The sequence below is a fragment of the Rhyacophila brunnea genome, unplaced genomic scaffold (genome assembly GCF_057557595.1).
Source record: "Rhyacophila brunnea isolate RB1 unplaced genomic scaffold, BYU_Rbru_1.0 scaffold_2, whole genome shotgun sequence".
Lineage (NCBI taxonomy): Eukaryota > Metazoa > Arthropoda > Insecta > Trichoptera > Rhyacophilidae > Rhyacophila > Rhyacophila brunnea.
The window spans coordinates 32,188,153-32,476,510 of NW_028232859.1; the positions used below are offsets into that span (position 1 = coordinate 32,188,153).

Here is a 288,358-nt window from a genome sequence, read left to right on the forward strand (position 1 = left end):
TAACATTATTATGTCTAACTGTCATCTTCAATAATAATTAATTTTGATTAAGGCATGTGATTTCTGGGAGGACTTTGTGAGATTTTGTGGGAGGACTCAAAATCAGTCAGTGCATCGGGCTTCCACGACCCTAAACACGTCACTTGATTGATAGAATTGCCAAGATAATAGTAGCGAATGCTTATTCAATTAATAATGATAATAGTAAACAAAACAAACGTAGACTGTGATTAAATTAAAAACATAAATATTGTGTAGATATGTATTGATAATATTATCAAATTGATATAATTGTTATCCGTAACATTATGCGTAAATCAAGATTATTTATAAAAATACACATATTAAATAGTTCAAAAACCAAATCTTTATAAGATTATCTAATTAATTAAATAATCGTAGGTAATATATTTTTGAAATTAAAATCATTATACCTATATAAAAGCCATACGTTTTTCAAAAAAAAAAAAAAAGTTGTCGGTAAAAGTGCCAATTCAACTATTGTTCCAAAAAAAGGTGATATATTTTATTTTATATCTATTCATTGTTGTGGTAGAATTCTTATACTAGCCTGTTAATATGTCGAATGTTGATACCAGAGCATTCTAATTCTTATTGAAATCACAATAATGGTTACACTTAGGTAAATTGCACGCATTGAATTTCACCGTATCATAGTTCACCGTGAGCTGTCGTGCTGCAAAGAGAAAGCCACATAGCATCAAGATAAAAAAATTACACGTTGTTCGTGGAGCATTGTAGACAGCAATACTTCAATATTATTAGATTGAATAAGAACATAAATTTGATATTAATTGATATCAAATAAGTATCTGTTAATAACGCTATAATTTTTATCCGATATTTAATAAGTACCTACCTACAACATAATACTTACGAGTACCTACTTTCTAACATACTTTGGAATCATTCAGAATTTTATATAATTATATAAGTTATAATTGTATTTCTAATTTGCTTACTTACATATTTTCTAATGTTTTTCCTTGTTTTTCAGTGGTATTTATTACATATATTTATTTATATGATTTACTTGGAAATGAATTTGATCCCAGAACTCTGCGGCCTATACTCATACGGTTATCTATTTCCGCTATAACAGCTCTCGGTGAAATATGATACGGCAAACTTTATACGTACAAATTTCCGGACACGCACAATAATAGCATGGTTTGTGTAGGATTTTACTACGTTTACTTGATATAAGTAGGTATATATTTAAAAAAATCATTTGTAAAAAAATCTTAACACTTAAGTTATTTCAATTATTAATAATTTATAAGCATCGTAGGTATCATAAAAAAAACTCCAAGATGGCATCATTTGAAGATTGACGCCTGCATGCAAGATGAAATACCTCCCCCATAAACTCGTATAGTAAATTTGGTTATATTTGTGTGCTTGGGATAGTTTTTTGTGTGAGATTTTTTTTTTACTTTCGTTTTCGTTTGAATTGCCTCCGGCTGTGTTGCTTTTATTGGTGTCTTTTGGAATTTCGGAGATTTACTTCGCTCGACAATCTACAATCAACATTCTACGTAGGCACCTATAATACCTACCATAAAATAGTTTATTGGTCGATATTGATATTAAGATTAGGGAGATTTTGTTCCTTATAGGTACCTCCCTTTTACATAGATAGATTGTAATATTATGTAAAAAGTAAAGTTTATAATATATCACTTCGAATTGTAAATAGGTACCTACCTTCTTATTAAATAGGTACTTGATGGAAAGACATTGTAAAATATAAGAACCACTTATTATGTTAAAAAGAGCTAATGAAGAAATTATTGCTAATTAATAGTTTGCTTATACATTAATGCATACATACAATTAGGTAAATGACCACCACAAGAGGGAGGGGAGAGCTGACATGGCTCTAGTCTGTGGGCCCGGGCTATTTTAAAAATGTATTTGCCGCTGTATTCGGGATAAGTGATAAGATAACCGACTAGTACCGAATCTGTCTTTCTTCTACACTCTACCTATAGTCTACTACTGTAGTAGGTAGGTGGGTGTAGGGTGTAGGTACTCGTAATTATTCAATGCATTATAATTTTATTATCCAGATGGCGGCTAAATATATTACCTACATACCTATATGATAGTGGCGAATGGTGAAGGTAGGCTCTTAACCATGGCCCCCACATCCTGAAGCGGGCCCCCAGGCTAGGATGTTTGGCGGGCCCCCCTACCTACCCTAAGGGTAAAGCCAGTGTGACGCGCTGCAGTAGCGTTATCCAAATGGTGTATTTTTAGCGATTGTTTATATTTTTAATATGTACGAGTACATCCATTTGAATGATTGAGAAATTGCATCGTACAACCAAATAGTTTTAATTATTAATATGCAGGCGACTTTTTTCACTATTAGAGCAAATTTGTGATCTGTGTTTATCTCACTTATCTGGTCGGCTCGCCACGCCGGGCCCTTCCTGAGCCCGGGCCCCCAGGCTAGAGCCATATCAGCCCCCCCTTGTGGAGGCCATGCTGTTAACATCCGACATAAATAGTGCATTATAAACTTTGTCAGTCACGCGTATTTGTTTTCATTAAAGCAAGACTACAATGTGTACATAGTGTTTCTTTGTTTTTCAAATTCAATCAAACCCTACTAATTCAAGCCATAGTATATAATAGTAAAAAAATATTCGTTGATCTATAAAATATGCCATTAAACCATTGACATGACCCGGCTCACGGCTAGCTCAATAATGCTACCGGGCCGTCACTGAGGAGACTAGTGATGAACTAGGAGAGGTGGATCTCCTTTGTAGTATCACAACTTTTGAATTCCCGAATAAAACTCTCAGCTGGTGTGGTGCCGAATTTATTCAGGTACTAGAGTTCACGGTCACACAATAAAGTTAACTGTCATTGTTCCCGTAATTAAATCTCATTAAAGTATCAGTAAACTATTTATTTGTTCACTATAGGATCTCTGTGAAATCTTTCACAAATTCCCAAAAAGTCACACCTAATTCAGAGAATGTATACGCAGATATTCTTTGGATATTTTTAATTCATGAAATATTTTCCCATAAGAAAGAAAATATAAATTATTCTTTGGTCACACAGTATTAGGTTTATAAAAGAATAGAATTATTTTATTGTTATTTATAAAGTTTATTTATGTTCACAGTGTATTTACAAATATTTATTTGTGTTTACAGACTTGTTTACAAAAGGTTTGCTTAATGTTTACAAATTTATTTACTAAAATTTGTTTTTATGTTTATGAATTTGTTTACTAAAATTTATTTTATGATTATGTTTACTTAATAAAGTTTCAAAAATTTATTTTATAATCCCGAAAAGATTTGTAAAATTTATTATTACAGACTGAGTTTATTAATTTGTTTTTATAAAACAAATCCGATCGCGTAATTTATCTCGATTACGTCACCTCGTATGATGAGTAATGAAAAATAAAATTAATCCGCGAGCGCGTCACTATCGACAGATACGTAGTATTCGTGCTACGTTTTAGCGGCCGACGTCACTACCGACAGATACGTGTTATTCGCGCTAAGGGGTCGCCCGTCGAAGGGGACTAACTGGTACGTAGGAATCGCGAATGTACTGAGAACCGTGTCTCACAACTTGGCAGTGAGGACTGCTGCTTGTTGAAGATCGCCGGTGAGAAGTGTAGAAACTAATAATCTTACGGGAAAAGTGGTCGTCTTTTATACCCTTCGGATAGAGGTTTAACAGGAAACAGTCCGTAAGGGATAGCAGATGTATATCTTTCTCTCACGGGATAAATTTACGTATATCTCCCGTTCCTGGCAACTTTCTAATAGAGATATCTTCTAATTAAATCGGGTTAAAATTACTCTACCTTATTTTCACAAAATAAAGTTTCAATAGGGGTGTTTCAAGTACCCTCTAGAACAAGTCCCTTAAATACGCCGTTGCGATGACGTAAGCAAAATAGTTGATTTTATATGATTTTTCGTGTTCAAACGAAGGGGAAAGTTTCTAGCTTTCCATCGAGGTATCGGAATAAGTATTCGGGTACTAAATAAGGGAATGGCAGTCTTTAAATTTAAAATGTCAAAATGAAAGGTTGACACCCACGTACTAGTCCTTTCCACCACTCTTGGCCTTTTTAGGCCAATAGAATTTTACTAAGTTTTAATAAAACTATTTGGAGCCGCAGAAAACGTTTCATTCGATATTTACCTTTCGGACGAACATTATTACGTGAAAATACTATAATATTATACTTAACATTTCAACTTAAATATATAAATGCTTAATCCTAACAAGATATTATTTACAAGCGACTACAAATTTATTTAGTCTTTAATAGTGGCCTTTCCATAGTAATCTAAATGTAACCTTGAATCTATTTTTATCTGCCAACTCAACACAGCCGGGCCGTAAATTCTAGTCGAACAGAATTCAGTTAAGGTTCAAGGTCACGCGTCAATTTGTATTTTTAGTTGCAGTATTTAATTCTTTCATTTACCCAAGATGCGATTAAGATTTATTATTATTTATGGGTAGAAACCCATCTATACCAGAATTTTAAGTTTTTCCAATTGTTACTTTTACAATATTCATTATAGTTAGCGAGTTATAGCATTAACAAAATCTATAATTATAATTACGCGTCTATAGATATAGATACGCGTTTACAATATTTTTATAACGGTAGTTAGCTTTTATCTTGTATTGATAAAATTAGTATTAAAATTCTTTATTTACAATTATACAGTATATAAATTTATAAATATTCAATTTTCTTTTCCAATTTTCATACACTTCCATTATTGCTATAAAAGTTATTGAAGCATGTACTTGCTAAATTTTACGTAAAAAATCTCTCCCATAACTTATTTTCTAAGTTTAATGGAGATTTCCCGGAAATTATTTCCGAAATAGATCGCGCCCAAATCTACGCGACGTGTCATCTCGAGGCCTGTGGTCACAGCGTTCCAATTACACTGGAGCACTCTTGATTTTCGGAGGCGAAAATTTTTTACGTAAAATTTTATTACATTTACAAAGAAAAGGTTAACAACATACATTTTACTTCCTAATACTAAACGATTACGCTACTGGTTACCTGTTCATGGTCTTTTTCGACCATTTCTTACCTGCTTCTTCCATAGTTTAGGACCATGGGACTTATATATTCTGTTTGTACCTTGTCGTGAGGTTGTCGCACGGCTATTGAGAAGTAGAATTGACTACAAGGCTAGATTTGTATAGTTATGTCGTTAAACCATACTCTGTCATAAACACTAACTGAAGGTCGGCGTTTTTGTTCGTGTCACCATACATAGATAATTTTAGATAATTTATAGATAGAAGAATATTTTTTATCGATTATGATGTTTTTAGTCTTACATCAATTAATATGATAATTCAAAAATATTGTTTCTACTGACACGAACAAAAACGCCGACCTTCAGTTAGTGTTTATGGCAGTGTATGGTTTAACGACATAACTATACAAATCTAGCCTTGTAGTCAATTCTACTTCTCAATAGCCGTGCGACAACCTCACGACAAGGTACAAACAGAATATATAAGTCCCATGGTCCTAAACTATGGAAGAAGCAGGGAAGAAATGGTCGAAAAAGACCATGAACAGGTAACCAGTAGCGTAATCGTTTAGTATTAGGAAGTAAAATGTATGTTGTTAACCTTTTCTTTGTAAATGTAATAAAATTTTACGTAAAAAATTTCGCCTCCAAGAATCGAGACTGCTCAAGTGTAATTGGAACGCTGTGACCACAGACCTCGAGATGACACGTCGCGTAGATTTGGGCGCGATCTAATTTGGAAATAATTTCCGGGAAATCTCCATTAAACTTAGAAAATAAGTTATGGGAGAGATTGTTTACGTAAAATTTAGCAAGTACATGCTTCAATAACTTTTATAGCAATAATGAAAGTGTATGAAAATTGAAAAAGAAAATTGAATATTTATAAATTTATATACTGTATAATTGTAAATAAAGAATTTTAATACTAATTTTATCAATACAAGATAGAAGTTAACTACCGTTATAAAAATATTGTAAACGCGTATCTATATCTATAGACGCGTAATTATAATTATAGATTTTGTTAATGCTATAACTCGCTAACTATAATGAATATTGTAAAAGTAACAATTGGAAAAACTTAAGATTCTGGTATAGATGGGTTTCTACCCATAAACAATAATAAATCTTAATCGCGTCTTGGATAAATAAAAGAATCAAATACTGCGACTAAAAATACAAATTGACGCGTAACCTTGAACCTAAACTGAATTCTGTCCAACTAGAATTTACGGCCCAGCTGTTCTGGCTCGCGAGGTAAAAATAGATTCAAGGTTACGTTTAGATTACTATGGAAAAGCCACTATTAAAGACTAAATAAATTTGTAGTCGCTTGTAAATAACATCTTGTTAGGATTAAGCATTTATATATTTAAGTTGAAATGTTAAGTATAATATTATAGTATTTTCACGTAATAATGTTCGTCCGAAAGGTAAATATCGAATGAAACGTTTTCTGCGGCTCCAAATAGTTTTATTAAAACTTAGTAAAATTCTATTGGCCTAAAAAGGCCAAGAGTGGTGGAAAAGACTAGTACGTGGGTGTCAACCTTTCGTTTTGACATTTTAAATTTAAAGACTGCCATTCCCTTATTTAGTACCCGAATACTTATTCCGATACCTCGATGGAAAGCTAGAAACTTTCCCCTTCGTTTGAACACGAAAAATCATATAAAATCAACTACTTTGCTTACGTCATCGCCACCGCGTATTTAAGGGACTTGTTCTAGAGGGTGCTTGAAACACCCCTATTGAAACTTTATTTTGTGAAAATAAGGTAGAGTAATTTTAACCCGATTTAATTAGAAGATATCTCTATTAGAAAGTTGCCAGGAACGGGAGATATATGTAAATTTATCCCGTGAGAGAAAGATATACATCTGCTATCCCTTACGGACTGTTTCCTGTTAAACCTCTATCCGAAGGGTATAAAAGGCGACCACTTTTCCCGTAAAATCATTAGTTTCTACACTTCTCACCAGCGATCTCCTACTAAGCAGCAGTCCTTCCGCGGATACGAGATACGGTTCTCAGTAACATTCGTGAAATTTACCTACAATAAGTCCCCATCGACGGGCAAAAAGTAACGCGAATATCTCGTATCTGCCGGTCGTGACGTGTGCCGCAAAACGTAGCGCGAATAACACGTATCTGTCGGTAGTGACGTCGGCCGCTAAAACGTAGCTCGAATACCACGTATCTGTCGATAGTAACGCGCTCGCGGAGTAATTTCATTTTTCATTACTCATCATACGAGGTGACGTAATCGGGATAAATTACGTGATCGGATTTGTTTTATAAAAACAAATTAATAAACTCAGTTTGTAATAATAAATTTTACAAATCTTTTTTCGGAATTATAAAATAAATTTTTGAAACTTTATTAAGTAAACATAATCATAAAATAAATTTTAGTAAACAAATTCATAAACATAAAAACAAATTTTAGTAAATAAATTTGTAAACATTAAGCAAACCTTTTGTAAACAAGTCTGTAAACACAAATAAATATTTGTAAATGTACTGTGAACATAAATAAACTTTATAAACAACAATAAAATAATTTCTATTCTTTTTTATAAACCTAATACTGTGTGACCAAAGAATAATTTATATTTTCTTTCTTATGGGAAAATATTTCTCGAATTAAAAATATCCAAAGAATATCGGCGTATACATTCTCTGAATTAGGTGTGACTTTTTGGGAACTCGTGAAAGATTTCACAGAGATCCTATAGTGAACAAATAAATAGTTTGCTGATACTTTAATGAGATTTAATTACGGGAACAATGACAGTTAACCTTATTGTGTGACCGTGAACTCTAGTACCTGAATAAATTCGGCACCACACCAGCTGAGAGTTTTATTCGGGAATTCAAAAGTTGTGATACTACAAAGGAGATCCACCTCTCCTAATTCATCACTAGTCTCCTCAGTGACGGCCCGGTAGCATTATTGAGCTAGCCGTGAGCCGGGTCATGTCACTACCTTAATCTAAATAGGTAGGTTCTTTTAAATAAGCATCTTCAATCATCAATTACTATGTAAAAATACAGTAGGTATTTAGGTTTCTACTTTATATACATTAATATAAGTAGTACATTATATAAAAAAAAATACATTGGCATTTGCCTACATAATTATTATATTATTGGCCGATATTAGCATGTCGAGAAAATAATTAAGCATATTATTTAATTTTCGGCGTAAATTAATAATATTAAATATCTAATTGATACGATGATTTATATTGATATTCATCCATCATCAACAAAGATACAGTAAGTATACATTATACATTTATTATTACGCCATACGGTATGGTCGGTATGGTATAGGTTTTTCTATAATCTAAGGGTATAGGTAACGATAATGTTTGTTAACTACATATTATTTATAGGGAGATATCAAGATATGAAAAAATAATTTGAATATCATAGGTGCATGGGTATAACTGGCTGTGTAAAATGTAAATCAACAAGACGATGGTTTTTAATCTATGGTTTTCACATTTAATACCTATCAATCAAAATACAATAATTTTGTGTCCTATGTATTCTGAAAAATTGTATTTTAGAAAATTATACTTACATCAATTAATTTATTGTTTACACTATGTACTTTGTACTCATTTATATATATTAATTTAGTAGCTATGCAAATTTATTTCAACTTCTTGCAAAAATCATCTTAAAATTTTCTCGTTTTCAAAATCTATCGACCATAGATTAATAAAGAATAACTACCGACAAAGGCTATTTATTATAGAGGCCTTAATATTATGTAGATATATTAATTGATCAAACTGTTTGTTGTGAGCGTGGCCAAGAAATTATAAACCAATAAGGAATTTCTTTCACTATCTATGTATGAACCTACTTACCTGTCCATTTCTTTTGGTTGTTATGTCATAAACTCATAATACATTAAGGCTACATTCGATAATAAAATTGGACATACACGAACTTATTAAGATATTTCTTACCGAATTCCTCCTGAACATTATATTATATATTATTATTATTATTATTAGTTCACCACGAATCGATATTTTATTTTTATACCAGCAATATCTTTATTGAGCTAAGGCTTCAATAGGAACCATGTAGTTAAAATGATAACAGCACAAATACCCCCTGGAAAATAACCCCCAAACAATAGTCACCTGTTTAAAAACTATCCGCGTAACCCCCCTCCCGGACATTAACCCCTTATATAAAAATAAAAACTCTTTGAATATTTTTTTTACTTGATACAACTCACAATGCTTACAAAAATGTTTTGACAAAATAAATTTGAAAAATTAACTCTTAATAGACAATATTTTAAATCATTTTTTTACTAGGTTTATCCTTTAATCATCTTTAATGTGTAAGAGTGTAAGTATATAATATTATTAGGGATTAGTATAATTTTAAATAAGAAGATTAATGCACATTTTATGTTTGCAGTATCAATCTCTCAATTAGATGTTTTTAAAATTTGTGTTCATTGATTGTCGTGTCGTGTCAAGGAAATTTTATTTAAAAAAAAAAAAAAAAATATATTGTGGATTAATGTCTGTGGGCTTTTTACACGGGGGTTATTTTACGAGGAATTATTGATGGCGAGTTACTGTCTAATGGGGGGAGGTGTTATAACCACTGTAGAGTGATGACGGAATTACCACGTGTGAAACGTTTCGCGTAGAACGTCTGTTATTTTTAAATAGTAATTAAATGTAACGCAGTGAAAAGAATATGACTTAGATCTACACCATTCGAAGACCCGTATCTCCTGTATTCTGTAGAAATTATGTTTTATCCTGCATGTGAGGAATATAATAAATAAATAAATAAATTGTTTTCACAATTCATCGCATCGTTATGATTGAGCTACGCCCACTTCATTCAATTAAATTTGAAACGTCCAAATTAAAACTATAAATGAACACATTTAAAAAAAGTTGTTTTTGGTTTTTTAGAGAATACATAATATTATGAGTACAATAATTCACGTATCATACATAATGCTTTATCGAGACTCCCCAGCGGACATACAATATTCCCAACAAAATTCACCAATCAGTTATTATTCGTTTGTTTCTAAGTAGGTAGTCGTATAACTACATTATTATGGAGGTATTTAAAATGATTCCGTTTTTGTTACGTATCCAGTCTTTCAAAAGATTCGCAAATGTATGTAAGTAATTGGTACATTTCTTTTTGCAATATTTCGTAATAACCAGCGTCAAATAAACGGTGTTTATCATTTTCGGTGTAATAGCATCGAAGCTGTCGCGCGAGAACTATTATCACACTACTCTGTTGTGTAGCAGGACTAGCAGGTAAAATAATTGATATAAACTTGACTCGTGTACAATATATTACATTTATTTATTAGTAAAAGCAGTAGGTATATTATGAAAAATAAAAAAGACACTAAAAACTACACTAATCATAGACATATTGTGTACAGTTTAGTTTTTCACAAACATATGAATACAATATAAAATGAACTCTATCTGCATTGCATGAAGGTTGCATATCAGTAATGTGCGGCAACTTTTGAGGTTTAAAAATAAGTAGATTAGAATATGTACATATTACTTAAAATTATTATCTATCTACCTACCTACGTGTGAGAGATTTCTGGGGAAATAAGACATTAAAAAATAATACTTATTCATTTAATAGAAAATATGTTTTTCTTTAATATTATGTTTTAATAATGTTAGTTTATTTCAATTGACTTAATAAAATTATTATATTTATTTTATTTCTTATATAATTTGTAAAATATTTTGAATAATTTAGAGATGCGTTACATTTACAGCAACTATGGACCGCACGCCACTGTTGAATATGTATTTAAAAAAATCACGTTTACGTTATTCGTGTCGTATTCTACTAACATGTCCTCACGTTCCGGTACCTACCTGCAATATTTTACATTGTATTTTGTTGAAAAATGAGCTCTACCTAGTAGGTACCAACAATGCAGTAAGGGTGCACATTGAAAAATAGTTTAATGTCTTTGATCTATTTTCTAATACAATGAGTTATATTTAATATTAATATGTATATAAGTATAAAGTCTGAGTATAAATTTAATCATTTTGTATTATGTATCTACATTTTGTCATTTGACATATTATCTAACATTAGCAATGTTTTAACTTTCAAGATTAACTTTGTTGTAACTTTTTGTATTTTTATATAAGGACAACCATTTTTATGTAATAACCAGCATTTAAATTTTAAAAAATAGCTAAAAGGTTGTACTTACCTACATAATTTTACACACTGCGAGAATGATTTTTTCAATGAAAACTATTTTGTACTTATTATAATTTATCACCTTATTTCGTGCTAATTAGAGACTTATATATTTACATAAATAATATACTTAGTTAGAAATCGTCTAAATATTATGTCACTGTCTTGGTTTGATAGTTATTTTCTCGGAGGAATTGGCAATTGCATGTCTGAACATCGATAGTGATTCAAATTCGATTGATGTGATCATATAGCGCTATGAGACTCCCAGAGTAAAAGTGTTTTGAGAGACAGAGAAAGGAAGAGAAATGAACTTTCGCCGGAGCAGTGGTTACGATTTATGAATGTTACGATAATCGTAACGAAGCGAGCGCCGGAGGCGTTTCTCATTCATTATATAATAATGGTATTATTACTTGCCATTTTGGAATGTTTTATTTATCACAATGGTCAATTATGCAGTCACTAAATTAATATGGACAATTGATTCTGCTCTCAATTTATTAGCAGATATCCAAGGCTAATTACTACCAAGAGCACTTCATTTTAGTATCTGTAATTTAGAAGTCGAAATCACTAATGAAATAAAATTTGTTTTAACCATTAGGTTGATTCAGAAATGGCAGAAAAGCATTCAAGCCGAATGGAATTATCATTGATCAGCTTTGATTAAAAACAGTATTTTTTAGGACAAAAAAACCCCAGTATTTATGAAAAGCAGACGTACTCGGCAAATTCCAAATAAATTATTTTTGAAAATCACACAATAATTCGACATAATATATATTTGATTATATTTACTACTTTACGACCTTTTAGTGATTCAGAATCATTGATGTTTCAGAATGAATAAAAATTGTTTGATTTGTCATGAAAGAAAACATATTAAAATAAAATATTATGTAAGTATGTAGGTACTGGGAGACACCACAATTATTATTAAATATTTATTTTGAAATAATATTCAATTCTTTAATTTAATATTGAACATTATTTTTCTTCAAATAATACGTTATTTTTACAAAAATGCTTCATATTTTTTTTTAGCGATGCTTTATCAACTACCCAACCTTGGGCATAGTAATGAATTTTCTACTATTAAGTATATTTTTTAAATATTTTCCTATTCACATTAGAAAAAAGTTTGTTTGACAAATTATTAATAGCGATTCAAGAAAAGTAGCAAAATAAACATGTTGTAGAACAATAGAATAAACGCTGCGTCACTTTATTTAATACATACCTATATTCCGGCAGATGAAATATTGAGATGAAACAAACTCAGAGGTAAATGACCAAACAACACAAATTTAAATTGACAGTTTTTTTTAATGTAAAAGTAGTAACTAGTCTTCTTCTTTTTCATTTTTTCCCTTCTTCCCTTGTTTCACTTTATCGCCTCCATTCCTGGTTTTATCAACTGTTAATAATAATTGATTGTTGTGTACATTCGTTTGACCTTTTCAACTAATTTTGAAGTGTCTTTGGTATAACTCATTAATAATTATTGCTGTTTGGACACTTAATATGTAAAATGTATCACTATTACACTATATGGTGGCAGATTTGAAAAAATATGCTACTCTGATTCATGTCTCCTAGTTAAATTAAATGCAAAAAATCCAACGTTTGATACTACATTATATTATTATAAAATGACTTTAAATTACATTCATTACGTTATATTAATGTGTGCAACAATGCATAATTTACAATATTTTATACGCCAAAATTAGGTAGGTAGCCTACATATATTTTTTGTAGCCTGCATGGTGATAAAATGTACTGACATAACATTACCACAGATTGTGATTTGTAAAATTTGGTATGTAAAAGAATACAAAGACAAAAAAATGTAAGGCTATACCTCAGTTGAGGCATAGTCTAAAAAGATCGTGGCTAGGCGATGCGCGGATTGTGCAAATGACGCGTGCCGAACGAAATTTAATTTTTCATGTAAATCCAACATGCGTCCATTTAATTTTCTGTTTATTGTTCTATTAGTAACAATAGTAATATATTCATTGACATGTTTTCATTTTCAAGTAAATGGGTAACGTTTTTCTGTAATCTTTACACGATTTAAGAATAATTAATACCCCCGTCGCCATCACGAAACAAATTGACGTGTTCACAGCTCGACGTTCGCTCTCCGATTGCTATAGTTGAAAATATTTTGCCGTTTCACTGAAGTACCGTTTTAACACAACATATTATTCGAAATAACATTAAATCTAAAATCAGCAATCATTAATATACTTATATAAAAAAAAAAAAAAATCACAGGCAAATTATTATTGGACTATATTTTTTATTACTTACTGAAAATCTAGGGAGGTATTCAGTACGTACTAATCAGTGGGTACTGACTACTAATGCTAATTCGCAATTTCAGCAGAGATTCTATGCACATAATATTATTATATCCAACCCTCATAGCATAGCCGTGGCCAACCTTTCTTCATCCTGCAGTGGTGCTCCAAAAGTGGTACGCGCTACAGCTATGACCTCGCTAGAGCCGCGGGAGAAATACAATGAACCGAGGGTATTTGCGCGACGAAGTAAGTATTTTTACATTTAAAATATATTTCACTCTATTGAACTGAGTTAGGTAGGTTATATTATATCATTATTAAATTAAATTCAACTTAACGATAGCCACAAAATATATTTTTGGCGCGGATCCGGGGATTATTAATTTAATTGAGATTTTCTAAATTATTACAAATATGCACCTATCATTGTAGGTGTTCATTGCTACTTATAAAATAATATAATATGTAAGTGTATATTGTATTATACCTAGATATTTCTATTGGATACCTATGTAACTACTTTCTCTGTCAGAGTAATGTCAAAAATCACAAATAATTCTTCACAAAATCATTGATTGAAATCAATAGGAAGTGAATTCTCAACAATAATTGCGTGGAGGTAATAAAAAATATTTTTTTCTGTTATTTTAATCAATAGAGTAACTCTCTTTTCAAAGAGATTCTATTTGAGAACAATAAAAATACGCAATGCCAATGGTTACATAATTTCAATAATAAATATATAAGTATCTAAAAAATTCTAAATGATCGTTGATTTTGTTTTTCACAGTTTTGAAATTATTTACAAAATAATTTTTCATGATTTTTATTGATTTGTACTTACAAATCAGGAAGAAATTTTTACTGTTTTAATTTACTAATTAGTATGGTATTATCATCACCATATTCATTAGCCTGGATCGAGCGACTGCTGGATGATGGGCTGTCAGAGCTGATTATTCGTTCTTCTCTGTTCTCCACATTTTTTAAATTGCGTTACCCTGTTACCCACACACTTTTGCTCAAACTTTCAGTTCTTTTATATCGCTTAGGTTCTTGCATATCACTGTCTTCTTCTTCTTCTTCTTCAACCATGTCCGATCCTAATATGATCATATGGGTCTTCACAGAGTGGAGGTTTGTATTAACATATTTTGTTTTTACGAGAAATGGATGTCAGCCACTTGCTTAATTGCAAATTGAAAAAAACAATATGTGTAATTGTCAGACCCAGGATTTGAACCTGGGGCCCACGACGCTAGAGGCCGACGCTTAAGCCGCGGGGCCAACATGGGTGTAATCCACAGAACAGATAATAAATAGAATACCGATAGGCAATATTCAATACGCCGCATGGTGAAGCAGGCTTTTGAATGTGTGAGTGTCCTATGAAAGTGAAGCACGCATTATGCACGTGCAATAGTGTGTAATACACCAACATTAAATGAGCGTAAATGCATAAACCGAGAGCAGTTTTTAGTATTCGACGTAAAACGTATTCTTAACACGTGTGTAAGTTTAACCCGGATTCTTCCTTACTCGAGTCGGTAACCTGCTATCGCCTTACCCGTTGTGTATTTCAGTTCCCATTATTTTTGAGTTCCCTGGTGTAATCACTGTATAAATAATTTGATTTCAATTTATTTTTTAGCGAACTTTTTTGTAGACGTTTCATAAATGCACTTTTTTTGCTCTTTTTTACTACACTGATACGCCTCATTGCCTGATTACCTCGCATAAAATTAGATAAAACGATATTCACTTGTATCAATATATTATGTAGGTAGTTATAAATAAACAAATAAATAAATAGATGATGTATGTAAAAAAAATATTTTTAGAATATATTACTTCATGTCGGAGTGTAAAGTTATGAAAAGTATACTCTACTCATTAGCTATTGTATCTTCTTCAGGCTATGTGGCCTGCCCACTTCTATTACATTATATACGCCATACGGCATACGCGTCGTACACTTGTCCAATTGGTCAATTATTTTATTTTTCGACACTTTATGTATTGAACTAACAAATTGATACTAGACTAAAACCATAAAAAATGTGAAAATGATGAGGAGTGATGAGGGCCATGCTCCCGAAAATAGATTCCGGGGAGAGACTATGCTTTAAATTATATGAGAAGTGGAAAAACCTAAGGAGAAGATGGTCTAACGATATTAACATTTTTTTTAAATGGAGGAAATTGCTCACACAGTTCTTCACAACTAATATGTGATCGTATTATTACTAATAATTTAAAACAAAATTACGAAAAATTTAATATAAATTTTAGCAGGTATAATAACGATAACAATTTAATATAATTATATAATATAAAAAGTCCTCATCTAACTACCTACTCAAACATTGTTTCATGTGAAGTACCTATGGTAATTTATATTAAATGAATTTATCTTGCTCCCACCTTTGTCTCTAAATGTCATGAAAAACAAATAATTAGAAATGTAAATAGTTAAATGGATACATCATGTGTGATTAATTACATCCACGGAGATGTATGAAACGTGCATCAAGATTTGCAGACACTATCATTGTAAAATGTCCCCAACAGATCCGAACCAAGAGAAACATGATGACTACCCAAAAGTAATTTAACTCTAAAATATTGACAGAGATATCTTTTACTGTGTTAACTATCAATTCGTGGTGGAAATTCATTGTATTATTTAAATATAATAAAACGCTGACAATGTCCCTCTGAGGAGGACGAAACCGGTACGGATATTAAATAAAAGTGGAATAAATAGGATAAAAAATTGCGTTTCATTAAATTAAAAAAAAAAACTGACAGATATTGAAAATCAGGTTAGTGTATGTTTTTCACCAACATAATTAATACTTTTTTTATCAGTTAAATTAGTACTTGTGCCCCATAAAACTCATACATAAAATCACCTTTTTTTTTATATATCAATAAGTATTTTTTGTATTGATTATCTTTTACGAAAATATTAAAGCTATAATATGTGTATGTTGATTTTAGGTACATAATTTTTTTTTTTGTATTAACTTAAATTACCCACCAAACTATTAAGATACGATTTGTTTCTATAAATAGATACCTAAGTAAATAATTTTGTAAGGTGGTTGAAATTATACATTTTGGCGAAAATCGCGCCTATTTAAAATAATGTTGGATTGTTTAGATTTTTAGAATGTCCCTCAGCGTTTTAGCGAAACGATGTTAAAACTATTTTTGGCAGGTTGGTAAAAATATATGACGACACCAACAATACTTATTGTTTTTTCAAATTTCTTTCGAGTTTAGAAGGAAATGGAAAATTAACAAATACGTTATTTTGACCGAGAAAGATAGATAGATAGGCAATACACTATTATGGAGATTCTTAAAACAACATGTGTTTTTTTTTAAATATCGTCTGCATAATATTATTATATAGACTTGTCGTTAACTTGGCAAATTGGCGTTAAAAATAGTATTTTTTGTTATTCCTACAGCACTGGAGTTCAGATCCCATGTCGGTAAGTAGACGCTATCTTGATTGTTAATTTTTTGCCGCAATCTATCATCGAAAGAAAGTGTTGTCGTAAGATTGAAACTTTGCGGAACATGATAATATATTTCGAAAATAAATACCGGCAGACAGGCAATTAATTAGTCAAAGTTGAAAGGTTCAAGAATTTTATTATTACTCGCCTCACTGTCTAGTAACATTATTTTATTATTGGTAAGAGCGGTAAGTAGATTTATACGAGATGCGCGTATATATTATATATATATACCATAATTATTATGGTTATGTTTATCTGATTTACGTAGGTATGCTGAGCAACTGAGGTACTTACTTATTTTTAAAGGCCAGCTTTTAATAATTTTAATAATCATTTCCTCATTCAATTTTATTTGCACTATCACTATAATATTATTATTATGATGCAAAAATACATAAGAATAGATAATGATTCATATTACTTTCTAAAAAAATACACACTTGTTTTAAAATCAGGCATGTAAGAAGATTGATACAATTTTAATCAATAAGCATAGATAAAATAACTAAAGTTGTCGATATAGAACTCTTTTGAACATTGTTAACAACATTTTAAAAATATTTATAGAAAACTAAAACAAGTCATGTAATTTATTAGCGGGACCAATCTTTGTGGCCTCACGGAAACGCTAGCCTTAGATTGGACACTTATTTTGTCTATTTTTTACAACTTTACATGTAAAATATAATTTTCCTCGTAATTATTAGCAGTTTTATAAATTTAATAACACATGTGATTTTATATTTAAGCATTGTTATAGTAAAAAAAACACTGAACCTGAACATGCGACGAGGTCCAACTATTTCAGTTTCGGCCAACATGTGAAGGACAAGCAAACGAATGGACAGAGATTATTATTTTTCTTTGTTCTCGACTTTTTCTCACAGAAGCGACAGGTAATATCAATTCAAGGTGAAGAGAATCACAACTTCAAATAGTTATACAGTCAAAAAACCAAAATTTTCTCAAGTCATTAATTTACTCTCAACGCTTGAAGTACCTACCACTAAATAATTTTCAATATAAACTATAATAACACTCGTTTCATGTTTACATAGTTAAAAGTCGAGCACAATTTTATTTATATTAAATGGCTTTGTTAAAAAAGATCATTTAACTATCTTAATATTATTTAGCAGCATATTACAAATAATTTGCAAATTTAGCTTGCTGAATGTAATAATATTATTTTGTTTTCAAAAAGAAAAAACCTTTTTCAATAAATTGATCCATTCCAGTTAAATCTTGAAAAAATAAGGACAACACTGTCAACAGTCCCAAAATATTTAAGTATACACGTTTAAATATTATTATGTCTTAGGAAATTTTAGGTCCTACACAAGTTAGTACATATATGAATCTTCTTCTTCCACGGCGCTACATCCCGGGGTGGGATTTGGCCTCCTCCACAACCGCTCTCCACTCACTCCGGTCTCTCGTCACACTTCTCCAGTTACCGGGTCTTCCTATATGAAGCCAGTCCACTTCTACGGCGTCAGCTCATTTCCTTCTTGGACGGCCTCTGGGTCTCTTCCGTTAGGGTAGCCACTTCGTCATGATCCTTGGCGCTCTAACTTCAGGCATTCTCTCCACATGCCCCGCCCATCGTAGTCTCTCTATGAATAACTAACAAAAATTTACCACGGTAGGTAAGCAGATATTATATTAGTACTACAATAATATATTATATCCTTAAGTTTTTTCCAGTGGTTTAAAGTGTATTTAAGTACATATTAAGTATATTTATATCAGTTGTAATGTGTTCCAAATGACAAATCCTGGGTCCAAAAACGATTTAAATATTAAAGAACAAAATGAAATCAATTAAGTGGGTAAGTACCTATATATTATTTTAAAATACGTTACAGTTTCTGAGATTACAGTCATAATATACATTATATTAGAGTTCGATATACCTTATCTATACGCAACTGAGTCGAAAGGGTAAGCTGATTTAAAAAAAATATATGTTCGTAAGTATATAATTCGATACTATATTTAAAAAAAATGTAACTACTTACATAATAATACTTGCATGTTGACAGTACAGCGACGTGTATGAAAACACATCAAAAACCAATTAACAACCAGTTTTTTTCATGCTTTGTAAGGATTTAATAAGTATAAGTATTGTCATTTATCAGTGGTCAGTGTCTCAAAATGCTTGTAATTTTATTTTTCTTAATGACATGTTTTCCTAACACGGACAAGCAGACACACTGTCGACAATGAGAAATTGAAAACTTCCTGAATGTTTTGAAATAAATTATTTGACTTTATTTTGAGGAAAGGGGAGATTTTCATCTACAATAAAAAATACTCTTAATTCATCAAACATTTTTTTAAATTCAATACTAGACGTTTATAAATTGAGCATTCGCTGTTCATCGGTAGGGTTCAATACTATTTTTCCTTTCTTTCCTTGATTCCTTGATTTAAGAACACAAAAGGTAATCGCCAATAATAACGTAATTTGAAGTAAAACCTCGGACATATTGTATCGATAATAATTAATTTTTAGTAATGTTCGGCGTGATTCATATTGTTAAGATTGCTTAATTTGTAAAGTCGGTGTATGGAGGTTCGAATCCCAGCTAAATATATTTTTTTTAAATATGTATAATGTTGATGGAGATATTCCCAACTGTTAATTGATTTTATTCTATATGTATATTCTTAGGGATTATATTATTTTGTTTTGTCTTGATTCAAAAACACATTCTGTCGAACTTCGCTAAAAATTTTAACAGATGTAGGTATTTATTGATTAAATTAGTCTAATAGTCGGGGTCGAAAGTGTTGCTAAGTGCATCCATTTGGAAAAGTATACCTGGCGTTTGAGTGGATGCACATTATTCTCTACAGAGGGCACCTCTACGAGTTTTCCCGTAGTTATTTAAATTTCAAGGTTTGTTTCAGTGGCGCTGATGTGGGAGGGTCAGTAGAAAATAAAATGTTTAACATAAGCTTTGAATTATAGAAATCACGGAAAATTTACCACCTCAGACAGTTGTGTGCAGACGATAAATTACTACAGGCATTAAATACTTTTTAATTCCAGGATTTTAACAATTTTATGATATCTGCATTTTTAGAGAATATAATATACACAAATATCTCTAAAAAATGTCTCTGCATAATATCTATAATTAATTGGCTGTAAAATTGAATAATTATTATACCTATATTAGAATAAAAAAAACGCACTACAATCTGTATCGTTATAATCGTTATTTGTGGTGAAACAACGTGATCAATTGAAAATTATTGTTTAGTAAAATATCATGGTGAGTATCAATTTGCATAGTGATGATCAGGTGCAGACTTTTAATAAGGTTGTCAATTTGTCATCTTAAACTATTACCTGGATTAATCGAGAGCACCAATTTTTCACTATTTACAAGAGGTGACCGTAATTAGAAAAATACCACTTCTTATCGTTACAATTATATTGATATAATAGATTTCAAGCTTTATCTATTTATATAGGTACTCTCGGGATTATTAAATTCAAATAAAAAAATCATTTTACGAGATGTATAATAGAATTTAGAGTTAATCGAAATGTATGTAGTTAAAATGACATGCATAGACTAAAATTGAATGACTGCTACACAACTCTTTAATTCGCGACATCAAATTACGTTCCACCACTATTGTTGCGATTCTTTTAATTTCAACTACCCGATAATTATTAAAATATTTTTTTAATTGAAATACTATGGTAAAATTTTAAAACTGCATAATATAAATAAAGAGTGTGTAAATTTTAAATAATTTAATCTACGCTTTGCGGATAAAATATTATAGGTAAAACTAGATATTTGATAGTCATTTTGCTGACATGTCGTCAACGTTCTTGGTAATGACGCAATTATACGTATTTAATCTGCTTGTCATTTGAATTTAATCAATACTTCAAATATTTTGATTCACTCAAAAGCTTGCAAAGAATGAATAGTTGCGTGATTAGGTGAATACTGAATGCCACTGGTCACGTTAGTCTACGTCTACGGCCTACGCGCATGATCTTAACGTATCCAATATTTTGTCACTGATAAACAGCAAAATAGTGAATCCTGACATTCCATGCATCACGACCTAAGTTAAGCTAGTGAATATAGGTAGCACTTGGTTAAACATGTGTGAAAATTTGCATGTATAATAAAAACCATAATGTGGAAGACGTTTTTATAGTGAAATATTCTGTATTATTTAATTCTTTTGAGTGTCAAAATTAAAAGTTGCCATTATAAATAGTGGTGCGCCACATTATTTCAGCTATTACTCTCACAACCGGAACTATCGTGATTGCGCTAATAATCAGCTCACTAATGATTCCATTTCGCGTTCAACAAAAGATATTTGTGTGTGTTGGTAGATCGAAGTCGAATAATTATTTTTATTACAATGGATTTTTTTCGGCACGATGGAAGTACGCCCGGTAGGCGATTTGTACTGGATAAGTATATACCTACCTACCTCGTTATAAACCAGATGGATTGACTAGGTACAAAACTTATTTGCGCGTTAAATCGTTAAAATATATAGATTAACATAAAATAACTAACATAAAACATTGTAGGTAGTTAGTTATATTGTATAACTCTTAAATAAAAATATTAATTTTAATAATACTTTGTAGGTCCTATGATAGGCGGGCTAGTATACAAACAATTTGACAACATTTAATCAGGAAAAAAACTGTTATTAGCGAGAGCTCGTGTAAAAAAAATATACTTATGGTAAAATACATTATGATAGTAGGTAATGTAGGTATGTCAATATTCTGTGTGTAAGTATGTGACTTTACATTTCTCTAAATGTAAAATAAAATAAAACTTTTCCATTTGTGTGTTCCAAGCAGTGTTGCCAACCGTACTATAATTATAGTCGGCAAAAAAGGTAAAATACTATAATTTTACACCAAATATGCCAAAATACTATACTTTTAAGGGATTGAAGACGAAAAATGTTCCTGTACTATATTTTTTTCAGAAAGACTATAATTTTTACGCCTTTGTACTATAATCAGCACAGAAAAAGATGGCAACACTGGTTCCAAGTGTGAAATAAATTGGATTATTATTATCATCGATTAAGTAGGGTGTTAATAAGTCATTATTATTACTTATTATTATTTTTTTTCGACCATGTCCGATCCTAATAGGATCATATGGGCATCCACAGAGTAGAGGTTTGTATTAACAGATTTTGTTTTTTACGAGAAATGGATGTCAGCCACTTGCTCAACCTATTAGGTCCATACCCGGACTCACACACAAATTGTAATACAGTATGTGTACTTGCCAGACCCAGGATTCGAACCTGGGACCCACGGCGTGATAGTTCAACGCTTAAGCCGCGCGGCCACCGTGTGCGTAAGATTAAAGATATCTCATTATTAATTAAAATTAACAAATAACAATAAATAAATAAACAGAAGATGGTGTGTTTACATCGTTCCTAACCAAACCTATTTCAACTCTATCAAGACATACAATTTCAATTCAACAACACTAAAATGGAATCACCATCAAGTGTTTGACGTAATAGATACAAAAAGTTTATATAAATGCCATGGTCCAAAATATTTATTTCAAACCCAAGTTAAATATAACACGTTTAGGTTTAAACTTACTTAGGTAACATAAAAGAATATCAGAGACAAGAGCTAAAACTAAAACAGAATGTACATTAAAAGAACAGGGTTCGAATAACAAAAGGCAAAACATAATATTTTCAATCGTACCTAAGTATCATAAAAAAATCTAAATGCCAAAGAAGATATGAGGCGTCTAATTACAAAAAGCGACAAGTCCGCAATTCAATATTTTCGGGAAACAACGTTTTTATGTTTCAAGCTTCAATTATTTGTTTTAACGTGAGATTATTTTTTCCGTTGTATTCTATGTCGAAATTAGAACCAAATGGCAATTTATTTCAGCCGATAAACTCTTAAATGTAATAAATATAGGCAAAATAAAATTGGACATAGCGCTATTTGTACGTCACTTTTTAATTTACTCCGCATAAGGCACATATTTACGTGGCACTGTCATGAGTTTACCAGATGCTACAGTATGGGAGACGCTCTTTTCAATATTGAACGTTCCCTTATTGGCTGACTTAAACACGCGCGAAATCAACCAAGCTTAATATGAAACACGGACTTGGCGCTTTTTGTAATAAATCGAGACTTCAAATATTTTTTTTCGTAGGGTTATGTCGCGTTTTGGAATTTATAGATCAATACATATTGTGTAAAATTATACAAAGAATACGTGAGTATTTTTTTCTCGATTTTGACCAAATGTGGACTTATCGCGTTTTGGAATTAGACGCTTCATATAAATTATTATGTTAATAATTGGCAATGTGTGCTTCATGATAGTCAAATATGTTTATAACTCTACCAAAGATCAAAGTATTTTTGTGTATCAAAATATTTCTGAGAAAATGTAACCTGCAAGTATAAATTATTATAATACCACATGGATGAAAATAAATTATTATAATGTTATGTATCCTACCCATTATGAATAATATGTTTTTTTTATAATCATTCATGTTATATAATTAATGTAATAACAATGTATACATATATCGCACCCCCAGTAAAATACTGTAGTAATCCAGAAAATGGCATTTTGCAGGAGAGCCATTTGAAGTTTCAAATATTCTTTGTAAATACAGGAAAAGTCTGAATGTAAAAATTATTCCTCATTTTTATGGAAAAACATGATCTATTTTCAACTGTATTCATCATTTTTCTCTAAAACATATACAAATAAAGATATTTGAATATTTCTGAGTTACGACAGTATTTTATTAGGATATTTGAAAATTTCATGGTAAAATTTGAATCAACTCAATATTTTCTATGTAAATTTCCCTACCATCACTCTAATAATTTCAACTAATTTGTTGGGCACTGTAAAGGAAGGTTTTCAAAATATTAAGTTATGGTACAATCTTTAAAGATTTATTGAAAAAAAACAAGAAAAATACAATTATTAGTTCAAAACAACAAAAAAATAATTAATTATTTTATTTAATGGGCAAATAAAATTTCTAGATACGATTTTTAATTTTTAAACATCACTTGGAAGAGAAGCAACAAAATCATGATAAAATTCACGATGTTTAGCATTTCAGAGAGAAAACAAATCCTTCTTTTTAATTGTCGTTATTTTTGGCCGCTCTTGATATGCTTTGGATGAATCGAGAGCATCCATCGGTAACGGTTTACCTATTTTCCATTGACGAACATTCAATTTACTACATTCTTCATGATAACTTGTTTTAAAAAAATAATGTATGGATAGTCTCTGTCTACTTTTATAACTTTAATCTTCTGCCACAAAATTTTTTCTCCATTTTCATCCGTGTTGTAATTTTTACCGATTTCATCTGCTCGTTTTTTCTTGTTGTGAAAATTATTTTATGGGTTTAACAATGTATGGTTGTCCTGTTTTATAACTTGTTTGTACAATGGTAATCATTTGGCCGGGCACAAATATTGGTCCACTTTTTAGAGCCCTAGTCTTCTGCTGCTCAATTGTAGAATGGACAATATCGCCTTCATTTTGGGTATGCTCGATGACCAAAAACTTATGAGAGATCGTTTTATTTTTTTGTGAATTCCTGATGGCATATAAATACATTGCAGCAATGTATTTATTTTTATTCTACCCGGCACAATTGTCTCTGTAAAAAATAAAATGCTCAATGTGATGATATTTTTCACATGCAATGTAATCGAGTACACAGCTACCAATTTCATTGGATCTTCATGCAGCTTGACTCTCATCCCACATGTATCAGTTTGCAATATTTTCAGTGATATTATAGACTGTAAGATTGTACATTGCCGACTTTCGTTTATAATAGAAAGTTGACACATTTCCGCAAGGAAGCGGTAAAACAGCCTGCAAATCATATTAATGACGCTGTTTTGGCCATTAGTTCGGGACTCTGCTACGTCTTTGGTCTTTTCATCCCTTGCCTCTTTTTTTCCAGGTTGATGTGTCTCATACTTTTCTTGAAGTTGTTCTTTTTCTTCTGGTGAACAATTATTGTATGGGTCGCATTCAACCCACAAATCTTTTTTAGGCTTAAAGAAGCCAATATTAAATTCGTCATTAAATATGGATGTGTATAATAGTGTTCTTTTCCAAATGGCATATTGCTGTCAGCTTGTTGTTTTTTGTATAACCGATACATTTCAGCAATTGTTAATTTACCATCTAAATACAATCTAGATGTCTGTGCACGCAAATAATGTTACTCGATCACTGGAAAGACTTAATGTGAGTTCTTATATCATTTTTTAAATCATCTTCAATTTTTTTGTGATTTCCATGATGACCTCTTTGTTCTGGAATTGGCGTTCCGAAAAGAAGATCCCTTGTTTTCCACACAGTGGAGCAGTACCTTTCACTCACCCCGAATGTGTTGATAAAGTATTTTTTGCATACTTCTTGTATTTTACTTCCATTTAATTGTAGTTGATAACAAACATTGTTGCCTCTGCTGCTTCCAGTTTTTTTGTTTGAATACTTTGGAACAATAATATCCATGCAACTAGTGAGAAAATTACGATGTATCTCAAGATCTTACTGTAGTAACAGAGTTACAACAGTATTTTTTTGAAAAATATTGTTTTAGTTTTTTAGAAAGCTTCTTGTAAAATACTGTCGTAACTTAGTTACAACACTATTTTATTATCGATTTAACAGTTTTCGGAAAGTAATGTACTGTATTAAATGCTTTCTCTCTGACAATATTTGAGTTTGAGATATGACAATATTTTATTAAAATAGCAAAAAAAAATACGAATCCAACCACATCCATAACTCGAAAACGCCGATTTCAGACTTACGACAGTATCTTACTGGGGGTGCGATATAGCTAAATAAGCCTCTCTTGAGACTTCGTAGCTTAAGATATCCCTGTCATAAACGATTCATAAAATTAAAAGACAACAATTAATTATTACCGACGTATGAAAATAATTTACGTTTTGTAACTATTAATCCTTGTATGTAGCCGAATTATTAAAATTAGAATATTGCTACCTTCGCATTTATTAAACTTGTTGTGTTTCATTTGTTTTATCTTAATGGAAAGCCAAAAGCAATATAAAGTTTTTCCTTCAAACGGAAAAGCCAAGCTAATCGCTAATTATTTTTTCTTTCGTCAGCGTTTTTCGAAATATTCTCTATACTTATTTGCGAATTAGTTCTCTTTGTTCGTGTCACGCGCCAAGGACTTACTACAAAAGATTTTCTTAATGATTTATTAACAAACCAGGCCTCGCTCATTTTCTTCGTTTTGTTCGAGAAATCATTTTTCCATTTACGCCTGTTGTGCATGCCGTTTTAAATAATAATATGCATATTCATTTTATCTAAAAGAGTAAAAGTGAACCTAACATTAAACGCATTGTATATATAATATAATGCAGACTACAATTTAATAATGCACACCAAAGTAAAATTATTCTTTTGATAGGTAGGTACTACTGTGGAAAATAAACATAATAAGCTTAAAATATTAGAAGATTTTACCTGATCTGATTGAGCAAAAGGCGAAAAGTAAGTTAAAAGATAAATGTTCCGAAGACAAAAGTTAAGATAAATTGCTTTCCTGAACCAAAAACGATCCTCATCAATGGCACTCAAATCGAGCGGGTCAACAACTACGCCTATTTCGGACAACGAATAAATGTCAATTGACGGGTAGTATGTATGACGAGATTGCTCGCAGAAGCAAACTGGCATAGAGCATCTGTATGTATCTCAAAACAGTATTTTTAAAAGTGACTTCACACTGTTTCTTAAACGTAAAGATTTCAGTCAATATTTGCTATCAGTAGTCACGAATACGTGTGAAACATAGACCCTTAATGTAAGATCAATCCAAAAATTACGAGTAACGAAACGTGACGTGGGAAAGTCAGAAGGGCATAATGTGAAATGAACAAAAAGAAAACCAATAGACAAGGAAACAAAGAAAAGTACATGATGTTTATGATTGATGGATCGGTAGATGTAGGTGACAGCAAAAAACTAGGGACCGAGAAGAATGTAATGAGCTAGGGGTGGCTTTCATCCATCAGTGAATCGACCCCAACTGGTCATAACGATAACCAGATTTTAAGAAGTATATAATATATAATGTCAAATATTAGTTTTGATCTGAAAAATTTAAATGAAACTGAAATCCTTACAAATAAACATGAACGTGAATATATTGAAACGAATTCTATATTCACGTTGAACAAGTGACCATATTACAACTATTGCAGCATAATAAATAGCCATGGATTAGTCTCGTTGTGTATTTTTTTATATTAGATAATATGTTTTATTCAATGCTGCTGAATGAATATTATGTGCCACGCTATGTCTCAATTATTTATATACTTATATATATAATATGTAAAAATGGTATGGTATAGTGAAGTAACGAGGATAAGCTAGAATCGGAAAATGCCAATTCATAACACGTTTGCTTTGAATGTTATTGTATTCATAAAAAATATGAGTAAGTATAGTAAAGATAATGTATAAAAAAATCATCCTTCAAGTAGTAAAATTAATAATCAACTTTAATCGTTTGGTAGCTATTGACATTTTTCGGTCATTTGTAAAAACGTAGGTAGGTATGAATAGGCATCTGTATTTAATTGAAATAATTATTTAAAAACGGTGTATACTGTATAGGTATTAGGTACCTACACTTAATCATTTTTGAGAACTTAATGATCGTAATACTTAAAAAAAAAAGTAATGCTTATGTACTCATTAATTCGATGTCACTGCACATTTATTATGCTCTGTTGTATTGGGCCGTGGTCGTTTCTTATTTTATTTTTTTAATTGAATTCATTCTGCATAAATACTAAATTATTAGTTATTGCCGTAAAAAAGAGGCTATAACCGAGTGTTTTCAAACTTTTTCATTTCACAGCATCCGAATAAAATGTGTTCTGAATAATGAATTGATTTTTTTTTCATTCGGAATCACATTAGGGAGCTTTGATTTGTTTTTAGCTTTTCCGAACTGCCAATCGAAAGTACATAATAGTAGCAAAATCAGTTTTTTAGACATATTGTTTCTTCGTGACAATATATTCATAGTTAGTATTTTTTGGTATTTCAATTTAACTGGCATTTAGGTGGTTAAATTTCATTATAATGGTTTTGAAACAAAGTTATTTTTTATTACCAGGTTTTTATTAGCTCGTATTCTTGTTTGTCCGGTACAGATTTTTTCTTGTGTGTTCAGTACAAATTTTTTCTTGTTTGTCCAAGATTTTTAACTAACTTCCCGACTAGCTAGACGTTTGAAACTTTTAGAATATATCAGAACACGATGACAATGCATTCTTTTAATACTTTTGGCCATCTTTAAGCAGAATTGAATTCATTTTCAGTTAATTCTTTTTTGTATGTTTCGGAAAAAAATCGTTAAAAGTAATAATTACTACTCACTATTATTGGTTGCTAAGCGGGTCCTAGCAACTAAATTATTAATAATATATACGTGCGTTACTATGGAAATCAATATGAAATGTCAAAATGACATTTCAGTATTCTATAATATTTATTCAGTATTTCTATCAAGTACAAAAAAAAGTATTTATTTATACCTAGAATTGTCAAGTTTATATGTTTCAACAGAAAATTTAAAAACGTGGTATATAAAAAGTTCTTTTTATCTTGTGATTTTTATGTTAATTATACTTTTGGCTATACTTCGGAACGGTCGATAATATCATTATTTGATGGGTCTATAGCCCGAAACAGCGTTCAACGTAAATGATTCAATTAACTTTGTTTCAAAACCATTAGTATTTTTTGGGCTTACTCATTGCCCACTGAAGAAGGACGCCGATACATTACACGACTGGTCCTAATTTTCGCCCCTCTCGTTGTCTATGAATGACATGTCATTGTCTATAGAGTGCTCATACTGACGCGTCTGTCGTGTTCACTTGTCGGAGTAGTAGTCTTAGTTTCAGATTTCTTTCAGATTATTTTAACGTATCTTGGAGACCTTGGAGTTCATCTGATTTAGTGGTTATGTGTTATTAATAATTGGAAGTGACTATCTAAGTAAGTAAACTTATTCTATGTATTATAATATCATAATACACTAGGACGTTTGTCAATGTGACAGTCGATTCTAAACGACAATAACTAATAACTTATTTATACTCTTCAGTCATTATAGAATACTAAACTTTGCTTGCAAGTACGTTATCAATAAATAGTATGGCAGTGGACCACTCGTTGCTTACGCAAAAAGTTATGCTCAGACTTTATTAATCTAAAGATGGCGGTGGCTTACTTTAAAATTTCAAGTGAAATAAAAAAACGCATTTCCAAAGGACAATTAGTGCGGAGTTCTGGGAGAAAAATAAACCTCAACGAAAATGAGCTAAAATAAAAGACGAATGGTAACCGTAGCGACAAGGAAAGACCGGTAAAATACTTTGTTACCACGTCATGAAGAAAACAACCACCGAAGCAGACGAATTTACAATTGTAATTATTGACCTCACCGCATTGAATTAAGAATGACTGTACCTATCTACTTAATTATTATTTTCTTCGAACAGCATGCAGCTTACTGGGGCGCCGCGGTGCACATTTTGAATATCACTGTTATGGAATTAAAAAATCGTACAAAACGATTAAGTTAACGTATTGGTGAATAGGTACATAGAACAAAAAAAAAACAATATCTGTACTTGCTACATGCGATCGGTGAAAATTGAAAATCCCTGTGCAATAGAATGATATCGTATTCAAAGCACAGTGATGTCGATTGCATATTATAATGTGGAACATACTGACAATATCAATGTGTATGTAATCAGATTTTATTTGTGTTAGTATTTGACCTTGAAAGTAACTGACATTCCTCGTCCTTTCTTCCACCTTGCGCTGACTGCGCAGTAGAAATGTTCTAAGTGTTTATTTTGTCCATTGGCATATTTCATTACGTAGGTACCTACCTGCTAATAATTTTTAATATTTGCTTTATTTTTCAAAGCATTGGGATAATATGATATGGAAAAATTAGCCACCTACCCAACAAAATTGTTGCGTCTATTTATTAAAAAAAAACGCTTTGACAATAATTATATTATGACATAAAAAATATAAGTGGAAAACATAGATTGAAATATATTAAATATAATATAATATTTTGTTGCAAAGCAAAATTCATTATTTTATTTACATACCTACCTATCTAGATTAATTATGAGACTAATTATTTATTCGTTTATAAAAAATACCGATGGAAGTGGTCATCTGTGAATTTTTTTTCCAGAAACAACACACTCTCACTATTGAGTTTATTTATTAAGTATTTACTGTTGACTAATAGTTAGTGTATTTTCAAAGTGGTTTTCATGATTAATAAAATTTCATGTTTCTACCAGTTTTTGGACACCGCAAAGAGCTTTAAATTTATGACTAGAAAATTACACATTTTTTTTTGAAAATCAACACGTTAGCTTTTGGTACTTCATAATATCTTACCAATACATTAAATTTAACAAACGATATTAAGTGATGACCAAGTGTCATACCTAGCCGATTATTTTTGTTACTGTGACTTAATGGCCCACATGCGCTACGTAGGTCAACATGGAGTTTTATGGTATTTTCAAAGCATAAGCCTGTACATTCCTTAAACGTTGTAGATAATCTATTTATATATATTCTTAAACATTAGATCGAGAGGTTTAAAAGAATACTATTTTATGTAATAAAAATACTTTATGCAGTCATCAAATGTTTAAAATAAATATAAAGGATAATAAGGCTCCAAAAGTATATAAAAATATTATCTACAACGTTTAAGGAATGTACAGGCTTATGCTCTGAGAATTCCATAAAATCTGCATTTTGACCCACGTTGTGCATATGGGCCCTTAATGCGAAACAATTAATTCTCCTTTAACAAGTTAATTTGTTCTCGCAAAACAATGTTCAAAATAATGATTTATTGTTTTGAAGAAGTGTTAGTTTCCTTACACTTTTCGAAATTTTAGAAAATTCAACACTTTTTTCTGCTATCTAGCATACTTTTTGTGAATGAGAAAACCAAGCTCTTGGTGCCGTAGCAAAACTTAAAATTTTCCCCACTCAAAAAATATCAGGGCATCCTTACTCTCTTCTAAGTATTACAAAGAAATCCCAGTAGTGTCAGTGTTGTAAAAATTATTTGGTATTTATATGTAGGTATGTATACAGGTATTTCAATCAGTTGAATCATAAGATCAACTGATATAAATTTTGAATTAGCACTTTTTTATCTTCAGGCAACAGAAATTTTCTTTGACGCAAATGACGCAATCAATTCTTTAGGAAAAAAAATAAAGAGGGCCTCTAAACAGTTTAAACGGATCATAAAATTATTAAAATATAAAGAAATATAAATAAAATAAAAATAAGTAATCATTCGCGAATGCATGTATTTATTTGGAAAATAAAAATTAGATATTTAGTTATTTTTTTATCGTAGGGGGCCTCAAAATTACCCAGTGCGTCGGGCATCTACATTACTAAGTGCGCCACTGTTTTCAGGTAAACGATTATAACTACGACATGTAGGTACCTACTTCAATTAAATTAATTACGATTGTCGAATAACACAATAATGACAATAGGTACGTCATCAGAAAACTATTATTGACCATACTGCTGACTCTTTAGTGAATTTTAGTGGAAATTTGGATACTTTTTTCGTTGAATAGTAATTTACGGCGCTCGGAATGGAGCAGAACGGCCTGGAGCGCCGTTCTGGTTCGTGAATTCCTCGAGAATACCGTTCCATCTCGTGGAATCCTTGAATATACCGTTCCTTCTCGTAGAATCCTAGAAGATAGCAAGATGTCTCGTAAAAATTTCGAGGCTCATCAGAATATTTCATATGGCGTTCCGGTTCAAAATATTTTGAAAACATAATAAAATAATTATCTTTCTATTAAACAATGATTTTACTGGTTGACCGGATTATTGTCCATATATAATGTGTCAATACAAATGGGTGCCACAATTAGCCAAGTTAAAATTTTGTTCTTAGAAATGCATCGAGCTAGGTATTTTTTTTCTCACACATGTCTAATAATAAAAAATAAAAGATTTTATTGAAGAAAGCACTTTTAGGTTTATTGCTCTCTTCCGTTTTCTTAATAAGACAATGTGAGATATTATTATAACAATGTTTTTTTGCGTGCAGACAAATCACAAAATACATCATATATTTAGGGTACCTGGTATTATGGGTATAGATTATAGAAGGACGTAAGGTAGATGGTTTGTGAATCATGATGCAATCAATCCACTTTTCGAATATTCACGTCATTCTTATAATAATAATATATACAATGAAAAATGTATTAGGCACTCATAAAACAATTGCAGGTAGGTGTATATTGGTATATTATATTACAACCAATTAATGAAAATAGTTTTTTAAATTATCATGGTAGTGGCAATGCCTTCTAAAATTTTCACGTTTTTAATACTAAGCTTAAAATAATATCGATATTGCTTATTTAAAAAAAATGTATTAGGCTCTCATAGACCCCTGTGGGTAGATTGTTTATGAAAAAATGGCAATGCCTTCGACAATTTTCACCTATTTATTACTAAGCTTAAAAAAATATTGATTTGCATATTTAAAAAAAATGTATTAGGCTCTCATAGACCCCTACAGGTAGATTGTTTGCGAAAATTTATTACTACTCTTAAAATAATATTGATATTCTATCTTTAAAAATTGTATTAGGCTCTCATAATATAGAAGTCGTAGATAAAGTAGATTGTTTGTGAAAAAATATAAAATTATCATAATATAATTCTACTTTTCAAATATTCACTACATTCTTATCGATGCACTGGAAAATGTATTATTCACTCATAAACTTATGTAGGTACCTATATTGCTTTACGATCAATTAAAGAAAATTGTTTTTGATTATTTCGGGCTAGTTGAATAGGCCATTATCAAGAGATATCATAATCAAACATAATAATTATATTATAACATGTCGAGGAAAGAAGAGCGAAGTACACGTGGTAAAAACCCAAAAATCAATTACGACAAGTGAAGATCTACACTTAGTTATACATTTATTATTTATTCAAACTACTGACGAAACCAATGGGGAATTGTATTGGTTTGTCCATTATTTCATGTATTTTTATGTTTCCTACTCAAATTAGATTCATATATATTTATATATTTATATTTGTATATTAATGTTATGATTTTGTAAACGATTTCGTAAACTTATATTATTATATATTTGGATGTCACAAACAACTGATTCGGGCGAATGTGGTGATGAAAATGTTTTATAAAGTACATTTGTAAAACTGAGATATTTTTTGTATTACAGTTATTATATCGAATATTCCACATATTTTTTGAAAAAATATTGAGCGTTCCGGTTCGTAAAAATTATCCCTTTTAAGAATTATTGAGCGTTATTTGGACGCGAGGGATTATGTTGTAGGTACCTATGTAGGGAACACAGAGAAAAATTAGAATAAGACTTACTTTAACTACTAACTTACGTGTTTATTTTAAGATATTATACTATATAGTTCTCATGAATACTACGAGGTCTTGTACAATGTAGTTTCGCCACTGCTTGGAGACTGTTCCTGGGATACTTGCCGTAAGTACCTATTACCCTATAGGTCGCATAACTTTAGTTACGCCACGGTTTACACTCGCATAATGGGTGGTGGAGAGATAAAGCAGTTAAAACATATAAATAATTATCAATTTTCTTTTGTATCATTAAATTGTAAAAAGTACAAACTTTAATGTAAAATATACATTAATTTACTTTTAACTCCACAACCAGTGGGCAACGTAGAATTTTCCACTGTAAAGTAAAATTACTTGGTGCTTATTTCAGTTCCGTCTACATATTGATTTTAAACAGATAACCTTACGAATAATAATGATTAGTTAGGTACCTAGTTAAATGTTAATAGGACAATAGGTTACACATAATACTGTACGGGTAAGTACCAACATTATATAATTTGTAGATGGTTTATTTGGTAAATTCCGTGTAAATGTTAAATAATGATTGATAGACATAAGAGTTATTGGTTATAAATGGTTTCTGAGTGATTAAAAACATTTCAGGAGTTTTTTTAACTGATATTTTTTCGCTGACACGCTATTAGTGAAATATTCGAACTTTTTAGCGGCTAGCGGGCATTTGAAAGAAAAAAAAATGATAGCTCTTAAATGGCGGAAACGCGATATGGATGACTCGAAATGTCCTTGTGGCCCATGAAGCGAGACGATGGAAAAAACTGCAACACATGCTGTTGGAAAAAACACGATAGCCACATCATAGTAAAGTTGTTATTAATTCATTTCGTGAGTCACATTTCATCTTTCGGCAGATTTAATAAGCGCATTTGAAGGGCAAAAGCTGTAACACTCCAACAACGCTTTGTCTATTACATCAGATTTTAATTTGTTTTGTAAATAAACGTAAAAAAATAACGTACAATTGCTAAAAGCATTCTTTTGTACGGCAAACTATTTGAGAGGCCACCATTTTTCTGATGGAAAATTATTTAGGATACCTACCTACATAGATTCTTACGTAGGTAGGTACCTCTACGTGATTTTTTTTTATCTTATTCATTCTAACTTTGAAATCTGGTGGTCAGGCCTAAGAGTGGCAGGCAACCGATCTCGAGTAAGGAAGAACCGGGATAAACTTAAACACGTGTTATGAATACGTCATATGTCGAATACTGACAACTTCTATCGTTTTATACATTGACGCTCTTTGAATATTGATGTATTACACACACTATTAATTGCAAGTGCATAATGCGTGGTTCATTTTCGTTGGACACTCACACATTCCAAACCCTGCATAAAAATTTAGTGTATTGAATATAGCCTATAGGAATTCTATTTATTAATCTGTTCTGTGCTGCTGGTCCATTTACTGCTGGATGAAGACTTTTCTGTACCTCGCTCTTTCAACTTGTGTTGGTATAATCTTAGATCATCACTGCCACGTATAATGTCCACTTGCTTTTCCTTTTACCACCCGCCGAGTTTTCCCATCAGTTATTCAGACCTTCTCGCTCGACGTAAAATGCCGTAAACTTTTTGAAAGCTGAGAAATCTTCCATCGTTGATCCCAAGCCGCAATGGCCGACCGGTCCAACTGAGAGTCGGACCGACATGGAAAGCTCTTCCCTTTCAATCGACATATGGAGACACTCCCAGATAATATGATCGTCATCCTACGATTGGCCGCATAAGCAAGACGGAGATTCTATTAGGCCAAACTGACAGAGCTTGAGGCAAAACCTCCGTGTCCAATGTATTTTCGCCACACTTGATGAGATCGTCTATCCAGCAGTTTTTAGAGAGGCATTGGGGTCGTTTAGTGCCCTTTGGCTACCATGGTATGAATGCATTTGTCCACTAGTTGTCCACTCGCCGAGCAACATTCCGGCCCATTACCATTTCAACAGCTTGGTGACCTCTGCTCGCAAACTTATGTCTACCTAATAATGGAATCTGTCTATTGTATTTTAAACATATTTTCAAAATATATTTTTTGACAAATAATCTACTATAATAATATATGAAACATAAAATATTTACTATTTAAATACCCAAAAATGTTCACAAGATTTTGTGAGCATTAAATAATTGGAGACACTAAATTTTATTGCAAGGAAATTTTTCTAAGAATATTTAAATATGCATGCGATGGTTGCATTATGTTTATTAGGTCATAAAAATATCTATTCTTTTCTCAACCCGATCGTGCAATAGCTAGGTCGAATATTTTTTGTTTGTATACCTACACTTTTTTTCATGAATGGTTTATTTAAACTATTTTAAACAAAACATATTGAAACAACGTAACCAAAAATCATCACAATAATTTATTATTACACTTTACTTTTTATATTGAATATTTTTGTGTGCAAATAACAATAATTATAATATGTTATAACGGAAAATTGTGAATATTTTTATAGGTAGATAAGTACTTAAAAATCTGGAAGTAATTGATAACACATTAATGTTGGAGATTTTTATCGACTAAATTTCCTGATAAAACAGGTATAGGCCCTATCTTAAAAATCGTCACTTTCAGGTGTCATATTTTTTTAATTCATATTTATTTTTGTAGGACACCAATCATCAGCAAGGTACATATTTAATTTCTAACATGAACCAATATTGCCACATCCTTCTTCCAGTCACTACGTGGAATGTCACGCAAAGAGTATTGCGCAAGAAAAACACATGCGAATATAGATCTACCTAAAAAGGGTGAGTACCTACGCAACAACTTTTTCTCTTTATGTATTTAATTATTAAATTATTATAATTTGTATGAACAAATTAAAAAAAAAAAAAACGGCTATTTGTTTTCTGTAAATATTGGTTAAATTATTTTGTTGTCCATTGGTCGAATTGGGTAATTACTAAATAAATGTCTAAACCAATCCATTTTATTTTAAATAAACCAATCATTCATTCATAATCATTTTTGGGATTTATTATAGTGGTTATTTTTATATGTAAGTATTTGTAAAATTAAAATCCTATGGCCTATACCAGTGATGGCGAACCTATGGTGTAACAATTAAAAAAAATATTTTTTTACGACAAAGTTTTACAAATAGATATAGTATATTATACCTATAATTAATTCGTGAAACTACGAAATTCATGCATAAATGATAGATCGCATTGTATAAAAAATGGCAGGTAGATATACTACTCTTCAAGAATAAGCATTGTGATTAATTTAAATTGCATTTGTCGGTCCTTACGTTAAATGCGTCACGCATAATATTATAGGCGCGGAGGGAGCCACGCCGCGAACTTCTGATTTTGATCGATTTACAATCGTTTTACAATGCTTTAGACATTGTTGCCAACCGTACTATATTTATAGTATTTGTACTATAATTTTGGTCCGCGTACTATGTACAATATAAAACAGGTACCTATAGTACGCCCAAAATACTATAATTTTGAATATCGGAAAAAATATGTAAAAAGTACTAATATTTCGATAATTCCATTAGATAAATTGGTGCAAAGTACTATAATTTTGCAATATAAGTAGATTTGGAGAAAAACGTAAAAAAATCCCTTGACTTTGGTAAAAAATGAAATTTCTTCAATTCCTCGGATAATCTTAATGAATATCCTATGAATTATTATTATTCGCTAAAAAAAGGTTATATTATAATGTGTGTAACGTATTATTGTATTTCCGTGAGATTTGGATATATTCTTTATAATTTATAGTTTATAATATTATGAAATTCATGATCGCTATCGCTCATCTTGAATGGATTGTTATATAAAAATTGTCGGCGTTTTTCTTTTCACGGTTTTTGAAAATTCTCCATGGATTGTACCACTTCTATAGACGTCTGGACGTTGGCACTGCTGAAACCAGTAGAAAAAGTTAACCCTATCGTAAAATAATGTCATAAAAATTTACATACGGCATGTGATAGAAGGATTTTATTAGTGCAAAAACTGCGTTTAAGATGAATTCGGGATAATGGAAAGTAAAAATTAGTTACATAACTTACTGAACAATTCGTCGTAAGAAAAATGAATTAACGAATCAATTTTTATATAAAAATGTGACTTATTTGTTTATTCTGGTATTCTTGACGATCGCAAACTAAATGCTTTAGCCGTAGACTAACCACATTTGAAATGTGGTGCTGAAGCCGGATGCTAAGAGTCTGATGGAACGCAAAACAAACTCTCCTCAGTTTTCCTGCAACGGGCTGTCCTATCATATCACTCGTAGGAAGAATGACAATCTATAAGATGAGGAAGACCTCCCTCTAAATGTAGATGATCATGGATGGCATGGGACACTGACCGCTGAATGCCGAGAAGTGACACGAACCTCAGTCACTAGGCTCGACACAGAAGAAGGAGCCTTATAAAATTCGATGTGGGTATTAAATAATAATGCCATGGTCCGTCGACACACGGCCCCGATTGGCCACGCCGACTTTATATCAACCAAGGCCAACTTTGAGGCATTTGAAAAATTTGCTGCCTCATATGGAGGACGGAATAATTCTGATCCTTCCTTAGATTCATCACTTTCAACTCCTGACTCCTCTGTTTCAGCAGAGTTTTAGTACACGGGTACAGAGGACATTAAAGTAAAGGAAGTCTTCATGTCATTAAAGATAAATGACGGCTGAGCAAGTCAAGATTAGATTTATTTTCTAAAACTCTTTCTTTAAGCACTAAGGTGCATGGTTACTACATCAGTCCCGTGCAGCATCGCTTCGGGACAAGGAAGTGCGGCACTAAAATCTTTTAATTCTGACACGTTTATAGCGTCATGGAAGGCGGCCGTGCACAAACCGGGGCTGCATATACATGGATGGGAACTGAAATCATTGGTCACCTCTGAAAAAGGTTTCTTTAACAGAAGAAATTGGTGTTATTCATTCGCTCAACCAATTGAGTTCATGTTATGGACTTAAAATCTAAATACACAATGGAAAAACCATATGTGAATTTTCCGGCAGCCAGGCGTGAAATTCGAACCAATATTGTTTCAGAAGCAAATACTTTTTTTGCATTTCGTACATGACAAGCAGGTGTTCAACGGTCTAATATTTAAAATTAGTATTAATTTTATTAGGTACAAGTAGGTGCCCACATACAATTATTATCCATTATAAGTATTATCGAAATTAAATTAATGTATGATTATTTCTTTGAACCGAGTAGAATATTAATTCCTGACCCAATCTTAAAATATTTCTTAAATATGAGGGAGAGTTGGCGGTGTTTCGTGTAATCACAGAACATTATAATGTGTTCCCTGGGTACAATCGAGACTAAAATAAAAGGCGGCTCAGTGTTTATTGGAGGACCAAATGTAGACAATGGGAAGAATTCTCTGTGCTTTACTTTACATTATAAATAGATTTATCTGAATGTCGGAGATGGGTCAAATAAAATTCATGAATATCTTTATAGCAATCAGGTTTTAGTACGGTCAATTTTTGCTCTTCTTTTATTTTTGAAAGGATTCTGCTCTTATTTTTTCCCTTTACAAAATAGAATGGGTTTTATGGTCACGGCTTCTGGGAAATTGTAAATGCCAAAATAGTCGTCAAACAACCTAAAAGTTTATCTATTTATATTCTATATAAACACAACAAAATATGACGCAAAGTCCTTTTGAATTTGAATATTATTATAATATTATGAACATGTTATATTACTTGTTCTGGTAGATTAGGTATCTACTTTAGCAAATAAATAATAATAATAATAAATTACATATGAATATTTAAAGTACGTACCTATTTATAATAAATTTAAGTAATGTAATGATAGTGATAAATTAGACATACACTTACAGAAGGTATATACTGTTATAGTGGTAATTTATGTTGGTAGGTAGGTATGTACATATTATTACCCATTTTTTTTAATACCAACCTGCAATAATTAAGCGAGTACTTTTTCATAAAAAATCTTATTTTTTTATTTAGGTGTAGGTACTTATATATGATAACGAATGAAGATTAAATTTGATATATTATGTAGGTAATATGTATTTGTTTTTTGAGAAGTAGGAAATAGAGGTGTGAAGATGAATGGTTGAATTGTTTTAGAAAACCAATAACCATTTAAATAACCCACCGAGATACATATAATGTATTGATAGAGTTACTTTGTTAATGATACATTGGTACATACTTTCATTAATTTTATAATAAGTACAATTTTTTAGTCAGTCAGGTTTTTGAAGTACTTATATGATTGTTTGAATTTCGAATTAGTGCCAAAATTTTGCAGCTTGCCTACTGAAAATATGAAACGTAGATTGTATGTAGGTATCTAATAGCTACTAGGTACGAATGTATTGTTTATAAAATATTGTTACTTTTACTTTAATAACGAAACGTTCTCACATATTATATAGGTACTTATGGAGAACTATGTCACTTAATGATAATTTTTAACGTTTTGTAAAGATTTTTTTTGGTTTAAAATCTCATACATAGATGCTATTATATACTTACTTAAATATTCCATGGAACATAAATTTGTAAGCCCCTACGTTCAAATGTTTCATTAGTAGGTATGCCGGCACGGTAAATGTGGTGGCCTTAATTGAAACGTATTTTTATTTTACGACTTGCGAGATTCAATGTTTTGAAAGAGCCTCATTGCACAAGCGCATTCGACGAATACACCTGACTGAACACATTTCGACGAGATTATTCAATAATTTATCCACGTGTATTTTCTGAAACCTTCGTTATGTATCTTGAATACTTACGGGCAAAGAGCAATTAAATTATTTGACAAAAATAATTGAAATCACGGTTTAAAATTAGAATCATAGCTAATAAATTATTTATAGCCAAGGTTTTTATCAACGTTAACTAGGTAATTATCTAAAGCAAAAGGCAGTTTATATCGCTAAAAACATTTCTTCTTCTAGAATTTAGCTAAATTATGTACGGTACCATGTACCATGCGGCTTAAGCGTGAGCCTATTTCAATTCAAATTCAAATTTATTTATTTTACATAAGTATAATGAACATAACAAATTATAAATTTAAAGCGTTCACGACATGACATAAAATAAGTGTTAACAATTTTTCAAATAAAAATATAGAGGAATGTGCACATTATGTGAGTTAATAATACAATAAGTAGATAATAAAATAAAAAAAAAATAACAAAAATAAAAGTAGATGGAAGAACACAGAGTGAATTTTTGATAGACCCTATATTAAAAATTTATAAAACAACGTCCTCCTAAATCCCCTCTCACGTAAGTGGAATATGTACATAAATCAATATCCGAAGCGATTTCATTAAACATGGTTATTGCCCTCCCAATTGGAATTACTAATGGCAGGTTAGTTCTGCACCTTGGGAGAACAAACAACGGATGCCCTCGATTCCTGAGATAATTATCAGAGACACACAAGCCAACATCACCAAGATAGGGTCCGTCGTGGTTCCCAGGTTCGAATCCTGGTTCTGGCAAGTACCTACACATTTTCAATTTATGTATGAGTCAGAGTATATACCTAATAGGATGAGTAAGTGGCTGACATCCATTTCTCGTAAAAAAAAATAAGTATGTTAATACAAACCTACACTCTATGGAGGCCCATATTATGATCTTATTAGTATCGAAGATGGTCGAATATTGTATTTTTCTTTATGTGATCAGATATAATAACTAACAAGGTAACTCAGGTATCAAATTTTATAATAGTATGAATTATTTAATATAAGTGAAAAATTATTTACTTTTACGCATAATTTAATATATTTCAGGTCGGCTTTCTTCCACTTCAATTGTTTCAGAATGAACGAAACTGATCCTGATATTCATTAAATTATTTGGATACCTAACGTATTTAAAATTCCCTGCTATCCGTTTCGAATCCAATTGGTTGGGCAAGTATTTGACCACAGAACAGATTAATAAATGTAATTCCGACAGGCTATATTCAATACACTACATTTTGACGAAGGGATTTGAATGTGTGAGTGTCCTACGAAAATAAAACTCGCATTATGCACGTGCAATAGCAAATTTAATTAAAACAAGTATGCATGCTAAAAAAAATATGCAAAGAAGAAGGATTCTAATGAAGTAACAATATTATTATGTTTCTGTATAGCTTTATAATCTTTGTAATATATAAACATAATAATTTAAAACATGTTTGACTATATACTTCACAATTAAGTAGGTATATAGATAAATAGCATTCATAAATAAAGTTGTTCAACATAAAATAAACAAGTAGGTACCTATAGATGTTTTTTTATTGTTTCACATTGTATAGTGAATAGTCAAATAAAATTCGAAGTGTCAACTATTTTGTTACATTTTTTTAATGAAAACAAAATAGCATGACAATAATTATTATGACCACCTATTGCTACCGATTGATTAGACAGATTGGTTTATAGTAGTCACCTATTCTGTTATCTAATTTAAATGTTCTCAAATGTCTGTCAGAAAAATTAATGAATTTGACGGCTTAAAAAACTTCCATAGGTACGTAAAGATAAATCATTCTACAGTGGCACCATAGGCGATTCGCACGTGTATTGAATTGCTTGCGACAATGCCTGTTTCAATGCTAGCAAACAATACCACTACAACTGCAAGCGGCATTTGCCGTACCCATGGTGCCACTGTAAAACGATTTACCTATACCTACCTACATATTATGTAGTATCGTAAGTGTAAAAGTACGTACATAATTATAACTTTATGGTAGGGAAACATTAATATTATTTTCGAGTCATAACAACAGAACATTGTGGTTCAATAAAATCAAATTATCAATTTGAATTTATTGTTTTTATGAGTAAAAATTCAATATATCCATGACCTTGAAAATCGACCAACAAATAAAAATAGAGAACCACGCCCCTTTTATGTTAAATTATGTGCAACACTATAGAATTCTCAAACTATTAATATGGTCGAAGATGAATAATTAATATAATCTATGTAGGTATGATGTTGTACCAATGGCGAAGAGTAACTCTTGAGTCTCGGAAATAAGTAGGCTATGGTTTGCTATAATAGTAAATAATTGTGTAAGTAAGTAGGTAGGTACTTGTCAGTGATACATACTGGACTTAAGAAGATAATAATAATAATACTATTATATTACTGATGAATAGACACACACTAATGTGAACGTAGAATAAAATCATAGAATAGATGGTGTTTTAAATTTTTAAAAACATTTAAAATTAAATATGGTTTAACGTCGCAGAAAAAAAAATATGAAACGATCTAAGCCTTCAATTTTAGTGCAATTTGCCGATTTGTTACGATAATTAAATTTATAGAGCTGGTTGACATCAAGATATTCGATATATGAAATGTATCATACTTATTACATACGGATTATTACAGTTTTTGAACGCACGCGTACTGGTGGTAAAATATACAACGTAGTGCATCTTTAGGCATATGATAATAATATATTGTGACAACTTTTTCATTAGGTATGTTTTATATAGATGCCTCTGTTAGTCTGTCACTGATATAATGTAATTTTAAATTTATTGTGGTCTACAAATTTAATAATCGTCTAATAAAGAGTCTTCCCCACTAACTAGTACATACATATTTTCTTTTGACCGTGTCCGATCTTAATATGATCATAATGGGCCTCCACACTCCACAGAATGGAGGTTTTGTGTCAACAGATTTTTTACGAGAAATATATGTTAACCACTTGTTCAACATTCATTAGGTCTATACTCTGACACAAATTGAAAAACAATATGTGTATTTGCCAGAGCCATGATTCGAACCTGGGATCCACGAAATTATAATCCGACGCGGTTACCGTGGGCGCCACCATCATATATATATACATTTATGTAATATTTTAAAACTGAATTACCTATTTCATAATAATTCTATTATTACCTACTTCTCAAAATTAATTCGAAAAATGTAAAATATACACAATAAAAACAAACAATAGCTGATGTTTATAAAGTTCCATTGTATTTGCTGTATTTTCATGGAAATTGGAAACACACCTACATATTATTATCTATCAGTAGGTAACGATATCTCTTTCTTCTTGGCAAATGAAGTGTATGTATGGTTTGTGTATGTATTATAATCTCCATACTGTAGACGCAGGAAGAGATTTTTCAAGACTACCTGGTAACTAGTCGCTAAACGCGTATTAGGGTATTGTTTAGCTTTAGCATTTAGAATATTTAGATGGTGGTCAAAATGAAGAGTACCTATTGGAAAAAACCACGAAACTATTGATTGACAAACACTACGAACTATTAAACTTTGTTGATTGTCGACCAAATATTTTGGCAAATTTAATGGGGGAATCTTTTGAGACGATTGATTCGTCCCTTAAACCCCACTTATATGACAGTGTTGTCAACATCAATACATATAATATTGTAGAATTAAGAAATACTGCAAAACGAACCCTTCTACACCAACGGTGGTCAATTATAACCGTCAACAGTATTAGTAAGATTTTATGTGCACAACGTTTGAAGAAACAGCGGACAAGATGGCGAGTAAAATGGTAGTCACGCATTATTACGAAATTTAAAATAGTGTTGGTTGTAATTGGCGGGGAACGCGGCCGAGTATGTGGCATAACCTTTTTCATTTTATGGGAGTTGTATATCACATCACATACAACACACACGATACTCGCAATTTATAAGAGGTGAGCATTATTTTTAGCTGTATGTTAACTACATAATATAACCAAAGTTAACTATTTGATAATCTCTAATCTACATTGATCTCAACTAATATATTATAACAGTATGTATATGTTTTCTCATTTCGTATCCTCCTTTTGGTGAGAAAGGTAATTTCTGAGGGCGTTGAAAGGATGAGTTCGCGAGGGCGTGCGCCTTCCAGATGAAGCGACATTATCAAGAAACGGACTGAATTAACAGTAACAGAAGTAACAAGATCAGCGCTGGATCACTCCAGATTAAAGAAAATTGTTTGCAATGATTATAAATATATAAAACATCCTCGGTAATGAAGCAAAGGATATAAAGAGATTTTTCTTTCGTTTTCTGAATATGGATCGATTTAAGTAATATCAATGAATTATGTATACCTATATAAAAAACAAATGATTTTTACCATATTCAAATTTATTTATATTTAATCGTTTTTCTAACCATATATTTATTGATTATGCTAATTCTTTTTTCAACGTGTGTTTGACCAAACTGACAAAAAGCCATGGGCAAATGATTAACAGCTACATAATATTATAAGTACTAATTATCGTAAAAATGGTAGTTTAACTTTTTTATCACAACACTATGCAATGTAAGTTGCAACATCAATGAGGGTGTTTAAGTCATTTTAGACATTGGAGGTTGCAATCATCCGAAGCCAGGAACGATGATAAGTCAATTAATAATTTGTGTTCCCAGACTGTGCCCAGGTGTGCATAGTGCAAACGACAATGTTGAAATAACAAATTAAAGTCGCCTTCAATTTATATGCACTTCTACGTTGGTTTGAAATGCTTTGCCTGCCATTGAAAACTTGTTACGATTTTTTTTAATTTTGATTAATCTTCACCATTACTATTATAATTATTTACTATATCTATGCGTGGTTTATAAAATGGCTGCTTTATGAAAAATTTTCTATGTTCTTTAACATGAATTACTCCTGCTATGTTATGAATATTATTGGTGTTATAAATAGTGTTGTTAACTGATTGTCCATTGACATGAACTTAGTTTTAACTTTTTATTAGTCTATGCTCTATTCTCGTAATTTGCCAAATAGCCTCGGAACGTTCGAATTGATTCCTAAATAGACTGCAGAGTAAACACATTGTCATGTTATTTTATAACATAACACACTAAGCTAAGGAAGTTTTTACGAGGGCAACACTACGCAAAAGTACGACCGGATCGCGCCTGCGCACGGGATAGTTTGTACGGAGTTCGTGACACTATTTCCGGCGCTATAGGAGATAGCGGGCTTTTTACACGAAGGCGAAGCGGGAGTCGATCTCTCAGTCCTGATCGTTCGAAGGAAGCAGACGTCTTGGCCAGTTCCGCGCCTCGGACCCTGGGCACAGGGCTTTCGATTTCCTGACGTTTTGGAGACGTGGACGATGGCCATCTGAAGGACGTCCCCCCCACGCCAGGAGATCGGAGGAACTCCACGTTCCCCACACGTTTGAAGACGCACTCCTCGATTCCGTCCTGGAAGGAATCGAGGGCAGCGAAAAGGCTGGAGAGCCTTTTGTGTAATCGGTATTTATTGTCATTTTATGTTACGGTCCACCGACCGAATTAGCTTTTGGGTTTTTGTTCTAATTTATCTAAATATTGTATCGCTTTAGGTGCTCGTGATTCACTTAAGTAATTATACATTTTTATACACTGTAGCCCGCAAGTTATCTTATTTATTAATATACAATTGTTGCAATTTCTCTACTTGCTTTTCATTTAATTATCCTTCACTATTGTCTCTATGCATCATCATAGAGTGGCGCTCAAATCCGAGATATTTATATTTATTCCATATTCATTATGCCTTTTATTAATCTAGGAACCTACACGAATGAGTGTAGTAACCGGACAGGTAACTGAGGTCTTAGAGGTAATAAGTCAAACCACCCACGACCCTGCATCCCATTTCCCCGAGTCTCATGCTTATTCCTATATCCCCAAACCTATCCCTATCCTATATCCCGTTCCTGATCCCATCCTTCCTTAACCCCCATTAAATCCTTTTCCATGACATTGGCGCCCAACGTGGGGCGCCAATGTCATGGAAAAGGATTTAATGGGGGTTAAGGAAGGATGGGATCAGGAACGGGATATAGGATAGGGATAGGTTTGGGGATATAGGAATAAGCATGAGACTCGGGGAAATGGGATGCAGGGTCGTGGGTGGTTTGACTTATTACCTCTAAGACCTCAGTTACCTGTCCGGTTACTACACTCATTCGTGTAGGTTCCTAGATTAATAAAAGGCATAATGAATATGGAATAAATATAAATATCTCGGATTTGAGCGCCACTCTATGATGATGCATAGAGACAATAGTGAAGGATAATTAAATGAAAAGCAAGTAGAGAAATTGCAACAATTGTATATTAATAAATAAGATAACTTGCGGGCTACAGTGTATAAAAATGTATAATTACTTAAGTGAATCACGAGCACCTAAAGCGATACAATATTTAAATAAATAAGAACAAAGACCCAAAAGCTAATTCGAAACAAAGACTAGTTCGGTCGGTGGACCGTAACATAAAATAACAATAAATACCGATTACACAAAAGGCTCTCCAGCCTATTCGCTGCCCTCGATTCCTTCCAAGACGGAATCGAGGAGTGCGTCTTCAACGTGTGGAGACCGTGGAGTACCTCCGATCTCCTGGCGTGGGGGGGGACGTCCTTCAGATGGCCATCGTCCTCGTCTCCAAAACGTCAGGAAATCGAAAGCCCTGTGCCCAGGGTCCGAGGCTCGGAACTGGCCAAGACGTCTGCTTCCTTCGAACGATCAAGACTGAGAGATCGACTCCCGCTTCGCCTTCGTGTAAAAAGCCCGCTATCTCCTATAGCGCCGGAAATAGTGTCACGAACTCCGTACAAACTATCCCGTGCGCAGGCGCGATCCGGTCGTACTTTTGCGTAGTGTTGCCCTCGTAAAAACTTCCTTAGCTTAGTGTGTTATGTTATAAAATAACATGACAACATGTGAAAGGATGCAACTTATATGGCAAGAACATTTTTATACTTATTTCCGAATCGTCGAGAAGTTGATAAAAAGACAAGGTGCCAAAATAGAAATAATATATGTGTCATTCAATGAAGTGTAATAATTACTAGGTATAATCTTGTTAACCGACAATATTTTTTGTTGAAAAAACATTTAAAAAACATGTTCTATCAGGACTTGTTTTATACGTGTAAAATAAAGTAATAAACGTTATATAATTATAATATATAAAAGTTCCCACAAAAAATGCGGTATTATGCAGTAGGTTCTGGTCGAACACTTTCCACTAATATATTAAATTATTTGGATTACATACCTACCTACATACAATAAATTTCGTAGAAGTTTATTTTATATAATTAAGCTATAATAAAAAAATTTGTTTAAATTTTTTTAAAGTACACTTTCAAATTGTTATCTATAACTGATTTATTTCCCTCGTCAAAAAGAAGTAGGCAATTACATACCTACATTAACAAAATATAATTTTGTAAATAAAAAAACTGAATGACCTTTCTGAAATAAATACAACTAGATTGTCGTGATGTTAAAAATTCATTTAATATTATATAATTGAATTTTATTGACTTTAAAAGCTATAAAATAAAGCAACCATTTAATATTAATGATCATTATTATAGTTATATGAATAATATTAACAATAACTTGATATGAATGTATTAAACTAAAATATTTATTTACAAGATAATAAATTTAATATTAGGAATTAAACACTTACTCAAAAAAATATTAACATAAACTGTGGAAGTTGTTTTTTCATTAGATATATCAGCTTATTGGACGGAATAGGTATCGAAGGATTTTGAAAAATATGTTAAAATCAATTTTCTTCGAAACACCTGTTGATTAATAAACACTAGAAACCATTTATCTTTAAGTTTATATTTGATATTATGATCTGTCAAATTACAATCCCCCGCCTAAGTGTGTGCATATTAACGTTGCTTAGGTATAAGGCAAAGAAATATATAGTTATGGTGACAGTATCATTTTCTTGTGAGGAATTAGGAACACATTAGGTTTTTTGTACATTTTTCGCAAGTTTTCCTTAAGTTGACACCCATTTTCCTTCTCCCCCTTTTCCCCAAACATGCCAATAAAGTACTACGATTTTTTTTAAAGGACAGGTATTTCAGAATAAAATAAATCCAAAAGTCACCATGCTAAAATAAAGGACTGTCTTATTATCTAAAGAACAGATTGTCACCGTATCATACATACGATAATGTTATTACCAAAATAATTTTATCTGAACTTCCATTAAAAGCCAGTGGTGCGTTTAGTGACGTAAAGGTTCGACGCACTGACTGATAAACCCACATACGATAAATAAAAATAACAATTTCACTTCCACAAAATATACTATCAAAGTTGTGTGTATATAATATTCACAATTTCTGAATTATTTAGCTGTCTCTTAGCAACGCATGATCTGCCTACTCTCACATGACGTCACTGAGTTTAACATTATCACACATCTAAATCAATGTCTTATGAGAACTACGCATCTTTTAGATTTTGGTATAATTTAACAAATTAATAGCTGTTTAGAGGCCCTAATTTAAATTTTCCGACGAATCGGTTGCGTCATTTGCGTCAAAGAAAATCGCCGCTGCTTAAATTAAAAGTAAAAAATTAAAAAATAAATAGTGTATTTACGTAGGCACTAATTAATATTGGTTATTTATTATATTGTTTTCTGAAATAAATTTATATAGTGAAGACTGCATACTCTTATTTTTGTGTTAAACAAGTTATCCCACGGACATTAAATAAGTAGATATGTACATATAATTTATGCAGAGATAAATAGCTAATACATTCATTGGAGTGTTGAAATAAATGTGGTAGACCGCCGCATTCGCATATTAAACTTGTCTCCCTTTCGTTTGGTGGAACCGGAACAAGGCACTATGTTGCTGGGCCAGATTGCGTTATATATTTGCAGGCTACATTCGCGCGATCGACGCCTCGGGTGCCACCGACACCAATATTATTATTGATGGCGTCGCGACGGTCACATATCACGATTATAACAAGGTATTTATCATATAATGTTTTTTTTCATTTTCCGTAGGTATCTAATTTGACACATGAAAACTATCGTGATATATTTATAAATATGTATTGCCCTTGAGAGACGAAGTGAAAGGTTGTGTGAAAATTTTACAATCGATTTGTAATTATTTTGAGGCATGTAACTATAATACTATGGATAGATTAATGTACATTCTCACAAAAAATGGTTCCAAATTTACATTATATTATATAATAAATACCTATGCTATTAGAATATGTTTATTTAGAAAATAAACATGAAATTGATTATTAAAAAAGTTATAATCATATCCAGTATATTAATCAAATAAAAATATTTATTTTATGCACAATATATCTCACCATTGGCGTGCGGTAACTTTTGCCTGTATGGATACTATTCGAAAAATACATATTATATTATTATCTACTTAAGATTTTGTAACTAATTGGACAATTGCAACCATTATTAGTTTAGTGTGGTTTATCACGGAATACTTCTGCAGTATTCTAAACATTGTTTTATAACATTCATATAATAAAGATTGTCAATAATACCTATCATACATCCAAGAAAGCTGAAAATCACATACAAAGTTTAAATTATAAAACCATTCGAAACAGTATGTAGGTATAGTTTAGTAAAATTTACCATAAAATTGCGCAATGGACGTAAGTATAATAAAATCGATGGAAATTTGTCGATAATTCATAGATATTTCTGGGGATGCTTTGCAACTACAGCACCTATAAACCACATGCCATCGCCGTTGATAGTACTTATATATACATATTAAGTGTCAGAGTTTTTTTTTTTGGAAATTAGCATAATTGGAATATTAATTTTACTAATGAATAAAATTTTATCAAATATTAAACAGTGAAATGAAAGAAAGAAATCTTATAATGAAAAATTTCATTAGAGATTCTGCATTTCATATATTTTTTAAATCAAGTTTACTTTAATATTGTGACATTTTTACATGTAAGTACTTACTCGTATCTATTGGATAACAAATGATTTAAAAATATTCTGAATAACCTTTTATATTATATTCTAATTATAATTTAGATTTTAAATACATATTGTGCTATCATCATCATTTATATGAATTTTCATAAAAAAAACTGTACTACTTTTCCCACATTCACTTCAAAACAGATCAAAAGGGGTTAATTCAGTGGCCTAGCTCACATTTTCCAATTTTGTCATTTTTGAGTTAGATATACCAAGTGATTCCAAAGGAATTAATCTAGGTACTTATATAAAGAAAAATAGTTGGCTATCAAAAGTCACTTTAAACCATGTGAAAATTATTGTTGACAAAGTTGACTGTTGGTGTCATATAACTCATATTTTTCAATGAATAATGTGAGTTCTATCATTGAGGCCTTTCTAACCAATCAGGGAGCTCTTTTTCTCATAATTATTAGTAATAATAACTTAGGAGTATTATATAATATATATATATATATATATATAGGTATATATATATTTAAAATAATGTAAATCGACTCACTCACTCATTAATATTCAAAGGAGTTCAATAATTTTCTTCTAATTACAAAAAACAGTGCTCGGGTGGTTTTTTGCGATAATCTCAAAATTCGATTTTTGGAATATAGGTATCTATGAGTTATGACTCTAGGCGACTCAATTATGTCCTACTAAGACGTATTGCTATAATTTTCCACCAAGTTTTTACAATGAATACAATTAAATTGATTATCAAAATTAACATTAGTACAGACCAACAAACTTATCTGCAGAATGGGATGGGGGAACCACTGTCGAAAACTACCCAATCAAGACTCGTAACTGGACAGAATCTGACATTCTAATGACATTTTCAAAATGGCGTCCTATAGTAGTTCGTAGTTCCATTTTTGGCCATTCTACAGATAAGTTTGTAGGTCTGTATCCGGGTGTTTGTCTCCTGGAATATGTATTCCATAATATTATGATATAAGTAGGTAGGTAGTGTAAAGGCGCTTACCGATTGGAATCTGTCTATTTCTATTAATACGCAAGATAAAAATAATAAATTATTATTTATGAATTCGTAAAACCACACGCAGAGAGAGAGAGACCAACCACAATTTTGTGTGAAGGTAATATACACGTAACACTTCAATAAGTATGCGTTTTCTACGCAAAACTACGTTCTAAGTTCCAGATCATTTTAAAATTGTGAAATGTTATTTTTATTGACGCTATTAAAAATCGAGCCAAGGTTTATTCGATCGTCTTATTTATAAATATTCAATGAATTGAACACATACCTTCGCTTAATTGGAGTAAATATCAATAATTAAAACTAAAAAATACACTCACATATTAATTATTATTTTTATAATAATGTAACCACCTACTAATGATACTGATAACGCTTTTGTAAAATTTTGTAAAATTTAATTTAATTATATTATATTATATTACGCCTAGTACGTACACAATCCACATAACTATACTTCATTAAATTGTCATATAGATACCTATGTACTTATTATGTTTTTATTTAAATATATAGTATGTTTTCCTACTAAGAATATAAATGTGAGCTCATATTTCCCATATTTTAAAGGTCTCTATAGGAAATTATTTATATTATAAAATAAAATCAGTACCTAGCTATTATAAATTAGTATTAAATTACACTAATGTTGATAATGCAACCATTTAGCTGGGTCGCACATCTAAACTTGTTTTGACTGTAACACGTCGAATATGTCGATGTGATTTTGTTGTTATTCACAAAACACGTGTGATTTAATCTCCGCATGCGTAAAAAAACATTTGGTATCGCAAGAAACAAATTTCACACGACATGGGCGCAGTATTATAACACCAAAATATCGCACCGAAACATATTATGCAGTAGCTGCTTTTTTATTCATTTCGGCTAGCCGCATAACGGTACTGTCCCGGCATGGTCTTGCCTATGCGCACGGAAGAAAATTGCAACATTGCGACAAGTTATAATTTATGACTATATTAGTTAGACTTATTATAATTGTGTCTATATCCCAATCGAGACAGTTCTCAGTGTGCGTTTGGGCTTAATGCATACTAAATTATTATCAGGACACAAAAAAAATCGAAAAAAATCTCAAATTTAATACTGAAAGTTTTTTCCCTAACAGTAAACGAATACCCCTTTAAAATGACTGTATTATGAATTAATTTAATCAAAATAATATATGTTTGATAACACTATACGTAACCACCATATAAACAAACTATAAATTTTCAACGATTTAAAAATCTAAATGATGGATCACAAAAATTGTGAGTGCAAAATTATGACAGATTACTTTCCTCCATGCCTGAATATCTTAATTCCTCAAACTTTTTGTACCACGTTTTTATTAGCTCATATTCTTGTTTGTCCAGTACTAATTTTTTCTTGTCTGTCCGGTACATTTTTTTTTCTTGTTTGTCCAAGATTTGTATTGGACGATTGAAGACTTTTAACTAACTTCCCGTCTAGCTGGACATTTGAAACTTTTAGAATAAGTATATCAGAACACGACGGCAATGCATTTTTTTTTTAATTGAATTCATTTTCAGTTAATTCTGTTTTGTATGGAAAGTTATTATTGTTGGTTTCTAAGGGGGTCCAAGCAACTAAATTATTAATATATACGTGCGTTACTATGGAAATCAATATATGAAATGTCAAAATGACATCATCAATCAGTATTCTATATTTATTCAGTATTTCTATCAAGTACAATAAAAAGTTTTTATTAATACATAGAATTGTCAAGTTTATATGATTCAACAGAAAATTTAAAAACGTGGTAAGTATATAAAAAGTTCTTTTTATCTTGTAATTATTTATATTTAATTTAAAATTCACAGGATTCAAGATATCTGAGAGTGTGATCATTTTGAGTTTTGACTTTCAAATTATATAATATTAAGCTTTTTAGGTAAGTGCCTACTTTCTTTTACTTTATAGAGCTGTTAATGTTTTGCTATATCGACACTCATAGATTTCCATAGTAGTTAAGCCATTATTACAATGTAATAGTTTTGGCCTAACTTGAAATTGACAGTCGATTTTGCTATTTTCTGAGTTGAATAAAGATTTATTCAATGACATAGAAACAGAATTATTTAGCATAATAAAACAGGGATCGCGGGCCTGTAGATCAAAATCTCGTGTATCTTATTCCGATGCCTTACGAATAAGATCTGTCTTTCCAAGGCCGATATAGGAATATTGCCTCACAAATGCCCCTCTATCTGTTTTCAACATTACTTTAGTACATTTAACGTCGAATGAGTGCTGAAGTATGATTTATTACTTAATCATAAAATTAAACCATGGAATATTTCATTTGATAAGGAAAATAGACGAATTGATAGGTATAGCGGATCCGACATTAGAGATAACCCTACCCCACCCCACCTCCACGATAATTTCCAAAAAACACTTTATATTAGTTATAGATGAGCGTTTACACCGATATTAAATTTGTTATAGTAGGTATAATTAATATGTACCTATGTATTATTTAAATTTTATATTCGTGCACTTCTATATACATATTAAGTCATTATCGGGTATAGCTTTTCGTTTTTTTCAAGCTTCATGAATGCAAGCTTAAGGCCGACTATATTCAGGTCGTAATACAAACCTGTGAACTTATATGGTAGTGCTGGGTTTAGCTCATACTTAGAATGCAATAAAGTAAACTATTTGTAGAAAATGATGCTTATTGCGTATTATTGAAATAAATGGTAATAATTTTAACGAAATAATAATATGCTTTCGAAAATCCTTATTTATTTCGAATAGGTTACCGCATTGCATTCAAAGATAATCAGTAGGTAACTAGCACTACCACCGTGGCCATGGCCTGAGTATAGTTGGCAAGTCTTATAATGAAACATCCAGTGGTAGTTTTATAAAGGCATAGTAAGTAACTATTGCTGTATTTTGAACACTCATTGGTGACTTAGAGCAGGGATTGACAAACTTTTTTTATACATGGTCAAATAATAGTTAATGTTTTAAGCTCTGCGAGCCAAAAAGCAAACTCAGTAATATTTATGTTGTAAGGTATGTAAGCCTACTTAATTAAAAAAATCAAGTTTTCACCAATTTCCCGAACAATGTGCAATTTAATAATAATAATGTATAGGCAGACTACACTTGATTGAAATACAGATCTACTAATGATAAGAATAGAATTGTTTTATTTGAGATAAGATTTCACCAAATTGGGGTTCAAATTTTCTAGGTACCTACTTCTCATTATCAAAATTGGTTGTAAATGCTGACCTGTGTTGAAATTTCATGTATTTAATATTATTTGAAAATGTAATTTTACGCAGGTAGGTTCTGCCAAATGCATAATATACAATGATATAATCATTGATAATATATAAATAAATCGGAGCGTATGATCTTAACTCATCGCTTGGAAGATATTTATCTTCAAAATTTATCAATTTAATAAATTTAATTGATTAATCACTTCCAATTTAAGGTTAGGTGAAAGCTCCTGACCTAAACTGTCCAATCAAATAGGTTTTTAAATACAGGAAGAATTCTTGTGTAAATATAGATTTAATTTCTTATTTAAATTCTTGACAGTATGTGGAATGCACAAAACAGCTTAACCATATTTGGCCGAACCCTGGAATAGACAAAAGCCAGTTGGGGGTCTTTGGGGATATAATATGTTATCAAAATTTGATAACAATTAAGTTTTGATAAGTTATTCCTCTGACTGGAATGACCTGCATGACGTCATCATTATTTATAATAAGCATGCGTGAATCGAATTATTTGAACACGTGCTAATATTTTTAGAGTAGGTAGGTACTCTCCCATCAAAAATTGTCATTTATTATAAGCAGTACCTACTTACTTGCAATGTGAGCGTAGAGACTTCTTTCTCTTGTAATGGAAATAATATGCTCAGGCTAACGAATATTTCACAATGTTTTGAGACAATGTTTAATTTTTCTTTTTATTCTTATCTCCCATAGGCAGTTGAAGAAATCAACGTTTACTCTAAAAGAAATAGAATGCTTAAAACATTATATCAGTAAAATGTATTTCGACATTGCAATTTACCTACCTATTTAACTTTTCATACATTGTGTAAGAGAAGTACAATAACAAAACAAGAAAAAAACGTTTTTTACTAATCATAAATTAAGTTCACTTAAAGTCTTGAATGTAGTTATATACCTGCATTATCTATCTACATATTATATAAATATATTATGATATCTTGAATCTAATGGATCTACTTTTCATATACCCAGAAATATGAAACTCTGTAAACAGATGCTAATACAACATCCATACATTGTGTACAATTTGGTAGTTGCCATATGTTTCAAACTCGGAGTCGTTATATTACGTTATTCTTACAAAAGTTTGCTGTTATTTGATGACCATTTTTGATAATATGAATAGACACATATTATATTGTCAAATAATGTCAAATCGATACTCACGCAATGTGCAAAGAAACGTACTCAACTATGAAGATGACGTATTTAGATTCAGCTCATTATTGGTGTATACTTAATTGTAAGTAATGACGTATTCAGATTATTCTGCATTCATAGTCCTACATCATAATTCATTCGATGTGCAATGGTTATCCTTCGTTCAACATCTTTCAATCGTCCTAACGTTTTAGGAAGGTTATTGTATTTGAAACATGTTTATATTTGATGTAATTTTCCAGATTCTTTTATGTAAGGATACATAGTATTTTTTATTATTATTATTATTTACATCCTTGGTTTGACACAAAGCCAACTTTCTTCGTTGGCACGTGTTTCGGCAAGGAGGTTTTATTATAAACAAAAAATATTTGATGTATTTAATTATGTCATTGTGTCCCAGAGGAATGTCAATTTGAATAAGACACTCCTTGGCTGTTACGAGCGGAAATTATTTTGTTACATCACTTGTCAGTTGCATATACACAGAAGATTCTTGTAATTGGTAGCCGGTCCACCGGAAATGCGATCCTATGCGCACGAGTAAATATAATATTAAATCGATATTATTAATTATTAAGTTGTCTGTCAAAAATAAATTGAAAATCAGATAAAGGATTTGAGATTAATAATTAGTGTATTCAAATATCACGCTTGATAAAATATACATTAAACCACAAGGAATATGAATGCGTACAATCCATTGGAATTAATTGTTTATTAAATTAATTCTCTCATATAACAAAAGTAACTACCAATATATTCGGTATTTCTCACTATTGACGGTCGTACCCTCCACTTTCTGTAAGAGCTCCATTACCGTAGACTCGTAGAGGGTGGAGTAGTTATTGTCTAAACATGTCCGACTCGGGCTGTGTTCTACTGTTCAGTATCAAAACTGGCAGTGATCTATCAGACTCTCGCATTGTCATTCTTCACATTAAATAAACGCATTTTCTTTGGCCGATAACAATTTAGGACTGTCTTCTTTTGAGCAGTCATTGCACTAATTCTCATTATATGCAAAGAGATGAAAACAATATGTAAATTTTCCAGACCAGGAATTCGGACCAGGGACAGACGAGCCGTTAGCGCTCGGCCATCTTATCAAACTTACTAATAGTAATACTAATAATATTATAAAATAGACTATTAATTTAGGATGGATGGGAATACTGTTAGGATTCTTAGGTACTTAACGAGGATGTTTAAGAAACTCTTCCTGCATATAGTTGAAGCCTAAACGTGTGATGGTGATGGCAAAAAAAAAAATAATATGACCATTACTTTTTTGTACAAACCCTTAAATTTTAATATGACGTGTGCGTTTGAATAATTTTGTACTTATACAAAAGTGACATTTACTTCAAACTGAAATTGACTACAGTAATTTTTAGAAATTACAGAATGTTCCACCTGGAAGAAGATTTAATATTTTTGGTATGTAGTACCTATCTATTTGTTAGTTAGGTAAGTACCTATATCAAAATATGACATTGACAGGTTTCTTGAAGGTTTAAATGTTTTAATGTGTATTATTAATAAATTAAAAGTTCATTACAAATATCGTAAATGTGTGTGATATCGTATTCGGATACCCCACATAGTAAATGGCAGTTTTTTCATAGCTACTCGTACATATCAAGAGGAAATGTTAGTTGCTGTGTTTCAAGGTCGAAACGAACAAAGGATGCTTTTTCTATCAAAAAGTATAGTTTTTTCACAAGAGAATTATGCAATAGTCTTTGGTTAGCGTGCTTGGGTGTACGAAAAATATGAAAATGCAATCAAGACGTCAATCATGACAATAATGAAGATTACCAGTTACCACCTGCGCGTTCAGCATTTTTGACAGAAGCATTTGAAGGCCATTCCAAAGCAATCATTTCATTTTCTTACCAAGCGTGGTAAAAAAAATATTAAAATAATTTTATCAATTATCTTATACTGTCAGTGGCGTGTCAATAAGTTAGTTATGTGTCTAATTTACTACATAGCATAAAATTCAATTAACCCTTGTTTATATTGCTAGTTAGTTGGTGAGCGTTATTTTTTAACATTCAAAATTTTTCATAGTTTGTCATCAGATATTTGTTTTCGACGATGACTTAACTATATTAAGAGAAGATGTAAACATAATAATATTACCACTTACTTCATCGATACTAAAATCAATTCATTACATAATATTATATAAATTTTAATTGGAAAAAGTTTTTTTTCTTTTATGTCCAAAAAAGTGTAAACTCGTAAATAAATATGCAGAGAAAATGTTGACAGCATAATAAAACATTTATCACCTACAATAATTATTATCATAATTTATTTTACCATATCTTATGTTAATGGGCTGGTTGCGTTAACAACAGTTTCGATTTGATCATTTTTGAACTCTTTTTATAGGCGAGCCTAGCCTTCCGTTTTTCCAAAGCTGTCAATTTCTAGAGATTATTCATCAAATTAATTCAACAGTCAACAAAAACTTAAATTTAAAAAAATCAAATGGGGTAGGTAGGTAATTTTTTTTGTTATCAAAAACAATAACTTAATGACTATTAATAAAAAAAAACCTGCTCATCAGTCATATATCACAGAACGTCACTGTAAATAAATTATAGTCTTTCACATATAATTGACATGAAATATAAATGCAAAGGTTACAATGAAATATAATAATTATATTAAAGCTCACATATTTCATTGACAGAGTTGACAGCAAGATAGCTATCAACTATTGCACAAATTTATTAAAGGTTTTGTAACACACAAATATGTAATATGCAATCCAGCTTTTTATATGAATAGTCACATAGCCACATACCTACCTATTCCATTGTCCAGTGGCAAAGAGCGGTTTTTGGAAGTAGGTAGGCAATAGGGGTCAGAGTGCATAGGTAGATTGTCATCAAACTTACGGGACTTAGGAACATAATAATAAGATATTACTAGTGATGAATAAGTACCTAGATATACAGTAATGTCAACGTAGAATACTATCTTGTCACTAAGAAAATAGACGGTGTTAGGTAGTTTTTAATATTTAAGTAGATCCTGAAAAAATAAAATCATAATTAATGATAAAAATTTCATATGATTTAACGGCGTGGAAAAAATCTATTTTGACATATAATTTTTATTTTCTTGAAGGCTAATTATGAAAAGCTTTCAACTTTAGGCAATTTGCCGATCTGTAACGATAATATGTCGGCAGATGTCACGATATTCTATACAAAACATAATAAATTTACTTATCTGGACCGGTTTCATCCGCTTAGACGCTTAGAGGGATATTTTCAACTGAATAATATTTATAAAACAGATATTTACCAAAACAAATTCAAAAGGCGATACAAATAATTTACCAATACATTGCATTATCCGCCCAATAATAATTTGTCAATAACAATTAGGCAAATTAAAATGAATGAAATTATTTCATACTAAATCATTAAGGATATAATAATACAATGCAGTTCTACCATGAATTGACAGTTAACACAATAAAATAAAATATTACAGCCTTTGAAAACGCGAGTGTTCTTGATATACGCCGCAGCGCATTAGTAGTTTGATATTACATTGTGACAATTATTAAATTATGTATAGTATTACGTATCAATTCCTATGTTAGTCTGCTACTGATAGGTATAGTATTAGAATATAAAATTTATTTTTATTAAGTGATACTTTAAAGTTTAAATAATTATTGTAATGTGAAATTAGTTATATTGATAGGTAGACATTATACCTACATATATATTCTATATATTATTAATTATATTTTTAGTACCTATATAAACGTGTTGTCAATATTGTCAAGGCCCACATAAATGCATCGATTTAGTGTGACTAAATAGTTAAGTAGGTACATGACGCGGAAAATATTTTTTTATAAAAATATAACTCAAAGTGAGACATACCTAGTAATTTACTAGTAAGTATTGTCAGATTACAAGTTAATCTTGGAAAATTTCATCATCGGAAAGAACCTTCGTTGTTGAAGTTGAAATTATAATTGCTTCATTGTTTTCCTATCCGAATAATCACAGCTGGATATTTACTCTAGTAATAAGATGATAGGCGGTTGTATGTATAGGTATATAAGAATAAAATGTATTTCTGATATTATTATAATGATGACTCACAAAACGTGAGTGAAAACAAGTATTTTTTTATAATTATGTTTATTATTTTAAATAACGTTACCATTAATCGGAGCATATGGGCCTCTACCGGGTGGAAGATAATATATCAACAGCTTTTTTTGTTAGTAATTCATCCAACCCAATGGATTCTTGCACTGTATCAAATACACGTTGAAAAAAACAACATGTACCTATTTTTATTTGTGTTTATAAATATATACCACACCTTCATTTACGACCGCTATACTATAGTGTGGGTGATAAAAACATAAAATTTGGAGATTCTAAAAATTATATGATGTTATTTTACAGGTACACAGCCTGTTGAAGGATAAAGGAGGATACCGGGGAAAGTGGCTCGGTAAAAATAGAAATGGGCAGGATAAGTACGTATTTTTACGCTTACGTTTACACAACGGCGTATATCGTGGCATAAAGAATGATAAGCGCTCTTGATGTTCCGTGACTAAGTTTTTAATATTCTGGTTGTGAATGATCAGTATCGACTACTCCTTTTGATACTTCTAAAGATATTCTATCTCTCCGTATGGTTCAAAAAATGTAATCAACCCCAGATAATTTCCCTAGCGGAGATCGGTTCGCAATAGTCGATGGGCCAAATCGAGATCGAACAGGAATGGAAATCGCACATTGCGAGAATACCAGTTCACCGATAGAACAAAATGAGCATTGGAGTGGAAACCACGCATAAGTCAAAAGTATCGAGAAGAATATTTAGTGCCTATACATATTGAACACAAACTTCTGGACTAATCAAATAATTCGGCGATGTAGCCATCATCATGGATGCCGAAAACATATCATGATAGGGAGAATTATAGGAGATAGGGGAATGTCTATAATTATGATTTCAACAGCTAAAAATCCTTTCTTTGAGCAAAGCGAAATATTTTAAATGTTGACCTACAAGTGGATATTCTTAGTTTAATAATTTATGGTGGATTCTAGTGGGATTTTTTGAATTTATATTATGCATTCTTAATATTATCATACAGATTTTCCTGCGGTTTTCCCAGTAGAACCGCCAAATTGTTTGTACTTGGTTTATCTCTCATGAACCACCTTTGAGCCGACTTTACAATGGTGATGTGAGAAAATGATAGTTGGTAGCAAGCATTGTTATTCAACATTAATATTTCATTCAAATAAATAAAAAAATCTTACAACAATTACTCACCAAACCTTCCATTGAGAAAGCTAAAACTAAAATTATCATGAACGCCTACGTATTCAGCAGAATATTGATTGAGATATTGAATTAAATGGGAATATCATTTTCATAAAAATAATATGTTAACTTTATATTACTTAACAATCTTACCTGGATTTTTGATTTATATTATTATCTCGGATATACGTAGATACTTCGATATTACTTATTATATCGTATAGGTGTACATATATACATACAAAGTGCATAATTGTATAAAAATAAAAGTTTTGTAAATAAAGAAGTTCCCAGTGGCTTTAGAATCATATTTTATAGTAATTTTTTAAATAAAAACCATTCATATTACAAAGTAATTAGACCGGTCACAATGTAGAGATATCCAATTACATATTTGTGATGTTATTGTTGAAAAAATTAATATAGGTACATGTTATCAACTGGTTTGATTGCTCGGAGCAATTAATTAATGCCTCAATAAAATTTAACTACAAAATGACGGAAATTTTAAACAATGTAAATGAATGATGTCTGTAGTATTAAAAAAAAACTGGTTTTTCTATAACCATTTTCCTATTCGGTAAAAGCTTTTATTCTTTCTACGCAATTATGGCACTTAGCTCATTTTAATATAAATCTTTCAATCAAAGCGGAAGTGGGTTGTAAATGACTTGGTATTGTGAAATATCCCACACGATTCTTAAGTTTATTGTTGATAAATGCAAATGATTTGCTAATCGCAAGGACACTCTTCGTATGTTCTCTACGCGTGAAACAAAAACCTGGTTATACTGGATGTACTATAAATTATAGTCTTTGCGTAATAAAGACAATAATCAGCCAGGTTAAATATGTGTTTATAATCCAAGTGTCAAATGCAATAATATTATGTTAGTGCATCTGAAAGCATTTCTTCATGATAAAATGTTTTGTTTATACTAATTCTTTCAACTCGGAAGCATTCATTTGTCTTGCATTGTTACTATGGTGTCGAGGACACGTGAAAGTAAGTTATCTTAATATTTAATGTGAAGGAATAGGTAGATGAGACAAAATCTGTAGTATTTTTCAGTTTTCTTTATATACCTGAAGAAAAACGATAAATACATTACACACGTGTAAATTTCATAGGTTTCATTTCGTGCATCAAAATCTCTTGTTTTTTAGTTGTATAACATGTAACATGTAATCAGCTGATGTTATAATATGTATATAGGTACCTACTTATATAAATGTTTATATTCAACAACAGAGTATTAAGAGTTTGCCCTATAAAAAAAAATGAGAATCTAAAACAATTTTTGACTGACATTGGTCCGAAATCAGTACCTAACTAACCATTCAGCACAAGTAAACCTATTATTATTGTGATACCTATTTATTTGTAGCCTAAAAATTATACATTTCACCATGGAGAGTATAATACCACGTATATGACTTCAGTGCATCTATTCTATACACAAGACTGCTTTCAGCCGCTACGGCAGCTATCTAGGGTAGGTTTGTATCAAAGTATTAACACTGATTGTAACAATTACAATAAGATTGTTTTAAGTGATATGTTTTAACAGCATCTCATCTGGCTGTGAGAAATTTTAGAGCAAGATAGACAGTTTTGACTATTTAGACGGCTAACTTATTGTACCTAATTGTTACAATAAGTGTTAATACTTTGATACATACCTACCCTAGATAGTTGCCGTAGCAGCCGAAATAAGTCTTGTGTATAAATAATAGATGCGCAGGATTTTGTGCTAAGGTTAAAGAAACAACCAGGACTATATTATTAAAAATAAATTTTGTAAAAAATAAATTAATTTACTATCCCATTATTATATTAAAATACATGACATAAATACTCATCTATCACTCTGTAATTATTACAAATCCCCTATCACATATTATGGACTATTTTCTGTGCATGTGGTTTTTTTTTATGAAGACATGGCTTTAGGAAGGAATTAATAATAGGTACATGTTACGAATTGCTCTTAGATACTTCTATCACTTCACATCCTATAGCACAGATACATTCATTACAATGGTATATTAACTGAACATATCTGAATGGATATAATTTCCATAATCGTGGCTTTGCACACCTCATAAAGCCAGTACAATAGCGACACAGCGACAATGTTTACTTACCTATCTGATGATTCTTATAATCTCTGTGAGAGCGTCGTATAAAATGCGCCGATGAGATCACATTTCAGGGCCACGAGACCTGGCGTCCAATCTCATTTCCGTTTGCAATCACAGCGATGTGCCAGCGGAAAAGCTCTGACGTCATTTTCGATTCAAATGTATGCCTTCCGGTTGACGGAAAGCGTAGCTATTCGCCAATGTATTGAAATTTAGTAAAATATTTCATCAGGTCGTTTTCAATCACTTACAGTGAATTTACCTATTTAAAAATCTATCTAAAAATATACTACCTCTTAAAGTAGGGGTTTCGGAGATAATTTTAAATTGTACACATTTAATTCATAACTGATCTGAGAAGAATCTTCATTGATTTATAAATAATGAATATCTTTAAATCATTGGTAGGCAGGTATAATACATAACTTAGAAAAGCCTCAAAAACATACATAGGTATTAGAAAAATTCTAGTATAAATGTTTGAATGAGTGGTTGGGAACACATAATTATGCACATACACAACGCTATACGGCCATTTGTTTCCGCTACAACAGCTCACGGTGAACTGAGATACGGACAACTGCATATTATGTACAATTTTCCGAACACGGGATAAACGAGGCGAAATGATGGAATACAATATGCAATCATGTAAAAATTAAAATATATTTAATAAATTAAAATTTTTATTGAGATAAAAATATAATAATTACCTACGTAAGACAGCAAAATTTGAATAATACCGACAATAATATTGAAAAATGTAATAAAAAAGATAGATTACTTCATAAATACATTGCCATCTAGTTATATAATTATTTTTAATGAGTGAATTTACGTTAAGAGTTATGCTTTATTTATTGGTCAGACATTTCCTTTGTAAAATTCTAATTAAATTTAATGAATAAAAAGCTGTCTTATAAGAACTTCCTGTAACCTTCGTTTATTTTATACTATTTTTTAGTAGGACTTTCACATTTCAAGGTTATCCATTGGAAGACGTTTAACAAGTCATTAAGAATGTTCATATATAATAATTCTCATTTTATCTGACAGGCCAGGCAATTGTTATGTGTTATGTTACGTTGTATCATTCACGGAATATTTGAGGCCATGAAATTGAAGATAGAATCTAAAGAAATAGCTTCCTGATATTCTATTTTACAATTCAAACGATTTGTTAGACCGCGCTCAGTCAATTAAAACAGTTTTTTTTTCAAAATAATAACAATTACAGCAGATTATCAGTTTTAAATAATTTGTACTGTAGCTTAAGTAAAAAAAAACATCATTATTCGAGTACCTTGGTATCAAAGTGGGACAAACGCCACCTCCCATTAAATTCATGTTTTAATTGATTGTGGTAGTGCAAGTGATGCTCTTTTCAAAAAATCCAGCTAAAGTATCAAAAACGGTAGTTTTTACAGAGATTTTTGAGTTTAAAGTTGGTATGTTATATGAAAAACGGACACTTTTCACGTCATATTTGTGAGTCTCCTGTAAAATTTTGTAAATGGCTTATGTCCCACTTTGATACTAAGCTACTCAATTTCGTAGATACACTCAGATAGTAACTAAATGTACATGCATAATACCTGATATAAGAAAACAATTATACCTATTTCAGTAACATAATCAATCGGGATTGATACATAGCTAGACGAAGGTCTCCCCTAGGTCCTTCCAGGCTTTTCGCTCCTCTTCTCAGGCACATGCATCGTCTACCTAGATGAGTTCATCGATTCAGAATGTTTTGATGCCTCTTGGGTACTAGACAGTGATGCCAACCGTACCATAATTATGGTACAATACTATAATTTTGATTTCGCGAAAAATGTAAAATACTATAATTTTACACCAAATATACAAAAATACTATAATTTTAAAGGATTCAAGACGAAAAATGTTCCTGTAGATACTATATATTTTTCAGAAATACTATAATTTTTACGCCTTTGTACTATAATCAGCATTGAAAAATATGGCAACACTGGTACTAGACTGCATTTGTCCTAAACTGTCCGCTTGTCGAACGACATGCTGGCTCACTTCCATTACACCAGCTCGGTGACCGCTATCGCGCGTATCGCATTTTTGCATGAAAATGTGCATAACACTGAAGGCTCATATAAGAATTAATGGATATAGGTATAAATAATTAATGCATTTTATTGAAAAAAATGTTAATTTATTAGAATAAATAATTAGAAACAACAAACAAAAAATGACTGGCATTGTACCTAAGTATATTTTCCAAAATTATTGAAATTTAAAATTGACTGGATGTCGCTCGGTGCGTGAATAATCTAATACAGGGTTTCCCAAACTATGTAACACCAGTGTTCCGTGACCATTTGGAAAGGTTTTATACACTACAAAACATTTAAAGATCTTCTACTAAGTAGAAGTAAAATAAGTAAAGAATCAACTTCATATTGAAAGGCAAGTGATGATCAATATCCACTGATGTTTATGACGTCAAGTATCTAGATAGGTCATGGCTCCCACAAGGGGGGGGGGGGGGGCTGACAGGCCTCTAGCCTGGGGGCCTGGGCTTACGGGCCCGGCGTGAGAAATCAACCAGCCAAGTGAGATAAACACACATCACAAACATGTACTAGTAGTAAAAAAAAATCGCTGTTTCACTTCAAGTATACTAACATTTAAGAATATGTGGTTTTGCCATACTTACAATTTTTGATTATTGTCGATATTTGACATGTCCATAATTGTGCATATTAACACCATACGCATTAAAAAAGATGGGGTATATTGTTTTTAACTGACCGACAAGTCTTGACAGTTTAACGACAGTTGCCAAAATTGGCAGAACGGTTAGCGGCGCTAATAAATAACATTTATAATAAACAAAGTATTCCGTTGAAATTTCCGGGTTTGCAAAGTGTTCCATTGCAGAAAAAGTTTGGGAAACCTTGATCTAATACATAGTTGAAAAGATACTAACGTTCGTACAATATGTGTATTTATAAATACTGTTAAAGAACTGTTGAGAATGAACCAGGCTGCTATAAATAGTTCAAATTAACAAAATACTTTATTGGATTAATTTATTAGACAATAAATTGTAAGATGAGGGATTTACCATACATAACTTATCCGTATGGCTTCTGAAAGAGCAGTCCCGCTATATTGGCTACATGCGCGATATATCGGTTGGATACTGAATAGAGATTTATTGTACTTGCGATCTTCACACAGGCAAGGGTTGAGGGGAGAATATGTAGGTCCCCTAAACAACAGATGTTCCAGTAAAACCACAGTCTGAGTTCCCTGAGTAAAACATTATAAACTATCGATTTAATGATGTGAACACCCTCTAAAAAAATGTGGAAATACCTATAGCTAATTCTTAAAATTAATTACATAATAAATCTAGTCTATAATCAGTACTTACCTAATCTAAAACGTATCTCTTATATACCATTTATTATCAAAACATCTCTACCTATAATATTGTACAATATAACATAATACTGTGGAAATTCGGTCAGTCACAAATTTACTTATTGATTCATGTTTTATATTTTTTAATATTTAATAACAATACCTATAATAAAATTGGTGAAGTAATTTGCAGAAAAAATATGAAGATCAGAGAGGAGTACACAAAACAAAATGACGGCATGCTTCAGTCATGGCCCCCACACCATGAAGCGGGGCCCCAGGCTAGGATTTTTGGCGGCCCCACCTGCCTATCACTAAGGTTAAAGGCAGTGTGACACTCTACAGTAGCGATTTCCACATGGTGTACACACTGCACACGGTAAAATTAATGTGTAAGTATAATTAGTGTTTTATAGTATATTTTAATACATCCATTTTAATTATGGGGATGTCGTGTCTCGATACACAGTTAAAAATTGTGTCGTACAACCACATAATTTTAAATAATAATATTATAGAACAGGGGCGGGCAAACTTTTTGGATGGAGGGCCAAATTCAAGAATTCAAAATGAGTGGCGGGCCGCAATAAAATATCATTTTTTGATATAAGTACACTATTTATTATCACGAAAAATAAACATTACAAAAAAATTAATGAGAAGAATGAAACTGTTACATTTTTTTAAATTCAGGTGTTAATTTTGTAGTTGATATTCTCGAAACCGCTTGTAAATGGGCATCAGAGATATTTGATAGTAAAGAATTTTTATTGAGGTTCATGATCGAAAATTTTTGTTCACATATATAGATAGGTTGATCCAAAAATAATGAACATTTTACTTGCATAATCTTTAAGTTGGTCGAATTTGTCTGAATTAAGGGCATTGTAAAATTGGAGATTTCTTCACGACGATGCAATTCTCTTAAATCAGTGTCACACTGCAGATCAATAATCTCAAGTTGTAGCTCTGTCGGTAGGTACACTATCAATATCTATTAAAAATGGATCGCATACTATTGCTAAAAAAATTTTAATCTATTGTCAATATTTTTTAAAAATATATACTTAAAAAAGTTATTCGTAATCAAAAGTACAATTAATGATGGCGGGCCGTGCCGGGTTTGCCCCCCTCTGTTATAGAAGGAAAATAGCGCCGAATGCAACTTTTATTTTACTATTTGAGCAAATTTGTGATGTGTGTTTAGGCCCCTCCTGAGTCCCGGGACCCCAGGCTAGAGCCCTGTCAGCCCCTCCCTTGTGGGGGCCATGGCTTCAGTATAAAAATACCGAGTGGATCGACACTGGTTTACTGGATAATAATGATAAAATGGATGGAAAATATATATAGCCTAAATCCGCATTAATTTACTAATGATCATAATATTGTCTACAATAAGAATTATTTAAGGCCATGCATTAGTTGAGGCACGGTCTAAAAAGATCGTTGCTAGGCGATGCGCGGACTGCGGGTCGCGGGTGCAAATGACACCTGTCAAACGAAATATTATTTCTCATATAAATCCAACATACGTTCATTTTATGTTCTGTTTATTGTTCTATTAGTAACAATAATAATATATTCATTGACATGTTTTCTTTTTAAAGTAAATGGGTAACGTTTTTAGTCATCTTTACACGATTTTAGAATTAATTGACCCGTCGCCATCACGCAGCAAAGTGACGTGCTTCTGGCTCGAGATTCTCTCAGTGAGTGGCAGCGAGTCCAAAATTTCGTCGCGCCTACAGTTGGAAATTATTTGGCGTTTCACTGATGCGTCACCTTAAGCCAAAAATTCAGAATAAATTATATTTAATAGTAATTCCTTTTAATAATACTGTGCAGCGTGCACTAGTTATTAATGATTATACATAGGTACAAAAAACTGATTGAATAATACATCGTAGGTAATAGAATTAATATGATCTTCATTTAATTATTAGTAACCTAAATTAAAATTTCAGTATGTGACACAAAATTATAAAAGTAATAACAATAAAAATAATTACAAGAGGACACATTTCACAATAAATAGATGACCCAATTTTTTATTTGTTTTTTTACTTATCGGGCGTAAAAGTATGTAATAGGTACGTATTTCTTGTGCAACGTGTGAATGTACTTTAAAACTAAAAAAATCGCATCGATCAAAACCAAAGGCCATAAGTCTAATGAAACTTTGATAAAGAATTGTGTACATAGGTAGGTAAGTATTTGTTTTTAGAAAAAAAACTAAATAAATCTATAATTGCAACTAATAAAAGATACTAACTAACATATAGAATAAAATAAATCTATTCTGAAATACAAAAAGATACGCTAAAAACTGCAACGTTTTTTTCTCTTAGGTTATTCGGTTATTGTGTAGGTCAGAAATCAGGATTTTGTGTCGATGTTTTTTTTAATCCTACTTGTTTAATTTTCTCATACTTTCCATATTATATGACGTGAAATTCGGTATACAGATACTAATGCAGTGAAAAAACATTCTATTATGGTTATAATTCTGGGGACTACACATGCATAAGTGATGGCAATTTGAAATAGTCATTTTCCTCTTACAAGATAAAAAAAGAGTGACTTTATAGTGAATTTATTTTTCTTTCAAAACATCATACTTATAGACATACAAAATATGAATTAATCATACTGTTAAAATGTTGAATATTAAATATTGGGTCTTACTAGCAGCCAGCCTAAAAGGATTCCTCCTTACTAGTCCTTACTAATAATACTTTAAATGTTTATCTATCAATAGTTGTTCAATTTAAAAAAAACACTTTCAAGATTTTTATGCAATATACAATAAACTTTTTAAATCATTAATTGTACAATAAGGTGTACAAAAATAGATATTTGTTTAGAATCCCTATAAATAATCATTATTGATGTACATATTATATCTATTTTTATTTTCTGTAAAATATGTCTGACATAGTCTCGAAATATTAATTGCATCATAACATAAAATGTGTTAAGCACGTACGATCTGTTATCGTACGTAGACTGTGCATGTGAATGTAATGTGTATTTATCAATGATGTAATTAACAAGGCCCTTAATAATATCTTCCTTTCGTCGATATGTAGGGCAGTGATATGATAGCACTAGCCTGATATAATAGAAGTAGACGAAACGCTTCTGATAGTAATATTCAACAAATTAATATATTTTCGTTGATTGTGTCAGCAGTATTTGTTTGGCGTGTAATAAAAAAAAGTATTTGAACGTCTAAAAAGCCCTTTTCGCGCATTGCCGCTAGATAGTTTATCTTTAAATATTAAGCGTTGCCGGCAAATTCGTTTTATGGCACATTTTTATTAAAAAAATATCAATATCTAATATCTATATACAATGTCGTATTATTTGTGAAGGTTTGTATTTACTTAATTTGTTTGAAAACATTGCAAATAGTAATACTACCAGTAAACATAATACTTACTAAATTAAAATATCCATGGTGGTGGGAGGGACTTCCACATTTACTCCGCCTACTACTTATAACTTCTTGACGCTCCAATCGCGGAACCCCCTCCACACTTTATAGGTACATTCCCCATAGCCAGATACCCCGTACTTTGATTATAGCTATAAATACCTGGCCTCTAGGTATAACTAAGATTGCTCATCTACGAGTTATTACGAGCTGTCGCTGGTTATCAAATGCACGTGGTCTAACAGTGATTGTCAGAGTCCGTTTGTGGCGTCGGCGCTATTTTATCTTTTGGACGAGCCATCAGAATATTAAAACAAACATCTGATGCCTCAGATGGTACAATTTCATAATTGCCACGGGTCTTCCAGTGGCCACAGGCCTTACGTGTCGTAAAATTTCGGCAGAAGTGGGGCCAACCCATCGAGGAGGCTGCCCGACACCCAAATTATCCGAATCAAGATCCTCAGTCATGTGGTCCTGAAGAAGAGGAAGAAGAAGTAACATTCCATTCAAAACCTGTATAAACTGTTTTTGGGTCGGGTCGAAGTTCGGAGGGGACAAGGAATAGTTCCCTCAAGATGGACAGACCAGATCATGAGTGTGCCACAGGTTTTACGTTGAGCCTGCAAGCCGCTGAATTCTGAATGGGATGGAACAAAACCGCAGCTGTCAGATGGCCAAATCATCTGATCAGTGATCACTATCCTCCATCATGAGAAGAAGGACTGAGAAAGTAGTACATAAGTAGGTACATAGCTTAATAACTCTTTACTAAAATATTAGTTATAATATTATATTAGCGAAATACTATGCATTGATAGATTAAACATAATATTATAAAATGTTGTAGATGCCCAGTTCATGAATAAATTTAATTTGAGTTTTAAATAAAAGATAATCGTTTATAAAACTGGATAAAAGTAATATATTCGGAGAGTTGACATGAATTTCAAATAGGTAAGTATGCAATGTTTAGAAAAAATCTTTATAAATATTTAGATCAGGATAGGCGACAGAGGAGCTTATTTACGACATTCTTATTGACTATTGAGGTCAAGAGGAATCGATAAATAATTTTATTCAATGAAAGTGATATGAAATATTTTTTTAATCTTCTATTTAAGTTTTATGTGTTTTTGATATTTATTATTGATTAATTATTAATGCCAATTGGGAGGGCAATAACTATGTTTAATCAAATTGTTTCGGATATTGATATAATATTCCACTTACGTCCGGTGAATTTAGGTGGACATTGTTTTATATGTTTTTCAGATAGGGTCTATCGACCTAGTTCACTTTATGTGCTTCCGTGTACTTTTATTTTTCTTATTTTATTTTTGTATTATTTACTCACATTACCCTGTATTTTTATTTGAAAATTGTTAACACTTACTTAATGTCACGTCGTGAACGCTTTGAATTTATAATTTGTCATGTTCATTACATGTAAAATAAATAAATTTGAATTATTAAATTATTAATATATGATCTATATCTAAATAAACAAGACAATATTTTATTTACTTACCTATCTTCGAAAAAAAATATGAAATATAATTCTGCAGTAAGTATGAATAATTAAAGAATATAGTAGATTACAATTTTATACGTTTACACATTATAATATTTAGATGTATGTAATAATTAGTAATAAGTAGTTCATAATAAATATTATATTTATCGAATATGAGAATCACAAAATATATACATGGATTTTTTTATGGTACAAGGGAGGTTCAGAATTTGAAGTTCCACCACTGTATGCAAGCAAGGACAGATTTACACATTTGTGTTACATACTCGACTCGATTCCATTATATTTTAGATTTCATACAATTTTATTGTTATCTTTTAACGATTTTTATCGGATTTATCGACGCTGGCGCCATCGTATTTTCGCTGACAATAGATTGGTACACGAGTAAAAAGTTGATATGTATACTTACTTACCTACATACTAATAGTCGAGTGAACGGCATGCTTTGGGAAAAGTGCTATTTCTCAATTTTACAACCGCGATAAGATAACATTCTACGAGTATGTCTAAGTTGACATACATCGACAACTATACTTATTATAGTTTGTTAGGTACTCAAACAAGCGATAGAAATATTTATTTAATAAAATAAATTGACATAGTTTCAATTTTTCAAATAGGTTCCGACCTACCTGAGTACAATAAAGAATATACATAAAGGGTAGTTATTTAAGGAGATAGCTATAATATGGATCAGTGATTATGAACCTTTTTTGGTTGTCAAAACCTTAGAAGGGTTTTTTACAATCTCGGAGAGCCCCCACTTCAATGATACGAAATAATATATGAAATCCAGATGGATAAATTACAAAAAAAAAACTATAAAAAAGAAGACAGTGAAATACAAAGTGCCGCCCCTTACTGTTTTTAGCTACTAAATACCTGTACTTATATTTTAAACGGATATGCGCCATGCGTTTTTTGCATGCTGGCGGTATTGTTCCAGAAACGGCTGCAGTGATGTGTACGTCTCTATATAGTAGTTGAAGTCTAGTAGGGCTACTAAATGAATAAAAGTTAATAATTAAGTAATCTCTTTGATACATAAATGCTATGATCTCTATCATAATTAAAAATTCAAAATGTACTATTAAGTATTGATGGGTTAGGTATGTTAATCTTTTGTTAATGTACCTATCAGTAAATAGGTTTCATGTTGTAGGTACAATGTACACACTAATTAATAATTATATTAATTCCTCCGGCGGGGCAATGCTTGACACGGCTCCCAGAACTACGGTTACGAATCACTAATATAGATAATAAACGTTATATTCATTTGATAGGTAAAGAAAATATGGACCTAGGTAATAGGAATGGAAAGCACACAATTTCTACAAAAATCCAGTTTGCTATTATACCTACCATAAAAATGGTAAGTATTTTATTCTTATTCTTATCAGAGTTTCGATTTCAAAATAAAAGATAAATTCTTACTATTGAATATTTCTGTGGAACATGGATACAATACCTATAGGTATAGGTATTTAATACTGCTCTGCTAAGTAAAAGACAATATAGTAAGAGAAAAGGCTATTTAAATATGTATCACTAAAACAAAAAACTGTATTTTTACTTAGCAGCGCAGAATATGTATCCTTCATTATTGTCATTTACAGTAGAAAGGTAGGTACCTATAATATTTTTAAAACAATCGGCGGATCTCTTCTAGATGAGAAAAGGCGATATGACAGCGAATCGCAGTCAAAGCCTCGGTTAAATCATAAAAAAGCGTGGAAAGAATTTACTTAGACATTAATAAATATTAATTATTTGTATCAATTTGATTCCAAAGTAATAGTTTGCAGACCATTTTTTGTTTTGTATCCCTGCAGCAAAGTCCTAGTATTCTAAATAGCGTAGACATGAAATTCTGATAACGCTGTTTGTAGGAAAAACTTATTGCATAATTTATTTATTGTCAACAAAACCTATTATTATTATTTACATTCATTGACCACTATTCCCTTAAATATTTTACAAAAAATATCTTTTTGCTAAAATGAGAATCATCATTAAAATAATTAAATTTGACTAAAGTAAGATCACTGATATTTATTAAAATTGCGATTCTATGAAGTCTGAAAAATTATGTAGGTATTAGGTACCAACATATGCAAGATAATATCTCATATAATATTGTCGAAGCTTCTGTTGGATAATGGAATAACTACGATGCAATCAAGATTTCAGAATGATTGAGTTAAGTAAAGTATAATGGGAAAAATGGTATGTTTTTTATATCATTTCATTGAATTCATCTATAGCTAAAATTTTTGTACTTATCCACCGATTTATTTTTAAATGATCGAATGCTTGATCGCATAAAACATTAATCCAAATCATATATAATGATTGTGATTGTTCAAATTTGGTAGATAGGTACCTAATGTTAATTTCATGGTATCGAAAATGCAGTAGGTGACTAGTTAGATTAGAAGATGCAGCTACGTCACAGTGAGACAAATTCGCCGTCGCGCCTCGTCATCGTCATCGCCATCAAAGTACAGAGTGTCTGTGACGAAAGAGCGGGAGCGATCTCGCTTGCGTAACTTGCCACACGATTTATGCGTGACCCGGTTCGTTCGCAGGGACTGTCGCAACATCCACGATAGCGCTGCGGCTGCTCGCTGGACAAAGCGAACCCTGCTGCACGCAATCGAGACAGATTTTATAATACACGCAAGAAAGAAAAAAATGAAACGAGAGATGCGCGCGGCGGGGAGAGAGAAAAAACGAGCGGGCCGGTGCGCCGAAAGCGAAAGGCGGGCTACGCAACTCGACCTTGAAATCGGGGAGAAGAAAAAGAAGTGAGAAAAAGGTAGTGCGGTGCAACGGGGGGCGCGAAAGTGGGAGAAATGCCACTGCTGAGTTGCAGAGTCTCGGCAGCTGCAGGGTGCGGGGAAGCGAGAGCGGGGCCACTTTTACTTTCGAGTGTGGCGCAAGAGCCGAGAGCCGGGTCGCAGTCCGCGGGCGGCGGGCCGCAGTCCCCAGTTCGCGCGCGCCCGAGCCCCGAGCCGCGCGCTTCGAGCCGACGAGCCCCGACATGGGCCGCCCCCGCCGCTCGAACCGTCCCCGTTCCCTTCCAACCGTGTCACGACCCCCTCCCGCGTCTTTTCGGATTACGGTGAACACAGTGTGACCCGCGCGCGCGCGCGCAAATGCACGACCAGTGCAGACGTATTTACGAGTACGTCTACGGCATCCCTTCTCGATGTGTTATTGTTTTTTATCCGGTAAGAAATGGAGAAGGATTAATTGCCTCACCACCTGGATAATATTTTTTTAGAATGTGATAATGATAATGCCTGTTGTGTCCACATGTGAAAATTTTATGAGATGTCATGAAACAATATCTGGATGGTAACAATTGCCGAGTGGGAAACTCCTGCCATTATCAAGAATTTCATCAATTTATAACCACCTACATATTTTATAAATTCATAATATATATAACATGACTTTTAAGCATTAATTAATAATCATGCTAGTGTAGGTTAACTCACAGAACGTTTAACGCCGGCAACAACTTTTTAAACCTCCATTGAAAGTAAAAGTTCGTGCATTGTTGGAACGAAACGTAGAAACGCCGTTTCATATTTCGTAAACTTATTTTATGCATTTGAGTGTTTTCAATTAAAAATTAAGTATTATTATGTACTAACGAATGCGTTAACAATTGCATTATTATCAATAAATCGGTCAAATTTGTTATCAGTTCAGTATTTACTGACAACCTGTTGCTTTAGTATTTTTTACTCATTCGTCAAAAAGGGAAACGTATCTATCTACCCAATTACCACGTACCTATTTATGTCACGTTTGTATACTTACTTATTTCTAAAAATAGAATCCCTTATGTTGGTTTTTGTAGTATATTTATATTTTGATTTAGTAAATAACGTATGTACTTACCTGTTCTTTAAGTACATACCTACGTATCGTCTGTAAGCAATGTATTCATTTACGCTATTTACAGTGTCATAAAAGTGAAGTCAAGATTTTTCTCATTCATAGCGATTGTCATTATTTTGTTTAGTTACTTCTGTTGCTAGTTAAGTTATTTATTCAAATATGGTTCATCACAAGTTAAAATTAAGACACCTTTTAGAAACAGCTGTTGCGAATTTGTGTCGGAAGGGTGACCAGTCGCGCAGAAATAAATCGTCGGATAGTTTTCTAATCGGCGTTCAGAGGAAACGTTTTCTAAAATTGTAATAATGCAAGCAAAGGCAACAGACTGCGAGCTCTTTGTGTAAGGCGCCTTCGAAACAATAATTGTGCAAAATTGTGGAATCGCTTGGTACAGAAAAAGTTATAAATGTTACAACCTGAGGCCGACCTCAATAAACTATTGCCGTGTGTATTGAATTCACTTTCAATTCAGAATTGCCAGCGATTTGTGGTAGGGGTATCCGATATCTCACAACAAGTTACCAACGTTTGGTTTTGACGGTAAACTTTTGAGAAATCGTTATAAATTTTAACATTTTTTTTATTTCAGATTATCATGGAAAAATATGTTTATACTAGGCACATCAGTTACCGCGTTTTACTTAAATATTTTACATAGGTACCTGTTCATAATCATAGTTTTTAAAATCGAGTCAATTGTATCATAGTTACATATTGTACGTATTTGTATGTACCTATACATGAAAACTACCCAACGTGATCATCTAGCAGCTAGCTAGATTCTAAATCGTCAATCATCATCACATATCAATTACTCAATGAAAGTTTCCCAAAAAAATTAGAGGCAAAGGGAGAGGTGATACTTTCATTGATACAACAGGTTATAAAAATTTTGCGTCCAGCGTGAAGAAAAGGGTAGAGTGCTCGCCCTTTGATACGACTAGATAATATAATTCACATGTTGTTTTTTCACTCACTGCGTTTGTTTGGACTCGGCGCATTAGCTCAATGAGCTGAGTGGATGGCGAATAACCAATCCTATATAATATACAGTGGCGAAGGGTGGAGGTAGGCTGTTAAGATTCGCTATAAATAGTGCACACTAAACTTTTTTAGTCATATGTATTTGTTTTTATTGAACTAAGACTACAATTTACAGATGGTGTTAGTTAGTTTTTAAAAATCAATTAAACCATGCATAAACGAAACCATAATAGTTTTGGTCTAATTTGGGCAATACGACAAAATTGAGTATACTTTTTCATTCATAGTTATTTGTTTTCGTTGGATTAAAAATACATATTACACATATTGCTGGTTAATTTTTTAAATTCATTGAGCCCTGACTAAACCAAACTATAATAAATAAAAAATATTATTCTATTTATAAAATATTCAAAGTTATGTATGATTTAATTGCATAATTTTAGATATTTTATAGATAGACATGTATTTTTTGACTATTATCTATTATGGCTTGGTTTCTCAGGGCTTAATTGAATTTTAAAAACTAACCAACACTATCTGTAAATTGTAGTATTATTTTAATAAAAACAAATATGTATGTCTGAAAAAGTTAATTGTGCACTGTTTATGGCGGATCTTAACAGCCTACCTCCACCCTTCGCCACTGTATAATAATATGGGTACAAGTCGGTTATGGGGAAGCCTTATTGAAAAGTTATATGAAATCATCATATAGGTATTATATTTTAAAGGTAAAATCTATAAATTATTGTAATGACAGGAAAATTCGGAGTATATAAAATCATTTTATAGGTATGTACCGAATTTATTAACAGTTCGATAAATAAATTATAAAGTACCACCTGTATATATTATAATATTAACATTTATGGATTTATGTCAATATTATTATATATTTTAAAATTAAATATGTAGTTCGTTTGGTACCTGGTAAATAGGTACCACCTAACCAATAAGATATGATCGATCTTGTTCGATTTTTTTTCACCAGGTAGTATTATTATAAGTATACCTGTATATGGTGGTAATGTTAAATATGTATAGAGTCTAGAGAAATTCTACATTATATTAAATTTTCCTATGTAGTTATATTATACACTATACCTAATAATATAATTTATTTAGCTATGTAGTTTAATGTATATTTACTTACATTATTGTTAATAGAATATCTATGTGTATGTTACTAGTTTATGGGTAGGTTACACATAGGAACAAAATATAATATAGGCACATAATTATTTCGAGCAAATGATAGGAAACCAGTTCATTTACTCGTTTGTTGTTTTGCAAGCAAGCAAACAGTATCGAAACATATAAATCTGGTTTTATTACTAACTCGAAGCTCCACATTCCGGTTTAAGTATTAGAATATCAATTCTCGTATGTTAATTGTCCACTAATACTTTATTTAATATATTATTATGGGATCCACAATAATTTAATTATGCAGGTATAATAGGTACCTAATCATTTCATTAATTAGGAAAAATTAGGAATGCGAATTTTAAGATAAATATTACATAGTATATCAAATTAATAAGCTACAACAAATCAAATTTTAAATAGGTACATAGATGTATAAAAACGGTAACATAGCCATTTCCGCGAATAGGCGTGGCATACTATGGAATTTCACAGAATGCAGATATTTATAACAAAGTTATTTTAAATGTGTATATTCAGAATCATATGGATGTAGTGCAGTTAAAAAATAGATAGTCCTTTTGCTGTCAGTTAGCAAAGTAGACTCGATATACCTAGTATGTACAGGGAAATATTATTTTTAGTCTCTGACATAAATTTTATTAGCGCCGCAGTCTGAAAATTTGTCGACTCAACGTAACATACTATCAAAAGTTTCATATTTCCAATTTCTTTTTTAATTTACTGCCTCCAAGCAAACTATGACCTCCTAGCCACTTATTTCTCTTAGATCTTGAATCCATGTGATGTTATTGAAAGAATTTTTGATAGCGATTGCTAAGGTTACCTAAGTGATATTCACAACAATTATTGTACCTATGTCGTAAAAAGAGGCATTAGAGATCATAAACTAGTGTAATAATGGGATCTGTCATTCTAATCGTGCATCAGCGTATTATATTAAGATTTCCTGGAACGGTAAGGATCTGCATTAGGTATTTTCTGGGTGTGGTAGTAAGAAGGTATTCCGGAGGCTTTGTATTTCTTGCATTTTATGGTCAAAGTCTTGGTCTATGGCGACTTATTAATCTGTTGTATAGTCTTGAATTATTTTTGTCCACTGGCTTGCGGCGCCACGGCGCACAGTTTGAATACGCCTGCTGTATAGGTTGAAAAGATTTTTCTTCCTGTGGAAAAATAAAATCTCACAATAGAAGCATGATGTCATGTTCTCTCAACCGTGCTAAATTTTCGACGCACTCAATTTATTCTACACTCCTTTTTTAAACCATAATAATTTGCTTTAACGACTCACAGACTTCTGCAAACTTCCAAATAAAAGATGTACTTACTTACCTTTGCAATCAGATTAAAAAATACTTTTTTAGTAAAACACGAAAACGTATTATTGCTCCATAGTTCCAAGTTTGAAATAATTTGAATGCATATTAATTGCATTAGACATAACATAAAATGAGAAACACACTGGTGTTACTATAACACGCTGCTCTAAAATCATTTTCAACATAATTTTACTCTTTACCAAAAATTTTGAAAATTGAAGCTACTAATATAATGGGTCGTAATTATAATATTGCAATCATGGTAACACATCAATATTCCTCAGATAGAAAAATTCCAAATCTAAATCAAACTTAAGTATGAATTATTAACTAGTACTTACATATTAAAAGTAAGTACCTATTTTCCCAAAATGGTGGTTTAAAAAAATGTTTACTCATTTGAACAATTCTAAATAGTTAACACGTTTCTGTTATTTGTATTCAATTGTATTGCTCTAAAATAACACGGATATTACTCGGAGCAATTCCATAAACAAGGCAGCTTAGAGCGCGATGCAGAACCATACTTAGGTACGCGCCTAACTTTAAGAGGCCGATTTCGATGACCTTAGTTCATTCAGTGAGAAATCATAATACCTATATTATTCTTATTATAATGCCTAAATGTAAGCGAGAAAGAACACGCGACGTGTTTTTCTTGTCAGAATAGCTGCTTAACGTCGACAACTCAGCATTACGCTCGCAGACTATATTATAATATACATACTCAAGGCAGTTATCTATAATATTAGTTGTTAATATTAGTTAACACGTCTTACTTGATTCCAAATGCACCCCATTTGAATCTCCAATTAGATAAAAAAGTCCAATTGGAATTCTAATGGGATGGTTTTGATATCAATGAAGGCGTGTTAACTGTGTTACTCAACGGCATTCGACAGCTCGCAGTTAACGCAGTCATGGGCGGCCGTGTTAAAAATATCACGACTGACAGTTAACTTCCCGGGATATTTAACTTTCTGAATACGACATATCATATCTATCACCTTTTTATTGAGTTTGGAGTAATAATATGTTAGAATAGCCTTACAGAAGATTTTCGTCTGCGCCAGTATAGTAAACGTTAAAAGATTAAAGTAGGTAAGTAACAAATCTGGGCCGTCTTCAAAATGTTGTAAAATGTACAAAAAAAAGTAGTAGATAGAACTTGTGTAGATTTTTTTAAACATTTTTCAAAAACTTAGTAGATAGATTGACAAAAATTAAAAAAAATAATGAAACTTAAATAAGCAGGATTTAATACCTGAGTACTTATATATATTGTTATAATTTCATAAGTAAGTAGGTATCTTTTAAAAATCCCATGGAAAAGGTGACAAAATATGAAATTCGTTTGGAACTTCGGATATTTTCGATATATTATTATAAGAGCTCGCGGAACCCTGGTTAGGCATCACTGCGGTAGTGGCAGAGTAGATTATTATTTTGTAAAGCGTGATCTATATGTCGCGCGACGACCAAGTAGTTGCCAAGCCTCTCGAATTCAGTTGTACCAAATTTGTCATGACAATGGACTGCATGCGATTCAAAATTAATTCGGTCGACTGCTTTTATGTTCATCTACTTCTATATTCGTACATATTATATCATTATCTAATCGCATTTCTATTTGATAGTCAATTACTTATAGTGGATACATGTTAAGTAGTTATTCTCTTTTGATCAATCACAATTAAATAAGTACATACGTACTTTGTTTTGTTACGATTACATAGGTCCTATATTATCATGGTTACTAATATAATATATTCTTTATTATTAAATGATGACAACTGTTTTTGGATATGGCCGAAAAGTCTCCTTTGCCAAAATCTTTTACAACATAATATAATGAAAAACCCTGTGCATTTTAAAATTTTATAATTCTATGCCAATTGAAGTTTTGCATTAATTAAATTGTAGGTAGGTACATGTGACATAATAAAAATACATTTTACCATTTTTTGCGTAGATACTACCTTTCTTCAAGTTAACAAAGAAACGAGCGATCGTCTAAGTAAATACGCCCAATATTAATTAAGTAGGTACTTACTTCATATTTTTCATAATAATAATTAACCGGTTATCATTACATTTAGAATGATCATTATGGATCGATATTTTCATTCTGTATTTAATTAATCATGGAAACGTTTTATATCAAGCAAAAACTATAAGAAAACTCTATTTCCCTTTCCTTACGAATTTCTTGATTGATATTTTCAGCTTGACAAAGCATATTTACCAAAGCATGAAATGAAAATGATTTTCACTAAATTGGATATTGTTTATGAATTCTTTTCACTATGCATGGCCGGCTATATCCTTCAGGATTGCTGTAATGTACATAATATTTTCAGGGTCGAATTACCTAAATTAATAATACCTACTTATTATTTTGCACTATTAAAATAATATATACTTAAGGCCGGAGTGCTGTGTGAAGGTCGAAAATGAAGAATTTTGGGTATCTTTGCAAGCTTTGCCTAGATACTCTGTTGATTTCGTACTAGGAACATCGCATATTTGTACCTAATTATGATACCGTGTAAGAATGTGATAGAATTGACCTTTAGATAATAATAAATACAATTGTCATAAAATATAGGTACTTAATATAATATATCAAGGGATAAAATACGGAACGTAAAATGTTGTAATTTCTCCAAAATTTCGAATCAATACAAACTCCATTTAATAGTTAACCGAATATATTTTACTTATGATCTTTTAAATTTGAAGATATAATGCGTGTGTTGACAAAATAATTATTTGAAAACCACGGCATCTGATATAGAAAGTATGGCTTTATTCTCAATTTTAACACAACGACATTAACAATATACTTTTTTATGGTAGTAATGTATTTTATGTGGTCATTCTATGTTAATTTATAAGATGAGAAAAGACAAGGTATCATAATAACATATACGTTTTCCTACAAAGTCTACCTACTAAATACATGTATATATAATTCTATTTTAGGTACTTGTTCAATGTGTTCATTTTATGAATTTGCTATATTAATAAAGATGTAAGATATAAATCAACGTAGTTGATGGCGAAATATAGTGTTAAGTTATTTGTTTACTTCTTCATTATTAATGAATTGTATTTATGATATTTTGAAATAATATTCAGTTATCTAATTAGTAAGGGCGCTAGTTTAACAGCCGTGTTAAATCATTCATTCGGCGTATGTCCTTGGGTCCGTATCTGGATTTGCTTCTGACACATTTACCAGTCTGTCATTAATATGCCGCGCTACATGCATCGCTGAATTTCTCCCGTATGACTAACTGAAGCATTCATTACAATATATCATATGCAATAGCTATCGGATGACATAATTCTACAATACCATTGCATTTTTATTTCACCGTTCACATCACAATGTTGATACAAAACACACTAAGCACGTATCATTTATTAGCAGCCAGCAATTGACTAAGATATTTAAATTAAATTAGATCACCTAAGTACACTCACTTCTTCATCGCCAGTACCTCATGATTGAAGATCGTGACCCAGATAATCAGGCCGTTTGATAGCATTCTCTACGGCTCTGCTCTACGTCGGGGATTAGGTTGGGGATACCTTATTCTACGTCAATATCATAATCAGTAAAAAATATACTTAGTCAAATTAATATTTTCGTTTTGGGCTCCAAAACAATATGGTTATCTTGTAACTTTTTAGTGAATTTTTATAAACCATTATATAAATATATTTTAATAATGTGGTGTGGTGCTGTGGTGTCAGGCGTTAACGCTACGTGCGAGGTGTCATTTATTGTCGTAGAGGTATCCAAGATAAACATAATATTATATTTCTTGTGGATGAAAAATATATGTATTTTTAAAAATCCAAGTAAGTACCTACCTAAGTAAATGATCTGATTTATAAACGTAGTTATCATAAATTATATTATGATTAATTGAAAGTATGTAAATAAATAGTGATTAAAATAGTAAAGAAAGAGAAAATAGTATTAAAAAAAGAAAAACAGAGGAATTTACTGCGAAAAATCCATATTACTATATCCAAGTAAGTACTTACTATTAAATTTTAGTTAGAATGTATGATTTCTAATAATATCACGCATGTCAAATATTATGTAGGTACGTCATATCGAAAGAAAAACTATCGATACCCGGTATCGGTAAAAAATTATCGATATTTCAAAGTATCAATACTTTTTTGACGGCCCTGCAAATAGTTAGATAGGTACATATAAATATTTTAGGTTTTTATATGATAAGTAAGTACTTATGTAGTATATTTTGTTGCTTATTACCAACTTTACTTGTCGCTGTATTATCTATATCTAACTAGTACCTAGATCCAATATCGTGAAATAGCTTTGAAAACATTATGAAATGTCTTTAGAAATAATTTTTCTTTTTGTATTTTTCGTTTTTGATAATAGGGACAAGGTTGCGCATAAATAACGACTGAAAAGAGTTTTCTCATTTTCACTTTTATGCAACGATGACCCAAAAATAAAACCAATGAGAATTTATTGTTATTTATGTTTTTTGATCGATACAGAATCAGATAATGTGTAAGTAGGTAGTTACACTTTCATTTTGTATTTTTAAAAACTCAGACAAAATACAATACATACTTATAAAAGATTATGTAGCTACCTTTTTGAATAAAAATATCAATGTTAATTCGGTACAAGTCTGTTTACTGGAAGCCAGGCGGGAACAGCGGTATTTGTCATTGCCAATTTCAGCAAAATTCATGAATTCAAGAACGATAACCTAACTTAACCTAAACTAACCTAACCAAACAAATAATCGAGTATTTTTTTAAAAATTGTTTGCCGCTGGCTTCTACTAAATAGACAAGAACCGTTAATAATTCGAACACATATAGAACGACAAAAAATAAGTATATACATCATCGTTTTACCACATAGCCTCATAATTTCTTATCATTCTACTTTTATATACTTACCACAAAAGAGAAAAATATGAAATCTGTTTTTTATTAAAAACATTGCTATATATGCATAACATTTCACTCATTGATTTTTTCTCATATTCAAAATGTAAAGCACTTTATATTATGTCCTAAAATTAAATAGTCTGCAATTTTCATATATTTTATTAACAGATGTTTGTTTTATAGGAAAACGCATTTCGTTGACCTATATTTTATAATATGCGAGGAAATGCGCCCAGATAAATGTGTAACCCAGATACACGTGTGTAGTCTTCCAAGTATTGTGAATCACAAACGTAACTGAACGAAATGTACTGTCCAATAGTAAAATATGTAATATAATTTTCCCAGGCCTCTGGGTTCAGCTTCAGTTTATTGTTCAGTCGATGGCTTGACTTCAGTGGTGTCGTAAGTCCACTCCAAGAAGAGGCGATTGCTGTTGGCTGAGCTGCGTGCAACGCGGTTTTAATTTTTACGCCAGCCAAACTTAACTCAAACGTGGCGGTCTGTTGAAATATTTACTTTCGTGCGATGTGTTGAGAAATCGAGCAGCGGGTGAACTGAAAATTGCGGCCGCTGATTATCTGCCATGATAACAATAATATAATTTTCACTGAAAGCATGACACACCGCTGTGTTTGATTCATACCCAACAACGTCAAACTTCTCGCGATAATAATGTAATATAATTGTATTTGTCTGTAGTTACACGTCAACACGTGTTTGTGATAAGAAATTATTTTCGCCAGAAATTTGAATGAAGTGTTTCGGTTACAATGTACGCTTACCTCATATTAACGTTTCATACGGTTATATTTTTTGCATCATGGTGTTGTACTGTAAATATATTCTAATTATCCACAAAACTACATACGATATTGCTTTTAATATCTACAATAATAAAACTGTTTTTAAGTTTCTAAAAATAACATGCACAATAAAAACAAATGATTCGGAAAATATTTTTTACCTATACCATTTTATCAAGTTATCAAATAATATTTTATTATTTCTAAATACTAATATTATTTTGTTTGTTTTCAGATCGTTAACTGAGTTCAAACAAGTTAAAAAAAAATAAAGAGTGCTTGTGTAATATGAACTCTAATAGTTAATAGTGAAACAAAAATGAAAACTTCCAAAAAGTGTCTCGGAATGCAGATGAAAGTAATATAAGTTGAATACATTTGTTGCATAAGTGAATACGAAAAAAAATATTCAGTGCTCATTTTCAGTGAAAGATAATAATTGTTATTTTTATTCCCAGACCCGATTACCCATTAAGATATTTGATAGCGTCTTGGATTTCTTACACGTAACTTATGTTAATGTGGAAGCCATCTCTGAGGAGAGTGTGTGGGAAAATAATTATTTACAGTGAAAGAGCGTGAAAACAGTGTAATGCCGGTGAAATAATAGTGCGAATTGAACGGCAAATGTGATAACCGAAATAGTGAATGGCTTATACACCTACCGCTGCCTCGTCTTCTTGACGAAAAAAGGATATTACTCTGCTGCTACAAAAACCGTAAGTATACAAAACACAGCAGTACAATACTATTTTATTTCGAAATACTGTATTCAAAAAAACAATAAACTATCGGTTTTCCTTGTTGATAATGGCCAGATTATGTTTTCCTGTGCACTTTCCTTAGCTAGATACTTAGATAGCTCAAACTCACACACCTACTGAAGAAAGAATTTTTTGGACGGAATACTAATAATAAATTACTTAATGTATTTTTAGCTTAATAGAATCCGTAGGAAAAGAGGATATTAATTTGTTTTATTTTTTATTATTACCTTATAATCATATTATTTATCCTATAGTATAGACTTTATAGTTTACACTTTATAGTATTATAACATTATTTTTAAACGGGTACATTCCTGCGATGCATACATCAAGATTATAAATACATAACTTTTATTTATATTGGTTTATAATTTATATCCACATGTATGGTAATAGTAAGATAATAGTATTCGCCGTTATGCTTACTTAATAATACGCATGTAGGGAATAAACAAGAAACATAATTATAATGTATGAAAATAACCTACCATAAAAAAAACTATTGTTTCTAATAGAATCATATTTGAAATATATTGATGACAACGATTGAAAAATAATAGGATCGTACCAATTATACAAGGAAATTACCTATGCATGTATTATGTTGTAACTTTATTAACATTAGCGAAAAGTGCTCGAATAATAAAGATACCTCATTTTATTATACATAAATAATATTCAATTTATGAATTATTTACTCACTTTGTCAATATCTATGTACGAGTATTGTACTTACTTTTATATTAATATAATTTTGTCGAAATATGGATATGAGTATGTAAGTATGCGTAAGTAAGAATTGGTGAATGGAATCTGGTTTTCCACAATATTGGTGAAAAAATAGTTATCAAGTTTACTGATAAAAATATTACTCTAGGTTTATCAATGTTATTTACAGTGGTGTACACTGTGCAGTACACAATAGTAACTAGTTTTTACAAACACATATATGGAAAGGCATAGATATTAAATGATAATACATAATCACCTTTGATCGTGATTCAATAAAAAAGTAAAACGTTGCAATAGTGATTCATATAAAATCAGTACATGTTAGAATACTGAATATAATAATATCATTTTGTTAAAAAATCAGATGAAACAAAAAGTTCAAAAGGACTGAAAACACATAGGTATATAATAATAACATTTCTTGATATCTCACTAGCGATCAGAATTTTATTTTCCCTATACTTAGCTGGAGCCAAACTCCTTATAATTAGTTTAAAAACAGAAATCGGAACCCTTCGTTCCGGATATGTACCTGATGGCCATTCGATATAATTAGCATGTTATTTAAATGTGTTAATTAATTAGTAGATATTTAACAGGTCCGCATTGAATGAGTTTTAAGCTTAAAGGAAATTTAAGTCAAATTGACAAAATTTTAGTACCTATAGGCAATTACTCAATAAAAGTTAAAAAAGAAAATATCTATTTCCCTTAACTTTCTAGTAGGTATATATAGTATATACACCTCAATATTATTATATTGCAGATAGCTATAATAATATTACGTTTACGTTTGGGTACGTACCAGCGTTGCCAACTTCGCCCTTTTCTTGCAAAATACACATCTGACGTATGGCAGCTTTAAAATTCTTATAAAAATTGCAGGAATATTAAGTACACCATATTTGCTTTAAAATCAACATGCTGACCTAACTTAGCAAATAAAATAAAAGAAATGTAACATACGATATTAAATTTAAGTGTTATCCAAATTTTGTACCTGCATTAACTTTTAGTTGTATGAATTATTTGTTATCTGCGAAACAATAAGTTCTTCAATGACAACTATGACAACAATGTCCATAATTATTACCTACTTACTTTATGAAATGCTAGTTTGTTTTAAATTTTGTGAAAATCTAGTATTTTATTCTGCCAACTAGCTTAATATATTCTCTTACTCTATCTGGCATATTTTTATGAATGACAGTTGGCAACAAGCTCTGTTGTCTGTATGCTCCATCTGAAAGGTATATGATTAAAATATTTTTATGACCTATAAATTTATTAATATTTTTTACGAGGTTGGAATCAAAATAACGTACCTAGATATCTAATAACTACCTACATTGTTTTTTTGAAAAACTTATTACAATCTTTATTTTGACGAAACCGGACCTTGAGCGCATTTCCCATTTTCCCATAAATGTGAAGATTCTGAAATCTCCGATTTTCTCTCGCCTTGAAATGGTTGTTTCAATATGGTATCATTGGATTGTAAGTATTTTCAATTTGGGCGCCATAACTGGTTTTGAAATATGTATATTTTTTAAATTACATATACAATAATGATATTGTTATTACTTAATATCACATAATAATAAAAATATAGTGGGTAGGCTACTATTTTGTTTTTTTTGAATTCATATAAATTAATTTCTGCTAATCTAAAATGTGAGAGTGCACCTTAGGGCCAAGCCACACGGTACATTGCGACAACGCAGTTTGTGTCAATTTGCAGTGCCGTATGGCTTGATCTTTAGCCGTACCTCCCTAATATGTGACTGGTAGCGAATGGACGAAGTAAATTGCATTTTTATCCGTAGTTGAATTTTGTTTTAAGTAAAAATGTCCTTTTATTTACTTCTTCTTTGGTCGTCAAATTTGGCATATGAGATAGGTACCTATGACAAAATTATAGTAATTAGGTATAACATTGTAAATATTGACTGTGTTAAGTACTACCTTTTCATGAGTTTGATATACTTAAATATAAGTAGATAGTAACACTTAACACTATACATTTAAAAGATTTATTTATAGATTTAAATATAATATTAATTGGATAATTATAATAACGCCACTGCGATTGCTATCTGCCTATCACCTATCCTAGTAATAGACGCCATTATTCAAGGGTACCAGCGTTACAAAATAGTATATTATTGGATGAGTATTGCGTTGTATAAATATGTTGTAACGTCCCTTATCTATTTTCTACGAGTGCCAAATAATATTGAAATCGACTTATTGTGTGTGATACCTAGTCACTACTCCATACTTATTTTTGATAACGATTTTTATTTTTGGACTCTTGGCTCACCTAACTTCATTTTGCTAACAAAAAGATAAGTAGACACCTACCTACTTACTTAATTTAAAATTTTTACATATCCACAATGTATTGTTTATAAATATATATTCATTGAATTGAATGTATATAATTATTTAATGTCAATTAAATCGTCAAATTATTATCGACTCTAAAATAAAATTATTATATTTACTGAGGTTTGTACTTAATAATATTTATATAATATAAAATTCCGAAAGTACGTAAGTAATTACCTAACCCAATATTTAAAATTTAGCGTTTTCCATATTAGGTATTTATTTCTACAAAAATAATAAAATTACTACCCATGTAGGTACTAAAACCATTATTTACCAATAAATATTTTTCTTGACTTCACGAATATGTACGACAATCTGATTTTTTCTAGACAGTAAAATTTATATCTCCCTATAAATTAAAGCTACTTATACTTTTTTCGTATTTGTGCAATACTTCATTTAGCCGATTAAGCGGTACCTATACAAAGTATAAAAAAATGTAAAATTTACATTATATTAAATCGTACAATATAAATGTGAGTAAGATATTTTTTTTCCAAATTACCTCCACTCGTTAAAAAATGTAGGGATTAATCTAATAGGAATTGTAATTGGTGCATTCCAATCATTCAATAATAATAATATGTTGAACACAGATTAGTCGATGTTTATTTGCAGTTTGGAGTCTCAAAATAAAATAATTGTATCTAATATTATTTTGATATCCTTCGCTATTTAGAGTTAGGTTACATAATATATTATATACCTTCATAGTATTTACTTATTACACCAACAGCAAAGCGGATAAGCAATATTTTGGTAGAAAAGAACAACCGTATTGATGATTTTTTTCACATTTTAACACATTCATGGAAGATTTTCGTAGACTATAAAACTCTTTACAAGGAAAAAGTTATCGTATTTTCAAAATCACGCAGATATTCTATAAAGATTGATACTTTTCAATGATTTAAAATAATAATTAATTCTGATCAAAAATGGATGGTGTGTAGAGTAAAGTTAATAACACTGCATTTCGATACTTAATAATTGAAGATATTTTTTATATTATCAAACATTTTTTGCTGACAGTTTGTTAGACTATGCGTATTTCAAAATGATCATAACTATCACAGAAATACGATTTGATCTAAAGTGACCCATATTGTGATAGTAGCATAATATAATACATATGTCAACAGTGTATTATTTGTTATATATTCGAAGTTAAATTGCATTGAAGTGATGATAATATAATATAGGTTGGAAATTGAAATATTAAAATATAATCAATGAAACAGAATAATGTTACAATTTTTTTTCTAGCGAAATACCTAGGTATCTAGTAACAAGACGCTATCAAGTAGGCATAATGTGCTCTTGGTGGTTTTGAATATTTCTACCGAAGATATAAAAAATATTATTATGTATGAAAAAGTCGTAATCGTCTTCAATATGATTTTTTGGCAGACTGGCAGTGTATTGGAAAAGTATTGAGTTGCGTTACGTAGATAAGCTGATTTTTAAAGCGCGATCTTTAATTGTGCTTGTTTCTTTCAAAATGTGTGAAATCATTCTCCTAGTAACTCGTAGTAAATGTGAATAAATCGAAAGAGACTGAACACAATAAAATTAAGAGACGTGGTTTTTACGCGTGAAATGCGTAATATTATGATGTTCAAAATTACCTACTTATCTTATATGTAATTATTATGTTAATACTTATGTAGATATATAACTCTCATAATTTATTTCATTAATAAGTTGAATACGTCGCCTGCCAGAGGCATTAGCGGGAAAATACGAAGTATGCAATTTGAAACATTTTTTTTTTATTTTTTTTTTTAAATAATTTACGTTTTGAAGTTATCTATTCAATGAATAGTAACATATCTACGAGTAAATATATTGTTTTTTTTTTTAATATTTAAACTTTAAAAGTAACAAAAAAAAGTTAAAAATTGAATTCGAGGATCCCATCTTATTACTTATCACATATTATTGTATGGTCATGCTTATTATTAAAATTTAGATTTGTCTTTTGTATTGTAAATAATTTTGACTAATTCACAGTTTTTTATGTTTTTTTTATTCTTTTTTATATCTATCAATCGAGCTTCAATATTGTGATCATACCAAAATTAATAGTGAAAGAGATCCAAAATGTCATTAAATGATTATTTTCCGACGTAGATAACTGATATATGTATAATATATATTGGATATAAACGGGAGTATTTTCGAAATGGAAATGTGATCATTCCAATTAGAAAATTGATGAATTATCTACTTTATATTAATTATTATCTACTTACTTATTTCGTAACGGTTTGTCAAGGTAGATATAGTTTTAAATTAGTATATTCAATCGATGAAGATAGTTGAGTTGAAATACATTACCTACCTAAGTAGGTACCTATACTTGCGAAGTGGTCTATATGTTTTTATATTATTGCTATTTTAGCTAATTTTCTTATGCTTAAAATGTACAATTAAACGTAATATAGATTAAATGTAATATATAAATAAAAATATTCACAACTTACGTTTTATATACTTACGTACTTTAGTACTTCATTCTAAATAATAGATCAAGAACCTATTTAATTTTGCTTCTCATTGTTTGACGGTGAAAAAATCATTTTGAACTTACTAATAGCTTACTGGTAAGTACCTACGTAAATGACTAAAAGTCACTTGAAAGGTTTTCGGTGTCAATTCCAAAAGTCGTTAATTAAATGTAAGTAAAATGACATCCAATGTGATAAAAACCATTTAAAATGAGTTTACTTTGCAATCTTACCCATAATTTTTCACTTGGATATTATTTACATTTACTGTACCTTGTCATAAATGTAGGTTTAATATTATGCTTGCTTGCTACTTTTGATGCGGAATGGAATACTTACTTAGGTATAATTATTTTCCCAAAATTGAATTATTAAAACTTTGTCACAAGTGTGCATTTATATATTATATAGCCTAGTGCATTTATTTCCTTCAAAATGTATTATGTATATTATTCAATGTATTAAGTACATATTATTTTATAGATGTAATATTTGTAATTACGCGTAAATTTGGATATACAGAAAAATGTTTAAAAAATTAAGTAGGTAGGTACACCTCGCTTATATTGTTATAATATATTGACAAACTCCGACCTAGCAACACGGCGTTGCAATTTGCAGCAAATTGTGGTGGATATTGTCTGATTTTAACTGATTCCAATATTCAAGTCAGCCAGAATGTACAAGTTTGCATTAATTTGCTGAAAATTGCGGCACCTTGTGGCTTGGCCCTTAGGACTAGAAATACGTTAAAGCTATCCATATTTATCGTTAACGTAATACCGATTTTATATATAAAATAATCGTATTACTTAATAAATAAATAGATATTGCAAAAAAAACTATACTATTGTATCTATAGTCTAAGTATACTATCTAAGATGACAAAAAAATCACCTACATATTTTTGACGTTGGTTTTGGACCTAATACAATTTTTTGGCAAGATGACCTAAAAGAACGGAAACGTTGTCGGCAGTGAGATAAAATATTTTTAACGAATACCTACTTACCGCTATTCTATGTGAAATACCGAAATACCGGTATATAATAATATATTGTTTTCATTCGGTATTGCAATTCGTACTTTGGAGAATATTGGCCACTTTCGTAATCGGCCAGACTTTGATTATTACGAATAAAAAAACTAATGATAAATACTCGGGTTATTGTTTAATTTAAATTTTTGTATTAATAAGTTGAATTCTCGTGTATGTCAATGTAGCATAAAAACGTATAAATACATACCGAACAGCGTTCGAAAATACTATGTTTGTATATTTATAATAATTCGAACCAACTCGTTTTTTCCTCATAGCAAATAATTAGAAAAAGGGTGACAATATTGAAAAAAATATCTTTATTCATCCTAATCTTTAAACTTTTATTATTGTGATACCAATAATAAAAGTATTATTTATATAATATATTTATGATTTGAAACAGCATACTCATACTCATAGGCGCGTACTGACTGAGCGAGCAGCCTCGCGAACCGGCTCACAACAAAATTAACGCCACGCGAGGCAGCCGCGCACAGCGCCTTTGAGCATCAATCAGCCGACAACGATTGGATCGGGTCGCGACTACGCGAGGCTGCTCGCTCAGCAGTACGCGCCTATGGCTAATAATAATATGATTTTACAAAAACCTATTTTTTTCTAATTTCCCTGAGATTAATTTATTTCACTTTAAAATTATGTTTTTTTTGAAATCGTTGACTGTGGTATATTGAGTATTCAAGAACCAAATTGGACAATTGAGGCATCTAATTACAAAAAGCGACAAATCCACAATTCAATATTTTCGGGAAACAACGTTTTTATGTTTCTAGCTTCAATTATTTGTTTTAACGTGAGATTTTTTTCCCGTTGTATTCCGTGTCGAAATTAGAACCAAATGGCAATTTGTTTCAGCCGATAAACTCTTAAATGTAATAAATATAGGCAAAATAAAATTGGACTTAGCGCTACTTGTACTTCACTTTTTAATTTATCCCGCATAAGGCACATATTTCCGTGGCACTGTCATAAGTTTACCAGATGCTACAGCATGGGAGACGTCCTTTTCAATATTGAACGTTCCCCTATTGGTTGACTTAAACACGCGCGAAATCAACCAAGCTTTAAATAATATGAAAAACGGACTTGGCGCTTTTTGTAATAAATCAAGACTTAAAATGTTTTTTTTCGTAGGGTTATGTCGCGTTTTGGAACTTATAGATCAATACATATTGTGTAAAATTATACAAAGAATACGTGTGTATTTTTTTCTCGATTTTGACCAAATGTGGACTTATCGCTTTTTGGAATTAGACGCCTCAATTATTAGGTACTTACTACTAGTAACATTATAATTTAGTCTAATCGAAACGGGCAAAACTGAGTGTTTACTTTGGAGAGCTTTGCCAGATAGGTATGGTCGATTAGGACCAAAAATAATTTCACTTTATTGTACTATGTATATTATTTGAATCCATGCCTTATTTTATATTCTCTTTTCTCGTATTGTATAGCTATAGACGGCGACTTATCTTATAGCTCACAACATAATATTAAGTTCATATTTTGAAGTCTATGTGGTTTGTCGGGAGTAGTTATGTATTATTGGTTAATTTAATAAAACGCATTTTTTTAGTAAGTACCTACTTATTCCACTGTTATTATTTAATAAATTTGGACCGGTTTTGTCCGCCTCAAAGAAACATTTTCAATGTATTGAATATGTTGAAAATATTCCTTTGAGTGTATCTCAATGTATTCAATATGTTAAAATGTCCCTTTGAGGCGGACGAAATCGGTCCAAATTTATTAAATAATAATAGTGGAACAAGTACGTACTTACTAAAAAAAATGCGTTTTATTAAATTAATCAATAATACAATGCAGTTCCACCATGTATTGACAGTTAACACAATAAAAGAAATTAAGGGAGTGGTTATGGTTTGAATTATAAATAAAATAGTAATCGATCAGTTGTGGTAAATTGACGCATGGTAAGCGTTTTCTTGTTGCAACGTTCGGCGCATGGCATTCTAAACCAAGGTCTTTTCCTAGTGGAAGAGAGCGGCTTCCTGCGGCTCGCGGTTTCTTGATCATTGCTCAACACCTTCGCTGTTTCTAACGCCACACGAGCCGTACAGTAGTGGGAAACATTCAAAGAAAATAATTTTAATTAATCACCTATTAATTTTGTAGACATTACGTTGATGAATTTTGTACATAAAATAAAAGATTGTGATGTCTATTTTTAATGATGATAATTTATTTTGTTGAAAATATGACATGTAAAATATTTTTGTTTTATATGTAGGTATTAAAAAAATATTTGCCATAGTGCTTATTGTTCTAAAATACCTTGTAATATGGGATACTAAATAAATCGTAGGTAGGTATATACTTCATAATTACGGATTGCAATATTTCAAAACCGGTATCCTAGTATTTTTCGATATCGAAATACCAGTTGTAAAAATCAGACAATATAGAAATTAATATTCGGTATTGAAAGTGGAAACAAAATGTATTAATTAACATAAAAAAATAACATGACTGTAATTTTTTTGTCGGGTTACGCGATATCTAGTTTACTTCCGTTGCAGATTTCTGAAATACATTTGCATTAAAGGTAGGTAAATAAATACATAATTCCGTAAATTTTAATTTATCCAAATAGTTTCGCCAGTCGCTCGCGGGTTTTAAAATTTGTCAGGTGTATTTTTAAGTAGATAATATATCTGATATCTTTGTTAAATACTGTTTGTTTGTATAATCATGAAGAAATGGCCAATAGTTCAACTACTAGGTATTTATAAACACCAGCATCTCTACGATATCTTACCTTTATCTATTTTTAAAAGTTTATATATAAAATAATATGTGGGTACCTTCCTAGTTAGATAATTTTGCTTTAAAATAATAATATTTTAAAGAGATTTTTATATCTATGTTAATTATTGGCAGATACATTGTTTTTTCTATATATTTTCCATATGTTTCACGAATACCGGTATTAATTCTACCGGTATTCATTAGGAAATTCCGCAATACAGGTATTGGTATTTTCATTTGGTATTGCAATCTTTACTCTCCCATCCTCACTCCATCCATCCCATACTCAACCATCCCATATTTTTAAATGATTGATTATCGATGTTTTTATTATTTTAAAAATCATTAAGAATTTCGTATCGAATGTAGATTTTTAAAAGGCAATTTTATATAAAAAAAATTAATATTGCATTAAAAATATTGACTAGGTACATAATATTTTGTCTTCTCTGACCAAACACATAATAAGACTATTTTTGTGTTATACTATCCATTCGTACCTATACAACATGTTCTTCAGTTGTTTAGTTCAGGTGTATTTTATTCGGCCCTTAAGTATTTGTAATTCTATTTTATATGTAGGTAAGTATATGAATCAATCATAGCCCCCACATACTGAAACGGTCCCCTAGGCCAGGATTGTTGACAGATCCCCATACCTATCGCTAATTTTAAGGACACTGTTATGCTCTACCGCAGCGTTTCCCAAATGATATTCCGCCGAGCACTTGGGTTCCGCAGGGTAAACTTAAGGGTAGGTAGTTGTTTCGTGTTTTTTTTATCGATTTTTTATGTTTAAATAAATCCACTTACATCATTGAGGTTTGACACTGAGCATCATGAAGTACTGATTGGGTCCCCCTTTGTGGTAGCCAAGTAACATACGACCCCTGTCATATTGGATAAATAGCTGTTTTTAGGAAACATTAAAAATAATTATAAAATAAAATATTACGCGTGAATTGTCATTTAATTATATCAAATTGTATCGCACAACCGTATATTTTATAATGTTTGTTACTCTTCAGAGAAAGCAATAATTGTATTATGTATTTATATCAATTAGATGCTTGACCCACCACGCCGGCCCTCCATAAGTCGGGTCCCTGGGATAGAGACCTGTCAACCCCACCCCTTTGTGGGGGCCAAGGAATCAATTATGTCTTTCCGATTTTATACAGTTTCTGCGGTTTGACACAGTCAGATTACTGTACGCAAAACTGGACAACCTTTTTAAGCCCAAACGAAGGGCTCGAAAATATTCTTTGAAAGTATCTGTTTAGGACTTAGGTAATATAAACTAGCTATGGTATAGATGCTCGACTTTAGAGCGAAAATGGATATTTATGTTGTTTACATTAATTACAATAATTTTATTATTCATAGATTTTCTTTTAAATAACCATGCCCTTTTTTGTACAATTTTTTATTATTATTCGGATCGTGGATGGATGGAGGAAGTCATAAATAGATCAATGAATAAATATGATCGGCAATTATCATATGTAAATTAATAGATATTAATCTTTATTGTAATTACTGTATACTATTGAATACTATTGTAAGCAGCGTCGCACATTAAGTGTATTTTTACGAAAGTGTCATAACGTCCAACTAAGCCGACCTATAATTTCTTATTACTTATTACGATTTGGAATTGTGCCAAAAAAGAAATGAAAACTTCTCGTATGCCAATAGCATTCTAAACGCACAAAAATAAACAAACTGCACTCGGTCGACTGTTTTACCAAGATTTTGGCATCATTGACGTTATTTCATCGACCTAGGCGTCCTACAAATAGTACCCACTTTACATACCTATATACTAATTATTATGTTACTATATTGTGGGATAAAGTTAAATAATTACAACATAAAAAGAACTTTTTATATACTTACCACGTTTTTAAATTTTCTGTTGAATCATATAAACTTGACAATTCTATGTATTAATAAATACTTTTTTTTGTACTTGATAGAAATACTAAATAAATATAGAATACTGAAATGTCATTTTGACATTTCATATTGATTTCCATAGTAACGCACGTATATATTAATAATTTAGTTGCTAGGACCCCCTTAGCAATCAATAATAGTGTTTACTTTTAACGAATTTTTTCCGAAACATACAAAACAGAATTAACTGAGAATGAATTCAATTCTGCTTAAAGATGACCAAAAGTATTAAAAAAATGCATTGTCGTCGTGTTATGATATATTCTAAAAGTTTCAAATATCTAGCTAGTCGGGAAGTTAGTTAAAAATCTTCAATCGTCCAATACAAATCTTGGACAAACAAGAAAAAAATTGTACTCGACACACAAGAAAAAATCTGTACCTACCGGATAAACAAGAATACGAGCTAATAAAAACATGGTAAAATACGACTACCTACTAAATTGTGGTTTATTTTAAGGGAAACTTACAAAAACTACCTATATATACTACCTATTTATTTATCGAGACGTTAATTATTAATAAATCACCTTTTACCTGTATGTATTAAAGAAGCAATGCCAATATTTCTTGATATTCATTTAATACGCGTTTAAACCTTCAGTAAATGCCTCCTTGTATTAATAGGATACACATTACATGCTCCATTTTACTATTTAATATTTCGTACTGATGTACAATTGAATTTTGAGAAACTTGTATTAGAAATGAAGTATTTAGCATTATAAGTAAGTAGGTACATATAGTAGTTAAATGTATATATTATGAACTTTAGAAAGATATATTTTGTTGTGAATAATAAAATGTATAATAGTATAAAACACATTTTTTTGGAAATATAGTGACATGGTTGATAAATTATTAATAATTCGTATTTATGTACAGGTAAAATGTAGGTATTTTAGAAATGTATGTTTAGGTAGGTGAGTACCGTACCTAAGTTTTATTAATGAAATAATTGTATAAAAATCTAAAGAATGAATAAATTGTAATAAAATAGTAACAGTGGAAAAATATGTGTAGTTAATACTATTGACTCAATAGTATTGTTTTAATAAAAGTTTGATTTGTAAGCAAATAACTATATTATTATAACAATATCAACTTCCACAAATTTGGCTGTTTTAACTCAAAGCTATTTCAATTGTGACACGATTATCAAATAATATTATTATAAAGACATCATATAATAATATTCTATCTTCTTTGAATGTGCAATAATAATACAATACACTGAAATATTAAATGAAACTGCTGTAACCTTCGGAATGTGTTGGTAAGATACAGACAAGTGGGTAGTAGGTATCACTACATACCGTAGTATGTACATACTATTAAAAATTATAATTGCCAGCCGTACTTAATTCAGGTATTCGATCGTACGTGAGATGTAATGGAAATGATTAGATTGGAAATGACATAATGTTTCTATCGCCGTACAGCAAAAGCACAATAATTTTCCGTGGTGGTATAAAACGACGGTACTCAATAATTAGTATTAATATAATATACTCGTAGGCTATTGATTATTATATACTTAGTACCGAAGGATCGGTTTTCCACGTCCCACATTTATTGCACATAATATCCAACTCTAATGTAATAATTGAGTTGGCATTTACTTGTTAGAATGAAATTGTTATTGGAATAAAATAATATGCTGTGCCTGCCTGTATGTGATAATTTAATTGTATGTATGTATTAATTATGTGGATATGTACATATTATAATCGACGTTAAAAAGGAAAAATAACGTAACCCTCACTTTTTTCAAAATAGGTTTTATTGGATAATAAGATTATACACCACTAAATTACACGTTGTGTCCAAAGCTGCAAATGCCGATTTATTATCTAAATTAGCTGGCATTTTTAAGAAAAAGTAGGAAGTGAAGTGGGAGAAACGACTTAACAATCAATTTGTTGGTTTATATTTAATTAACTCAATAACATATATACAAAAACCAAATTATTAATTATCGTGCACTTCACGGTTATGTTTATTTTGACCGAAAATCATAAAAAAATGATTTTGTGCCTCCTGTTAAATTTGATTTGTCTGGATTACTTACGTCGTTTTTGCTTTCTACAGTCGATACTCGATACTCTGTATTATATTATATCAATTAGAATGAAGTGATTTTATTATATCTATTAACTTCATTATTGACGTTGAGTAAAATGTTTATTCCAATAATTAACTTAGTTAAAAACAAAATATGTAATTTGTATTTTCCGAGTGATTTATAATATTGATTGGTTTTTTAGTCAATAAATTTGGAAATTTTATTTTCTATCCACCTTATAGTCCAGGCCCGAACTGCGGATTAAAATAAAGCAATATGAGATTCAATAAAATTATGCACACTTACCATATATAATTCTCTACTAATAATAAAATTTAAGTGTGTGATTTCAAAATATTTGCATTTTAATCAGCGTTTTGCTGTTTCCATGATCTAAGCACTAAATACAGTTTTTAATGTTGGTTTCTCTGTTTATTTCATTATAACTCTATAACTACCAAACCAATATTGATGAATCTTGTATGTTATACCTATATGTACCTACTACATTCTTGATACAACTGTCAATATCTCAGAAGGTTTCGAAGTCACAAGATCAAATATATTTCAACACGAGTGGTCCGATAGCAGTGGCGGAGTAGTGAGGTGAGGTGTGGGAGGATTTTGCGTGACTACATCCAACCATTATCGATCGTGTGTGGTCATTAGAACTTACAGTTGAGCTCACAGTCGATTGTTGAAAACTAACGTGTTATTCATAGAAGTGGAACGGCTGCATAGAAGGGACGTGTGCTAAGATCCAACTATTGTCTATCGGTTTCCCAAACTTTTCCTGCGAAGGAACACATCGCAAATTTTGAAATTGTAATGGAACGCCTTTTTTATTTTATAGGGTTGATAAATGCATAATCAATATTTTTTTTTAAATAAGAAAAAATAATAAATTTATTACTTAAGTATTTTTAAAACGTAACATCTAAAATATAAGTAAGTGAAGATCTTAATTACTTCGATGATTTTGGGTCCTTGAATTGCAAATCTTCTTGATACTTATCAGGCACAATATTAGAAAGTTGAATTCTTACATATAAATGTGTAGTAAACGGAAATAAAACAATAACAGCTTGTTTTGATACACTGGGATACTCGTAATAAAATAAATTCGCGGAACACCTATTCACACTAGTGTTCCGCTGAACATAGTTAGGGAAACCCTGGTCTATCCCATTGATTGGCTTTGGGTCATCGTTAGTCTATATATAAACCAAAATATTGATTAAAATAAAACACAATATGTATGTACCACAAGATGTTTATTAAACTATATGGAATAAGTAGGTATCTACTAAACAGTCTGTTTTATTTTAATTAAAACAATGTCTTTTCTACAAGAATTGATAGTTGACATCACTAAAGAAAATAATCCCAATGGGTACTATTTAAATTCATTATTTAATATTTTAATTTTGTTTTCAAAGTTATTCCTCAATCAGAATAAAATCTTAAATAATATTGGACACGGCATTATGTAGATATTCCATATTCCAATATTTTACCAACATATTAATGCCCTTTTTCATATCTCTAGTCTAATTCTAACAGAGCTATTTATTATAAAACCGTGACAAATCTTTATTTTTGCAATACTTTTCTCAAGAAAAAGGAAAAAACATTGGAACGCTTATCTTATTTATCATAATAACAATGTAAATTAAAAGTTGTAAAGACCAGCTAATTTTTATTTTTCTTTCAACACATGGTTTCTCAACGTTTATATTGTGGGCATTGCGTATAATAGAGTTGCTAAGTACAGTCTGCTTGCGAGGTTATATTTTTATTGCCTAACGAAGTTGTGTGCTTTGTAGCGTCTTTCGAAATTAAATGTTGAATATCGCAGAACTGCACTGGCCTAATACATTACCTGTATAATGAATTATTGAAATTTTACCTCACAGTGTCATCCAAGTGAATTTATGAAATATATTTATTTAACTCAAGTTAGGCATTAATTTTTATATTTAATAGTAAGTAGGTATATTGATAGTATTTCTATTCAACAATGATGATTAGTAAAATATTAAAAAATAAAAATAGTTTTTAACTTAATTATACAAATAATATGATTTTAATATCCGTAAAAAACCTAAAATTTCCCTTCAAATCGTAGACGATAGTAGAAAATAATATGTACCTATACTTAAGTACCTATATTTATTTTATGTAGTAACTTTATAATACAATAAAATGTGATGAAATGTATATATATAGATATATATGTATTAGATAACAACATACGTATATTATTTTATTTTTAACATTACAACAGGTCACGTGGCACAATGATAGTAGTGTAGTGAAACAGTAGTAGAAATATCAGGGTTTGAGAAAACTACATAGGTACACATAATGTGACCTCATCGGGACTCTAACCAGAAGTTCTCGGGTAAGAGGCCAATGGCTAACGCACAGCACCACGATATTCACATACTTATGTACTTACATGTTTATTTTAAAGATGAAAACATCCTAATTTTTATTATTTTTCTTCCTTAGTATCTATATATTTTTATTTGTTTTCATATTCCTCACTGTTGAGGATCGTGCATGCTTTTAAGTCTACATGTTGTATATTCCCAGCGCTTGTCTGCATACACAACGGGTTTTACGAGTCGAATTACTCGGAGTATCGCTCGCGTAGGCAACTTCCTTTCTAATTACCGTGTTGATTGATGTTTCGATGATGTGCCTTTCTCAATGACAATAATTCTCCCTTTTATATGAAACAAAAGAACTGTGAAACTCTCTGAAGACATATTTTGGAGAGCAAGTCCTTTACTTTTATTACTTACAGAATGGAAATATTGCCATATCATCCTTCAAACACCACATCTTAAGATCTTAAATGAATCAATCTTATGTCTTTCTTTTTGATCATGGTATAAGTCTCAACACCATGAAAAAGTTAAAGAGACCAGAGGCCAGACGAATTGCTTTTCCATAATATTTCATTGCGAATAATAATTTCAGATTCTCCGGTTTTTGGGGTACAAGTGAGGCAAGATAAACAGAATCGATTATTATCTCCAGTCTTTGAACAGTACCTATTAACAAGTTAAGGCTCCACTAATATTATGAATTAAACTAAAAAAATAATTATTGCCTTGTGAGTATGAATGTCCATTTATAATATTATTGTTTTCCATAATAATTATAGTTGAATTACTTTTGGACATATAGTGAGAATAATGTTTTCGTCATTGCTTGTATAGATTGAATCAAATTATTTGCGTTACACAATTTATTTAATTTAAAAAAAATGCGTTTATGTATGCTCCATGAGGTTTATTTTTTTTCCTCTGCGCTCAAATCAATGGTAAAGTATGATCTATTTTTTGTTTTGAATTAGAACCATTTATATTTTATTGTTATTTATTATTTAGTTACTGTTTATGACATCGTTTTTTTATGTAGTTGAAAATAATAGTAGACGTAATTAATAATATATTTAATAAACTTCTTTAGTAAAGAAAAGGATCCTAGCACAGTGGTTTGTTAAACTATTCATATTGTTAAATACATTTTTACAATGAAAATAAAATTGAAATAATTTCAAATTAATTATTAATTTGAATTTTGATAAAGTATTCAAATTAGTTATTACTTATATCGTGATCCTTTTCATCGTGGTATCAATTATTAGGATGTACCCATGTACAAAAGTTATGTATTATATATTTATTTATCAATCGATCGACGATTGCATCGGCAAAAAAAATAGTATTAATCTCACAAAAAGTTCGATTAAAATAACTATTCATATTTATTTGTCATTATTTTTAATTAGAATAAGCCTCTTAAATATTCCCTATTTCGTTTCTTCATCCACAATCAACTGAAACTTTCTGAATTATTTTTAGCCAGCGTATTAGTACTATTAATTAATAAATATAAATTGTAAGAGAATTTATTAATACATATATTATTTTACCCATCTAACAAGTGGTTTCACGCTAATTTCATTTTAATAATCAAGCAAGACGTAGAGCAGTGTTTCTTGAACCTTTTTTGGCTGTGGGCCCCCGTTAAGTTTTACTATTGTAAAATTTATAATATAGGGAAGTATTACCATTATGAAATAATGTTTATGTAATAATTTACTTATTAATTTTTAATCGTTTTTATTAATTTTCATTAGATTTCATTACTTTCGTTGTTCTAGCTTGATATTTTTCAGTTTTATTTTTAGTAATTAATGACTCCTAGAAAAGAGTGTAGGACGATTCGGCGCTGGGACAACGCAATCGAATGAAATTCGAATATAAATAGATGTTCGAGAATTAATTATATGTATCTACATTTGAAATATATATTATTAATACTTACTTATATATTATTATATAATTTAATATTTTGCGAGAATTTAAATATGCACACGTAAATAATGATTTAATTGTGCACAATATGTTCAAGTTCCAACGAGAAGAGAGTAATTGTTCTTTTATTTTTATATGAAGCGTCAGGCATAATAATTCTCAATCCGAAATAAAAAACATTATGTTAAAACTTAGCAGATAGAAACTTATTAGACTTCGTCGTGTACTTTCTGTATCAAATCGTACAAACGTCTATTTATTACATTAATGAACGTTATTTCATTCGACAGTGTGGCGCGCACTTGTCCTGGCGTCCTGTTGTCCCAGTGCTCTTAGAAAATACCTTGAAATTCAGTCAAGAACCCGTGGGTTAAAATGTAACTTTCAGTTTACTACATAACTGAGAGTAAGTTAATCTGTGACAAAGTTAAAACATTTTAAAAATATAGGATACCTACTTTCATTCTGTTTCCCTGAAAATTGCTCCTTAAGTTTTTTTGGCTTATCATTATAACATGTTATGTTTCTCTCTGGTTTAAAAATAAATACATCGTATCATTCGTATACAATAGCTGTGTTTTTATAGTCATTTAGTACTTCCTAAAAAAGTGATATAAGCAATTATTTAATAAGTAGCTGTCGTGTGAACTGTGAATGTTGTTGTGGATGAGACTGACTAGAGCCACTAGGTGTTAAGTATTAAATAAAATAAATGATAGTAAATTATAACAAATATAATTTAATAAAAAATCATTGTCAGCTTCATTCATTAGGCTCATGAAGCCGATGCTTCATTCATTAACATTTTCAACTGATCAAGTAGTGAGAAGTTGAAAATGTCCATTTGAGTGGCAGTAAAAACACTAATTGAATTGACAGTATTGTTGGGGATTTTCTTTATGTTTTGATATATTTTTTCAGTAGGCGTGGTTTTTCAAAGAGTCCCTGAAAACAACCCCATGTTCCCGGTTACTATCCACAATCAGTGGCAACCCTGTGAATTGTTTTGCGAATGTATTGGCGGGAATGTGTCGTAGGTCAGTTCCGCGAGCTTCGGAGTATTTTGGTAGATAAGCCGGCAAATTGCGCGGGTCAGTTTTGGCAGGCGCAACATAATGTTCGCACATTATTTATTCGCACTGATAAGACGACGACGACCTTCGCTAATCGGCCGATCCGATGCGACGCGATCCCTCGCCCGCCACTTTTGACACACATCGCCGGGTGCACTGTGCCACGAGATAAACGCGGCTATTACATAGTGCACATTATTATATTTAGCGCGTCATATCAGCGTATTATTATTATTATAGAGAAATTTGCGAATCTCTTATCTCCAAGTATACAACGAACTAAGTTACATAATAATAATAGATGCATTTTATTTTCAACGAGAAGCGGATGCATACATTATAATATGCGATTTAAATTGCAAATAAAAACATGATATTTTTTATTTACACACATAATACATTGTTATTGTAGTTGATAATCTCCTGCTATGTTATTTGATTTCCCGATTCTTTCAATATATACCTATGGGTATGTATATATATTTATTCATATCTAATTGTAATAACATACGCTGTATTTACGATATTTCACTGCACTTGTTGAACGATTACAGATTTCAATAATAATGAAAGGTAATTTATGTGTTTGATAAAAATATAACAGTAATAGTGGAAAAGGATCACATAATATTTCTCAGTAGGTCTACACTAAGTACAGTATTTTATTTAAATGGCCAATAAGAGTACCCGCCAGTTTAATCATTTTGTTGTGAATGTTGTATTTTGAATAATAATTGTAAATACGAAAATTGAGATAAAGTTTTCCACTCATTTTCATCACATTTTATGACGTTCATGAATCGAAATTCAAAAATGTGATGTCATCACTCATCACCGTGACCATCAGCCGGGTCGATTCACGAAGGTTGGATAAAGGTCTATGCTAAATGGAATTTAATTAAAAACCGTTAAGGGCCCACATGCGTCACGTAGGTTAAAATTGAGTTTTTATGGTATTTTCATAGCATAAGCCTGGACATTCCTTAAACGTTGTAGATAATCTATTTATATAATTTTGAAGCCTTATTATCCTTTATATTTATTTTAAACATTTGATGACTGCATAAAGTATTTTTATTACATAAAATAGTATTCTTTTAAACCTCTCGATCTAATGTTTTAGAATATAGTCATATTTCAGTACATCCATGTGCAGCGGTGTTAAGATTTTTTAGTTTTATTAATTTTAAACGCATTTATAAAACCATTAGCAAAGTTATTGTTAACATTATATAGTGAAATATTTACGATAAAAAAATATATTTATAATCTCTGTGATCCCAAATTTGACAAGAATTGTGCGTTTTATTATTAAAAAATGGGCACGATTAACACATTTGAAGATAATTCAAAAGATACTGATTATAAGCTATGTCTTTGACCATTCAAATGTGATAAAACATCCTACGAATAATGATTGTTTTATAATAATAATTATTGACCTAAGAATAAGGAAGTATTTCTTTGAAATACGCCATTTCTTTTGCTGGAATGAAATGCTAATAGAAATGGTGTATTTCAAAAAAAAAATACTACCTTGTTCTTAGATGAAAAGGTTATCTTAAAAAATGTGAATTTCTAGGTTTAAAATGGCCGGTAAAGGTAAAAAAACTGTAGATTTTAAAAGCTAAATCTTGTAAATTCCTAGGTAAAAAAGGTGTCAAATCTGATGCCACGAAAGACTTTTTATACACCAGGGGCGCCACGTAGTGAGCAAGTTTGAATACCACTGTGATATGCGTAAATAAAGGATTCCCTTCTCATCTATAAAATATAAAAGTGTTCCATAAATATTTTTATTCTGGAAACGCTGATACTTATGGCTATTTAAAAAAAGAAGCTTTGGTAAAAATGTTTGGTGTAGGTGTATGAATCGTTATATTGTGTAATTTCAATAGTCCAAGAAAATGTACATAATATGTAATTTTATTTTATTTTATTTAGGTACCTACCTATCTACCTACATTTTCCATACAATTTAGAATGTACCTATGCAATTCGTTGTTTATTTAATAAATGAAGCGAGTTTTTCCAACCCAATTTTACCAATATAATTTTGAACGGCCAGGTGTATGTGTACAATTGAAATTTAGAAAACAAATGCAGCCAATTTTAATATATAAAATAATGTAGTATATAACGAGTAACGACCAACGACCAACGACCAATAGAGCCTTCCTTAATAATGGCAAGATGGGATGATTAAACTGTTTAGTATTGAGAATTTATTTATTTACTAAGTAGGTATGAGATAATTTTTATCAACATATTAGTTAGTTCGTTTAATGTCAATTTAAAAAATACTAAAGAAATGTCACATTAAAATTTTATAATAGGTAATGCTATTATTAGCAGCTTGACAATTACAAAGAAAACTATTTGTGTGACGCAATATTCAAATGAGCTCACTAAGTGGCTGATAATTACCCATGCATAATGTTGAAAATTGCATCTTATTATTACCGGTTGCGCTAATAAGTGCAAGTGGGATAACTATAGTGAAACAGGTGGCACGATTAGTATGTGTTTGATGTTGGACCGAAACAGTGGAGTGGGTATAGAAAATGACCGAGATAAATACTATAAACAGCAGTGTTGCCAACCGTACTGGTACGTTTACATTTGACACTAATATCGTCATATTTATGTATGACACCATATTCACTTAAGTGTAAACAGTAAGTATATTTGTATCTGCCACTTATTTTGCGTGTGTCGACTCTCACCTACCACTTATTCAATCTACTTATATACGCAAATGTAAACACCGCGTTTTCGACAAGTTCGAACTTGGAGCGATATATCACCGAAGTTGGACCACCGTCTACTTTTATGTCAAGTACCTGACACAATATTCGTAGTTTGACAGGTACCTAGTGAATTGCATATGTATATTTCTAAAACAACGGACAATCAATAATCATAGGTACACCATGAATGTATGCCCAACGTTTACGTTAATAAATGTACTGTAGCGATCTGTCAAAAATCATAGACAATGAGAAATAAATCGGATGTGCCGTGTTCTATGGATTTTGTTCGAAAATAAAATATCGCTTGTTCTCGGCACATACGATTAATTCTGATGCACTCTGTGAAGAAAAAATGCGCTTCAAATGGTATTACCTAATTCATTTTGGCCCACACCTCTACTCGTATTAGGTACGATAATATTATATTGAATATGCAATGACGATCAAGTGCTAGATATCGCAATGTTACTGTTAATCGTTCTTCTACGCATTTCTGAATTGTGTGTCTTGTTTTTTGGCAAAAGGTCCAATCTTGCAAACTAAAGTTCACAAATTGAGTTGGATCTTCGATTTTAAACTCTGACATTAAACGGAAGGCACCTAGTTCTTTTCGTCGCTGAATCCATTCCCGCACCCATCTAGACCATTTTTTCCTCCTTTTTGTTGCCAAAAGACTTAAAATAATAACACTCGCTGCTTTCTTTTTTAACATTCCCATATTGACAACTGACATAACGTTTTTGAGAAGTATACAAAATAAGTGTCCGAATAAATTACAATATCATATGTAAACACCGCATATATTTATTCCAATGTTGCCATTGAATAAAGTGTCGAGACTTTATTTCAACGAGAAGTATACCAGAATTTTATGTCAGATCCATGCAGGTGTAAACAGTAAATGAAATTTTATGTCCGACACATAAAATAAGTATACGGGTATAAGTGTCAGATGTAAACGTACCATACTATAACATAATCATAATATTGGTCTCGTTTCAATTTGTGTTATAGTTATAGACATAGTTTTTGTACCTACTATAGGTTAAAAAGAGATGGCAACACTGACGGCAATGTTCATTTTTGCTGTAGCAGTATTAAAATTCTCGCTTCAACAATTTTCTCACAAAATGCACGAAATTTTCTATGATACTGTTATTATTCTTACCTACCTTTAGTAGTTATGGCAACGATATCCAGTGGTGTGCCTTGATACCGAACAATTATTTTTTGTGCCTCGACACGTTATCAAAATCTCTTCAACATGAAAAAACCTAAGATGCGAAAATATTTGGAAAACTTTAACACAATATAAAAAAGTACTTACGTATATGAAAAAAATAACATTACCTACGTAAGTTTTTTTAGGTTTTTTTAAAACCCTGTTTGTATAAATATATCCGTTGAAAATATCTTAATAACCATAAAAAACTGGTCATGATAATTCTAGTGTTACCTATATGAATTAAGTATCTATATATTGTGCACATAATGTGGTGGTTTATTGCAAACGACAAATAATTTTATTTCAGTTTTTATTAATGTTTTAAGCATTTTATGTCTACAACTCCTACAACCTATTGATTAGTAAGATAATAATAATATGTTGTATTTATTTGCATATGATGAATTGACTTTAAGTAATTAGCGATACTTTAGAAAGATTGCAATACAATTTGCAATAAAGAAATTAAGTTAATTAATGTATTTATTTTTTATTACGGTTTATTGATGCATTTGCGTTTTGATGATATTCGGGATGATACATAATATCTGATGTTAGTATAATTCATTGGATGCTTGAACTTATGAAAGGTGGTATTATAAATTATTTATTACCATTAAATGTACACCTTGTAAATAAATACTTCAATTTTAAATTTTAAATAAAGAATCGTTGTTGAAAAATTAAGTGATTATTTAAATACATAACTAAATTATCATAATATAAGTATCGTCCATATATTTTGTATATTAGTAAACCCAGAAAAACTTTTTTTTATTACACATAAAACATAACAACCAATAAACACAAAAAAAATAATTAAAAAATTAAGAAAAAACAACGACGATTAATTAATTATGGTAGGTACGAGGTTTTTGTGGATTGATGTTGAAATGATTGGATGTTTATTTGATATACATACCTACATACAGATCATATGATTTTTATATTTTTTTCATTGGGTCTACAGCAGGGGATATCAAGTGAAATTTAACTATGGCCGCACAATTGACATTGACAGTTCTATGGAAACGTCTGGTGGCCGCACCAAATTGCACTTTTGTTGTGAATGAAAAAATTAAAGCTAAATTTTATTTACTAAGACAAATGGATCAATTTGTTTATAAAAAAGTCCATTTAATAAAATACATTTGAACATTATAGTACATAACTATTTATTTAAAAATAATGCAAATGGAAATTCCTTAACGTGATACATCAGTGAAACGGCAAATAATTTTCAACTATAGGCGCGACGAAATTTTGGACTCGCTCGCATTCTGAGAGAGAACGTCGAGCTGGAAACACGTCACTTTGTTTCGTGGTGGCGACGGGCGTGTTAATTCTTAAATCGTGTAAAGATGACTAAAAACGTTACCCATTTACTTTAAAAAGAAAACATGTCAATGAATATATTATTATTGTTAGATACTAATAGAACATACGTTAAAGTGCCCACCACCACCCGTCATATATGCACAACCGTGGATATGCACGGCCGCTTTCTATGACGCTTTAAACGTGTCTGAAAGAAGTGATTATAAGTGCTCATTCCGTCCCGAGACGGAGCCGCACGGGACTGATGCTGCAACCATGCACCGTAGTGCTTAAAGAAGAAAGTTAAGAGAGAAAATGTTTATACTAATAGAACAATAAACAGAACATAAAATGGACGTATGTTGGATTTATATGACAAATTATATTTCGTTTGGCATGCGTCATTTGCACCCGCGACCCGCAATCCGCGCATCGCCTAGCCACGATCTTTTTAGACCGTGCCTCAACTTTACTGAGGTACAACCTTAATACTGTTGTTTTCCAATTCGAGTCACAATATGTCTGCTTCTAAGTTTACATCTGTCAACTGGCTTGGATATTTGTTTTTTATGAAGTGCATTACACTAAATGATCTTTCGCAGTATACAGTGGTAGGAAAAATCGACAATATTAATGCAATTGTTGCCAATTCTTTGAATTAACTTTATTCCCAGAAACGGACTATTTCACACATGATCTCATCACAAAAACACATTATGGATCATTTGAGCGTGGAAAGAAATTTTAGACAAGTCTTATTCAACCAATTTCATAATTTTATATATAAATTTTTGAAATATTATTCTGTAAAGCGCTGGTGGCCGCAGCAAAATCCTCTGGTGGCTGCATGCGGCACATGAGAACCACTGCTGTACACTAGGATATATTGGTAATATTTTTGCTTGCTACGAAGAAATTCTGCGTGAAAAAAGAAGGCTGACGACACAATGTTAGACGAATTTGTTAGATTTTATGAATCGAATGATGAATGGCATCGACTGTTTGCGTAACTATTTCACGGAACTCATTTTTTTTTAATATTATGTACATATTCAAATTTACAAAGAACTGCATTTTTATTAAATATTTTTCTTATAAACTAGTATTTTTGCTAGTACTTGATCCCAGTTAAACACAAAATAAAATTATTTATATGCAAAGTTGTACCCCGACTTACGCGAATTCGACTTAAGCGATTTTCTTCAGACCCATCTCTCGCGTAACTTCGGGGTATCACTGTATAAACGATATTTTCCCACCTACTCAGTAGGTACCTAATATAATATATAACCATTAATTAACTTAAGCGAGATTATACCCAAGACATTGTACTTACTTAAATACTAATTAAGTACTTATATAATTTTTAAATTATTTTTGTAGATTTTAGTCATTGTAAAATACCTATATGCATAATAATATGGTGAATATTTTTTCAAGATTATCGAAACTCATAAGTAATGAATCACAAATCAGGTTGTATCTTCCCATATATTCAATAGGCCGTAGAAGCATTATTTATGACCAATCCAGTTTTCCGTAGATTTAATATCAGTTATTAAGTGAATAATATTTTCCAGTAAAGAATGATTAACAATTTTCCGACCACGCTGTGTCGCGATAGATTAGAATGTGTTTGTGTTCGTGTTTTATTATAGCCACGGTGACTAGAGTTAACTTTCTAAAAACTGCTCGGTCGACCTTGAAATAATGCGCTATTACAAAACCGCGGCGGTTACGTTACACCACTACAATCAAACGGCTATCCCCCCCTCCCACACCAATCAACACTGAGCACCGCTGACGTCACTTTTACGCGTAGCAATCAAGCCGTGGACCGCAGTCTTATTAATATGATGTATTAATTTTCACGCTTTGTAACTCAGATATATTTTGTACTAAAATAGGTTTTATCAGATATGATATTTTAGGTACACAATCTGTAGGTAATTTAAATGTTACGGTTAAAGAAATAAACAAAATAATTAGGCTTAAAAAATCTTGTTGGTTTTATTGTCTCTCACTGTTGGGGATCGTGACCGGTTTAAAATCTCATATTTAAAGCAACATTCAAATGTCCTATTATCCTAGCATTTTTAAGCTTCCAATATTAACAGCAATAATACATTAATTAACAATGTTTTTAATCGTGATCGATTTATATAATAGTTTATAATTTATTATATGAATTTATAAGTATACTTTTCATATTAAAACGTTTTGAGTAGACTTACTATGCGAGCGAAATATTATGTACTTTAAATATAGTACAAAATTATAATTAAAAATTGTATAATATTTATAAATACTAATATCCATGTTTCAATGTATTTGAAAATACACAATTGCATGGCACCACGAGGGGGGGGGAGACTGACAGGGCTCTAGCCTGGGGACCCGGGCTTAAGGGGGGCCCGGCGTGGCAGACCGACCACCCATGTGAGATAAACCACACATCACAAAATTGCACTACTAGTAAAAAAATGGCGCTCTTTCACTTCAAGCATACTAGCATTTAATAAAATGTGGTTTTGCGATGCAATTTTTGTGCATAACAACATAAAAGTGGGTATATTAAAGATACAATAATCGTTAAAAAAAACACCCTTAATTTTACCTCAAACACCATTTGCAATATGGAACTGAAGATCGTCACATAGCCTTTAACCATAGCGAAAGGTAGGGGTCCCGACAAAGATCCTAGCCTGGGGGCCCGGTATGTGAGGGCCATGCACAATTGTATCGATTGCATTCATATTTAAGAAATAATTTCAAGCTAATTAATTATCTTATTTTCGTAATGTGCTCGATCTCCAAATGCATAATGCGGTCCAATTATAACTATTATGTTTCAAGTATTTTATAAAAATAATCTCCTAAGACCAAAACTAGGAGATAATTACTAAGACGTATTGCAGAAAATTAAATTGAAAAATTTGTACAAGAAAATAAGGATACGGCTGGTGAACTCTCGCTCGACCAACGCTGTCATATTATTATATGAAGCTAAGGGCTAAGACATGGACGCTGTACTCTACCAATTATTGTTAGAAACTGTGGTGTTTTAACGCACAGTATTCAGAGAGCTTTTTGGGCCAATCTGCGAAAATGTAGTATAGCGGCGCTCGTTTCATCACTAACTGCAGTCTAAATTGAGTTGGATATCGAATATTTGTAAAGAACAGTTAGGTTAACCTAACAAATAATCCAGTATATCGGGTATTTTCAAAATGTGTTTGCCGCTGTATTTCACATAACCGACTTGTACCGAACAAAGTATTCCGCTGGATGGGACACGTGGAAAGAATGAACAACACATCAGATTTTCAGCTGTCCAACTGGCGTTCCAAACCAAGAGAGAAGCGATGGTGGAGATTGATGTCAGAAGTGGGGTCATATTGTATACTTTAGTTTGCAACTTTTTACAGGACGTCTTTCATATTAATATGTTACATAATATATTTTATTATTATCGCGTTGACAATAATTTTATTAAATGCATATTATATATTTTATTGAATATACCTGCATCCATGCAAGCGAATACAAACACAATCTCGATGCATAGTGTGAGGGGAATAGAGATACAAGCATTGAAAGGAATTAGGTCCGCGTTTAAAATAAGTAATATCACCAACACACGTGCGTTGAATGAAGGCATGAATTTGAATGATAAAATATTTGAATACCTATTACATTACAAAAGTTTATAAATAATATATTTTTGTAATATTGTATTCATTACACGAGGAAAGCTAGGCGTCTAGCTATGCCTGAAAGATTGCAACAAAGGATTGAAGAGATATTTTTAGAGAAGAGAGAGAGAGATGACGTTTCTGTCATCATTATTATTATGCCAGCAATCAGAAGAATTTTCAAAAATTATTTTCATTGATATAGGGTAGGTACAGACCACAGACGATTCCATTATAATATCTGAAGACAAACGTGGATGATTTTTACAGAATATGTTATCAACATCTGACTAAAATCTATAAAAGTCGCAGAAACAAAGTTCAGTTTTAAGTTAACAACATACCTACCTACATCTGGAATTAGGCAACATACGCTTTGGGTAGAAAATAGGAATAATGACGTAGGTACCTAGGTATACAAATTTACGCAGTTTAAAAATTGACTCTTATTAAAATGTAGGTAGAGTTAATGTTTCAATCTGTCCCACCTATTAATTTTTATTACGAAAGAATAAAGTTTTTGAGAGTGGATTCTGGCCGACAAAATGTATGCAACTTGGTGTCATTTTTCATATAGGTACTTTACAATACATTACATTTAAAATACGCCAATGGTTGTTTCTAACCTATAAAACTAATCTTCTCATCAGCAGACAATTTTACATTTCTATTTAATTTGTGAACGCTTTGTTGTTTATAAAGATTTATGACAAACGTATGCAAATAAATTCTTACATTCCTATGCTATTTTTGTAAAATATTATAGTAGTCTATTACCTACACTCATTGTAATCTTTTGACATCGTTTCTCATTCAAATATTAGACTATTTTTTCAGTCTCACCTTATATAAAAAGAGTTGTCTATTTTTTACAGTTTTTTTTAAATAATTTATTATATATAAAAAAATGTAGACCTATCGCTTTTATGTTCATTTTTGAGAGACGCTTGTTGACCTTCGCCAATGTCAAATAAGTCAAGACTAGATCTTACTGGGAAAATAAAATAAGAAATGATATATGAGACCTGACTGCAGCCTTATTTTATTTTCTTTTTTTTATCTATACATTTTATTTAAATGAAGGTGAGCATAGTAATAAAATATGGCAATAGTATATTTAATTTACTTGCAGACGGAAAATCTCAGCAATTATTAGCTATATAGCGATAGTTCTCCGGCGTTTTATCGCAAGAATTTGCCAAGTGTATTGCAAACCCAATCAAATTATTATCGTTAAATTGTACATCATATATTTATTTATAAAAAAGGAAGGGAGGACTTATGTGAGGATTATTATTCGCGATAGGATTTTTTTTATAGCCAATGAAGTCGTGTATAATTATTGTGTTGGTTTTAATTACTTTGACTATGATAAATATATTAGAAATCTAAAAATATTTTATACGTACCTAAATAATTATACTATAATGACTCTTAAATAAAATTTTTGACACCTGCAATAGCGTCGCAAAAAATATTGTCATGTGTAGGGAATAAATACTTAATTAAACTCTAGTAAATTACGTCTATATAATATACGCTAATATTATTTTGTAAATAGTTTTATTTATTTTGTGACCACGCTGCGATGTAGACTGGTATTATCACTTCATTTCGAGATTTAGTTAAGACGTCGTGTCCATGAGCTTATTGTGAAAATACTTTGCGATGTCACGCTAGCGATTTTGTTGGGACGAATCGGTCACTTTCAAATTAATACAAGATAGGTACTTCGTGAAACCTTCATGAATGGTTAGAAAGGACTAGCTTGAACGATTTTATTTAAATGAACGCTAAAGATGCATAAATTAATGTTCTCATGCCTGGCTGTTATTGCGTTATTTTTTCAATAACTTACACGTATCATGAGTAATTAGTAGAATATTGACTCGTGGTATGGATTATCTTTATAATTTTGTCCACTTTTTCTTATTAACATCTATCTGAAATCACTGTAGGAACTGGCTGTTAACTATTTATCGTAAATCAACAATTTTAACAACACCATATTTATAAAAGGCTAGAGTCTATTTTATATTGTTTTTCATTGTTCATATTTAAAAAAAAATGTAATATAACGATGGTAGTTTTTGTTTTACATTCAATATTTATGAAGAACCACGCGCGTGTACCAAAGAACCCTGCCGAGACCTGCGTCTGATCTTCACAGAAGTTACAATAAGGCTGTGTATTCAGAAATAGTTGGGTAATGGCTATCTAAATGTAATCGATGTGATTTAATTGTAATTATAATATTGTACTGCCTTATCGACTGTAGCGTTGCGTTATATTTAGCGTTTTTCAATATCGAAACTAGCTTCAAAGTTTCCATACAAACGGTAAACGTTCGTAATGTTAATAAGTAACGTTCCAGATGTGGATCCTGATAATAATTGTTGAAGTAGGTATGTACTCCTATATAAACATAATAGTGTATATTTTTTCAGAAAGAAATTTAAATATAAAAAATAAGGGTTGAAAATTTTATATATCTCGCGCAGACCTAAAAATGTGCCATCTTTATTCGTCAGAGATATTTTTCGTGAACGATAAATTGGCACCAATTTCTGGCATTTTTTCTTTGTGACGACGAAAGTTGGCAATTCTGATCAACTGTCATTATTTTGCATATATGTTATATTATTTCCACCCATGGTACAAGGATTTTTATTTATGTATATAAGTACTATATACTTATATAAAAATACATGGATAGATTTATTCAAGTAATTGCACAACAACCAGGAGCAATTTCGTTTACTAAGCACACTGACAATTATTAGTGATTACTATTATAACGTCTCTGATTGATTATTGCAAAAAATTGCTATATACCTACATGTGTAGTTGGTTTTATAATATTTTATATAATGTAAGCTTATTTTCACCATCACATTTATTTAGTTGTATTTGTATCAATTAATTTTATATTATAATTAATGTAAAAATATATGTGCATCCATTGATAGGAAAAATACGGAAGATTTCGTCAACTTTATTTCACTTCGCCTTGGACCAATTGAAACCATGCTACTCTGAAATAACCCTGAGTAAAAATATAATACATATTGGAGTAATGATACCTAGTACCTACTACCTATGTACATATTATATCGTAGGTACTAATAGAAATTTGTGTCATCGTCAAACTTAGTATCGAATATCGAAATTACATTGTATTATTTACAATGGACAATAATTGAATGGTCGGCGTTGCGAAAACTGCTATTGAAATGATCGTGGATGAGAGATATGTACCTACCTACTAGATAAAATCGTGAACAGAGTGAATTAAAAGTTGATACTGATATTTTTTGTCCCACAATCTGATTCTTCATTGAACACCAATATGTTGCGACATGAAAGTAAATTATTTTTAGAATGTTTCCACCCTATAATGGCATGACGTTTTGAAGGGATGTTGTGGGAAAATCCTACTTATACCTATTATTTGTATATGTATATATCATAGCGAACAGCCGACGAATTATTATAAAAGTGTGGTATTGCGGAGAGATACGCGGACCTCTCGACTTGCAGTAGATAGGTAGCAATGACAATAATATGGACAAAGCATCTGAAAAAAAATGACACTCACTTTTTTGTCGGGTCTGCCGAATGGCATAATTTGATCTAACGCCATTACAATAAAGGTGATATTGCTATAAATTCCCGATGCTTTTTGTCGGCTGCCGAATGGTTTGGTTCGAACGGGTTCGCTCAAATGAACATTGTTACTAGATACACTGTTCTAACGCCATTACAATAAGGGTGATATTGCTATAAATTCCCGATGCGTGATATCGCCTAATGGAAATTGCGTGACGTCTACCTATACATGTGCGAATGTCGCTATGCGCTAATTTATTTGCTAGCTACTGTATTGAGTGCGTTGTCCATTAATAATGTCATTGGTAGGTAGAGAACATGAATAATAACAATGGACCACGAAAGTCTCAAGTACTAAATAACGTATACGTACCAGTGGCGCGTTTAGGGTAATGGAGGCCCGACGCACTGACTGATTTTAAGGCCCCCACGATAAAAAATAAAAATAAAACCATAAATTTCAAATTTATTTGTATACAATGTCTTTTTGAATTGCTTTTTCGTAAATAGACTATTTTTTTATAACTTAAAAATAATAAAATACCAACACGAACATTGCCAAACTACATAAGTGCCTAAATACATAGGTACCAACCTATTTTTTATAAAAAATATTCTCTTCCTTCCTTCAGATTTGTATGCGCAGAATAATTAAATAAATAGATTTTCACTGTTTACGTAGGTATTCAATGTCTAATAATTGTTAAACAAAATCTACTACCTATCTAGGTAATATATTTTTATTTGACTAAATAAGGTAGATACGGATTTCTTTTATTGTGGGAACTGTCAATTCATGTTGGAAATGCATTGTATTATTAAGTTAATTTAATAAAACGCAAAAAATTTATAGTACTTATTCCACTTTTAATAAAAATTATTGCTTTAATAAATTTCATTAAAAGTGGAAAGAGTACTATATTTTTTTGCGTTTTATTAAATTAATAAGGTTGATACGTTTAAGGTGTTGGTATACATTAATAATTTATGATCCTCTTTTTAAACCTTATGACGAATTATTGCATTATTTGTATCATATAAAACCCGCCACTGCATAGAACCTTTAGAAAAGGCATTGTTAAGTAAAATTTACAATACGTTTAGGAAATTAATATATACTTACTATAAAGTATTCAGTACCTATATAATAATTTACGAATGTTTATATGATGCTCCGCATCTAACAAAAATAAAACATTGAATTATTATATTATTTAATAATTCACTTTAATGTATGGGTATTTTTATTTTAACCCATAGTTAAAGTAATTTTAAAATTCGTTTTGGTATTTTTAAATGAAAAATGTTTCCAAGAGGACATATTATTATATTTTGAAAATTAATGATTATGAATATTACTATCATCTTCAATGATAATTATAATCTTTGAGACTTTCATGGTTGTTTGATATCGTAATCGCTTACTAGAATAGGTGATAACTATTTTGTAATAATTCATATAAAAACATCGATAATTTGTCTACGTATATAGGTAGGTGTACTTATCAATTGGACCTAGGTTTGGTTACAATGATTTTTTTTTTTGTTAAATTTACGGTATGGTAAAGTTATGAAAATATGTATGATATTATTAATAAGAAATGTAGGTAGGTACCTACCTAGTGCTGAGATTTTCCTAGAATAGTGTTACGAGCTGACCATACATTTCCTTTGATAGTATTTTTTGCCTCCTTTGATCAGTGCAAATTCTCACTCTGAATGACAAATAAATGATGTCACTTGCCTTTGAGAAGTGCGACGTGGCCTTGACAATTTGAATGTCATATGCATTTCTAAGAAGAAAGGTATTTCAATTCCCCGAATTAAAAATTTCGTCTAGACTTTTAATAGCGTTTAATGATTTAATGAATCATGAATCAAATTAAGTTGCTGCGCTGCAATATAAAATATGACATATGGCCAGTAGAAGTTACGATCTAAAATTATGACCCGGTCGAAAAATATGCAATTTGGTTACAGCCATCAATCATTAAATATGATATTAATTTGTTACGATCACAACTGCAATCAACATGCGCCAACTGCGATAACATAGTTTGCATTGTAATTAATTATTTATCTGCCGTAAAGCAGCGATTAGGACATTGCATTTGCGATACGGGGGTAAGCATTGTATTCTACGGGTGGATGCAAAATGTATTTGAAATTAATGTGGGAAGGTACAGTATAAAGTGTTTTGTAATATATTTCTTTTTTACCCACACCCGTCTCTTTCTATTTCTATTGTGTGTTTCGTATTTTGATTCAACTATGTTGAAGAGTCCGGAAAGATACGTCTCACATTTTAGATGACTACCTACACGATTTGATTAGATTACTAATTCCGTTTTACCTGTGATCTTGAAGCTTACGAATGTTTAAGAAAACATGTTTAACTAATAGCAATCGCTATAAAGACCTACTTAAAAATATAAACTTAGTAAGTAAAAAGTAAATCCATAAATTAAAAAATACACCCCAATTATCTTCTTCTATTCGTATGCTTTCCTATACCATTCATCCGAATGCAATGGTAAGTTATTGTGCTCACGTCCGCGAAGGTTTCTGAATTAGTACAACCATCTTCTTCTTCTTCTATTATATCTACTTCTATTCGTATCCATTCCTATACCATTCATCCGATTGCAATGTAACTTTGGTGAGTTGTTGCGTTGAGTGCGCACGCCCGCAAAGGTATAAATATTTAAAAAACATAGATTTTTATAAAAATATAAATGTGTATAACTTGAAATCATTTTTATTTATATTTTTAATGGTGTTTTTTAAAAAAAATATATATATATAAATATTAAGACTATGAATTAGTCAAAAATCTTTTATTTTATTATTATTGAAGAATATATTTGGATATTTGTATGTACCGTCCTGGCGTTGGTTTTTCTTTATACAAATCCACACGCGCAGTCGGATTTCGACAAAATTTAGAGGGTAGACGGAGGCCAACGAGCCGGAGTGCGTGCTCGAATCGGATCTCGAATTTCAGATTTAACTCGTTGCACCCCGAGGGCAGTTTTATGGGTTTTGCGGAAAAAGACTAACGCGTACAGGTCCTTGAAACGCGGAAGTTAATGCTGCAACCCCCATTTTTTATTGAAAATGTCGCTAGAATGTGTACATTTAAAAAATATTGGTGTTTATTTCAGCTCGATCGGAGGTCAAATGGCAAAGTTAAATGCAAATAATTGTGTTATTAGAATCGCTAATCGGTAGGGAGCCAACCGAGCTGGCGCGGCGCGGGCGACGCAATGCTGCCAAATTTTCTAATGAATTCAATTCAAAAGAGCTCAGCGAGACTCACCCTATGTGCAATTTTCAGCTCTGACAGATTGCATATAATATATAATCTGATGATTTGGCGTAAACATTTCCATCGCGTTTCCATGTGTTTTTTAATTCAATCTTTTGCACTCTACGAATTAAATTTAGAGTTTTTAATTTTCAAATATTAAACCATTCCATTCCCAGGCAGCGCCGAGTGATACTTCTAGTTCCTTATATTATAACCCACGTATAGTTATTGTGTGCGAGTAGGTACCTAGTATGCTACACCACTTAACTTCGCGTTTAAATTAAAAGTAATTTACTTAAGAGCGTACTTCAGTAAAACGGCAAATAATGTCAGCAGTAGGTGCGACGAAATTTCACACTCGTTGCTTGGACTCGCCAATCGGAGACCGACAACGAGGTGTGCGCACGTCGATTTGTTTGTCATGGCGTCGGATGAATATATTCTTAAATCGTATAAAGATTATTATTAGTAATATAACAATAAATATAACATTAAATGGACGCATGTTGCATTTTTATGACAAATTATATTTCATTCGGCACGCGTCATTTGCACAATCCGCGCGTCGCCTAGCCACGATCTTTTTAGACCATGCCTCAACTGAAATATAGCCTTAAGCTGGCGCTCTAGACCATTCAGGTTCATCCTGAGCTCTCCCTATCTAGCCTCTCACACTCAGCCTCTCCGCGTCACCCCTGACGTTATCCGCCCACCTCTTTCGGCAGCGGCCCAGAGATCGAGTACCTATAGGAGTTCATTCATAAGCTTTATGGAAAGCTCTACATCAGGTGGGGGCAAACTGCGGCCTGCCGGGTATTTTTTTGCGGCCCGCCATCATTAATTGTACTTCTGATTACGAATAACTTTTTTATAATTTTTTAAAAAAATATTGACAATAGATTAAAATGTGAAGAATTTGTTGTTACGTAAATGTATTATCTCAGTACGTCTTCCTTGCGTCTCGTCTCATACTATGTAACCACTATTTTCTACGTTGACCATCGATTTCAATAGATATTGATAGTGTGCCGAGAGAGCTACAACTTGAGATTATTGATCTGCAGTGTGACACTGATTTAAGATAATTTCACTGTCGTGAAGAAATCTCCAAATTTTACAATGCCCTTAATTCATACAAATTCGACCAAATTAAAGATTACGCAAGAAAAATGTTCGTTATTTTTGGATCAACCTATATATTACGTGAACAAACATTTTTGATCATGAACCTCAATAAAAATTCTTTACGATCAAATATCTCCGATGCCCATTTACAAGCAGTTTTGAGAATATCAACTACAAAATTAACACCTGAATTTAAAAAAATGTACAACGTTTCATTCTTCTCATTATTTTTTTTTGTAATGTTTATTTTTCGTGATAATAAATAGTTAATATCTAAAAATGGTATTTTACTTGCGGCCCGCCGCTCGTTTTAAATTCTTGAATTTGGCCCTCCATCCAAAAAGTTTGCCCCCCCCCCCTGCTCTAGATCCATCGTACCTAACAACGTTATCGGCCTGAGTTTTCGCGCCCTTAAGACATTGACTATATTGAGCTGAAATCGGGCTTCAATATAGTATAGCTCTTTCGGTTAATTATATCGTCATTAAGTACAACGATCTTTGTTGAATTAAAATAACTACGTTACCTATAAGTTACGCATTAAACAGAGTTTATTTACCTTTAACATTAAATAATTGTATAGAAAAATGATTAGATCTTAATTTATATTGTGCAAGATTAATACCCACTATTTCGAGTACATATACATATTATTTTGATTTAATAACTGTTAATAATGTCAATATAGTATTTCGATAAGGAAATCATTTTATTAGTAATGTAGATATTGTTGGAAACTTCGAAAATAAATTGTTCAATTTAGCTGACCTTGACCCACTTCATGGAGATAGATTATTTTTTAAGTTTATTATGAATACCCAACCATGTGCCCATACTATGTTGAAGACATTTTATCTTCAATAGTAATATTTCAAGAATATTGCATACATACAATACACCTTTCTTTTAGATATCCTATAGTTTCAGACCTAACCGTTGACAGGGTAGGATACCTATAGTGGTATTTTCTACCCTTTTAATAATATTTATCGTGGTTTATTATGTTATAATTTACTACACGATGGGTTGGTACTAACATATTTTTTGAAATTTCGATTAGTCAGTATTATAAAATAAAATTGAGGTGAAAATAGTTTCCAAGTGAATTGTGTGTTACCAGGATGTAGTACTTACCAGTGATTGCAGGCTGTTCTTAAAATGTGATTAGTGGATACAATAATTACATTTGTATTTAAATTTATACCTAACAAAAATACTAATATACCTATTTTTTTTTATTCTTGAAAAAACCTCAGAAACTAGGAAATTATTCAATCAACATCTTCGGCTTCCATGTCAAGTTCTCTCACCATGAAGATTGTAGATAATTCCTAATCACTAGGATGTTTTTAAAATCACATAAGTACCTACATCAATACTTGGATATCATCTTTATATTATTGAATCAGGGGAATACCTATTGTAAAATCTGATTTATTGAGGGCGTCTGGAGTTACCTGCAAATACATTTTTTTTTGTCTGAGGCGAATAAGAAGAGTATCTTTTTCATTCATGATTGAATGAATATACGCATTTTTAAGAATGCATTGAATTTTCATTAAAATACGTTACTTTTTGTAAAATTAACTAGCGGCTTGTTGGAAGTGTTGAGAAAATAGCCGCAATCTAGGGGTACTATCATACTCGTACTATCTTGGCTTTGATCGCACGCTTAGCTTTAAGATTTTTGTAAAACAATATATTTTTGCATTCATCTTAGGATCCAGGTATTTCATGCAAGCCAACAAACACCGTAATGGGATCAGTAGTTTTTATATATAGTATTATAATTTAATCATCCATACTAAATGGATACATACTATATAAGTGATGTTGTTTGTATGTAGGTGTGCCATTTTTTTTAAATTTGCTAAACAGTTTTCATCAAAATACAATTAATTTGGTTGCATTTTCAGATACATAATTGTGTAATATTTTATCTTGCTATTTTCTTGCCAATATGTAATTAAGCGGTGTTAAAATTGTTCGTTTGATTCCTTTAATAGACACCACTTATACTCTATCTTTCACAATAATTTGAACGGTTGCTCTATTAAGACTCAAAATAATGATACGTATTGGTATATAAATAATTGGCATTTGCATGTTGTCAGTTAAATAGTAATAACTCGAATAACGTAATAATTAATCTATATTATTGCGTTTTATGAATATTAGCGTCTAAATCATCGCATGCAATATTTCTAGAACGGAAGCTTAAATGTACCGTGAAGCTTTTGTGTTTCTTGTGTCAGTAAGTTCTTTCCGATTTCTTTTCTAGACCAACGGATACACGCGTACACGGATTAGAATATTTTAATTGTGATCGATCGTGTCTTTATGATGGTATCATATCTAATAATTAACAAGCCGTATATTATTGTGTGTATTTACGTGTATGTTAATGTCGGAGAAATCTCCGTCTATTTATGTTTCAATTAGTTCTAAAAGATTTAAAAAAAAAACTGAAATTCTGCACACAGATTAATGTTAACAGAGAAACATAATATAGAAAATATTATGCTGCTAAGTTGGTTGTGTTTTATCAATTCCCGTGTCCAGAAATTCATAACTATAATTATATTGTATTATAGTATGCCGTATAGTATCGACAATAAAAACCATCGGAATATAAGGGAAAGTCAAAAGAAAATAGATAGGTAAATACAATAGAAATACAATCCAGTAGGTGCTCTTAAGTATCAAGTCTTACCTATCAAATAATGACAACGTTATTACCAGATAGTTGATATCAATTAATATAAAACCAATGTTCTTATTAAATGTAATACGATTGGATCATTACTGTATGCTGTAATGCTCCACGAACAATGCGTTATTTTTCTCTTTCCGGTAAGACAGCTTACGACGGTTAAACTGTGCCACGGCAAAACATACTTGCAATTTGCATGAAAACTAGTCATTAAATGCAAAAACATATATAGGTACAAGCTGAAAACTTAAATTAAAAACATGGAAAATATAAACGAGCCATTGATACCAAGCTTTGTTATCACATCATGACTTTTCATATAATGATATATATTGCTATAGTAAAATACATAGGTATACTTAATATAGCATTGAATTGCATACATGCACTAAATTTATTTAAGGAAACTTTGCCAATATCCTGTACTTCTGTAATCACCCACTTCTATTAGTATAGTCAGTACCTACCTACCAAACTGGAGTTGCCAGTTTTTATTAATTATTATTTGTATTTTTTTAATTTAATTATTCTCTTATTTACTTAAGTGATCTATCACCATCGACAATATATTTATAAATAATTCTCTGATCATATGCTCTGATTATATATTTATAATATGATGACTTAGCTTAGATTAAAGTACCTTTGGTGTATTTGAAATTATATTTAATTTGGCATGCCCTCTTGGATGGATGGATGTATTATAAATCGGCGTAGAGCCTCTACGATATTTCGTAGATTTGTATACGCTGAAAACTAAGTACCATGTATCTACTTTAATATCGATAAATCTATTCTCTATTAAATCATACAAAATTTGTCTTTTGTATACTTATGGATTACGTATTACGAAAAGGAAAAACTTAAAACGATTTTACCTACGAGTACACTTAAAATACCATATTCTATACGAGCATTATGTATAATATTTTAAAATTATGTACCTACTGTTATCATATTATTATACATTATATACACTATTAATTATTTAATTAAACTATCTATATGAATATATAAAATTATCAAATGATACAATAATAGATAGGTACTTATAATTCATATTGTAATAATACTACATAAGAGGGACATATACATATTCCTATTGGTTTTTAATACCTTACAGATGGACGTTCAATGGGTAACTTACAACACAATTTGACTTTAGATAATTCTTGTTGATAGAGTTTAATACTGTAGTTAATTTATAGCGTATTTCCTCTTTATCAGTTAAACATGTTTTAAATTATCATTAAAATGACTGCATTAATATTATATGTTTTTTAGACATTAATGCAGTGTATTAGAAGGGACAACTTGACACCGCGAATATGAACTAGTTAGTCTTACAAAAATTATGGGTGGTATAAAGTTTAACGTACATCTATATGCGCTTCTATGCATTAAAAAGAATGACAGCTTTTGAGAAATCAACTTCAATGTAAAAAACAATATTAAAATCACGTATCAGGACATAGTTATGATATTATAATTATTTCGAGTAATTGTGTTGAGCTGTAGCTGTAGACTGTAGAGCATAAAAATTCTTTTCATATATACGCTTTATTTAAATTAAATAGAAGTTACTGATTATCATTGAAATAAGCCTTTCATTAAAAAAAAAATATATAGTCTGTGAAATTGTGTCCTTGCTGGTAAATGTATACTCACGATTTGATATCAAAGTGCATTTATTCTACCACAAGTTATATCGCCAATTACATCGACTGTCGTAGGTTATAATATTTGTTAATAAAAATAGCATTTGTAGGTTTGTATATTATATTACAATACCTACTCATTTATATATTTTTCGAAAAAAAAAAAACTTCCAAAAGCTAGCAGTGTGAATGTATTTAAGTCGTGCGGTTTTGTTGTCGAGAAGTTGTCTCGACATTCTGTTTCCTATGTTTGAATTTCACGCCGGCCTTACATTGTTGGTAACTTACCTTCTTTGACTTTCAAATACTTTTTACACAAGTGAAAGGTATCCTTGAAAAATCCACTTTAATTTGGAATGGGAAATCGTTGAATTAATTTGAATTTCAACATGAGCGCAGGCCGATATTTGCCTTTTAGAGATATACTTACTTACTGATTATTTCACAATATCACGATTTTAATTGAAAAATAAATACATGCTTTTAGCCATTAAATAATATTACTTATGTTTATTTTTATCTATACAAATATTTCCACAATAAAATATTGCAGGTACTAAAAAGTCAAATAAGTGTCTTACTGCATAATATGGGTAACATTAAAACCTCTGTAGTTAATTACCAGTTAGTATCTACTTACTTTAATTTAAAATGTAAAGCTAAGTTTCTTCAATTGTGATACAAAATAATTTTTAGATAATAATGTATGGAAATGGACCACAAAATCAGTATGCTATGTTATAGACATAATGCAATTTATATTACTATCATTCCATATTGTCCTCCGGTATTAGGTCTAATAATACACAATGCTAAAATATTCTTATAAAATAAATGCACCAATCATAATATGGTATATAAAGTGCAGTACTTTGGGCAGGAAATAAGGAAGATCAGGAGAAGCCCCGACCGAGATGAAGCAATACAACCGGCGCGATGTCAGTAGTGTCGGTAATAGCAACTATAGACAATACATTCATTAACCCAGTTTACTTAAGGTGTACCAGAGTTGGGCATTTCCAGAGAAAATCTCAATCTCGAGATTCGGGATTTCCCGAAATGATGAAATCTTGAATTCTCGAGAATTCTCAAGATATCGGGAAATTTCAAAAAAAAACAGTAAAAAAATCCTATTATTTATGTAAGAGACAAACAAAAATAGAAGTAGGAAAACAAAAATAATTCAAAAGATTACTTATTAAAATAGAGTTTCAAAAAACACAGACTGTCAATCGCTGCGTCAATTGTGTATGCTTTTGAGACACAAAATTCCCTGATGTAGAAAAATTGCGCTCATTTTGTGTCGAAGTTGGCTTAATTGTGTTTAATGCCCCCCATCAGTCTTTGAACGTTTTATGTTTTCTGTCTACCTTTTTCATATAGAAAAATCGTTTTTCAATTAATATTTGACACTAAAGAAATCCCGAATCCCGAGAAAAGATTCTCGATATCCGGGATTTCCCAAAATGTTAAAAATTTCAATTCTCGAGATTCGGGATTGAAAATCTCGAAAATTTCTCGAGAATTCCCGAAACCCAACTCTATGTGTACCTACCTTCTTTAGTCCACGGCATCCGATAGGAAGCAATATCCTGAGAGGTATCAATTAATGCATCTTACAATTCAAGAGAATATATCCGGTAAGCAAAGCCCTGACGAAATACAAGCAATGTCCTGGCTCAAGAATACCTGGTTTGAACTCAGCTCTACATTTGTAATCAGAGCAACAGACAGGGAAAATGTGGCCAAAATCGTTGCAGACATATTTTAACGGATTCGGCACACAGCGAAGAAGAAGAATATTATCAACCAAATATTATTGGAACCAAGTAAATAGGCTTTATAATTATTGTCCGTACCTGAAATACCAACATTATGTTTTATTCGTTAATCTTTAGTTGCCGGCTGCTTTTGGCTACCACTTAATAGTTACTATTAGGTATACCAATTTACGAACATGCAGATCGTAGGCACAGAACAAATAATATTCCGATAAGCTATATACCAATACCTACAGTAAAATTTGATGCAGGGTTTTAAAATGTGTGAGTGTCCTACGGAAATGAGCCACGCATTATGGACGTGCAATAAATAGTGTATGTAATATAGAATTTAAATGATCGTCAATGCATAAACCGAGAGCAGTTGTCAGTATTCGACGTATGACGTATTCTTGACGCGTGTTTAAATTTATTCCGTATTCTTCCTTACTCGAGATCGGTGCCTTGCTTCTCCTTACCAGTTAGGTATTTCAGAGGTCCCTGGCCGTAGGACAATATACAGCGACTATGCAGTTATATACACAATATGGTACTTATTATATTATTACTTGTGTGTACATATTGCTTAAAAACCTAGTAGGCTATTTCAGGAGATACCTATCTCTATACATGCAAATTGCAAGTGATATAAATCATTAAATCAATGATATTTGTTTAATTGCCAGATTAAAATGTGTAGGTCAGTAAGATCAATATCATTGTAAGACCAATAAAATAAAACATGTAATCTTAAAAAGCGTGACAGAATGTTTTTGTTGATAAAAATTGGTTGCAGAGTATAATGAACTGCGGTGATTATTTATTATACCTGACAATCAAGGTATTTCAAGGATATTGTGGTAGGCGGTGAAAACAATTTGAGTTATAAATCTATTGGTTTTTTTAGTTAGAAGTCTATTGTTTCAAAACTAGAAGGTGTTAGTTATAAAAAAAAGTTCAAGGTGTTATAGGAAGTTGTTCCTAAAGTAAATTAAAAATGCCTTCAAAATTATGACAAATTGTTGGGCATTCTTTCAACATGAACATCTTTTTAATTTTGAATGCCCATATAAGACTCACGAGAATATGATGTGGGTAGGTAGGATAGGTAAGAACATTTCACCATTACTTGTGTTAGTATTCATCAATATTTCCTGGAAGAATATTTATTATTGAATCATCTTCCTTTGATACTATGACTATTTATAATCGTCACTAAGTAGGTACCTACTTGAAAAAAAAATGAATTTATCATTGATTTTCATATATTTTTTTTTATTAAATTTTGTTTTTTATTGTTGGTAAGTAATTTGTTAAATATACATTTCGACTGCTTAATCTGCAAATCGGCTAACTCCATTTAGGCAAATTGTTCAGGAAAGAGAAAAAACTTGATTTTATAATTTAACTATCAAGCGAAATCAATTTCAAAAATACACTAGGCTTTTTTTTGCAAATCAACTACACTATGAACTAATATACTATTGTAACTTCCATTTTGTATAATATATAAAGAAAATTCATATAAAGAGCGGAGTTGTTCAATGTATGATATTGGAAATTTGGCACCTGCAGTAGGCTGTTTTGTGTGAAGAACGATATCGCATTTATTTATTGGTTGGGGAATTTGAAATTTATCTGAAAGAAAACATGCTTTATAACAAAATGCCATCATAATCTCATTTTTGGTCAAAATTGCAGTTCGCTGGTTTGCAGGTTAAGTAGTCGATTTATCGATTTTGAATACAAAATGTCTAATGAACGATGTAAAGTAGGTAACACTATATTTTTTATTTACACAACTAGTTGTATTATCGTTAATTAATCTAAATCCATTCTCTTTTAATTTTAAGGTTTTCTTCTGTATTTAAAAAAATAAAATAATTGCTTTGCATTCGCCCTGTAAAAACGGATTTTTCTCACGAAAGGCGAATGTTTTTACTCATTGGTTTATCACACTTCAACATCAATATTACCTTTACTCAGTAATGTTGCTATTAATGCTATTATCATGAGATTTGACGCCATTTGTATGAGTGTCAGTTGGAAGTCTCACGATTATAAAGTCGTGATTGCATGGTCTATTGCCAGACATGTATCATGGATTTATAATATAAATGATTCTCAAACAGTTAATTCAATAGAAAAAAATCCATTGACCAATTTTAATACTTAGTGGGTAGGTAATTTATTATTACTAAGTATTTTTATAAATCTCTAGATCAATCGTAACCTGCCTACCGTGTGTTGGGAAGATTATTTCAGGCGAGTCATTAAAAATGCACGCCTCATTTGTAAATGTGAAGTAGAAAAATTCCATGAATCAGTGATCTGCTTGGAATATTATCGTCTAGTTTATTTTAGAAGGTATGTATATAATATATACTTCAAAATTTTAATGAATAATTCAACTGCACGATTTCGCAACATTATTAGTAAACTGTTGTATCGCGAATGCACTATGCATAATAATTATAATTATCATTAGCAACACCAAGTACCCACCTGCTTACCTACATAGCAGAATGCACGATTGTAAAATAATTATTAATAATGATCGGATGTCATCATGCATTTGAGGATCAAGTTATGTTATAGCGAAACTAAGAAAATACATTTAAACTTTGTGTTATCTCTAAAATTTAAAATTTTCATACAATCTGTACGAAAGAGTTTAATAAATTTTGGTGTCGCAAATTTATTTAATTTGTGTGTAAAGTATTTTTAAATTATAATGTAATGTTGGCATGCATAACCTATTGATGATAGATATGTCGTTTGATCCCTAGAAGAGTATAGTATGGGTAATAAATTGATTTAATTAATACACCTTAACATGTAATTTGACAATAAATTTATTTTTAACGCATAGGTACGTAGGCATAGTAAATAAATAATTACAAGATAAAAGAACTTTTTATATACAACGTTTTTAAATTTTCTGTTGAATTATTATGCTCAATATGCTCAAACTTGTACTTGATATGAAGTAAATAAAATACAAACAAACAAATATAGATTACTGAAATGTCATTTTGAAATTTCATTTTGAATTCCATAGTAACGTACGTATATATTAATAATTTAGTTGCTAGGACCACCTCCTTAGCAACCAATAATAGTCTTTTACTTTTTACGGATTTTTCTGAAATAACTTTCCATACAAAACAGAATTAACTGAAAATGAAATCAATTCTGCTTAAAGATGGCTAAAAGTCTAGTCAAATGTATAGCTAGTCGGGAAGTTAGTTAAAGATCGATTGCAAGATTTGTACTGGACAAACAAGAATACGAGCTAATAAAAACGTTGTAACAAAACATATTAGGTATACATATGTAATTAATAATTAAAGCAACAACATTAATATTATTTGTTTTTTTTATATTTAAATATACTATTTTAGAAATCGGAATTAGTTTCGTCATTTTAACATTTTGTTTTTAACGCATATTTACGTAGGTGTACCTACTATATAATGTGTATTCTTTCTTCTTTTGGTGCAGTCTCCTATCGAAGGTTGACGACCATATTGCAGTACACCTCTCTATCCTGGGCCGGTAGTATTAGATCCCCAACGCCTTGGACATTAAGCCACTTACGGAGGTGGCGTAGCCAAGTGAATTTCCCTATTCATACGTTCCTACTTCCTACTGTCCTTTACCTTCCCCTGCATTCAATCATACTTTTCGTTGCGGAACATATGGCCGATATTCACTTGATGGTGATATAAGTTCTCTTTTCTTACCGGCTCATCTTAAAACCTCTTCATTGATAATGAGACCAACACAGGATATCATTACGGTACGCCGATATAGCCCCATCTAAATACGGGTAGGTATGGTAAAAGTAACTGACATAATTTAGTCTGTTTTTGTGTCAACAGTGTCAATACAATGACTACACCAACAAGTAAAATAAACATATTAATAATTACTGTTAGTATTCATACTGACCCACCCTTATATTTTTAATAGTTAAATACTAATATACCTTTAGTAAGTTGATGATAAAAGTATTATTTGGAAGCTCTGTCAAGTACCTATAAGTATAGTTTACTAAGTGAGCGTAACCACGTTTTTGTTAAATATTTTTGAATGACAAATAATTATGTGATATATTATCATGATTTGTCAAGAAAGTGTTATTTTTTTTTGATAAAAAAAATGCTTACTTAGTCCAAATCACGACATATCTGTGTGTGAGCAATTTAAAATTATATAAACACCGTTCTAAACTTCTTATAAAATTAATTGTTTTCGAACATTTAAAATGTTATGATATATAATTATAATGTCAATTTTTATATTTCACCGCGAATAGAAAATACTGTTCGCGTGCGTTTTGGTCTGGAATAGGCATAATACCTATATATGTACACATGTACAATTGCATTATACCTACAATTAACTAGTACTCACCTTTCATAATCTGTCGAATTCATTGCTATATATATAATAATATGTAACATACATTTTTGTTAATGCAAAATAACAATAACATTTTTGATACACATGGCTATTGAACCCATGACCTCGAAATAGTTGCACAAGCAACTTTTGAGCATTTTAAAAAATTGATTACGTCTCTGGCCTCTCGAGAATTACTATCGACAGCCTACAACAATTTTATGCAGGATTTCCTAGACACACTGTTCCGTCAATGTGTAATCCGCGATGCGGGAAAGTAGACTGCTGAAAAAGATTTAACTGAATTAACTCGATTTTTTCGATCTCTTTCATTTCATGGCCATTAAATTAGATTTTTTATATCCTATACAGGCAATACTTTATAATCATTTAATTTGAAAAATCATTGCCGATATTATTAAAAAACAAAAGAGATAAGTATTTATCATTAATTAAACCATAAGCGTTCAAATTGTGTTGTACAAGGCACTAAAATATCATGGATTAATAATTGGAAATTGAAATAATTTTAATTTAAAAAACCAGCGAAGAAATATGGAAATGTTAACTTTGACTTAAAATTATTAAAGATCTTATTAAAGATTTATTAATGAACAAAATATACATTGAATATTAAAAGCTGTTTTTATTCACGGGTGTTACTGAATTATCTAATATTTTTTTCGAAATTATATTTTCTTGGTTGTTTTGGTAAATTTATACATATATATATATTTATCTTATATTGATATTTTTTCATTACCTCAGTATAAGAGTTGGAAATTTATTTATCCCCTTGTAAACTGAAAAAAGAAACTGAAATTTATTGTGAATTGTATAAAACCTAACCATCAAATATTATTATTCTTTCAATATTTTCGATTGGATACAATATGAAAGAGCTTACACATATTAGTAAAACTATTTCTCTTTCTCTACGTTGCCAATTTTGTTAGGGTCGTAGATTTATTTTTGATCACAGATATTTTGATGTGGTATAAATAATATCATTTATTATAAATTTAATATATTTTTAAATAAAATTCTCTCTGTTAATGCTATCTTATAATCTTTAGCGTTTTTCGTTATGTCATTGCAATTCATTCGTAAGTTCCTGCTCTCCTCTTACAAAACTTATGTGAATGTGTTCTCTCAAGGTCGGTAATTTTTTTCGCTCTAGCTCTGAATGCTAAGTGTCCTCACATTTGAAAGAGGATGTTGCCCACACAATTTTAGGCATGCTCACTCAATTTGGAGGCGGTTCAATTGCCATTTCTGTACGTGAGGCGGCTTTTGTAATGAGAAAAGGAGGAAAAGAAAGAAACGTTAAATTGCTTAATGCTTGCTAAGTGACGTTGCGAGTTTATCATAATTATTATTCAATGCCAAATTTTGTTTTAAATTTTCATGTCATGCATGTTATTCACTTTTATGAAATAATGATAAAAATAGCTTTTTCCATATTGAAAAACAACTAAAAATATTAGTGACAAATATTTTTTTTATGTAAGTACCTACTGTGAATATCAAAATTTTCCAATTTTCCATTTCATGATTATTACGCAGTTTTTATTGTTACAATATAGTCCTATCAAAACATAATAATTATTTAGTATAGGTATTCAAGGGCATTCATAGTGCTTAAAATGCAGTTTAATAATCTTTACACATTTTTTTAAGAGAATTGCATGTCAGCCATTAACTCAATCTCTCGGTCCCATAGTATCGATTCAAATGCACATATTATTGATGGTTCAAATATTATTATATATTTTAATTTCAAAAACATAAATACAAAAATTCATTAATTTTTTTAAGTTGCATTTATTATGAATAATCTATTTATTATTGCTTAGTTATTGAATATTTAGTAGAAATTATTGTATATTTAGTGAGTGCAAAAATGCTATATATAAATCTATATTATGATGGCGAACCTATGGCACGCGTTTGAAGAGAAAAAAAATACATATACTAATAATAAATGACATATCGCATTGTGTAAATAAATAGCAGACAAATACTCTTCAAGAAGAAGCATTGCGATTTATCTAAATAAATAATTGCATATGTCGGTCCTTAGACTTTATGCGTCACATATAATATTATCGCACTAACCTCATCAGGCGGCTAGGAATGCCGCGCCGCGAACCTTTATTTTGATCGATTTACAATGATTGAGACCACTGTAGCGAGAGAACGCCTCATCTGATCGGAGTAATTCTGGTGTAAATTTGTGCATAAATAACCAAATTAATTAATTAATTAACAAACAATTTCATTTCTACCCACAAAAAAATGATTGCACCAAATAAAAAACAAAACTTGGTGAAGCTAGGTAGTAGTAATTCTGGCAGATATTTTCAAAATTGGTGGACCGAAATGTATGGCATAATTGAAAAAAAAGTGATAAAGCTATATGTGTACTATGTTTTGTCAGTGGTATCTAGAACATCGTTATTTTTTTCCCCATAATTGCTTGGCATGTCAAACAGTTGAAAATAATATTTGGGAAATTTTGGCACGCGTACGTAAAAAGGTTCGACAACCCTGGTCTATATCATCGTGGGTCTCAGGTTTGAATCTTGGGTCTGGCAATTACCTACATATATTGTTTTTCAATTTGTGTATGAGTCAGAGTATGGACCGAATAGGTTTAGCAAGTGTCTGACACATATTTCTCGTAAAAACAAAAAATCTGTTAATACAAAATTCCACTCTGTGGATGCCCTTATATTATGATCTTATTAGGATCGGAAATGGTCAAAAAAATCAATGGTTCTTCTAGTCATTAATAATTACATACGGTGTGGAAAGCCTTACGTTAATTTTACATTTACTAAGTATGCCATATAATATGTCATTGAAAGTTGGTGAATGAAAGAAATACACAATATTTAGATATTATACATGTGCTTGATATATCATAGCACATATAAAAATACCATATGATCGAGTAGCTCTATTTCAAATCAGGAAATGTCAGAATTAATTTGTCAATTATTATTTCTAACAATGAGTGTATAAAAAATACGGAGAATGTGATTTATTTATTTTCATGTAAATGAGGTATAATAACAAATGAGTGTATAGGTATATAAAATAATAACTATCAATTATCACAATTTATTGTAGTGTGTGTAAGATATGTTTGTAAAAACGAATACACTTATTTAATGAATTTATTATTACAAAAAAAAACAGGAATACGTAGGTAGTTAGACATGAAAAGTAAATAAATTCTTGTAATACTGGCTAATATAAGCGTGAATTCTTTCTATTGTACCTATTGTAAATTGTAATATTTTTTGATATAATAGTTATTAATCAATTTATTGATATCTCATTGTATTTTTGTTTCTTTCATACGTTTGGATTAATTGTTTTAAATAATTTGTATTCAATTAATTAAGTATATTAAATGACATATTTTACAATTAAAACTGAGAAGCAATTCGTCATTGTCAAGTTACAAAAGTAATTGGGTATTGTTATGTGGGTAGGTAGGGTTGGATGATTGGTAACATGTCTGTTTATGCAGTCAAGGAATCGAATCATCGAATAGGCTAATTCACATGTTGTTTTTGGACTCATCGAGGATCTAATCTATTTAAATTTCATTTCAACGTAAAAAAATGTCGTACGAAACGTTTTAAACGTTTTTTTGGGGCAGAAAAGATCCACATCGGATTGTAAAGCCCCAATAATATAAAAAAAACTATCAAAAGGTAAACGTTTAATGTAAATGAAACATTATCTTATCGTTGTAACTAGGTATAACCAACATGTTGAAATGCAGCTATAGTCTCTTCAACTCTTTTAAGCATAGCGAATTCACTTATTTATATCATACATAAATTTATGTAGCATGCTCAATGTGTTAGGTCTAGGCATTTTGAACAGCCTATGTCCTTGAAAATGAGTGTGTCGCCTAACCTTTCTCACAGTCGTGTGCATATCTTTTTTTAGAAAGGACCTTGATTTTACCTAATTTAAAACTTTCCCATTAAAATAATTAAGATCAATTGACAATTTCTACTAGAGATTATAATTCCAGAAAGAAATTACTACCTCAGGATTATGAAGTTAATATGTTTTAAATCCCTTTATTAGAGAAAACTATAAAAAATATAAAAAATATTAAAAAAAAAATATATTTTAATTCTACACCTTTTTTACATTTCACTCTCAATAAGGGTAGGTTAGAAAATTCATTGCTAATGTTTATGCGGTCGTTACAATTTTATCAATGTATCGGCACATCTGAGAGTGTGATATACTTATTTTATATAAAAGACTTTTGTTGTTTAGAGTATTTTTAGTTACCTAGTAGGCACCCGTCAACACTCCCAAATAAAAACCACAAATGTAATAATACTATGATTTTTTTTTTAATAATTGAAATGAGTAGGGGGAGGGACGACATGATGATGTGAATATATGTAAGTACGTGGGGTATATTTATTTTATTGATGACCTTCTTATTGTTAAATCGATCAAAGCGATTATGCAATAATATTGTTTTATGCCTTTTGATGTTAATAAAACTTATTCCACAGTGTTGAGCGTTAATAAAAGAAATTTTCTCGTCATAATATTATTCATCAAAACCGGTTTTAAATGTTAAACATAATATCAAGTTAGGTGGGTATGTGATGAACGCAATAAATTATGGAATAAAAACATGCGAATAAATTATCAGTCTACTAATATCACTGTAGAAAATGTAAAAATAAATAATTATTGCTTTTATTCATTGCAATTTTATATGAGGTGTGTGATTTATGAAGTTGACACAAGTTTAAGTGTATTTAATAGATCTATACATAATATTGTTCAAAAAAATAGAATATAATAAAAAATAATGTGATAGGTCACATGAATAATTTGAGAATTCGTAATGTTTTCAATTATTTGCTCATTGTTTATCTTATCAATTTAGAATTACTAGGCTAGTTTTCATATCAAAATAGTAATAGGTAGATACTTATTGTAGTGATATTATTTTTTTTACCGTGAACAGATAAAATTTTATACATTATCTTCAAGGTTTAATTTGTTTACTACTGAATAAAAAAAATGTAAATTTGAGTGACTATGTAGGTATAATTAGTACCTAGATTTTGAAGCCATCCATTGTTTATGACTAAATGGTCCAGGCTATAAAATGCAAGAAATCCAAAGTCTACGAGATGTCTTCAAATATTACCAATACTGAATGTGCATTTGGTTTACGTGACAAACTTTAATACTTACATACTTAACTATAGTATAGAATATAACATATTCTTTAACACACGTTTAAGTCTTTCCCTTATTTCTACACACTTGAGAATTAAACATTATTACAACCGCACCCAAGAGGTACCTAACGTACTTCCCATTATTTTCGTGTTTCTTGAGTACTGGCCCTTGTTTCAATGTTGTATATCATACTAATTATATCTCCTTAGTAATAAAAGCTTACTAGGTTTTTTCGTATCCATATGGAATTTCGTCACCGATTAATCTTGAAAGTAAACTTCTTAACCGTATCAAGGTATCATTTTTTAACTTGAATTGTTTATTTATTATTGTTCTATGGAAAACATCAATTTATATTGACGATTCGCAGTATAAATTACATATTTATGACCATATTACACCCGCCAATCTCAACACAAATAAAGCCGACTTGCGTGAACCAATCAAATCATAGTTGTAGATTTAATTTAACTCGATTCATTATTTGAAATAAAAAATCTTGTTGAAATAGTATGCATATTTGACCAGAAATTATTAGTAATATGTATTTTTTCTTTCACTTATTTATCTAGTTGTATACGTATTTCTTTTAATCTACTTCAAAACATATTGAAATACGATCAAAAACTATATAAAGTATGTGATATTTAGTGGTTAACTTCAATTTATTAGTAGGCATGTTCTTTTTTTCTACACGTAGGTATTTAATATTGTTATGGAGACGACAGTCACTGTATACATGGCGTATAAACTAGAGTTAAATCTGGTGGCGTGTTAATATGGCCATACGGTAGATGCTGTAACTCACTTGCATAGAAAATGTATACCAGTGGGTCTATTCTATACTTATCGACCGCTAAAGTGATAAAGTGATAAATAGTATCAAACTTAGGGTAGGTTTGTATCAAAATATTAGCACTTATTGTAACAATTACACGAAGCTGGTTTTTATTGTTGCAATAAGTGCTATATTTTAACAGCACCTATCTTGCTGCTGTTAAAATATCGCACTTATTGCAACAATAAAAACCAGCTTCGTGTAATTGTTACAATAAGTGCTAATATTTTGATACAAACCTACCCTAAGTTTGATACTATTTATTACTTTAGTGTTCGATAAGTATAGAATAGACCCACAGGTCCATATAATATGTAAGACTAAACTAAACGAAGTGTGGAGTGTAGGCACGCTGCACTTTTCTCTATGTACAGATATGAGATAATATTGGTGTTGAATGAGCGGTATATTGCATTTCAAGTTAATGTAGGTCACACACACGTCGACTAAGTGCACGTTATATTGTTATTATTTGATAGTGTGAATGTGCTCTTTAATGCATCGGTCATTTTGATTTTATTATAAGATATAAACGTAGATAGTGGGAAAGACTGTTATTAATGTTTATATATTACCTACGGCTAAAATCATTAATTTGTAATAAGTAGGTACGTAGATATGATTATGTGTCGGAAGTAGGCAAATTAGATAAACACAGTAGAGATACACAATGTCGTACCACTCGTCTAAACCTGATTAGGGAGTCATATTATTTTGATTGTACAGGAAAAAAATATGGTAAGTATGCAATATGTTAATAATTATAAATTTCTCTGAATTCTTTCATTGTTAAAAAAGTTAAAACCATTTTAACCTTATATCCGACAGAAAAGAAATTCCGTGACTGTACGCCGTTGATTGCAGGTAAAAACTTCAAATAATCACGAAATATATAGTTTTACAATATACCTACCTACAGACAAAATGTTATACCTAATGTGGTAACCTTTTCAATTGTTTTAGGCGCACAGCAATTCCAAAACAATCCATCCATATTCAAAGACTAGAGCTTTTTTACCCTTTTTGAAACCAGACATTCATTGGTCACGATGGAAGATATTTGTGGAATAGATGGTTGATAGATTGAAAATGTAATTAATAACTCGCCTTTGATTCGGTTTACAAATTAGTCGTTTTTTTAAATCCTCGATGAGTTGAATGATATTTGTGTGAACTTTCAAACTCGTACATAATAACAAAAACGGCCGTAACTTAGAAATAACTAATAAGTACCTGTAATAATTAATACCATCGACCCCGGTAGAGCAAAAAAATCGACTTAGGTAATTGTAACTGTAAGTGCAACACTAAATATAATATTGAAAATGTTTATTATTAATTGTTGACGTACCTACCTACCAAAGTAATCGTTGTTATAATGTCAGTGTAGCAAAAAGTTTTTCTTTTTGGGTAACCTGAGTGTGACCCATTAAATTGACTGATAAGTACGTAATTTATTTAATTGATTTGATTAGTAATGACATGAGTGACATGACCAATGATTAATATGTGGCATGGTCACATTGCATAATACCAATTTGCAAAATCAAAATAGCGCCAAAAGATGTGATAACTAACTTTAAAGTTACGTTTACAATGAAATACATTATTACTTTCGCTTGTTTATTCCTGAATAGAATTCATTTGCATTGACTGTTTGAATACACAATTCATGCATTAGAAAATCTAGGTTGACTGTACACATCATTGAGTATACAAGTCGTGCAGTAAAACTACTTTCAGCGACTATAAATAAATAAGCGGCCATACGTTAACTCTTGCATAATACTTACTAATGTGCTTATACGGTCGTGCCAAGAGGAAGTGGTCGTTGATAGTTAAGCTACCTTCGCAATTTCAAGGCCAACATCTTTTATATACACTTACACATTCAATGAATAAAACAATACGTTTTTCAAATCATAAATTATTCTTTCCTCTCACTGCTTACTATGTTGTAACTAACATCCTGTTTTTAATAATAATTAAGTATTGCATGGTAATATTTAAAATAAAAAAAAACATTAAATATAATATGTAATTTAATTTTTAGTATGTACATAAGTACTTACTAGAAACTTATTTGATGTCCTGCCTTCGGAATTGACATAGAATATTAATTCTTACCATAATACCTATACATAACAAAAGAATTGTAGTGCAGTGATCAGTGATCTTATTGTAATTGTGGAGAAGATTTTTTTTGTGCATACGGTTAGTTAATTTGACTCAATATTCGTAATTCGTAAAGTCGTGCGATGAATTGTATCCTGTAAAATAGTGTAAAATACTACAGTATCTAAAAAGAATTACGGGTGACAGTAGCCAGGAAAATACGTAAAGTTATATAACATAAAATGAAACAATAGCATGCTCGTTTAAAAGAGTAGGTACTCCAGATAAGCACTATTGGGCCGTTTCCATACATGTTAAAAAAATCAGGATACTTAAATAATAATACCTATGTCATCTTAAAAAAAAAGACCATGGATTTGTAAACGAAGATGGTTCAATTCACCCTATGGCGTTATTCGAGGGGCTCGGATTCGATTCCAGCCGGCTAAGTAAAATTCAAATGTTTTTATCTGTGCATCTCGATACAGGACATACATATTTTAATGAATAGTAATAATATGTAGTACATAATGTTATGTAGTACCTACTTAGTAATAACATGTTGGTACTTTCAATTTTGTAGGGGTCTTTGCGTGGAAAAGAGATTAAGATTAACCTTCAATAATTTCTCTTGTAATAGCATTATTGTGGCAATTAAATAATGATAATAAATACTAAATCGATGGGCTTATTATTTAAAATATTTGTTTTTCGTAATTGTGTGTGTATTATTTGACCTCAGTAAATTAATTTAGTTTCAATATAAGCACAACATTTGGTAAAAGTTAAGAGCGTTAGTTTGTATTTAAAAAATAAATTATTTATATTTGTACATATATATAATATACTGTTAATTATATTTTTCTAGCCCAGATAATTTTGTTTCAACCAAGAAAGAAATCTTCAATCGCTTTCCGTTTGGAAAATTAAACATTTGACCACATTTGTATAAAGTTGTACACCTTCTCATTCTCACTCATACAATGTTAAAGTGAGATATACCTACTCTTTTGCTCTTAATTCACGGCAATATTCACACTTGCAAACAAACCTCGCCAATACTTTCAACCCGTCTATTCACATACGCGAGCGCATTCTCCATAGGCCGTTGCAAAAGCACCCACACTTTAGCAATCGGAGATTTTCTTGTGATTGCCAGATCGGATACAGATATGAAAATTATTGCGTTATTTTGTTTTTTAAAGTACAATAAAAGAAATCTCCATAAGATTATAATTAATGAAATTAAAATAAAAGGAAAAATCTGACCAAATTTCGTTATGTGAAATATTTTTAAATATAAGTTTTACCCTAATACAATATTTCAGTGACGCTTAAAATGACAAGTTGGGTGAGCTGTCTGAGAATTTTGTGCAATATTATCAATTTCTTACTAAATTTAAATACGTCAAATGTTAGATATCCTTACTAATCGAGTTTAGCTTATTATTTTTATTGTCAATTTTATGCAAGTTTAAATAATAGCAATCAATATTTGTGTTACCTACTTACATCCTAATTGTTTTAGTGCGTAATATTTCCTAACAATTACATTTCAGTATTTCGCACAATCTAAATATCAGAGACATAAAGGAGCAGCAATGGTGGAGATCGATGTTAGAAACAGTTGTCACATAATATCGCGTGATAATTATTTATATCGTCGCTGACATGACGCGTTTAGTGACGTAGGGGCCTGACACACCTACTTATCAAAATGCCATTTAAGATTATGGTATAATTTAATAATGACTGGTTTGCACTATTTCGAGGCCCGTTTTAAAATTTTCTTACGAATCTATTGCGTCATTTGCGTCAAAGAAAATCACTGCTGGTTGATAAGCTGTTAAGACATGCCATGTGATAATCATGTCAAAATGTTATATGCACCTCTAAAATTTAAATATATCTGATTATAAAAACTGATATACCAATGATTATTGACCGGCACCTGGCAACCGTGACTCCCGCCATTTATTCTCACGCCTACTCCTTCCTTCACTCTCGTTTTATATCTATCTCCCTCTAACTACGTGAAATAGTAACACATAGTATCTTGCGTCACGTAGAGTCGTTACGCACTCACACGTGTGCGCGGAGCTGTGCGTCGATTGCGAGACAGTATGGTGGTAAATGTAGCTAATATTATACAAATCTATGTCTGACACTACGAGTAGTACGCGATTGCACATAAGGAATGCACAGTTAAAAAACTTTGTATAATATTGTTATGGCAACTATCTGCAGCGCTAACATTTTACAAACACCATTTAAAAATAACGATTTTCCTAATTAAGATCAGCGAAATGTTTTTTCCCCCGTTTATTTTTGATCAATGTCAGATGAATATATTTTTATACCAATTCATTGGCATACCGACCGTATTTGAGAATGCCAAATTCTCAGTATCTCCTTGACCTTGATATTGATTGGAAAATAGAGAATTTTGACTGCGAACTATTTGAATTATTCAATCAATTGATTTTTCATGCCATAATTTTCTTCATATATTATTTATTTTTATTCTATGACTTATCATTAGCTTCAGTTGAGAAAAGATCGTGGCTAGGCGATGCGCGGATTGTGCAAATGAATAATTTGTCATAAAAATTCAACATGCGTCCATTTAATGTTATGTTTATTGTTATTATTACTAACAATAATAGTATATTCATTGACAATGTTTTCTTTTTCAAGTACATACGTAAAGTTTTTTAGTCATCTTTACATGATTTAAGAATATATTCATCCGACGCCATGACAAAACAAATCGACGTGCGCACACCTCTATGTCGGTCTCAGATTGGCGGGTCCAAGCAACGAGTGCGAAATTTCGTCGAACCTACTGTTGAAAATTATTTGCCGTTTCACTGAAGTATGCTCTTAAATGATACAACATTCTTAATGCTTTTTTTTATCCAATCAATGATTCACAGACGACGTGTCTAGTATCTGCCTCTCTCTTGCCTATACCTACTATTCAAGGGGAGACAATAGACAAGAAACTTATAATTTGTAATGTCCACAATATGTAAAATAAATGAATTGAATTGAATGAATTGAATTGAATGAATTGAATTGAAAATATGAATTTTAGTCATTTTGATAATATTTTCGGCATTCCGAATTGATTGGTTATCAAATTATTATATTTGTATCTGGAATATATTATACCTAGTACCTATTTTAAAACGCTTAATTTTAACTATTACTTACCTATATTCATAGTTAAATGTATATTTTCTAGATTGTTAAGTTTGATATACTTTATTACATTTAAGTAGGTATTAGATTTTATTACATCTATAAGTAATATATTTTAAGAGACACTTAATCGAATCAAGATTTTTCTTTATATTTTTTTAGCTTTGTCAGTATTTAATATTGATAGTTATAGTTACCTACTTGATTATTATGTACATACTTAGTCTCTTTCATATTTTTTTTACTTCTAGTCACCTATTCAATTCAATATACATAGTAGGTACCTAGTAGTAATATGTTATTATGATATTTATTATTATTATAAGCGTTACAATTATGTCAGTTGCACTTTCCGGCGCCAAGATTAGAGTGGCAAAGTGGGCGTGGGTGTAATATGTGCCTACTTATCGATTATGTTTCAATCACACATAGATATTCAGAATACCAAAATATTATAATCTATATTAGTTACCTATATTATTATCTTTAGCCTATTTACATTAAATAAATATTCGGGATGGGTAGGTATCGTAAAAGGCTCCATATGTGCCACATAATAGAAAAGTAGATAGGTATTGATATTAAAATGAGACTAATTATTGGTGTAGCTTTGAAGATATTTAGTGGACCGAATGAATATGTAGGTACATGTTAAATGACATTTGTTCTTGGTCTGGCTGAGGATTGTGACCACTTTTTAATTTTTCTATCCTTTGAGCGACCTAGACTTTCCATTGATTACATGATTCTTGTAATATAGTGAAATAAAATTAGTGTTGTAGAGTGTGTGAAAAAAAAACTCATTTAAGAACCTACCTAAGTATATAAATAAATATAATGTATTCTCTAATTTTCCAAAATAACTTACCTATCTAAGTAATTTATGCCGAGATAGGCATTAACAGGTCAAGCTCATAAAATGTGTCATGGAAGACAACCACATACTATTTACAAAATAACCAGTGCAAAATAATAGACATGGGTTCATCCATGTACTTTAGGTTATGTGGGTAATTTTCAATTAATCGCTGTAGCACCGTCATTTACTTATATTTAAGTACCTAATTATTGACAAAAAAGCTAATTGAATAGGTAACTATCTTAGTTTTCCGAAATCATTCCTTGATATATAAATAAAATTGTCGAATTGATATTCTGTGAAAATGAAGAAAGGTACGTAAGCGGGTATATAATTAGCAACGTCTATTCAATAGTGGTGATGTTTGTTTTACTGCGTCCCATTTTCCTCTCAACGTTACATATGCATATTTTAGGTATTATACTTTCTATTATCAGAAGTTAACGACTGTTTCAGAATTCATTAGGTTGGACTATTGTTTTTGAACAGGTCTTTTTGACGCTTAGATAAGAAACTGGTTTAATAATGTGTTTTATTGGCGTTTCAACGAGATGTTTGTTTTATGTTTGTATTAAATTTAGTTTCGCTTCAAATGTGAAACTTATTTTGAGACATTTAAATATTAGATAATAATATAATAGTCAACCATATTTTAATGTCGCAAACGCGGATTAACATCTAATCAGATTGCCTCGGTTGTATTGAACTGTCATTGTCTACCAAAGGATACATTACTTTAATATTATCATTCTGTCAAATTATTATACTTTCTTGTCTATTATAATTCATATCTACGTAATTACGTGTCTAATTCTTTTAAGGTCACAAGATAATAAGTTGATTCTAACTAGGTAGGTTACCCACTTATTTGATATTTGAAAATGTTATCGAAAACCTGTATGTATCGTATTGGAATATAGGTACATGCCTAGGGCAATTAGTTAGAATTCTCGGTTCTTGTTATTTGTTAGGATAGGTTAGGTAAGGTTAGGTTTCCATTCTTGATTTCATGAATTTTGCCAAAATTGGCTATGAAAATTGGCGCGGTTCTCGCCTGGCTACCTGTAACCGACTTGTACCGAATCTCTTGCGACAGGACCTATTTTCTATAAGGTGAAGTTAATGCTGATAAATGAAAAATACGTCACATCATAACCAAAAATTATAGAGCAGAATCTGCCCACTAATAGTTTTATCTACATCGTCACCTCAATACTACAACTAGATAACTTTGATTTGGTCATTGTTGGGAAAATGAAATTTAAACGTTACTTGATTAACATCAAATATCTAAGCTATAATTATTATTTAAAATAAAAATGAAAAATCGTGCTTGTCTAATTGGGAACAATTAAATAATGCTCAATTGTATGAAAACATCTTGTAGATAAATATTAATTTATTTATTTAGTAAGTAACAATAAGCATTTATGGTTTTAAAGTTGGAAAATATTTTTTCAAAATTATTAATACAGTTCCCATTAACTTCTGACTTACCTAGTTTTTTCATTTTGTATAGAAGGAAATGAAGTAGAATCATATTCAATAGTTATTCCAAAAACAGTAAAAATCAAGTTATCTAGTTGTAGTATTGAGGTGACGATATAATATTATGTTATAGGTATAAAAACTATAAAGTATTGTAAGGTAAATGCGAGTGTTATGTGGAATATAAAACCTTACAAAACCAAATAATATAAAACTCGTATTGAACGTTTTTTTATGATTGAAACGTAATTAACGATACAAGTGCCCGTGTCTATGATTGGACCGCGTAGGAAATAGCGACTGCCATTGCATTGTTTTCGATTACTCAATTGGTACTTTCCATAATTTGAACGGATACATTGCGCCGAGTATTTCCACAACGTCAATGTTATGTAGATTGATATTGGTCGTGTAAGACCGAAGGATTATAATCATTAGTGTGTATTGCCATTTCCTTACAATAACACACAATATTTACGCCAATTAAAAAGTGCCCATGTAGTCCCGGACTATTTTCTCTGACATTACTTTATTGAAAAATTTAAAATTAGAAAATAAACTTACAATTGATTAAAAAAAAATCTATATAATGTGCGTTTTTTGGAAGTCCGATTTTACAACGTACCCACATCGAGTACCTACATCGTATTTATAAATGTCTTTACCGTCAAAGTCTGGTTTAATAAGCTATTTTCAAATGTGACAAAACAATTTTTCGAAATTCCATAGTTTCAATATATTCCATATATTTCATATCAAATAAATCTTTGACGCTGTCATAGTAGGTACCAAAGCTAGGATCGATATAAATAAAAAGGATTTCAAGACATATTCATCTATATTTTCCAGAAAATTTTGAAATACGACATACTATACATTTTTGAAAAATCTTTTCTCACCTAAATAACTTACCAAACTACATTTTAGTTTTTATCATGTACCTAAGTAATGCGATGTACCTACTAATAAAACTTGACTTAAACCGAAAAACGCATGTTTTGTAAGTACGTATATATTTTTCTATATTGTACCTACTTAAGTTTATTCTTTAGTTAAAAAAATAATGTTGCTATTGTTTTAGATACATACGTATTGTTTATTTAACATGAAAATTATCAATAAAATGCATTACATTGAAGTTTGCAAATTCACTCGAAGAGGCATTAGGTACCCTAAAGACAAAAGGCACACTTTTGGAAAACACAATTAAGATTTTTTCGGTCATTAATGTTAATAGAATGTATGGATAGAATCAGAAAGTGAATTGGGTCTGAAATGAATGATAATACTGCTTGGTAAAATCAGGTACACTCTTTAAATTAGCTGCAATTCGTTTCGCATTGCAGTCATGCAATTTTTGTTCGTTTATGTAAAAATTTCAACATAATTTTATATTCACGTAAAGTAATCAATCAATTCCGCAAAGTATTCTTAGGTTGTCCAATTTAAGAATTTCCTGAATTTCTATAGTAGTTTTATCTTTAAATGGTACATAATAATATGATATTCGTCAGATGACGGCCGATTATCTTCGACTGAGTCGACAATATTGCCAACAGTCATCAGTGATTCGAAATATAACTAGTTAATTAATTAGATTAGACCCACAGAACACCAGTCAGCCTATCATGCCATATATTATCCACTATTGGGTGGCATTGAGAAGCCGTGTGATGAAAATGAAAAAGGGAGACAAGCTATTCTTAAATTTATTATGATTAGCCAAATCGGTTGTCTTATCAACATGGAATGGAATAATTGTAATTATTCTCGTGTAAGTTAAGTTTGCTTTATTGGCAGTACATTAGTGAAGATGTTCCTTAGATATTTAGATGAGCAATTAGGTATAAGTAATTTGTATAATATACCTACCTATATTAATACCGACGAGTCAAAATATTTGGTAAAAATGGCGCATTGGCATTTATTTACCATTATTGAATTATTATTATATTGAAATTACTACAGATATTACAGGTCTGGCAAACTATGGCCCGCCAAGTATTTCTGTGGGGCATGCGAGCTTTAATCGTATTTATGAATAAAGTTAATTTTTTTTCTACATTTTAACGCCTTTATAAAAAATAAAATTTGAATATACTTATTATAGTATATATATTATAGTTTGTCAATTTATGGCTACGGCCGTATGTTGTAGCTTAACCACTAGGGAATGACAAAAGAAATGGCGCATTTCAAAAAAACACTACCTTATTCTTAGGTCAATAATTATTATAAAGCAATCATTATTCATAAGATGTTTATCACACTTGAATGGTCAAAAACATAGCTTATAATAAGTATCTTTAGAATCATCTTCAAATGTGTTAATCTTGCCGATTTTTTGAATAATAAAATGCCTAATTCTTGTCAAATTTGGGATCACAGAGATTATCAATATAATTTTTTATCGTGAATATTTTACAAAAATTATCTCGTAATAAATTATACTAATGGTTTCATAAATGCGTTTAAAAATTAATAAACGTAAAAAATCTTAACACCACTGCACAGTTATGTACCGAAATATGACTATATTCTAAAACATTAGAGCGAGAGGTTTAAAAGATACTATTTTATGTAACAAAAATACTTTATGCAGTCATCAAATGTTTAAAATAACTATAAAGGATAATAAGGCTTCAAAATTATATAAATAGATTATCTACAACGTTTAAGGAGTGTCCAGGATCATGGTTTGAAAATACAATAAAAACTCAATTTTGACCTTCGACGAGCATGTCCCCCCTTAAAGAATATGTTATTTTGAATATTTGCTTCTGTATCATAATATTCATTGACGTCTGCGCCTACATGTACCACTCAAAGGTACGTTCGACCCTCCGCTCGCCTGTCAACCCTTCCGATGTAGTGAATCTAGAACCAAGTCGGCACGGTATGCCTGCGTGGGGTATATAGGGTTATCCGGCATACATAAATAAAAAAAAATACAGACGGCGTTAATGGGCGCGCAGGTTTAATGTTTGTCATTAAACATTGGTAATATTAACATTAACGAAACTTTATATTTCTTTATAAAAAGGCTTGCCAATCATTAAGTAATAAATTAAACCTGCTGCTAAAGTCTTGTTCTATGGCGACTGGTTTTCACATGTCTATCTTATTAAGTGATTTCTATATTGTTTGATTAAATTCTAATCTGTAGATAGATATACATATGACGTAGATTTATTTTAATAGCAATGTTCAAAATACTCGCTGACATTACGATTTTGTTATGGATTGCGTGTAGTATGGGTAATTTTTGTATTATAAATCAATATTCTTTTTTTATACGAGCCATTACAGTATTAATGACGATATATAAATATAAGTAGTCTAACAACCCCTATTAACACACTATCTAAAAATTTGCATAAAATGTCTACGAAAAAAGGTTTCACAAGGTGAGTCCAAACGTGTTCTAATGACACTGGACTATTGTGAAGTCATAATTTCTACATATATCGGTGAGCCGTTTGAATAGTTTCTTTCTTCAGGACGTCCATGTCACCTCTAATGAAGATCATCTAAGGACATTCAGTTATGGTACACCTACACAAACCGCTTTCAGGATAATAAATTATCTTACCTACTAGTCGGACCTACATAAAAATAAATATATTTTCACAATGTTGACATTTCAATAAATTAAACACATCGAATAATGTATAAATTATAAAACATTACTGTAAGCTTTTGTATAAAAGCATAGTAGTTTTGTCAAGTCTTAAATAATTTAACAACGGTTTGATGTGTTAATGGTATACTTACAACTATAACTGCTATGACAGACTTGAGTCCACTGGTAGTTCACGAAGGGATTTTAGGGTAACCTACTAAATTAAGAGAATAGTAAGCAGGTAGGTACTGTAATTAAAAAAAAAACATGATTACTTATTAAATTTGGCAGCGTTGAACCGATTATTAAGATCATAATATTTGTTTTATTCATTTAACACTAAAACATGCCATGAGACCCAATTACAGTAATGTAGTGAAACAATGTTGTAATCAGTACCTAATATAAGTGAAACAATCACAAATATCCAGGATTTAAAAAAAAATCATATTGTGATCTCACCGGAAATCGAACCCAGATTCTCCGGATGGAACGCTAGGACTACGAGGGCCGCGTATTATAGATATCACTATTTTTACATTGTTGATATAGGTATACTATGGCAATATAAATGATGATAGGTGCATTTGTATTTATATTTTGTGGAAAATTAAGTTATTCTCATGTTTGGAGAGCTTGGAGAGAGGGTGTTAAGAATAGGGTGCCACCTTATACTACATTCCGCCCCATTGTGGAGTGTCAGAGTATACAGAGTGAATAAAGACTATTCATACCAAAAATTTTGAAGACACTTTCATCTAAAGAGTGGCAAATCAGTGGCAAAGGGTGACTTTTTGAAAGAGGTAGGCCGTGGAAGTAACCATGCTTGTCAGATATATTTGCGGGAAATAAGAAGATAACCCAATATTACTACTGATGAATAGGTACGCTAAAACGAAGAAATTTCAAAGCTTAATTGGTTTGTTATAATTAGTTCATAAAAATAAGCAATTAGTTTGAATTACTTATGTATTTTCCTAAACATTTATAAACGTAGCATACGCTCAAAATATATTACCTATCATCTATGAAAATATCCGTTGTTGTATATATATTATGTTCCATAATAATTTATAATTTAACCCGTAAAACTAGACATTTTAAAATACTTCTATATTTAAAACACAGACTTAGGTAGGTACAATATCAGATATCTAAATTGTCTAATGAGTGAACTAATAAATAAATAAAAATCACGAGATAAATTATTTTATATTTTTAACAACAATCAATACATATTTATGTGATTGAATCCCATAGAAATTATTTTTTAAATTATCTTCTTATTAATTATTTTGAATAAATGTGCGCTTGCGACGTAAGCGCTAACGAAATAGCTTGTACATTAAATTTGTATGCGGGACGCCAGACAGTTTGAAATAATGAGAAAAAAACTTCATATTGAAAAACCCGTCGATTCACGCGAAAATAATCCTATACAATATGTGAAGCGAAACGCAGTGTGTTCTATTTTTTTAAACTTTCGAGAGATGCCATAGATGGTGCTTATTGAAATATGGGAAAAGATCGTAACATTATGACAATTATACGATAGATGTCTTTGGGCATGTTGAATATATTATTATTTGTGATTACATAAATTCACAATCATTAGAATACATGAAAATAAAAAATATTTTTCTTAAGAAGGTAGGCTTTAAATAATCGCCTAGTATGGAGTCTTCGCCACTGATATATAGAGCCTAAAAGTATGAATTGAATAAGTCGACTCATTAAGTTATCTTCACCTATTCGCATTGCGATTTGTGACATAAGTAACTCTAAAAGCTGAGCGTCCATATTATTATCCTACCGATATCGTGATACATATGTTTGAAATGTAATTTACGTACCTAATAAAGAAAAGTATTCTGTGTTTTAAAAAAAGTTGCATTAAAAGTTGTGTAGGTAGGTAACTAGAGATATTTTTATGTTTAAATATGTACATTATTTTATCGCATGCTGCAGTTACTATATATGATTTTTATTATAGCTACCTACTAATAAATATAAATTAAGCAAATATGGAATTGACTGGAATTCATTTTGAAAGAGGCAAGGTAACAAAACAGTCCCAATCATTCACAATAATGATTCATAGTTCTGTATAGTCGAGCCACCGAACTACAGCTATTATCCGAGATCGGTTTCGTATATAGTTGTAGATCGAATTCGAGAAGTACTGTCCGACAACAAGAAATCGGCGCAACAGGAAGTCGCTGTAGTCGCATATAGAAGATTTCGCAGGGACGTACCTGTCATGGTGGCAACGCGTGCTAGAGGCGTATTTAAATAATGTATCGGCTCTCCTTTTAGTTGTGACTTTTTCCTTCTTCGCAATAAACCAAAAGTTTACTTATAATAATTATAACATCACTCCTGTGGGTCTATTCTATACTTATCGACCGCTAAAGTGATAAAGTGATAAATATTATCAAACTTAGGGTAGGTTTGTATCAAAATATTAGCACTTATTGTAACAATTACACGAAGCTGGTTTTTATTGTTGCAATAAGTGCGATATTTTAACAGCAGCAAGACAGGTGCTGTTAAAATATAGCACTTATTGCAACAATAAAAACCAGCTTCGTGTAATTGTTACAATAAGTGCTAATATTTTGATACAAACCTACCCTAAGTTTGATACTATTTATCACTTTAGTGTTCGATAAGTATAGAATAGACCCACTGATCGTTTTAGACATTTTTATTATAAAAAGATTCAAATAACGTGAATTGTAAATTAATAGATCCGTACACTACGGGGGCGTAAAATGAAATGATAAATTTGGAGGCGTATCTCATTTGAAAACGAAAGTGCGATTAGCTGTAGTGGAGGGGATTGTTAGTTCACAGTTTTAGCACGTGGACAAAAAGTTCTTGTTTGACAATAGTACAAAGATTTGACACATACAAATATGGTGGATCGAGACCAAGTCGGCATCTCTTGGCCTGATAATGTCTGTCCAGTCCAGCTCTACGGCGTAGCTTCTTTCCCTTTATATTTTTCCGCCATATTTTGATATTTTTTATATGTAATTAAGTAATAATTAATATCAAGTAATAATTAATATCACTAAATATTTGTTTTATATTAAATTTACCAATTTCTCTACATTTCATTTATATTTTTAATCGAAATAATATTGACAAACGCAATGAATTTATTTTAATTTAAATGACAAGAAAATGCGTAATCATCTTAAATAATCATTATGAAATTTTATAACAGAACTATATTTTTATTATTTTGAACATGCTTACTTCCTAAACGCAGAACCAATGCAGAATTCCGAATAATCTTGAGCTCAACAATTAAAAACGGTTGCAAAATTGGCAATTGTTTAACCGAATAGTTTTTGACATGACAATGGTAGCGAAAAGTTTCACTTTTGTTTGCAAATGTGAAAGGAACGCTGCGTCGAGTAATACCGTGAGATGAAAATTTTCAAAAGAGGCCATTTATTTATCAATAAACTTATTTCAACAAACGGTTTTGGACGCATACAATGCCGTAACAATAAAAAAATCACCCAGTATTTAGTATGTAGACTACGTATCATAATGGTAGACAAAAATACTTATAAAGTAATTAATATCAATGGTAAATATTAAGTACTTAACTATGTCACAATAATAAAAAAAAACGTTGATGTTTTGTATCTCCACTGTAGGAATAATAGAATGCTAATGATATTAAGGTTAATATAGTCAGAATATTATTTTATAAGCGGTACGAAATTTTCTCACTTATTACTTATTAGAAAGTACGAGTAGATGTAGTTAGTACCGTCGTGCATTACCTTGTGACCTCTTAAGCGAAGCATATGGGCCTCCATTATATTACACAATATTTTTTTACGAGGAATGACCGTTAGTCATTCGCCCAACCCATAGGATGTTTGCACAGTTTCAAACACAAATTAAAAGAAAGAAAATACATTTATTTATCTAGGCTCCATGGTATCAGAGACGGTTACTCAACCAATTAGGCCATATATAATATATAATACCTATTTCATTTATTTCTTCGTAAACATTAAAACAGCATGTTCTTATCAAACTATAGATGACAGTTTTCAGAGAGAGCTTGCTGGTAGGATTGTGAAGCAATGGCCAAAATTAACGAATTCCGCCCTTTGAAAAGTTTTTTTTTTTTAATATTGTTTTTAATAAAAACTAATATAAATTAAAAATAAAATCATGTCTTAATCTTTTAATCTTTGTTTTAATCTTTTAATGTGAGACATGTTGCGTTTTATCGCGTAACAAATCAAGTGAACTTGCACACATTTATTGACGTACGCGCTACCGTCAAGACGTAGCTTTTAATAATTGTATAAAAAATATAGTCCTACATATTTAACAATAATTTAAATTAGTAGACTTGTATTGATTCAAAACAAAATATTATTTTTATTTAGGTACAAGCTGTGATTTTCGAAACCGCTGATATGTGCATTATATACACATTGCAATGTTTCAGAATAAATAAAATAATCCACAAATAAAAGGTAATTTACTTATATCCATACCTTGAAAATAATACACCTTCCTACGTAGGTACTATTTTTCTTTAATTATTAATTACAATAATTGTTGATGTTCGTAGTTATTTTATTAATTATATTACCTATGCCTAGTAGGCATAGCTCTAAAATGAAATTACCCGTAAGTAAAGTATATTGCGCAATTTTTCGTGACTACCTTTAGAATTGTGTAAAATTTGAATTTGGCATGAGCAAGAATGAGTCACTTTCAAAAAGACCATTACATTTATATTAATTATTATAATATTTAGCAATATTTTACTGATAACCGATACTTTAATATTAAAATTTATTTGTCATATTATATAAGTTAGGAATAGTACCTATCACATTATAATAAATGTCTACATGTTCCATTTAGAATTCATTACTTTATCACATGCAGTTTTTATTATTTAATTGGTTGTAATCCCTATATATCTACTTATTATAGATTTGTTTCTTTACTATCTATTAAGTATTGTTGTTTAATTTAATAAAACGCATTTTTTTGTGTGTCACACCGGTGCTGAGGCGGACGAAGCCGGTCCTAATTTATTGATTAAAAGTGGAATAAGTACTACAAAAAATGCGTTTTTTTAAATTAAACAACAATACAATGCAGTTCCACCATGAATTGACAGTTGACAAAATAAAAGAGATATCTATCAAGTATTAGGTTATTTATTATTGTTATTATGTACTTTTACTAGACGTCTACATTGTTTCTAGTATATCATGTTTTCACGGTACTATTATAATTATCATGTTAACTAATTGAATATATTATTAAATATTCGAAATATATATAAGGATAAAGTTAGTTACATTGTAGGTACTCGAATAATAAAAGCCATTAAAAATATTCTTAATAAAAATATCAAATCTTTTGTAGGTACCTAGGTATACAATCAGAGAGATTTTCTTTGATATGACTCGGAGAAAATTAAAAATCACAGACACGGTATTTAGTATTTACTACATCTATGACAGAGATATTGTTAAAATCAAGAAGGCATAGCTGTTTCAACTTTGATTATCATAGTTAAAGTCGTGTAATAGCATTTACTATTTACTAATTTACAATCTTCTTGTAAACTCGTCCCGTGTCATCATCGAACTAGCTAACAAACAGATTGTAAACAATCTACCGAGAAAAGTTGAAAGCCGAGCTACTTTACTCGCTACTGGCTGGCGTGTGGGCCGATCTGCATCTACGCAGTAGAGCGGTAATGGCGAACCTGCCGGTAAAAAAACGAACTACTCAATACCTCCTGTCAAACAGTACCAAAAATGACGGTTTCAACTAGCTTGTGGTTTCTGAGCGAGTGGAAAGTTTTGTGTGTCATCATCACAATCGCTACTAGCTGACTGGCCCTCTTTTAAACTCGCTGACTAGCAGCTTATAAACTAGCTCAATGTCATCGACGCTTTACACACTAATATTTTTTATTGTAGATAAAGTTGACCTATTGTGTAGATACATGCATGAAACCATAATACTGATAAGGGTTCTTTATTTGTAGGGCGGGCAGTATGGGAGAAGGCCTTCTGACGCTGAGTTACGGCAAGCACCGAGCGTGCATTGCTGCTGAAGTCGGAGCAGCTTGGAGAGGAGGGAAGCATGCCGACGTCAGATTCCACTGCGAAGGAGGGCCACCACTTGCAGCTCATCGCATAGTCGTCGCGGCAGCTAGTCCACTTATCAGGTTAGTCTCAATCCTGGCTTTAAACGGTTGGAACCCCTGGTGTTATGTGATGATTGTCAAGATATATTATATGGTTATGAGACTATCATATCGTTTTGGGTTTTTTTTCATGCCTTTTGGAGTCATTTAAAAATCTAACTCCGATCGAAAATCTGCCACGACGCCGACTCGGATTATTTATTAAAAAAATGTTCGACATTTTTTTTTATAGTAATACTTTCCATATAGGTACATACCTAATTGCGATTATTTAAAATTAAAACTTATTGCAGGATTCGGTGAGTTTTTTGGGTTTAGCCGAAAATTATTTATACTTTTCAATTAAAATATTCTCTGTCATACAACTTAAAGTTAAGGGGGAGAGGCACGCCAGCAGAGAACCTAGCGGAAAAATACGAAGCTTGCAATTTGAGATTTTTTTTTGATAATTTACAATTTCAACTGTACTAATTAATAAATATGTATCTGAAAACATTAAAAAGATTTTTTATTTATTTTTTAATTTAAAGATAAACTGGCAATTGTAAAAAAATGTAATAAAATGTGAATTCGTTTCATGGTCAAATCTTATTATTACATTATATTTTATGGCCATATTTATTATTAAAATTTAGTTTATTAAGTGTTAGATTTTATGTGGTGTAAATTTTTGACTAATTCATCGTTTTAATATTTTTTATATATATTTTAAAAAATATCGATTTTTATAAAAATATAAATGTGTATAACTTGAAATCCTTTTTATTTATATCAACTCGAGCTTCAATATTGTGACCATGCCTAAAATAAAATTTGACCCTGCAACGAATTCACATTTTATTACATTTTTTTACAATTGCCTTTATCTTTAAATTTAAAAAAAAATAAAAAATCTTTTTAGTGTTTTCAGATACATATTTATTAATTACTACAGTTGAAATTGTAAATTATCAAAAAAAACTCAAATTGCAAGCTTCGTATTTTTCCGTTAGGTGCCTCTTTTCGCCTCTGATAGTATAAGCATCCCCCTTAACTAAAACAATTTAAACTGCTCATAAAGTTACGGAACATCTTTATTTCAATAATAAGGTTAATAATCGACTTAAAAAGTAAAAAAAAATGAAAATAGGAATTGAAGTATTGACCTACCTATTGTAAAACATAATAATATTATGTTGTTTCATTTTTGATGAAGGTTTTCCATGTTAGAAAAACTTGGGAACCGTTTACGGGGATAAATAATTTCGGTTCTTTATTTTCAAGTTAATATGGGTAAATTTGAATAAGGGGAATTTGATTAATTCAAGGAGTTTTTCATTCTCCACATTATTTATTAATGATATGTAAGTAGTGTGATTTTCTATAATTTATAAGTTTATGCGTGTTTTTGTGAAATTTTACATAAAGTACCTACATAAATTATAATATTATGCAACTCTGTAAATTGTCATTTTAAATTTCTTTGAGTGATTATATAGTGTTTCTTTATTTTTTTTATTTTAACCGACAGGAAAATTCTGGATGATACTCCTCTACAAGATTATCCTGTAGCAATTCATATGTCGGGAATTCATAGTAAATTAATGCGACATCTATTGGATTTCTTATACAGCGGTCAGGCATACATTGAGGTGAGCATCAGTACATTTTCCTTCTGTGTTGGGTTGGTGTCTTGGATATATGTTGCTATGTTGTGCGGCATCTATGTTGTAAATATATGTTTTATTGTATATTTTCTTTGAACAAAAATTCATTCAATCGCCAGATCTATAGATTCTATTATAATTAACTTCAATGAATAAATAATAGGTGTGTCGCCAGCTTACAATAGGCGTACACTAAAATCATTTTATACTAGTTATTTCATTTCGTTTGTAAATAAACTAAATTTTTTTGTGGACATTTTTCTCAGTGAAGATATTTATAAGGTAGGTACGTAATGTGGTAATTCATTTTTTTAATTGGTATTTATTTATTGTTTATTTTTTACAGTCAGGTGAAATAGACGATATGCGAGAACTTTTTGAATTGTTAGATATAAAATCGGACGTTTGGAAATCAACAAAAGATATAAGGCCTTCAGATCATGACAGACACACACAAGAAAAACCACCTGATAGATCAAGGACATCGTCCAAAACAGATATCAATAGTAATGAAAGTAGTACGACAATAGCCTTATTGCATGGGACTGCGCCGAGTGGGTCTTCACTTTCAGAGAGTGATAGAGCTACTCCGTCAGCAGGATGCAGTAAAGAAAAAGATCACATACCCTCACATATACCGCCGGATGATCTCGTCTCTGTAAAACATGAAGAACTTTCAATGGAGAGCAGTAATGATGAAAAAGAGGAAGGCGAATTAGACGACGACTGTGGAGAAGAAAGAAACGACTGTGGTAGGGTCGGTATCAGAAGAAGAAGTTCCTTAAATCCTGTTAATCTATCTTTAGCTAGAAAAACAGACCAGGCTAATAGTGAAACAGATAATTCAAGAGATGTTGATGTTGACATGGTCAGTAAAGTGAGTCTACCTTCCATTATTAATATTTTTTATTATATAAATTAAGTTTTCACTTCATAATAGTTATATTTTTTTTTATTGCAGCCTCCCATACCAAGAAGAAGATCGACGTCATCTAGTATAGAGGATCATCCTGTAGAAGAAATGTACAGACGACATTTTGCGGAAAAGTTAGCTTCTAGAGTATTGGAGCAGACGTCTACGCATACGAGAGTTAAGCGAAAATATATAGAGCCACTAGACTTGGAGTCGAGAGTCTTAAAACATGAGGAATATAGTCAGTTGAAACCTCCTGACCAAGATTTGATATCTCTGGTTCAGACCTCCCCCGAAAACTATGTGGTGACTCCTCATCGAAAGCGACGCCCAGGTTTTCATAATTCTCCGTCACAGAACCCGCCTTTCGTGCCTTTCTTACCCAGTTATTTAGAAGAGATGGCGCAACTGAGATATCAAAAGACCCTCGCGCAAGCAGCGGGACCGCGGTTATTGGCACACCCCCTGAGCGTGTCAGCGCCTCCGCACTTAGCAGAGCGAGGTCTCTCACCGCCGCCTGTGCCTCCTGACCACCGACCGCCCAGCGCCGGCTCATGGGGGGCATGGTCCCTCTGCCAGGCACAAGTGGGCGCTGCGGACGAAAAACCACCTCTCTACCCACCTCCAGACGAAGAACAAGGCTCCAGTAAACAGCCTCCTGTACGGGAATATCGGTGTGAATACTGTGGAAAGCAGTTTGGCATGTCATGGAACCTCAAGACGCATCTCCGAGTGCATACGGGCGAAAAACCGTTCGCGTGTCGACTCTGTGTAGCTATGTTCAAACAAAAAGCGCACTTACTGAAACATCTCTGTTCCGTGCATCGGAATGTTATTTCTTCGAGTGAAAATGACGGACGAACCAATACCGCCGGTCGGTATAATTGCTGTTTCTGTCAGCTTTCCTTTGAAGCTATGCCCGAATTGATCCGGCATCTTTCTGGACCCCATAATAATTTACTGTTGAGTAAAAATCTTCACGAATGACAACCGGCTTCAGGGGGTCGGTGGTCGGGATTCGATCCCGCCGGTGAATCTCTCCAGTGACGAAGACCTCTTTGCCCCGCGGGGCTGACCTGTTTAAACTGTTGATATTTTGAGGATAATTTGTTTATAAAATTACCTCAGGAATGTATATAGTAGCCGTAATGGAATCCGAAACATTATTTTGTTATTCATACTCTTATTGACACCGAATAAACCCCAGCGGTCCAAATGTGCTATAATTTGTTTAAAAATTATACGGCGGGACCAATAGAAACAGAGATAGTATTTATTATGAACATTAATAATTATTGCGAGGTAAAGTATCATTAACACGAACGCCCTTCCACCGATACGGATAATAAATATTTGCTAAGGTAAGCGTAGTGTAAGCGGTTATTAGCGAGGGAAGGGGGTAAATACTAAGGCTGCGATTTTATTTTATACTTTATCACCGCTATTAATCCCTATTAAGAGTAGAAGAATCACACTATTCTTATTAGAAATGTTATTAGCGCAATTTTCTCAAAAAAAAAAAAAAATTATGTACCCTTTAATCAAAAAAGTTAGTTGCAATTATATTACCATTATTTATTAAAATCTAAGCTTCTATTATCTAACTGAATCCACAAATACATGCAACATTCAACCAACAAATTACTAAACAATTTAAAAATAGTTTACATGCGATTTTTGTATGAAATCAAGTCTTTTCAAAGGATTTTTTATTTATAGTAGACGATTTTAAATTTATTAAGCGGTGATATAAGTTAAAACTTAATAATTAAGTGATATAGTGAAGAGTATTTGCCAGTATAGTAATTTTTATGGTTATATTGCAATTATATAGATGGTCCAGCCCCCCCCATCCCGTTGCAAACTGACCTAAAAACCAATCTCAGAATATTTAGTTATAATGAAATTAATGTGTTCACAAACTTTGTTAATATCCTTCCGTATATTTATAATAAATATACACCAAAGATTTTAACAAAATGCATAGATCTGTACGAAATTTGTTAGTTGTTGACAGAGATGTTAAAGTTTTGTTTTATTCTTGGAAAAGAATTTACCAATAAATTATGTTGATTCTTCTTTATATGTATACGAAGAAATTGTAGAAAGAATAAATAAATTATTTATTATTCTTATCGAATTCGACGCGAATGTTAAAATGAATAATGTACAAGAAATAAATTTATACCAACCGCTTCCCAAAATGTGTGTGGCACAGTGGCGCAGTATCACCCGGATAAAAAAGGTGAAAGTGGAGTATAACAGGTATTAGAATCATCTAACAACGGAATTACGAGATATTCAATGTAATACAATTTACAAAAAGATAAAATAAAAATACATTTGACACAGCGTACCATCATAAATAAAATCATAAAAAACATTTAAAATTAACATAATTTTAATCAAAAACCTTAAAATATTCTTCATACAATAGGAATAGAGTAATTAAAATAAAACGGATTTCAAGGAAAAGTACATTTTTTTTTATTTCCGCGGCTTAAGCGTTGGACTATCACGCCGTGGGTCTCAGGTTCGAATCCTGGGTCTGGCAAGTACACATATTGTTTTTCAATTTGTGTGTGAGTCAGGGTATGGGCCTAATAGGTTGAGCAAGTGGCTGACATCCATTTCTCGTAAAAAACAAAATCTGTTAATACAAACCACTACTCTGTGGAGGCCCATATAATCCTATTAGGATCGGACATGGTCGAAAAAAAAAATATATCAGTATATACATTCATAAGATGATCAATCAAAAAAATGTATTAGCTACGGTATAGATAATTTATTAAACTATAATAATATGTTACTGGAAGAAAAAAATAATACCTACTATCGAAATGAAGCCAAGGTTCAATAAACGCTCGTTTTAATATTGGATGGTTAAAAAATCTTATTTTTCTTACTATTCGGATTATACGTATTCTATAATTTAAAATTTTAGTAGTTTTCTAGTAAATATTGTATATCTCGTAACTCCGTCACTAGATAGTAGATATCTAATAACTATTATACTCCTTAAGTACCTAATTTTAAATTAAAATGTGATTTATCAATGAATTTTTAAAGAAATAGATACCGTTAAAATCATTGAGTTATCTATCGATACATACTTCAACTGTTGTTACGTACGTTGGTACCTACTGTCTTTTTTTTTGTATTACAATAACTAATTATTTCTAAAATTATTTATCGAATTCGCTCACATATTTTCCATTGAAATACAATCCCATTAGAATTCATGTATTTTCAGTATCAGTATAATTCTCATGTATGAAAATAAACTAAACTGCGCCACATGTATGCCCATCGATCTCTTATAAAGAAATATTTTGTTTACATAATTATACAAATAGGTAGAATTCCTTACAATCTATTGCCATTCCTTCCCTTTCTTCCCTCTTTATTTTTTTAAGCTAATTTAATTAATGTATTTTAATTTTTCTTTAATAGAATCATATTATTTAATGATAATTTTTCAATATTTCAGTTTATTTCTTTTCTAAAAAAATAAATATTGCACATAACATTTTCTTACCAATGTTTGGTAGTTGCTTTAATCTGTTCAGTATTATAACAATAAACCACAGGGACGTAAAAAAGTATTTGTATGCCCTGTAATGTGTGCATAGCTGATAAAATGCGATCGCCAATTTTATATGAATATCCACAATAAAAAATATATTTTTTTTCATAAAATTAATCCAAAGTTCTAAAATAAATCGTATTGAGATTTTTTTTATTTTTCATGAATCTTAATCGGAATATAATATGTATTATGGCTATTTTGTATTCTTTAAAAAACAGATCGTGAATATTAAAATTATGCCACAAATTGATAAAATTTCTAAGACCATGTTAATTTTGAATATAACCCAAAAAGTATTCTTTCAATTTTTTTTTACTACTTGCATGTTTTTGTATATTTTTAATGTGGCAGCGATATTTCAAAATGCACTTTCTGAACATTTAAATTATTATTAACATATAAACATTTAATTGTAACAAAACATGTAAACATATTAATTAATAACATTAAAAAAAGCGATATAAACACAATTGTATTATCATTACAAATTCACAAACATAATTTTTTAGGAACAAAACCATCCGCTCAAAAAAGTATGTCAATATTATATTGGGAGATTAATTTTCACAAAATCCATATTTAAAAAATATATTTTAAAAGTGCCTACCTATTTATTTATTTTGCAATGTTAGAAAAATCAATTACGTGATGTACTTAGGGTGTATTTTGAAATCTCGTTGTAAAATTTTTCATATTTCGATTTTATGTTTATTTCTTAAGAGTGCATGAGAAATGCGGTGTGAAAGTTATTAGAATGATTTTTCAGCGAAATTAGAAAAAAAAATACTTATAATTGAGTTTGGTATTTTTATATTTATATATTTCTGCTATTCGTCTACCTTTACCTGACATCATTTCCATTCTTTGAATTCCAGAGCTAAGCAGTAGGATATATATTTTTAGCAATCTAAGGACCGATGTGATAAAAGTTAGGATATTTTCTTTGGGTGCCTTTGAAAATATTTTAAAAAGAAACCCTTAGAAAAATTCCACAATCAGTTGTCTTAATGAAAATAATTATAATTAGAATAACAGTAATAAATATATATTTTTTGACGATGTTTAAGAGTATTTTATAAACAAAGGTGTTGTTGTAAATAATAGTTTTTGTTTATACAGTTTTAATTTAATTTTGTAATAATAAGTAATTATTATTGATGACAGTGTAAATAAATATGTAAAGAATAAATAGTGTAAATTGGTAAAGAAATTAAAGATTATTAACATTCTTTTAAGAAAATGTGTTCTTATATTTTAGTAAATTAATAAAAATATTTTTAGTATTTTTTTATTTTTCTCTTTTATTTCGTGATATAAGAAAGGTTTCTCATCAAGAATCATCAATACCATTGAACCTGTTATATAATAAGGAATTAAGATTTAAATATGCTTCACATGGCACTATTAAAATATTCTTGTGAAAAAATGATGAGCTTTAAAAATCTTTTCGTGTTCTATGATGTCCATACAGTTCACGAAAAAATTACCACCACGAACAATTAAATGCGCTTGAAAATAAAATCATTTATTTGTTTACTTTATGAATGCTGCATTATGCAGGAAATGATAAAAATAACTATAACATGTGTTGGTATTTTATTGCTCGTATCTAAGTATATTCTAATTAATTTGAATACACGTTATAAGTGGTAAAGTAAAGCGGCTAAATACATTTATTTTAGTCAATTACAAAACAATTTTTGTAATGTCATAATAGCCAGAGTAAATTACTTTGTCGGCCAGCTAAGATCCACATCGAACTATAAGGCTAATAAAAAAACATCACTGTGAATTATTTTTTATCAATATCGCAGTGAGGAGGGAGGTAATAGTTTTTTTTTTTAAAGTAAACTTGTGATTTTATTCCAACGATTGTTTATTAACATAGTCAATGACCTGGGCCCATATGCATATAGGTACGTCATATCTTCAAGACATTCAAATCAAGAAGTTTTTTTTATGTAAATAACAAAATGCAATTAATATATATACACTACCCACGGTTTCCTATACTTTTCCTGTGGTGGAACTGAAATTTTAACGTAACACCTTATTCATTTTATGAAGTAGGTAAATTATGCAGTTTATAGAATTTAAAAAAACAATGGGAAATAAACAATAATTATTTATTTATTATTATTATCCTGAAGGAGTTGGTGACTACTTCGGGAGCCACGGTCCATGGGTTGGTATACTTCCAGTGATGTAGGTACATAATGTCAGAATTATGAAGTAATGCATACGAAAATATATTTTTTTTTAATATTTTACCATTCTAGTCATTACTATGAACTCTTTTAAATTGTATTACAAGATATAATTATTTGTAATGCCTACCTATCAACTAGGTACTGTTTGTGCAGTGAGGAAGCCAAACAACTGCAAGAAAGCTGTGCACTATTTGTACACTGTTTCTTGATAATATTTTAGTTAGTAAGCGTTTAGCACTGAATACCTACATGAGTGGTTCTAATAAATATGTGTCCACATAGACCATAGAGTATTGAGTGATGTTACACTGAAAGTGCTGAAAGGTATCTACTTATTCAAATAGAAATGATTGGTAAGTTTAATCATAATTTATTGAGACTTATTAATGATACTAATTAATATGTTATTGATCACTAGTAGGTAACAGTGGCGAAGGGTGGAGCTATTAAGGCTGTTAAGATCCGACATAAATAGTCCACAATAAACTTTGTCAGTTATACGTATTTGTTTTCATTGATCTAACAATACAATTTGTAGATGGTGCTAGTTAGTTTTTAAAATTCAATTAAACCCTGCCTAAACCAAACCATAATAGATAATAGTCATAAAAAAGTCGTCTATCTATAAAATATCTACAATTATGCTACTAAACCGTACATAATTTTTGATATTTTATATATATAATAATATTTTTATCTAGTATGGTTTGGTTTAGGCAGGGCTTAATGAATTAAAAAAAAGACTAACCAACAACATGTGTACTAATATGTATTCTTAATTATTAACGAATAAGTATGAATGGAAAAGTGTAAGTACACCATTTTATCGAATCGCCCATAACATACCAGAACTATAATGGTTTGGCTTAGGCAAAGTTTAATTATTTTTTAAAAATTCACCAACACCGTCCGTGAATTGTACTTAGTTCATTAAAAACAAATACGAATGACTGACAAAGTTTAATGTTCATTATTTACGTCGAATCTCAACAGCCTACCTCCACCCTTTACCACTGGTAGGTAGTTGCCTACTTTTATTATTTACAAACGAAAACTTTATTTTTTTCTTAACTCTATCAATAAAAATATTATTATTTTTTTGGAAATATATATAAATTGAGTAAATGTATTTATTAGATTTTCATAGTATTATATTGTGTCCACAGAAGAGGCTAAAATTATTCTCAAGTATGCAAGTCGATATGATTCGCATCCTCACAGTATACCTATTGAATTTATTTATTTTGTATGGTACCTATGCTTATTTTATAGTTTACATATTTTGTTTTAATGTATATTGGTTTCAGAGCATGCACGTATTTGGTTAAGCGAATAACTAACAACCATTCCTCGTACATACAAAAAAAACTTTTAAGATTTCTTTTGAGGAGGCGGCCAAGATCTACGCCGGATTGTAGAGTTTATACTTATTTATTTATAGTTATGTATATCTATACTCAGTACTGATTTTAACAATTATTTTTGGAGAACATGTAATGTGTCCGAGTTGAGTAAGCATACATATTTGTAGAAAAAAGACAATATTAATAATTATTTTTGTTATATTAATCATAAAGAAAAAATAAATTAGGTCGGTAATGAGATAGAACATGATCGTAAGTACAATGATAGGTAATTATTTTGTTAAAACAACGGATTAGGTAGGGCGCTGAGAATCTAATTTTATTACCTTTTCGTAGCATGTTGATGGCCTATTGAAGTTCAAGGTTAATGTAGTAACTACGTTAAGTTGTTTCCACTCAATCATCGACTTTTACGGAGTGCGCATTCTGCAGTATAATGTACCTACTCTACCTTCTTAAAATGTAAACACTGCATTTGCCAAGCGATGGGCATTGGTTTGAGCGGCCATACGTCCAAGTGGTCAGAGTATTAGGAGAATGGCTTGTTTAGTCTTGGTACAAGTTTTTATACTCACCAGACCCGAGTAAACACTGAGGCTCTTAGCACAAGGCCCGCAAATTACCCATTACCATCAATAATTATTCTATGAAAATTTAATGAAAATTAAACGAATTTTACAATGTTATTTGCTATAATTAATTTGATATCAGTTTAATGTTTGTGATCCGAAAACCCCGGTAGGTATTGAAAATATTATAAGTCATGGAATTAACTCCCATATAGTTTTAGATTTTTTACCTACCTTTAAACATAAACACACAAATGAACTACAAACATAAAAACATAATTGTTATTGTATGACAATGTTATTATTAATTTAATCTTTATATACCCATTTTCTCATTATGGAAAACTACAACAAGTTTTAAATATTTTCATTGATAGATGAATATATAAAATTGTTTTTAGTTATTAAACATATTGGATACATTACAAACTCTATAAGGTGATTTTTAAGATGACATTTCTTATTGATAGCTCAGGAAAACTAAGAAAAGGAATTTGAAACTGAATTTGAAGTGAAAGTTTCCAATTGGCTGCTCAGAAAGGTAAGAAATGTCGTGTTATAACTAGCCTAACTATATATGAAAATAAGCTATAAATAAATAAATTTCAGCAATTTGAGTTGATATAATTTATAATAGAGTCATCTATTTAAAAATTAATAAGCGATCATATATAAGTTGAATGTTCAGTAAAAAGTATTATTATTATAGAAACTACAACCATATAGAAATGTTTTTAGTTTCATGAAACTATTTAAAATATTTTATTGTAAGTAATGAATTTAAAAGATATTTATATTTTGTTATTTATATTGTGAGGTAAGGTCTTGGTTTCAAAGCTCTTTTGACTATTTTTTTTATTAGACTATTTTAGATCATTCCTAGTTTATAATTTTAAAATAAACAATATTGACAATTGGTTATTCCAGTCAACTTATGTTTTTGGATCCAAGTCGTGTTTTTTTCAATAATTCCAATTTAAATATTAATTTCAAAAGCAAATGAACGAAAACCAATTCTCATAAAAAATTACTTGTTCTCGTACTGCGGTTTTCGTAAGAGCATGTAGCGAAAAATATAATTTATCTGGTTGTACAATGTAAGTATTGCGTATATGCCGTATAAAATACCCCTGAAGCAAAGATGGACACCTGCGCGCCTCGGAAGGGCAACCCAGGCCATTGGCTTCCGCCATATCAGCGCCTCTATCGGCCGACCCTGCAAGCGATGCCTAAGGCTTCATTCTGCACTAACCATCTATTGGTCTAGTCTAGATTTATCTCGTCTTGTCTCAGATTGTTATTACCGTTTGTGATGTCACGATTAGACATGACTTAGGTACCTACTTGTCGTTAGGCACACGTCAAACTTCTACATTGCTACAAATTTAGTTGTACTATCCCATGAATTTAAAGTTATTTATAGTATTATATATATATCATCTGTTTATAAATAAATACATGTTTTGTTGTTTTTATTTAATAAAACGCATTTTTTTGTAGTACTTATTCCACTTTTAATCAATAGATTAGGACCGGTTTCGTCCGCCTCAGTAGGACATTTTTAAGTACTACAAAAGAATGCGTTTTAATAAATAAAAACAACAATACAATGCAGTTCCACCATGAATTGACAGTTAACAAAATAAAAGAAAATAAATACATGTTTTGATGACTATAATTTCTGACATATCAAGAAAAGAGGAGATAAGTTGAAAGATGAAATTGAGAAGAAACCTTATGATTTTTTAAGGTAAAAAGGATAACAATCAGCATAGTATTGTAACTACTATTAGGTATTTTTATTCAAGATTGAATATAGCGTATCTGTTCTGGCAGAACACACTAACTGGAGAATACTAGTTTTGAGTAATTTGACTTTGAAGTTGTTAAAATGTTTGAAATAATGGTCTATCATGTCAGTTTATTAAATATTCGTAAAAAGGATGAATTTAAAATAAAGACTGTTTATTTATTAAGAGGTAAAGTTTGAAACAAGGAACATTTTGGTACTAACTCAATATGTCATTTTTTCGAATTAGTGTTTTCTGCCAGAACAGTGACGAAGGTAGGTTAGGAATTTAGCATCATTATTAAAAATACATAATTTTGAAAAGTCTCACAAATATAACTATTAGAAAAAACAATTTGGACAGACTGGGATTCAGAACAAACATCTTTAATTTTCAGGATGAGTGCTTTTTAACCAATTAATACTTTGGACGCGGAAGACGCACACGGTGCGTAATGACCAGGCGGCCGATCGATGTAATTAACGTGCATTTTAAAGGGGGCAATTAAAATCTCATTATCTATTCAGCAGCGAAAGCGTTAAGCGGCATTTCCGTCTTGCGAATAATTCGTTATATCCACGTTATCTGACGTGTTTTAAATTTTGTCAGTACCCCATGACTACCATCTTGATAATTTAATGTACGGTAGATATCTGCTACTTGTACTTCTTGAGTTCGACATTAAGAAACAAAAAATCGTGCATACTGATTATTATTATCAAATTTAACAAAAAATATAATGTAGTTCGAATGACGAATACATACATATCTAAATTATAACGCTGTTATAACTTATTTCCTCTTTTCTTGACGCCGCGGAATTTATTATTGGTTACAAAATGCTGTGGCCGTCTTCACTTCGTACAATATTTGCTTTTATGGCGTCAGATTACAGATTTGTGAACAAGGTTTCGAAGTAGTATGTTAGCCATTATCCAGTTAATTTTAAACCATTCGCAACATGGATACAAGACATAATCATAATTCTTAACACAGATTCTAGAAATCTACTAATTGAAATACATAGTACGGGAAACACTCCGGCGTTGGAAAGCAACGCATGGTCAAGGACGAAACCTATAATCGACTAAATAAAAAAAATCATGGTACCTAAGTATTGTCATCAGATTATACTTATTTCGATTGAATTTAAAAACATATTAATTATTAATGTATGTTTATAAACGCAATTTATCAAATTTTAAAATTTTTTTTTCGGTTTTAGTGCTAAATTTTCACTGAAGTGTATAATATAATAAGCATAGGTATATATTATATCGTCTCTGTTCTAGCAGAACACACTAACTGGAGAATCCTAGTTTTGAGTAATTTGACTTTGAAGTTTTTAAAATGTTTGAAATGGTCTATCATGTGAGTTTATTAAGTAATCGTAACAAGAATGACTTTAAAATAAAGACTGTGTATTTATTATGAAGGTTTCCAGACGGTAAAGTTTTAAATAAGGAACATTTTGGTATGACTAAGTCAATATGTCATTTTTTCGAATTAGTGTCTTCTGCCAGAACAATGACGATATTACCTACTGTTAATCCTACTGAAATCTTTGCTAGCAACAGGAAAAAAATAATTATTCTGAGAATTATCGCTTATTTTGATTTAATTTACATACTTATCACATTTTTGAATATTTACCTCTATGATTTTGACAATCTGTTTAACTGTTACTATTTATTTGGCTTAGTGATAATTAGATTACTTTAGTATATTTCGTATTTAACACGGGAAACTATTATATTAGGACACGTCTTGAGTTTACATCATCGCTATTAAACTTAGTTATTAATGTCTACTGTGCGAACCACATAATGGATTAATAAATATAATTCTGATAAGCTATACACTAAATTTTGGCGCAGGGTTTTGAATGTGTCGATGTCCTATTAAAATTAACCACACATAGACGTGCAATAGTGTGTGTTGCAACATTCAAATACACCAATATTGATTGAGCGTCAATGCATAAACCAAAAGCAGTTGTCAGAACAAAGGACAAGCGTATTCTTGACACATGTTTAAGTTTATCCCGTATTCTTCCACACTCGAGATCGGTTGCCTGTTACTTCACACTCGTTAGGTATTTCAGTTCTAATTATTTCTGAGTTCCCGAACGAGGGTGCGATTTAAATACGTGTTATTGTTGTAGTAATAAATTGAATCAACAAATACAAATTTTATCATTTGTAATAAAGCACAGTATAATAAACTTGTTCCACATTATTTATTAAAACTAGTTTCGTCTGCATTGCATGAAATTATTAACGGTATTTTTATTTTTTATGTTGAATTTTGTAGTTTATTTTAATTGATCAGAACTTTTAAGATGACACCATTAAAGTAAATCATTTCAATCGTGTTAGTTGTCAATTATTGTGTGGATAAAATTTAATAGTATACAAACCAATTAAAACACAGTTTGGTTAAAAAGTTATTTCATATATTATAAATAACCTGCTATTATGTGGATGATGGTGGTTGTCATATTTGTAAGTGTTTAAAAGCATCACTTTTCATGTTTACATCTTTAATTTAACACAAACACAGTTAACGTACATCATCAAATATCTGAAATTATTAAAATGGTGAATAATGTCACCTACTTACAAAGTTAAATATTATCTTTGAGGTATTCATAAATGAAAAAGTAAACAAACAACACGTTCGCAGGAATACAAAGCATACTAATTTATAGTGGTACATGATAAGTAAATATTTCAGTATAATACTTATGACGGTTTACCTATATATAGGAACTTATTATTTATGTACAAATTTTGATTAATATAATATTTAATTATTAAATGCATACCTACTTACATTGTATCGTGAGCGTATTTTTGACAACTAAACAAAAATGTTACCTTAAACATGTAGGTGTTTTTTCTATTTTTATGTGACGGTTGTTTAAAAAATGTGGTGATGATGACTTTTTATATTATGAAATTTATTTAATATAAACCACTATCTTATCTTTAAGTATTTGGATTGGTAACTATTATCGTTTCTAAAAAATGCGCAAATCCGGATAAGTATATAAAACAGTTAACAAACTAACGTGGTTATTTATTTCGTCAGAAAATTTAGATGAGTTTGAACTGCGTAGTTAAACCAGTTTTAAAACGCTTACCATAAGATAAAGATAGATTTGTATCTATGAAAGCAATGAAAAAATATAATTGATCATTGTAAAACCATATTGCAATCATAAAATTCCCGTTAAATTACGTACAACATAGTTTGTTTGAGTAGACTTGATTCGTCGATTTAATCGATAATGGAACGAATATGATCGGCAAATTTTTATGTCATAGATAGTCAATACAAAAAACTCTCAGAGGCGCGGAGCGGATATGTAAGTAAGCAATCAAACTAAAAATTGTTTGTCGATAACAAAGCGATGCGATTGAACTTTTTTAGTGATTGGCATCTCAGAGAAGCTCTTTGTAGCAATAAATGATTTATATCGAGCGATCGGCTTTTAAAATCACTTATAATTTACAAAAACATATATCTGTAGCGGTACAGTGGTTGGATTGACTTTAATAAAGTAAAATTATTCTTCTTTTGAATATTATTGGTGTAATATAATTTGTTATTAAATTGATAATCATTTTAATTTACGTACTTCATGATATTGAGCCACACTTTAATATTTTTATTTTTTATTTTATTTATTAAGGAAACAAACAGTTACATATTGATTACAAAAATTTAAAATATAATAATGAAAAGTTATTGCAACCAGCAAAGTATACAAAAGAACGTCAATACTTTGCAAATGTGTTATTTGAGAATCAATTACTGACCTACATATTCATGTATAAAATCATATTCAAAATTTACACGGTACTAAGGAGTAATTTGTATTTATTTATATGTTAATTACATTGTCACTTATAATGTACGTATCTCTCCCTCTATATATATATATATATATACAAAATAATATGTACTGAGATTTTCCTCTTAATACAAGTATAGTGTTGTTATATAATATGATTAAATCATCCCAAAAAGCAAATGAAGTAACCATTGCACCAGTATTGAGGTAACATGAAAATTCACCAATACGATAAGATCAGATTGATATCGTTTACAGATATCGGTGTAAATTTTAATAGTTAATCATTATGATAATATGGTAACATTATTAATTAATGACAATTTTACTCTTATCGCCAAGTATAATTATTTTATTCTTCTAAATTACATTTTTGTAGTCTACATTAAGTTTAAGATTTTCTTAAAAATATATCCATAACAGTATGATACTTTCATAATGATAATAGTGTCTATATATCATATCATTACGAATATTTCTGTGATGTTCAAGTAAGACTAAACAAATAATTTATTATTGAAAATGAAGGTTAAAAACCATCTTTCGCCTTCCCTTAGGTAGAAAGTATGGACGTCAGCAGTAAATTTAAAACTGTTAAAAGTCAGTTTAAAATACTTCACAAGACAAACAGAACTAATTGTTGAGTCATGTCACGGCGAGAATAAATTTGTTTTTATTTTTTTAGCAATTCCAATTTATTAAATACAAAAATGTTGGGAGTAGCGTTTTATATGGGTATGGATGTATACAAATTATCAATTACCATTTTAATATCTATATAACTGGATTTATATTTATGCAAAATTAATTGCACCCAACAAGATCATTTAAATATTGCTAATTTAAAATATTTCAATAATTTCGACCTTCCGACATCATTTCGACTGTAGAAAGGAAAAAGGACGTAATCCACACAAATAAAATTTTACAGGAGGCACAAAAACGTTTTGTTATGATTTTCGGTCAAAGTTAAAATACAAAATATATATAACCATGAAGTGCATGATAATTAATAATTTGCTTTTTATATTCTTAATCGGATAGTAATTATTGAGTTACTTAATTAAAGAAAAACTATCAAAAATTATGGTTAAGTCGTTTTTCCCACGTCACTTCTTTTTTTTTTTAAATATGCCAGCTAAATTTAGATAATAAATCGGCATTTGTAGCTTACATCCTTTAAACACAGCGTGTATTTAATCGTGTACAACAGTGTTATCCAATTAAACCTATTTTGAAAAAACTGAGGGTCACATCCTTTTTCCTTTCTACAGTCGATTTATATTAAGAAATAATACCTCTATAGACTATTTAATTGAATGCGTCGCTTACAGCTAATACATATTTTTGATTAAAAACAATAAGTAATTGTATTTAGTGAGTGATTAGTGATTACCAATGTAAAGCCAAATGCTTACTATAATTGAAGTAAGTACATAATGTGGACATATTATGTCTTAAATCGATATAGGTATTCATAACAAATATGAGTATTAGTTTATCAAATTGATATTATAAATTAATAAAAATAGAATATTTACATATTGTCTGAAATAATAGGAAGAACACTTGAAGCTATATGAGCATCGAAGGGCTAACCTAGACATAGCTTGACCAGGGCAACAGCCTCCTCGGCTATATAAACGACGTACTGTACCGCGACGAGCTTATTCTACTCGTGCGAGGGTGTCAGAAGTGAGGTTCACTGGCATTCGAATATCATCTCACCAGAAAAGAAAAGCTACGTCCTCGCCAGGATGTTTGCAGCAAAAGTTTTTGCCTTACTGGCTACTTTAACCTTGACATCCGCCCAGATCCCCTCATTAGGATGGTGCCCGGATTACCAGGTAATTTCTTTATACTTCATAAATATTATTTATTCTAGTCGAAACAACCAAAAAAAAAAAAAAATGTATTTATTTTAATACCTAGTTAAAATTATTTTCTTTTAACGAATATACATTATTAAATTTACTGGGTTCTTCGTTTAATATTATATCATGTTTTTTAAAATAATTATTGCAACATATTAACATTGCCAGTAACATTTATTCAATATTTAAGTTGTATTATATTATAGTATTAGGTACCTACTACATAATGTTGAAAAGTAACAAAAATAAGGCCTTTCATATATCTTATATTTCCTTTTTGATATTACACATCTTATTATGTCATGGTTTTTAACTTATTGATTATACACGAAAAGTTATAGGAATATAATATATAGTGCTTTATTTGTTAAATTTTAGTTTCATATGGTATGGTAAACTTGGGTCGATACTAGTATTTTACCACGTTTTTATTAGCTCGTATTCTTGTTTGTTCGGTACAGATTTTTTCTTGTGAGTCAAGTACAAATTTTTTCTTGTTTGTCCAAGATTTGTATTGGACGATTGAAGATTTTTAACTAACTTCCCAACTAGCTAGACATTTGAAACTTTTAGAATATATCAGAACACGACGACAATGCATTCTTTTAATAATTTAGGCCATTTTTAAGCAGAATTGAATTCATTTTCAGTTAATTCTATTTTGTATGTTTCGGAAAAAATCGTTTAAAGTAATATTTACTACTCACTATTATTGGTTGCTAAGGGGGTCCTAGCAAACAAAATTATTAATATATACGTTCGTTACTATGGAAATCAATATAAAATGACAAAATAACATTTCAGTATTCTATAATATTTATTCAGTATTTCTATCAAGTACAAAAAAGTATTAATAGGTACATAGAATTGTAAAGTTTATATGATTCAACAGAAAATTTAAAAACGTGGTATATAAAAAGTTATTTTTTATCTTGTAATTATTTAGATGTTTTTTTTTTAATTCTTTGCGTTTATATGAAGTAATAACGATTATTATAATTATATAGTATAATATTATATGTGCATAGTATTGTATGTGCATAGTATTGTTAAAAATCGGATTATTATGAATTTATTGTATTGATACTAATAATCACGTATTTTGTATTTTGATAACCGAGATATTATATACCTATGTGTAAGATATATTTTAACGGTAAACCAAAAATAGTCGTGTATCTATTTAAATCTATCTTCTAGTTTTTATTGATGAATCGATAAAGAATAATGTTTGCCAACGCTCGTTTAAAGTTCAGAGAACTGTTAGAACTGGAACTTTTTTAGAGTTTTTTTAACCTGAAATCTTAATTGTTGCTTTTTAATAGCATGCATTAATAACTAGAAATTATAATAAGATACAAGTGGTATTTTATAACATTTATAGAATGTATTTCATTGTCCCTGTTTAAAAAAAATCTAATAACATAAAATTTGACTACAATGCTATTATCTCACAATGAATGTCGATAAAAATAATATTATATTGTGTAATATTCTCGACTATCTTATAATAAAAAAATGGTATATTACAAAGAGATGGGTACATAATACAACTTGTCGGTAACATTATAAGTAAGTACCTACTTGATGAGGCAGTACAGTTAAATTAAGACTGGTTTTTCTAGGTGAGATTCCTTGTTTACTTCTCGTGTTTTGCCCTATAGGTTACTAAACTTAGCTTATGTAATCCACATAACGGTAAAACTGTTTACCAATATTAACTGTAATAAATAATATTTATTATTTGATTAACTATTAATTGTACTGTTTTATTATTATATAATTACGACATACATATTTACAGATTATTAAATTCAAGAGTAATTTTAGCATTTTATTTGTTTTTGCATAGTAAAATGATTACTGGTATTGTATCTTTTGATTCAAAATGTACTTTTCATTTTTATTATCCACAATATGTAGGTACACATAGCTATTATTTAAATTTTTAAATATTGTTTTATCACATACAAATTTAAATTCATAAATAATATATAGTGGTTATATAAAAGAGCATTTAAAATTAAATAATTAAAAGCGTCACGATATAATACGATAAAAAGTAAATTATTAAAATACAATTAGATAAAACTTATAAATCTATAAAACAATACCCACCTGAACTCACTTTTCGCATGCTGAATATATCGATGTCCGAACCAATTTGGTTAAAAACAACCATTGCTTCTAATTGGCATTACCAATGGCAGATTAATTATGTTTTTTGGGAGAGAAAAACATTGATGCTTCCAATTTTTGAAATAGTTTATTTTATTTAAACTATGTATATCAAGTCGAAAAAATACATAGCAAAAAATGATCTTTTCTAATTATTGTTAAACTACAGTATAAAGTATGTAGGTAGGTACCTACTTAAATACTTGGTCATGCATTTTTCGTAAAAAAATATTAACTACATCTATTTATTATCTGATAAAAAATAATACTTTCCTATAATTTGAATTATTATCCCTTGAGTAATAATAATACTATGCCCTCGAAGTGGACATAACACCGAACTCTAAATCTATATATCGCGGGGTCGAAACACAATGTGCTAATTAAAATCAAACGATATGTTTTCAACCATATGTATGTATACACGTATGTATATACGTATGTGCCAGAGAATTTATTCAAATCTAACAAGCATTTCTGGTAAAAACATTCAATGTGTAAAACATACAAGACTTTCGTTAAACCCTCTCTCCTGATAGCTCATATATAGTATGTTATATCGAATTAGTTGATTAATAAATGTTTCAATTTTACAGGCAATGGCTGACTTTAATATGAATAAATTTTTGGGCCAATGGCATGAAGCTGAGAGGTATTTTACCGTGACTGAGTTGGGAAGTCGTTGCGTCACAACCAATTATGAGAAAATGCCCGATGGAAGAGTATGGGTATCAAATGAAATAAGGAATGCTTTGTGAGTAAATATTTTTTTTTCTATTATTGAGTATGGGTAAATTTTGGTAGAGTAGGTAATGTTCACCACTGATAAAAATCTTCATTAAGAAGAATATTTGGGAAACTTATTATTTCCTATAACTTCAAATAATACCTCATCACAGAAGGTTGAGTTTATTCAATCAACCTTCACCCAGTGGAGGCCCATTTGATTCTTTTAGGAATGAACAAGCTGATATTGTAATAATAAGAATAATTCTGTAAATAAACTATATTGTATTTTTTTGTATTATAGATATGTAATTTTGATTTTGTTATTGGTTAGTAAAATATATCTTCTAAAAAATAGTGTTGAAAATACCTAATGCTTAATTTTATTGTTTTCACATATAAATACGTTTCACTGTCATTATTAAATTTCGTAATAATGGTGACTTTTAAACCTTATTAATGCCAACAATGTATTAAGAAGGAATAATTTTTGATGACATTCATCTATAGATTTAGATTGTGTCAAATTAATATTTTCTTTTTATTATAATTCACAGCACTGGCGTAAGAAGAGTTCTAGATGGTCAACTTCAAGTTGTTGGAAGGGATGGAGAAGGGAAACTTTCAGTCAAATATGCATCACTTCCTGTGCCATATGACACGCAATATTCTATTCTTGATACCGATTATACCTCATATGCAGTAGTCTGGTCGTGCAGTGGAATCGGGCCAGTTCATACTCGTAAGTTTTATGACACTTCATTTATATTTGTTTCTACGAGTCATGATAATATGTGTAGGTGTCTTTATCATTTTTATAATAATGATAATCGATTAGGTTGTCATTCACTCTGTATTCCATAAGACAAAATATTAATTTCACCTAATCATGCTGAATAATTAATTTCAGTCAATAAGTTATTTTGATTTATATCATATAGTTAATATTGGATAACAACTTTACTGTATTGCTATATTATTATAAAATTTCTTGTACCATACGAGCTGAGGATTTTATCAAAAAATGTACCTGTACTTATACTATATAGATTATAGAATACAATTCAACCAAGTGGTAACCCATAGACAATCTGTATGAATGTTTGGGTTTTGATGAAATTTTCTTTTTACTTCTTAGAAAATGCTTGGATCATGACTCGAGAGCGTCTGGCTCCTGGACTGGTTCTCCAAAGAGCATATGGTGTTCTCGACAAGTACAAGATATCACGAGCCTTCTTTGTAAAGACAAATCAAGCAGATTGCACAATTCAACCAGCGCCAATTGAAGCCGTTGATCCAACACCTGCACCTGTGGAAAAACCTACAGAAAAACCTGCACAAGGAAAAGATGCTGTTGGATCTGTTATCGTACCAGAAGTCCCGCAACAAGAAAAGAAAAATGAAGCGGTAAATATTACATAATACTAATAAAAATAATTTCCATTTACAGTGTGATAATAATATATAATCAATTGTAAAGTTAAAAAAAAACTATTTTTTTTTTCAAAAGATTGTTTCTAATAGTTACTTATATATATATATATATGAGGGTTTTCAAATTATGCATGTTCAATAAATTTAAAGTATGTATGTACCTAGTCAATATTTCTATTGAAAGTTCTATTATTTATTGTGTGAAGGTATACCACAATCATTTGTGATGCAACAACCCGTGTTTGCCCTGGCCTCCTTAAGTCGTTTCTAATTCAGAGTTCCAATCGCTTGAGCATCTTGGTCCACGCCATCCAAGCACCACAATTTAGGTTATTCCACATTCCTTTGCTCAGTTGGTTTCACATCAAAAACTTTGCGGACTATTTGTTGAACATAACTAGTCCATTTTAGTCAGGAAATTTTGATGGTTTGGATTATGTTGGGTTCCAGTTCGAAAGACTTCGCTATTGTGATATATGCACCACAATTTATTTAGATTCTTGGTTCCAAATCTCTCTCAGAATCTTTTGTTCGAAAGTCAGATGGCCTTTTCAAACATTTTGATCCATATAATATGAGGATTGCAGTGGGCGAGGGGAGGGGTAGAGGTAAGCTGTTAAGATACTACATAAGTGCGCACCAAACTTTGACAGTCAAACTTATTTGTTTTCTTTGAACTAAGACTACAATGTGCAGCTAGTGCTTGTTAGTTTTTAAAATTCAATAAGGCCTTGTCTAATCTAAGCTATGTAGATAATAGTCAAAAAATATAAAATGTCTAAAATTATATCATTAAACTATACATAGTTTTAGTTATTTTATAGATAGAAGAATATTTTTTATCGATTATGGTTTGGCTAGGCAGGGGTTGATTAATTTAAAAAAAGCTATCTAACACCATCTGTAATAATATAAAACAAAGAAAACAAATAAGTATGACTGAAAAAGTGTGCACTTTTTTGTCAGATCGCCCATAGCATACCTAAACCATTATGATTTAGTTTAGGCAGGGTTTAATTGAAATTTAAAAACTAACCAGCACCATCTGCAAATTGTATTCTTAGTTCAATGAAAACAAATAAATATGACTGACAAAATTTAGTGTGCACTATTTATGTCGAATCATACCAGCCTACCTCTACCCCTCGCCACTGAGGACTGGCCTCAGCAGTGTTTTGTTTAATTGTATGTTTGCGTTCCGAGTTAGTTCTTTGTATTTCTGATTATCTACGGATTCTAAAGTAACGCTTGTTGGCAGTCTGGATTTCTGTTTACATATCAGTGTTAGGAGTGACAATAGAGCCCAGCGTATCCATTCTATACACAAGACTGGTATTGGCAGCCATTGAGGCTAGTTTTTCATATGTTTGTATCAAAGTATTATAATTGTTACAATAAGTTAGCCTTCTAAACAGTCAAAACTGTCTATCTCGCTCTAAAATTTAACACAGTCAAGAGAGGTGCTGTTAAAACATAGCACGTATTGTAAAAATTACAACTAACTTATTGTAATTATTACAATAAGTGATAAAACTTCGATACAAAAATATGAAAAACTACCCTTGCTAGCTGCCGATAGTGGCTGATAGCAGTCTTGTGTATAGAATAGATACACAAATACGCAAAGTGGTCGATTTTATTGAATGAAAAATTCCCAATCCTAATACTTCCATGTGGTTGCATCGTGTTTATAGCTTTGGAGATAATAGATTTTTAAAATTAAAGCTAATCGTCTTTTTATCAAAATAGTTTTCAACTACCAACATTTTATTGCATTAAACTAAAATATTGTACCTTTAATATGTTTTCATTGTCAAGTAGGTACCTATATTCTAATGTAAAATTTTCATTGTTTCAGATTGTTCCAAAGGCGAAAGAACCAGTCAAGCAAGAGGCCAAATTAGATGCTATAGTAACGCCACCAGCTCCTTCTAAAGCTCCTGTATCTGTTCCTGAACTAATTCTTTCCAATGCGGGTTCGCCAAAACTTGTTTTGGATGAGGTATCTAAACCAATTCTTGAGAATCCAAAGCCTGTGGAAGTAGTTCATAAGCCAAGTGAGGATATTAAGAAACCTGAACCTCTGCCAGAAAAACCAGTTGAAGCAATTCAACACAAATCAGTGAATCCTATTGTTGAACCAGAGAGGCATCCTATTGTTACTAAACCTGTTGAAAATCAGCAAAATCGTATTTCAGGGCATGAGGTAAATCACTTAAAAGCAGCGGCTGAAGAAAAACCTGTTATAAATCCTCCAAAACCGTCAGAGGTTTCTAAGCCTATTGAACACCATAAGCCTGAAGTTGAACCACCAAAACCCTCACTTGAAGTCAAAAAACCATTAGCTGAAATTGCGAAGCCAGCAGTCATTGATGACGCTAAGCCTCAACTGGTACCAGAAAAAGTAGTTCACGAGGAAGTGCCGCATAAACCAGAGCCTAAAATTAGCCAGCATGAAATTATCGAGAAACCAGCTGAAATAAAGATAAATAAACCAGTGGCAGAAATCACAAATGCCCAACCCTAAGATAATGTAATAATGAATAATTTATAATTGAAAACTATGTTGATTTTTTTAATACGCTTTTTTATGAGAAGTTCCTCATTGGTGGATTATCGTTTAACTAATGAACCTGTAGAAGAGCCAGTGCCAAATGATATTTATTTCAGAATATCTTCGAATTAATCAATAAAAATATTTTAATAATGTATTTAATTTAAGTATCAATAATGATTTTGCGAATAAATCATAAACAAAATAAACTTTGGTTTTATTTAAAAAAAAAAAATCATATATCGTCATTGTGCATTAAAACCGGGATATGAGCTTCTTGCAAAACTTGAAAAAATATTGAGAGTTTTAATAACTGTATCTTAGAAAATAGAAATACTTTTAGAATTCCAGAATATCTTTTTCGTAACCAATAATTATCTCCATGGTATATTAAAAATTATGCTAATTAAATGTGTAAAAAGTATACACATCAAACTTAAATTGACATAGATACAGTTTTTATTTTGTTTTGAAAAATGATACTTATGTTGATTTTTTTTTAGTACTCATGTGAAATAAAATTCTTACTTTATCGATCAAGGATGGGGAATCTATGATCTTGTGTGGCCATTAAAAACCGCCTTTTGAATGAATCGAAATTTATGATATAATATGATATTTTATGATATCAAAATATTTATAAAATAATATACGAGGGTGGGTCAATAATTCCTTAGAAAAAAGCATTAAAACAGTTTTTATTTTTGTATTTTTTTTTTATTTCTCAACATAATCTCCTTGGAGCTCAATACACTTGGTTAGACGTTTCTCAATTTTTTTTAAACTGTCAGAAAAATAAGTTTTCGGAAGGTCCTCAAAATAAGCATTTGTCCGATCGATGACTTCTTCATTTGAAAAAAAACGTTGTCCACTTAGCCATTTTTTTAAGTTTGGGAAAAGGAAAAAGTCACTGGGGGCTAAATCTGGCGAATACGGTGGGTGGTCGACCAATTCGAACTTCAATCCTTCAATTTTAGCCATTGATCGTAAACATGTGTGAACACGGGCATTGTCCTGATGAAAGAGGATTTTTTTCCTGTTTAAATGAGGCCGTTTTTCTTCAATTTCGTTTTTTAGCTGGTCCAATAAAGATGCATAATAATCCCCTGTTATTGTTTTTCCTTTTTCCAAATAGTCAACGAAAATAATTCCACGTGCATCCCAAAATACAGTAGCCATAACCTTACCAGCTGATTTTACGGTTTTCGCCTTCTTTCGACATGGTTCGCCTTTCGCAATCCACTGCTTTGACTGTTCTTTCGTCTCGGGAGTATAGTGGTGTATCCATGTTTCATCTACAGTCACAAAGCGACGAAAAAATTTATCCGGATTGCGTTGCATGAGCGACAACAGGGCTTTAGAGGCCACCACCCTATTGCGTTTATTGTCGACTGTGAGCAAACGCGGCACCCATCTTGCAGAAACTTTTTTCATGCCCAATTTGTCATGTAAAATAGAAATGACGCTACCTTTTGAGATCCCTGTAACCTCAATTATCTCACTCAACTTTAATCTTCGGTCACTTAACACCATATCGTGGATTTTATTGATCATTTCTGGTGTAGTCACCTCTACAGGACGTCCTGAGCGTGGTTCATCATTTGTTGATGTACGACCACGTTTAAATTCATTTAACCAGTTATAAATAGTTGCAAGTGAAGGAGCAGATATGCCGTGAACTAAATCCAACTCATTTTTTATTTCCTTTGCTGTTAACCCTTTTATATTAAAATGTTTAATAACAGCTCTAAACTCAATTTTCTCCATTTTTGTAAACAAGCAAATTTTTTTTTAAATGTACGAAAATAAAAAACAACAACCCGACCAATCTGATTGAAACTTCGCAGCATACTGAATCGGTAGTGCCGCTGCATGAAAACAAACCGCTTACAGTACTAGTCGCGCCACCTGTCGGCTTTTCTAAGGACTTATTGACCCACCCTCGTACATTTTAAAGTTAACCCAATGCGGCATACTAATGTGAAAAGGTTCCCCATGCCAATTAATTATATATAACATAAATTGTTTTCAATCTCAAAGGAAAGAGGTTGCGTAAAAGCACCCTTTAAGAAGCTCACTATTTTGATGATTAGATATTTATAAGGAACACTGACATACATAATATATTCACTATTTAACATCTGCTAGGAGAATGATCTAAGAAGAAGAAGAAGAACTGATTATTGATCTTTTTGAAAATATTATTACATAGTCGTGTGGGAGTATAATATGTGGTAGGTATGTAAAAAAATGATATTACTATTAATAGACAAAACAAATATTTTTTTATAATGTAATGTAAAATATAAATTAATATTTTTCCTGTAAAAGAAGAACAATCTGAAGATTGATTAGATACAATTTTATATGTAACAAACTCTATTCTTATTTTGTACTGTATTTTAAATATTTGAAATAAATTTGTCAACACGATTGCAATAAGTATAAACATAATACCTACTTAAAGTCTCTCAATGTAAAGAATTAAACTTAATGTAAACTTGAGTAAATTGATGAAAGAGCTTATTTAAAAAAAATCATAACATTGGTATAAGATATTTAATGTTATGTTCACACTGAACCATGTATTTATTAACAATAAATTTAGCAGTAATTCATAATATGGAGATCTTTAAATCATAGCTGATATAAAAATTGTGAATAGACTAATTCCCTGGTTATTGATTATTGGTAGGAATGCATCGTATATATAATAACTAGGCTAACGATTTTTAGGTGCTAAAATGAACAATAGGTACCTACCTAAAATATGTAGACACAATATGTTATTAAAATTTCATAAATATGTGCTATTTTCCAAAACAGCTTTAATATTCTGCAGCGTTTGAAGTGCAGTATTTTTATTTAAAACACTATTTAATTGGTCCAGGAACATTGAAATTTTGTATTTATGTGAAAAAAAGTGCTTAAACCTAGAATATGTAAAAATATATTATAATTATCCAATAATATTTAAAAATAGGTGCTAACAAATAGGGCTTAATGTTTCAAAATTGTTGTAAACAGATAGATATTTTTGATATTTGGTTGGCTGCTCAAAAAAAATATTTAAATACCTAAGAATCCTAAGCCTAATTATAACTTTACATTTTCCAAAAAAATTAAGCCTGAAAGACATAGGTCTTCTCCACAGTTCTAATTTTAAGCACATTATTTTGAAGTGGATGTCAGATTAACAAAATAAAAGAGAATAGCTTTGCTGCCATTTGCATTACACTCTGAAGTAGTTATTGAACATATTTATATTCTGGTGGTTAATTAATTCTGTTTTCTTTTTTCGACTATGTCCGATCGTAATAAGATCATTATGGGCCTCCACGGTGTGGAGGTTTGTATTAACATATTTTATTTTTCGAGAAATGGATGTCAGCCACTTGCTCAACCTATTAGGTCCATACTCTGACTCATACACAAATTGAAAAACAATATGTGTACTTGCCAGACACAGGATTCAAACCTGGGACCCACGATGCTATAGGCCGACGCTTAATTCGCGCGGCCATCGTGGGATGATGGAATTAGGTATGTACCAAGTTTATAGAGAAACTGTTTCTGTTATTTTACATACGATACATTCCTAAACTTCCAGCATAGAGATCCTAATAATAATGTAGAATTTTGATATTTTTTTCCTTCTTTTTCATCTAGTTAGTTTTATAAAAATGCAAGATCTGCAGCTCTTTATTTAAAAAGTTTTTAAAAAGTAAACATGACTTACAAAAGTAGACAAGTATAAAAAAAAAATAAACATATCCATAGTCAATTTAATTTTATATAATTAAACGGTGACCCAGGACCAATGGCTGCCAGGCGTGGTGTATAGCACAGAATATAGGCCATATTCAATACGCCGCGTGGTGAAGCAGGATTTTGAATGTGTGAGTGTCCTACGAAAATGAAGCACGCATTATGCATGTGCAATGGTGTGTGTAATACACCAACATTAAATGAGCGTAAATGCATAAACCGAGAGCAGTTTTCAGTATTCGACCTAAAACGTATTATTGACACGTGTGTAAGTTTAACCCAGATTCTTCCTTACTCGAGTCGGTTACCTGCTATTTACTTACCCGTTATGTATTTCAGTTCCCATTATTTCTGAGTTCCCTGGTGTATAGGTTCAATATTGAAAATATTATGAGGGATATACCATGCTATATTATAAATACTGAATAGAATAATTACCTACCTAACAAAAACAAATTTTAAATAAATTCACTTGACATTACAGCTAAAGAATTAGCAAACAAATGTTCTATCATCATTTCTTCATCAATACAATGATCACTAAACTTATAATAATATTATGCAATATCCTATTACAGACCAGCTTCAAAGCTCATAAAGGGTCTAGCACCTATTATCATGCAAACCATATAGCATGTGAATTGCTCTGGGGGCATCTTCGTAGGGTGAGTAATAGTCATAAGACAAAAAATATGATGTAAGAGACAGTTGGAATCAGAAAAAGTTATGTGATGGATCTTTTGGTGGTAACATCACAATAATCTTGCCTACAAAAAGACATTTTCATTAAGGTGAATGCTACACCAGCCGGAGGCAACTTTAACGAATTCACATTTTATAACTTTTTAAATGTTTTTTTATATACTTATTGATTAATTAAAATACTTTAAAATCTAAATTATCAATAAATGGTCTCAATTTGGAAGCTTCATATTTTTTCTGCTAGGTCCCTCTGGTAGGAGGAGCATTTACCTTATCGATTAAAAATATATCATACTTGTATAAATATATTACAATTAAGTAAATTACCAAAAGAGTCGCCTACACGACGTAACCTTGTCATTTAACTAAAACATAGAATAGTGAAGTAAAGCAAAAGTAGTTGAAGTAGGAAACTAAAATTATCATTTTCAATTCTTTCATCAGCGAAGCTATTCTATACACAAGGCGGTATCGACGGTAGTTTATCATGTATTGAGGCAGTTAATTATTACAATAAAACATAAGTTAACAGTCTAAAGTTTGTATCGTGTATGTATGCATATTAAATAGCTTTAGAAAGGTAAAATTAATTGTTATAATTCGTGGATTCATCAATTATTTTAGGTTTGCATAATACTATTGAGACAAGTATACGTCAGTTATATTTACTACCGTATTTAGATACAATATTCTGGTACCTACCCAATGTTTCTGCACACGCGCACACCTATCAAAATGTGTCCGCATACATGTTTTCATCCCCCGCACAAAGTTACCTTTACCAGGTTTTAGTTTTGCTCGAATGCACGAAACCATCACATGCACAATTCTTCGACTCATTTCTCAGTAGGCGAAGATCAAGTGCGACTAATGCGAGCACGCAAGTGAAATTTTACGTCGAGCGGGATCACTACATCCGTCCCTTTCTATCGCGTGCCAAAGTATACGAAAAGAAGATACGTATGTTAGTGTTTATCAATGACCACCTATCTGCCGGGACCTCTACATTTCTTAGTCTTTGACATGTTTCAACTTGCAAGAAACATTGTCAGCACAGTCTCATAGTAGTTCTTATTGTCAAAATATCACAGTTCTTACAATATTTTTTAAACGGAAAAAAGTGTTCGTGCCAAAAAGCAGTGTTTTTTATTTTAAATATTTATAATTGAAAACTAATACTCAATTTTTGTAATAAATAACAACAGGTGTCCTTAGTGTAGGTACGTAAACAATTCAAGGGAACAATACGATTGCTTGCACAGTTACATAATATATTATTATATAACAATAATTATACTTATGGACAACTGATTTCCTAAAAACGTCAAAAAGGAGTGGATGTGATATTTCAAATGCGATCATTGAAGAAATCATGCGATAAATTTAAATTGGAATGGTTATCTGAAATCGTCGAAACAGAAATGCCATCATCAATGCATTCGCAAAAAGTAAAAATTGATGTATTATTGTTAATTCGGAAACAGATGATTGTGTCAAATGCATCATGCTCCGCAGCAAATATACAAGGAGAATTCACGTCTGGAAAGAAGTGGATTGAAAGGCGGTTGTATCTTTTAAAAAGGCATTTAAGTGAAAAAGTGCACCGGGATGCTGTTACGAAATTGAAAAATCTGAGAAGAGGTGGATTTTTGAAAATAATGACGGAAACACCCGAATAACGAAAGAATAGGATTGAGATAGCCGAGCACAAAAAAATTGGTTGCGATCTAGTCAAAGAATTAATTGATATACTATTATACGAGTACCTTAAAATATAAGTTTTAATGACAAATTTTATGTGTGTATTTGTGGCGGGTATAAATTTACCGCACCAGGTGACGGGTGACATCAACCCTAGTTACGTCACTGCTCAGATGCGTCGATGATCCGCACACACAATAGAAAAATTAGAGGGAACGTTGATACCTACCCCTATTTGCCAATTAAATATTTTTTATTTAGATTCGAGAGATTTTTTGACAATCTATGAATAATAAGCTTAACTGCGTATCTATAAGCGTACTTACCACAATTTGAGATATTTAAACCATTAAAAATATAATATAATACCTACTGATCAGTACTTTGCGTAAAAATCTCAAGTAGTTACGATTTACTGGAATAAGTTATCTATTTTATTGTCGAACCGTATTGTTTGTGCAGTTGTATTTCTGTTATTCAAGCTGTAACAACACAAATATGATTTATTTGGTCAATATTATGCTACATATTAAAAAAAATGTTTGCCCTTCCGCATTTGCACAAAATAATTCGTATTCAATATTTATACTCAGTTGATTACTCATTAGAATAATGTTAACATCACTCGTTTTATTTTAGGTTAATCAAATATTAAATGAAGTATAATTATATGAAGATACTAAAAATAGTGATAAAAATGTATTAGAATGCCTATACGTATACGTAAAGCTTCTTTATAGAGTATATTTTTATAAGCAACACACGTGTTGTATTTTTTTATTTGGAGAATATAAAAATATAAAGTAGGTAGGTATCTAATATATAATGTACCACAGTATGTATGTTATTGCATTGTTTTATATTAAGTAAATAAATTAGCTCAACTATATTGTGATAAGTTTTCGGAAAACTAGTACAGTTATTGTTATTATTTTTGCAGATGAATATGAAAGCAAACGCATTTATTTTTTTGTGTATAACTGTGGTATGTAACGCCCAAGTTCCATGGATTCTCAAGTGTCCAGATCTCGACGTAAAAACAAATTTTAACGTCAAAGATGTAAGTCAATATTCATAATAAGTTATATCGATGATTTTCAATAATCTTCTTTATTTTTTTTCCAGATTTTAATTAAAATTACAATATTTCATGCGACACGAAAGAAAATGCTTAAAATTATGTAACTAGCCAATATTATTCTAAATACCAAATCTACGCTATGAAATTAATGCCTGAATTACTCATCAAAAGCCTAAACGTCATAATAAGACCCAATTTCAAACTATCTAGAAAGCCAAATCGTAATGTATTCTGACTTGATGAAACGACACGTCGATACTTTCCGCGCACCCCTGCGTCAAAGAAATTATAGGTACTCTTGGTCGCAAGGGTCGTGGAGAGTGAGGGAAGGGGGAGGGGGGATTTGGTTGGTTGGTTTAGGTTTTCGATAGAGAATTCAGGCATTAATTATTTTATTGTGTAGATTTGGTATCATTACCTAAGAAAAAATGAGGTTTGATATCAGGGTTAGATATTTTTAATGGACTGCTATTAAGTGATTAGGCGAAACTCAACTATCTATAGTATATGTTTAATATAAAGGGTAAGGCGGTACTGGTCTTTGTGGTCCATACGGTGGTGCGTAAGGCACTCACCTGGGGACTTAAGGGGGATTATATACGCCAACAGAGAACCTAGCGGAAAAATACGAAGCTTTTTATAAAAAGGATTTCAAGTAATACACATTTATATTTTTTTATAAAAATCGATGTTTTTTTAAAATATATATAAAAAATATTAAAATTATCAATTAGTCAAAAATCTAAGCGGTAAAAATTTGAAAACTTAATAAACTAAATTTTAAAATTAAACATAACCATAAAAATAATGTAATAATAATGTAACCTATATACCTAGTATGTGACAAATTCACATTTTTTTACAATTGTAAGTTTATCTATGAATTTAAAAAAATCTTTTTAATGTTTTCAGATACCTACATATTTATTAATTAATACAGTTGAAATTGTAAATTATCAAAAAAAAAACTCAAATTGCAAGCTTCGTATTTTTCCGCTAGGTTCTCTGTTGGCATATATGATCCCCCTTAAGGTGCGATCCAGGTGATATCACATAAACATTATATTGGCTTGGGTGTTTAGGCGATCGTTTGACTTCTACAACTGCACTCCTATTTCACTACACTACTGTCATTGGGCATTATTGTCAGTTGTAGTGTTAAAAAGATTATTTACGTATAATATAATATAATTATATTATATTTTTATATAATAATAATAATAAGTGATATTAATTAATGTTTCCAATGAAAAAAAAATATCGTACAAAATATAATATAGATGTTTTTGAAAGCGTTCCAATAACTTCCTTTTTTGTTTTTAAGATCGTAAATATTATGAATGTTTTAAATGGGACATTTGTGTATATAGAAAAAGATTATTGAAAGACACATATTTTATGAATAATAAGTAAAAATAATTTTTATATTGTCTAAAATATTATATATGTTATAAGATTATATTCACTATAAAATTATTTAGAGTATGTTTATAGTATTATATACCTATCATTATTTGTTATGAAGAACATGTTCTTAACACAAATGTCATTTTTTAGTACTTAGGAATATGGTACGAATATGCAAGATATCCTAATTATTTTCAATTAGATGGTAGATGTGTAACTGAAAATTATACAGAACTTGCTCCCGGAGTCATCAGTGTCGTCAATTCGCAGCAAAACACGCGGTAAATTTAGTGATATTTTTCTATAATCTAACACTATATTGGTATCAATATTATTAAATCCTTTATACAGTTAAAATGTAGATATTTTTATAACTTTTAGCTTGTAATGTTTTATTTATATAATTACTAAATTTTTATGAGTTTACACAAATTTTTTTATAAAATATTTAATATACAATATAATAGATATTTTAAGAATGAAAAATTGAGTTTTCTCATCATTAAGTGGATAGAAATTCACTATATATATTATTAGACCACTAAAATATAAAGCTTTAGGTGATTTTTATTATCGGCAGATCTAAAAAGAAGGGTCATACGATGAGGTCAAGCATTATGGAAAATATGTTTAAAATAAAAAATAAAATGCATATAAATGGTTTATTATAAACTATTTATGAGGAATGAATATAAGCAACATATTTACCTAACTAAATCTACCATGATGTTCAACAATATAATTATAAAATAACAGTTCTCAGTGAATTTTTAATGTTATCTCATACCTAAATTATCTATGTAATCGTTCTCTTAAAAAGGAGCAGTTAATATGTTATTATAAATGAGAATAGTAATGTTGAACAAGTTAAACGTAAGAAATGTACTGTGAAATGCTGTTTTTTGATACCCTTTTGATTTTTCAGCGATGAAACAGTGGCAATTATTTCTGGAAACGCAACATTTGCAGGAGAACCGGATATTGCCCGCTTGAAAGTCGTTTTTACAGATATTCCCGATGCTCCTTATTGGATACTAGATACTGACTACACCAATTTCTCTGTCGTGTACTCTTGTACTCCTGTATTATTTTCTATATTTCATGTCAGTAAGTATGATTTTTAAGGATTTTTTAAGTTATGGCATATGAAAGTAAATTACCAGCCAAAACAATGTTAGGCCGCAAATTTCAAGACCATATCAAATACAATGAATGATTCAAAGCCTTTTTGTGAATAAAACGTTTATTAATCAATACAACATAGGTTTTCACCACCGCTCAGGTTTTCAAGCTTCCTCAAATTTCGACCCCCTTCTCTAATAACAAGACAAGTAATCTGCGACCCAATTATCTACGTAGAAATCTCTCAGCATTTTTATATACTTCACCTATATTGTCTATAAATTTTATGGTACAACAAACGACCAACAAATGAAAAAAAAAACAAATTAATACCACACGGGTAAACTTTGACAGATGGTTAAATTACAATATTTTCATTATAATTGGTGGGACAATGCGTTATTTTTAAAAGGTAAAACTTATTGAACGCTATTGTGAAATTCATATATTTAACTAATTTTAAGGAACAATATTTGGTAGTGACGTATCAAAGGGTCTACTGTCAACGGAATGTAATTTTGACGGGGCGCATAAAATGTCGCACAATCTATCAAATTTAATATAAAGGTGAATTTTTAACATTCGATATCTTTTTAAGTACTAAATTACTTGATTCGACGTGTAGATATTGCGTGTGTGTATATGTTACACCGAATGTGCGAAATTGACTATTACATGAAATGGGCTAAATTTTGGCTAATTCATGTAATAGTCAAGCCTGTTGCCTTATTCATGAATAAGGTAAATTTTCTGCCGAGTACATGAAGTCGCCAGGGCATGGAATTCTTTAACTGTCAACATGACAGCAGAAAAAGTAAATATAATACGGATGATTTTATTAGTTATAATTGGACATAATATAATATTATTAGGTTAGGTTGGCTTAGGTTAGGTTAGGTTAGGTTAGGTTAGGTTAGGTTAGGTTAGGTTAGGTTAGGTTAGATTAGGTTTTGAAATTCTGAATTATTCAACTGAATGTCCATTTTGAGGTTAGCTAACAAGTGTCAACAATACAATCGACCATTGCATGTACGATACCCAAGCACGAATCAAATCGCGAAAATACCTTTAAATAAAATTCATCCGTTATCATATTATAGTTCTAGTTTTTTTGCGCATAGTAAATGGACATGAACGTCATTTTAGTTATTGATTGGTATATTTTTATATTATAATCAATGACATTTGACACAAATTTGGTTAGTTGCAAAAAATACCACCGGAGCGCGACCACCTATTTCGACCATAGACAATATACGTATATTTTGACCAATCGACGAGCATTTCACACATTTAGTTTAGTTGCAAAAAATACCACCGTAGCGCGACCACCTATTTCGACCATAGACAATATACGTATATTTTGACCAATCGACGAGCATTTCACACATTTAGTTTAGTTGCAAAAAATACCACCGTAGCGCTAGTATCTAAATTGTCCAAGACATGAAGTAGGCAGAAAAATTACTGCCGATTTCACGCACTCTCCAGATATTTTGTCTAATTCATGAATAAGACAACGGGCTTGCATTTTTCATGATTTAGGCAAAATTTTGCCCATTTCATGTAATATTCAATTTCGCACATTCGGCGTAACATATACATTGAAGCGAAATTTTAAAATAATCAAGAATATTGGTATTTACGCGTTTTAGGACAATAAAATAAGAGACGAAATAAAAAAAATATCATTTTGTATTACATAAATGTTTACATATAAATTTGTTTTCAGTTATATAAATTTTCTTATGGATCATCAATAATCACATTTTAAAAAGCCATATCATAGATTAATTATATATATATAATAGCTTTTAAACTAAGTTTACCAACTTTTATATGAGCAAAAAATGCATTTGGTTTAATTTTGTTAGTATTCGTGCCTATAATTACTGAAAATATCACACTATTTCTAGTCTTCTGAAGACTAATCTTTTCCACCACCAAGTTAATATTTGTGGAAACTGGATATGCATATGTTTGGTGCAATTATTAATTATATACTGATTCTGTTGTTCCAACTTTTATCCGATTTATTGTTTAATTTTAATTCATAATCAGCGTATTGCATTTGATGATCATTTTACTGTTTTTGCTATAACAAAGTAATTTTTTTTAGACTTTGTATGGGTTTTAACACGAGCCAAAATTCCATCTTCTTCCGTCATTCAGGATGCTGAAAAAGTATTGGATGAAGCCAAAATATCCAGATTATTTTTGCTAAAAACTGATCAATCAAACTGTAAATAATTTTATTAACATATATTGCTAAATTGTACTAAAAATATATACAATTTAGGTATGCATATATCTTATATAATCTACATATACATACATACTAATGTTTTATATGAAATATAATTCATTGAAATAAAAAACAAATACAAAAATATGCGTTTTATTGGGCAGAGATTTATGTAGGTATATTAATATGACTAAGATTTATTCTGCCCTTCCAAGGAAGAAGGCAGTAACTCGCAAAAATTGTGAAATTGAGTTATGAATGCCATCCGTTAGGTAATTTTGAAAGCTATATATTTTTTCACTTTAAAATCAGTATTATCACTAAAATACCGTTAAAATCCTTAGTGAAAACATAGACATCTTCTAAAATAATACAATTTTTTTAGCAAAAATGCAGTAATTCCACCTATTTAATTGCAGTTACGGCTTGTTTATTATTACTTTGTTCGTATTTTAATATCCTACTAATAAAAATTATCACCGTTTCTTATTAATTCACTGTACTAAAGTTTGAAAAAAAAAACACATGTCATTTATCTTGAAAGTGTGTGAGGGTCAGTAACTGCCTTCTTCCTTAGAAGGGCAGTATTGTTCGAATTATTTCGAATGAAAATCATATTGAAACAATATGGAACTCTTATGGAAATATTACATGAAATTAACTGGGTATCCTTAAAAGGCTGGGCTATGTTTATAATATAATCGGCGAGTCACAAAAAGATAATGGTAGGCAAGCTGGGAGGCAAACGAAGAGCTGGTCGACTTTAAATACAATATAAGGATAATTTTAGTCACATTTGATGACCTTGGGAGTCGATAAATGGAAGGAAACGTCTTTGGATTTGCCTCTGAGGAGGAAGATTGGTAGCGTAGTTAAGGTAGCGCTAGGAAAAAGAAGATAAAATTAATAAAAATAAGGTGTTCTCTCAGAATCCCTCAGATTCAGAGAAAAGTTTGAACCTGTTTGATGAAAATGTGAACAAATCAACGCATCACTGTAATTTTCAGCGATTGTGCAGGCAACCTATTTTAACTAATGTTATTATATAAATTTCTTTTAAAGTGTTAACAGTCAATTCATGGTGGAACTGCGTTGTATTATTTGATTAATTATTTATAATTAAATAAAAATATTTTTAGTATGGTTTTATTATTTTAGTTTAGTTTTCAGTTTCCTTAATGTTATACGTATAAAGAATAATCAATATCTTATTGCTGTAATTGTATTTTAATGGCAATTGATTATTATGGACGTTCGTTGAAATGTATTGATAGGTTTTATGTCGCTTTTATGATTTGCTTGATAAATGCCTGTTTTTAATTTTATTAATTAGTTGATAATGTCCCCTTGAAGAGGACGAACCCGGTACAAAAATTTAAATAAAATATGGAATAAGTTCTAAAAAAAATGTGTTTTATTTAATTATAAATATTTAATCAAATATTATAATATAAACTTTGGATCTACATCAGCGGTTTCCAACCTGGGGCGCGCCTCCCAGGGGAGGCGCCAAAATTTTTTAATAAATTAATTTTTATACCATAATATCTACAAATAAATAAAACTTCATATCTTAACGTAACAGTAAAAATTCAGTGCATGAATGTTTATTTTAATATATAATACATATTTTTAAATCCTATTAAAAAATATTTGGAGCGGAGAAATTTAAAAATGGCGCTTTTGCAAACGCTCTGTTTCGGTAAAGCCTCAATTACATTGAGCTTCTTTACGAGCTGTTTGTTGGCGAATTTATAATCTGCCTGTAAAATCGCCTAGTGTAATCATCGAACATATTAGCTTGTTCGATGATTACACTGGGCGACTTTACAGGCAGATTATAAATTCGCCAACGGGCTAGGGCGATTTGGCACCGCGAACTGGCCTCCGCCGATTGGCCTCCGATAATTGGCCGCCGGTAGAATCGGACGCCGGCCCAATTGGACGCCGACCCAATTGGCCTCCGGGAGGATTGGACGCCGCATAGTTGAATTAAATGCGCAAAGGAATAGACGTACGTTACGATGTGTTGGAGTAAATGAGCAAGTCAGTTTAATATGCTTCTATCTTCTCAGTAGTTGTACCTTATACATTTCGCGCTTGACACATTTTTTATATAGATTGGGAATAATTATTATGCCTTATGATGTTTATTAAAAGAAAATAATTCTTCCCTCACTAAAACTTAAAGATGTGTATAATCAATTAATTTATTGTCTATACATGGGTACTTATTTATATTTACAACAGATATTAAAAATAATGTTAGATGTTAGAATGAAAATTACATTATATTTCAGCGTTTTATCGACTTAATATTATAATAAAGCTTAAATATGTATATTATTATGAATAAATGCGTATTTTAAGATAGTATGAAATTACAAACAAAATATTAAGTAAGTTATCTGCTAAGTATAAATGTTTCAGTAGTTTGATTGATAAACTACTTAGGTACTGGGTGCCGGACGAAATCCCGAAGGCCGAAATCCCGAAAAATAAAAAAAATACAAACAGCAATAATTGCGCAATTTTTACAAGAGAGACAAAACCCCATTTTTTGTGGAAATATAAAAAAATGTAAAATACAAATATCAGCAATTGCGCAATCCTTGTTATTATTCTGTTAATTGTAGTTTTCAGTTTTTTTTATAATAAAGTTTTTAATATTTAAAACGTTTCTAAATTATTTAATCTATTAAAACAATAAAAGGTAAGGGAGGCGCGGAAAAAAAAATTTCTTCGGGGAGGCGTAGTAGCATAAAGGTTGGAAACCGCTGATCTACATAGTATATTATATTATATAAATTCGGAACTGAATATATTATGTAAATGCAACTAATTTATTTGCACTGTTAAAATGGATGAAAAAATCTTCTTTAGTGCACTGACGTATTTAATTTACATATTATTTATCTTTGTTTTGAAACAATATTTTTATTTTATGAATTTTTAGTCCTTGAGGTAAGAAACACATTTCTTTTTAATTTGTATCTGCTACTTATATTCTATTTACGAAACTTCTTAGATACAGAACTTACTGATAACGCACATTCGTTTACATAGCCGGTGTCTAAACGCAGTCTAGGTCGGAAGCCAACAGCGGTGGAGTGAGGTTGTACAACTTCGCTTGCGTATTCGGGACGCTATTCGCCTGGTAACTCGCGAACGGTTATAAATACGGGATACAACAAAAATAATATTGTTTGTAAATGAATTTGACAATAAACTCAACATGTGTGGTCCCATGTGATTTTGACAATCAGTGCCAGTGCTTGAGAAAAAGTGAAAAATATTTATTGTTGCACGGATAGTGCACTTTGTGCGGGGAGTGCGTCAAACGCTGTGAAGCGAGGGGTTGTCCACACTGTTTTTTGTTCACACTGTTGCGCGAATTCCAAGATCGCGTGAACGGCAAAAGCAATAAAATGGAAAACACCACGATGGAAGTGAATGAAACCAAAAAAACGAAGAAGAAAAGAAACGATGATGAAGAGGAAGTGGTTGGAGAAAAAGAAGAAGAATGGCAGACGGTGACCTCTGGAAAAAAACCCAGAAGAGACTCTGGGGTCACTCCAAAGGGAAACCAAAACATCGTCATGATAGCGACGGGAAGTAAAATTCCATTAAAATTGAAAATAGCGCAGATGCTGCATAAGGCAGGAGTAAAAGTACAGAAAATTTACAATAAAAATTTAAAGACGCACATCCAAGTAGAAGACGAAAAAGAAGCAGATAAAGTGAAACAAGCTGGAGAACTCAAAGATCTCGGTTTTGTGACCAAAGAGAATGACTCCTGCTCTTATGGAGTAATAAGAAAAGTCGATATTGATATGGACCTCCAAGAACTGCAAATGGAAATCAAAAGTGATGCAAAAGTAATCAACCTTAAGAGGTTGACAAGAAAAGGTGATACAGGAGAGCTGACAAAGACCTCGTCAGTCAGTATTAAATTTGGGGAGAAAATATTGCCGAGAACAATTTACATATATGGAGTCTCTTTTGCTGTAGAACCGTATGTATTCAGGGTTATGCAATGCTACAAATGCTGGCGATATGGGCATATCGCGAACAATTGCGGACGTACAGTAGAAACGTGCCCTAAGTGTGGTGAAAACCACAAAACCTGCGAAAAAAATGAGGAAATTACGTGCATCAATTGCAAAGGTAACCACGCGGCAAACAGCCAAAAATGCCCAAAGTGGCAAGAGGAAAAGAATTGCAAAGACGCAATGAAAAAAATGAACATACCTTTCAAGGAAGCAAAAAAAAATATGTTAAATAATAGCTATGCTGACATATTAAAACAAAAAAAAATCGTAGGAAGAGATGAAAGCGAAACAATTCAAAAAACTAAGGAAAACAAAAAGAAAGAAGAAGCGGTGGTAGAAGCTTCAGGCTCAACAATAATATCTACAGGTAGTAGCGTAAAGCCTACAAAAAATAAGAAAAATTCAAAGGGGAAGACAGAGGTTAACGCGATGGGAGAAATTATGAAAGTCTTGCTGAAAGGGGGAGACTGGCAGCAGATCATTAAACAACTAATAATTAAAGCAGTGGACTGGGTATGCAAACAATTCAAAGAAGGACACTTAAAGGAAATTCTAGGGGAGGTTCTGGAGCAAAATGGATAGTAAAAAACAAATTAGGATTTTACAATGGAATGCCAGAAGTATGAAGCAAAAAAAGGATGATATAGAACTCTACTTAATAAGACAAAAAAATTTCAATAGCATTAATCTCAGAGACTTGGCTGAGGTCTGAATTAGACTATCTGAAATTCAATGATTACACGATGTATCGAAAATACAGAAGGGATGGATACGGAGGAGAGCGATTCTGGTGCATAAAACACTGGCGTCTAAAGAAGAAAGAAAGAAAGACGGAAGAGCTAGACAAAATAATTATAAAGCCATTTAACAGAATAGGAGTGAGGACCTGATCGAAGGATCCCCTTCTAGAAGAGAAGAGGCGATATGACAGCGAGTCGCAGTCAAAGCCTCGGTAAAATCACAAAAAAAAAAAAAAAAAAACGCAGTCTATCAACTATAGTATTACGTACACTTACACGCTAGTAGAGAAATATTATTTAAGTTTTAAAATAAACAACACATTGAAATTAGGTAAGATAAAATAAATTTCTCACAAAACGAGGCAATTTTTTAGCTGACGTACTTTTTACATATGCATTTAATATAAAATACTGCGTTAGTACAGACAAATAAAAAAAATCTTTTGAAAAATCCCTATAGAAGATTTTAATTTAAGAAAATAAACATAATATATATTATGGACTCTCCACGAAAACAGATTACTAACTAGATGTGATTTGCATACATTTCACTGAATAAATAAAAATTATTCGTGTTCAAGTATTTAAGTAATACCATTTGAATAATGTACACAAGTCACACATAAAAAATATATTATACTAATGGCGTAAGTTTCCGTCAAGGTAAGAGTATTATCGTGACAATAATGGTTTAGAATTCATTGATAAATATTTTTTTCGGTTTAGGTAACATTAACATTTTTTTCTTTCTTTATTTGGAAGCAATTGAGCTCTTCTCTGAATGGAAGGCTATTCTGCTTTACAATGGTTTACAAAAGTATACATACACTTTTTTTTAACTACATACATAAATAGTTACATTATTAATAATACAGATTTACATTTTTACATTAACATATTATTGGTTGAGTTTTGCATTAGAAAATGACTGCTTGTAAATATATTATATAATATGGTGTTGCGTATGTATATCTAAGGTCCTGAAGTAGACGAATGGTAGATTCCATCTCTATTTGCGATAGAGTCTGACGAAAAATGCGTCAAGACGATTTGAACGGATCGGATTGAACGGATTACTTAACCACCCATTCTAACTGCATCCTTTTGATATACATACAGCACTTTTGGAAAGCCCAGCGATCAACATTTACTACCCGCCTTTGCATACTAAGATCACATCGGGTGTAAAAATACTCGAGACAAAAAAGGTACAGAGAGGGATGGCATAGCCTTTATTTCCTTAAGAGCATACTTCAGTGAAACGGAAAATAATTTTTAACTATAGGTGCGACGAAATTTTGAACTCGATGGCAATCGGAGAGCAAAAGTCGAGCTGTGAACACGTCAATTTGTTTCGTGATGTCGACGGGGGTATTAATTCTTAAATCGTGTAAAGATGACTAAAAGCCGTTACCAGTTACTTGAAAAAGAAAACATGTCAATGCATATATTATTATTGTTATTAATAGAACAATAAACAGAACATTAAAAGGACGCATGTTGAATTTTTATGACAAATTATGTTTTGTTCATTAGTCAACAGAGCCAGTACAACGATTTAGATTTATTTTGAGAGCCAAATTTCTTAAACTTAAACTATATGTGGGTACACTGCTTATTAACTTAATAAACTTTAATTAACGTTCTAATTTTAATTAAACTATAGGTCAGTACACTGAACAAAACTTGATATCATACGTAATAATGATCTTATTTATTATTTATCTTATTAAATTATCTTATTAAATTGTAAATAAGGTAGGTATCCATAAAATTAAATCATGACAAACACTTAATATCCATCTCCTTGAAAAGTTTCGGTAAGTCAGGTTTGTATGTTGTTGTTTTTATTTTAGGCACGATTCCAGGTTCTCATCAGTAAGACGACTAATTCTCAATTTACTCTTGATAAGGTTCATGCTTGAAAAGTATTGTGAGCATGAATATATAGAACTGGAAAGGTGAAGAACAACAAACGCTAGTTTTTTCAACTGATCATATGAGTCAGGAATATTATTTCAGGTGTTAAAATTATCATGTCTTCCTTCTCCAAGTCTTTCAAAGCAGACTACTTGTTCTGTGAACTATGTTCATATTAATTGTTTTTCTCTAATATGTCTGCACAGAAACGTTAAAATTTAGAGCTCCATAATTATTTATTTTTTAAATCCAGCAATTGCATTTCAAATTTGCCAATGTCAACATAAAACGGGAAAAAATCTGTTATCGCAGCATCAAGAGGTTTTTTTAAGAAAGACTAACGTCGTTTTGCTGTTTCTGAATTCCTAAAACCTGTTGAGAAAAGTTTCCCTCATATTTAAAATTGTTAGCTTGGAATGGAAAATTTAATGTGAAAACCAGAATGACTTTCTCGGCAATGTTTCTGCAGGCTTAGTTAGCGAAGATTCTCTTTCAAAATCTTGAGCAAAAAGGGATAATTTGTTTTCGAATGAAATAAATACTTCTAACATCGAAAAAAATGTGTTTCTTTCCCCCCGCAGTTTACGATTAAGCTGATTTACATGAGACGCAATGTCCACCATGAAATAATTTTTTTGAATCAACTGATTGTCCATTATTTCTGGATAGTCAACACCCTTCTCAAAGAGAATTCCTTTAATTTTAATTTCTGTTAGTAAGCGAAACGTTGTAAAACGTTTCCTCTTGATAACCCACATACCTTTTTATGCAGCAGAAGATCTGCGTACTCTCTCCATTTCAACTAAAAAAATCTTTAAATTAGCGTTGATTAAGAGCTTTAGCTTATAATGGAGTTGATAATCTTAATCACAAATTCCATAACTTTGCAATTTTTTCTGGAAATGTTTGAGCACAAAGCGCTTCTTGGCGAATGATGCAATGGTAAGCAAGTATCTCGTGATTATTTTTTTCTTTCAAAACTAACAAACTCTTTTCTTACGCCGGTCATACCTTTCGCCCTGTCTGTTGAAATTGACATACTTTTATTGAGTGGAATATGATGGTTTTCCATGTACTCAATTACAGCATTTGCAATATCCTCTCCACGTGCTTGACCTTTGAGTGGCAATAATCCTAAAAGTTTTTCTTTAAGACCAGAGATGAAATAAATCGTATAAATTTGTGCTGTATCATTTATGTCACATGACTCGTCAACTGCTATTGATAAATCTGAAACCAATTTAAGATCTACGACTTGCTGGTTGGTTGTATTCGAAGACATTTTGACTATTCTATATTTCACTGTTTTAGTCCGTACTTAGTCATTTATGGTAGAGCCACACTAGGGGCAAAAGAGCCACGTATAACTCGCGAGCCGCAGTTAACCGACCACTGCCCTAGCTGAAGTATAGCCTTAATGAGTGAAACCCAGCACCCGATATTTCGTCTGATGAGAAATGTGTGAGAAGAGTTTCGCGGTCTCAGGAACTGGGTGGTTGGTGAAATGGTCACGCTTTAAAATAAATGGTCACGTTACTTAGCGTTCCAGAAAAATTTTGGAATACATCTTCTTTATGAGAATAGGAGACCCGATAATGCATTTTTGTATCATTGCTCTATTTCTTTTCATAATCCTCCTATTTTATAGAAACTACGTAAGTCAATGCCATATAACCAATACATGGCTATCACAGGGGCGGGTTTAGCGGTAAGCGGTAATCGGACCAAGCGGCCGCGTGGGGCCCCAAAGGGACCTCTGAGATCTTGGAATGTCTTTAAAGAATTGTCTTACAGACGGATTTTGATAATTTTTTGATAATGTCTGTGATTGGGTGGAGTTCATCGTTTACTTTAGTATGGTCACGTTACTTAAGTCTTAGTTTACGAACAATAAAAAATGCACCGAATTTAATCATTTTTCTTGATGTTGTGTGAATGTTGGTTCAGCAATAACCGAGAAGAAGTGACTCGACTCACTAGTCATTAGTAAAAATGAACCGAATTCAATATTTTTTGCTGACGTTGTGTGAACATTGTTTCAGCAATAACCGAGAGGAAGTGACTCACTATAGGTACTATTTTACAAAGACTGAATGCTACTAGTAAATCACTGCAAACAGTGGAATGCGAACTATTGAAAGGATCTATCCTACTGAAGTCATAGAAAATTTCATCAATAATTTCGCCGACAACAAAAAAGAAAAATGTTTTTTGATGAAAACAAAGAAGTCGGACATGAATTTACAACTAGAGAAGATTTCAAAGTAAATTCATTTTATGTCATATGTGATAAGACCAAGGCAGAACTATCTTAAAGAACAGGATGATGGACATGATGTTTGTACTTTTGATGATGAATTTGACCATTTTTTAATATCTCTTGAAGAAAAAAAGGAGACCATTAAAACCACACCAGATATCTATCGAGCCGCCACAGAAATGTCTTGCACATTCCCAAATGTGGAAATATTATTGATTTTTTTTAACAATCCCCTTATCTAATGCGTCAGGTGAAAGATCGTTTTCAGTTTTAAAGCGTGTAAAAAAATATTTGAGAAGTGCTATGGGAAAAGAAAAATTAAATAGTATGGCCATTTTGTATATAGAGCAAGAAATTTTAAGCCGAATTGACACTGCCAAAATAATTGACGAATTTGCAAGAAATAAAGCAAGACGAAAATTTATTTAAAAATAGGTTTTTTTAAATTTTATTTCTATTATCCTTGTTATATTTTACAACGTTTGTATTAGCTCAAATTCTTGTTTGTCCGGTGGTTGTTTGTCCAGTACAAATCTTGCAATCGATTTTTTACTAACTTCCCGACTAGCTAGACATTTGAAACTTTTAGCATATATCAGAACACAATGCCAATGCATTCTTTTAATACTTTTAGCCATATTTAAGCAGAATTGAATTCATTTTCAGTTAATTCTGTTTTGTATGGAAAGTTATTTCAGAAAAATCCGTAAAAAGTAAAAGACTATTATTGGTTGCTAAGGGGGTGGTCCTAACAACTAAATTATTATTATATACGTGCATTACTGTGGAAATCGAAATAAAATGTAAAAATGACATTTCAGTATTCTATAGTTGTTTGTTTGTTTGTTTTTTATTTACTTCATGTCAAGTAAAAGTTTGAGCATATTGAGCATAATAATTCAACAGAGAATTCAAAAACGTTGTATATAAAAAGTTCATATTATCTTGTAATTAGTATGTTAATAAATTAATGAGAGTTTCTATGTATAATTTTTTTTTCTAACTTGAATTTGGGGGCCCCGAAATTTTTACCGCTCAGGGCCTCCACTTGACTTGGTCTGCTACTGGGCTATCACTCCCACTATAAAACTGTGCAAACTAGAGTTTGCCGATGATATTGTCTTATTAGACAATAATTTATTTCAAGGATATTTTAGAAACAATAAATTAATGGACTGCAAAACAATTATTCATCTTACGTTGACCTAAAAATAAAACGCGAATAGAACCAAAGAAATTTTAAATATGACTTGTTCTGATCCAGATCTCCCACCGAATAGCAATGGGCAGAAAACTGAAAGTACTCATACCATAAGCTTTAAATATCTAATCACATACGAGTTTTAAGATAAATTTCCTTTTTCAAAACCAACTACAAAATCGCTCAATATCACCAAATATATTTGCTATAGGTAGGTGTACTGTGTAACTACGAGGTCCTGGTATGAAGCGAGAAGATGGAAAATGACTGTCGAGTTATTTAAGGCGCCGTTTAGTGTCCATATTATGATATAACTAGAGCAAGAAGAAAATCTTCTTAATGTTTATGTTTCAAAATACAAATACATATATCTGTAAAAATGGGTGGGCTAAAGAATTAAAAATAAAATGGATAAGCGTTTTGAACTAGACCGAGAGCTTTTCTGTAAAAAATATTCTACATCAAACAGTTTAAGTACATCAATTGGGTAGTTACAGTGCGACTTCTATATCAAGTATTTTATGCCACCATGATTGTTTTCTGTAACTAGAACCCTCCCTCGTATTTACTTTCCCGATAATACATACGCTATCTTCATTACGACTATCGATTTGACTTAAACTATAATGTAGGAAAATTCTTATCAATTTCTTGGTCAGCATTCAATATTCGACAGTATGTTGAGTAACAAAAATCGACACATATATATATATATTCCCTGTTGAATGCGTTCAAAATCCGTGATAATAAAATGTTCACTGCTTAATTTCACTATATAAATATTATATCTTCTACCGGTCTTTAAATTTGAGTGATCTTTTTTAAACGTCGAGGTAAACATTATAATTTGTTAAATGAGCGTTTGCTAGCGAGGATTTGCCATTATACGCTAATAATTGAGCTGAACTTTTATTTTTATTTATTATATGTGTCAAGTGGCTGAAGTGGGTGAAATGGATGAATTGGACCGTGTGGATTAAGTTGATGAAGTGGATCAAGTGGGTGAAGTGCGTGATGTGGATTATGTGGATGAAGTGGGTGGAGCGGGTGAAGTAGATCAAGTGGGTGAAGTGGATGGAGTGAGTCAAGTGGATTAAGTGGATCAAGTGGGTGGAGTGGATGAGGTGGGTGATGTGGGAGTAGTGGATTAAGTGGATGAAGTGTGTTAAGCGGATGAAGTGTGTAAAGTGGATGAAGTGGGTAAATTGGGTGAAGTGGATGAAGTGGATCAAGTCGGTTAAGTAGACCAAGTGGGTAAAGTGAGTGAAGTGGATGAAGTGGGTGAAGTAGATGAAGTGGATGAAGTGAGTGAAGTAGAAGAAGTGGATTAAGTGGATGAATTGCTTCCGTATAAATTTAGAGCAATGAAAATAACGAAAACGTGTTACCGTGTTAGCTATTAAGTTAGTGCTTCAGAAACAGAAACATAATATGGTGCATTAATTTTTTTTTCAGAATACCTCAGTAAGTTTGCCTGATGATTAATCATTAATAATTGTAACTGTATGTACTCTACATCAAGATAATAAACACTACATCCACCTCCACTAGGTATTGTTGTATTTACCACCCCATCACTTGCTTCTCCTCGATTCCCAAAGTGGTGAACCCGACGCAAGTAAACAAAGTCGACGTGATCACCCAACTCAAAAATGAGTAAAAATTTCCGTTACCTTAGCAACATTTCATTTTATGATTCCGTATTACGGTTAGTTATTTTTATTTTTTATTATTTCTTTTAAATTTTTATTGCTGACCTGTTTACGTAAATGATAGCACACGGCCATTTACGTGGCCTTTGTCTAATCGCGACTATGTAAACTATGGGTGGCCAAACTTTTCAGCAGCCGGGCTAGATTCTAATAAAGAGATTTCCTACCGGACCGCACAACCGATTTTTACCGATTACATATATTAATCAAATAAGACACAAATTAAATCAAATATATTTATTAGATTAGACTTTTTTAAATAATAAAAAATAAACAAAATAATATAAAAATAATAAATTTTAGTGAGAAGTTTGATTTTGTGTGGCAGAACTAAGTGCATCAATATCGATATCGAGTGAGGTTGTTCCTACACGCAAACAGTTTACCAAATGCACATTAGTGATTCGTGTTCTCACTCGGGATTTGATATGCTTCATCCGACTAAAAAGCTGTTCACACGTGTAAGTGTTTCCAAATAGCGAAGTCATCATTAGAGCATATTTGTAAAATGCAGGATATTTCTGTTTGTCCAAATATGTTTTGTAAAACTCTTCCAAACCAACCTGATGGAATTTCTCCTTTAACTGTTCATCGCAGCATATTTCACAATGTTCTATTTGTAAATTTCCGGTAATAAATTCACGTCTACAGAGAATGGCGTTGCAAATGCAGCAAAAAGCACACGGTGATTTTTAAAATCATGAGCCAATATCAAATCTCAATTTGCGAAATTATCACATCTTGCGGCTGCATTTGATATTATTTTTATTTTCTTACTGCTCTACGGGCCACAAGTTGACACCCAGCGGGCCGCGAGTTAGCCACCCATGATTTAAACCATATATTATCAAATACATGTTTGTATGTGTAGATTTCCAAAATAAATAATAATTGTGAGATTACGTTGCCATAAATTAAATTGTTCAAAAACAAGGAAAACGTTTTTCACGCATACCTACTGAGTGGAGCAAAAAATTTATAAATATATATCTTTTTTGAAACTTTCCTATTCATAGTAAATATGTCACCTATTTCTAATAACTAGAAAATAAAATAAATAATACGTACCTACACTCAAATATGTATATTTTTAATTCTGATAGATTTAAGTTTTGTAATATTCCATCAGAATTTATATTCAAATTCCATGAAGTACCTTCGGTTGATAGTATTAATATAATGAATTTGTAAATTGTTAAATAGTAAACAATGTGAGCTTACTCACATATCCATGTAAAACATGTGTTAGATACATCCAAAAACGGTAAACAGTAGCATAATGTGGTATGGAAATATAATTTACAATCGGATAAGATATCAGATCAGTTAGTAGATGGTAAAAATAGCAGCGAAAAGGGAATGATCGAGGAAAATTGAAAGAGCTGGCAAAGACCTTTATCCCGAAAGTGACACAACCACAGCTGATAGTGATGATGATGAAGCAATATTATCAAATTCTTTTCAAGTGATCACACCATCCACTCGTATCTTATAAGTCACGCTGTATTATTGTTACATATTTTTGGCATATTTGTTAATTATTAAGTCTTCAAATAATATTGTTTACACTTCCTAATCTTTTCAACTTCTATGAAAATAATACGCATGTAGGTAAATAGACAGTTTTATTTTTTCCTTATATATAAAAGACCATCTAAATATTTCAAACTAAATTGTAAAAATCGAGCTTCGCTTAGGAATACAGTTTACATCGATTAGGTACCTAGTGAAATGTATTTTTAATATCATTTTTGTCATATTATAATATTTTAAATGGAAAATAACAAAGTTACACGATTTCTTTATAAAAAAATTTAATTATATAAATATTAAATTATACAAATATAAAAAATATTAAATGATAAAAGTAATACGAGAAAATGAAAACTTTAAATTAATGTGATATCTAATAAAAGTAGTGCATCAAAACGGATGTTATTCATTAATATCTGTCGAAAACGATAATTTTGAAATTTTTCTCTTAATAATAAAAAATCTCATTCCTTATACATTGATTATTTTATGATCTTTACATTTAATGCTCAACATGCATTTTTCTGCGCCACGTTGTGCTACTCTCATTTTTTTAGTTATATGTTTCGCATGGACATGTTATATTAAATTCTAATATGTGTACCTATATTATAATAATGTTTTTCAATTTTTTACAGTTTATTAAAAATATATTAAAAATAGTTTAGATTTTATAGTTCATATACATATAATATTTGAAGCTCATTAAATTCCGCTTTCCTACATAAAAGAATCATAAAACGATCAAAATCAAAAATAGATCCTTTAAATATGTAAATCCATATAATAAAAGAATCCATAGCTGAGTTTGATAACTTCAAAAACAATAAGTTAGCTACCTGATTAAATTTTTACAAAAATGAGAATTTTTATATAGTTAACCAGTTGTTGTATACACTTTGACAATAATTAATAGTTAATAGGGTACAAGATAATATAAAAAAATCGAATTCATTGGGAACAATTTATACATAATTTATATCTAATATATTTTAAAATAATTATTGTAACAAAAAAATGATTATTTAAATATTAATTTATTCACAATAATTATACATAATGCATTTTGTTTTAAAAGATATATTTAATTTTACCACTTCTGAGATATTCCATATTGAATATTTCCACATGATATTCCATGAGATAGAACTTCTTAGGTGCAAGGTATGCACCTAGAATTTGTCTTTTGACACCATCAATTCTAACAAATAACAATCAAAACCCTTTTTATGTAATATTATTCGATCGAATATAATAACGGTGTGGACACTAAATGTATAAAATTGAGATGTTTTGTAGTCAATAAAAGTATTTAAAAACTATATGAATAGACGGTTCGGCCTTGCTAATCCATTTTACTTTCAGAAAGGTATAAGTACCTATTTATTATATTGACTATTTTAATGATAGTAACAGAATTCCAAAAATATCGCCAAGATACTCAGTAAATATTAATAAGTAAAAAGAGGCTTAATAAATAAGAATTAAATATTTTATTTATAAATTTATTAAGTCCCTAATAATATAATACTAAACAAACCAATAAATATAAAAAGATATATTAATCAATAAATAAACAATATAATAATCTGAAAATTTCTTTCTTTCAGGTGAATTATGTACGCGAAAGCTTTTCTAATTATTTGTTTGACTGTAGCATGCTACGACCAAACTACAGCTACGTTTTTTCTAAGATGCCCTACAATCAATGCAAAACAAAATTTTGACTTAAGTCTAGTAAGTAAATATTTATTAAAAACCTAGTCGCGTGGTATTTAAAAAATACAAACGTATTTAGTAGCAAATGCCTAGTACTGCCACGCTGTTTAAAGTATAAATAGAGATAAATCAAATAATTTAAAGAATAAATAAATTGTATTAATTTGTTTTATAACCTTCAAAATATATTTTTATATTTACACTAGATATCATCGCAGCATGAATTTTCCTGACTTTTATTCCCAAACAGTAAATTTTAATTCATTAGCAAACATGCAAATTATCTCTGACAGCGATTTTATCTTTAGACCTATAACCACACATATTGTCCACAATTGGTGTCTAAAATAGATTTTAAGATCCGTAGAATAAAAATTCGTCCTCACATATTTTTCAGTACCAAGTTCACACATACACTCTTGAGTACCATAGATCGGTGGTTCGACTCTGCAGAACTATAAATTAGCACGATGAATACAGCGGAAAACACATTTTAAAAATACCCGATATACTGGATTTTTTGTTAGGTTAACCTAACCTAACCTAACCTAACCCAAACTAACAAATAATCTAGTATATCGGGTATTTTCAAAATGTGTTTTCCGCTGTATTCCTAATAACCGAACTGTACCATTTTGAAAATATTTTACTTTGACATACTCATTTTATTTTTTTCTAGTTTACAGGAAAGTGGTACGAATCTCGAAAGTATTATAATATTTTTGAAATATCTAGAAAATGTGTCACAACAACTTATTCAGTGAATACTCTCGGGATCATTGGTATCACCAATTCGCTAATAACATGGTAAGTATTTCTTAATCGAAATCAATTAGATTTAAAAAGGAAAGACTTAGGTCGGTTTTTTATTATCAAAAAATAGTTTATATGTATAGTACCATTGATGAATTATTCTTAAATTCTGTTTGATTCATTACTACCTATTACATTATGGAATATTTATTTGCATATTATGTATATTATATCATCGGTTCATACTAAAGGATGTAGAAAATAATCAAGAAGGATGCAGGTTCACAAAAATGAGTACATCAAAATAAAATTATCTATAAAAGCTGCAATATAAAATAGTGATGGCCAACGTTGATCGTCAAATGCCCTGTAAAATCTAAAAAAATAGGAAAATGTGATTCATCGCACGAGTATATTTATGTTATATTATGGTAACCATAATCAAATACAATAAATTATTGAACGAAACTTACAGACTGCGGAAGAAAAAAAGAATAATAATATATTCAATTTTATTAAAATTTGTTCAAGAGCGCCTTCAGACAGTTTTAAAGTTTGGAAATTACCGGTTAAATATTGCTGACATAAAGAATAGTAAATAATACTTTATGTAGTAAAAAAACTATTTGAAAAACGAAGGAGCATTTAGTATTCGCTATCAGCATCATCAATATTTCTTCACTGAGCTCGACGATGCTTCATAATGATGATTTATTAAAAAAAATGTATTCGTATTCTTTTCAATTCAAAAGCTGTAACATTATTTCAATAAATTCTTTAAATACTAAATGATTTTATTCTTAATGTTAAGTTCGTTAAAAAATATGAGTTTATGATTTATTATTCTGGATCAAGATCTTACACAATGTTTGAGCATGACGTGATATATTATTTTATCATAGCGATGTATTATTGTGGAATATAAATTTTCATGTTGAGATTAACGCACGCTATATTTTTAAGGAATGTTGCCCAAACGAATTCTGGAACTGCAACATTTGTTGGACAAACTAATGATGCTCGCCTGAGTGTAACTTTTTCCGGTAATACCCGTGAAGTGTTGGTTTTGGATACTGATTACGTTAATTATGCAGTTCTATACTCTTGTACACATGGTGTATTCTTCAATACAAGTAAGTGTGTGTTGTTATTGCTTCATTCCTTTCCAATCCTATTGCTTTGAAAGGTTCTTTGCATACGGTGAATAGTTTTTTAATTATGATATTGACCTGAAGATAATATATAAATCATCGATACATGCTAATAGTTACACAGGGGTATTATGAAATGTGCGGTGAATTCTGGCACTGATATGTATTGTTAAGAAAAAAATGTAGGTAAATAAATAAAATGAAAATAAATTAAGTCATTAAAATGAAGAAAGTATACTATATTTTATATCTTCTTCTTCTTCTTCTTCTTCTTCTTCTTCTTGCACCCTGTCTCGTCCCAACATTGGGGCATAGGGCAAGCACAAGTTGGCGCCACTTCCCTCGGTCCATCGCCAACTCCTGTGCCTTCCGCCATGTCAGACCTGCAGCACGTAGGTCGCTTTTGTAGCATCGCTGCAGGGTGAGGGAGGGCCGGCCACGGCGACGGAACCCTTGAGGCTGTGCCACAAGGGTACGGAGTGCCGCACTCTTTGGCGGCATCCGGAATACATGTCCCAGCCACGTAAATCGCCTCTTCGTGATAACTTCAATCACCGAAGGCTGTTGTGTCTGCTCACGAACTCGGGTGTTTGTAACGCGGTCGTACCAATATACCCTTAAGATTCTGCGGAGACATCGATTCTCAAAGCTCAAAAGCCGAGACTCTTGAAGCTTAGTAAGATGCCATGTCTCACAGCCATACAGGAGCACAGGTAGCACGCACGCGTTAAACAAACGACATTTGGTCCTCACAGAATACAGCCTTGACCTCCATGCGACTCCAAGTTGGTTGAACGCAGAGCCCGCCACACCCATGCGGATTCCAAGCTCATTAGAAATACCACCATCATCGGCAACCGTGGCACCCAAGTATTTGAATCTGGACACCAGCTCGACGGGCAGACCAGAAACCCGCAGAGGAGTGTCGGCGTCGATGCAAGCAGCACTGCACATGGATTTGGTCTTAGCGGCATTCAGATGAAGACCCACACGCATCGAGTTCGCGGCTAGCCTGTTCACGGTCACCTCCAACCTTTCGATCGTCGAGTCAAACACGACTGCGTCGTCTGCATACTCCAAGTCGCACAGTCTTTCTTCGCATAGATCGCTTGTGTCATCATGATGTAGGCGTATCCCACTGTCGGGGCAAACCGTCTTACGCATTATGAAATCCATCATGATGATAAATAGAAAGGGCGCAAGTACACACCCTTGCTTGACTCCTGACGCGATTTCAAAAAGGTCAGAGGATGTTCCGGCTGCTCTCACGCGACACTCTGTATTGGTGTAGAGAGCACTTATCTATATATACAGTAGATAAATTAAAGTTATTAAATATAATTTAGTGTAATATAAAAATGTATAAACATTTATTAGACGATACAAATAATATGTTAGTAACCAATCAAAATTTATAAAAAAGGAAACGACCTTGTATTTTAAAGAATTGAGGCTTGTGATCTTTGTTCGCAGCGACAGAGAATTTATGCAAACATTGAAGATACATTGTTACTTATCTGAACCTCCTTCGTCCGTTGATTTACACTGTTTCTATTTAAACATAATGAAACTACGTATGAAATTGAATTTAATTGGATGTCTTCCGATTGTGCGTCCATCAAAGTAAACTGATTAGCAAAGATATCCGTCTATGAGTGAAGTCAAGGTTAAATTCTTCTGCCGCCAGCGTTGTCTTTTGTGTGAAAGAGAAAATCAATCACTTATCTTTATCGTTTAGATCATCCCTATACCTAGTTTGGGATTGGGTTTATTTTCAACGCGACAGTATGTGTCTTACATCCCACATTCTAGTGTATTATTAAAGACTATACATACCCGAGTATTTAGCTTCACCCACCAAAGACACATAAAGGAAAAATATGAAGCTTGCAATTCAAGATATTTTTTTGATAATAAATTGTTATTTAAGGTATTTTAACTAATAAATACGTAGGTATCTAAAAACTTTAAAAAGAAAACTATTTTTTATTTCAACTCAAAGATAAATTTATCATTACCATTTCAACGAGTTTAATAATAATTCATGTACATAATGATGTATTTCAAATTCTTAAAATGTTGTCATACGATACTTTAAAGCAAATGAATATAATAATTCTAGTATTTTGTAATAATATTATATACATAGTCATCTTCGGAATGTCAGAATACGTGATACATGATCACTTATGTTCGAATATACCTTTTACAAAAGGTTTCAGTCAATGGAAAATCAGAATCGTTAGTAATTTGAGAATGTCACAAATCATCACTTTATAATCAGTGCTTGAGAGTTGGACTCTTTTCTTGCTCTGATTTAATATAAATGCTTCCGTTTTTTCTTCTGCTTTCTATGATGCTCATAATATCTGTATGATTAAATCATCTTAGTGATTAGTCAGTCATAGTATTTATAATATTATTGGTTTGTTTCAGAAAACGTGCGGATTTTAACCAGGCAAAAATCTCCATCATCCCTCGTATTGGATATGGCGCGTGCTGTTACAGACAGAAACCAGATTTATTATGGGTTTTTCGTAAAAACTGATCAAGAAAACTGTCCGGTTGGTAATTAGATATTGAAAAATCATTCCTTAATTGTCTTTAACAAATATTCGCCATTGTTGTTTTTATGAAAATAAATTGAATTGGTGCATGTGTAAAATAATATGTGATTTTTTATCATTATATCATTGTAACGCCAGCTGTGTATAATTTAATACAATTAATATTTAAGAAATGATGACAATAAAATTATGCTATATTACACAATGAAACATGTTTGTCTTACCATTGGCTAGAACCATTTAAATTAAGAATGGTTTCAAATCTGCATGTTTTAGTTTTCCTATAAAACTTTTGCAATACAGACGTACTGTACTAAAAGTTATTATAATATTAATAACTCATAATGTAATATTATAATGTGTACACCCACGATGGCTGAGCGGCAACGTGTCGGCTTATAATGTTGCAGATTCCGGGCTCAAATCCCGCATCCCGATGATGGTTGCATCTGGTGTTTGAATCTAATATCCATATCTCGGGAAAAGAAAAATCTGTTAATACAATCTCCACTCTGTGGATCTATTGATGGTCTTCTTAGAATCGAACATGGTGATCTTCTTTCTTTCACCTTGTCACCCCCCCCAGATTGGGGCATAGGGCAAGAATAAGCTCGCGCCATTTCCTTCCTTTCGTATTCGATTCTAATAATATAATGTAATATAATTGCACAGTTCATTCGACTCAATGAATGTATTTCAGCACCAATGCTAAACTATAAGAAAAGTTAATTAAATATTAATTGTTAAAAATCTTGGTTATAATAATATGAATATTTTAACCTTCACATACATAGTATATCTTTACCTATGTAATACGCTTATCCTATGTTGGTCTTGCAAGCTAGTTGTTTTCATCTTTGATGACATTGGATGAAGCCTTCACGGCTCATTGTTAATAATCGGTAGCCCACTGCAATATAGTCAGACGTTGGCAACGCCTTTGTTTACGTTTATCAAAGTGTTTCATTCCATCCTGACTCTCCGCAGAGATAAAGTAATGGGTATCACTTAGACTTAATCATGACAAGGACTTAAAACAGAGATCAACTTTGGACGGTTTCAACATGAAGAATTTTTGCCATAATACCTCAAAAGGCTGATAATCGAGAAAAAAATCATAAGACCCGTGCGTGCATCAATTGCAGTTGAAGAATCTATAAAGAATTGGGCCACCATCAAGTGATAATAAATAAGATATATATTGATCAATTATTATTTATGCATATAAAATAATGTGAACCAATACCTAAAATTTCATTTCTTTGTGTCTATGACTTTTCAATGCGAATGAATATTTTCATACAGACTGCGCCAATATCACTTTTGAAATATCGTTTTATAGAGAATCTACTATTTTACAATAATTTAATCTATTTTTATCCACCACATTAGACAATACAAAAGTAGTGCTACTGCTAAATATGGCTTATAAACAAACTATTAAATCAATATGCTTAAATAATACATTTTGACCCATTACTATTTGCTTCATTAGAATTCCTGATTAAAATATTAATAAATTTCCACTGGAGAAATAAAAATGGGGTGATCCACACAAATAAAATTTTACAGTAGGCACAAAAACGTTTTTGTTATGGTTTTCGGTCAAAGTTAAAATAAAAAATAGACATAACCGCTAAGTGCATGCTAATTAATAATTTGGATTTTATATTCCCTAATCTGATATGAATTATTGAGTTAATTAGAGTAAAACGAACAAAAAATATGGTTAACCATTTTTCCATTGTAATTCTTTCCTTTTTTGTTTAATTGCCAGCTAAATTAAGATAACAAATTGGCATTTGCAGCCTACATCCTTTGGACACAACTTGTATTTAGTCGTTTACAACGTTATTATTAAATTATTAGGGTTACGTTCTTTTTCCTTTCTACGGTCGATTTGTATTGAAGGTTTTTCATATTTTCTAGATATTAAAAAATACCTACAAATAATTCGGTTCAGCGAATTTACAGAATTTCGCGCATATATATATATATATATTATAATAATATATACGAATTGTATAATATATAAATACATATTTAATATAATATAATCGTTTTATAGAAAGAAGTAGAAATTGAATGAATAATGAATAATTATAAAAAAGATTTTTTTTACTAATATAAAATATACTTGGTACATTTATAATTTTCACAATTTTCTGTCATACCTTTTAGTTTTAGATATTCTTCCCGCCCAAACGTTTAGTGATATTGCCATCTGTATAAATTTCTCTAAAGCTAATTATGACGATTCAAACTAATTTAGATATAAGAGATTTTAATGTTGAAACAATCCATGATTACAATTTAGATGGCAATGTCTACTACCTAATAATATTTTTTTTGTATTAAAATGTACATAATATTTAACTTTAAAACAATATATTATCAGAAACGCACTTGCGATTATCCATATACATACCTACTCATTTCTACCATTATTTAATAACAACTAGTTTAGTAATAAATATGTTGTTATAAATACAAATAGGAATATACAATGAATATAAAAAATACCATAATCGTTTGCGTAGAACACATTTTGCACGATTGCAATTCTTGATTAATTAAAAATAAAATAGATCTAATTCAAGTTGCAGTGATTACTAAGTCATTGCATTATCGTTTATTTATTAGTAATAAGATACCGACCAACATTGATATTTTATTATTTATATAAAAATCAATATGCTAATATTAAATAAGTAAATAGGTATTTAAAAATTTACAAAATCAAAGTACAGCTGAAATCGATTCTTTCACAAACATGTTTAAAGTACATATAACTATGTGAATTCATACGTAAATGCATATATATATTCAATTTTCTTGCTACTATTGTTAATCTGAATAATTTAACAAAAGCGTGAATAATGCAATTGAAGATTAATAATATTAAGCCTTGAAAATTTTATACAAAAACTTTTGACTCATGATAAAACATACAATACATTTTTTGGTGTGTTATTTATACATTTCATTATTTTTTGTCTATGTTGGCACTTATGTTTTGATAATTTTACAATTTTTGAACATATTTAAGTTAATACATCGATAGTAAATAAATAGTAATAGACTGGAAATGATCCCATGTAAAAAGTTATACGCTATTTACAAATTTGAAGATAATAATATAATATTTAAACAACATATTATTATGTATATATAAAAAAATACCACCATGATCATCATCATCGTCATCTATCAGGATCAATCTACTGCTAGATGAAGGCCTCTTCTAGTTTTTTCATTCTTATCGGTAATATGAATTGTGATGCTCCGGATTTATATAGAAATTTTGTCTTTCATCGATTCAGTGGTATTTAGATCTACCTTTTAGACATTTTTGAACCTCCGGTACAATTTAATATTCAACAATAAATAAAGTAGGCACTTAATTATAAATGAATACAACATCACGTAAAGCAAAATATGATCTGTTAATGGTCGTGCAAATGGTTGGCTCTAATAAAGACTTCAATGCCAAATAGTGCCAAGAAGTTCAACGCCAAATAGGTATATAAAGGTACTTGCGTAATTTAATTAAACACTTTGTAGGTATTTCTCAGTAACTTAGGCATAAGTCTAATTCATCAATGATATAAATAATCATAAATCAATATTTAAAATAATTCGTAATTATATTTTCAGTGTAGATGTTGCTATTATTTAAACAATTATATTGTGAGCGATGTTTAAACATCCGGCCCTGACCTAACCTTCCAAATACGACTCGAAATGGAAATATTTTCAAATATAATAAAGGATCATGTAGGCGTTCAACGGTGTAGTAGTGGGTAACATATAAGATAGTTTAAATAATTCGTCCATACAAGATAAAAGAATCATCATTAATCCATCCAGCTTTGCAAAATTATAAGTATAGTTAAAGTAAGTACATGTACTATTATATTACAGAGTGTGTAATGTATTACTTATTAGCATTAAAATGTTGAAATATTTTTTGTGATTCATTTACGCATATTAAGAAATCTCTCTTGGTATATCTTAATCGTTGTGTACTCTGATGCTTGGTTAAATTGTTATAATTAGTTATTGGCTTTGGTATAATTTGACTTTAATACATTATACTGTTAATATATTTGAAATACGTTTTAAAATATTTGGTAGAGAACATATAAATCCTCAACATAAGTAAATTTTTATTTGTAATATATAATATGCTTAAACAATCTAAATACATTTGCCAAAATTATTTATTTAATAAAGAGTGTGATTAATATATTTATAAACCATGGTCTAAAAAGATTATATTAAAATGTGTATCGGCATACCAATACCCTGATAGTTTAAATAAAAATAAATTTTTTTGTAATTATGGTGACGATTAATTTTTGTACTTAATCACAATACATTTTTAACATACGAGTAATCACTAATATAAAAATCTCAAGAACCTGCACAGATTAAATATATTATTTTAAATGTAATAAAAATAATTATTCGAGAAAATATTGGTATATATGGACTAAGCAATTATACAGTTAAGTAATAGTTTGAATGGTAAAAGACATCTGTTATTTGAATCGATAGTGGTAATTACAAAAATATGACAATAAGGCATATCGAGATTAACATACAATTTACATTTAAAATAGATCATCGTCATACTATCTGAGGGAATTTTATTTTCTTATTAGATTAGTGTTAACTAAGTTTCGTATACAATTATTGTAGTATTTATATTAATTAATTTGATTTTAACAAAAATACTACAGTAAATTTCAGAATTGCCTTTATACGAGTATTAGCATTGGACGTATGTATGTCGATACAAAATATAACGTACGTACGTATGTCTAGGTTTTCTAGTATGAATATTTTAATAGCAATAAATAATGTTTCAAAAGAGTACCTATATGACGCAGTTATTGTTAGTGAATATCTCGTAAGTAGTACTTGCTTTTGGCGGAGGCTACAGTTTCCGGACCAACTGGCTGCAAGCGCTGCAGTGCCTTGCTAACATAACCAATGTTAAGACCACTGTTATTTCGCCCGCTCACATAGGATTTGTATAAAAATGAAAACAGTTGTATGTGAATTGTGAATACAAATAATAACAATTATTGTCGTATTGCTAAGAGTACAGCAATTAATGACTATTTAATGATCATTATTTAAGTCAGATTATATGTGTAAGAGAAAATTAAGTGTTTTTTTAGTATTATAAATTGAAATCAGTATTAATAATAAATAAATAAAAATTTAAAAAACAATCACTTGGTACGTAAAAATGAAATATACAGTGATCTTTTTGTTGAAAAAATAATAATTTCTCCATATTAAATTACAATAATAACGATAGCAGTAATGTCAAAGTATATAAAAAATGTAATATAAATATTTTGTTTATAATAATAGATGGACGTAGCATTATTTATTTAAATGTTTACGAACATAATAATAAACTGATTACCTTGTGAGTTATTTAACATAAGTTGTATCCGGATAATTAAATATTATATGACGAAGTATGCAGTGGGATTATATATAATTTAAGTAGAATATTAATTTATATATTTTAGCATGTTGTCTAATATTCTTAAAAGAAAACGTGGACAAATTAATATTGGCACATACTCAGTAATATTAATGAGATAATGACGAAAACGAAAGTAGATTGGTATAATTACCATAATAACGGAATATGGTATAAAATAAAATAATGTTTCATTGAAAACCAGTTTGACATATAAAAACTAATAGTTGAATATTATGTAATAAAAATTATTGTGGTACAACGAGGTTAGTGTTTTTAATTATTAATCTCATTTCGCTTTAAAAATCTAATAGTAAATAGTTCAGTTGAAATTTGTATATTTAGTATTTGGCATACTGTTAAATATTGTGACTCTATTTTACTATATACACTATCTATATAGTAGTTACGTGCTTGCATAATCCATAAAAAATGTGTTTGGAAATATTATATTATTTAATTCAAGGCCATTTTTCAGTTCATTAAATCTATTACATTTAGATCATTGGATTAAACAATCAAGTAATGTTTGCATACAATTATTAGGTAAAATACTTTTAATTTGTTATATGTAGCATCATCATCAGCCGGGATCAATCCACTGTTAGATGAAGGCCTACCCTATCTCCTTCCACTTTCTCAGTATCTAGTTCTTCCATAACACGTACATCCACCGAACTATTAGATCGTCTATCCAACGGGTTTTACGGTGTGCTTGTGGTCATTTAGTGCCCTTTGGGTACCACTGTATGACGGTATTTATCTAGAAGTTATCTACTAGCCGATTGACTTCTTCAGCTCATTGCCATTTTATCTGCTTAGCGGTCTCTATCACATTGCGTACTCTTGTCTGCTTTCTTATCCATCAGTTTGTTTATTTTGTTGTCTTTCTGTGTTATAACGAATACGCACTTTTATATTCCACGTTAAGGGTACATGGTTCACATGAATATAAGAGCACTGGTAGCACACGTTGTGCTAAAGACACAGTGTGAAGTCACTTTTGAAGATACCAACATGTTTGCGCGACGCCAGTTTGGTTCTGCGAACAATGTCGTCATACATACCACTCTCTATTGACATTTTTGTTACCCGAGATGAACGTAGATGTTGACCAGGTCAATTTGAGTGCCATTGATAATGATCATTTTATATATAATATTATTGTTAAATTTAAATAGCATATCAAATAATTTTATTTTAAAAATATCTTTGGGCTGTTTGATTCCTTTGGTCGAATTTTTATATTTATTTACAGGTAATAAATAAATTAAAATAAATTTATGCAGAATATTCTTATTTAAATTTTAAATTTCATAAAGCAGTATTATGATTATAATCATAATTATAAAACACAGTATATGTATCGTTTTAATCAATAAAAATGACATTACATTTTGTAAAATCATGTTCACATGAGAATTTTTTTTGCCAAACAATTGTTTACAAAATACAAAAAATTCTTCAAAAATAATATGATCATAAAAATATATATTTATAATTAAAATGTATACTTAATGCAACAGTGAAAAATTCCATATAAAAATGTTTTTATAGGATTTCTATAGGATTTCAAAATTTTATTCTTGAATCGAAAAATATAATAATATAATAAAATATAAATAAAAAAATACTATTGTAGATACGAATCAAATAGTTTTAACATTGTTTTTCAATTTCGATGAAAAAAATAACCAAGAAAATACAAAAAATGGTATAAATATTATAACATAATTATTATGGATCAAGAAAAAAATACTTATTTATTTATATACCGATAATTTAACGAACATTTTTATTAATTCTGTGGCAATGTAATAAAATAAATGATATTTTGTTTTTTCATAAATAAGTTATTATTGAAGCGTTGCAGTCGTAATTTTGTTAAATATCTCTTACGCGATAAATTTTATTGGCATTGGAAGGTCACCATAATTATACTGGCATTTTAAGCAATGATCTTCCGGGTCCATAATATAATGAGCAACTATAAAATGGTTTAATAATTTGACTTTTTACTAATTTAATATATTTACAGTCAAACTGACAATGACTTTTCGTATATTTTCCATATATATAGAGGCTACAAATTTAATACAAATATACGGTGACATAGTACCTAATTAGTATTCTAATAATGTCACAAATCATAATATTTAGGCGACAATGATACAATAATGTATTCACCATGGATTTATTATTGCATTAATTTTTAATATGACTACTTTAACATTTAGTAATATTATTCAGAGATGATTATACTTACTTTATGTCATTAAATTAAGGTTTCATTTAGATTTGAAAATGTCTGATTTTTTAGTTTTTATTGATATGTCACACAACATTTTAGATTTTGGAATTTTGACCTTCGGGATAATCGTCTGGCACCCACTCCTTTGGATGTTCATATATTATGATCTGATGTATTTTTATTTTGTGTCGACTAGGGAACATAAGCTGTATGGGAACTCATTTACAGTACCGGTTTAGGTATAACATGGTACGGATATTGAATGTGGAAAAATATCGAATAAACTTAAACGCATATTAAAGAATAAAATATTTACTTCTGTCTCATAATATGCATAAAAGTTTATCGCGTAAATAAAGGGCACATTCAATATTTGAGGACGGTTGAGACTTTGTTTTCATTGGTTTTATGACCTACCTATAATAATAAAGCAAACCTTGCTTCAAATGCAGGTTAAAAAAATATCTGAAGCTCAGTCTGATCAAAATTTTATATGTATATTGAATAGATACTGCTTAAAATAATGTTAACGATGAAATATTTACTTTTTTTTCAGATATGAAAATGTATAAAAACGTGATAATACTTTTTTGCTTCATTGTAGCATGCTATGCTCAGATTCCATATTTTGGATCATGTCCTACTATTAATCCCAAACAAAATTTTGATGCACCAAAGGTATGTGAAGGTATTTTGAAAACTTTTATTGAGAATAAACATGGTTAATATATAGTATTTGCCACATAATTGTTTTTGTCATTGAATCAAGAAAAATATCATTTCTCATTCTGAATAAGCAACAAACTTATAAAGATGCACTTATTTAAGTAGTAGATACTTTACTGTTGTATTTTCTCATTAGTTTCGTTAAAAATCATTGAATGTTATATTTACTTACATAATTTTATGAATAAATTTATGTAATAAAATAGTCTCATAGACTCTATAGTATTAATTTTAAATAATTTAAAGACTAACTAAATGATAAAGAGTATGTATTAACGAGGGCAACAATAAAACACTGTCAATACTTATGAACAAATTTAGATACATAACGATTTAGGTTTTGTATTTTTTGCGAAAGCAGTGGAGTAGTAGACTCAATGCTCGACATCAATCGGGAGCTGAATCTCGCATCAGGATCAAATTTATATTATGCTTAGTTACAAAGTGTCAAAATCAATGGGTTTGGTAAATGGTTTGGTCAAGAAATATTGTTAATTATAGTCTTAATAAACTATCCCCTTTTAATTAAAATGAGATATGACTTTTCTGCATCACTTATATACAAATATCTTGAAGAGACACATTACTATTTCAATTATCATTTTTTAGTACCTAGGAAAATGGTATGAAGCTGAAAAATACTTTGCAGTATTTGAACTAGGAGGAAAATGCGTCACGGCATTGTATTCACCTATGCTTTCTGGAGTGATCGGCGTCCTTAATACCCAATTAAATGTATTGTGAGTAATATTTTACCATTTATAGAATTAAACATAAATCGTCTTTAGATTTCTGGTTATGGTTATAAGATATTTATTAATTAATTAAATAAATATAATTATGTATAACTCAGCGGAAATAATAACTTTTTATAGATGTTTATTCATAGAAAATAATAACATGCATAAACTTAAAATCACCACTAAAAATATTTTTTCTTTTTCGACCATGTCCGATCCTAATAGGATCATATGGGCCTCCACAGAGTAGAGGTTTGTATCAACAGATTTTTTTTACGAGAAATGGATGTCAGCCTTTTGCTCAACCTAATAGGTCCATACCCTGACTCACACACAAATTGAAAAACAATATATTGTGTACTTGCCAAACCCAGGATTCGAACCTGAGACCCACGGCATGATAGTCCAACGCTTAAGCCACGCGGCCACCGTGGGTGTCAGCGTATTTAACCACTACAAAAAATCTTTTTGAAAAAAAATAATATGACACCTACCAGGATTATAACCCGTATCTATGTCATGCTCTATCAACTAAACTTCGTGCGTGCTACCTAACTGCATCGCAATTAATTAATGGCCTTTAAAATAATTATTTACTCTGATGTGTTTCCTATATTGCGATCCCGCTAGGTATCGCATTTTTATTAATAGTGATTAAATATTTCTCTGCGGTGTTTTTAAATTATGTGTGTTCAAAGAAAAATGTTATTACATTATTTACTAAATAAAAAATTAGACAATAATAAAATAAGTTTAGCATCCACTTTTAGTATAGGCTACTTTTATCAACTTTACATAAATAATAAAATAGCATTACACCAATTCATATTATTTCAAATAATAATTGGAAGAAAATTATTGTGTGTTTTAACATATTATCCAAGTACATAATCGTGACCATTTATTTATTGAAGAAATAATATCACATTTCCATTATTCATTAGATACATACGTATTTTTATAAAACCTTAGATAATAAGTATAACATAGTCGTCGGTATAAAATTTGAGCGGGTGTAATGATATTTTTTGTTCATACAAAATACAATCATTTATGATAAATTGAACTTACATTGCTCAATATTGTGTTGGTCACTAAACAGCTGAGCTAGAACTTATGTTATTCAAAATGCCAAGGTGAGTTTTATAAAAACTTTGATTGGCTGTGACATTATATTAAACAATTAACAATCTTGCATAACTAATAAAAATTGTAATTAAATCTTGGATTTACAATATTGAAAAATTGCATAGCTAAAATATAATTTAATACTAGATATCCTTTACTGACGCATTATTTCTGAAATTAAAGGTATTGTAAACGATCATTTTACATCTGAAATGATCCTGTGCTGGTCTTGATGCTCCAGTCATTATTAATTAAGTTGATTTCTTGATGATGTCACTCCTAATACTAAAATTACTTACCTACCTGTAATATTTTTATAGATTCATATAATTATTTTTATTCGGTAATTTATAATCCTAATGCTTCTTCATGAAGGATAAATTGTTTCTTAATTTGGTGATGAAATGTTTGAGTAGAGTAAAGATGATGATTTCGCTAGCATGCCGGTTAAAAACGCTTCCACTTATATAGTTTATAGCGACAATTTTCCCCAAAATTTAAATGTGACACTTTTCTAAATTATTTTCTTTTATTAAAAATTTGTATACTCAAATATGTAATTATTTCAATCATATATTTGTAAATATTTATTATTTATTATTCTTTTTAACTTTACCAATAATATTTACAATAAAGATTTGTTACATAATTTTAAATAAATAAACATAAAATACTGATACGTATTTGATTTTATTATCACTAAAATACTTTTACTTATACGTATCAACATAGCTAAATAGCGTCTGTACACGTGCATGGATTTACTGGTACCAATAGTGCGTAAAATTACTTACTGTTTAAACGCAAAAGTGCTGACTGTCTCGCCAATCTTATTCTTCAAGTCTAAGAGAGACGCGTTGTTGTACGGTGATATTTGACATGTTGTGAAAATTGGCAATCGTCAAAATACTCTGTGCGGTATAGTTCTTATTTTTTTTGGCAGATTCGCCACTACCGTTCTACCGCGCATGCGTCGCCTGAAAATTCAACTCGCTGAACTTTTACATTTTATCGTTATGGTCGCGACAATACGCACTGCCGCCAGTAAATCCATGCACGTGAAAACGGGGTAAAGATTAATAACTAATTCGAATTGTTAATATAAAACATACTCTTTTATTGTATTAATTATTTGATGTTGTTAAATAAATTAATTTAAATACTGTGATGTATTTTTTGATTATGAATAAAAATACTCTATATTAGGTGTATAAAATAAATATACGTGTAGATTGATAACAGATTAGAATTATTGATAAACTATTCTTTAATTGTTTCAAATTTTAGAACAAATGTCCCAAGGAGCATTAGCGGAACAGCGACATTTGTAGGTATGCCTACTGATGCTCGCCTAAATGTAGTTTTCCCTGTGGCTCCATTCCCAGCCCCTTATTGGGTGCTCGAAACTGATTATAACAACTATTCAGTGGTATATTCTTGTACCAATGTAGGACAGTTTTTTAATTTCAGTGAGTATACCGTGCATTATTATTATTATACATAGTTCAGTATTAGTATTTTGTAATCTAATACGGTTTCGACCAGGGTTTCGAACCGGAATTGAACCAAAAACCGGAAAACCTTTTTTTTGTCCGAACAAATACAGGGATGATACAAAAAATATCGTTTTTTTCGGTTCGGTTCATGTTCAAACTCTCGCGTTAACGTTGTTTTACTCCTCACTTCAGTTATCGTAAATATGCTGTTTTTCATTTGAAATAAGTGTGTCAAATTCAAGGCGCAAAGAAATCATTCAAGATCGTGTGATGCATCTCGACATAATTCTAATAATTTATTATATATTATTTTATCATCACCATTGGTTTCAAAGCGTAGCGCCGGGCTACAACGAAACCCAATCGATATAGATTTTTTGACTTGAACCGAAACGAAAACCGAAACGGAAAAAATATCGGTTCGAAGCCCTGGTTTTGACAGAAGAAACAGTACGTATATACATTTTCTTCCATTACATATTATAAATAATTTAAATAAATCAGTTAATATAGGTACCTATACATTATTTAAAAGCGTGAGCTGTTAATCATCTTGGTAAATAAAAATAAAAATGCATTATAATAATTAATATAAATTAAATATAATGTAGTAGGTATATAATCCAAACAATTAATTAAAGTCAAGCATGGTTTCATTCCCTCGTAATAACATTATTTGTTAACGAACTTGCCATTGGTGACGCCAATCGGACTTTGTTCAGCCAAATCGCTTCGGATATTGATAGATTTTACCTCTATGAAAATGATTTTACGCGGACATTGGATATTGTTTTATAAATTATTAAAGCATGATATATTTAGCTTATTAATGTAATGTGTAATTTTTATATTATTTTTTTTATACTGTTTTTATTTTATATTTATTTATTTCTTCATATCATGCGGTGAACGTCTTGAATGTGTTATTTGTAAAGTTCACTAAATGTAAATAAATAAATTTGAATTTTATTATAAAATTGAATATGAATTAAACTAATAGAAGATTAATATATTTATATTTCCTGGCGTCCAAACATTACTAATTAAAGTAATCTTTCAAGACCATTACAACCCTAAAGCTCTTAAAAGGTTTGAGATTGTCAAAATTCTTAAATGCTTTTTCAATAGTCAGTCATTATTCAGTGTTCTAGAGTTTTATTCTTTGTCTTGTTTGACTACTTACTACTTATGTAATTGAGTGAGCATTTAATTGGTCGAATTCCATTTTACAAAATGATAATATAAATTATATATATCAAGACGCATTTTATATATTTTATACTATCATTTTGTAATTATTATTAACTAAAGAAAATATATATTTCCATAAAATAAAACGTAAGAAAGCTCATAATAATATATAATACGCTTGAATGCTTACCAATAACTTCCATTTTATAGTTAAAATGATCTTGAAATTGATATTTGAAAATTATAACATATTATAGCATTCGTTTACTAAAACTAAGAATATCACGAAGAAAGCAGAAAATGAAAAGAATTATATCCACCTGTCAAAAAAACTTATATAAGTATATTTAATGTATTTGTTGTGTAATTAATTTTTATAAAATGTTTTTCAGGATTTTTGTGGATTTTAACCAGAGCACGATTACCTAGCCCTTACGTAATGAAAATGGCATATAGTGTATTGGACAGAAACCATCTTAATAGAGCTTTCCTACTGAAAACAGACCAGAAGAGTTGTCCCGCAAACCATTAACAGCGGATATTTTCCAATTTTGAAATACATTATTTAGAGTAGAAACTCGATGACTAATAAAAATAGATTTTCAGCCATTTAAATTCAGAATACTTTATTACAAATTGAAAAACAATATATTGGAAGGTAGAAAATCATCTATTCGGTGTTGATTCAATTGGTGTATTAAGTATTACTTAGTATTTAAATTGTTGTTGCACGCCTTTGCATGGCATTCAATTAGTCGATTTGTAATTCCTTTACATTTTTGTTTAATTTTAAATCTTCTTGTGTATTAAATAACAAGGAGAATGTAGTATGTTCGAAGAAGATATTTTTAAGATTATTTATTAACGAAAATCAAATGTATTTATTTATGAATGATATTTTTTTAATATTTTTATTACTTTTTAACGGTAAATAATAAAAGATAATATCGATTTAAAAAATGTTATTCTGGCATTTTCATTTTTGCTTATTTTATTGAAATATACTCACGTTTAATGGCTAGATAATTATTGACCGGCTAATGATATAATAATTGTAGGTATTTATAAACGTAGTAATAAACTCTGTTCATTGGCTGTAAAAGGTTTGGTATTTGTATTTTTACGTAAATTAGTTTATTAATAGTTAATATTGACTAAAAGTACTTGATGGAATTTGAATTTATATTAAAATTGATTTCAGGTTTATTTTGGATGTAGTCAGTCTTAAACTTTCTTTCGACTATAGATTGACAAACTAAGTTTTGTATGAATAAAAAAGAATTAAAGTTTTTCACGTTTGTAAAAAATGAAAAACGTTTTTTAAATGAAACATATACTTATTTTAGGTACAAACTACGCTTAGGTACAAATATTAAAACTATGTATTACCTACTTAAAATTTCCTTCATTAAACCACGTTTCAATGATAAAAGTTTCCATGTAAAAACTAGAAGAGGCTGTTTTAACCAGACACACATTTTTAGTATGTTAATCTTAATTTTCATTTCATAAATATTCATTCTTCTTTTTGGCATTTTTAGTTATAAATTGATTACTTAAAATACTTGCATAATATGTAAGTTATCAGTAAATTATATTAAATTATAGACATCGTATTCTGTCGCTAGATGGATGTAGTAATATTACACTCCACCTTAAGGTTATGCGTCCATGCTGGATAGGTTATAAGCACCATATAGCGAATCAGCGAAGAGAGTAATATAGAGTCACCAATAGAATGCAGGGGCTACCAATGACTACAGTATACTACCAAAACTAGAAGGCAGCCACTATGAATAGTGTGTATCAGAAAAAAGAGTTATCGAAGGAAACCATGACCCAACCTGGGCAGCACTGGATGACGATGTTAATAACCACTGATTTTATTTGAAAAAGTCTAATTTTGCGTACCCAATTAAATGAACATATTATTATCAAATTTGGCTATGGAATAGTAGAATTAAATTTTGTATTTTCACCGACGTGTTTGAGGTAAATTTAATTGTATTTAGTTAATCATAATATTATATATATATGTTAATTAGTGAGTTAAAGTAATATTTATATAAATTTTCAAAAGATTTGTCTACAACAAAATACGACAATACTGTCCGGTAAAAATAATAAATTATAAACTACGTATAATGTTATATTAATCACTAGGTCGATTCAATTCATATACATATCTATACAGTATTCATATCAATTTATATTAAAAAAAATTAAGTGCATATATTTTGATTTCAATGACTTCAACTAATTTTATTATCTGGCAAATACTTACTAATCTGAATTTTAATTTAAAGATTAGAATAAATGAATTGTTCGGTGCGATCAAACCATCAATCAATGATCAAAATAATTAAAGGAAGTAACATGATTGATATATTCTATATACAAACTACATTAGTTTACCGAATAGATCCCATCTATTCGAGTATATAGTAAAAATATCAGCGGAAATACCTAATAATATATTATATAATTATTAATATACATATTATTGTATATTTATCTTATATTCAAATGAAAAATAGAAAATAAATTTTCTATATACTATCCTAAAATTTTAATTATACCGAAGAAACAGTAAAGAGATTATATTCAATGCCAATAATCAACTAAGGAGGTAATGGATATACAATTATTTATTTTATAAAATGACTCTCTACCGCATTGAGATGATCATTGACAGTATATGTTATTTTTGTTACGTTTAGTCAAAAATTAATGATACGTAGTTGGGTAGTAAAAAATTGTCGCATAATAATATTAAGACTTTTGTTAGACGAATTTTAAAATTAACTAACCGGAAATACGCCCAATAAGGCAGTAATTAGGTAGTTAGATTCGTTGGATAGTTTCTAGTAAAATGAGGTTATAAGTATGTAGGTAAGTACCTAGCAATTAAAGTATGATATGTGAATAGCAGTATATCAACCCAATATATTATAGATAATAAGTCATTGTGTAATAAATACTAATATACAGTAGACAGTAATGCCTGGTTTTGGTAAAAAGATTGATTTAATTGCAGTATATTATCACAGTACAGATCACTATAGCCATATTTGAGGAGAAGAGTTTTAAGGAGGAAATCAGATAATCTGGGTTTTGGCGAAAGTGATCTAAAAATTTCGAATAGATATTTGCTGGTGCTCACCATATCACGGAATATTTGAATTACGTATATACAATTCCCCACTTAATTTTACTCATTTTCGTTTACTTACACATTATAAATTATATTTTATTTTCCAAAATGATTGGCTATTATAATGACATTTACTAGATTATACGTATAGTTGATAATAATATTTGGGTTGGAAGGTACACAACAATCTTATATATCAATAGAAACATACGAACCATACATATTTTGAACTAGTACCTACTTTAATGACAAACTGCGTTAAGATTGTTGATCGTCATACCTACTGTTTACAAATTGTATTTTTTTTACAAATTGTAACTAATACGTATTGAGAGATAATAATCAGTTTTTTTTGTTTATTTCACTATTTGAGTACAAATGGGAAGACATCAAAGTTGACGTTATGTTTTGTAACAGCGGTATTTATATAAATTACATTAATAAAAACTTTAATGAATTAATTATTTTAATTTAAGTTAAATAAATTAAACCAGTATTCAAATAAAATATGATCTTTATATGTACTGTTCTAAGACGTATTTTTTTACTAAGCACAAAAATAATAATAAAATTATTTTGGTGCATACGTGGCGGTTAAATAATATACACCTGTAATGTTCTTATTAAAGTTAATTTACTACTTCAATCGTAGCGCCTTATTAACAAAGAATAATATGAATATTGGATAGTAACAACATATTTCAGTACACGATTAAGATGATTAACTTTTAATATGTTGATTGATTAAATTTACCTAAATACGTTTCAGGATTTTAGATAAGACAAAGATAGGGTATTACTGCATTATTTTATTCAAAAAAATGTTTATCAATAATATGACGTCTTAAATATTGTGTGTAAGTACATATTATAAATAATAAATTAGTAAAACATATTTAATTCTACGCCGCTACGTTTATATACCTACTAATTCACTATTTTTCAAACCAGATATATCCCAGTTCTCCATAGTGCATCAGCAAATGATAAATGCAACCTAATTGTTGGCGGCTATACTTTTGAAACTGTGGAGATATATTTTGTTTGTCTCGGGTTCCTTGTCACAAACACAAATAAAACAAGCAACGAAATAAATCACCAGATCAACAACGCCAACAGGTATTATGTTGGTTTCCAAAGGCTTCTGAAAATTAAAGCACTCGCAAGAAAAGGTAAAACAACCCTATATAAAAACATGATGCGCCTAGCTATAACGTGTGGTCACTCGGGATTGGGATAAATATGATGAGAGAAATAAGGATACATTTAAGAGTCCGGAGAAGAATCTTTGTGACCGTTCAATATTTTGGTATTTGGAGGTCGAGGTATAACTGCGTAGCATATCTCAATTCAGGGAATGCAGGAGAAATTATCATTAAGGCGGGATATGTACGCAACCACCAAGGGGAAGAGAAGACATGGACAGCCGAAATTGAGATGGCTGGACTGCGCAACAGGAGATTTAAGAATTCTTGGCCAAACCAGTTGGAGAGTGGCGTTAGATTGTTTAAGATGGAGGAAGTTTTTGAAGGAAGCCAAGACTCCCCAAGTGTTGTAGCACCATAAATGATGATGATAATTCGCTTCGATGTAAGTATACTTGTAATATAATGTGATTGCGATAAACAAGATTTTATCTAACTAAATGAATACTTTTTTTTAAAATAATTATACAGGTAGGTACACAAACTAAACTGTATTTTAAAGTTTATGCAATATCATAATAACTTAAATAATATTTTTTATGTAGTCTGGGAGATTACATGAGAACAATATTTTTAAAAATAAGATAAAATAATTATATAGTACATAATTGTTCCCAGTTATTTTATAAATAAGTAAAAACAATTATTTATAAGTAGGTACATTGTTTTATTGTTTTTTTTTTAAATTTATTTATTAATAATGAGTTAATTGGTTTATCACGGGCTCTGCATCACTGATAAAGGTAAACGGGAACTCAACATTAAAAAGAGAAATTCGAAGAAGAATGGGAAAGATCATTAAATCGAAATTAAATTTAGTAAAAATGAAATATTAGAAAACTAATTTAAAATATGGCACTAAAGACGAAAACCGATAGTCCCGTCCAATAGAAAATTGAAAGGACTAGCACTAGAGAGTCAATTATTAATACTTTACAAATGTGACAAATTTTATTGGTTTGTCTGCATCACACTTTCTAGTTTTTATACAGTAATGCCTATATTACAATGATCGATAGGAAAGAAAATCTTGCGGTATTAATTAGTTACAACGAAGAACTCCTTTATGATGGACAGTTAAAGAGAACTGTGCTATAGGTTCTATACAAATACAAATGTTTCGTATCGCTTAACGCTGAGACAAAAAGAGCTTCCCTCCTACACAGTGGACTATGCTAGCCGATAGTGAATCATTTGAGTCGAGAGCCTCAGTTATGACATCCGATGAACATGGTTGTTTTATTAATTCATTCGATTTTATGTACAAAGGATTGCAAGCTACCCCTCAACTTTAAAGTGACTACTAAAATATTAAATATAATATAAATATTTTTTGTAAGATTTAATAATTTAGAATTATCCATTGAATATAATATAAAAATCATAAATATATTTCTATCCTATTTATTTCACTATTACATTCCGGGCGCTGTGCTTTATCATTTAAATCAGTTCTCTGCAACCTTTTCTCACCCATGGCACACCAAAGGTATTCCCAGAATTCCGTGGCACACCACAGGTAAAACAATTTATACATCAAAATATGGACCCCACATGCTGAAACGGACCCCCTACCTATCGCTAAGGTTAAAGACAGTGTGATACTCTAAAGTAGGTACTGTTTTTCAAAGGGTGTTCGAGGTAAAATTAGTGGTATTCATTGTATGTTTAGCTATTTTTTGTATTTATTAATACAAATATTCCCCAATCGGATATTTAAAAATATTAGTATCGGTGTAGTAATACAGCGCTGCAGGCGACTTTTTTTGAACCATTAGAGAAAATTTGTTATTTGTGTTTATCTCACTTATCTGGTTGATCTGCTACGCCCTCCCTGAGCCTGGCCTGCCAGACTAGAGCTCTGACGAAAGAGAAACCCGAAGTTCTTATCACCCGTCAAGTATGACTGCTTATCATTTTTAATTATAGCTTGAGTTGAAAAAAGTTGCTCACATAGGTATATGTCGTATAAAATGGGAGCTGAACTGCGATAGCCTTGTCGGAAATCCGAGGATCCGAGGCACATCTAGCATCGTCTCGCGGCACACCGGTTGCGGAGCACTGATTCAAATGAACGATGTACTCACAATGTACAATGAAATTTCCTAATAATGTGTAGTGATAATTAAAAACGCATTAACTGCAAATATTTTTATTTATTTTTTCTAATTGGTACTTATATTTTGAATATGTTATGAAAATATATACATTTAGGTACTTATATATTAATATGTTCCATCACTAGGTACCTACATGATTTTTTATTTAGAAGTATTTCGGAGGAAAGTTGATTTTATTAATTAAATTGAATATTAAAAAACAGTATGAGAATAGAAATTGATGATCTAATAATATTATAATATGGAATATTAACTATGAAATAGTTGATAAAAAATCGGTCTTGTGTGATTTAGAAATAAACAAAACTAGGTAAGTAAGTATATATCACTTGGTATTTTTGAATAAATTTGATTACATATTATATGTACGGAAATAACATAACATTATACCGATTGTCCGATTATTATCTTTATATTTACACTTAACTAGAATATTGTAAAATGAAGGATATCAATCTCTAGATAATATATTCATAAATAATACACACCCATTTAAAAAATTGATCATGGGATAATAGTACCTAAATATTTAAAAATCTGATCTGATCAATAAAACCTTTGAATTATTAAACAATGCAAGATGAGTATAACCGATTTGCCATTTTTATGCATATATAAATAGAATTTTCTTTACAAAATTATCACAATTTGATTTAAAACACAATAATATTAATAATATGCGAGATTTTGATACTATCATCCTGATTTTATTAGGGCTTGGAGCTGTGTGAGGTATTTGATATATTTTTGTTTTATCAATCAAAACATTTCTTGTCAATAATAAAATGCCAATACTACATATTATTTTAAATATTTTATATTATTTATGAAAAATCTATTATCAAAATTGTATGTTTATTATTAAATTTAAATACTTCGATTATTAAAACTATCGACCGAAGGTACTTGATGGAATTTGTATTTAAATCTATTAGAACCTCAATTATTATTAAAATAAGAATAGAGTACATATTTGAATGACTAATTATTGGTGTTATAATTTAGCGATCAATGTATGAAATCATCAAAGTTAATAGTATTTTGGCTAGAACTAAAAATATTCTTAATGTAACGTTTGCTCATTTTTTAACGACTCACTTGAAATTTTTATTGAGTTGGTAGAACAATAATAATTATTGTAATGGTTTTGAATCAAAGTTTTAGTTAATTCGACGATAATAACCGTATACCGTACCGAAGACGAATTTTCAGCTAGAAATACCTGTAAACATAAACAACACAAATGTTTGAGGTGCTTAAGGGGGGACATGCATGATCCTGGACATTCCTTATACGTAGTAGATAATCTATTTATATACTTTTGAAGCCTTATTATCCTTTATATTTATTTTAAATATTTATGACTGCATAAACTATTTTTATTACATAAAATAGTATTCTTTTAAACCTCTCGTTCTAATGTTTTAGAATATAGTCATATTTCAGTACATACATGTGCAGTGGTCTTAAATTTTTTTACATTTATTAATTTTTAAACGCATTTATAAATCCATCAGTATAATTTATGTCGACATTATTATAGTGAAATATTTACGATAAAAAATTATATTGATAATCTCTGTGATCCCAAATTTGACAAGAATTAGGCATTATATTATTCAAAAAATGGGCAAGATTAACACATTTGAAGATAATTCTAAAGATACTGATTATAAGCTATGTATTTGACCATTCAAATATGATAAACATCCTACGAATAATGATTGCTTTATAATAATTATTGACCTAAGAATAAGGTAGTGTTTTTTTGAAATATGCCATTTCTTTTGGCATTTCCCAGTGGTTAAGTTACAACATACGACCGTAGCCATACATTGGCAAACAAAAACTAAAGTTAGGAGTAAGATCATGATAACGCGCGTGTTTGAACATATACCGTTAAAAAAAAAAAGATTTTTTTTCGATCAATATAATTTTTTATCGTAAATATTTCACTATAATAATGTCGACATAAATTATACTGATGGTTTTAAAAATGCGTTTAAAAATTAATAAATGTAAAAAATCTTAACACCACTGCACATAGATGTACTGAAATATGACTATATTCTAAAACATTAGAGCGAGAGGTTTAAAAGAATACTATTTTATGTAATAAAAATACTTTATGCAGTCATTAAATGTTTAAAATAAATATAAAGGATAATAAGGCTTCAAAAGTATATAAATAGATTATCTACAACGTTTAAGAAATGTCTAGGATCATGCTTTGAAAATAGAATAAAAGCTCCATTTTGACCCACGCTGAGCACGTCCGCCCTTAATAAAATTAAAAAAAATTGCGCACTTACTCGTAGTTTGAAGATTATAGTAATTAATTAAAAAAAATATTAGATATTATAACTATGGTCAATTATTTAGTGAAAGTTTTTTATTGAAATAAGTTTTCTTTTGCTAATTAACAATAATACAAAATCATTATGTTAAAGTTTCAGGAAGATTTTTGTCGATCCATCCCAAATTTCTTCAGTACATCGAAGGGCAAAGATTTTTCTATGCCCCTGACAAAAATGGTAGACTAATGGTAATAGATTTAAAAGAAACTGAGAAAGTTGAACCTAAATTTAATGCTGAAAACGATGTAATATTAAATCTGTACACAAGGTAATTTAAAAAAATTGTGTTAATTGTCTGTTGTAATATAAAATTATTATAAATTATAATATATATTGTTGTTTTATATCATTATATTAAATCCTACAGTAGCTACTGTAATCAAAATTAGAGTAATTGAAAAATTATGGAAAAGGAAAAGCAACCAAAATTATTTCGCATGGATGGAATAATGACGGAAAAAGTGAAATCAATACTAGTATCCGAGACGGTAAGTAAAATCATGCTATCGTAAAAACTTATGACCTAGTATTAATTGAAATGATACAGTTATTATTAAAACCGCGATTTTTAAAATTTAAGTATTAAAAATATTAGGATCCGTAATAATCAATACCATAATTATATTTGCAGCTTACTTGACGTGATTTTTGTGACGATTGTGACAGGTGACAATTTTTTTAATTTATAGTCATATTTTATGGTAGATTAATTTAATATAATTTTAATTAATCATATTTTAAACTATTCTGTGTACTTACATTTTTGATAAAATGTTCTGAATAATTAATAAACTAATAGTCAAATGAAATTATTGAATACGTTATGTGAAGATTTGATATGATAATATAAATTATATATTACATCACAAACTTCTGTTAAAAGTTATGAAAATCTTCCGAAACAAAAAAAAAATGATTATGAAAAGAATCATTGATAACATTACTCTTCATTAAAGCGTCAATTACATTGAGCTTCTTTACGAGCAGTTTGTTGGCGAACTTATAATCTGCCTGTAAAGTCGCCCAGTGTAATCATCGAACAAGCTAACAAGCAGGTTGTAAACACTCTACCGAGAAAAGTTGAAAGCCGGTCAACTTTACACGCTACACGCCGGCGTGTGGGCCTACTGTGTCTGCGCAGTAGAGCACAGTAGCAACATCCCGGTAAAAAAACGAACTAAGTTCTGTCAAAATAGTCGCTGGCTTGTGGCTTCTCAGTGAATGGAAAGTTTTGTGTGTAATCATCAAATCGCAGTAGCTGAATCGCCCGCTTTTAAATTCGCCAACAAACAGCTCGTAAAGAAGCTCAGTGTAAATTGACGCTAAGATATTATTTGTGCAGAATCATCTAGACATAAAGTAGATCAATGTTAGAATAGTTATGTAGACATCAAATCCATATAGTTATACAATTTAACTGTTTGATTTTTCCACCAACTAGTGGTATTACAATATGATCATGCCGATTTTTTGTAATTAAATAGTATCTACACGATGAAACATCTAGTAGGATATTTTTTTAATAGGTAACTCATATTATTATATCATTAGCAATCTAAAATACTGTTTGAAAATTTGGGGCCAGTGACTTTAAATAAAAGAATGTGACCGGAAATAGATTATTAAACAATGACTCAAATATAATCTAAATTTTGTTTAATATTCAGGATAACATTACTGCCAGAAAATTTGGAGGTAATGCGAAAAAATAGTAAATTATTTTTAATTTTTCCAGGTTTTGATCCTGCAAATCCACTGTGGGGAAGTGGAAGTCAACGTATACGACCCTCCGATGGTAGATATGTGGAAATTATATACACAAATGCCGGAAGTTTGGGCCTTAATGAAGCAGTTGGCCACAATGACTTCTACCCCAATGGTGGATTTGGTCAACTAGGATGTAGTATCATTGACATTGGTTGCTCGCATGGACGATCTTATCAATACTTCTCTGACTCTCTTGATCATACCGGCTTCCAATCGGATCATTGCAAAGATTACAAAGAAGCTGTCAATAATAAATGTTCTAATCTCGGAAAGTTGCACATGGGTGGTGCCAAGTTAAAATCTACGTAAGTGTTATTTATTATTTTTTTAAAATTTATTAATCGAGATATCAAATAAAAAAGTAAGGTACCTACAGCTACGAATGAATAAAGCTAACATTATATATTATAGGTACAACGCCTATTAGATACTACTTATTAATTAATAAAAAGATGGAAATTATTATAATGTAATTATTATGATACTATAATATATTTTGTCTATTGAAATAAGTACTATTGATCTACGTATGTCTTTATTCTGCAGAAAAAAACAATATTATGATATTATGACTATTTGTGGCCAATATGCCACAATACATATGAAATCAAAATAATGCAGCAATTATAAATATTTAAATAGAAAATATTCAATATAAAGCTAATGACTTATATAATCTCTTATTTACTAAGTAGTGATAATAATTTATTATAAAACGATTTAATATAGTAATTCAGAGAAAATAAATGCTCGAATAACAGATAAAGAAGTAATTTATGACACTTAATAATATCATTATTAATGCCGCTATAAAATTCATTAACCGCACGATTGACAGTATCATATCACATTCGCCCTGCTATAGGATATCGTGAAATCGTCGAGTAACAAATGACATTGGTTGGAACATATTTTGTAAAATATTGTAAATAAAAAAGGTTTTTTTTTTTAAATTTCAGTATGGGAGCATTTTATCTGACAACTAATTCTGAGAAGCCATTTTACAAAGGATAATTTAAAAATGTACAAAGACTGTTTTGTATGAAAAATAGTCCTCAATTTTATGATGGCTGTTCTAAAAATTATTTTAATTTATAATATTACATACCTCGGTGGGTAGGCAACCTAACTGTATTGTTAATTTATATTGTGTTGTTGTTAATAAAATAAAATAAAATGTTGTTAATAAATAATATAATATTTATTTATAAAATGACAAATGATATTTTAATAAAATATACCTATGAATTTATAATTTAATACCTATAGAAACCCACATGTGTAATAAAGGTCATGATAAACAAGTTACTAAAGGACATTATAAGCAATTTGATCCTCCTTTAGTAGGTATACTTTTTAGAATATTGTTTATAATATTATTGAACTAAACAAGTTGACTAGCTCCTTTATAAAACTAAAAATATTTATTTATACATAACAGAGTAATTCTATGTAAATTGAAATAGTAAAGAATAGGTCACAGTATTCCATTTCATACTTTATATTATATATGTTCCATACATACTTAACAGGTATGTGCTTATCTTACCAAATATTTTATTATGACGTGAAGACTTGATTATAAGAATAGCCATAAATCAACTTGCCTTTTAACAATAATATGTATTGTTTAGCAACCTTAATAAAATTCTACATTCAAAAATGGGATTACCCAAGATTAACACTGATAATAATTTTCACTGAGATTATAAGATGATTTATTTAAATAGTTCAAATACTTAACTATTTATGTATAGATTCAAAATATTATGAAAGAATATATTTGATAATCCACGAGATAAGATAAGTTTGATTTATGTATATAAAAAGGGTTCACATGTATTTTTTAAAAACAATATAGTAAACACAGTACAATGAAAAACTTGAGAATCGGATTTTTGGTTTTGGTCGGAATTGTGGCTATTTCAGGTACATACTAAAATGCAATAATTAAATAATAATGTCTCCAATTTTTAAATATCAAGTTGAAAAAAAAAATCGTAAATTATTTGGTATGGAGATTTTAACTGACTTCGTTGAATTACTTTGCAAATAATCTTCAGATTTTACAAAAAGCATTACAAGAAAATTTATACCACGAATTCAATGTTGATTTTCAAATACAGTTCAAACTATCTAGTTAATTTATAACATAAAATAATATTTAAATACATATTTTACAGCTAGTGTCACAACGATACATCCAAAGTTTCTTCAATATGAAGAAGGGCAACAGTTTTTTTATACTTCTGATAGTAATGGAAAATTAATATTGGTTGATTTAAACGAAACGAATGACTTTGAACGAAAATTCACCGCTGAAAAAGATGTTATTTTACAGCTTTATACAAGGTAAGTAGTGTCATATAGATAATATTTCCACCTATAAAAAAGGTTTACAGTATTACTAGATTACAATATAGTCTTAAGTTGTCATTTTATAAAAGCAAGGTTGATATACAAATTTGAATATTTGAAAATCGAACCATAGACTTTTCAAAATTATTCTCTTGCTTCACACCACTAAAGAATAAATAATAATAATATGGTCCTGCTAATTAATTGATTAAAAAACAACGTTTTGTGCATTGATCTACATTTATCTTTAATGTACGCCATATTTTATTGAATTAAACAGCACGTATACACAGATATATTAGGAAAAACTGGCTGGTTAAATACTACAGATTAATTATTAGAAAGTAATCGCCATTCCTGATGATGACAAATATTTTATATATGGTCAAAATATTATATACTTGTATTTATATATATCAATCATTTTTTTATAGATCAAGCCCGACCAGTGCTGCAATTATTAAAATAGGAGATGTCAACAGCTTAGGGTTGTATGGAAAAACAAAAGCAACAAAAGTAATAATTCACGGGTGGAATAATGACGGAAATAGTGAAGTCAATACACTTATTAGAAATGGTGAGAATTAAAAAATATTTGATTTAATTTATATCAAACAACTGTGATAATTTATTATTATCTTCATTTTTTTAATATACCCAGTAACTTTTCAGTAGCATTTACACAAGTTGTATATTATATTATTAAATAAACTCGTATTTTTTTCTAGAATTTTTGAAAGCTATGGATGTAAACATCATTGTGGTAGACTGGGGTAAAGGTGCTAATGGGCTTTACACATCTGCTTGCAAAAACGTTCCCAAAGTTGGAGCTTTAGTTGGAAATCTAATTGATTGGCTGATTGAGACAGGGTCTTCTGTTAAAAATTTCCACATCATGGGTCACAGTTTAGGAGGACATATTGCTGGTATCTCTGCGCGATCGGTGACAAGAGGACAGATTCCATATATAACAGGTGAATTAAATTGAACAAAATAATATTATGCATTATTTTTACACAGCGACATCTGTTAAGCTACATTAAAATCGATTTATGGTATACTCTTAGCAGTGTTATCAACCAGACTAAACGTGTAGTCATAAGTAATTTAAGGCGAATTCTTCACTGAGCCTTTTTTAAAGAGGCACCTAGCGGAAAAATACGAAGCTTGCAATTTGAGACATTTTTTTGATAATTTACACTTTCAACTGTATTAATGAATACATATGTATCTGAAAACATTAAAAATAAAAATATTTTTTATTTTAAGTCAAAGACAAACTTACAATTGTAAAAAATGTAATAAAATGTGAATTTGTTCTATCGGTCCGCACCCTATTATTACATATATTTTATGGTCATATTTATTATTAAAATTTAGTTTATTAAGTTTTCTAAGCATCACCTAAGCGATTTTTGACAAATTCATAGTTTTAATATTTTTTATATCTATTTTAAAAAACATCAATTTTTATAAAAAATATAAATGTGTATAACTTGAAATCCTTTTTATTTATATTAATATAAATATTTTATTTATATTTATAAAAATAATTGATTTGATATAAATAAAAAGGATTTCAAGTTATACACATTTATATTTTTTATAAAAATCGATGTTTTTTAAAATTGATATTAAAAATATTAAAACTATGAATTAGTCAAAAATCGCTTAGGTGATGCTTAGAAAACTTAATGAACTAAATTTTAATAATAAATATGACCATAAAATATATGTAATAATAGGGTGCGGACCGATAGAACAAATTCACATTTTATTACATTTTTTACAATTGTAAGTTTGTCTTTGACTTAAAATAAAAAATATTTTTATTTTTAATGTTTTCAGATACATATTTATTCATTAATACAGTTGAAATTGTAAATTATCAAAAAAATGTCTCAAATTGCAAGCTTCGTATTTTCCCGCTAGGTGCCTCTTTAAAAAAGGCTCAGTGAAGAATTCGCCTTAACCAAAATAATACTTATTAAAAATATTTTGATTTAAAATATAGTATCATTTACCTATTATGTTTTGCAGAAATCACAAAAAATATTTTTATTAAGATGTACGTAGTTACCTCGATTATATTATTTTATGTACTCTTATTAAAATAATAAAAAATATACCATAACTTCCAGCCACAGCTACAATACGCTATGTACCTACTTGTGTATTTTGATATATCGTAATAATATTTTTAATTATTTTTTTAGGATTTGATCCCGCCAATCCTTTATGGGGAAGTAAAAGTCAACGCATCAGACCTTCTGACGCCGGATATGTTGAGATCATCCACACAAACTCAGGAAACCTTGGACTCAGGGATCCAGTTGGTCACAATGACTTCTATCCTAATGATGGATCAGGTCAACCAGGATGTGGCATATTGAATATTGGATGTTCACACGGAAGATCATATCAGTTTTTTGCCTATTCTATTGACCACACTGGTTTCCAGGCCAATTTGTGTAAGGACCATAAAGAAGCTCTTAAAGATAAATGCTCTAACCTGGGAAAATCATTCATGGGAGGATCTAAAATTAAGCCTGTGTAAGTGATAATTTATAAATGTTAAGCACGATACAGAATTTTTAAATTAAATTATTTTTATGATAAGAATATATTATTTCCTAAAGTAAATATAAAAAAAATGAAGAAACATATTTCCAAAAATAATTGAATTGAAGTTCAGGTAATTTTTTCAGAAGACTTGTATAATAAATAAAATTGACGCTGAGTCAATCTACGATATTTTAATAATACAGAAGTTTAATCAGAAATCATCATACATTTAAAAATATCTTCTACATCTTTAGTAAATCATATTAAATTGCATGTTTCATAATTCTGTCATGGTGAAAGTTTATAGTCCTAATATATATATCTGAATAATATAAGTAAAAAATATTAATATTTCTAATTTTATTTTCAGGCAAGGCTCGTTCCATTTGGTGACTGATTCAAAAGAACCGTTCTTCCTGTGATGTAATAAAAATTCATGAATTAATGTAAGATAATTAAGACAATGCTAAAATCTCATTATAATAAATATTACTGAATAAATATTTTTTACCTAAATACAAAACTGTGTTTTTTATATAAATGATTGTTAATTATAATATCAAAATACATTTTATAAATACAATATTAAATACATATTATTCACACATAATTAACGTACAATTAAATATGCGAAGGGTTGAGTCAAGTGTGTCGGTTCAAAATAGACTATCATCATGTCTACTGCCAACGAATTGTCTTAGACAGGGGTGTGCACTTACCGGTCTTCTTTTTCACACGAGGAGTTACTAGCATGAACTAGAAACCCATGGGCATAAGAGAATACCTAGACTTTTAAAACTTGTGGAGATTTGAGAAAGCTTGGTCAAACCAATTGGAGAATGTCAGCACTGGGTTGTTCAAGGTAGAAGAAGGAGGCCAAGACCCGCCAAAGGTTGTAGTGCCATAAATAATGATAAGTAAATAAGCTGTTATTTAGCTAATATATAATTTTTATAGAATTTATATGTAGACATATTTTAAATAACATACGTTTTATATAAACTTCATAATAATATAGGTACTACGCAAAGATAAAAGTTTATAAGTTACGAGATATTTTTTTAAAGAAAATCAGCATCTATTAAGTGGTTCATGATAATAAAAAAATGTGATATACTCGTATGTTTTCTCATTGAATCAATAGATAATATTATAAGTAAAATATAAATAAAGACACATTTAAAAATATTATAAAATGATACATTAAAAATCCTAAACACCTACATCAACACATAGTTCATAGCAGAATCAATTAAACGTGATAGAAAGATGAGCACTTAAATTGAATTATTCTGAATTCATCAAAAAAAAAAATACAATGTTTTGTCACGACAACAGAATTCGTGTACTAAATTTGACGTATGCATGTATATGGGGAAATACGAAAAATACAATTAGTAGTTTAATATACATCGAGCTCAAGTAAAGTTAACAAAGCAGTAACATATAAACAATCGGTTAATTGTTTATGTGATACAACTCCATTATAATAGTTTTGAAACAATTGGTGTATTTCACGAGTATTTTGCTCATTTATAATATATATATTATTGTTATAAAATATATCGTGAGTTAAAAAACGACAAGTCGTAAGTGACAAAATAACAAATTTACGGGAGAGGGAAAAAACTCGCCTGCACACAAAGTGTTTGATATTTGACAAATCAATATTTTTGTCATCTATAGTGAATGTATATAAATTATGTAGTACGATGATTACTTACTTACATGCATCTGACAGGTAGCTGACGGCAAAAAAATGCATTTACGAGTAAGTTATCATTGGTTGAATAGTAGATATGAGATATCATTACAAACGTTTTTAGGAGCTAAATATTTTTCTCCGTTTCTCTTTCGTCGGTAGATGCTGATACTATCAATATATTCAATAATGCAAAAAACGTATTTTGAACAAAATGTCATTTACGATGTGTTGTTTCTTAAAACCATTGATGTATAATATCTTGCTTAAAGTCCAATATATAGGAACATATTATGTTATACCTACTCTAAGTGATGTTAAAGATAACTTTCATGCATAGGAATGGAGCCTAAGCGTATCACATTCAGACAAAAAGCGACCACTAGTTTATACACAAACTATCAAAGTGGGACGCTAAGTTTTATATTATTTTATGCATAATAAATTGTACGTACGGCAAAGAAGAACATGTTTATCTGATTTTTTATAGAGAAACCAAAAATTTCTCCAACTAAAAGGTGATTAAAAATCTTTCGTTAGGTATACTTAATACCTTTGTAACGTATTTGTAAAATAGTGAAATATTGCTAAATTATTTATCACAGTAGGTACCAATAGCGTGTAATAACTAACAATATCAGAACATGTGTGAGAACATGGTAACTATTGAGAATTATTTATCCATTGAGTTAATATGCCTAATACTAGTTTTAAAATCGTTTAATTTAACTGTGTGCATGGTTTGCTGTTATATATGAAACTTATTTATGTATATATTATTTTAACTATGTACGTCTTATGTGTGCCATATTATTTACTAAGAAAAATATATTATTATCTAAAGACTAGCAAGATAATTTCATAACTTTATTAATATCAATCTAACTTCCTTTTTTAATCATGGACAATATAATGATTAGATAATAGATTGGTAATCAAAATAGATACACAACATTACATTGATAAAAACACCACTCCATTAAAAAAATGTTGATTGATTTGCAGAAGACTGTAATATTATCTCATGAAAGCTTATTTAAACCAATCAAATCATAGCATATAATAGAACTATGTGCATATTATAATATTGGTATGTTTTTATTATTTTGGAATACCTTCCCACTTAAAGTGGATTTTAATAATATATTTTTATATTAATGAGTTAATTGGCCACTTAATCCATATAATTTTTATATTGTTTATCACTTACTAGCAATCTTACCAGTGTCATATAAAGAAAGATAACAATTTGGTCAACAAGCTCTATACCTATATGTAATTATATATATATATAAATACGTATTGTGAAAAACGACATATTATTGAAGACGATTTTTTTATAGTTAAAAACATAACTAAATATTATGCTTTCATTTTAAATGTTTAGATATTTTATATATCAAATAAAATAATAAATCAATCGAAATGATTACATGGAAGTACACCAAGATAACTACACAAACCACAATTAAAATAATTGTAAAACAGTTATCGTAAGTAGATAGGCCACTCTCAAGCCTGTATTAAAGGCAGTGGTTTCCAAACTTTATGTTACTACGCCTCCCTTAAAAAAATCTAATCTTGGCGCCTCCCCCCTTTATTTCATTAAATAATACAGACACCTTTTTAAATAGTCAAAAATGTACTAATACAAAAATGAAAAATAAACAAGTTTTTACTACTTATCTTATATTAATTTGTTTTTCTTGCGATGAATATGCTTGTTTATTAGCATAATCAATTTCAATGGTAGGCAATCCAAATTCAACATCGTTCATTGACAAATGGAGTCTATTATGGGCCCCACATCCTGAAGCGGGCCCCCAGGCCAGGATCTTTGGCGGGCCTACTTACCTATCGCTGAGGTTAAGGGCAGTGTGGCGCTCTAAAGCAGTGTTTCCTAAATTTTACGCGGGAGTTATCATTTAAGTATATCATCATCATAATATATGTATCACATCAAATTGCAACGCACAACCACATATATTTTAAATTATTTAATAACTATGAAATAAGCATCGCAGGCGACTTTTTTTAACTATTATATCTGGCGCAGAAATCATTTAAATGTGGAAACATGGCGAACTTATTTTTTTGTAATTCTTTATTTTGTAATTTCCAAAGCTCCAATTTTTTATGAATGCCTTCACTTGTGAATGTGAATGAATTAGTGGTCCTTGCATTGATTTAATTACTCATTTTTTTTATTTCAACCAAATAGACAAGTTTAACAACAAAATATCGTTCCTAAACAAATTTGCCTCATATTTCAACATTATGATTTGACCCTTTTATTTAATTTTTTCACTTCACAATAGTATAGAAGTGAGGTATTATAAAATTAGTCTCAATATTTTCAGACAAGTTTGCATACAACCTTATATAGACTGTTTTTATGTAGTTTATAACTAGCGGCCGTTTTATAAATTATGCATTTCCAAACTGCAAACCTGTGGCTACATTAATTGTGTTAAACTTTTCGCGCCTCCCTTTGCAACACTCTGCGCCTCTCAGTTTGGAAATCGCTGAACTAAGGGATGCTAATATTAAAGAACTTAATACCGTAACATTCGAAAAGACATACAGTACCTACGCATGACGAAGCTTTCTCAAGCGCCTGCTTAATACTAAACGTCAGTTTCATCTTCGAATCTATGAATATCTGGCTCTAATTCATTAGCATATAGGTTAAAATTATTCAAAACTGATCGTGAAAACTTAACGTAGGTAGGTAAATTATTACCTATAATAATTCCGAGCATTCTCAAGAACCCGTAAAGATTGCATATAATATTATATTATGCACATTATAAAAAAAAAATCAAGAAAATAATAGGTATATCGTATCAATTAAATGCAAAAATAATCATATGATAACGATAGCGATTTTGTAATGTGTTTGCCGGTTTACATTCGGAAGCATTACACTTTATTTATTACAGTTATTTAAAACAATAAAGCTTTAAAACAAAATGCGGTGCTTATATTATTATTTGTATCGGAAAAAAATAATATATTATGTATATACAGGGACTGCAAAAGTTTTAAAAATGTTTTTTTTATTGTTTTGCGCAGATACCGATTACCTACATATGTATATATAATTAAATGTTTTTTAAAGGAGTACCTACATTAAGAATTTCATTTACCTACCTATATCTTTTTTTTGTTTTTGTCATTATATTTTTTTGTCCACATTACCATTGAAAACTATTTTTGTGTGTCGTTATGCAAATAATTAAAATTAATCAGATTCATGTATTTATAAAAAACTCAAAAATAATCGATATTTTATCTAGCTTTCGTGTTTTTTTTTAACCATGTCCGATCCTAATAGGATCATAATATGGGCCTCCACAGAGTAGAGGTTTGTATTAACAGATTTTGTTTTAAGTTTTTATTTAAAATATACTCTGTGGAGGCTTTCGTGTTAATGGATAGTTATTTTTTTTAATAATATGAAAAGTAAATACCTAGGCATCTTTATTGAATTAACTTATTATATTTTCCTTAAGTACCTACCTAGTATTTACTACAAGTATTTTGAGATAAAATTATTTTTATTCATTATACATTAGATCTGTATAATATTATGATTTATCAAGTTTACTTAACATTGATGCTTATCTAAAGAACTACCGACACATTTATTGACACTATAATCATAAAAACATTAAAAAATGAATCCTTGATAACAATTCATCAAAGAATATAAATTCTATATAAAGACTGTCATTTTAAGTTTTATTTCAATGTGATAAGTTATTTGTTTAATATTCAAATTATAACGACACAATGAAATTTTATTTACTAATTTTATATTTCTTAATATTTTTTGGATTCTCCGTTGGAGGAGGTATGAAAACAATACAAACTTAAAATTCATTATTACTAAATATTATTACTATTAAACTAGATTAGTATTTAATTGAATAATGTAACTACATTAACACTATTATGAATGACCAATTTCAAATTTATTTTATTATATGGTGTAAAAATTATTCATTTTATTGAATTCATTTTTATTTATCATGGATATATTATAGAAAACAATAAATATATTAATTTCAGACAGAGAGGACATTCCGGCATTTTTGAAATATACAGAAGGTCAAGATTATTTCTATTATCCTGATATTGATGGAAACTTGAAGCGGATTGATTTACTTCAACGGGAGTCTGAGTTATTAATATTACCTAGAAGTGAACACTTCGCATATTTTCAATTGTATACAAGGTAACTATCATAACATTTCAAGTGATTTCTTAATAAATATTATTTGAAATGACGATGATTAAATTGCTTAAGCTAAAGCATTCTAAATAATATCGAAGATATAATATTTGGAAAACAGTAATTTAACCATGACCTTTTTTATCGATTTGTCATCATAATTATATTGTGCTATTGACAGTATTTTAGAAATATATATATATATATACAAATAATATTGTTCTTGTAGTACAAATAATGATAGTATATTTAAATATTAATTGTTTGCTAATAAAGTATTTCTAATCACTATTACAGAGTAAATCCTACGCGAGCTGATGAATTAATAATCGGGGATGAAAATAGATTGAGTATATCGAATTTCAATAAGAAGAATCCAGTAAAAATAATCGTGCACGGATGGCAAAGTAATGCAAATGAACGGATCAATACGCTTATAACAGAATGTAAGCCAATATTATTATACTTAGATTATTTTTTATTTGCTACTATATTTTTAACGAGACTTTTAGGGATAGGACTGTAAAATTTACTAATGGATTTACAATTACAATTATTATTCATAGCAATTAAATTATTTGTCAATAATTATAAAATGGAACTTTAAAAAGCGTTACGCAAATTTATAGAATACCTTTCGAAGCTAATTTTCAAATTTATGGCATAAAACACAAAACAATATATTATTTTGTATATAAAAATGGATATAGTCTAAATACAATTTATAATAGTGGAATTTATATTACATGGGATGATGATATATAAATATACCTGTGAATTAGTTAAAATATCACATAACACGCATTTTTAATTTTAGCATTTCTGAGAGTATCCGATGTCAACGTCATATGCGTGGACTGGGGCTACGCTGCGAATGGATTTTACTCATCAGCTGTCAAAAGTGCCCCAAAGGTTGCGGAAACTGTAGCTAAATTGATTGATTGGTTACAAAATGTTGGAGTTTCAATGCCTTCGTTTCATTTGATAGGACACAGTATTGGTGCCCACATTGTTGGAATGGCGTCCAGATCGGTCTCCAGAGGACTAATTTCAATTGTGACAGGTTAGATTATTTTCAACATTTTTATTTAAAATACATTAAAATTTTGTAATATAAAATAAATAATGAAATAATTAATGCGATACCTACTCTACTTACCAGATGCACCTAGTGGAAAAGTACAAAGCTTGTAATTTGAGACATTATTTTGAGAATATGCATTTTCAAGTGTTTTATTAATAAATACGTACCTATGAATATAAAACATTATAAATAATCTTTATTTAGAGTCAAAGATAATATTACATTTAAAAAACCAAAATGTCGATTCATTATTACACATTATTTTGTGGTAATGTTAATTATTAAAATTTAGGGTTCTTGTCTGTTTAGTGGAATTACTGAATTTAGCCAATTTACTGGATTATTTGTTAGGTTAGGTTAGGATAGGTTATCATTCTAGTATTCATGAATTTTGCCGAAATCGGCTAAGAACATTACCGCTGTTCCCGCCTGGCTTTCAATAAACAGACTTGTACCAAATTTAGTTTATTAAGTTTTATTTAACGTTCAGAAAAGATTTTTTGATAAATTCCTAGTTTTCAGGCTTTCGATTTTTACTAAATAATCGATTTTCATAAAAAATAAAAATGTGTAGGTATGACTTGAAATCCGTTTTATTTATATAAAAGCAATTTTGGTCTAATCACATTATTAAAGCTCGATTTGATATAAATATACATGTTAATTAATTAAAACAATTTCAAATATAAATTATAAGAAAATTATATTAAGTTGCACTTCGATATTCTGTCGCTAGATACCACTACTAGAAATACAGTGGTACTTCATCATTTCACAACTTACCATGATTAGAATTTAAAATAAATTTGTGCTGTGCATAGCGCCCATCCACTTACGATCGAATTGTTGCATTTGTATTTTTTTTAAAAGGAAAATAAAAAAACGAAATCTTTAAGAGCGTATTAGGTAATTAATATGATGATTAAACTACTTTTTCATAAACATAACAGTCTAAGTGTACAGTATACTTTTCTGGTCCTCCATTGTGTACCTTCTTCCAATAGGAAGGTTTCACCGCTTAATTTCATTGATATCGTAAATATTTATTAAAAAAAGTATAGTTAGAGCTATTAACGTTGATGTTTTTTCCAGGACTAGACCCTGCAAGTCCTCTATGGGGTAGTGACAGTGAGCGTATTCGGCAAACCGATGGCATATATGTGGAAATAATTCATACAAATGCTGGAAGTTTAGGCTTGACTGAAGCGTTAGGAGATAATGACTTTTATCCAAATGGAGGTAGTCGTCAACCAGGGTGCAGCTTTCTGGAGATAGGATGTTCTCATGCACGATCATACGAATTCTATGCTGATTCGCTTGACCACCAATATTTTCGGTCAACACAGTGTATTGACTACAATGAGTTGTATTATGGAAAATGCTCTAATATAAGCGAGATTCATATGGGAGGAACGCAAGTAAAAAAGGGGTAAGAATATCATTTAATTATATCAAAAAATATTTTTTGCGGTTTTCAATAATTTTTTAATAATTAAAAAATAGCTTTGCTAACCATGGGATGTGAACTTATATATTTTCAGTAGTTGTCAACTTTTAGGTATTTCTGTATGTTCTCCTTTAAGATCATTATTATTTTATTTAACATTTTTTATTCAACAAATTATTCACACTAATTGAGAATATAACATTCTTTAGTGAATATACATAGTTTTATAACACATCAGAGAAATATATAACTACCAGAAAAAATCTTTTAAATCTTGAAAAAAATACGAAGACCAGCTGGACTCGGACCCGCGTGCACTGAGTCCATATACATGTGACTGCTAACTAAGCTATGTGCATCTTATATTATTACGATGAAATTAAATGGTAGTTTTTACATTTTTGAAGCACTTCACAAATCGACTATTGAATTTTTAAATCAAAGTACCTATCAATTATCTAAATTACTAACAGGTATCAGGATCTCTCAATATTTTAGTTGTAACGTAAGTGATTGTACTTGCTAATATTTTATTAAACTATTTTTCTTTGCAGACGAGGACTGTTTTTGCTGGAAACCAATAATAAGAAGCCTTTCTTTAAGAATAAATAAACAAGAATTAAACAGAAACTGTTTGGATATTTCGACGCAATAGTTATATTAACTAGATTTTATGAATAGAAATGGCGTATATTATGCCATTTTTTATTATTTTAACTAAAACATAATATAATATTCGATAGATATATAGTTACTATATAATTCGTAGTGTAGATATAATAGTAGGTCTATATTAATCAATTATTTTTCATCGATCAAATACATTTTTCATGATAATATTACTGTGTTGTATTTTTTAATCATTTATATTTTACTCATTTCCAAAATTATGCCCCCTATATAATATCGACGAAATGTGGTAAAATAGAAAATCAAAAAAATAATTTGTTAACACTCAATAAATATATTGTTAAAAAATTGATAAGGCTTAAGGCAAATAGGTGAACTATAATGAAAAATTAAAATAATAATGAAAATATTACTTAATTGTATATTAGATACATATTGATGTACATTATATCAATTATGAAATTGGTTATTGCTAAATTATATTTCAAGCAGTTTTATTTAAATATTATATTCTTTTCCTTGCACGTGATCAAACATACATTGAATAAATTATGCACTTTTTGCCAACCGAGAGATCAAACTCGCGACAGACGACTTCAAAGACCGGTGCTTTTTCAATACGGTAGATAAATACATGTATATTATAATATGTAATTATTCAAATAATGTATGGATTATTGTGAGTGAGACTGCGTATTTTTTTAGATGTTTTTCTTATTTGGTTACATAATTTTACAAAAATATCAGCTAATACGTAATCAGCGATGAATATACAATGATATATACTTATTATAATAAATATTTTTTAATTACGTTTTAATATATTATATACTTCATAACAAATGATTTTTTTTAATTCGACCTATAATTAATAATATCAAGAGCAATAAAAATATTATTTGATGATTGGAGAAACGATATTGACAGTGACACAAATTTTATTACAGGTAAAGATAATTCAATTTATGGTCTAATCTGTCTTACTTCTTAGCATTGAGCATATAAAAAAACAATGTTTTGAATGATATTCGTTGATTTTTTTACATGGTGTTTTTAAAAAATATATATATCCCAATTTTTTTATTAAACTTTTAACAGTGAAGAAGCTTATACAGTGAAAACAGAGAATAACATAATCAAGTACTTACGTAATGGAGATGCCCTTGCTTGCTTCGTCTTTAATTATGTATGGGGATGGACAATAAAATCTACTTGTCTCTTTTATATATTAAATTTTCATTGCGAGGTACCAAAAACGTTCTTTGGAATTCTCTTAACTTAAACGTGCTTTGTGTGTTCATGTTTGCTTCTAAGTCAATAATATAAAATTTAATAGTATTATAGAAAAGTAAGCAAAAAAGGTTTTTTAACATATTATATTATGTAAACTGTTTATTTTATCTAATACATTTTTGATAAAACTAAAATGCTTAGTGTTATATGAACAAAAGTAAGAATATAATATTATTAAGGTAAATAGCTATTCATATAATATGTACTTACATTATTGTAAGGCATATTTTAGTATCATGTCGTTAAACTTGACAATCATCATATTCTATATAGCTACCAAGGTATGCTATAAATATTTTAATTATCGCAGCATAAAATAGGATATCGCCCCAGGAAACCGTTAAAATTTTATGGTAGTTGTAATATTGAACGTAAGTACGTGTCTGACATTTAAATTTGTCTTGTTTTTAGTACCTTGATTGATTGAATTTTATTTAAACCTCTTTCACGAAAGTAAATTTTATGATAAAGGGATTATTTATCCAAAAAAAATAGATGTAATACATACCTAAATGGAAATGCATATTTATATAATATTATATATATATATTATATATGCATAAAAAAGTAATTAATAATTATAATATATAAAAAAACGAAACTAAATTATCTACTCAATAGTGTTTTATTATCGGGAAAAGGAATGTTGGGTCCTATCTCTATTAATTCATTGAATATGTATAATTAAGGGTTTCTTTCCTGCGTTCATTGTTGAAGTTGCTTTGATGATATGAAGTAGGGGGTCTCCGACATATTGCCAATTGTTGTTCTTCATATCAAATCTCTGGATGATAAACTGGTTTGTCCTGTACCATGAAGAAATGATTGATAGAAAAAAAGTTATTAATTATTGAGTGAACATTGACTTTTTATGATTCTATTTTACAAGCTTATAATATAAATTGCGCAGGTTGTTTCATTAATCGATAACCAACTAATGAAATAATCTGTAATAATAATTTATATTAATAATTATAGTGTAAGGGATTTTATTATAAGTAGTTGAGTTGAGTTCAATTACATAGTCCAAAATTTGTAGTTTAAAAAAATACTCAATGATTATCGTTAAATAATGATATATTTTATAAACCTGAAATTTTCATGGTCTTTAAAACAAGATAACACATTAAGTGGGTATAAAGTCTTTAAAAATTGGAAATTATTATTGGTATGCTTATTGACAAAATATGTTGATAATATTCGACATTAATTATATAAAAAATGTTAAATGTTACCAAAGATAAGTTACAATAAGTCAATGTCACGTATAAAAACAAATAACTAATTGCATTCTCAATAGAATAATTTTAGTCAAAATGAAACTGTTGAGCGTGTTGTGCGTTGCAGGTTTGATTTATTATCCGAGTCATTGATCATAAAATAATTCAATGCACTATGAATGATAATGTTCACTTAGTAGTAATAATGCCACGTCTTTATGTAAAATGTTCAACATAATGGCTGAAAATCATAATATTATTACTTAAGATTAATATACCTTTTTTGCAGCATTATCCTTTGCTTCACATCGAGATGAAAATGAACCTCGCTTTGTTTGGTTTCCTGATGAAAAAGGAAAACTACATCTGGTTGATTTGGACGATGACACACCTACAGTAAAGTTTGAACCCGAAACAGATATTCATTATCAACTTTTTACAAGGTATAAAAATCCTCTATGTAAATTATTACCAATTTAATAAATACATAATCAATATTATTATATTTTTCTATAATTATAATACCTACAACATATACTGAAATTTTCATGTAATTTCAATTTACAAACATAAATATTTAGAAATACATAGTACATCAATACAAAATATCTTACTGAAGTACCCATATAAAATTATTATTTAATAATAGTGATTCTTTTTCTAAAAGGAAGTTTTCAGAATCACCAGCAATGATTTATAAAGGAGACAATGCTGGACTTGCCGCAACTTCGTTCAATGTTAGTCATCCGGTCAAAATAACCATTCATGGCTGGACTGGAGATTTGACTAGTGGAGTTAATTCAAAAGTTGGTCCAGGTAATCATAACTAATAAGTTAAAAACTTAGAACTAATATTAGTATTAAATTGGGGTAGGTATTCCTAAGCAAACCAATAACATATTGATACATACAAATAACATAAACATGAAAGTCAACATTATATAATAATTAGATACTATCTAAACTAAATATTATAATCTATCTATAATAATATTATTTGTGTGTTAATAATCACAATATTATTTTTAAATCTTAACTATACAACTATCTACCAGTACCTACCAGCTTATTGATTTTGGAATACTTACTTTAATAGTTAATTATCTAATTAGGTACATATTATTATGTCATAAATTCAATAACAATCTAAGCCCACAGTTACTTCAGTCACATATGTTAATATCGATTAAAACTCGTATTATCTATTTAAATGGATGTTATCAATTGAAACTGTTCTTATAAACGAAGAAAATTGGTGCGAATTGTTACTAAGTTATGTGGATTTGAACTAAGAGTATATATTATGTTCTTTATTGTAATTAAGATAATGTTTTTCGTGAAGAATTCAATACACTGAGGTGATATTATTATAATATATTATTAATAATACAATCTATCATATTTAACGGAATATCGATCAAATAACACCTTACCAATATTCTCATAGCCACAATCTTTAAAGTTGAAAATAAGTGTGAAACACAGATCATAATGCTCGTCACATCAAAAATATGGCAATAATGAATATTTTAAAATATTTTAGCTTTCCTTAATGTTATGGAAGCAAACATAATTTCAATCGATTGGAGTAAAGGTTCCAGTGGAAGTTACGGAGAGTCCGTAAAGAATGTTGCACCAGCTGGTAAAAGCATCGGAGAATTTATTGATTGGCTAAATACCCTTGGAGTACTCTTCAGTAATATGCACATCCTTGGCCACAGTCTTGGAGGACAGTTAGCTGGTTTCTCTAGCAGGCTTGCAAAGCGTGGGACTGTGGAGATTGTTACAGGTACATTTATAAAATATTACTAGTAATGTAAATTATGTTATTTCGTAAAAAAACACTAACACAGACACTAAGCATGGTGTTTTTCGACCAATTTTATATTGGAATAAAAAATTAAAAACATTTCTATATAAATAAGTTGGTTTTATGGTAGTAGTAATTTTAGTAAAATTGTATGAGTTATTATTTTTATCAAAAAAGATAGACCTTGTAGTGGTTTATCACATTTATTAAAAGATGAAGGTAATTATTATTATCTGAGGAAGTGATAGAGGTTATATGCAGTACCTAGTTTTAATTGTGACAATGTTATTAAGATTACTAATTGGAGACCGGATGCAACGTGTTGTATCCTGGTTACTTTCATTATTATTAAAATATTAAGGTGGTTGTTGTATATAACAAAATATTTTTAGCAGAATAATGAATTCATTTATCACATGGGTTTTTGTATTTTCGTGGCTAATATAAACAACAATAATTAATCTTTAAATGCGACTTTTTTGAATGTAGATACAGATTAGAGAGGGTGTGCATATTAATATAATATTATTATTATATTTTTAGGACTAGATCCTGCTGGCCCTTCTTGGGGTCCTATGTCTGATAGAGTCAACAAGAAGGATGCAAAATATGTTGAAATAATCCACACAAACAGTGGGCGGCTCGGTATGATGGATGCAGTTGGTCACAACGACTTCTATCCAAACGGTGGAGTGAGAATGCCAGGTTGTAATGGCATTTTGTATTGCTCGCACTCCAGGTCTTGGGCGTACATGGCTGATTCTATTGACCACGATGGATTCATGGCAAGACATTGTCCAACTGTAGTAGAAGTATTAACAGATGAATGCACCTATTTGGAAGAAAAATTGCATATGGGAGGAGCTAGAGCTAAGCCGGCGTGAGTACAAAAACTATATTAAGAACCCCAGAACTTCGTTCAAGTTGACAAAACTATATCATTTTCATGTGATATTAATATATAAGAGCACATAATAATAATTATAATAATATTATAATCTTCAATTGAAATATTTTTTTATTTTCAATAGTAATATTTATTTTTATTTTCTAGTGTTGGAGTTTTCGGCTTGAAAACAAATGAAAAAGAACCGTATTTCCAAGGATAATATTGACAAGCATGAGAAGATTACTGAAAGATTCTAACATCATTTTCTATTGTCAAAATCATTATATTAATGATACGATAAAATATTAATAAACGTACCTTATTTATTATGCATATAACCTCTTTCAAAATAAGACTTGTGATTATAAATGAAATAAAATAATTGTAAATTTATTACAACTAATTTGTTTCATTTAATCTCCTAGAAATTATAAGTATACAATTATAAAACATATTAAAATGCCTTTAATTAAATTGTGTTTTATTTTTCTGATTAAAATACCAGCATAATAATAAATATTTCTATACAAATTCAATACTATTTAAGTCCGTACAACGAATTTTATTTTCAAAATTCTATTAAGGAACGTATATTAAAAAGTAAGTTAAAATTGTATTATTTTAAAGTTGTCTTCAATTGTCAAAAAATATAATCTAGAATTTTAATTTATTTACTTACAGATGGTTCTAATAGAAGGATTAAGGCATCAATTTTATTATTGTGTAGTTAATTGAAATTGTTCTTTTATTCAGTGTACAAATTGTTTTTTAAATTGTATTTTATGCAATGATTATTAAAGTAATAAAATCATTACTTACATGTACAAATATTTGACGTCAACGTTTAAGAGGCTATATAAAAGTATAGTTGATTTTCTTATTTTATTGTAAATCGAATAAATCATGGCAATAATATAATTAAAGTTTTTACATACTGTTTATTAAAATTATTATATTAAACTATTATTAGTATTTTTTCTTTTATGGAGTTAACTGTTTTTTCATCGTAGAAATACGCAGATAAACTGGTCCAGAATAAGATTAAAAAAGTGGAATAAGTACATAATATTATGTTTTATTTAATTATTAATATAATAAGTATAATCAATTTCGAAGTATTTTGTATACTATATTAGATTCGGGGGTAGTTCAGACTATCTGTTGTTTAGCATGCCTGCTTATAAGGCATTATCTACTTAAATAACAATGTAATAAATTATCATGTTTAGTAGGATATGCACTTGATCACTATTAATATAGCACTGATGATAATAATATAATATTATTGTGCTTACATATAAGTGACATAATAATAACAAAGGAATAGGATTATAATTATTATAATAATTATAAGCTAGATATTATTAATAAATAACCTATGGTTGATAAAACATTATTGATGTTGATAATCTCCCAAATAATAGGTTATTTTAAAGATAACATTTAAGAATTTAGCTAAAAAATATAAAACATTCAATTTATTATACTTGTAATTCAGTCATCAAAGTGAAAATGATTTTATTAAAAGTGATTTTCTTTGTCTTATATGTAACAGGTTTGGATTTCATACTATGTTACTCTATAAATTATTATAATATAAATAAATCATAGTATTCGTTTTTTTTTTGTTCATTCAGTTATTAAAATAAATTGCACGCTTTCAATCGCAATGCTTATTTATGAATAAATTATTGAACTATTTATGTAGGTAAAAAAATATGTTAATTATTGTAATAGAAAAAAATACTATAATAACATAAAAACGGACAGAGAATCTTTAAACAGTTTCATTTTAAATAAAAAAAAATACTGATTATTTATTATTATTTTTATTTAGCATCTCTTGCTTCTAAGAGAGATCCAAATGAGCCCAGATTCATCCAGTTTCCCGATAACAATGGAACATTTCATTTTGTTGACCTAGACGATGATACTCCAACTGTTAAGTTTAAACCAGATACAGATATTGAATATTATTTGTACACCAGGTAAGCGCCATTATTATTGTAGTTTACAAAATAGTCGACTTTGTTTCCTTACATCTACTCATTAGAGTTATTCTAATATTTTATTATAAAATATTATATTATTATATTATAATTGGAAATAAATATGGATCAAACTATTTACAAAGTAAGCATTAAATTTACTAATTAATAAAAATAATTAATTACAGGAAGGACTTACTAAAACCAGTGAGAATATTTAAAGAGGATAATACCGGAATAGCTATAACATCTTTTAATGCTAGTCACCCTGTTAAAATAATCGTTCATGGTTGGAGGAATACTGCCCACAGTAGAATGAATGTTTTGATTGCTTCGGGTAAGTAATGTCAATAAATTAAAATGAGTGTAAATTTGTGTATAAATTGGGTAAATACTCAAATATAATACAATATTAAAATGAATTGCGGGGCACAGGTTTATACGTCATTCCGAATCGCCGCTCGCGGCCTACTGGAGGTCTGTAGCGGCCGGGCAACTTTTGTGACATTATTTTTCGTTACGCCAGTGCAATTTTTCGTAACGAATGCGCCCCGAAGGTCAAGGCAAAAGCATGTATCCATGCTAAAAAATACATGAAATAATGTCGTTTATTATAATGAACTTAGTAAATACTAAAATTTAATGAAATTGAACCAAATACTTAATAAACTAACTAAATAAATAAATAATAACGTATAATAAAGTAATGATTTTACTAATTTAAAATCATAGTAAGTATATAATATCGTACTTATAGTTTTTTTTTAATTATTATCTGCTGTGTATGTAATATTATAATATATGTATGAGAAAAGTAAAGTTATAATATGTAAGAAATTTAAATATAGATTTATTGGTTAATTTGATTTTGCGATACATTTATGGTGTAAAGTTTGATAACAGGATACAAGTTTAAGAAATAATGATATTTTCGTATTTGTGAATATTTAGGTGAATTGTTATTTTAATTACGATTTTTCAACTGTTTTTTTAGCTTTTCTAAAAGTAATGGATGCCAATATTTTTGCAATCGATTGGTATAAAGGAGCAAGTGGTGGATATGGCGAATCAGTTAAAAATGTCCCATCTGCAGGACAAAGTATTGGAAAATTCCTTGATTGGCTGAATATATTAGGAGTACCCTTTAGTAATATGCATATTCTGGGACACAGCCTTGGTGGACAACTGGTTGGCTTCTGCGCTAGACTTGCAAAACGCGGAATAGTGGAATATATTACAGGTAATTTGATCATTAATTCACCTTGTTATTTCTATGTCTAATGCCTTCATACGAAATAAACATAATTTTACTGGTACAGATGTATCATAAAATTTAATATAATTATAAATATAAAAATATAAAGTCCATATTTTTAAATATAATGACAGTGAATGTAATTATTCACATGCAAGAATTGAAACTGTTTTCTAAAATGTTGATATAATTTGTTTAACTTTATACTAGTTTATACTGATATAACGCTAAAACCACATTAAACTAATCAGTGGAGTAGAAGTCGGATATGGATGATGAAATCTGAATCCGAAAGGTAAGCGTAAATAATTTAAAATCGTTGAAAAAAATAGATGATTATAAGCAAGATGCATACAATTTTAATTCTAATTCGCATCATGTTATTATGTCATAAGTTAAGTAGGTATCTGTATATTAATATGCATTGCTAAATAAATAAATGTCGGAATAAAACTATAGCGTTCTTGCATCAACTAAAAAAACTTGTTTTTATTACATATTTTATGTATTATAATTCTATTGGATACAGATGTGCATGATAATATATTTCAAACATATCTATTTGGCACCTTTCCACTTTCAAATAGTATGTAGCGCCGAAAAACTGTAGTGGGCCAATATACCCACATACCTATATTTATTGTCTATTTACAAATTATTATTGAAAATGTTCTTTTTATGTATGAAATAAGGAAAGTTTAAACCGTATTACTGACTAAAATGATTTTTACAAATAACTTTACTGTGAAAAATAAGCTTCATTTTGATATTGATTTATTATAATTTAGCAATGGACCCTGCTGGTCCATCGTGGGGTGCTTCATCTGACCGTATTAGAAAAAGTGATGCCAGATATCTAGAAATAGTCCATACTAATAGTGGACAGTTGGGAATGAAAGACGCCGTTGGCCACAATGACTTCTATCTCAATAATGGAGTCAAGATGCCAGGTTGCAATGGAAATACAGCATGCTCTCATGAACGCGCCTGGGAGTATATAGCTGAATCTATTGACCACGAAGGATATATGGGGAAGCTTTGTCCAACCGTTGCCGAAGTAATGACCCAGGAATGTAAATACTTGAAAGAAACTTTGCACATGGGAGGTTCTCGAATTAAAACTGCGTAAGTAAATATGATATAATATGATGTAAATCATTAGGTATATTTTATAAGAAAAACTTTTAGAAAATGATTGATAAAATAAATTAAAATCACATATTATAAATTAATATGATTTTGTGTTTAAACTTTATAATAATATTCTAAACACATTACACAGGATGTTATTAATTAAACCATATATATAATATTTTTTTAAGGATTGGTATATTTGGCCTAAACACAAATTCAGAGATTCCCTACTTCCAAGGATAGTTAACCAAAAGCTAATGATGTATAAACATGGAAGAAAAAAAAATAGTTTCATTTTGAATTCATTTCTATATTTAATATGATAATCTTCGATTAGTGTCATAACATAAATAAACTTACGTAACATTTTATAATAATACGTTAATAAAATATCTATATATTGTAATTATTATTTATTTCGAAATAAAAAAACTTAACATAGTTGTATACTCAATTACTAACTAGCATTATATATTGCGTATTTATTTTGACAATATATTAATATAATGTATCACAGAACAAAAGAATATATTTTTATAATAATGCTAAATTTAATAATTATTAATATTTATATGTAAGACAACATTATAATGCTTTACAATATTCAGTAGATACTAAAAGGTTCTTTAATTTATTGTAAAGTAATATGCAAATGAAATTATAATTCAGCATAGCCAATTGGCCAAAAACAAAACAATCCCAATGAATCCCAGATGATCCATAATTCTAGGAAGCCATTTTCTCATTTGTATTCATATTGAATAAAAGATTGAGAAAGCTGATAATGAAATAAAGTATTCCAAGATTGTCTCAATCTTTAAAATTGCATTCGGTGATGTTTTTTGCAAACTATTTCACCAATTAAAGTTGCATTAAAAGATTTTATAATCATAATTAAATTAAATGCAACTATAAGAATGCGGAGCTAAATGTGTATCATTAAAAATAGTAGATAAAACCTACTGATTTATTATCTATTGATTGGCTGTAAAATCAAATGTGGATTTGGGTCGCCTCACGAAGAGGTTAAGCTTTATTAGAGATGGGTTATCTATGTTCTAGTATGAATTTGTTCTTTTTTTTTTAAATTAAAATACACATATCGTTATTTTTTTTACAAATATATTATTATTTCAAGCGACAATTTGGTCTTTGCAATTTATACATGAAACGAAATATCATTAAAATGATCTCCCCGGGCAGCTCACGATTCGCTGACACTAATTTTCGATGACTTTTTTTACACATTTCCTATAATGTTACTGATGTTGTCCTTAGTGCGTTAAAAGATTAAGAATTATTGGTAGAGATACTTAACCAACGATGTCAAATTATACTATCTTGGTGGCCAATTAAAATCGCTAAGTCTTGCAATTAAATAGCCACTGAACTTGCCAGTATTTCACGAGCTGTATGGCATATGTCTCCATCCCGCTACAACCACATGTTTTCCAAATCGTTTTTTTAATTTCCTGCCACAAAAAGTCAGTTATCATTCCCCGCCATTCCAACGCCATTGACCGTAATGGTCACTATTTTATAATTTTCGAAAAAAGTGTAGCTCGATGATGACCCCAACCTAATAAAACCGTATCAAACAATAACTTTCGCTACATATAACGGCCTCTTGAATAGATTATGGGTTTTCAGCAGTTTTGCCTATTAATGTACCGTACCAATTACAGTACATCATCGGTTCCCTGCTCTTCTAAGACCCAATCGGCGAGTCTGCAGCGCTACCCGTGGTCTATTGGGATTAGTTCTTCTTGCGTGAGCTGAATCTTAAACGAGTATAGTTATACTTTTTATAAAGAATAAAATAATATTAATATAGATTTTATAATTCTTACTTTTTGCGTTATTATGTTTCGAGCTATTAAATCATTATCAGATCAGTTCAAAGATAACTATGATCATTGGATTGTTCTGAGGATAGTTTTATATTCCAAAATAGTCAACATCTATAACTCACAAAAATGTAGAATCAATACAAACTTTAAAAAAATCTAATAAAGATATAGATGGTACGTAAATGTAAATTCATTAATCAATTTTGTATTTTGGAGTAACAATATCTTGACAAATAAATGTGTCAAACATGTTATTACTTTAGTAAACAGAATAAATTTAACTTATTCTAATGCTTACCGTCATTCTATTCAGTTAAAATATTTATTGAAAATAATTAGTATGCAAGAAAGCGTAATGTACCTGGTTTCTCTTTAATTTGTAGGCATGACATAAAGAATCGCTAATCATGTCTGACGACCATTTCCGGAATTCTATACGCAAAAATTATTGACGGTCAGTGAATATCTTACAGCTGAATGACCTGAATTAACAACTTTGAATTCTATATGTACTATCACATTTCATCCTTTTCAGCGACAATGAGAGTAGAAACTATTGGTTGAGTTATACACATTAACTGCAAACCGTGGTGTTTACTAGTACCTAAGTGACAGTGATGCTAAAAATATTATATAAACTACAGTCCATGTTGAGTGAATAGTTAAATACCATTATAATACGATAATATTATGTTTATATGGTGATAAAATAATATGATCTTTGGGATAGATGAATCAATCAATAACATTCTTACATCCGGAGGTAAAGCCAAGATAATGAGTGCATTAGTAGTGATAATTATCAATATTAATATATACAAACTAAACATATTTGTTTAAGATTGTCTTATCACCAGAAGATGGGATTTGTTATTGATAAAGTGATAAGAATGTGGTGCAAAATTTATTTACTTTCAATATTATCAGTTGGTAAGTACACAAAGTAAATCCTTGGCTTAGTTTTAGTAATACAATATGTTAATCACATTACTTATTTTGATTATAAAATCTTCGTTGTTTGTGATTATTCATTTTTAAACTAATACGATTTATTTTCATTAAGTTATCACCTCTAAAGTTGATGTTGTTTGTTAAAAATATTTGAAAAATATATACCTACTAGGCAATGATGATTGAAATATAATCTAGGCTATGATGAATAATTAAATAAATATTTTCAGCACAATGTGCAAAATTGGATTTGACAACAAAGTACGACCCTGTATGGTTAGCAAGTGTTAATCAATTTTCACACGTTTATGTATCAAATAAAACCAATGTTGCGATGCCATATATTTTTACTAATGTGGATGTTGAATTTCGACTATATACTCGGTAAGTTAAAATATATAAAGAATCCTAACAATAAGAAAGATTTTGTTTATTTCTTATATATTCTATAAAAATACAATTATTTACATGCGTACATTGAATATAGTTTTTGATAATTATATTCATAACAATATTTAGTAATATACTGTTTACATATTCAATTTAATTAATGAATAGTATTTTACATTCACTAAGACAATCAATACTCTGTCTACTGGCAGTACCTAGCGGAAAATATGAAACTTACAGTTTAATTGAAGTTATTTGCAATTAATTGATCAATACGAATTTTAAAACATTACAAATAAAAAAAATATGTCAATGGTAAACTTCTAAGGATGACATTTTATTGTTATATATCGACTACCTCATGGAATAACACACTAACTCTAAATTATCAACTTTTCAGGAGAGCAAAAAAACCATTCAAAAAAATGTGTAGCAAAAGCCGTTTATTATGTGCAAATATTATTTAAATTATAATTTATATCTTTAAATAGAGTATCATTAAGCATACAATCAACTTTTGCAAGACAATAATTTGGGAAATAATACCCTAAATGTGTTTTTCCACGTTAAGTTTGACAACTAAAATATTACATCTAGATTTGGTGTGATTTTTCCCGTTTATATATTTTTAGAGGGTGTATATATCTATACTTGGTGTGTTTTTCCACGTAATTATTTTTTTTTTCATAAAAAAAGTACCACGTAACTTGAGATGGTGTTTTTTTTCATGCTAATTCTGAAAGATAATCTTAAATATCTCGACTTAGAGAGATTTTTGTTTTGACTTTTACGGGGAATGACATACTATGTGCTCTTAGTGTTTTCTCTCTCGATGATATTTGATTAAACCAAAAATATGTTTAGATATTCTGATGGAATATGAAGAGATTTTTTAATTAAACAATATTTTATTGCAATAAACTGTATTTTAACCATTCAGTCAGTTTGAGGAAATTGTTTTACAGAACATAATATTATAGTAAAATAATTGCAAAGTTACTTAATAAATATTCCACTCAACATAATAATGATTGGTAGTATAAATTAAGAAATGATAGGATAGTTGGTTACCTATATATTTTACGTAAATTACGTTGCAGCATTATAAACGTTATGTAAATTAAACTTTTTTTAAATTAAGTATAGGAAAACTATCATATAATATACAACTGTATTCTTAAAATTAGATTTAAAATATGTAAAAATAGTACTTATAAGACTTCTATACTTCTATGCAGCTACTTATTTCTATCGCACCTCACTTAGCTGTTTGTAGATGCCAAAGGTAACAATTAATAGCCATCCTATCATGAACAGTGAGATTATAGATGGCATATTATTTTCTCTTATAATGAAAGACTCATACTTCACTTTGTGACACAGTTAAAACTTTTGTAAATCAAAACATGCTGTAACAGTTGTAATGTGATTTTCTTTTGCACGATTTATATCACCCTGTTTCATCTCTCGAACGTTCTGTAAATAATAAATGTTGCTGATAATCACTTTATTTTTTATTAAATATTTAATTTACTCAATTATTGTTTCCGTTCCTGTTCAGACGAAGAAATACGAGAAAAATATGCCTTTATATTGGCGTTCAGTGGCAATTGGAAATTGATATTATTTTGATCCAAATCATATGCTATATTGGGGAAACATTTTCACCATATTCAAATTCTCGTCTTAATATTCTTTTTGGCTATTTTTTCTAACATAGTGGGATTCTTTTCTTATGAAATATATTATTAACATGTTCAATTATACTATTTTTTTTTGCTTCCTTGAGTGCATGAGAACGGTTGTTGTACCTGCCTTGACTATACAATAGCAATTCTGACTCTTCCTTTTTTTAAAAGCACTCACCACCCACATATTTGAAATTGAAAGTGTTTGTAAAAACATAGTTTTACATACTTTTATTATTTCGTTATTGCATGACAAACCATAAATAAGTGCTTTTAAACGTCTTAAAGAAGCTGGTAGTTTTTGGGTTTTCTTTTGCACTGACTTGTCATATCGTAAGATGTAATCCCATTGTTTCTCATGATTGCCAATAATACAAAATGAATCAAAACTAACTTGACGTTCGGATTCACTCATTTTTGGGCACATATTTGAACTGGCAAGAATTTTTACATAGTGCTTCCATGGTATTCAAATATTCTTATATTCATTCACATATTCTTCACCTGAATTGAATGCTTTTTTGGCTTTCTTCCTTTTACACAAGTCTTAAATTACAGCTCTCTTCTTTTTCTCGATTCAAGTGTGTCAATTTATAGTGAAAATACTTTGTACAGATGCACTAAGTAGGTACAACGTCATGTCTGATGACGTGATGTCTACAAGTGCATTTATGTTTCAAGGTGGCAAAGTACTGACAGAAGTATACTGTTATTTATTATGCTCTAAAATAGAGCGATATATTTCATTCTGTGTAAGATCTGCTGGAGATTTCGTAATTTCTTCGATCAAATCATCAATCATTCCCAAATCTCCTCCAAATTTTTGCGTCATAATAGCACACTGGAAGAACAACTAAAACCCGACAATCCAGGATCACTAGGACTATTCGGAGTCTTCAGATGGGGATAAAATCAACTGGACTATCCAATTTTCACCCAAACATGCAATAAACCTTTTAGACTTTTTTTACTACAATATTTATCATAAAAGTGTGCAAAAATAGGCAAGTATTACCTTATTTACTTATCACAAGTCGTCATGGAATCAATACAAGAAGCATAATTATTGTAGGTTATAAATTGGAAACTAATGGTGCAAATATGCATTTATACGATGCTTACTAATAATAGGAAGACGTTATAGTTTATATTACGAAACACAGAATATTATAAACATTGAAAATCCTGTAGGAGCCAATAGTACAGACAGAATATTTAAGGTTGAATCATTTATAATTATAACCTTAAAATGTGTTGTCTGAAATAGGAGATTTATTTTTTTATTGTTTCCATCCTTTATTTTATTAGTATCTTGAGCTTATTGTAATATTCGCCGAGATCTAGTTGGCGACATATTAATTAAATGGAATAGTTCATAACTTAAATCCATTAGAATTTAAATTCAAATTCCAATAGTACCTACCATAGGCCGATAGTATTAATAATAATATTAAAATTAGTCATTTGTACACAATAACAAAAATAATACAATTTTACTGTCACAAAAGCAATTTGTGATAATGAAAGTAGGTGCGATTCATTACAAAGGATAATGATTTTTCAATACAGTGTTGTTATATGTTGATAAAGGCGAGATTTGAAGGTGAAAGTTGAATTAGTGTCATATTCCACGGTGAAATCATAGTTAAATGATACACTAAAATGATTTGTGTAGGGAGCATGTATATTTTTTCCGAGTAATAACACACCAACTACAAGTGGATTATTATTCCATGTAATTTAAGATTTTACAAAAAATGTTATATAATCATAACTCTACTTACGAGTATTATTTTAAACAGTATTTTGGGTGTTTTTCGAGAAAAAAATCCAAAAAAAAATTGGCTGGTGTGGTATTTTTTTCTATGCAACAATAGCTCAAAAAACATAAAACACACTATTTCGAATTGGTGTGTTATTACATGAGGCAGTCGAATTATTATTATTTGTTTATGTATATCATTAAAACTTAGTTTATTAGGTTTTCTCTTATGTGTGTTGTATCTTAACTACCGCGTATACCTTGGGTCGTCACATCGAAAGAAAAATATCAATACCGATACTGGTATCGAAATAAAAGTATTGTCACCAAAGCATTAAAATATGGGTCCTTTTTTATGGCCCTACTAGTACCCACCTTCGCTCGGGATTTTTATTTTACGAAAAACTAAATACTCAGATAATAGGTGTATTGTTGGTTCTCTTGTACAATGTCAAGATTTCATGGGTTCTGATTGTGCGTTTTCTCGGTTATATTGTATTGTTTTGTCTGTATTAGTTATTCTCATCTGCCAGATATGTTTTCGCTTATTATATTGCGCAATAAAATTGATCATCAGATAAGCATTCACCATGTGAGTATTTCTTAAAAAATTGAATGATTGACCTTATTCCGTCATATTTTTATTGTAAAGGTACGCATAATCGAGAATTGAAGCGGTTTCAAGCTGTAAGCAAATCGCTTGGAATCAATGGGATTATGATAACAAATACATAATTATTAATAAATAACATCAGGTTAATTTAATATAGGTACGTCATATTATACGGCTTGCTCCAAATTCGTGTTGTTCATATTTTGTTTACCTTGTTTTGAATAAATCAGACTGGACAATGTTAGCTGCAGTGTTTCACTGACGACGCAGTCTGATGATTTTTCTTTTTAATGTTTTTATATACACATTGATTAATTAAAAAAAACTTAAATATATTTTTTAGTAAATTGTACGAGGGTGGGTCAATAATTCCTTAGAAAAAAGCATTAAAACAGGTTTTTTTTTTGTATTTTTTTTTTATTTCTCAACATAATTTCCTTGGAGCTCAATACACTTGGTTAGACGTTTCTCAATTTTTTTTAAACCGTCAGAAAAATAAGTTTTCGGAAGGTCCTCAAAATAAGCATTTGTCCGATCGATGACTTCTTCATTTGAAAAAAAACGTTGTCCACTTAGCCATTTTTTTAAGTTTGGGAAAAGGAAAAAGTCACTGGGGGCTAAATCTGGCGAATACGGTGGGTGGTCGACCAATTCGAACTTCAATTCTTCAATTTTAGCCATTGATCGTAAACATGTGTGAACACGGGCATTGTCCTGATGAAAGAGGATTTTTTTCTTGTTTAAATGAGGCCGTTTTTCTTCAATTTTGTTTTTTAGCTGGTCCAATAAAGATGCATAATAATCCCCTGTTATTGTTTTTCCTTTTTCCAAATAGTCAACGAAAATAATTTCACGTGCATCCCAAAATACAGTAGCCATAACCTTACCAGCTGATTTTACGGTTTTCGCCTTCTTTGGACATGGTTTGCCTTCGCAATCCACTGCTTTGACTGTTCTTTCGTCTCGGGAGTATAGTGGTGTATCCATGTTTCATCTACAGTCACAAAGCGACGAAAAAATTCATCCGGATTGCGTTGCATGAGCGACAACAGGGCTTTAGAGGCCACCACCCTACTGCGTTTATTGTCGACTGTGAGCAAACGCGGCACCCATCTTGCAGAAATATTTTTCATGCCCAATTTGTCATGTAAAATAGAAATGACGCTACCTTTTGAGATCCCTGTAACCTCAATTATCTCACTCAACTTTAATCTTCGGTCACTTAACACCATATCGTGGATTTTATTGATCATTTCTGGTGTAGTCACCTCTACAGGACGTCCTGAGCGTGGTTCATCCTTTGTTGATGTACGACCACGTTTAAATTCATTTAACCAGTTATAAATAGTTGCAAGTGAAGGAGCAGATATGCCGTGAACTAAATCCAACTCATTTTTTATTTCCTTTGCTGTTAACCCTTTTATATTAAAATGTTTAATAACAACTCTAAACTCAATTTTCTCCATTTTCCATTTTTCCATTTTCCACAAGCAATTTTTTTTTTTAAATGTACGAGAAACACACAACAACCCGACCAATCTGATTGAAACTTCGCAGCATACTGAATCGGTAGTGCCGCTGCATGAAAACAAACCGTTTGCAGTACTAGTCGCGCCACCTGTCGGCTTTTCTAAGGACTTATTGACCCACCCTCGTATTAAAATGATTTTGCGCTAGTAGATCTCTTAGGCAGAACATTCGCCTTAAGATATTATGAATATAAATAAGAAAATTATGATTTAAAAACATACACTGACTTAAAATATAATATTGATATCTTTCGTGACCATAAATTGTTTTCTTTTCTCTAGAAAAAACCCATACAAATATCAACATATAGAATTAGATAACTCTAGTTCATTAGTGAATTCAAATTTTAATTTTAACCTGCCGCTAAAAATTGTTGCCCATGGTTGGTACAATAATGGAACAAGCCCAATGCCTGTAAACATCAAAGAAGGTAAAGAAATTAAATTATTCACAAACCGAAGAGTAAGCGAATTGACTATGATCCATAAATCAAACACAATAAAATGAATTGTTCTCTTATTTCAGCCTATCTAAACATAAGTGACCTTAACATAATCGTTATTGATTGGAACTACGCGGCTAATGTGAATTACGTATGGGCGAGTTATAATGTGGCCCAGGTGGGTCATCGCTTGACTCTATTTCTCAATTTCCTCATCAGAGAAGGTGTCTCTATGGACGATGTCCACATGATTGGTCATAGCCTAGGGGCTCATGTTGTTGGAATTGCTGGAGCGTTTGTAGAGAAAGGGCCAATACATACAATTACAGGTTAATAATACCTACTACATTTTCCTTTTAAATAACCGTAATACAATAATTAAGATGGCACGTTGAAAAAATACAAATTACAAATGCAGAATTAGTTGTGGCTTGGTTAAGCAGGGTTTACATGGTTTACAGCAGAGTATACAATTATCTACAATGTGTAGTCTTAGTTCAATGAAAAAAAATGTTTAGTGTGAACTATTTATGTCGAATCTTAACAGCATACCTCTACCCTTCGCCATTGATATAAAAATAAATAATGCGTTCGTTTCAATAATCGTGATTATCAAACATTCACTACTAAAGCCGCGTTGACACGGTCCAAGAACGATCCAAGTAGACTTGGATAGGAATAATTAGTATGAAGATGTCTCATCCAAGTGACAGCTTCATACTATTTATTCCTATCCAAGTGACAGCTCCATACTATTTATTCCTATCCAAGTTACTTGGATGAGTAGGACGCGGTCCAAGTAGCTTGGATATTAATACTTAGTATGAAGATGTCACATACGAGTGCACTTGGATGGCACTCGGTCCAAGTGTACTTGGATCGAGTGCCATACAAGTTTACTTGGATAGGAATAAATAGTATGAAGCTGTCACTTGGATGAGACATCTTCATACTAATTATTCCTATCCAAGTCTACTTGGATCGTACTTGGACCGTGTCAACGCGGCTTAACTAAACATAGTTGCATACTGCAACTGATAATAAAAATAAGGCAGATTAAAATTTGAAATGAAAAAACACTATATTTAACAAGTTGCATTGTTACAAATACCTGATTTTGTAAACCTAATACTCACAATACAGCTGAATTTAATAATGTCGATAATATTAGACATAATACTTAGATTATAGAGACATACTATTTATAAATCGTGGAAACCTGAAAAAAATATATTAACCATTTTTATTTTATCGTAAAATTCTATTATTTGATTGAATACTAGTGTTTTTATCACATTATCAAATTGATCTTTATTATTGTACAGGCTTAGATCCGGCGTTGCCGTTATTTTCGGAAGGGAATAAAGATGCGAGGCTAGACCGACACGACGCCCGGTACGTGGAAGTGATACACACGTGTGGAGGTTACCTAGGATTTGCCAAACCAATAGGACACGTGGACTTTTATCCGAATGGAGGGTCGAGTCAACCGGGCTGCGGGACAGACTACAGAGGTAAGGCAATACGCAATTTGTCAGTTCTACAACCAGTAAAATAATTGGTTGTATTTTTGCCAATCATTATAAATATTATAATTATTATATCTATACTACACTATATTCTCGTGTTTCATACATTATTTTAAACAAATGAGTAGGTATATATAATGTATATCCATGAATGTAGTAATATACCAACCTATTTGAGGGTCGATTAAAAACTTAAAAAAGATTAAAAATATCCCTGTTCATAACTACATACTATTTCAATAGTTTTTAGGTAAATATTGTAAAATTAATTGACACGAAGTCCTAAGTTTCTTTGGTACGTCATGATTGTATTTACACAACAACTCTATAATTATTAATACTCGAGATTAAAGAATAATATATTCATTATTTAAAATTATACTTGATATTGCGTTGTAGGTACTCACTCAACAGAATTTAATAATAATCAGTAAGTACCTACTGATTTCTTTCAATTCAATTAGACATTTTCAGTTCAGATTGTCATAATACTCATAATATAGCACACAAAACAGATTATGCACGGTGTTCAATGACGTAGAACAATAATTACTACATACTATTGTATTTATTTTAATTCATACAATGTTTCTCCACCAAGAATTAGTGGTTAATTTTACCCACTTGTTCATCAACGATCACATTACATATCATTATTATTATCATCTAGAATATATTATTCAGCAACATGGCATAGTGTATCTACAACATGTTGTCCTCATTGAACAATATTTAAAAAAATATATATATTTTTCTGCATAATATTATCTGATAATACTTTATTTTTTAGGATTCTGTGCTCATAATCGTGCCCATAGATTCTTTTCAGAATCAATATTATCAGATAAAGCATTTGTCGCTATAAGATGTGAAAGTTATGAAGGAATTTCATCAGGTCAATGTAAACCTACTGGAGAGACTCTGAATATGGGAGGCTTTACGATTAATTATGGGTATAATATTATTTTCTTCAATTTATATGCTTATATCAAAAGATCTAATTTAAGTAAGTATATCAATCAAAACCCATTTTCATTATTTTAATGTAATACCATTCATAGCTTGCCATCTGTGTTAAGCTACTGAAAGTATTTGCAAAAAAACTTCGTTATTTTTATCGCGTGGTAGTGGCTGGAAGTAATGGTATATTTTATTTTCAGAAAAGAAGGCGTTTATTATTTAACGACAAATAGTGAATCACCATACGCTAAAGAATCCAAAAGAAAACAAAAGAGATTATTATGACATAGCGTCATATCATAATTTATAGTAAATTATTACTTTCTATTTCAAGATCATCACAGGTTATTTATGATATTTTTTATTTATACTAAAATAAAAATTCTTGAAATTAATAAATATTTTATTATTCATATTTAATTTCCATGCATTCATTCATTGTCCACCTTTTAAAAAAGTGTTTTAATTAAGGAATACATTCTAACAAAATACCTACATATCTATTAAGACGAAGTCCAGTGCTATGATGAATCATGTTATTAGGGATATCTAGTGACAAAATATGAGTAGTAAAATTAATAAAAAATAATTCAAAGAAACAGGTACTTACTTATAATAAAAAACCTGTTATAACATATATGTTCATCAAACACGTTAATATAATGAATGAAATTTATTTCGATAATTTTTAATAATATATTTTTTATTAATTTAAAAAAATATATAAATTTTTATAGAAAATACAAATGTGTTTAATTTGAAACCTTTTATATATATCGAATTTATTTAATTATTTTAGATCTTTGGTATTGCGACGTACCATTTCATAATTTATTTCAATAATTGTCATAATCTCGTATGCTTATTATAATGAGTAGCTACCAAACAATCACTGTAAAAGTCTATTATGATACACAATTTTTCAACACTGAAAAAGTTAGAAAAGGGTCCTTAATTAAATAATAAAACAGACTCCGCAGGCCAAAAAAAATATATACCTACTTAAAAACAAATAATACTTTACATGGATTTAATACAGATATAATATAATAATGATTACAAATATTGTTTAAGTATACAAAAAAATATGTGTAGGAATATAGGTATGTATTGTTAAGTGTGTGATAAACGAACAAAACGGTATGCATTTTATATTGCCTTATTAGTTTTTTTTAATTAAGCAGAATACAGATAAGATAAGGAAAATACGATATTTTCTTCACTAAGGCGGAGAATGGTAAATGGGTAGGTATATCTTATTATATAATATGTTATATTATATGGTATCACCTAATCCTCTAGAGTGTCCACAATAATTAGTAATGTCCAAAATAAATTTGAAGACTGCTAGAGTAAACAGTCGGCCCCGCATATTTTCACCACAAAACCTTTCACAGCTACACTGTAGTAGCGCGGTGACTTCAATCTGCAGAACTATGAATCTTCATGAATATTAAGTTGATTTATTTTGTTCTCTTGCCTCTTTCAAAATAAGTTTCTCTAAAACTATAATTACTATTCATAACTGAAAAATTGCGAAGTATTTTTTATGTTACTTGTTTATTATTATTGGACACATACATACATTAGTTTGTACTCATAGGTTGATTGAATAATGATTTATGCATCCGCCTGTTATTGGGACAATCACTTATTCATTTATTTTGTATCTTTCATTCATCAATACATTAAAACAAACGTTCTGTCGATTGACTTTAATATACAATGGTCTTGAATTTTAAAATAATCTTTTTTAAGATCTTTAAGTGTATCTCCTAATACTAAAAATCAAATCTCCATTGTATTGAATGTAAAATTATTTAAAAATATTAATGGCCGAAATATAAACATTTTCAAATATCAATATGGCGCACTCTATTTTTTTAGACGTATTGTTCGTTGTGGACTGGAGAATCTGTAGAAACTGGTGGTGTTGATTAGCTTTTTGGGAAAAGAAAACCAGCGGAAGAGCGCGGGCACGCTGGAACGACAAAGTGAAGGGTTTTACTGTTGACAGTCTTTACTTCGCCCTGAAAGAATACGGGTCCCTTGAAATGTAGAGAGTATTTGTAGAGAAGATGGCTGTATTTAGAAATTCTCACCCAAACCTAAAAGAAATCAAAGTTAATAGATTCACTTCTTTCCATCTACATCTGCTAAATTTGTTGATTTTGGTAGTAAAATACTTATGTAGCAGTGAAGTGCAGGATGGCCATATGGTCGTTTTCTTTAGAGACCATCATTATGCTAACCAATAATGAAATATTTCAATAAATATTTATGTGGAAACTGTTATTTTATTGTTGCTTCTACAACATTTCAGATATTTGTGCTGACAGTTTTTTTCAGATATAAACACATCCTCGTAACGGCCTACAATAACACAAGTATTTATTTAAAATGATATAAACACCGTTACTGGATAAAATAATAAGAAAGTGATATTATTTTTACAAAATGAAAATGTTTGATAAAAATTGAAAATGCCGTGCCATACAATAATTGTTGCAAAAATTTAGGTCATGACCAGTCTACTGATTATTTTATAAATAAAATGCGGGAAAAAATTTATTTAAAGAATAAACTTTCTTACAAACCTCGTAGTAATCAGTTGTTATGTGTCAAAGAATATCATGTTTTTTAACGTATTAAGTGCTCTCAATTTTATATTATGTAAGTATTTATTTTTTCACTATATCTTCATTGTGGCAGTATAATCAATATTATAGTAATAAAACATTCAATTAGAATATGTCTTGTTTGTAGAAAAATGTAAACTACACACTTTACTTTAAATATAAATGTTTTTAATTTATAGTTCTCAATCTACAGTCTTCAAAAATATACGCAGCGGATGATCAGTTTCAGAAATCAGTTTTTGACCTATCGGAAATTCCTTTAAATATTGAATTAAGACTATACACCAGGTAAATTATATTATTATATTGTATCACTACTTGACAAAACTTTAAAAAATCATAATTTACATAATATTATTACCTAGTTTCATGATAATATACTATTATAATTTCACTAAATTATTTAAAAGTATTGGTTACGAATTAAGTTTGTAGGGAATATATTTATGTTATATTTGGATATATTGTATTAGGGTGAGAATTAGACAATTCAATAAGAAACCTTCCTGTGTGCAAAGAAAAGTAAAATAAAAGTGTCATCGACTAGTATTTATTTTTAGACGGAACACAGAAATCCCACAGTTGATTGGAGGACCCAAAGTTTATAATGTGACATATTTTAATTCATCACTCGATACTAAAATTCTTATTCACGGATGGACTGGTGCTGGGAATGGGACGAATATTCTACAATTGAAAAAATGTAAGAATTCAACATAAGAAGTTAGAAATTCAAAATTTTATATAATGTCCACATAATAAAATATTGTTGTACTTTGTACCAAGTTGACATTATTCTGGTGATTTTATATGGAACATATTTAATGATATATTTAAAAGATGTTATAGGTACTTATGCCTATTAAATACAGGATAATATGTGTAAATAACTTTAGTGTGTTATAATTATATACATTATGTTTACGTTGATCTGTTATGATTTCCGATATGACAAAATTAAAATTTTACAGGAAAGACAAAAATTAGTTCATAAGAACAAAAATAAAAGTATCTGAATAACATACATTGCTTTATTTAAATACTAAGTAGTTGTTATAATAGAGTGTCTATAATAGCTTCGACGATCCGTGATGTGTATATTGGAGTTGGCTATTACGGTCATATTCAATTAATGAAACTTATTACATTGAAGATTTTCCCGAATTAATTGTATTACAATTTTGGTGGTGTTCAGAATATTGAGGGTTAATATTCAATATGGTAAATAAACGAAGAGAAAACATAAAAAAAGATTTAGAAAATATTATCTTATTGGAGGTTTTAACAGCTCTACAACTATATTATTAACTATTTTATACCACTTAGAATGCAAAATAAGGCTAGGTGATATAGATATACAGGTAGTTATTATTTTAAAACATTTCAGCTTATTTGTCAACGTTGGATGTGAACGTGATTATTTTGGATTGGAGTGAAATAGCAAACTTTCAATATGAATTGGCCCGTATTGGAATGCCTCCAGTTGCTTCGGAAATAGCAAATTTTATTGATTTTATTGTAAACAGAAAAGGTGCTTTATTGAAAAAAATTCACATTATTGGGCACAGTCTCGGCGCCCACATGGCTGGAATGATTGGAAAACAAATCAGTTCAGGAAAGGTGGGATGTATTGTAGGCAAGTGAAATAAAAATAAATAAATTTACAGAAAAATATATATAATTTTTATAATATTATTACCATGTTAACGGTAGTTATTTCTCTTCTAAATTTAATTATTCTCATACGACCAAAATGATTATTGAAATTAATCCAATTACAAGTGTTTTAAAATGTGCTTTAGTTAAAGAGATGCTTATATCACCAGAGACACCTAGCGGAAAAATACGAAGCTTGCAATTTATACACAATTATATTTTTATAAAAATCGATGTTTTTTTTTTTAAATAAATATAAAACTATGAATTAGTCAAAAATCTCTATGTGAAAACATAGAAAACTTAATAAGCTACATTTTAATAATTAATATGATCGTAAAATAAAATGTAATAATAACATAACTGTGGAAAATATGTAACAAATTCAGATTTTTTTACAATTGTAAGTCTATCTTTTACTTAAAAAAAAATATTTTTCTTTTAATGTTTTCAGATACATATTTATTAATTAATACAGTTGAAATTGTAAATTATCAAAAAAAATGTCTCAAATTGCAAGCTTCGTATTTTTCCGCTAGGTGCCTCTGCTGGTATAAGCATCCCCCTTAAAACTATTATTTTATATTATTGCTTATTTTTTTTACATAAAAGGTACTTGTATTTGTGTATGAATTTTAATTCTTGAAAAAAACGTTCACCTATCCTAAGTGCAGGTACGAAATACGCTGATTTAAAAAAAATAAACAGTAACTTTTTAAAATTAAATTTATCAACAGCTTTTTTCATTCAAAAAACATTTACACTGACATAAGATAATATTATATTTATATGAATAGTTATTTTTAAATATGCCTTGTGAACATAGACGTCGTTTAATATATTTAACACATTTTCATTCACATTTCATTTATTTTTTCAGGTTTAGATCCGGCATTACCCCTTTTCACCCTCGGAGACCCATATTTACGTCTAGATCTTGGTGATGCTGTATATGTTGAAGTAATACATACAAATGCAGGTTTTCTGGGGTTTTTAGATCCGATAGGCCACGCAGATTTTTATCCTAACGGGGGCCGATATCAGCCAGCCTGCCCATATGATATATTTGGAAGATGTTCACATTTTTTAGCTGTTGACTATTACGATGAATCCATAAGAATGGCTAAAAGTTTTCGAGCAATACAGTGTGACGACTATGAAGAAGTTTTCCAAGGAGCCTGTTTTGATGGTGGAGAATATCAAAAGATGGGAGAGCCATTGTCAAAAATAAGGTAACCGTACCAAAGATATTCTTTTTGTATTTATAACTATTTATATGCAATAAAATTAAATATGTCAAAGCATCGAATAATAAAAAAAGTAAATAGCTGTATTATTATCGACAAAATTGACAGCTCCATTGATATACTCGTACACGTTATACAGTTTGTTCCTAGTATAATAATTAATATTTAGATATACATAATATGTAAGTCTGAACAAATAAAAAAACAACATTAAAACCAAAAATGTCATACGAACGCGATTATAAGAACGTATTATATTTAAAATAAAAAAAATAATATAAATAAATTTTAGTAGGTTATAAATCATATTATAAACATAATTTTATTATATCTTTAAGAGATAACTTTACACTTTGTTGGATATAGTATAACGATTGTAATAAGTATGCACGTATATGATGATAGGTAGCAGTGGCGAAGGGTGGAGGTAGGCTGTTAAGATTCGCTATAAATAGTGCACACTAAACTTTGTTAGTCATATGTATTTGTTTTTATTGAACTAAGACTACAATTTACAGATGGTGTTAGTTAGTTTTTAAAAATCAATTAAACCCTGCCTAAACGAAACCATAATAGTTTTGGTCTAATTTGGGCGATACGACAAAATTGTGCACACTTTTTCATTCATAGTTATTTGTTTTCGTTGGATTAAAAATACATATTACACATATTTTTGGTTCATTTTTTTATTTCATTAAGCCCTGCCTAAACCAAACTATAATAAATAAAAAATATTATTCTATCTATAAAATATTCAAAGTTATGTATGATTTAATTGCATAATTTTAGATATTTTATAGATAGACATGTATTTTTTGACTATTATCTATTATGGCTTGGTTTCTTAGGGTTTAATTGAATTTTAAAAACTTACCAACACTTTCTGTAAATTGTAGTCTTATTTCAATGAAAACAAATATGTATGTCTGAAAAAGATTAATGTGCACTATTTATGGCGGATCTTAACAGCCTACCTCCACCCTTCGCCACTGATAGGTAGTTATTTCTTGAAATAATAGAAATATGAAATATGGAATAGGTACTAAAAATTATACAGTCATAATAATTAATCATAACTGATAAAATGAAAAAATAATACTACTCACGTATTCATTATATTTATTTATAATAATATTTTTTATATCTTTTTACAGAAAATTGGGAATATTTTGGCTACAAACATTTGACAAGAGCCCATATTCTCTTTCATGACGTTAAATTCAAACCATTACGATGACTACTAATGAAAGAATGTTTTTCTAAACTTGTCTTACTGACTAACTGAATTATTTCTCTTAATTTTTAAATTGACATACCTAATATTGATAAAAATATTTATTAAGTCATTTAATTGGTGAAAATAAAATAGTTTTATGTTGAAAATCTTTTATTTATTCCTATCATTTAAAATTATTATTATTAACTAAGTAATATACCTATTGAAAAATTTATAGTTATGAGTTTATGAGAATTCAAAAACAATAAAATGTTTAATACCCGAACGTTTTATGTTACGAGTTTATATTATTTAAAAACATAATTAAGTACATTTTTTGTTCAATGGCGTTGAAAATACGGTAAGTAATTAAAGTAATTGGAAGCCATAAAATACTAACATATATGACGGATCAAATTATTTAAATGCACATCCGTTGCTTGTAAGTTTGAATCGACTAATTTAATTCAAAGCCAGTTAGTTGACTGAGGTTCAAGCAATATATTGAAGTGTTATGAAAAATATGGCAATATTTTTTTTAATCAAAGGCTCTTTTATATATCTACTTATATATTATGGTGAGCTGTCTATAATTTTATAAATTTATTTAGAGAATTTTTAAGATAACATTTTAATCAAAAATTATTTTACAGGACTATTGTTTAAGCAGTGTTATGCAGAAGTCAACATATGGGAGACACTTGATGAGATAGTTTACAAAAATGAAACAATACTATTTCCTGATGGTACCGGACATGTGCTTAATATTACTCTTAAACCCGATATTACAATATATACCATGAAACATATCAATGTTGAGAAAACGCATTTCTTTTTATACACCAGGTATGGCTTAAAGAACATTATTTTTCGTTTTTTCTTATAAATATAAATATATTTTAGATTTAGTAAGAGTGCGTACTATAGAGAATTTTATATCAGAAAAAACATGATTCATATTAAATCAGTGTAAAAAACTACATGCATTTTTCTCAATTGAGAAGTTGTTTTCTCTCTAAGATGAAATATATGTAATAGAATCAAGATAAAACATAATAGAGACTGCTCCATGTTCCCTGTTGATGATCAATGGTAAAGATGGTAGACAAACTTATCTATCAAGGATCATGCAATACTCTCCATTATGAAAAAGGACAATAAATGCGTTGAAGACTTATACATAAAACAAATTTTACCACTACCCAGAGAGACACTTCAGGACAAGACTCCTCTTAAATTAAACCATAATAATAAAAAAAAAACAACATACATCCTCCACCATACTTTACGCTTATGAATCTTTATGCTGGCCCTTAGGGGCAATTTAAATGTACGTACGTATAAGTATGTATAAGTACGAATAGCAGAGTAACTAAAATTGTTCATGAAGTATAAGGTATGAAATCTAAGTGCGTCAATATATCCTTTATATTATTATATACATCTGACTTGAGTTGAACTTTTTTAACCAACAAATTTATGATTAGCTAATAGTTATGTAATGAAACCGTGTGTAAATCATTGTGTAGTTGTAAACAATTTGTGCCTATTTTCAAAACTCAATTTCATTTAATTTTGTTGTGAAGAATTATTTTATCTTTATGGTATGTTATGAAATAGTGATAGCTATTTTAATAAGAAAGATGTTTTAAAAGGATCTTTAGAAAAATATGCATGTGGGATAAAAGGCACAGCTGTAGAATCTATATTTTAAAGTGATTATTATATTCGAAGGTGTCTGAAAGAAAGTAGGATGAATCACTTGGGTACACTATGTCTAAATGATAGAAAACTTTGAACAACTATAAACCTCATCCTAACAAGACTGAGAGAATGAGACCTAAACAATGTGGGAAAATTAAATGGAATCAGATTCAGTATCTTTGTAGCCAGATTGTGAAGAGAGTTTCCTGTATATTATAATAATGAAATTGGGAAATAAAAGTGTTTACAATTATGTATATTAGCTTGAAGCGATCAATAGGTATTAGAATAATGATATTGTAAATAAACTGAACGTCAATATGTTTTATTAATTAATCTGTTGTATGAAAATAAATTTATTAAAATGTTCTTGTGGTGATATAATAATTGAATTTCAGATCAAATAGAGATGACCCACAACTGCTTTTCTTAGACAAAAACAAAACAACACTTAATTCGAATTTCAAACCGTCAGTTGATACTAAAATCATAATACACGGATGGCGTTCAAATATAACACAACATGCAGTTACGTATATTAAAGATGGTAAGTCTCATTGATTAACGTAATCTTGCTAATAGTAAGTTAGTTCCTAGCGTGAAAATATTTAATTATTTATTATAATTACCTAGTTCAGTAATTTATCCATATACAACTAGATAGAAAATGCGAGAACATTATAATAGTAGATAGAGACTTTAATGTATATAAAATACGTTTGTTTTTAGCATTTCTCGAAACTATGGACGTTAATATTATAGCCGTTGATTGGAGCGATGTGACTTCGAAAAATTATTACACTGCCCGAACAAATATAGAAAAGGAGAGTGAATATGTTAGTAAATTGATAGATAAATTAATTGAAGCATCAAATATTACACTTGATCAAATACATGTGATTGGGCATAGCTTGGGAGCTCATCTTGCTGGCATGTCTTGCCGAAAAATGAAAATGGGCATACCAAAAAAATTAACAGGTAAAATTTCATTTTATAATACAATAACGGTTACCCATTAAGTAAGATATCCTAGCAATATCGGAAACAGATTTAAAAGAGTCATTCATTAGTATAAATAGCGTAACCAAGGCAATGGGATTTTAGGTTAATTACACTAATATAATATAAATAAAATGTCAATGGAATTTATATTATATCTGGGATCATAATATATCGTTTTATAATTTACAAATTAAAAAAAACAATGAAAACTATACGTTTTGACTTTGTTATTACTAAAATTATGGATTATATACGTGTATATATATATTTTTAAACCAGTCAGAGTGAAAGATTTACACAAAACATTCACGGATGTTATAATTTATTATGCAGCCGTATATTAACAGTTATTTATACAATATTAAACAGAAAATATTTCTAATTTTAATGACTATTTGGATTTAGAATTAATCCAATTTCATGAAAAAAATATGAAAAACGAAGAAAAACTACCTTATCTCAACGTATTATAACCAAAGCGTGGAATGAACATTAGACAAATTATCTTGTATAATTAAAAAAAGTCGCATTTTTTAATACTTTTTACGGTACAATGTTCTACTACAAGAAATTTAATGGAACATTATTATAAACCTGTATAAAAATTGTTTCACTGAATAAATCTTGGGAATATATACAAAGTTTCAAATTTAAAACTATAAACCAAAAATTGAGAGACTTTTAAATTGAGAGAATTGAGAAAAACTTAAGAGAGTCACTAATGTTTAAATACAGTAATTTTTTAAGATATTTTTATTACAGTAGTTATAATATTATAGGTAGTCAAATATTTTTTTCATTCTACAGTTTTAGTAGTTTAATAATTATTATAAACACGTGGAGTGTCCAATATTTAATAAAATATATGTTATTTCTATTTATTTAGGTTGTCAATCACTGCGTTAAAAGTTATCTTTTGTGCTATATTTGACAATGGAAATAATAAATATTATAAATATATAATTTTTATGAAAAAAATAGAAACGTCAAAAATGGCCACGCCATACGTATATTGTTTAAAAATACGGTGACCATATTATTATTTGCACGTGAAATATAAAGGAAACCTCTGAAGAGGGAGGGGAGGTATCAAATTTCTGTAATTTGGTGCACTTACTAGCAATTGTTGTATATTAACATTGAAATTTTTAATTACATGTCAACATTTTCCAGTGCATGTATACATTTATCGTTCAAAGTAACTGTCACATGAGTTCTAAAAATAATTTCTGTAGTAAGTACTTTAAATGGAAAAATAAACACAACCAATTTAGTTACCTATTTGAGAAAAAAAGAAATCTAAAATACAACACCACAGAAGACAATTTGGAACACAACACCGTATTTATAAAGTAATATTAAATGATTATTTTTGTATAAATATATACGAGGGTTGTCCAAGAATTCAAGACCTTTATTAATTTTTTTTGACGCGGGTATTATTTCTCAAAACATGGCAGCACTAGCATGTAGCGTAGACTTTCCTCTACAGAACGAGTATTGAGCTGGCTCGGTAGCTTCTTCAGTATGACCTTTGCGTCCTTTTGAGATAGACGCTCCGCTGTCGAATTCCGCCGCCTAGGAGATGCGTTCAATCGTTCGGTTTCTCTACCAGGAGGGAGTCCAACCTGCTGAAATCCATCTTTGTCACACGTCCAATTATGGTAATGTGATGAATCAGCGGAATGTCAGGAAGTGATGTAGGTACTAAATTTTAGAGTGGAAGAACGAGTGTTTATGATGAAGAGGGGAGAGGAAGGCGGTTCTCAATTGGTGACGTTTTGTTGAAGAAAATCAATGATAAAGTTCGTGATGATCACCGTCTGACATTCCGTGAGCTCGCAATTTTGATCCTAGACATCAGTAAGTCTACCATACAAACGATTTCGAGGTCGAAATTGGGGTACGCAAAGATGTGCTTGTTGGGTGCCCAAAATGCTGACGGAAGCTCACAAACAAAATCGTGTGAAAAGCGCCTAGGTCTTTTTGAAGGTTTTGAACTCATTCAAATGGGATGTCCTCCATCATCTTGCTCATAAAAACAACTTGGCGCCGAGTTATTCATACTTTTTCTGCACCCAAAACAACATTTGACCAAACAATGACCGACGAGGATATGGAGGAAGAGATGAGAACATTTTTGAGGTCGGCAGGGCCGGAGTTCTACTAGGGAATCGAGAACCTAGCACCACGGCTTACCAAGTGCATCGATCTGTTACGTCCCCAAAAAGTGGAATAGTTTAGTAAGATAATTAATCACTTTCACTAAGTCTTTTAGGTTTCGTAATATACGAAATTAAATATTCTTTATACTTGTAAGGTATTATTTGCTATTTTATTATTATTATACAGAGGACTATGAAATAGGACTCTGTAAAAGTCTCTTTTGTTTTGTCAGGAATAGCGAAAGAGGGCGGAAATATTCACAGGAGATATCAAATCGAAAATAGAAGAACTTTTGATAGATGTTTGATTTATTAAACGGTGATAAATTACAAGTAATACAGATTTATTACAATTGACAGAAAGCCAACTTACATACTATAGGCACAATGGTTGACAAAGAACTAACAAATTAATTACGTGTACAGTGGTTTATATATAGATTGAATAATGTTCTAGATGTTTCCAATTATCAAACACAAATAAAATGATATTATTGTTTTGTGGTTTTCTAGAATTAATAAGAATAAAATGAATCAATATTTAAATTGACAATATTATTGATATCAGAGGATGCTATTGTTATCAGAGGAAGTTGCGGTTTCTCTAATTAGAATCTCTTATATACGTATCGATCTAATGCATAACAGATCGTAACGGGGACTACGTCAAAAATAATGAGGATATGTACCTAAAACTTCGTATGCATTTTTTATAAATATAAAATTTAACTGATTTTTATAATAATGTCTTTAATTCTTGGACAACCCTCGTAATTGTGATTACTATTTAAAAAGTTTTATTATTTCCTAGGATTAGATCCAGCCCTACCACTATTCTCGGTAAATTTTCCCGAAGATCGGATCAGTCTGTCTGATGCCAAATACGTTGAAATAATACACACAGATGGAAGTTCACTAGGGTTTATGGCGCCTTTGGGCCACACAGATATTTATGTAAATGGCGGTACATCACAAATCGGTTGTGGATTTGATTTTGTTGGAGTTTGTTCACATAGAAGAGCCTACAAAGTATATGCCGAAATTATAAAATCTCCTGAATCATTCAAGATCAAGCACTGTTCATCATTATTAAATATAAAAAATCGTGAATGTGATGGCATATCTATGTCATTATTTCTTGCAGATCGAGTGCAAACGTAAGCAATGTGTATTGACTTTGTAATTATTTCTATAAACTTACATAGTGATACATACTACCATTTTATTTATTTATTTCATCAATTTATTTATTATAATATTATAATAAACCTGACTGAATACAATCGTGTTTTTTTTTCTAGATATGGTTTGTTCAACATGGAGACTACAGGAAAACCACCATATTATAATATAAATTAATAAAATGGACTTTCATATAGATCACTTATTGTATAACACATGTTTATGAAATACAAATTATATTAGTTTAAATTGTTTACTGAGACAAGTATGAATAATAATATAAACCTATTAAATATTTTCTTATTGAAATAAATAATATACTTAAGAGCATTTAATATATAATAATTTCACTGAAATTAAGAAGCACAATATGGATAAAGATATATAATTCTTATAAAACGGGTTTTAATAAAATTAATCTAAAATCATTTACTGGCATCGTATTTTTTTCCCCTGAATCCTTCTAATTATGAATACCAAATAAAGTGTTGAAATATTCATTTTTTTTCGTTTATAATTTTTTAATTTAAAAATAGCATACACAGTAACATTGGTTATATTGTAGGTATACTGTTGTGAATTTCATATAGGTAATTTGGTTTTAACCACGCGTAGCCAGACGATGGACTAACCTCATGTTAGGTAAAATGGATATGTGCCAAATTCTGCCTCGCATCGCTATTTAACGCATAATGATAAAGTACGTCTATAAAATGCTACATTAAATGTGAAATTTACATTGTAATTTCAATGAAATTGGTGTAATATAGTTGATAATTCTTAACATCAGCTATCTATCTATACCACATGTAATCTAAGGACAAATTAACTTGGTTTTATATTTCTAATGAATTATAAATAGATATGGTTATTTGCAAGTAATTCATCAATTCCCTATTATATAACTACAAGCGAATATTATGAAAAGTAATAATTAATTGATAAAAACCTTATTATTATGTTAATACATTTCATACAGTAAAATCAGTAATACATACAATATTTTATAACCCGTTAAATGGTTGAACGAAATATTTTTTTTTTTAGATAAATTATATAATGTTATTAAGAGTTAAACTTGTTAAAGGCTTGAACAGTTTCTTATAATATGAAAGTGAAATTTATTAATGGAGCCATTTTGTTAGAAAATTAAGTGCGTCATGCAAAGTTCTTCGAAAATTATCGAAAGAAAATGAAAATGTTTACAAGTGCCGCAACAAACAAGTGGAGTTTGCTAAAGAGGATTAGGGCAGCCGCTTTTAAAAGAAAACAATTTTGATGGATTTGAAGTAACAAAGAACCCCTTCAATGTAGGAAGAAAATATTTAGATGCTGGATAAGTAAGCCCAGATTGAAAGTCTCTTCTTTTGGTAAATGCCCGTTTTACTGAGTGATCTTTCTTTAGTTCTAAAAAAATATTTGGTTAGGTATATAAATATTTATGGATTTATTCAACTGAATATTTTTATTAAAACAATGATACACTTAGGGAAAAAAGAATATAATGCCGATAAAAATATTATATAGGTAATACTTATTATAATATATATATATATATATATAATAAATTTAGTGTACGTTTAATATAAAAATTTGAATACCTAATAATACGATTGGTAAATTTGTATGAAGGCATATCAGGAGCCTGTTACGATAACCCATTTTATAAAATTGAAAAGGTATTAAAAATATTCGAATGTTTTTTTCGTTAAAAACATACTTGCTAGTAATTTGGTATATTACTTCTGTAATATTTACATTGCTTTCCGTAAAAAGCTAAAAATAAGTTTCTAAGTTCTTTGTTGGCCATGTATCCCCCTTGTACAATTAACTGAATCAGTGTACATGTATTTGTTATTTTTCATACTCTATACTTCATTATATTTTAATACAAGGAACGTAATATTACAATTATTTATCTTATACAAATGTGATGTAAAATATGAGGCGGTTGCATTAGATACTTTAAAGTAATGCGACAGGAAGTTGATTGTTTGTTAATATTTATGTAAAGAAATAAATCACTGCAATATATTATATTAATACTAAATAACGTTGGTACTTGAACCAATTTATTGAACATAGTAGGCTCTATATAAAGATAGAGATACGATAGAAGCTAAACCTTTTTGCGCATGCCTGCTTGTCTATACGGGGTATATTCAAGTTCAGTGGAGTGAAATAGAAATAATTTTGTGTTAGGACATGACCTGTTTTACAAATGAGGGTAGGGTGCAGTTAAGCCAAAATTACGAACATTAGCGTTAGGATAGAAATAAAGGACTCCAACTGTAATAGTATTGCACTTTAAGTTTTTTTTTATAAAATAAAATGTATATTCCCGAAGTTTTTTTTATAAAATTAGATATGTTAGAACCTCATGATTATAATAAATTACAATTATTCATGTAATGATATAAAAATAAGGGTTACTTTATCTGTCAAGTTTGGCTCTAACGTTCCACTTTATTCCAATGGTATGGAGACTGATTTAGTAATGGAAAATATTTTTTGGCTATTAGTTACTTAATCCTTCAGATTGATATTTGTTAGAAAATACTAACGAAACAATGCCTGGTTTAGTAAGTATGATTGTAATACTATGGTTAACCTAGATGCTCCTCATTTTCTTTATGTGAATTACAAATAAAACAAAATAAGTATATAGGTACTGCAAGTATATATTACACATCATTATAAAAAAGCCAGTTTTGTAAAAAAAAGCTTTAAAGGAAGACTATGAAATCATTAACTTAAACATTTATAAGCAGATAAGCTTAGAGATATCCTTTCTTAACAAGTGCGATTGCAATTCAATTAATTCACAATTAGAATACATTTTAAATATAAACAAATATGAACATCTTAAATATAAAGCTATCTTCATAGACAAACATTATTCTTTGCTCATTACTGACTAAATAGTAGTATGTTATGTCATTTATATTTAATTCGGAATTTATCAAACAATGTCAAGATTCTCGTCTTGTCTATGTATTCAAATCGATCGAAAAGGTCGTATACAGTTATATGTACCTCTATAATATACTTATAGAGCCCGAATAAAGTTTATTAGATTATCGCGGATGTCTAAAGCAGTATACACATTGGCTAAAACTTATGAATGGTAAAAAGGCGTGTAAGTGAAAACGAGGTGAGCATAAATCAATAAAAATACAACGAAGTGCCAGCAATTACTGAGCACTCGATGGACACAGGCTACAAATTTGACTTTGAAACCAAGACATTGGGCCGAAAAGAAGGCATATTTTTCTTAGTGAAGACCATTGAAATTCACATGAACTGAGACAAAATTAATAGGAAAAATGGATTATTCAGCAAAATCCAATATCCGATCTGGTATCTCTCATAGAAACTGACAAAGTATACTGTAACCCTCTTTTTACTTTGGACGATGTTTACTCTCAGCCAAATGACCCCTTTTTGGACACAGTCAAAGCGGTGTTGATATTAATATACCTAATAGAATAATTCAATGTATTATCTCTTGAAAATGGCATTTATAATGAGACCGGAACCTTGAAGGAAGAATACGTGTTGATAACTTAAAAATCTAGTACGATAAAACCGTGGAAATCCTAAACAATATATTACTCATGCGTATATTTTGGAAAATAATAATACATATTGTAATAAACCATTCTATAGTGGCACCATGTGTACGATACAAATGATTCGCAGTTGTATTAGAATTGCTTGCTAGCATTTAAACAGGCATTGTAACAATGGCACCAATACATTTCAGAATCGTCCATAACGCCGCTGTAGAATGATTTAACTATAGGTTAGGTAAAGTCTAAAATGTAATTTTTTTTCCATTTTTTTATGTAAGAGAGAGGATATGAGTCTTAAAATATTATGAAAATCGTTAATCATATTTATCATCTACCATAATATTTAGCAGAGAAACGATGAAATGTCAAAACGTAATTTACAATAATATAGTCATTTGAGAGTCAAGTGTGTTACATCCACTATTCCAGCAATCACAATATCTCTTTTCAAAAATATGTATTATATTCTAAAACCCTGTCCTTACCACCATACAGATTGCTTGAAATGCACTATCCTCAAAGAATTTTTAACCTGAAGTAAGAAATAGTCCAACGGAGCCAGTTTAAGGCTACCAAAATGGTGGTTTAGTTTCTAAAACTCTCATGCTCAGATAGCAGCTTGTGTTTTTGCCGACAAGTGCACTATCGAGTTGTCGTGAAGCTTTCCACATCTGATCTTAATATAACTCCCACTTTCATAATCGGTAACCCTGTTTCCATAG

General features: G+C 30.2%; 11 protein-coding genes and 1 long non-coding RNA gene across 16 annotated transcripts; all 12 read left to right on the top strand.

Annotated features, from left to right (window-relative positions):
- Positions 1–74,956: 74,956 nt before the first annotated feature.
- Positions 74,957–161,204, top strand: ken (zinc finger and BTB domain-containing ken and barbie protein). Of its 4 annotated transcripts, none has more exons than XM_085947815.1 (6): positions 74,957–75,327; positions 85,353–85,836; positions 155,778–155,960; positions 157,450–157,570; positions 157,932–158,462; positions 158,547–161,204. In XM_085947815.1, exons 3-6 carry the CDS (start codon positions 155,788–155,790, stop codon positions 159,483–159,485), a joined length of 1,764 nt encoding a protein of 587 aa, XP_085803941.1. In that variant the 5' UTR covers positions 74,957–75,327; positions 85,353–85,836; positions 155,778–155,787; the 3' UTR covers positions 159,486–161,204. The 4 variants fall into 4 exon arrangements, with proteins under 4 accessions (XP_085803941.1, XP_085803939.1, XP_085803940.1 ...); XM_085947813.1 differs by having other exon boundaries at positions 74,957–75,200; XM_085947814.1 differs by lacking the exon at positions 74,957–75,327 and adding an exon at positions 84,688–84,812.
- An 11,852-nt stretch (positions 161,205–173,056) lies between these two features.
- LOC147072200 (uncharacterized) lies at positions 173,057–180,871 on the top strand. The gene is made up of 5 exons (XM_085947817.1): positions 173,057–173,729; positions 176,531–176,688; positions 177,218–177,402; positions 177,799–178,067; positions 179,953–180,871. Exons 1-5 carry the CDS (start codon positions 173,640–173,642, stop codon positions 180,619–180,621), a joined length of 1,371 nt encoding a protein of 456 aa, XP_085803943.1. The 5' UTR covers positions 173,057–173,639; the 3' UTR covers positions 180,622–180,871.
- A 3,507-nt stretch (positions 180,872–184,378) lies between these two features.
- On the top strand, positions 184,379–192,679 carry LOC147072201 (apolipoprotein D-like). The gene is made up of 5 exons (XM_085946688.1): positions 184,379–184,391; positions 187,821–187,879; positions 189,458–189,588; positions 190,233–190,381; positions 192,549–192,679. Exons 1-5 carry the CDS (start codon positions 184,379–184,381, stop codon positions 192,677–192,679), a joined length of 483 nt encoding a protein of 160 aa, XP_085802814.1.
- Positions 192,680–206,231: 13,552 nt separating this feature from the next.
- Positions 206,232–212,489, top strand: LOC147072202 (uncharacterized). Its single transcript, XR_015070583.1, has 5 exons — positions 206,232–206,278; positions 207,703–207,829; positions 208,491–208,618; positions 209,528–209,697; positions 212,152–212,489. It is a non-coding gene; the product is annotated as an uncharacterized LOC147072202 (long non-coding RNA).
- Positions 212,490–217,283: 4,794 nt separating this feature from the next.
- On the top strand, positions 217,284–226,283 carry LOC147072203 (apolipoprotein D-like). 2 transcript variants are annotated; one of them, XM_085946536.1, is made up of 6 exons: positions 218,040–218,054; positions 218,267–218,334; positions 220,596–220,717; positions 221,375–221,505; positions 223,921–224,102; positions 225,713–226,283. In XM_085946536.1, the coding sequence occupies exons 3-6, from the start codon at positions 220,598–220,600 to the stop codon at positions 225,850–225,852; spliced, it is 573 nt and encodes a 190-aa protein (XP_085802662.1). In that variant the 5' UTR covers positions 218,040–218,054; positions 218,267–218,334; positions 220,596–220,597; the 3' UTR covers positions 225,853–226,283. The 2 variants fall into 2 exon arrangements, with proteins under 2 accessions (XP_085802661.1, XP_085802662.1); XM_085946535.1 differs by lacking the exons at positions 218,040–218,054; positions 218,267–218,334 and adding an exon at positions 217,284–217,444.
- An 8,322-nt stretch (positions 226,284–234,605) lies between these two features.
- LOC147072204 (lipase member H-like) lies at positions 234,606–240,838 on the top strand. Its single transcript, XM_085946693.1, has 6 exons — positions 234,606–234,644; positions 235,824–235,851; positions 238,107–238,275; positions 238,716–238,858; positions 239,010–239,255; positions 240,498–240,838. Exons 1-6 carry the CDS (start codon positions 234,606–234,608, stop codon positions 240,836–240,838), a joined length of 966 nt encoding a protein of 321 aa, XP_085802819.1.
- Positions 240,839–247,592: 6,754 nt separating this feature from the next.
- On the top strand, positions 247,593–249,302 carry LOC147072205 (phospholipase A1 member A-like; the record flags this gene model as incomplete). Its single annotated transcript, XM_085946694.1, has 2 exons — positions 247,593–247,848; positions 248,962–249,302. Coding segments are annotated over 2 exons (597 nt in total), but the record flags the coding sequence as incomplete, so codon positions are not given.
- A 3,253-nt stretch (positions 249,303–252,555) lies between these two features.
- On the top strand, positions 252,556–255,153 carry LOC147072206 (pancreatic lipase-related protein 2-like). The gene is made up of 5 exons (XM_085946697.1): positions 252,556–252,586; positions 252,749–252,902; positions 253,127–253,275; positions 254,003–254,248; positions 254,813–255,153. The coding sequence occupies exons 1-5, from the start codon at positions 252,556–252,558 to the stop codon at positions 255,151–255,153; spliced, it is 921 nt and encodes a 306-aa protein (XP_085802823.1).
- Positions 255,154–255,349: 196 nt separating this feature from the next.
- LOC147072207 (pancreatic lipase-related protein 2-like) lies at positions 255,350–259,530 on the top strand. Its single transcript, XM_085946698.1, has 4 exons — positions 255,350–255,362; positions 256,996–257,146; positions 257,335–257,483; positions 259,190–259,530. Exons 1-4 carry the CDS (start codon positions 255,350–255,352, stop codon positions 259,528–259,530), a joined length of 654 nt encoding a protein of 217 aa, XP_085802824.1.
- A 9,062-nt stretch (positions 259,531–268,592) lies between these two features.
- LOC147072208 (phospholipase A1 member A-like) lies at positions 268,593–271,535 on the top strand (the record flags this gene model as incomplete). Its single annotated transcript, XM_085946699.1, has 5 exons — positions 268,593–268,749; positions 268,845–269,090; positions 270,087–270,275; positions 271,081–271,243; positions 271,451–271,535. Coding segments are annotated over 5 exons (840 nt in total), but the record flags the coding sequence as incomplete, so codon positions are not given.
- Positions 271,536–275,362: 3,827 nt separating this feature from the next.
- Positions 275,363–276,781, top strand: LOC147072209 (lipase member H-like). Its single transcript, XM_085946700.1, has 2 exons — positions 275,363–275,525; positions 276,426–276,781. The coding sequence occupies exons 1-2, from the start codon at positions 275,363–275,365 to the stop codon at positions 276,779–276,781; spliced, it is 519 nt and encodes a 172-aa protein (XP_085802826.1).
- A 3,060-nt stretch (positions 276,782–279,841) lies between these two features.
- On the top strand, positions 279,842–284,040 carry LOC147072210 (lipase member H-A-like). The gene is made up of 4 exons (XM_085946701.1): positions 279,842–279,857; positions 280,442–280,690; positions 283,691–283,843; positions 284,024–284,040. The coding sequence occupies exons 1-4, from the start codon at positions 279,842–279,844 to the stop codon at positions 284,038–284,040; spliced, it is 435 nt and encodes a 144-aa protein (XP_085802827.1).
- The last annotated feature ends 4,318 nt before the right edge of the window (positions 284,041–288,358 follow it).

Coding starts and splice junctions, on each gene's coding strand:
- LOC147072209 (XM_085946700.1), top strand. CDS start 275,363: ATGCCTCCAGTTGCTTCGGAAATAGCAAATTTTATTGATTTTATTGTA. Junction 275,526..276,425: donor AAAGGTGGGATGTATTGTAG/GCAAGTGAAATA, acceptor TTATTTTTTCAG/GTTTAGATCCGGCATTACCC.
- LOC147072210 (XM_085946701.1), top strand. Junction 280,691..283,690: donor CATACCAAAAAAATTAACAG/GTAAAATTTCAT, acceptor ATTATTTCCTAG/GATTAGATCCAGCCCTACCA.
- LOC147072206 (XM_085946697.1), top strand. CDS start 252,556: ATGAAACTGTTGAGCGTGTTGTGCGTTGCAG. Junction 252,587..252,748: donor GAGCGTGTTGTGCGTTGCAG/GTTTGATTTATT, acceptor CCTTTTTTGCAG/CATTATCCTTTGCTTCACAT. Junction 254,249..254,812: donor GACTGTGGAGATTGTTACAG/GTACATTTATAA, acceptor TTATATTTTTAG/GACTAGATCCTGCTGGCCCT.
- LOC147072207 (XM_085946698.1), top strand. Junction 257,147..257,334: donor GAATATTATTTGTACACCAG/GTAAGCGCCATT, acceptor AATTAATTACAG/GAAGGACTTACTAAAACCAG. Junction 257,484..259,189: donor GAATGTTTTGATTGCTTCGG/GTAAGTAATGTC, acceptor ATTATAATTTAG/CAATGGACCCTGCTGGTCCA.
- LOC147072200 (XM_085947817.1), top strand. CDS start 173,640: ATGTTTGCAGCAAAAGTTTTTGCCTTACTGGCTACTTTAACCTTGACA. Junction 176,689..177,217: donor AATGAAATAAGGAATGCTTT/GTGAGTAAATAT, acceptor TATAATTCACAG/CACTGGCGTAAGAAGAGTTC. Junction 178,068..179,952: donor AAGAAAAGAAAAATGAAGCG/GTAAATATTACA, acceptor TCATTGTTTCAG/ATTGTTCCAAAGGCGAAAGA.
- LOC147072204 (XM_085946693.1), top strand. CDS start 234,606: ATGACGGAAAAAGTGAAATCAATACTAGTATCCGAGACG. Junction 238,276..238,715: donor ATTTTACAGCTTTATACAAG/GTAAGTAGTGTC, acceptor ATTTTTTTATAG/ATCAAGCCCGACCAGTGCTG. Junction 238,859..239,009: donor CAATACACTTATTAGAAATG/GTGAGAATTAAA, acceptor ATTTTTTTCTAG/AATTTTTGAAAGCTATGGAT.
- ken (XM_085947815.1), top strand. CDS start 155,788: ATGGGAGAAGGCCTTCTGACGCTGAGTTACGGCAAGCACCGAGCGTGC. Junction 155,961..157,449: donor GCAGCTAGTCCACTTATCAG/GTTAGTCTCAAT, acceptor TTTAACCGACAG/GAAAATTCTGGATGATACTC. Junction 157,571..157,931: donor GCGGTCAGGCATACATTGAG/GTGAGCATCAGT, acceptor TATTTTTTACAG/TCAGGTGAAATAGACGATAT.
- LOC147072201 (XM_085946688.1), top strand. Junction 187,880..189,457: donor CAAATTTTAACGTCAAAGAT/GTAAGTCAATAT, acceptor GTCATTTTTTAG/TACTTAGGAATATGGTACGA. Junction 189,589..190,232: donor AATTCGCAGCAAAACACGCG/GTAAATTTAGTG, acceptor TTGATTTTTCAG/CGATGAAACAGTGGCAATTA.
- LOC147072203 (XM_085946535.1), top strand. Junction 221,506..223,920: donor AATACCCAATTAAATGTATT/GTGAGTAATATT, acceptor TTCAAATTTTAG/AACAAATGTCCCAAGGAGCA. Junction 224,103..225,712: donor AGGACAGTTTTTTAATTTCA/GTGAGTATACCG, acceptor AATGTTTTTCAG/GATTTTTGTGGATTTTAACC.